Genomic DNA, 236357 nt, shown 5'->3' on the forward strand with positions numbered 1-236357 from the left:
TTTTCCCTGGGGAGAGCAGGGAGAGCCAAGGGAAGCACCCACCACTCTGGGAGCCCTTTCACTTCATGGACAGGAATGAAGCAATGACCACTGTGGGTCTGAAATACCTTTCTGGGTTGCGTTATGGGCAGATCGCCACCAGCGTCCTACTCATCCACTGTAGGGGGGAATCCCAGTTCCCTGTTTTCCAATCACTGGAAGCCCTCAAAGAAGCCACTACCCACTGCCCATACAACGCCAAATGGCTGTTCCGTGGTGCCGCTTTCATCTTCTGACTAAGAGGAGGCAGCATGGGGGCTGCCAATCACTCACCACTGCTGTGGGTTGGCCTCCCTCTGTGCCATCCGCCAGTTCGACGCCGCGGGTCTCAGGCAGCAGGAAGCAGAGCAGCCCCCCCAGCACAGCGGTAGACGGCCATGGGGATGACCTGGTGGTACTGCTCCAGGAGGAGGATCAGCAGGGCGGTGATCCCTGCCACCCCTGCCACCATTGAGCACAGACTCACGCCGCTCTGCCTGTGGGAGTGAGGGATGGTGAGAGGTACAGGCTGGACTTGGCTCTCTCTGTACACACTCCTGCGCTTTCCTCCTCAGCCATGTCTGCAATGTACCCTCAGTGAGGGTACAGAATATGGGGACGTCCATGGCACCCCCTTCTTGCCCCAGAACAGAGACCAACCGTGGCTGTAGGCCCAACTGGGTTCTTGTCCCACCTCCACCACTACCCATGGCAGATTGCCACAACTGTTACTCCTGCAATGAGGGCTGGCCCTGCTGGAGGGAAGCCACAGAACATGGTGAAACCTCACCTGATGATGGTGAGGAAGAGCTCTGCAGTATAGATGTAGGCTGACGAAAATGAGGCTGAGGCTGTAAACTTCCCAAATGTGCTGAAAACCTATCCATCATTGCTGTTCATGCTTCCCTCCTGCACAACCTCTAACAGCTATGCCAATGTGTGTTTTCCGGCTTGCACAATTACGCTGCCCTCCACGGGGTGTTCTACTGCCAAATCCAATACAAGCAGATGGCCAAAAGCAGAAGGGAGAGAGAAAGGCTGGAGCAACAAGCAGGGGATGATCAGATGGAGCAAGCAGCAATGGTAGGCAGAGGAGCACAGCCTCTGGACTGCTGTAGCGGAGCTGAAAATAAGACCAAAGCAAGAAGGAAACCCACATCCTTCAAAGTGCCATGCTGGTTGCAGCTGGCTGAGCAAAGGCAAGAGCTGAACAGCAGGCCTGTGTTCTTAGGGAACAAGCTCAGAAGCTGCTGGCCACCTTCAGAAACAGATGGAAAAGCTAGAAAGGGAACGTGTTCCTGGAAAAAGCCTGTGTTGAGCTGGCAAAGCCACCAGGCTGCGGGCATCGAGGTGGACAGGATGGTGCTCCTGGTCCAGGAGAGAAAAAAGACACAGAGGCAGCCGCAAAGGAGGGAAGCTTTCTACCTGGTGTCACCTATCCTGAGCCCAGAGAGCAAGTGGGCTCCTGGCCTAAGCCCAGAGAGCAGAGAGATGGCAAGAAGGCACTGGCGCCTCGGGCTGGGGATGTAGGCAATGGTAAGCGAGGGGGCCAGGTGTCCCAGCCACTCGCTGCGTTCCAGCAGAGCAAGCTCCAGCTGAAGAGAGGGTCAGGCTCAGCCTCCTCCCCTGTGCTCCTGGAACCTGCTAAACCTCTGCCTCGTGGCTTGCTCACTTCCCACCAGGCTGCATCTCAGGGCGCTAAACCCAGCAACTGGATGTTCCTAGGGGACAAAAGGGGCTGTGTCCTGCCCACAGCAGAGCTCCCAGAGACAGAAAATGAACTCTGTGGGTCCTTCTCAGCCAGCACAACCAGTGAAGGAGACACAAGGCCTGCAATGACACATGACAAACCTGAATGGACCACTGCCATTGCAGGAGACAAGCGTCATCTTGGAGAGGGAGTGAACAACCCACAGCCTGCACGTGTGCCAGAAAGTCTTGAAACCAGAAACAACACAAAGAATACGAAGCAAAAATACAGAGATGAGAGCACTGATCCCCCTGAACCCAAAGCTAAACACCAAGCCTCCCACATCCCTGATGTGCCAGGGACCCCCAGAGCAGCACCCAGCTCCCCAGAGCCAGGAGGGCTGAGTGCATCACCTGACATAGCTGAGCTGCTGAGTGAAACACCAGAGATAAAAGCTGATGAGCTCCCTAGGAAGCAGACAACAGTCACTCAGGAGGAGAACGTGCAGCCATCCAGCGTAAGTCATTTGGCTGGAGAAGAGAGCACTGGGGCAGAACTTGAGAAGACAAACAAAACGAAAGAAGTAAGTCCATCAGGATTTCCAGAAGAACCCAGTCCTGATCACACAGCTCAGGAGAACAAACCAGAAAACAACAGAATCTCTGCACTTGGTTTGCCAGAGGTGACAGATGACCACAGTATGCCCCATCTACAAGAAACAGAACCTCAGGCCATAGATGGCCAACTGGTAACTAACCCACATAGCAGTATTCTGGTACATGATGTAAAGCAGGAGAGTGCTGGAAGCTGCTCAGATACCACCGAGGGCAAGGAGACCGATGTCCTGTTGTTGGCTCCTGGTACAAGCTTTTCAGGTGATGACAAACGTCTGAGAACTGAACTGTGTCTGTGACCAACCAGCTGTTGGCAAGCAGGTTCAGCATCCACAGGACAGGTGCTGTCCATTTCTCTTGCCAGCACAGGAAAATCAGACAGAAGATGCAAAGAGCTTTGGAGGTGGAAGAAACCCTTTTTATCCTCCTCCAGAGCTTACGTCTGCAGTTGATTACAAATCTCATTTGTATTACGTATACATATACATAATGTATGTATCACATACATATATGTTGTATTACATATACATAAAAATCTCACTAGGGATGGAAATCCACATGTTGGGCATACACGTGAAAGTCAGAACTTACTGAGTTTGGATGTCCAGAACACAATGGTAGAGGATGGGATTTCTTCTTCATCAAGTAATTTAGGAAAGTTACCCAAGAAAGTTGGGATTCAACTAGGCAACATGGATTTTCAAGACAACAATGAATCCAGGTCTCTTGTGGCATTCACTGTGGCATCGCTACCTCTGCCATCCCTATGTGGTTTCATCTCAACCCCCCTAGATGCCCACTGCTGCCTCAGCATGAATACTACAGGAACTAGCAATTACACTAATAATAAAGAAGCTCATCAGAAACCTTAGAAAGCAAAAGTAAGAGCATACAGACTGTGAAAATGTTTGTGTACGTGGTCTATTGCGGTAAGAGGGTTGATGGCTGGACTAGATGATCTTAGTGCTCTTTCCAACCTTAATGATTGAGTGATTCTATGATTCTGTGTAGTGCATCACTTCATGTTATGTGATGTGTTAATCATGTCCATTAAAAATATATATATATATTTATGTATATACAAATATATATATATATATATATCCCGCCATGACAGTGATGAAATATACACTGGCTCTGTCAGATCTATTGATGGAATAAAATTGTTTAATGACTGCATCTGCTGCAAAAATGAATGCCATTGCTTATGCAGTGAGACGTGAGTATGAATCGAGGGAAAAGGGAGATGTCCCTGAGAGCTGCATGATTCATTAGATGCTGAAATTGGGATGGGCAAGTGCCTTGGGACAAAGTTTGAGGGAGCTGGGAGGAGATCTAGGAGACCTCATTGCAACCTTCCAGTACTTACAAGGAGCTTATAATGAGGAGGAGGCTGACTCCTTGCACGGTCTGATAGTGATAGGACAAGGGAAAATGGTTTTTAACAACAGAGGGAAGAGAGCTGTGGGTGCCCCATCCCTGGAGGTGCTCAAGGCCAGGTCAAACAGGGCCCTGGGCAGCCTGACCTGGTGGAGGGTTACCAGCCCATGGCAGGGGGTTGGAAATAGATGGTGTTTAAGGTCCATCCCAAAACAAGCCTTTCTATGTGATGATTCTGTGATCCATTCAGCCCCACATCTCCTTGTGAGATGAAGACAGTCAAAGGAACAATCTCTTTCTATGAAAAGTGTCACCTGAGGGTGACAGAGTTTACAAGAGGACACTGAAGCTTTCCCAGGTTATTGGCCAGCCCTGCCTGGTGACATTATGAAAAACAGCCTCAAGAAGTCATGTCTGCATTAGCACATGAGAGAGCAGCCATGTCTGAGTCACTCCCAGGGAGATTTTGTAGCCAAAATCACAGAATCAGAGAATCACAAGGTTGGAAACGACCTGCAAGATCATCTAGTCCAACCACCCTCCCATTCCTATCAGTACCACAAGCTACTAAACCATATCTCGTAGCTCCTCATCCAGGCGCCTCTTGAACACTACCAGGGACGGCGACTCCACCACCTCCCTGGGCAGGCCATTCCAGTGCCTGAACACCCTTTGAGAGAAAAAGTTTCTCCTTATGTCCAACCTAAACCTCCTCTGGTATAACTTCTGGCCGTTTCCTCGGGTCCTACTATTTGCCTGGGAGAAGAGGCCAGACCCTTTTGCACCACAGCCTCCGTTCAGGAAGGTATACAGTGCAATGAGGTCCCCCCTGAGCCTCCTCTTCTCCAGACTGAACAATCCCAGCTCCCTCAGCTGCTCCTCATAAGACTTGTGCTCCAGACCCCTCACCAGTTTTGTTGCCCTTCTCTGCACACGTTCTAGGGCCTCAAGGTCTTTCTTGTTGTGAGGGCCCAAAACTGAACACAGTACTCGAGGTGCGGCCTCACCAGCGCTGAGTAGAGCGGGATGATCACCTCCCTGCTTCTGCTGGCCACACTATTTCTAATTCAGGCCAGGATGCCATTGGCCCTCTTGGCCACCTGGGCACACTGCCGGCTCATGTTCAGCCGAGCATCAACCAACACCCCCAGGTCTCGTTCCTGTTCACACTCGTCCAGCCACACATCCCCAAGCCTTTAATGCTGCATAGGGTTATTGTGGCCAAAATGCAGAACCCGACAGTTGGCCTTGTTGAACCTCATCCCATTCACCTCAGCCCAGCGATCCAGCTTATCTAGATCCCTTTGCAAATCTGACCTCTTTGCTACAGGGGATGCTGATGGATGAGTGGAAAGGAACAACATGAGCCACGCACAACTGGGTAAGCTCAGAGATTTCAGCTGCCCATGCAGGATGGGTTTGAAACGCCTCTGCAATGGAAGATCTCTTTGGCCAAGTCATCGCAGAGCATAGCAGTCACAGATTTTGGCTACAACCTCTGGAGCAGCCAAGAGAACTTTGCCACTTTACACACCACATTACACACTCTGAGGGCAATCCAGGTTTCCAGTTCCCAGGAATAAAGATATAAATCACTCAGAGAGACTGCCCAAGAAATTGTTGAGACACACAGCAGAAATCAGGTAACAGCCAGGCTGCTGTCACCCCTTATCCCCAAATTCCGTCTGCTCTGAATGACTGTGTAATGAACCCACAGTTTTTCTTAAAGATACCCCCTCAGTCAAATCTGGTTTTGGATTGTCTCCAAAATGCTGTAGTTTAGATTCAGTGTTACGACTGACCAGGGTTTCTACCTGGGACCAATGAATACTGACAGCTTAGGACACAGCTGTCCACATCAAGCCAACATGTTGACCAGCCGTATATCATCGTCCAAAGTGAAAATACAAAGAAAGCTTTTCTGCTTCTCCTTCTGGCAGCAGCATGGGCTATCTAACCCTGAAGCCATAAGATGAGCAGCAAATTTGGTAAAAGGCACAAGGTTTGAGATGGGACAGGGAGATCACTCCCCAATCACCATCACGGGCAGAACAGACTCTGTGCTGGGAGAATAATATGAATTATTGCTTATTGTAACTAGAGCAGTGTGAGTTAAAAGCAAACTTAAACCGCTTTCCCCTGTGGCTCTGCTTGCAGAGGGCACCCTGCAGCCCCACCCGCTACCAAAACCTTGACACTTGAACCCAACCCAAATGGCAAATGGTGGCAAAGTGCATCCCAGAAGAATCCGGTATATCATTTCAGTGGGGGAACATGCTGGTTGAAGTGCTTGTTTTATCACATCTGATTAGGTGTTTAGTGCTCATACAGTTTAAACATTAATATTGCACTATTTAAGTGACATGCTCCACAGTAGCCTGGCCACAGAGGTAGTCACCATGGTCGAGTTTGGGGATTTCATAAGTGCTGTGGGGGAGTTTGGCCTCTATCAGAAGCTGGTGGTGCTGTGGATCTCCCTCCCACTGCTTCTTATTCCTTTCCCAATGGTTGGGCAAGTGTTCATGGTTGTGGACGTGCCTCATTACTGCAACACGGACTGGATCCGTGCTGTTGGCCCCAACCTGACTGAGGAAGAGCAGCTGAACCTCACCCTGCCCCGGGATGCGAATGGGGACTACGAGCAGTGCATCATGTACTCGCCTGTGGACTGGGACCTCGACTCCATCGTGGCATACGGCCTGAATGCCACGGAGAAGTGCAGCAATGGCTGGGTGTACCCCACAGCAGAGCAGCCATCCCTGCTCACTGAGGTCTGTATGTCCTTGTGATGCTTTGAGGATGCGGGATGGGATGGGATGGGATGGGATGGGATGGGATGGGATGGGATGGGATGGGATGGGATGGGATGGGATGGGATGGGATGGGATGGGATGGGAGCATCCTGTGGTGTAGGTTGGTTCAAGGAAATGTCACGGTGCTCACCACACATCTGCTTTTCAGCATCCTGGTAACTTGCAATGTATGCTATATGGAGGGACCTTTTCAATCTCCCTGCCAGTTTTTGCTGTCCTTCTGCCTGAATCTCCGTACATCCCCAACCCCGTGAAAAATATTTCCCTTCTCAGAGCTTTACTTGTAGTTGAGTTTTTTGGGGCCTCCAGAGACTTCAGGGCTTGGGCAAGATGTCCTACGGGCCATGAAGATGACAATGGGCTCTGCCTACTGATATCCCCAACTTCTCCCACTCTGAACCTCTGTTCACTCTTCCTCATTTCTCTCTTCCTTCTTCCTCACTCCCAGCTCCAACGTTTTCTCACAAGTACCTTCCACTGAGCTCTCTGCTGCTCTCCTGTCTTCCTCCCTTCCTCCTGCCCCAACCTGTCCCGCCCTTGCAGCCAGGGAAGCAAGGTGCTGAGACTCCTGTCCCAAGGTCCTACTTCAAGCATAACATCCCAGCCGGGAGGTTCCTTTGGAGTGTCTATGCTGGAGGGAGTCCTGCATGTCCCAAAGCTGTGGGCATCATTGAGTTCCCAATGGATCGCTCCATATTCAACCTGTGCAGTTCACGTAGACATTCATACCTTTACGAGTGGGATCTCTGCTCCCATGGGCTACAGCCAGATCGTGTGGGCGGACAGTTCCCGTGTCTGAATGGGACCAGAAGCACTGCCCAGCCGTAGAAACTTGGACTGCTCAAAAGCAAAAGCCTCTCTTTCCTTCCTCCAGTTTGACCTTGTGTGTGACAGGAAGGACCTGAGTGACATCTCCCAGTCTATCTACATGATGGGGCTTCTCGTAGGAGCTATCATCTTTGGACCACTCAGTGACAGGTGAGGAGACACAAATACCTACCTAGAGTAATTGCCTGGCACCCAAAAACATGCCTCACTGAAATTCATGATGCCCATGCACTCACTAATGAATGATGAATGAAGAAATACCCCCTCCACAGAGCTCAGTCCCTTGCCTGAGCAAGAGCATCTCAGTGGTCCATAGATACCTGAGATATCATACCTAGGTATGATATACCTAGTATACCATAGATACAGCCTGACGGATGTGGGGGGGTCAATCGGCAATCATAATTCCAGTCCCAGTTGACATCTCAGCTACACAGGGATTCCACAGACCTACATTTGGGCACCTGCAGCTGCTAACCAGAGCATGTGTGCTTCCTTCTCGTGGCTCTGCTCTGCTTAGGGTGACCCTGGCCAAAGTCCTAAGGCTGTGGGAGCCCAGAGCCATACAGAGATCGTGGAAGGGAGAAAGGTACCGTATGTGTACAGAGTATTCGAAGTTGAACCAGTAGTACAGCCTGTTTCAGTTTCAGTCTGATCCTCTTTGCACTCAGCAGAGGTGGTGTGGAGGCCTTCCTAGGGCTTGGTACTTTGGAAGTGACTTTAACCTTTGCTGGCACCACATCTGGTCAGAAGTGGCAAGGCTCCTTTTCCTGTCTTCCCCTTCCTGGGTCGAGGAGCTTTGTTCACATGGATCCCAAATCAGTGTGTATCCCTCTGGGCTCTTCCCCATACCCATGGAGTCTCTTCAGATGCCAACTATGCCTTCCTCCTTCTTCCACAGGATCGGCCGCCGTCCAGTCCTTCTGATCTGCCTTCTCGGCCAGAGTTTATTCGGTGTAGCAATTGCCTTTTTGCCCAATTTCACTCTATACATTGTCTTCAGATGTATCATGGCGACTGCTGTGTCAGGAATACTGATTACTACCTTGCCCTTAGGTGAGTAGGCTGCCCTGGATGTGAGGAAAATTGATGAGGGCCCTCAAAGACGCAATGCAAAAAGGGACATAAATGATAGTCCTGGACATTTTAAAGGCAACCCTCTTAAACAAAAGCTCTGTGACAGACCTGGTCCTGCTCCGGCAGGAACAAGACCTATATGAGCCAATCCCCAGGACAGAGTATAGAGAAAGAGGCGTGAGGGGGGTTCATTACAGGGACTGTGCTGACAGCCCAGAAGATGCTGTGAGCCCTTGACAGGGACGTGCAGTGTCTTCATTGCGTGAGGCCATTTCTAACATGTCACTGACAATGTCCCGGAGGTCTGACTGCCAGCCTCCAGACTCCCGTAGAGCTCATCCCTGGGAGAGACACACTGCTTGAATGAGGAGAAATCATTCACAACGATGACACTGAATCTTCATTATTCTTTCCAGCTACAGAATGGGTTGGTGTCTCCTATCGACCAACAGCAGTGCTTGTTTCCCACTGCTTTTTAGCCACTGGACAACTGGTCTTGGCTGGCTTGAGTTATGGTATACGTAACTGGAGGTTGCTGCAAATAGCAGGGTCTGCTCCTATGTTTGCCCTTTTCTTCTACTACTGGTAAGTGGCAGGTGGGCAGTGAGTTCCCTGCAAACATGACAGGTGCTGACATCATGCCCGCTGCTGGTGGTAAGGGGACAGGCTATGAGGAAGCTGAGCAGGTCACAGTGCTGTTTTCTGCTCTCACCTCCTTGGCAGGGTGCTACCAGAGTCAGCTCGCTGGCTGGTGACAAAAGGCAAAATAGAAGAAGCTAAGAAGTACCTTAAGAAGGCAGCATCCATCAACAAACGCACCATTCCTCCAGAAATGCTGGACCAGGTACAGCAGTGACATGCCTTGCACACCCCACAGACCTGCCTCTGTGCTTGCAGCCCTGGGGCAGCAGGATTAAGCCAGTAAATAAAGACCTGGCAAGATGCTGGTGTTTCCAGTTCAGAAAAGAGCTGTAGAAGATTTGGGGTCATCGGGCAAAGAGCTTTCCATGCATTGAGAAACTGTTTAATGATGGGTGATGCATAACTCTAGCTTAAATTGACATGAGACGTGGTCAGGGAGGAGGGGCCTCTTCTGCTGAGGCTCAGCCTGCAGCATTGCCAGAGTTCACCGTGGGAAGAAGAAAGGAGGAACCCAAATGCTCCCCTTACTTTTCTGCAGTAAAAACTTCACCAGTGTTGAGGGTGAGCATGAATCCTTGCTCTGTGGTTTTCCATGCCTAAATATCCTAAGAGGGGGTTACCCACCTTTCCGATCCGCGCACTGTACACTGCCAAAATGTTCGTCCCAAGGAACCCCTCTGATTCCAAACTCTAGCTCAGGACACCCAGTCCCCAGGCACAAGAGCCCAGCCCCACTGGGCTGCTGTCCTTCCCAATACAGCTGTGGTCTCCTCCATGTCCTGCTGGGGTTGTCTTTTGTCTTCTGCTGGAGAAAGAGCTAGCCATGGGTTTCCTTTGTCTGCTCTGACTCTGGCTTTCTGATGTTGAAGATGAAGTGTGAGACCAAGACCAAGTCTGGAAGTATTCTGGATCTCCTTCGGAAGAAGCACCTCCTGAAGGTGACTTTAATCATGATGTGTGCCTGGTAAGTCACCACCTGGTTCTTTCTCTCCTAACTTCCATGTGAAGGGAAGAATGCACCGAGGGTTTTTCACAAATGTAAATTCACTTCACAATTTTGGGGGACATGGGATCATAGAATCAGTAAGGTAGGTAAGATCATCAAGTCCAACCATCAACCCATGCCTCTGACCAGCTGTGAATCGTTATGGAACTACAGAATCATAGAGCGGCTTGATTTGGAAGAGGCCTCAAGGATCATCAGGTTCTAACCACCCTCCCACAGGCAGGGTTTCCAGATGCTAGATCCAGGACTAGAGGAGATATCCCAGGACCCCATCACATCTATGTATTTGCTATCCTTTCTCTGCAGGCTGGACGAGATACACATTTTCTGGGCACGGGGAGAAGATGATTATTCTAGATACTGTGCGGGTTTGGGGAGAGCTGGGGTAATTCCAATTTTGAGGGAACCTGTGGACTTCAGGGCAGTTTCTGGTCCCTACAGAAATTCTGGTTACAGCCTGTATACTGCTGAGCATATTGGTGTCCATAATGCATTACCTGGTTTAACTGTGTCCTACAGAACTGTCACAGGTGTTGACCAGAATTAACATAGAGATTCCTGGAAATTTAAACAAATAACTGCTTGTCTTCTAACTAACCTACATTTTTAAAGAAAAAAAATCCATGGAAACTCAGCTGATTACCTGCTCTGTTCCATTGAATTTCAGGTTTATGGATAGTCTAGTCTACTATGGACTGAGCCTTAATGTGACAGGCTTTGGCCTCGACATCTATCTGACACAATTTGCTTTTGGAGTAGTGGAATTGCCCGCTCGTATTTGCTGCATTTACCTGCTACAGTGGTTTGGGAGGAAAAAAGTCCAAGCTGTTCTCCTGCTGTTGGCTGGCTTGATGTGTCTCATCATTGTTGGCATCCCTGAAGGTGAACAAAACTCTTCCCAACTCAAGGGAGAGGCCCAACTCTTTTTAATTTCTTTCACAACCTGGCCCCCCCACACCTGTTCCTAACTATAGGTCCCCCACACTGTGTACCTTTACCCCTGCCCCTGTTGTTATTCGGGTGATGCAAGTAAGGCGGGTTTGTGGCATGCTTTCAAGCTATTGAATCATAGATTCATAGAATCATACAGGTTGCAAAGACCACTAAGATCATCTGGTCCCACCATCAACCCATGCCTGTGACTGCTCTACACCATGTCCCTCAGTGCCACATCTCAATGTTTCTTCAATACCTCCTGGGCAGCCTGTTCCAATGCATTAGCACTCTTTCCAAGAAGAAATTTTACCGAATTTCCATCCTGAACCTCCCCTGGTGCAACTTGAGACCGCTTCCTCTTGTCTTACTGCTAATTACCATATCTATTATATGTGACATTTTCAAATGAGCATTCCCCAGCGACTTGCAGTGCCTTAGTTAGGAAATGAACAAGGCCTGCGAAGAAATATGGGTTTCCTTTGCTAGTTGTGCAGTGGGTATTTTCTGAAAAGGATATGCTAGGAGAGGTATCCAATACCTTAGGTGGCAGACCTGCTTGGAAAGTCCATCAGAATCACACAATCATGGAATTGTTTGAGCTGGAGGGACCTTTAGAAACCATCTCGTCCAACTCCACTGTAGTGAACAGGGACATCTACTGCTTGATCAGAGCCCCATGCAGCCTGACCTTGAATGTCTGCAAGGACAGGGCATCCACTGCCTCTTTCAGCAGCCCGTGCCAGTGCCTCACAACCGTTATTGTAAAAGACTTCTTCCTTATCACCAGTCTGTATAAGCTATATCTCCCCTCATTTAGTTTGAAAATATTCCTACACGTCCTACCACAACAACCCCTGCTAAAGAGGGCTGTCTCCAAAAATCCTACTGCAGAGACCCAAGGTCCTGCAGAACCTTCTCTGTGGGCATCCCAGCAGCCATCTCTTCTCTTTCACCTCAGACCAGGCTGTGGCAATCACCGTCCTGGCAGTCATTGGCAAGTTTGCTGCGTGTGCCTCCTTCTCCACCTCCTATATCTACTCTGCAGAGCTCTTCCCCACCGTCATCAGGTGAGATTCCCCCATACCTTATGGCTTCCCATGACGGTGGGAGCACACAGGGATGCACACTGCAACCCGGGTGCTGGTGGTGAAGGGGCAGGAAGGAGGCACCATGACGTAGCCACCACGATGTCTAGCACCTCCTAATGGTGTAGTGCTGGTCTTCTGTAGGCCTGAGACCAGCCTACAGCTTTCACTTTGCCCTTCATCCCACAGGCAGAGCGGTGTGGGACTGTGCTCAATGGCAGCACGCGTGGCAGGGATCATCGCCCCGCTGATCCTCATCCTGGAGCAGTACCACAGTGCCATCCCCATGGCTGTCTACGGCAGTGCCACCGTGCTGGGGGGGCTGCTCTGCTTCCTGCTGCCCGAGACACGCGGGGTTGAACTGCCAGATGACACGGTGACAGATAACCACCAAAGGAAGTGAGTGCTTGGAGCTCTAGATTTAAAGCAAAAAAAATCCAAACGTGAAAATCTTAGGACATGATTTCTTCCTCTCTCCTTCATGTCTCCAGAAGCAAATTGCAGACCCTGTCCAAGACAAACAGTGAAGAGAAAGAAATAAACTCAGAGAAAGATATCTAAAGATGCTTGGAAAGGAAGGGATGAACAGACAAGCAGATACTAAAGGTCTACTCTAACAGAATCTGATTTTAAAGAAGAAAAATGAGGCACTGCTGTCTGGAAACTGGTCTTGCAGATGATCAACAAACTCACCACTCACAGTCAGAGGGAGAGGAGATCTGTGTCACCGTGTTTGGAAAAGTCGCGCGTGGGACTGTTCTTGAGAGCCAGTCTGCTGTGCCTGGCTGTGCGAGTCCTTCCTGACGTGTTTCCCAGTCCCTTGCAAACTGGTACCCATGGAACCATCCCTGTCGTGACTTACAGCAATCAAGAACTGCCAGCAGAGCAGCATTACTGGACAAGCGAGCGCCGGGCTGCGTCCCTCCTGCACTGAGCGCTGGGGCCGTCAGCCTTGGCGGCGGTCCGAGCCTCCGTGTCTGATCAGGATGTCACCACAACCCTGTCTCACGTACTTAGGTCTTCTTTCTATGTGGAGTTGAATTGGAATTTCTACAGGAATAACATAAATTATACTGGGAGTTTGATAAGAGGCGCTTGTAATGCAATATGTGAAGAATAAATGGTGTTGATTTCTTCTTTTCTTTCCTACAGTTTCACAGTTGGCCTTTGTAACTGCTGTTGGCTCTGGAGTGTTTTCTACACAGCAATTGTAAGCCTGTAATGTAACACACAGACTGAAACGTGTTTGGTTTCCCTCAGCCAGCAACAGAGTTTTCAAGCAGAACGAGTGGGTTCAACTAGGACATTTTTTATTTCTGAGCCTTCTGATGAACAATCTGCCCAGAGCCACATCCAGCCTGGCCTTGAATGCCTGCAGGGATGGGGCATCCACAACCTGCTTGGGCAACCTGTTCCACTGTGATTTTTGTCCCTACCTCTCCCAGAGCCTTCCCACTCCCTCCGCTTGGATATGGGGTCATCCTGTTTCCCTTACTTAGCCCTTCAGATCACCTCAGGCACTTTTTACCTTTTGCCCATGACCTCACTATCATGGGAGGCCACAACATTCCACTACATGGATGCAAAAGTGTGCTGTATTCACAGAAGCTATTCTAACTTGAATTTGCTCTATCAGCTCCATTTGTTACTGTGCAGGACAACACGTAGACCAGCTAACAACGACATTAAACACAGCAATACCATTGGACAGTTTCCAAGTCCTGATGAGCTGTGCAAAACATCGTCAGTCAAACTGCTCAGGTGCTCCTCAGCCAAGAACGACACATCCAGTGGTCTTCACACCAACCGGGTGCAGTTTTCTGGGGAAAAGCAGACAAAATGGATCTGCAGCTTATGAGAGGGACAAAGGAGATGGACAGAGAAGTACATCAAGTGTGCCTGGACAGCTTTAGTTATGAAGTGAACTGAAACAGACTGTCTCATAGAAGACTTCATTGAAGGTGATGCCATGATTCACTCCATAACTGTGCGCTTTATTCCAAGCTCTTCTCTCAACTTCCACTTTCATCCCCGTATTTTCCATAACAGCCTGACAGAGGCAGCTGCCAGCCTCTGCAAAGGAAAGAGTTCTCAATCAAAGGACGGATCAACTCCATCTTCAGACCCACTGAACAAGAGCATCTCAGCCACAACTTATCCAATCCCCTGACCAGCAGTGCTGCAGAGAGGTAACACCAGAGCCAGTCTCTCCTGGTGGGACACTGCTGCATGTCACTGATTTTATTAGAATGTTGTCTTCAGCAAACCACACACCTGTGGGATACTTTGTTCCAAGGAAAACATGTAGGTACGATGAAGAAGAAATAACGCCTCATCTGAAAATTTCTCAGCATCACCAGAAAGAAAGAAACCTTTCAGCAGTGTGCAGTCAAAGCTTTTGCACCACCACTGTAGAACTTTCTGGGCTTCATCATTTAAATATAGATGGGTATAGCAAGGGGGAAGCGGAAGGGGAAGGGAACAGGAACGGGAAGGGAAGGGGGAAGGGAAAGGGGAAATGGAAGCAGAAGCAAGAGCGGAAGCGGAAGGGGAGGTGTCCTTGCTCACCATTTCCTGTTTCTTCTATCATATCCTCTTTTTTTCCTCAGCTGATTATCTCAAATCTTAAAAAGGGATAAAACTTAAAGGAGCATTTTTAAAAAAGGGTGAGAAAACCATGCTAGACAGTCCAGAGAAATCCCTCTAGCAAGGTGAGATGGTTTTCAGTGCTGCATCTGCGCTGCCTTTCCCCTCACTGAATACAGTATTCCTTTGCTGTGCTCTGGCAGGTGTCTCACTTCACAGTCTCATGTTCTTGGAGATGGGACAGGAAAGGGAGAGGGAAAATATCACATCTATTCTGGCTTCTGATTTCTTTCTTTTGGCCTTAAACTAAAAGCACTTTCTCCAGCGAGAGCACTGTTGAACGTGACACAGCATGCAGTGCCCAAAGAGAAGCTATAGAGGGAGATGCAGGAAGGCAAAAAAGACAAAGAATGACAAGAACTGGCAGTCACTGCCTGAGTGGGAGAAGTCCCATGAATGGAGACTTTGCCTGTCCTCAGCAGTGTCAGAGCACCAGGTGGCCTTCAATTACAGCTGCTTGTAGGCCCAGCTAGAAGTAAGTGTTCTTTGTGTTCTCACTGACTTGGCCAGCATCTTTTACTTTCACGTGTCCTTTGTCAGGGCTGCTGCTGGCATTTTCATGCACCTAATGGAACAGAAAAAACTTAACAGCATGGCACAGTGTGATTTGATGACAGTCTTCTCCAATTAGGCAAATGGCACACAGCCTTCAGCAACCTGTCTTCCCATACATCATCCACGCTATGACTGGTGGTGGAACCCCTTCCCCTAACCACAGTACTGGGCTGCAATTCCACACTGCCCAGTTGGAAGCTAAACCATGATGAAAGCTGGAGAGCAAGGCATTGGCTTTTCCCTGGGGAGAGCAGGGAGCGCCAAGGGAAGCACCCACCACTCCGGGAGCCCTTTCACTTCATGGACAGGAATGAAGCAATGACCACTGTGGGTCTGAAATACCTTTCTGGGTTGCGTTATGGGCAGATCGCCACCAGCGTCCTACTCATCCACTGTAGGGGGGGATCCCAGTTCCCTGTTTTCCAATCACTGGAAGCCCTCAAAGAAGCCACTACCCACTGCCCACACAACGCCAAAGGGCCGTTCCGTGGTGCCGCTTTCATCTTCTGACTAAGAGGAGGCAGCATGGGGGCTGCCAATCACTCACCACTGCTGTGGGTTGGCCTCCCTCTGTGCCATCCGCCAGTTCGACGCCGCGGGTCTCAGGCAGCAGGAAGCAGAGCAGCCCCCCCAGCACAGCGGTAGACGGCCATGGGGATGACCTGGTGGTACTGCTCCAGGAGGAGGATCAGCAGGGCGGTGATCCCTGCCACCCCTGCCACCATTGAGCACAGACTCACGCCGCTCTGCCTGTGGGAGTGAGGGATGGTGAGAGGTACAGGCTGGACTTGGCTCTCTCTGTAAACACTCCTGTGCTTTCCTCCTCAGCCATGTCTGCAATGCCTCAGTGAGGGTACAGAATATGGGGACGTCCATGGCACCCCCTTCTTGCCCCAGAACAGAGACCAACCGTGGCTGTAGGCCCAACTGGGTTCTTGTCCCACCATCACCACCACCACCACCACCACTACCCATGGCAGATTGACACAACTGTTACTCCTGCAATGAGGGCTGGCCCTGCTGGAGGGAAGCCACGGAACATGGTGAAACCTCACCTGATGATGGTGGGGAAGAGCTCTGCAGTATAGATGTAGGCTGACGAAAATGAGGCTGAGGCTGTAAACTTCCCAAATGTGCTGAAAACCTATCCATCATTGCTGTTCATGCTTCCCTCCTGCACAACCTCTAACAGCTATGCCAATGTGTGTTTTCCAGCTTGCACAATTACGCTGCCCTCCACGGGGTGTTCTACTGCCAAATCCAATACAAGCAGATGGCCAAAAGCAGAAGGGAGAGAGAAAGGCTGGAGCAACAAGCAGGGGATGATCAGATGGAGCAAGCAGCAATGGTAGGCAGAGGAGCACAGCCTCTGGACTGCTGTAGCGGAGCTGAAAATAAGACCAAAGCAAGAAGGAAACCCACATCCTTCAAAGTGCCATGCTGGTTGCAGCTGGCTGAGCAAAGGCAAGAGCTGAACAGCAGGCCTGTGTTCTTAGGGAACAAGCTCAGAAGCTGCTGGCCACCTTCAGAAACAGATGGAAAAGCTAGAAAGGGAACGTGTTCCTGGAAAAAGCCTGTGTTGAGCTGGCAAAGCCACCAGGCTGCGGGCATCGAGGTGGACAGGATGGTGCTCCTGGTCCAGGAGAGAAAAAAGACACAGAGGCAGCCACAAAGGAGGGAAGCTTTCTACCTGGTGTCACCTATCCTGAGCCCAGAGAGCAAGTGGGCTCCTGGCCTAAGCTCAGAGAGCAGAGAGATGGTAAGAAGGCACTGGCGCCTCGGGCTGGGGATGTAGGCAATGGTAAGCGAGGGGGCCAGGTGTCCCAGCCACTCGCTGCGTTCCAGCAGAGCATGCTCCAGCTGAAGAGAGGGTCAGGCTCAGCCTCCTCCCCTGTGCTCCTGGAACCTGCTAAACCTCTGCCTCGTGGCTTGCTCACTTCCCACCAGGCTGCATCTCAGGGCGCTAAACCCAGCAACTGGATGTTCCTAGGGGACAAAAGGGGCTGTGTCCTGCCCACAGCAGAGCTCCCAGAGACAGAAAATGAACTCTGTGGGTCCTTCTCAGCCAGCACAACCAGTGAAGGAGACACAAGGCCTGCAATGACACATGACAAACCTGAATGGACCACTGCCATTGCAGGAGACAAGCGTCATCTTGGAGAGGGAGTGAACAACCCACAGCCTGCACGTGTGCCAGAAAGTCTTGAAACCAGAAACAACACAAAGAATATGAAGCAAAAAAAAATATGACACCAAAGATAAAAGCTGATGAGCTCCCTAGGAAGCAGACAACAGTCATTCAGGAGGAGAACGTGCAGCCATCCAGCGTAAGTCATTTGGCTGCAGAAGAGAGCACTGGGGCAGAACTTGAGAAGACAAACAAAACGAAAGAAGTAAATCCATCAGGATTTCCAGAAGAACCCAGTCCTGATCACACAGCTCAGGAGAACAAACCAGAAAACAACAGAATCTCTGCACTTGGTTTGCCAGAGGTGACGGATGACCACAGTATGCCCCATCTACAAGAAACAGAACCTCAGGCCTGTAGAAAACGAAAGACAAGATTTTCCCCAAACAGTCATCCCAAATTTAGATTGGCAAAATCCACAGACAGAAACTCCACCTTGCTTTGATCCAAATCCCTCCACGCTGGGACAGGAAATCCTAGCAGAAACAAACGCTCCACTGGTAGCATGGGACACCTCCAGCCTCCTGTTCCTTGCTGGACAGGATGAGGTTGTTACCGGACACCCAGGAGGGAGCCAGAGCTGTCCACTACTGCAGCACTACACTGCAGTACTACCAGTGCTGAAGGCCCAACAAACAAATACCTCCCTGTGCAGGAAGGCAGCATTCCCCCATGCTACCTGTTCACCAGCCATGCTTCTGACAATCAGAATCTCTTTGATGCGTTAAATGATGTTTCAGACCAACCTGGCCAGGATGCTCATGCACAAATAGGAAGGAGCAGAGAAATATCAGAAGCTGAAGAAGTTCTGGAAAATCTCTCTTCTGCAGACCCAAATGTGTCCAAGGATGGCCTTTTCAAACAGGAGTTCTTCATATAGTTGGGGGGAAAAAAAGAAGAAGGGCTTAGAAATCTGCCACCCCTCTGGCACTGGGTGAATTCAGTTGTGCATTGGCTGATTTATTAGCAGCTTAAGGAGCTAAATTTAAGATCTCTATCCTGATCGTGGCGGATCAGTGCTCAGTTCCCCAAAAAAAGAAAGAGCATCACAAAGTCTGGCTTGACTGTGAGAAACCTGCAAGGGGAGAGTCATACCTGCAGTGGGACCAGCACCTCCATCTACTGCAAGGCTTCCTCTGAGGATGATTGCATGGCCACAGTCTACAGCAGTGAGCAACGAGCTCAGCAAGATCCTGAAAGTCCCAAGACAAGAAAGCTGTTATCAGGAAGGAACTGACTCCTTGGCCATAAGTGCAAAAAGAAAACAAATGGGCAAAGGCAGAGGTGAGGAGGGCAGGGTGGATATTTGGATCCAAATCAGGTCTTTGCAATAGCAGTGCTTCCACATAAATCCAATGTCTAAGCCCTCCTGGAGTTAAAGGAGGGTTAGTAAGTACTGTCAGAGTGGTTTGCAGGAAGAATCTGTTCACAATGAACAACTGTGTTCAAAAAGCTTACAACCCTCAGAACTCCACCGAGTTTATTGATTGATCTCCTCTGATTACAGTGCAACCCTAGGTATCTATTTCACATTGACACAACTATATTTAGACACCTAGAGACGAACAAATGCCATATATGCACTCTTTGATAACAATGTCTCACTCCCTCATGATACTTTCCCTTTTTTTTAGACTGCGTAATTACTCCACAGGGAGGTTACCACTCATTTTATGATGATAGGTAAAGATAAGCAAATGACCTTGCCAAGGTCACTCAGTCTGAAGGCAGAGGAGGAGAGGGAATCCAGGTCTCTTGTGGCATTCACTGTGGCATCGCTACCTCTGCCATCCCTATGTGGTTTCATCTCAACCCCCCTAGATGCCCACTGCTGCCTCAGCATGAATACTACAGGAACTAGCAATTACACTAATAATAAAGAAGCTCATCAGAAACCTTAGAAAGCAAAAGTAAGAGCATACAGACTGTGAAAAATTTTCTGCTGTGCTTTTCCAACCATAATGATTGAATGATTCTACGATTCTGTGTAGTGCAACACTTCATGTTATGTGATGTGTTAATCATGTCCATTAAAAATATATATATATATTTATGTATATACAAATATATATATATATATATATCCCGCCATGACAGTGATGAAATATACACTGGCTCTGTCAGATCTATTGATGGAATAAAATTGTTTAATGACTGTATCTGCTGCAAAAATGAATGTCATTGCTTATGCAGTGAGATGTGAGTATGAATCGAGGGAAAAGGGAGATGTCCCTGAGAGCTGCATGATTCATTAGATGCTGAAATTGGGATGGGCAAGTGCCTTGGGACAAAGTTTGAGGGAGCTGGGAGGAGATCTAGGAGACCTCATTGCAACCTTCCAGTACTTACAAGGAGCTTATAATGAGGAGGAGGCTGACTCCTTGCACGGTCTGATAGTGACAGGACAAGGGAAAATGGTTTTTAACAACAGAGGGAAGAGAGCTGTGGGTGCCCCATCCCTGGAGGTGCTCAAGGCCAGGTCAAACAGGGCCCTGGGCAGCCTGACCTGGTGGAGGGTTACCAGCCCATGGCAGGGGGTTGGAAATAGATGATGTTTAAGGTCCATCAACAAGCCTTTCTATGCGATGATTCTATGACCCATTCAGCCCCACATCTCCTTGTGAGATGAAGACAGTCAAAGGAACAATCTCTTTCTATGAAAAGTGTCACCTGAGGGTGACAGAGTTTACAAGAGGACACTGAAGCTTTCCCAGGTTATCAGCCAGCCCTATCTCGCGACATTATGAAAAACAGCCTCAAGAAGTCATGTCTGCATTAGCACATGAGAGAGCAGCCATGTCTGTGTCACTCCCAGGGAGATTTTATAGCCGAAATCTGACCTCTTTGCTACAGGGGATGCTGATGGATGAGTGGAAAGGAAGAAGATGAGCCACACACAGCTGGGTAAGCTCAGAGATTTCAGCTGCCCATGCAGGATGGGTTTGAAACGCCTCTGCAATGGAAGATCTCTTTGGCCAAGTCATCGCAGAGCATAGCAGTCACAGATTTTGGCTACAACCTCTGGAGCAGCCAAGAGAACTTTGTCACTTTACACACCACATTACACACTCTGAGGGCAATCCAGGTTTCCAGTTCCCAGGAATAAAGATATAAACCACTCAGAGAGACTGCCCAAGAAATTGTTGAGACACACAGCAGAAATCAGGTAACAGCCAGGCTGCTGTCACCCCTTATCCCCAAATTCCGTCTGCTCTGAATGACTGTGTAATGAACCCACAGTTTTTCTTAAAGATACCCCCTCAGTCAAATCTGGTTTTGGATTGTCTCCAAAATGCTGTAGTTTAGATTCAGTGTTACGACTGACCAGGGTTTCTACCTGGGACCAATGAATACTGACAGCTTAGGACACAGCTGTCCACATCAAGCCAACATGTTGACCAGCCGTATATCATCGTCCAAAGTGAAAATACAAAGAAAGCTTTTCTGCTTCTCCTTCTGGCAGCAGCATGGGCTATCTAACCCTGAAGCCATAAGATGAGCAGCAAATTTGGTAAAAGGCACAAGGTTTGAGATGGGACAGGGAGATCACTCCCCAATCACCATCACGGGCAGAACAGACTCTGTGCTGGGAGAATAATATGAATTATTGCTTATTGTAACTAGAGCAGTGTGAGTTAAAAGCAAACTTAAACCGCTTTCCCCTGTGGCTCTGCTTGCAGAGGGCACCCTGCAGCCCCACCCGCTACCAAAACCTTGACACTTGAACCCAACCCAAATGGCAAATGGTGGCAAAGTGCATCCCAGAAGAATCCGGTATATCATTTCAGTGGGGGAACATGCTGGTTGAAGTGCTTGTTTTATCACATCTGATTAGGTGTTTAGTGCTCATACAGTTTAAACATTAATATTGCACTATTTAAGTGACATGCTCCACAGTAGCCTGGCCACAGAGGTAGTCACCATGGTCGAGTTTGGGGATTTGATAAGAGCTGCGAGGGAGTTTGGCCTCTATCAGAAACTGGTGGTGCTGTGGATCTCCCTCCCACTGCTTCTTATTCCTTTCCAAATGGTTGGGCAAGTGTTCATGGTTGTGGACGTACCTCATTACTGCAACACGGACTGGATCCGTGCTGTTGGCCCCAACCTGACTGAGGAAGAGCAGCTGAACCTCACCCTGCCCCGGGATGCGAATGGGGACTACGAGCAGTGCATCATGTACTCGCCGGTGGACTGGGACCTCAACTCCATCGTGGCATACAGCCTGAATGCCACGGAGAAGTGCAGCAATGGCTGGGTGTACCCCACAGCAGAGCAGCCATCCCTGCTCACCGAGGTCTGTATGTCCTTGTGATGCTTTGGGGATGCGGGATGGGATGGGATGGGATGGGAGAATCCTGAGGTGTAAGTTGGTTCAAGGAAAAGTCACGGTGCTCACCACACATCTTCTTTTCAGCACCCTGGTATCTTGCCATATATGTTGCATGGAGGGACATTTTCAATCTCCCTGCCAGTTTTTGCTGTCCTTCTGCCTGATTCTCCTTACATTTCCAACCCCATGAAAAATATTTCCCTTCCCAGAGCTTTACTTGTAGTTGAGTTTTTTGGGGCCTCCAGAGACTTCAGGGCTTGGGCAAGATGTCCTATGGGCCATGAAGATGACAATGGGCTCTGCCTACTGATATCCCCAACTTCTCCCACTCTGAACCTCTGTTCACTCTTCCTCATTTCTCTCTTCCTTCTTCCTCACTCCCAGCTCCAGCGTTTTCTCACAAGTACCTTCCACTGAGCTCTCTGCTGCTCTCCTGTCTTCCTCCCCTCCTCCTGCCCCAACCTGTCCCGCCCTTGCAGCCAGGGAAGCAAGGTGCTGAGACTCCTGTCCCAAGGTCCTACTTCAAGCATAACATCCCAGCTGGGAGGTTCCTTTGGAATGTCTATGCTGGAGGGAGTCCTGCATGTCCCAAAGCTGTGGGCATCGTTGAGTTCCCAATGGATCTGCTCCATATTCAACCTGTGCAGTTCACGTAGACATTCATACCTTTACGAGTGGGATCTCTGCTCCCATGGGCTACAGCCAGATCGTGTGTGCACAGTTCCCGTGTCTGCCTGGAACCAGAAGCACTGCCCAGCCGTAGAAACTTGGACTGCTCAAAAGCAAAAGCCTCTCTTTCCTTCCTCCAGTTTGACCTTGTGTGTGACAGGAAGGACCTGAGTGGCATCTCCCAGTCTATCTACATGGTGGGGCTTCTCATAGGAGCTATCATCTTTGGACCACTCAGTGACAGGTGAGGAGACACAAATACCTACCTAGAGTAATTGCCTGGCACCCAAAAACATGCCTCATTGAAATTCATGATGCCCATGCACTCACTAATGAATGATGAATGAAGAAATACCCCCTCCACAGAGCTCAGTCCCTTGCCTGAGCTAGAGCATCTCAGTGGTCCATAGATACCTGAGAGGTAATGGAAGATACAGCCTGATGGAGGTGGGAGGGTCAATCGGCAATCATGATTCCTGTCCCAGTTGACATCTCAGCTACACAGGGATTCCACAGACCTACATTTGGGCACCTGCAGCTGCTAACCAGAGCATGTGTGCTTCCTTCTCGTGGCTCTGCTCTGCTTAGGGTGACCCTGGCCAAAGTCCTAAGGCTGTGGGAGCCCAGAGCCATACAGAGATCGTGGAAGGGAGAAAGGTACCGTATGTGTACAGAGTATTCAGAGTTGAACCTGTTTCAGCTTCAGTCTGTTCCTCTTTGCACTCAGCAGATGTGGCGTGGAGGCCTTCCTAGGGCTTGGTACTTTGGAAGTGACTTTAACCTTTGCTGGCACCACATCTGGTCAGAAGTGGCAAGGCTCTTTTTCCTGTCTGCCCCTTCCTGGGTCGAGGAGCTTTGTTCACATGGATCCCAAATCAGTGTGTATCCCTCTGGGCTCTTCCCCATACCCATGGAGTCTCTTCAGATGCCAACTATGCCTTCCTCCTTCTTCCACAGGATCGGCCGCCGGCCAGTCCTTCTGATCTGCCTTCTCGGCCAGAGTTTATTCGGTGTAGCAATTGCCTTTTTGCCCAATTTCACTCTATACATTATCTTCAGATGTATCATGGCGACTGCAGCGTCAGGAATTCTGATTACTACCTTGCCCTTAGGTGAGTAGGCTGCCCTGGATGTGAGGAAAATTGATGAGGGCCCTCAAAGACGCAATGCAAAAAGGGACATAAATGATAGTCCTGGACATTTTAAAGGCAACCCTCTTAAACAAAAGCTCTGTGACAGACCTGGTCCTCCTCCAGCAGGAACAAGACCTATATGAGCCAATCCCCAGGACAGAGTATAGAGAAAGAGGCGTGGGGGGGTTCATTACAGGGACTGTGCTGACAGCCCAGAAGATGCTGTGAGCCCTTGACAGGGACGTGCAGTGTCTTCATTGCGTGAGGCCATTTCTAACATGTCAGTGACAATGTCCCGGAGGTCTGACTGCCAGCCTCCAGACTCCCGTAGAGCTCATCCCTGAGAGAGACACACTGCTTGAATGAGGAGAAATCATTCACAACGATGACACTGAATCTTCATTATTCTTTCCAGCTACAGAATGGGTTGGTGTCTCCTATCGACCAACAGCAGTGCTTGTTTCTCACTGCTTTTTAGCTGCTGGACAACTGGTCTTGGCTGGCTTGAGTTATGGTATTCGTAACTGGAGGTTGCTGCAAATAGCAGGGTCAGCTCCTGTGTTTGCCCTTTTCTTCTACTACTGGTAAGTGGCAGGTGGGCAGTGAGTTCCCTGCAAACATGACAGGTGCTGACATCATGCCCGCTGCTGGTGGTAAGGGGACAGGCTATGAGGAAGCTGAGCAGGTCACAGTGCTGTTTTCTGCTCTCACCTCCTTGGCAGGGTGCTACCAGAGTCAGCTCGCTGGCTGGTGACAAAAGGCAAAATAGAAGAAGCTAAGAAGTACCTTAAGAAGGCAGCATCCATCAACAAACGCACCATTCCTCCAGAAATGCTGGACCAGGTACAGCAGTGACATGCCTTGCACACCCCACAGACCTGCCTCTGTGCTTGCAGCCCTGGGGCAGCAGGATTAAGCCAGTAAATAAAGACCTGGCAAGATGCTGGTGTTTCCAGTTCAGAAAAGAGCTGTAGAAGATTTGGGGTCATCGGGCAAAGAGCTTTCCATGCATTGAGGGACCGTTTAATGATGGGTGATGCATAACTCTAGCTTAAATTGACATGAGACGTGGTCAGGGAGGAGGGGCCTCTTCTGCTGAGGCTCAGCCTGCAGCATTGCCAGAGTTCACCGTGGGAAGAAGAAAGGAGGAACCCAAATGCTCCCCTTACTTTTCTGCAGTAAAAACTTCACCAGTGTTGAGGGTGAGCATGAATCCTTGCTCTGTGGTTTTCCATGCCTAAATATCCTAAGAGGGGGTTACCCACCTTTCCGATCCGCGCACTGTACACTGCCAAAATGTTCGTCCCAAGGAACCCCTCTGATTCCAAACTCTAGCTCAGGACACCCAGTCCCCAGGCACAAGAGCCCAGCCCCACTGGGCTGCCGTCCTTCCCAATACAGCTGTGGTCTCCTCCATGTCCTGCTGGGGTTGTCTTTTGTCTTCTGCTGGAGAAAGAGCTAGCCATGGGTTTCCTTTGTCTGCTCTGACTCTGGCTTTCTGATTGTTGAAGCTGAAGTGTGAGACCCAGACCAAGCCTGGAAGCATTCTGGATCTCCTTCGGAAGAAGCACCTCCTGAGGATGACTTTAATCATGATGTGTGCCTGGTAAGTCACCACCTGGTTCTTTCTCTCCTAACTTCCATGTGAAGAGAAGAATGCACCGAGGGTTTTTCACAAATGTAAATTCACTTCACAATTTTGGGGGACATGGGATCATAGAATCAGTAAGGTAGGTAAGATCATCAAGTCCAACCATCAACCCATGCCTCTGACCAGCTGTGAATCATTAACTGTGTCCTACAGAACTGTCACAGGTGTTGACCAGAATTAACATTGAGATTCCTGGAAATTTAAACAAATAACTGCTTGTCTTCTAACTAACCTACATTTTTAAAGAAAAAAAATCCATGGAAACTCAGCTGATTACCTACTCTGTTCCATTGAATTTCAGGTTTATGGATAGTCTAGTCTACTATGGACTGAGCCTTAATGTGACAGGCTTTGGCCTCGACATCTATCTGACACAATTTGCTTTTGGAGTAGTGGAATTGCCCGCTCGTATTTGCTGCATTTACCTGCTACAGTGGTTTGGGAGGAAAAAAGTCCAAGCTGTTCTTCTGCTGTTGGCTGGCTTGATGTGTCTCATCATTGTTGGCATCCCTGAAGGTGAACAAAACTCTTCCCAACTCAAGGGAGAGGCCCAACTCTTTTTAATTTCTTTCACAACCTGGCCCCCCCACACCTGTTCCTAACTATAGGTCCCCCACACTGTGTACCTTTACCCCTGCCCCTGTTGTTATTCGGGTGATGCAAGTAAGGCGGGTTTGTGGCATGCTTTCAAGCTATTGAATCATAGATTCATAGAATCATACAGGTTGCAAAGACCACTAAGATCATCTGGTCCCACCATCAACCCATGCCTGTGACTGCTCTACACCATGTCCCTCAGTGCCACATCTCAATGTTTCTTCAATACCTCCTGGGCAGCCTGTTCCAATGCATTAGCACTCTTTCCAAGAAGAAATTTTACCGAATTTCCATCCTGAACCTCCCCTGGTGCAACTTGAGACCGCTTCCTCTTGTCTTACTGCTAATTACCATATCTATTATATGTGACATTTTCAAATGAGCATTCCCCAGCGACTTGCAGTGCCTTAGTTAGGAAATGAACAAGGCCTGCGAAGAAATATGGGTTTCCTTTGCTAGTTGTGCAGTGGGTATTTTCTGAAAAGGATATGCTAGGAGAGGTATCCAATACCTTAGGTGGCAGACCTGCTTGGAAAGTCCATCAGAATCACACAATCATGGAATTGTTTGAGCTGGAGGGACCTTTAGAAACCATCTCGTCCAACTCCACTGTAGTGAACAGGGACATCTACTGCTTGATCAGAGCCCCATGCAGCCTGACCTTGAATGTCTGCAAGGACAGGGCATCCACTGCCTCTTTCAGCAGCCCGTGCCAGTGCCTCACAACCGTTATTGTAAAAGACTTCTTCATTATCACCAGTCTGTATAAGCTATATCTCCCCTCATTTAGTTTGAAAATATTCCTACACGTCCTACCACAACAGCCCCTGCTAAAGAGGGCTGTCTCCAAAAATCCTACTGCAGAGACCCAAGGTCCTGCAGAACCTTCTCTGTGGGCATCCCAGCAGCCATCACTTCTCTTTCCCACAGACCAGGCCGTGGCAATCACCGTCCTAGCAGTCATTGGCAAGTTTGCTGCGTGTGCCTCCTTCTCCACCTCCTATATCTACTCTGCAGAGCTCTTCCCCACCGTCATCAGGTGAGATTCCCCCATACCTTATGGTTTCCCATGACGGTGGGAGCACACAGGGATGCACACTGCAACCCGGGTGCTGGTGGTGAAGGGGCAGGAAGGAGGCACCATGACGTAGCCACCACGATGTCTAGCACCTCCTAATGGTGTAGTGCTGGTCTTCTGTAGGCCTGAGACCAGCCTACAGCTTTCACTTTGCCCTTCATCCCACAGGCAGAGCGGCGTGGGACTGTGCTCAATGGCAGCACGCATGGCAGGGATCATCGCCCCGCTGATCCTCATCCTGGAGCAGTACCACAGTGCCATCCCCATGGCTGTCTACGGCAGTGCCACCGTGCTGGGGGGCTGCTCTGCTTCCTGCTGCCTGAGACCCGCGGGGTTGAACTGCCAGATGACACGGTGACAGATAACCACCAAAGGAAGTGAGTGCTTGGAGCTCTAGATTTAAAGCAAAAAAAATCCAAACGTGAAAATCTTAGGACATGATTTCTTCCTCTCTCCTTCATGTCTCCAGAAGCAAATTGCAGACCCTGTCCAAGACAAACAGTGAAGAGAAAGAAATAAACTCAGAGAAAGATATCTAAAGATGCTTGGAAAGGAAGGGATGAACAGACAAGCAGATACTAAAGGTCTACTCTAACTGAATCTGATTTTAAAGAAGAAAAATGAGGCACTGCTGTCTGGAAACTGGTCTTGCAGATGATCAACAAACTCACCACTCACAGTCAGAGGGAGAGGAGATCTGTGTCACCGTGTTTGGAAAAGTCGCGCGTGGGACTGTTCTTGAGAGCCAGTCTGCTGTGCCTGGCTGTGCGAGTCCTCCCTGACGTGTTTCCCAGTCCCTTGCAAACTGGTACCCATGGAACCATCCCTGTTGTGACTTACAGCAATCAAGAACTGCCAGCAGAGCAGCATTACTGGGCAAGCGAGCGCCGGGCTGCGTCCCTCCTGCACTGAGCGCTGGGGCCGTCAGCCTTGGCGGCGGTCCGAGCCTCCGTGTCTGATCAGGATGTCACCACAACCCTGTCTCACGTACTTAGGCCTTCTTTCTATGTGGAGTTGAATTGGAATTTCTACAGGAATAACATAAATTATACTGGGAGTTTGATAAGAGGCGCTTGTAATGCAATATGTGAAGAATAAATGGTGTTGATTTCTTCTTTTCTTTCCTACAGTTTCACAGTTGGCCTTTGTAACTGCTGTTGGCTCTGGAGTGTTTTCTACACAGCAATTGTAAGCCTGTAATGTAACACACAGACTGAAACGTGTTTGGTTTCCCTCAGCCAGCAACAGAGTTTTCAAGCAGAACGAGTGGGTTCAACTAGGACATTTTTTATTTCTGAGCCTTCTGATGAACAATCTGCCCAGAGCCACATCCAGCCTGGCCTTGAATGCCTGCAGGGATGGGGCATCCACAACCTGCTTGGGCAACCTGTTCCACTGTGATTTTGTCCCTACCTCTCCCAGAGCCTTCCCACTCCCTCCGCTTGGATATGGGGTCATCCTGTTTCCCTTACTTAGCCCTTCAGATCACCTCAGGCACTTTTTACCTTTTGCCCATGACCTCACTATCATGGGAGGCCACAACATTCCACTACATGGATGCAAAAGTGTGCTGTATTCACAGAAGCTATTCTAACTTGAATTTGCTCTATCAGCTCCATTTGTTACTGTGCAGGACAACACGTAGACCAGCTAACAACGACATTAAACACAGCAATACCATTGGACAGTTTCCAAGTCCTGATGAGCTGTGCAAAACATCGTCAGTCAAACTGCTCAGGTGCTCCTCAGCCAAGAACGACACATCAGTGGTCTTCACACCAACCGGGTGCAGTTTTCTGGGGAAAAGCAGACAAAATGGATCTGCAGCTTATGAGAGGGACAAAGGAGATGGACAGAGAAGTACATCAAGTGTGCCTGGACAGCTTTAGTTATGAAGTGAACTGAAACAGACTGTCTCATAGAAGACTTCATTGAAGGTGATGCCATGATTCACTCCATAACTGTGCGCTTTATTCCAAGCTCTTCTCTCAACTTCCACTTTCATCCCCGTATTTTCCATAACAGCCTGACAGAGGCAGCTGCCAGCCTCTGCAAAGGAAAGAGTTCTCAATCAAAGGACGGATCAACTCCATCTTCAGACCCACTGAACAAGAGCATCTCAGCCACAACTTATCCAATCCCCTGACCAGCAGTGCTGCAGAGAGGTAACACCAGAGCCAGTCTCTCCTGGTGGGACACTGCTGCATGTCACTGATTTTATTAGAATGTTGTCTTCAGCAAACCACACACCTGTGGGATACTTTGTTCCAAGGAAAACATGTAGGTACGATGAAGAAGAAATAACGCCTCATCTGAAAATTTCTCAGCATCACCAGAAAGAAAGAAACCTTTCAGCAGTGTGCAGTCAAAGCTTTTGCACCACCACTGTAGAACTTTCTGGGCTTCATCATTTAAATATAGATGGGTATAGCAAGGGGAAGCGGAAGGGGAAGGGAACAGGAACGGGAAGGGAAGGGGGAAGGGAAAGGGGAAATGGAAGCAGAAGCAAGAGCGGAAGCGGAAGGGGAGGTGTCCTTGCTCACCATTTCCTGTTTCTTCTATCATATCCTCTTTTTTTCCTCAGCTGATTATCTCAAATCTTAAAAAGGGATAAAACTTAAAGGAGCATTTTTAAAAAAGGGTGAGAAAACCATGCTAGACAGTCCAGAGAAATCCCTCTAGCAAGGTGAGATGGTTTTCAGTGCTGCATCTGCGCTGCCTTTCCCCTCACTGAATACAGTATTCCTTTGCTGTGCTCTGGCAGGTGTCTCACTTCACAGTCTCATGTTCTTGGAGATGGGACAGGAAAGGGAGAGGGAAAATATCACATCTATTCTGGCTTCTGATTTCTTTCTTTTGGCCTTAAACTAAAAGCACTTTCTCCAGCGAGAGCACTGTTGAACGTGACACAGCATGCAGTGCCCAAAGAGAAGCTATAGAGGGAGATGCAGGAAGGCAAAAAAGACAAAGAATGACAAGAACTGGCAGTCACTGCCTGAGTGGGAGAAGTCCCATGAATGGAGACTTTGCCTGTCCTCAGCAGTGTCAGAGCACCAGGTGGCCTTCAATTACAGCTGCTTGTAGGCCCAGCTAGAAGTAAGTGTTCTTTGTGTTCTCACTGACTTGGCCAGCATCTTTTACTTTCACGTGTCCTTTGTCAGGGCTGCTGCTGGCATTTTCATGCACCTAATGGAACAGAAAAAACTTAACAGCATGGCACAGTGTGATTTGATGACAGTCTTCTCCAATTAGGCAAATGGCACACAGCCTTCAGCAACCTGTCTTCCCACACATCATCCACGCTATGACTGGTGGTGGAACCCCTTCCCCTAACCACAGTACTGGGCTGCAATTCCACACTGCCCAGTTGGAAGCTAAACCATGATGAAAGCTGGAGAGCAAGGCAGCAAGGCATTGGCTTTTCCCTGGGGAGAGCAGGGAGCGCCAAGGGAAGCACCCACCACTCCGGGAGCCCTTTCACTTCATGGACAGGAATGAAGCAATGACCACTGTGGGTCTGAAATACCCTTCTGGGTTGGTTGTGTTATGGGCAGATTGCCACCAGCGTCCTACTCATCCACTGTAGGGGGAACCAATCACTGGAAGCCCTCAAAGAAGCCACTACCCCCTGCCCATACAACGCCAAAGGGCCGTTCCGTGGTGCCGCTTTCATCTTCTGACTAAGAGGAGGCAGCATGGGGGCTGCCAATCACTCACCACTGCTGTGGGTTGGCCTCCCTCTGTGCCATCCGCCAGTTCGACGCCGCGGGTCTCAGGCAGCAGGAAGCAGAGCAGCCCCCCCAGCACAGCGGTAGACGGCCATGGGGATGACCTGGTGGTACTGCTCCAGGAGGAGGATCAGCAGGGCGGTGATCCCTGCCACCCCTGCCACCATTGAGCACAGACTCACGCCGCTCTGCCTGTGGGAGTGAGGGATGGTGTGAGGTACAGGCTGGACTTGGCTCTCTCTGTAAACACTACTGTGCTTTCCTCCTCAGCCATGTCTGCAATGTACCCTCAGTGAGGGTACAGAATATGGGGACGTCCATGGCACCCCCTTCTTGCCCCAGAACAGAGACCAACCGTAGCTGTAGGCCCAACTGGGTTCTTGTCCCACCATCACCACCACCACCACCACCACCACTACCATGGCAGATTGCCACAACTGTTACTCCTGCAATGAGGGCTGGCCCTGCTGGAGGGAAGCCACAGAACATGGTGAAACCTCACCTGATGATGGTGAGGAAGAGCTCCGCAGTACAGATGTAGGCTGATGAAAATGAGGCTGACGCTGTAAACTTCCCAAATGTGCTGAAAACCTATCCATCATTGCTTGCTTCCCTCCTGCACAACCTCTAACAGCTATGCCAATGTGTGTTTTCCAGCTTGCACAATTACGCTCCCCTCCATGGGGTGTTCTACCGAAAAATCCAATACAAGCAGATGGCCAAAAACAGAAGGGAGAGAGAAAGGCTGGAGCAACAAGCAGGGGATGATCAGATGGAGCAAGCAGCAATGGTAGGCAGAGGAGCACAGCCTCTGGACTGCTGTAGCGGAGCTGAAAATAAGACCAAAGCAAGAAGGAAACCCACATCCTTCAAAGTGCCATGCTGGTTGCAGCTGGCTGAGCAAAGGCAAGAGCTGAACAGCAGGCCTGTGTTCTTAGGGAACAAGCTCAGAAGCTGCTGGCCACCTTCAGAAACAGATGGAAAAGCTAGAAAGGGAACGTGTTCCTGGAAAAAGCCTGTGTTGAGCTGGCAAAGCCACCAGGCTGCGGGCATCGAGGTGGACAGGATGGTGCTCCTGGTCCAGGAGAGAAAAAAGACACAGAGGCAGCCACAAAGGAGGGAAGCTTTCTACCTGGTGTCACCTATCCTGAGCCCAGAGAGCAAGTGGGCTCCTGGCCTAAGCCCAGAGAGCAGAGAGATGGTAAGAAGGCACTGGCGCCTCGGGCTGGGGATGTAGGCAATGGTAAGCGAGGGGGCCAGGTGTCCCAGCCACTCGCTGCGTTCCAGCAGAGCAAGCTCCAGCTGAAGAGAGGGTCAGGCTCAGCCTCCTCCCCTGTGCTCCTGGAACCTGCTAAACCTCTGCCTCGTGGCTTGCTCACTTCCCACCAGGCTGCATCTCAGGGCGCTAAACCCAGCAACTGGATGTTCCTAGGGGACAAAAGGGGCTGTGTCCTGCCCACAGCAGAGCTCCCAGAGACAGAAAATGAACTCTGTGGGTCCTTCTCAGCCAGCACAACCAGTGAAGGAGACACAAGGCCTGCAATGACACATGACAAACCTGAATGGACCACTGCCATTGCAGGAGACAAGCGTCATCTTGGAGAGGGAGTGAACAACCCACAGCCTGCACGTGTGCCAGAAAGTCTTGAAACCAGAAACAACACAAAGAATACGAAGCAAAAATACAGAGATGAGAGCACTGATCCCCCTGAACCCAAAGCTAAACACCAAGCCTCCCACATCCCTGATGTGCCAGGGACCCCCAGAGCAGCACCCAGCTCCCCAGAGCCAGGAGGGCTGAGTGCATCACCTGACATAGCTGAGCTGCTGAGTGAAACACCAGAGATAAAAGCTGATGAGCTCCCTAGGAAGCAGACAACAGTCACTCAGGAGGAGAACGTGCAGCCATCCAGCGTAAGTCATTTGGCTGCAGAAGAGAGCACTGGGGCAGAACTTGAGAAGACAAACAAAACGAAAGAAGTAAATCCATCAGGATTTCCAGAAGAACCCAGTCCCTGATCACACAGCTCAGGAGAACAAACCAGAAAACAACAGAATCTCTGCACTTGGTTTGCCAGAGGTGACGGATGACCACAGTATGCCCCATCTACAAGAAACAGAACCTCAGGCCTGTAGAAAACGAAAGACAAGATTTTCCCCAAACAGTCATCCCAAATTTAGATTGGCAAAATCCACAGACAGAAACTCCACCTTGCTTTGATCCAAATCCCTCCACGCTGGGACAGGAAAATCCTAGCAGAAACAAACGCTCCACTGGTAGCATGGGACACCTCCAGCCTCCTGTTCCTTGCTGGACAGGATGAGGTGTTGTTACCGGACACCCAGGAGGGAGCCAGAGCTGTCCACCACTGCAGCACTTTGGTGCACAGTCCCAGGCTCCCAGAGATGCTGAGGGTGCGTTTGGATTGGGTCCTACTAGTGCTGAAGGCCCAACAAACAAATACCTCCCTGTGCAGGAAGGCAGCATTCCCCCATGCTACCTGTTCACCAGCCATGCTTCTGACAATCAGAATCTCTTTGATGCGTTAAATGATGTTTCAGACCAACCTGGCCAGGATGCTCATGCACAAATAGGAAGGAGCAGAGAAATATCAGAAGCTGAAGAAGTTCTGGAAAATCTCTCTTCTGCAGACCCAAATGTGTCCAAGGATGGCCTTTTCAAACAGGAGTTCTTCATATAGTTGGGGGGAAAAAAAGAAGAAGGGCTTAGAAATCTGCCACCCCTCTGGCACTGGGTGAATTCAGTTGTGCATTGGCTGATTTATTAGCAGCTTAAGGAGCTAAATTTAAGATCTCTATCCTGATCGTGGCGGATCAGTGCTCAGTTCCCCAAAAAAAGAAAGAGCATCACAAAGTCTGGCTTGACTATGAGAAACCTGCAAGGGGAGAGTCATACCTGCAGTGGGACCAGCACCTCCATCTACTGCAAGGCTTCCTCTGAGGATGATTGCATGGCCACTGTCTGCAGCAGTGAGCAACGAGCTCAGCAAGATCCTGAAAGTCCCAAGACAAGAAAGCTGTTATCAGGAAGGAACTGACTCCTTGGCCATAAGTGCAAAAAGAAAACAAATGGGCAAAGGCAGAGGTGAGGAGGGCAGGGTGGATATTTGGATCCAAATCAGGTCTTTGCAATAGCAGTGCTTCCACATAAATCCAATGTCTAAGCCCTCCTGGAGTTAAAGGAGGGTTAGTAAGTACTGTCAGTGTGGTTTGCAGGAAGATTCTGTTCACAATGAACGACTGTGTTCAAAAAGCTTACAGCCCTCAGAACTCCACCGAGTTTATTGATTGATCTCCTCTGATTACAGTGCAACCCTAGGTATCTATTTCACATTGACACAACTATATTTAGACATTTAGAGCCGAATAAATGCCATATATGCACTCTTTGATGACAATGTCTCACTCCCTCATGATACTTTCCCTTTTTTTAAACTGCATAATTACTCCACAGGGGAGGTTACCATTGTTATACTCATTTTATGATGATAGGTAAAGATAAGCAAATGACCTTGCCAAGGTCACTCAGTCTGAAGGCAGAGGAGGAGAGGGAATCCAGGTCTCTTGTGGCATTCATTGTGGCATCGTTACCTCTGCCATCCCTATGTGGTTTCATCTCAACCCCCCTAGATGCCCACTGCTACCTCAGCATGAATACTACAGGAACTAGCAATTACACTAATAATAAAGAAGCTCATCAGAAACCTTAGAAAGCAAAAGTAAGAGCATACAGACTGTGAAAAAGCTTGTGTACGTGGTCTATTGCGGTAAGAGGGTTGATGGCTGGACTAGATGATCTTAGTGCTCTTTCCAACCTTAATGATTGAGTGATTCTATGATTCTGTGTAGTGCAACACTTCATGTTATGTGATGTGTTAATCATGTCCATTAAAAATACATATATATATTTATGTATATACAAATATATATATATATATATATCCCGCCATGACAGTGATGAAATATACACTGGCTCTGTCAGATCTATTGATGGAATAAAATTGTTTAATGACTGTATCTGCTGCAAAAATGAATGTCATTGCTTATGCAGTGAGATGTGAGTATGAATCGAGGGAAAAGGGAGATGTCCCTGAGAGCTGCATGATTCATTAGATGCTGAAATTGGGATGGGCAAGTGCCTTGGGACAAAGTTTGAGGGAACTGGGAAAAGATGTAGGAGACCTCATTGCAACCTTCCAGTACTTACAAGGAGCTTATAATGAGGAGGAGGCTGACTCCTTGCACGGTCTGATAGTGATAGGACAAGGGAAAATGGTTTTTAACAACAGAGGGAAGAGAGCTGTGGGTGCCCCATCCCTGGAGGTGCTCAAGGCCAGGTCAAACAGGGCCCTGGGCAGCCTGACCTGGTGGAGGGTTACCAGCCCATGGCAGGGGGTTGGAAATAGATGGTGTTTAAGGTCCATCCCAAAACAAGCCTTTCTATGTGATGATTCTATGAACCAATCAGCCCCACATCTCCTTGTGAGATGAGGACAGTCAAAGGAACAATCTCTTTCTATGAAAAGTGTCACCTGAGGGTGACAGAGTTTACAGGAGGACACTGAAGCTTTCCCTGGTTATTAGCCAGCCCTGCCTGGTGACAATATGAAAAACAGCCTCAAGAAGTCATGTCTGCATTAGCACATGAGAGAGAAGCCATGTCTGTGTCACTCCCAGGGAGATTTTGTAGCTGAAATCTGACCTCTTTGCTACAGGGGATGCTGATGGATGAGTGGAAAGGAAGAAGATGAGCCACACACAGCTGGGTAAGCTCAGAGATTTCAGCTGCCCATGCAGGATGGGTTTGAAATGCCTCTGCAATGGAAGATCTCTTTGGCCAAGTCATCGCAGAGCATAGCAGTCACAGATTTTTGGCTACAAGGAACATCTGGAGCAGCCAAGAGACCTTTGTCACTTTACACACCACATTACACACTCTGAGGGCAATCCAGGTTTCCAGTTTCCCAGGAATAAAGATATAAACCACTCAGAGAGACTGCCCAAGAAATTGTTGAGACACACAGCAGAAATCAGGTAACAGCCAGGCTGCTGTCACCCCTTATCCCCAAATTCCGTCTGCTCTGAATGACTGTGTAATGAACCCACAGTTTTTCTTAAAGATACCCCCTCAGTCAAATCTGGTTTTGGATTGTCTCCAAAATGCTGTAGTTTAGATTCAGTGTTACGACTGACCAGGGTTTCTACCTGGGACCAATGAATACTGACAGCTTAGGACACAGCTGTCCACATCAAGCCAACATGTTGACCAGCCGTATATCATCGTCCAAAGTGAAAATACAAAGAAAGCTTTTCTGCTTCTCCTTCTGGCAGCAGCATGGGCTATCTAATCCTGAAGCCATAAGATGAGCAGCAAATTTGGTAAAAGGCACAAGGTTTGAGATGGGACAGGGAGATCACTCCCCAATCACCATCACGGGCAGAACAGACTCTGTGCTGGGAGAATAATATGAATTATTGCTTATTGTAACTAGAGCAGTGTGAGTTAAAAGCAAACTTAAACCGCTTTCCCCTGTGGCTCTGCTTGCAGAGGGCACCCTGCAGCCCCACCCGCTACCAAAACCTTGACACTTGAACCCAACCCAAATGGCAAATGGTGGCAAAGTGCATCCCAGAAGAATCCGGTATATCATTTTAGTGGGGGAACATGCTGGTTGAAGTGCTCGTTTTATCACATCGGATTAGGTGTTTAGTGCTCATACAGTTTAAACTTTAATATTGCACTATTTAAGTGACATGCTCCACAGTAGCCTGGCCACAGAGGTAGTCACCATGGTCGAGTTTGGGGATTTCATAAGAGCTGTGGGGGAGTTTGGCCTCTATCAGAAACTGGTGGTGCTGTGGATCTCCCTCCCACTGCTTCTTAACATTTTGCAAATTGTTAGCCAAGAGTTCATGGCTGTGGACGTGCCTCATTACTGCAACACGGACTGGATCCGTGCTGTTGGCCCCAACCTGACTGAGGAAGAGCAGCTGAACCTCACCCTGCCCCGGGATGCGAATGGGGACTACGAGCAGTGCATCATGTACTCGCCGGTGGACTGGGACCTCGATTCCATCGTGGCATACGGCCTGAATGACACAGAGAAGTGCAGCAATGGCTGGGTGTACCCCACAGCAGAGCAGCCATCCCTGCTCACCGAGGTCTGTATGTCCTTGTGATGCTTTGGGGACGTGGGATGGGAAGGGATGGGATGGGATGGGATGGGATGGGATGGGATGGGATGGGATGGGATGGGATGGGATGGGATGGGATGGGAGAATCCTGAGGTGTAAGTTGGTTCAAGGAAAAGTCACGGTGCTCACCACACATCTTCTTTTCAGCACCCTGGTATCTTGCCATATATGTTGCATGGAGGGACATTTTCAATCTCCCTGCCAGTTTTTGCTGTCCTTCTGCCTGATTCTCCTTACATTTCCAACCCCATGAAAAATATTTCCCTTCCCAGAGCTTTACTTGTAGTTGAGTTTTTTGGGGCCTCCAGAGACTTCAGGGCTTGGGCAAGATGTCCTATGGGCCATGAAGATGACAATGGGCTCTGCCTACTGATATCCCCAACTTCTCCCACTCTGAACCTCTGTTCACTCTTCCTCATTTCTCTCTTCCTTCTTCCTCACTCCCAGCTCCAGCGTTTTCTCACAAGTACCTTCCACTGAGCTCTCTGCTGCTCTCCTGTCTTCCTCCCCTCCTCCTGCCCCAACCTGTCCCGCCCTTGCAGCCAGGGAAGCAAGGTGCTGAGACTCCTGTCCCAAGGTCCTACTTCAAGCATAACATCCCAGCTGGGAGGTTCCTTTGGAATGTCTATGCTGGAGGGAGTCCTGCATGTCCCAAAGCTGTGGGCATCGTTGAGTTCCCAATGGATCTGCTCCATATTCAACCTGTGCAGTTCACGTAGACATTCATACCTTTACGAGTGGGATCTCTGCTCCCATGGGCTACAGCCAGATCGTGTGTGCACAGTTCCCGTGTCTGCCTGGAACCAGAAGCACTGCCCAGCCGTAGAAACTTGGACTGCTCAAAAGCAAAAGCCTCTCTTTCCTTCCTCCAGTTTGACCTTGTGTGTGACAGGAAGGACCTGAGTGACATCTCCCAGTCTATCTACATGGTGGGGCTTCTCATAGGAGCTATCATCTTTGGACCACTCAGTGACAGGTGAGGAGACACAAATACCTACCTAGAGTAATTGCCTGGCACCCAAAAACATGCCTCATTGAAATTCATGATGCCCATGCACTCACTAATGAATGATGAATGAAGAAATACCCCCTCCACAGAGCTCAGTCCCTTGCCTGAGCTAGAGCATCTCAGTGGTCCATAGATACCTGAGAGGTAATGGAAGATACAGCCTGATGGAGGTGGGAGGGTCAATCGGCAATCATGATTCCAGTCCCAGTTGACATCTCAGCTACACAGGGATTCCACAGACCTACATTTGGGCACCTGCAGCTGCTAACCAGAGCATGTGTGCTTCCTTCTCGTGGCTCTGCTCTGCTTAGGGTGACCCTGGCCAAAGTCCTAAGGCTGTGGGAGCCCAGACCCATACAGAGATCGTGGAAGGGAGAAAGGTACCGTATGTGTACAGAGTATTCAGAGTTGAACCAGTAGTACAACCTGTTTCAGCTTCAGTCTGTTCCTCTTTGCACTCAGCAGAGGTGGTGTGGAGGCCTTCCAAGGGCTTGGTGCTTTGGAAGTGACTTTAACCTTTGCTGGCACCACATCTGGTCAGAAGTGGCAAGGCTCCTTTTCCTGTCTGCCCCTTCCTGGGTCGAGGAGCTTTGTTCACATGGATCCCAAATCAGTGTGTATCCCTCTGGGCTCTTCCCCATACCCATGGAGTCTCTTCAGATGCCAACTATGCCTTCCTCCTTCTTCCACAGGATCGGCCGCCGGCCAGTCCTTCTGATCTCCATTTATGGCCAGAGTTTATTCAGTTTAGCAATTGCCTTTTTGCCCAATTTCACTTTATACATCATCTTCAGATGTATCATGGCAACTGCAGCGTCAGGAATTCTGATTACTACCGTGCCCTTAGGTGAGTAGGCTGCCCTGGATGTGAGGAAAATTGATGAGGGCCCTCAAAGACGCAATGCAAAAAGGGACATAAATGATAGTCCTGGACATTTTAAAGGCAACCCTCTTAAACAAAAGCTCTGTGACAGACCTGGTCCTCCTCCAGCAGGAACAAGACCTGTATGAGCCAATCCCCAGGACAGAGTATAGAGAAAGAGGCGTGGGGGGGTTCATTACAAGGACTGTGCTGACAGCCCAGAAGATGCTGTGAGCCCTTGACAGGGACGTGCAGTGTCTTCATTGCGTGAGGCCATTTCTAACATGTCACTGACAATGTCCCGGAGGTCTGACTGCCAGCCTCCAGACTCCCGTAGAGCTCATCCCTGGGAGAGACACACTGCTTGAATGAGGAGAAATCATTCACAACGATGACACTGAATCTTCATTATTCTTTCCAGGTACAGAATGGGTTGGTGTCTCCTATCGACCAATAGCAGTGGTTGTTTCTCAATGCTGTTTTGCTGTTGCACTAATGATTTTGGCTGGCCTGAGTTATGGTATTCGTAACTGGAGGTTGCTGCAAATAGCAGGGTCTGCTCCTATGTTTGCCCTTTTCTTCTACTACTGGTAAGTGGCAGGTGGGCAGTGAGTTCCCTGCAAACATGACAGGTGCTGACATCATGCCTGCTGCTGATGGTAAGGGGACAGGCTATGAGGAAGCTGAGCAGGTCACAGTGCTGTTTTCTGCTCTCACCTCCTTGGCAGGGTGCTACCAGAGTCAGCTCGCTGGCTGGTGACAAAAGGCAAAATAGAAGAAGCTAAGAAGTACCTTAAGAAGGCAGCATCCATCAACAAACGCACCATTCCTCCAGAAATGCTGGACCAGGTACAGCAGTGGCATGCCTTGCACACCCCACAGACCTGCCTCTGTGCTTGCAGCCCTGGGGCAGCAGGATTAAGCCAGTAAATAAAGACCTGGCAAGATGCTGGTGTTTCCAGTTCAGAAAAGAGCTGTAGAAGATATGGGGTCATCGGGCAAAGAGCTTTCCATGCATTGAGAGACCGTTTAATGATGGGTGATGCATAACTCTAGCTTAAATTGACATGAGACGTGGTCAGGGAGGAGGGGCATCTTCTGCTGAGGCTCAGCCTGCAGTGTTGCCAGAGTTCACCATGGGAAGAAGAAAGGAGGAACCCAAATGCTCCCCTTACTTTTCTGCAGTAAAAACTTCACCAGTGTTGAGGGTGAGCATGAATCCTTGCTCTGTGGTTTTCCATGCCTAAATATCCTAAGAGGGGGTTACCCACCTTTCCGATCCGCGCACTGGCAAAATGTTCGTCCCAAGGAACCCCTCTGATTCCAAACTCTGGCTCAGGACACCCAGTCCCCAGGCACAAGAGCCCAGCCCCACTGGGCTGCCGTCCTTCCCAATACAGCTGTGGTCTCCTCCATGTCCTGCTGGGGTTGTCTTTTGTCTTCTGCTGGAGAAAGAGCTAGCCATGGGTTTCCTCTGTCTGCTCTGACTCTGGCTTTCTGATTGTTGAAGCTGAAGTGTGAGACCCAGACCAAGTCTGGAAGTATTCTGGATCTCCTTCGGAAGAAGCACCTCCTGAGGATGACTTTAATCATGATGTGTGCCTGGTAAGTCACCACCTGGTTCTTTCTCTCCTAACTTCCATGTGAAGAGAAGAATGCACCGAGGGTTTTTCATAAATGTAAATTCACTTCACAATTTTGGGGGACATGGGATCATAGAATCAGTAAGTGTATGGGAACTGCTGAGTCACGGCCTGAACCTCTGATTGATCACCTGAGGCAAGCCATGAGTCAGCCAGAGGAGCACAGGTGAAGGCAATTCACCTGTGCTGCCGGAAGCGGTGGAGCTCGGTTGCACCTCTCCTAGACCTATTTAAGAGCTGGCTACAAGTAAGGAAGGGTCTCACCTGGAGATCCCTCCTTCTGGTGTTTTGTGGTGAGCCCCGCATAAGGGTAAGTCTTCCATTTATTCTCTCTTGTTATTATTGTCCATTTTGCTTAACTCTCTTGTTTGTTTTGTGATTGTAACATCTTCATATCCACTGATTATAAAGTAAGGTAGGAAAGTTCATCAAGTCCAACCATCAACCCATGCCTCTGTGTCCTACAGAACTGTCACAGGTGTTGACCAGAATTAAAATAGAGATTCCTGGAAATTTAAACAAATAACTGCATGTCTTCTAACTAGCCTACATTTTTAAAGAAAAAAAATCCATGGAAACTCAGCTGATTACCTACTCTGTTCCATTGAATTTCAGGTTTATGGATAGTCTAGTCTACTATGGACTGAGCCTTAATGTGACAGGCTTTGGTCTCGACATTTATCTGACGCAACTTGCTTTTGGAGCAGTGGAATTGCCCGGTCGTATTAGCTGCATTTACCTGCTACAGTGGTTTGGGAGGAAAAAAGTCCAAGCTGTTCTCCTGCTGTTGGCTGGCTTGATGTGTCTCATCACTGTCGGCATCCCTGAAGGTGAACAACCTCTTCCCAACTCAAGGGAGAGTTCCAACTCTTCTTAATTTCTTTCAGAACATGCCTCCCCCCATGTGTTGCTAACTATAGGTTAGCAACCGATAGTTAGGACCACAGTCCCCCACACTGTGTACCTTTGCCCCTGCCCCTGTTGTTATTCGGGTGATGCCAGTAAGGCAGGTTTGTGGCATGCTTTCAAGCTATTGAATCATAGATTCATAGAATCATACAGGTTGGAAAGACCAGTGAGACCATCTGAACCCAAAGTCCTGCTTGAACCTTCTCTGTGGGCATCCCAGCAGCCATCACTTCTCTTTCCCACAGACCAGGCCGTGGCAATCACCGTCCTGGCAGTCATTGGCAAGTTTGCTGCGTGTGCCTCCTTCTCCACCTCCTATATCTACTCTGCAGAGCTCTTCCCCACCGTCATCAGGTGAGATTCCCCCATACCTTATGGTTTCCCATGACGGTGGGAGCACACAGGGATGCACACTGCAACCCGGGTGCTGGTGGTGAAGGGGCAGGAAGGTGGCACCACGACGTAGCCACCACGATGTCTAGCACCTCCTAATGGTGTAGTGCTGGTCTTCTGTAGGCCTGAGACCAGCCTACAGCTTTCACTTTGCCCTTCATCCCACAGGCAGAGCGGCATGGGGCTGTGCTCAATGGCAGCACGCGTGGCAGGGATCATCGCCCCACTGATACTCATCCTGCAGGAGATCCACAGTGCCATCCCCATGGCTGTCTTTGGAGGCGCCAGCGTGCTGGGGGGGCTGCTCTGCTTCCTGCTGCCCGAGACCCGCGGGGTTGAACTGCCAGATGACACGGGGACAGATAAGGAACAAAAGATGTGAGTGCTTGGAGCTCTAGATTTAAAGCAAAAAAAAAAAAAAAAAAAAAAAAAAAAAAAAAAAAAAAGCAAACGTGAAAATCTTAGGACAAACGGTTGGAAGCTGCAATGCTTATGGTGTGATTTCTCTCTCTCTTCATGTCTCCAGAAGCAAACTGTAGACCCTGTCAAGACAAACAGTGAAGCGAGTCCTCCCTGACGTGTTTCCAGTCCCTTGCAAACTGGTACCCGTGGAACCATCCCTGTCGTGACTTACAGCAATCAAGAACTGCCAGCAGAGCAGCATTACTGGGCAAGCGAGCGCCGGGCTGCGTCCCTCCTGCACTGAGTGCTGGGGCCGTCAGCCTTGGCGGCAGTTCGAGCCTCCGTGTCTGATCAGGATGTCACCACAACCCTGTCTCACGTACTTAGGCCTTCTTTCTATGTGGAGTTGAATTGGAATTTCTACAGAAATAACATAAATTATACTGGGAGTTTGATAAGAGGCGCTTGTAATGCAATATGTGAAGAATAAATGGTGTTGATTTCTTCTTTTCCTTCCTACAGTTTCACAGTTGGCCTTTGTAACTGCTGTTGGCTCTGGAGAGTTTTCTACACAGCAATTGTAAGCCTGTAATGTAACACACAGACGGAAACGTGTTTGGTTTCCCTCAGCCAGCAACAATGCAGAAACAGAGTGTTCAAGCAGAACGAGTGGGTTCAATTAGGACATTTTTTATTTCTGAGTCTTCTGATGAACAATCTATATTTATATATTTTTCTTGATGAGCAGCTGCGGAAGCTTCCTGAGCTGTGCGTGTACACTGTGATTGAATGTGAGTTAAGCTGAGTGGACAGATGGATGCTTTATCCCCGTCATGGTCAGCTGCTATTGAAGAAGTAGCCTATTTGGCTACTGCCAGGTCAACCAGAACCTTTAGTGGCATCTGATGTCCCACAAAGGAAGGAGGAGGGTGGCTTTTAGTCTTACTCTGCCTAGTTGCAGTCAGAGCTGATCTTTAAGGTCCCTTCCAACCCAAGCCATTTTGTGAGCTCATGCCTTTCCATTAAGCTGTCTCTCCCAGCACAACGCTAGCCTTGTTCCCAGGATCTTCTTGGCCACTCAGCAAAATGCATCCTAGCATTTTGTTTCTGAGAGATGAGGTGTTCCAAGCTCAGGCCAAGCATGTTTGGAGGCTCACAAGATCTCCCAAAATTGCACATTAATTGATCTTAGCACACCCTTCAGCCACTCACAGGATCCCTGGCATTTGTTCATCATTACCATCAGCATCTTCCCACAGTTGGCCCTCCCATCATGGTTTCATAAACTCTTCCACCAAGGCCTTGCATCTGCTGCTCCTATTTCAAAGAATCATGGAATCACAGAATGGCCTGGGTTGAAAAGGACCACAATGCTCATCCAGTTCCAACCCCCTGCAGTGTGCAGGGTCACCAGCCACCAGACCAGGCTGCCCAGAGCCACATCCAGCCTGGCCTTGAATGCCTGCAGGGATGGGGCATCCACAACCTGCTTGGGCAACCTGTTCCACTGTGATTTTTGTCCCTACCTCTCCCAGAGCCTTCCCACTCCCTCCACTTGGATATGGGGTCATCCTGTTTCCCTTACTTAGCCCTTCAGATCACCTCAGGCACTTTTTACCTTTTGCCCATGACCTCACTATCATGGGAGGCCACAACATTCCACTACATGGATGCAAAAGTGTGCTGCATTCACAGAAGCTATTCTAACTTGAGTTTGCTCTATCGGCTCCATTTGTTACTGTGCAGGACAACACATAGACCAGCTAACAATGACATTAAACACAGCAATACCATTGGACTGTGTCCAAGTCCTGATGAGCTGTGCAAAACATCGTCAGTCAAACTGCTCAGGTGCTCCTCAGCCAAGAATGACACATCCAGTGGTCTTCACACCAACCGGGTGCAGTTTTCTGGGGAAAAGCAGACAAAATGGATCTGCAGCTTATGAGAGGGACAAAGGAGATGGACAGAGAAGTACATCAAGTGTGCCTGGACAGCTTTATTTATGAAGTGAAATGAAACAGTGTACAGGAATTGCTGAGTCACGGCCTGAACCTCTGATTGATCACCTGAGGCGAGCCATGAGTCAGCCAGAGGAGCACAGCTAAAGGCAATTCACCTGTGCTGCTGGAAGGGGTGGAGCCTGGCTGCACCTCTCCTAGACCTATTTATGAGCTGGCTACCAGTGGGGCTGGATCTCATCTGGAGATCTGCTCTCCTGGTATTTTGGAAGTGAGCCTAGGATAGTGCTAAGCTTTCTACTTTTTCTCTTTTTGTTGTCATTGTCTGCTTTGCCAGTCTCTCTTGTTTATTTCATAGTTATAACATCTTAATCTTCTTTGATTATGCACTTGGTGGGCCTGGCAGGCCTATTATACTGTGACTTATATCATGTTTTTTCTTTGGAATTTCTATTAATGGTTCAATGGGGAAGAACAATACTCCTCTAGAGAAAATGATTCCAGGGCTGATTCCCGGATTTGTGCGATCTCCCTATTATGATCTAGTGGTTATCATTGAAAAATGGAGTTCCTTATGTGTTATGGGCAACATCTCCCCATGTCACATGGCACATCACTTTCAGGGACTTAGCGAGGATGTACTGATCACTAAAGAAAGACAACTGGCTGCCTCCACAGTGGCATGGCCACTATTAAGTGCCTTAAATCTTGCTGAAATAAGAAATAATACTTTAGAGAATGAAGATAAACTTTTGAAAGACCGTATTGAAAAACTAGAGCAAGAACTTGGCATATTAACAGGGAAGAAACCAATTCTACATCTTTCCATAGGCCAAGTTCGTAGCATTTCAATAAACAATGACAAGACTCCTGAATCAACAGACTTGGTTGATCAGGAATATAAAAAATCCAATTTAGATCTCGAATATCCTATTTTGACAGATCCACTAGAAGTCCGTCCTGTCGTAACTCAGAAAACAAAAAAAGTACAGGACAGACCAGCAGGGGTGCTGCCTAATCAGTGGTGCCTTGCCCACACTCATTTGCACGTAACAGCCCAGCCATGCATGGCAACAGAATTGATAGATTTAGTACAGCAGTTTTGGCAGAAGCCTAGAGAAAGTGTGCCAGCATGGTTATTAAGACTGTGGGATTCTGGGGCAGAAAGGGTTTTGGTGAATGGCCCAGAAATAGCCAAGTTGGCCACCATGACTGTCCATCCTGCTCTCAGACAGAGGTTATATGCAGGTAATCAATATCTTGATGAAAGCCATTCTGTAATGGAATGGTTAATGGTGGCCTGCCGTATGGTATGGCTGAATAAATCCGATATACCTCTACATACAGGGGTGTGGTCCTCCATGTAGGACCTTCAGAATTATATCTGTGAACTGGGCATAAGGGAAGCTATCTATAAAGACACATTTGATGGCCCTGATACGGTCAAATTTCCAGCTGGGATGTGAGACTTGATTCTACAGCAAGCTCCCTCTCATCTCTATGGTGCCCTAGTCTCTATATTAAACCCCCTGGTGGCCTCAGAAGCCGTAGTCCAGCAGGCTGCCCAGGTAGTGGCTGACCTGGGAGAAACAGAACGCCTGCAGACCAGGCGCAATATTCGGACATTGGAGGAAGCGGAGGTCCTGCCAGTAAGTAAAACCAAAATGACCACTACTCGAGCTCCTCAACTGGGACCCATAAGGGTCTCCCGAAAACAGATGTTTAATGATTTAATTCAGGCTGGGTCCAATTTGCTAAGATTGACCGCCAGCCCAATCATGTCCTTCTCCAGCTCTGGAAACAACTAAAGGACAATCAAAAATTTCAGAACTACCCTAAGAAATCAAGGGTAAGGGTTATAGAAAGAATGCCAATGATGACATGGAACCTAGAAGATTTCATTGTTCCTAACAGGAAAAAAAAAAGCCACCTCAGGTATCTTGGGCCACAATGCCTGAGCCACCGGAAGGAAAAAAATTGGCCCTAGTACAATTCATGGCATGATGAGGGATGTTAGTCCCCCTAGCGCATCCAGATGGGACCAGAGGCCTTATGTAGAATTAACGATTTATTGGTCCCGAAAAAACATTTAGGAAGTTATGGCATTAGTGGACACCAGAGAAGAAACATCAATTATCTACAGAGATTCAACGAAATTTGATGTGGACAGAGTGATGATTGGTGGTTTTGGGGGACAGACTACTCCTGTCACCCAAACATGATTAAAATTGGGGGTTGGGTGTCTCTCACCCCAGGAGTACAAAGTGTCTATTGCCCCAGTCCAAGAATACATCCTGGACATAGATATTCTATGGGGTCTGGCTCTCCAGACAACTGGGGGAGAGTTCAGACTTCGATGAAGATGTATCAGTATCCAGGTGGTGCAGGCAGTATTAAGAGGCCATGCGAAACATGGGCCTGTTTGCCTGCCGAAACCATGCAGGATTACTAACATAAGACAGTATAGACTCCCGGGTGGGCAGGATGAAATATCAAGAATGGTGCAGGAATTAGAAAAAGTGGGCATTATAAGACCTGCACACAGCCCATATAACTCCTCCATATGACCAGTACAAAAGTCGGATGGCACATAGAGAATGACAGTAGATTACAGAGAATTAAATAAGGTCACACTGCCTATTCATGCAGCTGTACCTAATATGTCCTCCCTAATGGACACATTGAGTAGGGAGATAAAAACCTATCATTGCATCTTAGGTCTAGCAAATGCATTCTTCAGTATTCCAATTGCTGAGGAATCGCAAGATCAGTTTGCGTTTACGTGGGGAGGCAGGCAGTGGACCTTAGAGGTCCTGCCACAGGGGTACGTGCATTCACCAACGTATTGTCACAATCTAGTGGTGCGTGACCTGGCTGACTGGAGAAAACCTGATGATGTTAACCTATATCATTATACTGATGATCTGCTGCTGGCATCTGAATCACTGGAGGCAGTAGGACAGGCGGCAGATTCATTCCCCACCTATTTACAACAGTGGGGATGGGCTATAAGTCCCCAAAAGGTGCAAGGTCTGGGCCTGTCCGTAAAATTCCTGGGGGTGGTTTGGTCAGGAAAGACCAAAGTACTACCCAGTGCTGTCATAGATAAGGTTCAGGTGTTCCCAGTCCCTATAACATTAAACAGCTGCAAGAGTTTCTAGGTATATTGGGTTACTGGCATTCCTTTATACCTCACCTAGCACGGCTGCTAAGGCCACTATACAGACTCACAAAAAAGGGGCAGCTATGGGACTGGGGGAAAACCGAACAGGATGCTTTCCAACAAGCAAAACTGGCAGTTAAACAAGCTCAGGCATTGGGTATATTCGATCCTACCCTCCCAGCCGAATTGGACGTTCACATTACTCAAGATGGCTTCGGCTGGGGCCTGTAGCAATGCCAGAGCTCTGTTCGGACCCCCCATTGGTTTCTGGTCTCAGGTTTGGCACGGAGCAGAAGAAAGATATAGTATGACTGAGAAACAGTTATTGGCTGCCTATTTGGCATTACAGGCAGTAGAGCCAATAACTCGAACAGCTGCAGTTATAGTCAAGACCACTCTGCCGATTCAGGGGTGGGTGAAAGATCTGACCCACCTTCCTAAGACAGGGGTGGCCCAAGCACAAACAGTGGCATGGTGGGTCGCCTATCTCAGCCAAAGGAGCAGTCTGTCTTCATCACCCTTGAAAGAAGAACTCCAGAGAATCCTAGGCCCAGTTATGTATCACAGTGATGTACCAAAAGAAATACTGGTCGCTCCACCACTTCCCATTCAGAAGGGAAAATATCCTATCCCTGAAGATGCCTGGTACACAGATGGGTCCAGCAAGGACAACCTGAGCAAGTGGAGAGCAATAGCATACCACCCTTCCACCGAGACAATCTGGTTTGACGAGGGGGATGGTCAGAGCAGCCAATGGGCAGAACTGCGAGCTGTGTGGATGGTTATAACCAAGGAACCCGCTGATGGTATCCCGAACATCTGCACAGATAGTTGGGCTGTGTACCGGGGGCTCACTCTTTGGATTGCACAGTGGGCCACCCAGGAATGGACTGTCCATGCCCAACCGATCTGGGGCAAAGACATGTGGTTAGACATACAGAATACGGTCAAACACAGGACTGTACGTGTCTACCATGTTTCTGGTCATCAGTCCCTACAGTCACTGGGAAATGATGAAGCTGACGAGCTGGCCTGAGTTTGATGGATTGAGAATTCACCATCTGAGAACATCGCCTGCTGGTTACATCAGAAGCTACAGCATGCTGGACAAAAGACAATGTGGGCAGTTGCTAAAGCATGGGGACTGTCTATACAACTACCTGATATTGACCAGGCATGCCAGGATTGCAACGAGACCAAGATCATTGCCCGAAACAACAGCCCATCTTGCTAGGGGACACAGTCCTCTCCAGCAATGGCAGGTCGATTACATCGGGCTCCTTCCTCGCTCCAAGGGGGCAAGATGCGCCCTGACCTGCGCTGACACTGCAAGTGGGCTGCTGCAGGCCTATCCAGTACCGAGAGCAAACCAGGCATATACCATCAAGGCACTCACTAAACTGATGTCTGCCTACGGGACACCTCAAGTCATCAAGAGCGACCAAGGGACTCATTTTACTGGTGCACCTATACAGTGCTGGGCAGAAGAAAATAACATCGAATGGCAATTCCACCTGCCATATAATCCAACAGAGGCAGGCCTCATCAAACGTTATAACGGTATTCTTAAGGCTGCTATGAAGACGGACTCCCAGTCCCTGCAGGGGTGAACAAAAGGACTGTATGAAACCTTGCGGAACCTGAATGAAAGATCCCAAGACAGCAGACCCAGTGCCCTGAGAATGTTGCAGACAACATGAGCCACCCCGCTTAGGATCCAAATTACGAGCACTGATCATCAGGTAAGACCCCAGATTGGTAACGAAAATAATCTTCTGCTCCCTGCCCCTGAGAATTTAGAGCTGGGTATCCATAAAATAAAATGGCCCTGGAAGGTGCAGGTAGGACCCAAGTGGTGTGGCCTACTTGCACCGTGGGGGAGACTATTGGAGGTGGGAGGCTCAGTAGTCCCTCCAGTAATAGGTACATGGCCTACTGATATTGTGGTCAACACTCCGATCTTCATTGCTAAAGGGACCCCCCATCATGTCCCTGTGACAGATCAGGACACCTCCTTTGGTGCCTGATCTCATTATGCACTGCAGACATCCGGCCAAAAGGTGTGGTACAGGCGGCCAGGACGTGCCCCAGTACAGGCGGAAGTGTTGACCCAGGATAGAAATACAGCCTGTATCTTGCCCTGGAGAGCAGACTTTCCCCTCCTGGTAGCTCTGAAATATCTGTACTACTCCCCGTGAGGCTGTGAGCCTTCAGGATCACTGGAAGGAATGAAATGCCATCAAAGTGTTCCAGTGTTGCTGTCAGATCAGGTGTAACACCTGGTGATGGTCTGCATGGGACTGATGGAACATAGAACAGACCTGCACCTCACAACTGCATGCCTCCAGTAATATCATTGAGCACTGGCCCATAAAACGAATATGGACATTCACTGATCATCACTTGTCTTGAACTGTACCAACATGCGTCGCGATGGAAATCGTATAAGCGTCACAATACATCGGGATCTCTGTATTAGGGAAAGGTTACCCTTTAGTTAACCTGACCATTAGTTCATGCTGTGAAGGGGTGGAGTGTATGGGAACTGCTGAGTCACGGCCTGAACCTCTGATGGATCACCTGAGGCGAGCCATGAGTCAGCCAGAGGAGCACAGCTGAAGGCAATTCACCTGTGCTGCTGGAAGGGGTGGAGCCTGGCTGCACCTCTCCTAGACCTATTTAAGAGCTGGCTACCAGTGAGGAAGGATCTCTTCTGGAGATCTGCTCTGCTGGAGTTTTGTAAGTGAGCCCAGGATAGGGGTAAGCTTTCTATCCTCTTTTTGTTATCATAATCTGCTTTGCCAAACTTTCTCGTTTATTTCGTAATTACAACGTCTTAATATTCACTGATTATACGCTGACAGAGGCAGCCACCAGCCTTTGCAAAGGAAAGAGTTCTCAATCAAAGGACGGATCAACTCCATCTTAAGACCCACTGAACAAGAGCATCTCAGCCACAACTTATCCAATCCCCTGACCAGCAGTGCTGCAGAGAGGTAACACCAGAGCCAGTCTCTCCTGGTGGGACACTGCTGCATGTCACTGATTTTATTAGAATGTTGTCTTCAGCAAACCACACATCTGTGGGATACTTTGTTCCAAGGAAAACATGTAGGTATGATGAAGAAGAAATAACGCCTCATCTGAAAATTTCTCAGCATCACCAGAAAGAAAGAAACCTTTCAGCAGTGTGCAGTCAAAGCTGTTGCACCACCACTGTAGAACTTTCTGGGCTTCATCATTTAAATACACATGGATACAGCAAGGGGGAAGCGGAAGGGGAGGTGTCCTTGCTCACCATTTCCTGTTTCTTCTATCATATCCTCTTTTTTTCCTCAGCTGATTATCTCAAATCTTAAAAAAGGATAAAACTTAAAGGAGCATTTTTAAAAAAGGGTGAGAAAACCATGCTAGACAGTCCAGAGAAATCCCTCTAGCAAGGTGAGATGGTTTTCAGTGCTGCATCTGCGCTGCCTTTCCCCTCACTGAATACAGTATTCCTTTGCTGGTCTATTCAGTGCTCTGGCAGGTGTCTCACTTCACAGTCTCATGTTCTTGGAGATGGGACAGGAAAGGGAGAGGGAAAATATCACATCTATTCTGGCTTCTGATTTCTTTCTTTTGGCCTTAAACTAAAAGCACTTTCTCCAGCAAGAGCACTGTTGAACGTGACACAGCATGCAGTGCCCAAAGAGAAGCTATAGAGGGAAGTGCAGGAAGGCAAAAAAGACAAAGAATGACAAGAACTGGCAGTCACTGCCTGAGTGGGAGAGGTCCCATGAATGGAGACTTTGCCTGTCCTCAGCAGTGTCAGAGCACCAGGTGGCCTTCAATTACAGCCGCTTGTAGGCCCAGCTAGAAGTAAGTGTTCTTTGTGTTCTCACTGACTTGGCCAGCATCTTTTACTTTCACGTGTCCTTTGTCAGGGCTGCTGCTGGCATTTTCATGCACCTAATGGAACAGAAAAAACTTAACAGCATGGCACAGTGTGATTTGATGACAGTCTTCTCCAATTAGGCAAATGGCACACAGCCTTCAGCAACCTGGATTCCCACACATCATCCATGCTATGACTGGTGGTGGAACCCCTTCCCCTAACCACAGTACTGGGCTGCAATTCCACACTGTCCTATGGGGAATGAGGACCTGGGAGCTAAACCATGATGAAAGCTGGAGAGCAAGGCAGCAAGGCATTGGCTTTTCCCTGGGGAGAGCAGGGAGAGCCAAGGGAAGCACCCACCACTCCGGGAGCCCTTTCACTTCATGGACAGGAATGAAGCAATGACCACTGTGGGTCTGAAATACCCTTCTGGGTTGTGTTATGGGCTGATTGCCACCAGCGTCCTACTCATCCACTGTAGGGGGGAATCCCAGTTCCCTGTTTTCCAATCACTGGAAGCCCTCAAAGAAGCCACTACCCCCTGCCCACACAACGCCAAAGGGCCGTTCCGTGGTGCTGCTTTCATCTTCTGACTAAGAGGAAGCAGCATGGGGGCTGCCAATCACTCACCACTGCTGTGGGTTGGCCTTCCTCTGTGCCATCCGCCAGTTCGACGCCGCGGGTCTCAGGCAGCAGGAAGCAGAGCAGCCCCCCCAGCACGGTGGTACCACCGTAGACGGCCATGGGGATGACCTGGTGGTACTGCTCCAGGATGAGGATCAGCGGGGCGATGATCCCTGCCACCCGTGCCACCATTGAGCACAGACTCACGCCGCTCTGCCTGTGGGAGTGAGGGATGGTGAGAGGTACAGGCTGGACTTGGCTCTCTCTGTACACACTCCTGTGCTTTCCTCCTCAGCCATGTCTGCAATGTACCCTCAGTGAGGGTACAGAACATGGGGACGTCTTTGGCACCCCCTTCTTGCCCCAGCACAGAGACCAACCGTGGCTGTAGGCCCAACTGGGTTCTTGTCCCACCATCACCATCACCACCACCACCACTATCCATGGCAGATTGCCACAACTGGTACTCCTGCAATGAGGGCTGGCCCTGCTGGAGGGAAGCCATGGAACATGGTGAAACCTCACCTGATGATGGTGGGGAAGAGCTCTGCAGTATAGATGTAGGATGATGAAAATGAGGCCGAGGCTGTAAACTTGCCAATGGTGGCCAGGACGGTGATCACCACAGGCTGATCTGAGGAGAGAGGGGAAGAAGGGGAGATGAAGGGGAGGAGAAGGGGAGATTGCTACTTCAGTATTGGTGGCTATCACCCTTTAGGGATGACAGCCTGGGTCTCATGGTGACAACCATTTTGCCTAAACGAAGTCATCACCACTGTGTCAGAATGTGGACTGTGGAGCAGCTCTAGTCTGGGGGCCATCCTCAGCACCCTGCATCCATCTCACCTCACCACCAACCTGCGGAAAGGACAGCACTGCCAGTTGAGCCCATTAGGTTCAGCTCTACTTTCTCCTATCACTGTCAGCAGGCAAATCTTTTCTGATCAGAGTGGGCCTTGGGTGCATGGCCAAATCCTTTGTAGCCGTGGTATCAGGTTCAGATCAACCCTGACAGGTATGTGGAACTGCATCCAGCCTGGTTGGGACAATGCGACATGCACTAGAAAGGGAAGGGTCAGGACTTGGTGGCTTCCTGCATCAGAATCTATGCTCTTGAGACAAGAAAAGCTTGTTCACCTTCAGGGATGACAGTGAGTATCAGACACACGAGGCCACTTAGCAGAAGGAGTCCACCCTGGGATTTCTTCCTCCCAAACCACTGTAGTATGAAGATACAACCAGCACGGGCTGGGATTTCCACTGCTCCAAATGCAAGCTGTGTCAGGTAGATGTCCAGACCAAAATTAGTTACGTTCATACTCAAACCGTAGTATACCAGGCTGTTAACAAACCTGAAAACCGAGCAGAGTAGCACTAAGTGTAGAGAACAGCTGGTGAGTAAATATAATATTGATCTTCTCTGACAGCATTTTTACCATGCCCCGGGATTTTCAAGGGACATGAAACCAGACCAGTACCACAGGACTGCCGAAGCAGGGACTGTTAAATGCCTTGCACATTCTACATTGCATCTTCAATAGGCTAAAATAGAAATAACCATCAATTTCATCCCAAAGCCACATGAGGAGAATTTTTGAGTAATCCTCAAGGCCTTCTTCTTTCACATGGAAATTAGGAAAGAAAGAACCAGGTGGTGACTTACCAGGCACACGACATGACTAAAGTCACCTTCAGGAGGTGCTTCTTCCGAAGGAGATCCAGAATGCTTCCAGACTTGGTCTGGGCCTCACACTTCAGCTTCAACATCAGAAAGCCAGAGTCAGAGCAGACAAAGGAAACCCATGGCTAGCTCTTTCTCCAGCAGAAGACAAAAGACAACCCCAGCAAGACATGGAAGTGACCACAGCTGTATTGGGAAGGACAGCAGCCCAGTGGGGCTGGGCTCTTGTGCCTAGGGACTGGGTGTCCTGAGCTAGAGTTTGGAATCAGAGGGGTTCCTTGGGACGAACATTTTGGCAGTGTACAGTGCGCGGATCGGAAAGGTGGGTAACCCCCTCTTAGGATATTTAGGCATGGAAAACCACAGAGCAAGGATTCATGCTCACCCTCAACACTGGTGAAGTTTTTACTGCAGAAAAGTAAGGGGAGCATTTGGGTTCCTCCTTTCTTCTTCCCACGGTGAACTCTGGCAATGCTGCAGGCTGAGCCTCAGCAGAAGATGCCCCTCCTCCCTGACCACGTCTCATGTCAATTTAAGCTAGAGTTATGCATCACCCATCATTAAACGGTCCCTCAATGCATGGAAAGCTCTTTGCCCGATGACCCCAAATCTTCTACAGCTCTTTTCTGAACTGGAAACACCAGCATCTTGCCAGGTCTTTATTTACTGGCTTAATCCTGCTGCCCCAGAGCTGCAAGCACAGAGGCAGGTCTGTGGGGTGTGCAAGGCATGCCACTGCTGTACCTGGTCCAGCATTTCTGGAGGAATGGTGCGTCTGTTGATGGATGCTGCCTTCTTAAGGTACTTCTTAGCTTCTTCTATTTTGCCTTTTGTCACCAGCCAGCGAGCTGACTCTGGTAGCACCCTGCCAAGGAGGTGAGAGCAGAAAACAGCACTGTGACCTGCTCAGCTTCCTCATAGTCCATCTCCCTGCCACCAGGTCCAGCAACATGCATGATGTGTGATGGAGGAGTATAAACATGGCTTCAGCTCAGGCTTCCCAGCCCTATATTTAGGGCACTGAGGCCACATCTGAGGACCCGAATGAAAGCAGCTGCTGCTCTCAGTGGTGCGTGGCTCAGGGAGATGTGCTGAGCTCTGCAGAAGGCCCTCCAGCATCTGTCATATTTGCAAGGAGTTCACTGCCCACCTGCCACTTACCAGATGAAGAGGAAAAGGATAAATATAGGAGCAGATCCTACAGTTTGCAGCAACCTCCAGTTTGGGATACCGTAACTCAAGCCAGCCAAAATCATTTGTCCAATAGCAAAACAGCAGTGAGAAAGAAGAACTGCCTGTGGTCGATAGGAGACACCAACCCATTCTGTAACTGGAAAGAACAAAGATTCAAAGCCATCAGTGTGGCTGATCTCCCCTTATCCAAGCAATGTGCTTCCCCCGAAGAAGGTCCCTTCAGAAGCTGAGTGTAGACAGTCAGAGTGTAGACATCAGTTATACACAAGTCAGCAGAGTTTCATGAGCTACATCGCCTCCCCTTATACCCATGCTTTCCTCTCAGCCTTGAGGAAAAACAGGGCAAAAAAGGCCAGTCTGAGCTATTGCACAGCGACGTGTTAAAACATAAACCATTCGTTTGGGAGGGAGTTTTTCAAGATGTGCAGGATGAGGTTTTTTTTCCTTGCAGACCTTTTCCACTGCATCGTGGGAGGCCACATCTATCTGCTCTAGGGAAGGGCATCCTACTCACCTAGGGCCAGCAAGGTCATCATGATCCCTGACACTGAAGCCCCCACGACACATCTGAAGGCCAAGTATACATAGAAATGAGGCACAAGGGCAATTGCTACACCAAACAAACCCTCGAGGAGGATGGAGATCAAGAGGGCTGGCCGACGGCCAAACCTGTGGAGGAAGAAGATGACAGCTGATATTTTCTCCTGGAATAAAGAAGGCTCTGGGGAGACCTGAGAGCAGCCCTTCAATATCTAAAGGAGGGCTGTAAGAAAGGATGGGACAGACTCTTTAGCAGGATGTGCTGTGATAGCATAAGGGGAAACAGTAATAACAAAAATGTGTTTTTCAGTGAGGGTGGGGAAGCACTGGCACAGATTGGCCAGAGAGGCTGAGGATGCTCCGTCCCTGCAGACATTCAGGGTCAGGCTGGATGGGGCTCTGAGCACCTCTTCTAGTTGTAGGTGTCCCTGTTCATTGCAAGGAAATTAAACTAGATGGCTTTTAAAGGTCCCTCCAACTAAGATTATTCTAAGAATCCAGAGAGACACCACAGAAAGCCCAAAGGGATAGCCAGCAATTTGGGAACCATTCACACATGTCCTCTCTTGAGGGCAGTGAAGTTCAGTGTTGTCCCAGTTCCCACACATTGTGCCCTTCTTTGGACCATCCTGTTGGCCATGACTTTGCAAGATCTGAGGACTTTGATCAGGGTCACTATAATTTTGTGATAGCTGGTGACAAAATACACAGGGTATTGTGGCTAGCCAGAACTGGAGCATTGTGCTACCCTACACATTGCTGTTTTGGCAGAGATTGGGCAATTGCTTGTGTCTCCTTACCTGTCACTGAAGAGTCCAAAGATCATGGCTCCCAGGAACATTCCCAGCATATAGACGGACTGTGAGATGTCATTCAGGTTCTTCCTGTCACACACGAGATCAAACTGTGGGAAGGGAACAGAGCAGCTTTTGCAACTGAGCAGCACTTCTGATCCCAGAGGGCATGGGCTGGCTGCACAGGCTCTCACTGTAGCCCCTGGGAGCAGAGACCCCAGTCCTAAGGATATAGTCTCTATTATCTCTGTCGCACCGCTGCCCAGAGAGCTGTGGATGCCCCATCGCTGGAGGTGCTCAAGGCCAGGCTGGATGGGGCCGTGGGCAGCCTGACCTGGTGGGAGGGCAACCAGCACACAGTAGGGGTAGGAAGTAGATGGGCTTTATGATCCCTTCCAATCCAAGCATTCTATAAGCCCATGACTCCTTGATTCTCCTCCAGTAGCCCTAATGGCCATTAAGATCACACAACCTCACAAGGACCGCAGCTGCAATCTGAGAGATGGAGGCAGCGTTCCCCAGAAAATGCCTGGTCCAAATCTCAGCCCAGCTGCACCACAGCCGGCTACATCTTCAACCAACCTACAGCACAGGATGCTCCCATCCCATCCCACGTCCCCAAAGCATCACAAGGACATACAGACCTCAGTGAGCAGGGATGGCTGCTCTGCTGTGGGGTACACCCAGCCATTGCTGCACTTCTCCGTGGCATTCAGGCCATATGCCACGATGGAGTCGAGGTCCCAGTCCACCGGCGAGTACATGATGCACTGCTCGTAGTCCCCATTCGCATCCCGGGGCAGGGTGAGGTTCAGCTGCTCTTCCTCAGTCAGGTTGGGGCCGACAGCACGGATCCAGTCCGTGTTGCAGTAATGAGGCACGTCCACAACCATAAAAAGCTGGCAGAACTGGTGGAAGGCCAGGCTGAGGCACGGAAACAAGGAGAACAGCACCAGCCGTCTCTGAAACGGCCCAAATTCACCAGCTGCTTTCAAATTTTCCCCAATGCCCGACATTGTGAGCTGAGTCTGGAAGAGGACAGAGCTGGGACAGACTTTCCCGAGGACTGGAATTAATATTTAATCTCAAGATAAACTCTGCAGACGTAGGCAGGCACTACAAATATGTAACGTCTCTTCCAGATAGACTTGACACCCAATGTTTTTACCTGTCCTAAGTACACCATGTAATACATTAATCATCTCTGTGCCACCCACAAACACGGGGTATCTGTTACAAGGGAAAGCATGGAGAATCCTTGTTTTGGGAACCTGGATCACATCTCTGCCACAGCCAGGATACTGGGATTCTTGTCCACATCAGTCATAGGTGCCGTATCTGCTGACATGCTGAGCTGCTCCCATCAGTTCCATTCAAAGTTCAGAGGCTGAAACACTGCTCTGCAGAGCTGGCAGAAGTCTAAGGGAGAAAACAGAGTAATGCTAATGGATGGCAGAGCTGGAGAAAAGGTGTCTGGTTGGATGCACTCCTAACCGCTGAAGCCCCATTTCCTTCTACAACTTCCTTCCCTGTGCTACCAAGAGCAAGGCACACGTGGGATTCTGCCTTCTTGGTCACCTCACAGCCTGGTGAGCTGCATGCAGAGCTATGGGGAAGGCACACGTGGTTGGTAGAAATCTGACATACAGAAGTGTTGCTTTAGGCAAGTCCATCAAACCTCAGCTCAAAATGCATTAAAACGATCACTGTGAACATGAAAGCAGCTCTGTTCAGCCTACCCCCTGAGGCAGGAGCAGCATTTGTCCTCAGGTGAGGCTCTGTGAGGGTCTCCATAGGTGCCCAAAAGCGCCCAGAAGCCCAACTTGGGATATTCTAATATTTCCTTATATTTATGATGGATAAAATAACAGGAGAGCCTGGGCTGGGCACTGCTTTTACAGGAGGCTGGAGGAGAACCAGACCCTTACCCCAGAGTAATGCCCAAGGTTGTGCAATGCCACCCAAACCCCTTCCCCAAGACACACAAACCACACAGCCAACACAGGTGACAACGGACAATTTGTTCTTTATTGATTAAAAATTAGAGACATGCAGTAAAATACAAAGTCCAAAAAAAGGGGAGGGAAAAAAAAAAGCCTGAATATTTTACATCTTTCATTATAATCTACAATACACCAAAGTCGTGAAGAGGATCCGTTTCCATTAACAGAGCATTGTCCTTAAAAGTAGGAACAAACTTAAAATTACCACCTGCTTCCAGGTTCGGATCAGAAATTTCCACACACACAAAAAAAAAAAAAAAAAAAAAACAAATTCATGACACTGAAGAACAATTATGAACAGCATTGGCACTTACTGGAACAACATCAGAAAAGACAGTTGTCTAGCACTGTAAGAGCCCAAGTGAAAATTCTGGATTGCTACCCAAAATGTCTGGAGAACTACAGAGCAAGTGACATCAGTTTCTTCCTTACCCATTTTCTCCAATAAAGAACTAAGGAGCCTCAGGTTAGTGTGAGCTCACGCTCTACATCCTGGCTTTAGGAAGGTGGGGAATAACTTAATAAATAGAGGCTGCATTGTTCCATTTGGGCAGTTCAAGTCCTACCTTTCTCAGCACCAGGATGCAAACCAACAAGCAGTCCCCCACAGCATGCAGGCAGAAAGGAAAAGCAGTGCTGCACCAAGACTGCTTCATCTCCACATCCTAGTAGTTTGCAGTACATTCCTATTTCCCATAGGGTGACACAAACAATCAGAATGCCAGCCTGCTCTTCCCAAGCCAGGAAGCTCGCTGGGGGAAGCCTTTGGGAGTGTTCCATGTCAAGTAACACAAAGAAGTGTAACAGCTGGCACATGCATGTGCATGCAGACTTGGCCAAACCCAGCCACCACCAGCTCCCCAACATCTGATATCCACTTCCTCAGCTTGTTGAGAGCCTCTGCTCAGCACCTCAGGGCACTCTCAACTCTCAGACCCTCCTCCTCCTCTGCATCTCCTTCTCATTCACCAGCAACAGGGCTGCAGACACTTGGCAGCACCTATGGGAACATATCCACTACCCACCTACAGACTAAAAGGGACACGGGCAGTATAAAAAGAACATGCACAGCTCAGGAAGCTTCCGCAGCTGCTCATCAAGAAAAATATATAAATATAGATTGTTCATCAGAAGACTCAGAAATAAAAAATGTCCTAATTGAACCCACTCATTCTGCTTGAACACTCTGTTTCTGCATTGTTGCTGGCTGAGGGAAACCAAACACGTTTCCGTCTGTGTGTTACATTACAGGCTTACAATTGCTGTGTAGAAAACTCTCCAGAGCCAACAGCAGATACAAAGGCCAACTGTGAAAATATAAGAGAGAAAAGAAGAAATCAACACCATTTATTCTTCACATATTGCATTACAAGCGCCTCTTATCAAATTCCCAGTATAATTTATGTTATTCCTGTAGAAATTCCAATTCAACTCCACATAGAAAGAAGACCTAAGTACGTGAGACAGGGTTGTGGTGACATCCTGATCAGACACGGAGGCTCGGACCGCCGCCAAGGCTGACGGCCCCAGCGCTCAGTGCAGGAGGGACGCAGCCCGGCGCTCACTTGCCCAGTAATGCTGCTCTGCTGGCAGTTCTTTATTGCTGTAAGTCACGACAGGGATGGTTCCATGGGTACCAGTTTGCAAGGGACTGGGAAACACGTCAGGAAGGACTCGTACAGCCAGGCACAGCAGACTGGCTCTCAAGAACAGTCCCACGCGCGACTTTTCCAAACGCAGTGACACAGATCTCCTCTCCCTCTGACTGTGAGTGGTGAGTTTGTTGATCATCTGCAAGACCAGTTTCCAGACAGCAGTGCCTCGTTGCTCTGCTTTAAGAACAAACTACATCTAAGGATGTAGATTGAAAGACATGCTTTGAGGAAGGACTGCTTAACGTAAATTAAGAGGTTCAGCCGTCATGCCACGCCTGGCACTCATGTGGAGAGAACCCAAATGATAAAAAATAAAAAAAAAATTAAGGCAGTTTACAAAGGGAAGCTGACTTCTAACACTCTGAAGTCGAGGAACTTCTCAAAAACACAAACACAAGGGAAGAAGGCTCTCCCTCCTGTGGTTAAGACTTGGCTTGCCTTCTCAGGTGCAAGCGTTCAAACCAGCAGTTTAAAAAGACAGCTGAAGAGAAGCAGGTTTCTCAGCACTCCAGGTGACACAAGCAACATGTACACTGGTGTTTCGGATGGAAGGAGAAGCAGGTAAAAAAGAAAACAAAAGATCTGTTCGGTATTAAAACTTGTGCAAAAATAGCAAGTGAAAAAAATGAAACCACATGTAAGCAAACATTTAGGCGAGATCATCAGAGCAGTGGAACCCCCGCTTCGTACTCAGTAGTATTTTTCTTTAAAGTAAGGCAATAATAACATGAACATGCAGGCAATGACATGTTGGATCTGCATGTTTGAGATGACATACAAAAACATGAGACTTGTTTACAAAAGGTGTAAACGCCATCGGTAATCTCAGGAAGGTTTGTGATCCTATTAAGGAGAATGTTAAAGCTTCTAGGAAGGGGGCTGTAGTTCAATTCTTTGGCAGTAGTGGTTCTTTTTTAGGCTAACAGAAGCATTACAAATATGCACACGTGGGTTCTCTGTTGGGAATCATCTCCTGGGGCCATTGTTTAGCTGATGCTGAGCTGTGCAAATCCTATAAGTTTGCCATCATCGGGGATATCTGAGCCTTCAACACCAGATGCCTGGAACACAAGGAACAGAGATCCAAATAGCAACACACATGCTCTGCCTCATGACTCACACCATGCTTAGTATCACTATGAGGTACAACAGACATAGTTTATAGAGGCAGCAGTTACAAGACAGTTTTGCACTGCAGCCAGCATCACCCGAAGTTAGAACTGAGCTTTGTTTTTGGGGATTTTTTGAGCTAAGAAGAGCTGGGACTGAAGTTCTGCCAGTATCTGCTCTGGCTAGGGATACATGCACTGAACAGGGAGAAAAGAATAGCTTATTCAGGGAAAGGGTCAAAAGTAACATAACTGATGGCCTCACTGCCTATAAAATGGTTACACCCTTGCTTTATCACTATAGTTATCTATGCATTTCACTATTTGCTGTTATCTCTCCTCCTCTAGCCTTTCTTCTCTGCCTTTGGTACTCCCCGTCACCCTTCTCTTCTTTCTCTGACACTCTCCTCCTTCAAGGAGTCACTGACATTTTTGCCCACTTAGCTGCCCTGACATATTTTTGCCATTTCCAGGCCTGTGTAACTTCCAGACCCAGAAAACACCCTTCTGTAACATTTTTGTACGCTTACAGGTCAGGCAAGGGCAAGGGAAGCTCCATGTTAGCACATCATCTGACACAGCTATTTAAGCCAGGTCCTGCTCAGAGGACAAGATGGGAGCCTGCATTGCCTACTGTTAGACAACCAGTAGGAAGCTTTGGAAAGGAGGTTTTAGAGTGCATGCATTAGATGCCCACAGTAGACACCACAAGCATCTATATGCAATGTTTTATCTTTGCAAGTGACAGCTTGTTCAATTAGGGAACAGGAATAAATACCAGTTTGAAAGTGACGGATCTGTTGGCTTGAGGCTCTTCCACAATTTTCTGCAAATTAGCTGCAACTGAAATCACACAAGAAAAATGGGCAAATATTAGTTCTGGCCAGAGAAAAACCATCCCAAACTCATAAGGTCTCTTTATATTAGTTGAACTTAGAACAGTTTAAAATGATACAAAAAATTTTGGCCTCTGTTAGACTCAGTTTATTTAAATCTAAAGATTTTTGTTACAGTGCTTCTTTTGAAAAAGTACTTTTTCCCCTCAAAGTCTAATTAGTAGTAACAATTTTCCAAATGCGCCTGAAAACCCATTTACTTTTGCACTAGCAGCCTTTCCAGATATTGCAGGAACAGCTTTGCTTTCTGTAGCTGAAATATACGGGTGCTGTTAGCAGTTAAAATCCCACCTGTTGCACAAAGGGGGCATGTTTATTTAGGAAGCTGTTCTTGGATGCAGTTATTCATATGCACTTGAGTGCAGCAGCAACACATGCTGTTGTCTTAGCCCAAGTGCACTGCATGCAATAGTGCTTCATACTTCCTTCCACAGCCTGCGTTAAAACAAAAAAGCCTGGCTGATTCCAGTCCCAAACCTCTCTTTGTGCAGAACCTATCAGCAGTACAGGCTTGTGAAGCAATTTGGCAGTGCCTACGTCAGATGAGATTGATTTAGTTAATGCACTGATTAACTTTCATTTCACATTACAGGGAACATTTGCTTTGTAATCCTTTCAACTAGACCCTATTCTTGTGAACCAAAGATTGCCTAAATATATTTAGGCACACTGGAATTACCAGCAGTTTCGTAGAGCCACTGGGGTAGAGAATCAAGGCCATGGAGAACTCTCCTAGCACCCACTCATCAGGTCATGTTAAAGATGCAGAAATGACTGAAATGGTTCGAGCAGAAGAAACAATTGATAATTACCTATTACCAGATCTCTGCCATCAACAAGCCCTGCTGAAATTAGTTCTTGAGACACACCATCAGCAGTATCTGTTGGGGAGAAACACAGCAACTGGTTACCATACAAAAGAAATGTCCAGCTGACACAGGTCTCACACAGAAATCTAGAAGCTTGTACAAAAAAATAAACAGCAAAAATGTTATTTACATGAGACAGTGTATGCAAGCTGCAGACTTTCATTTCAAGTTTAACTTTTCTAATGCTGACCAAAAAATGTTGTCTGTACTGAGCTGGAAAAGTTCTGTTTTCTGAGCTGCAATGACTGTGCAGTTCCAGGCTTGCTCCTTTTCCCCTATTCTTGTCAGGGCAAATCCTGAGGCTACTCTAAACTTTCAGAGCCCTTGGCCTTCACAACCACCTGAGATGTTCCCTTCAAAATCAGTAAATAAAGTAAGTCCACTCACCCAATTCAGGGCACTCCTTAAGTACACCCTATTGAAGAGGTGTCTTTCAATGTGTAGTGAGACAGCCTAAAGGACAACCTGCTGCAAGCCAGACATTTACATAGGCAAGTTCTAGGCTTGTATGTCTACTCCACAATAAAAGGGTGACTTGGTAGGGAGACAGATCATTCACGTGGAAGGGGAAAGCCCAGCAAACTAATAATTTGTGGATGCCCCTTCTCTAGAGGTGTTCAAGGCAGGCCAGGTTGGATGGGGCCCTGGGCAGCCTGGTCTGGTATCAAATGGGGAGGCTGGTGGCCCTGCATGTGGCAGGGAGGTTGGAGATTCATGATCCTTGAGGTCCCTTCCAACCTGGGCCATTCTGTGATTCTGTAATATCTCCATTGCTATCTTCTCAGATCAGTTCTTCTCCTAGCTATTAATTTTCAATATGGGATCAAAAGTCACAGAAGGGAAAGGGGAAAACCACACACTTCCATACGTCAACCAGCCTACTGCTTACAGCAGTGCAGTAATTCAGTTCTGAGCTATGCTTCCAGACTGCAAGCTAAAATGCATGGAATGGCTGTAACTCAGTCATACTTGTAACAGTTTTACATGAGAGGCCTCTTAGCTGCAGTGCTCAATTGAGCTAACAGCTCAATCATAAGTCAAGCCTTGGAATACCTGTGGGAAGGCACAAGAGGCAGACAATCTCACAGCATCTCCATACACACAACTGAACAATACTGAACACAAAAGGTCCCTTTAACCAAACCACCCTCACGCACCGGAATGTCACACCAGCTCACCTCTCCCTGGTGTAAATTCAAATCGGATATCATTGAGTTCTTTCTTTGAATTCCTGTGGGAAGAAGAAAACGTTGTATGGAAGAGAACATTTCATTGCACTAAGCAACGTTCAAGAGAACACTGTGCTACCAGCAAAGAATTGGTCTGTGAAGAAAACTCAAGTTCACTATGCTTTTCCTCCCTGAATGGCAGAAGCCGTTCACTCGGCTGTGCGTCTGGAAGCCAAGCTCTCAACACCATTCCTGTCTACTTCACAGAGCATGGAGTGGGCAGAAGTTTACAATATGTGAGTGTCAGTTCTCTGGTACAGTGCCACACTGTTGTTCCACTGTCAGCAACTCATAGCTATGAGCAGCTTTGTCCCTGGAGCATAACGTTCAGAGGAAGCAAGCACTCTCATTCTGTGGATGCAGCCACCCAAGAACAACTGTGATACGATGCTCAGAAGAACCAACCAAGTGCCCATCTGCAACCAAGATGTCCATGGAAGCAAGAGGCAGATTCCTTAAATGAGAAATGATGGTAGAGTGCACTTATAACCATTTTTCTGCCTTTTCCAGGGACGTGACCCAGAACCCATGTCTTGAATTGGATAAAAGCTCTTCAATCTCAGAACTAGCCGACTGAAGTTGCGCTGGATTATCTGGCTATTGAGGCACATGGCCAAAATCCCTGGATCCCTGACCCTCTTTTGGAGAACACAGCTTCCTTCCCGGACTATCAGAGTTTAGGGAGATGTATTCAGGTATCAAAACCTTCTTCAACTTAGTTCTTGTCAAACTGGAGAAGCCAGTGAGATGAAAACTGCTTTTCTTAGTCCCAGTTTCAGACGGTGAATAGATCCAAGCTGACAAACAATACATGGCTGTGGCTTTTCAACTAGAGGGCACACAAGATGCACTACAGAGTTCTTCCAGTGTCCCTCTCTACAAAGACTCACTTTGACATAAGAGATCAGTTATGTGTCCTTACCTTAACCTTAGCACAAGGCTGATGGGGACTTTTGTATCTTCCTGTACCGGAGCTGCAGCAGGGGCAGGTGGGGCCTGCAATAGGATTATGTTATTTTAAAACAGACTAATGCTTCCTTTCTCTAGCATTAAAACTAGCAATAGACTCAATCAACTATGAATAAAAATAAACATTTGACTCATGATTGGAGTCCTGACAATACAATGAAAATCAAGACAGAATGAAACGGGAAAGCTCTGTGCTTAAATAGTAAATCAGGATGTTCTCTGCAATTGTCTCTAGAAGAAGAAATACTACACAACTTTATGAAATGTCAAATTAGCAGGAAACTTCAGAGTAGATGCTAACTGTAAAGAGAGTGCTTGTTTTGCCTCAAAAAATTAAGGTTTTCAAGCACTCATCCTCATCATGAAGTGCCTGCCACTCATCAGGCACTTCAAGACCTCCTGCATTTTAATCTCTGCCCCAAATATCTGACTTACAAATGTGATACAATTGTGAAGAGTACACAGGAAAAAAATTAATTGGTAGATTAGGATATACTCCCAATTACTTTTTAGTGAAACTGGGGGCTTTAGGAGTATCTAGCTACTTATTTTCACTTTTAAATTAGTTCTGAGTAATTACTGGTACCTGCAGTCAAAGCATTTTATATTGCTCAGCAGCAGATTTCCAGTAGGAAAGATCCATCTTTATAGCACTTGTGATACTTCCAGTGAAGAATTAATTATTAATCAAACTCCACAAAAAAAAGCAACCAAAAACCCACTCTAACTGAAAAAAGTCAATTACTCTTTCTCTGTACAAATTATCTGTGCTGCACACGCTGAGCTAGGGATTTTAAATCTGCAGTAACAGGACAGACAAAGCCTAGCTGAGAATTTAAGCCTAGAAATCTTGACCACGTTCTTTCTTTCATCCAGATCGTCTGCTTTTTCACGAGAGAAAACTATCACCCTCTGTTTCAGAATCATATTCTACTCCATCTGTTGGTGCTCTTCTGCCACCAATGCAGCTCAGAGCTACTGACCACAGTCTGGGATCTGCTGAAGCTGTAAGCTTTACCAGTGAAAATAAGCAGAAGTTTATAGAAAGCACAGAGGTCTGCATAAAGGGAGTGAACAAGCTACAAGAACCAAAGGAAAGCTATAAGGAAGAACACCATAAAGTTCAACATAGGACAAGCTACCAATAAATAAGCTATTGGGCCATAGTGGCAGGGAACAGGATATTCTACTAGTGAAAATCAAAGCACTTTAATTGAGGCCAACATGGCAACATCAATTTCCTGAACTGATGAGTCCTGGCCTTCACTGTTGCTCTGGTGTTTCAACTGCTGCATAGAATTCAGGGATTAGATACTGGCCTTTTTTTTTCCCCCCCCCAAGAGATGTGAAAGTTTGATTTAAGCGTTAAAGCTACTTCTAACATAGCCAAGAATGTGACAGATCTCATCTCCACTGTTTTTGTTTAATGACTAATGCAGTGTCTTTAATGGTTTTGTAAACAGGAACATGAGCTGACCGCAGTGAAGCGATGTACGTATCTTTTCTCCTTCTCTAAAACAAAACAATGAAATGTTTCTAGGAAGGAGCAAGTCTAAGTTATTTTTCTGACCAACACTGCCAAGTTTCTTCCCCCTGCATCTGCCAGTGGGTGATGCTACCTTGGACCCATCCAACAGAGACAGCTTCTGCCCATCAACAAATATGAACATTAGTGTCTTTTATGAAGAGGTGCCATCACTCAGGAGTTTGGCACACTCTGCAGTGCTTAACCACAAGAAACGTTCCAAGCATCTCCGTAATTATTTAGTTTGGCCTTTTTTCTCTTTTTAACACAAGTTAGAGCTTCTTTCCAATTTTGGCATGTCTAACTATATGAACTAAAACCTACAATTTGTAGTGATACAGTTAGAAATTAATTGTGGGCTTGTCAAGCTTTTAAATTCCCAATTCTCCCCTCTCAGCTTGAAATGGATTTGCTTGAAAATACCGCAAGATTTAGAGTTCCCCAAAGACAGAGTTTCTCTGCTATTTTTGACTACTACGAAGACAGTTAAAACCTAGGTCCCCTGTCCCTCCTTTGATGCCTGGAGAACTTACACATGCTAGTTTCTTCCTTTCATTTTTTTCTCCATTCTAATCCCACAGACTGCAATGATGATGGAGCAAACAGAATCAGAACCTGTTTGTGGTGCACCTTAAAAACTTGTCCTCAAACACCAGGAACAAGCAGCTGCCACTGAAATTACTCTCCCTTCTTACCTTTAACCTTACTTTAAAGCAAACACTGCACTCCCTTAACGGCATAAAAACATAAATCACTGCTCACCCACAGTGAAAGTTTCACCAGAAGAACTGCTGAGCTCACATTAGCTGTCTTCCTTTTACAAGCTACCAGGCCAGCTGTCACTTCTATGTAAACAGCAGCACTCGTGCAACTCCAGACAAGCAACTGTCAAGGCTTTCTTTCATTTCATCATGTCTCAAATTGAATGGTGAAGTGTAAAGCTGAAAGGCAGTACAAAAGGTTACTGATCTTACCTGAGCTGCTGCTGGGGCTGCTGGAGGAGCCTGACTAGGTGCAGGTACAGCAGCCTGAGGTTGTGCAGGTGGTGGTCCTGCAGCCTGAGGTAGTTGAGTAGGTGCCTGTGCTGGAGCACTGAGTGAAGGAGCTGAAGGCTCAGCCGATGGGAATAGCTGTAGGCAAAAGGTGTCTGAATAAGAATAACTCAAGAGTTTGGGCTTGAGCCTACTTATACATCCTACTAGCCAGACAGTCAGAATAGAGTAACTCTGCTAGTTGTAAGGCACTTTAGCATCTATCAATAATTTATGTTTGTAAAACAAAGGTCAGAGTCAGAGCACTTAGGTATTCAAGTGAAAACTACCTTTCTACACAGCACCAGTTCTTCAAAGCATATAAAACAAACTCTTTGGGACTGCACTTACTAAAGATAGTCCCTTATCAAGAAAACGTATACACAATTTAACTGTGGAGAGAGAGAGGAGAGTTAAAGTTTAACCTTTTTGCTGTTCTTAACTCCAGATATTTGAAACAGAATAATTGGTTTTGGCATGATGGCCAAAGAACTCGAAACTTGATGGCACTTCCGCAGTGCGCCCTCCAACTCACTCCACAGTTATGTAGGAAACATAACTCACCTTGGATGCTTAAAGCCTGGGAATTAGATCTTCAAACCACAATATATATTAAGGGATGTATCACAATGGAGACATTCATCCCAAATGGATTATGGATTCATTTTTGATTTCAGAGTTAGCTTAAAATTATACCACAAGATCTGCAGTCTTTCTTGAGACTTCCCTTCATAATCAATTGTTGAAAACAGATGAAAGTAGAACAAATAGGGAAAGGAAAGACACAGTCCATGCTCTAGGAAATAAGCAGTCTCTATTACTGAAAGATAAGATATACTAATACTCCTAATGTAAGAAGCACAGGACACAGCTGAATGCAGATTACAAACTGCAATTAAGTTTTGTTTGCAATCAAATACTACTAGAGATTTATTTCACAGTTTTGAGCAGAGATTCCTACTCAGTGTATTTATGACAGAAATAATAAGAAGCTACCATATTTGGGAAGACATTCACATTTAATATTTACCTCTGAATTCTGTACAGGTTCTTTCACTCTGGGAGACTGGAAAAAAAAAACAAACAAACAAGAAAAGGTTGTCACTGCCTTGACAGAAACTAAACTTATCAACTAGGACTTGTCAGAGTTGTACTGAATGTATAAAACTTACTGTTTTTTTTTTTAAATTACACATAGATATTAAGATGTACAATGAAATGAAAGCCACAATTTGGCAGCAATCTAATCACACTATAATATCCAGAAACACACAGTCATGTCTCAGGAGCTATAGCTGGCATACAGTGGTACACAGTACATAAGCTGCTCTAATTGTTAACCAATATCAAGATCAAGCATTCTTCAAGATAACTCAAGATCCACTCAAACTGCTTGTGCAAGGTCCATTCTAAGCTACCCAAATCTCACAGAAAAAGATAAACAAGAGGTCTGCTTTATAAAATGCCATTAGGAAACACATCCTTTGCTGATATTTAGAGAACTTGTTTGCAAGCTAACTTGCTTAAACCATACAAAGTCTTGAGAAAAAAACAACAGCCTTATATATGCTGCTTCATAGAGAAATCTCCTTCCTGCTTCTCCTTGCTCTTGGACTCTGCATGATGCTATGCTCTCCCTGAGAGAGAGCAGAAAACTGACAGCTATGCACAAGTTCAGCAGTGGAACAAAAATCAGCGTAATGGGAAGGAAAGTGCAGTCAAAGCAATGTGGTCAATCTTTGCTTATCAGTAAACAAAGACAACAAGCATCAATTATTTCACATGGACAGAAAGGAATTGCCAAGAATTCCTGAAAAGCTCTGCAATTAAGATAGCCTGCATTTTTGGCTTCTAACAGGTCCAATTACTGTACGGAGATTAGATAGGTCCACACTGGGATTAACAAAATGAGTGTTCTACACCTAGTGCCTAAAAGACAGCCTGATATGAGTCCGACAGAACAAAAGTTATCATGCCACTAAACCAGGGGCAATTTATGCAACAGCCAATGCCAATGACTTAACAGGTACAGGTCAGGACAATTTGTAATGCATGACCCAGAGGCATCTCACTAGAGAAAAAGAAATAGTCTTACTCAGAGAACAGCAATTTGCAAAAAGCCATCTGGACAGAAGGAGAAGGAACAGCTCCTTCACAGTGACTAATTGCAGACAGCGTCAGGAAAAAGAAGTCATGCAGCTGGAAAGGTAAACGCTGAAATCCAACCTGGAAGGGTAAAGGCTGAAATCCATCTTGATGTGTTAAGCCTTCACTTGACAGCAACCAGGCAAAGATGAAAAATACGGCATTGCTCCCACAGGTAAATAGCAATGCTCCACATCTGCAGTCCACAGCTTTAGTGCTGTTCTCTCAGGCAGAAAGTTCACATCCAAGAGCACCCGGGTGCCTCAAGGAATAACTCAGAGCTTGTCCAAAAGATCAGTGTGTCAGACACTGGACAGACAAGCATGGGACACAAGCCCTGCCCTGCAGCTAACCAGCCCAGATAAAAGGCAAACAGAGGTAAACTGAGGAAAAAACATGAACAGGCAGAATGGAAATAAGAGAAATATTAGAATACATTTACTTAAGGCTCAAATAGGATGATTGGAGGGGACATGCTTAAATATACATGCACACAGGCAGAAAACTTTTTTAGTGTTAATGTTTGTCTGCTTTCTGGTGCAGACTCAGCAACATATTTGTAAAACACACACTTTATGTATTAAATCCACCTTGTTTTTTCTGTACAGTGGAAACTGACAGCAAATACAAACTATTTATGTAAAGCTTTCATAGAAGATAGTAGTGAAGTACTTCAGCAAATAAAGTCAGCCAATAAGCCATCCTTTAAGGCTGACAGCAGTAAAACTCAGGTGCAGCAGGAATAAATAAAGGCTACATTCCAAACTCACACTATTCACCAATTCAGTAAAACTGTGAAGGGATTACAGGCAGGTGGAATTGATGTGGCATTTGAAATATGGTCAGAACACAGAATTAATACTCCATAACATCACAGTATTTGTAACAAATGTTTGCAATTTAGATCCCAGTCTAAAAAGGGGATCAAATGGAAGAGGTGCATAGGGGCTCCTGTGCTTTTCCCTCTGGGCTGCACAGATGCCCAGGGTCCAAAAGTGAAGGCCAGGAACGTCCCAAATTAAAGAGATGAGAAAAGACTGTAGTACAAGGAAATGTGCCAAAGCTCCAAGAAAAGCAAGCAAACAAAGTAACTTGAAAAGGAGCTTGTAAACATGTGCTTTTCTGTGTAAAAGGAATGAAACATCTAAGAACTGTTCAAAACACGGTAAGTGGGATTAGTTGATAGGATTCTGACAAGATAGAGCAAGTTCTAATTAACCTCTGAAATAGTTAGGGTTTTTTACAGTATTCCATCCTACAGATTGATTGTATTTTAGTCTGTAAGAGAGATTTAGAGGACTTGAGCTTATAAAGAATTTCAGTAATACCCACCAGGAACCAAGAGATCCTCCTTAACTGCAGGAAGGAGTGGATACAGTGAGCTCTTAAAAGTCACATAGCTGTTAACACAAATTATTACATGGAATTGGTATACTAACAGCTATCTGAAAAACCTATGACTTCAAAGATGCTAAAGGAACTAAATATGTCTTCAAATATTAAATTTCTACATAGATCACACCAGCAGAAGGATGAGAAAAGTGGAAGCTGTTAAGGAATAAATGCTTCAAACCCAGTGTGGTTTTTTTTCCATATTGAAGATCTTCTTCTAGATACCCTCTCCTATCTCAAGAACTCAGCAGAACAATTGAAACGCACTTCAAGCTGCCTACTTCACTGAGAAGGAAACACATAACACAAGAAAGCCACTACAGTGAAAATTCTGCACTGCTGGCTAGAGGGAGGAAGACTATGCATGTCTCATTTGCGTTCCTAGGGGATAGGCTGCATGTGTTGTGGGGACAGGTGTGTAGCTGGCGGGGATTTTCAAGTGCCAGACCAACTCCCTGTTTGCAACTTCAGGGATGCAATGGGATTTTCTACTAGGGATTAATAGATCTCAGTGTAACCGAGAGTAAAGAACTCGATTCTGTTTCAGACATCAGCCATAAGAACAGGCCACATTGATTCCAGTTCCATCTTGAAGAGTGCAGGACAAAATCTCTCCTGACCCTTCCAGAAGAAAGCACCTCAAACAGACAGCAGCCTTAAAAACAAAGAATACCTAAGCTCAAGTGAATGAGCATGCCAAGCTGGGAGCATGCTGTCTGAATTCCTGCTCTCAATTATGCTCTACATCCCTGAATTAGACCAGCTGTGCCCCAGAACGACTACAGAAAAGAAATCAGTAAGAACTTCAACCTTCAGTCTGCTTTCTCTGGTTTGGCTGCAAACTTGAGGGGAGGGATAACAACAACTTACTGCACATCATGCTTAGAACAAAGCTTGATCCATGCCAGGCATATTTAAACATACTACAGTTAGAACACAACACAAAGCTGTTGGAGTCTGAGGACCCACCCTGAGCTGTGAAATTGCTGCTCTGCCTTCCTCACTTTCTTCATCTAGTTCATCATCACTCCATTCCCAGCCGCCATCCTCAGTCTTATGGAGACGCCCGCTGGATCCTGGGACCCTCCTCACCTGTTCAGCACAACGACAGAGAACACACAGGTCAAGGAGATTGCTTCTAGAGTTGTTTTGTTTTAAAAGGAGAAATGCATCTTCAGTCAGCGTGTTCAAATGTTTAATAGAACATCTAGCTATATCTAGGAAATACTGCACTACAATCACGCTCATTAAAAAACTAGTACAGTTGTAACAGCAAGAGCCCAGCAGCTTTGCAGTACCTTTTTGGATCTTTCAGTAATTGTTGGTGCTCTCTGTAACATCTTCTCTTGTAAAAACTCTTTATTCTGCAAAAGAAAAAAAGGAAAATAACTAAACATTCACACTGCTAGAAATGCCCTTTGACTCCTTCAGGGCATCTGATAATTAAGCTGTTTAAAATAATTTCTGATAACATAGTTTGTTATATACTTCACCCTCTTTTCCTCTCAAAGAGAGATCAACTCTAAGGACAATTTTACTGCTATCTTCCTTTGTACCACAACGTATGATGCTTTATCCTAAATACCTTCTAAGTTAGTAGTTGCATTTTCCTTATGCAGATGATAAGAAACTGACAACTGAGGAACTGAGCAAAACTCTGTCTGATTTACTGGAGAACATAGCTGTGCTCACTGCATAGCAGCATCTGATATCCTGCTCTTTGCAGGTACCACAGCACCTGGATCTAAGCCACACTGCTGTTTCTTACCCCTACATTTATGCCTGTCTTACCAAAGGCACTTCTCTGAAGTCAGACAGGCAAGGACATGGGAATCCCTACCCACAGGCATAACAGGACCCAGGTATTGGGGCAGCAGCAGTTTGAGTGGCTGGAAAAGTGTGCAACATGTGATGTTAGAGCAGGAGCAAAGGCAGCAATCACAGCAGGTTAAATACTGGAAACTGCTGTAATGATCTACGGCATTGCATTTCCTTATGACACACACTGCCACATTTTGATACGTGGCTTTCAGCACTACCAAAACATACTTTACATTATATAAACTATCTTCACATTTGGTTCAAAAGCGTATAGAAGTTGGACTTTCTCATCCTCAGGTTACAGCTGTCAGTTTGGCAGAGGCCAATGGCTGAAGGCAATTTAACATTGAGCACTGACTAGCACGCATTATTCCCTCTGGGTTTAAGCACTGCCTCATTTACAATCATGTTTTTCTATCACTGCCTATGCAAATATGTGACTCTGTAGCAGCTTAATGAAAGCACGAAGGCAATTTTATACACAATGAAGTACAACATGAACTAAAACTGGCATCAGCCAAGTACAGAAAGGTTAGCAATGTGTAAGCCATCTCCCTGTCACTTTGGACACCAAGCGTGCTCTCAGTAAACAAGCTGCAAGCAAATCAGTTGCCTAAAATCCCATTATGATAACATAAAAACTCTACATGGCTACTGTACACATCTTAATCTGAGAGCTGAGACCTACTGTCATTAATTGCTGACCCCAATGCTCTATCAGCTACCTGTGGATACATGCTCAAGCAGTTTGCTTCACAGCTACGAATGGGAATTTCCTGTTATTTTACATCATGAGATTTTCACTTTCTATCTCTATAGCATGAGGCAATTTTCCACACAGCGGGGGTCTTATTCACTGTTTTGCATACAGACTTATGCAGACAGGTTATAGTTTACTAAAATATAAATATGAGCTCCATTTACTGCCAGACACCTTTATGTCTGGACACACAGCAAGAATGGCACCATTACAAGGGAAGGAAAAATCCTCAAACCCACCGAAAGGCATTTAAATGCTGAAGAATTTCTAAATAATTTATCCTAGTAGTGGCAAACACAAGGAGGTACAGAAGAGAGATTTAATTTTGTCTGTTCACAATGACCCATTCGACTCATTCAGCAATTCTGGCCTTCTGGAACAGCTCACATTCACATCAGTAAAGCTTTCACCATCCTTCTGACCAGTCCCCCTCTACAACCTCTGCACAGATGAGCTTCAGAAGAGTTTCCTTACCTTTGCTTTTGTGAAAAATTTGTGCCTTAAAAGTTCTGCTGCTGTAGGTCTGTCAATAAAAACAGAAGAAACACTATAAATTTCCATTTCAACTCAAGTCTTACAGATTGCTGCACCTCATAAGGGCATCACCTCCTGCACCTCCTAGCTGCCCTAGGAGTTAGTCAGTGTAATCAAACATTCTTTTAAGTGTCAGTGTATTCGGAGCAAAGCCTACTGTGAGTTCACTCAGCAGAAAGCCCTGTTCCTATTCTTACAGCCTAGCTGACAGAATCACAGAAGCAATTTGCTGAGAATTCAGATGAAGGATCATCACCTGCTGAAGGAGTGCAGTACCTACCGTGTGCTAGTGACACTTATTCCAGAGATGCTTCATTATAAATATGCGTAATTAGCTCCTCCCTTTTAAGTTACATGTTAGGACAAACACTGACAAGTAAGAAACAGCCATTTGCCCCTGTTTTCCAAAAATTCAGGCCTCCATGAGAAAGCAGCAGCTTACAACACTTACCCTACTGCAAACTGCCTACGTTGTGTGGTTCCTGACTTAAAAAGGGCATTCACTTCAGACTATGCCAGAGAAGCCTCTCACCTCATAGCAGGGGAGACATTATTACAAGTGAGCAAAAACACTATAAAAGCAATTCAGTAACTCTTCTTTAACAGCCTGCATGCTTGCATAAACATATCTGATTCTGCAGGTTGCTCTTCACGGGCAGACCTCCTGCTCCCATAGTAAAGATGATTACAGTGGTTGTTAGTGGTGCTTGAGAAGAGAGATGGGGGATGCCACGATTGAAAGTAATTATGTTTAATTCTAATCACACGTTCTAACCTGCAGGGATAGGACGTGCTTGAAAAATGAAAAAGAATAATATCAAGCTGGGGGAAAAATGTGTTTTGTGCATTTATCAAGCACTCTACTGGACTCCTTTAGCATTTCAAATGTAAAGACTGTTAGAAGAGAGAGAACCCCCCTCCCATCCATCTCATGATGTGTGAGAAGCTTTTGTTCCAGAATCCGGCACAGGAAGGAACTGGAAAATATCTCCACAATTTATATTTTATGAAGAGACATTTCCCTTTCCAGAATTAGCTTACTTAGAGAGAAAAAAGAAAATTAAGAAGTATAAATATTAAAAAAAATGACCTGTGGAAATACTTTTTTTTTTTTTTTTTTTCTTTGCATTTTTAAGGAATGCTATTTTTAATGCAGATCCAACGCTCCTTTCACCATCTTCTGAGCTTTCCCACGTGATGGGCTGTGGGGTTTTAAGCAGCATCAGACAGGAAGACCTTCATGTGGCTTCACACAGTGCCATCACACAGTGCCATCACACAGTGGTGTCCTGGGAACCAACCACAACATATGCACCACGTCCTGGTCACTATTTCTACCACCACTGAGCAGTCAGGTTGCAGTTGCAAAGAAGACTGAAAGTGCCATCAGCTGACTTAAGCAATGTGTATTGATGAAAACATGTTAGGTAAAATTTGCCACTGTTTTTTCCTGGTATTTTGCCCCCAGAATAAACATGAGTTATAATTAATCAAGTCAAAACTACACTGAGAGCCTTCTTTGCGCTGGCAAGTTTTTAGAAGTTTATTTGCAAAGCTTCACAAATAAGGACACATTGCCCAACACGTAATTTCTGGTTTATAAATACAGAGCAGTTCTGAGGAGAAACAAAACATGAACTGCAGTCACCTGTTGGTGGTGGCAAGGGGGAGAAGGGCCCTATGCTAGCAGGGACTGGGATGCACTCATTAACCCAAATGAAAGACGTGTGCCCTGGCAAGGCACAATGCCAGACATTTATCCTTAAAAGTAAGGACAGCCAAAAGAATTTGCAGCCACACATTGCTGCATTCATAAGGCTAGAGAAGCAGAGAGTGTACCACTTTAAAAAGTGAAACAGAATGAGTCTTGAGGGTTGTTTCTTCTTAAGTTTACTTTGTTGTTATCAGGTCTCACCTTTTTTCAGGGTCTTTTTGTAGGCACGATGAAATCATCTTCCTGAAAGATTTCCCATACTTCTTCAGCATCTCCTTATCTTGCACACCGGTTTCCAAAGACGGGGGATCATTTTGTAGTGTCAGCATTAAAACCTGGAAGAATTATGTCTATTGGCAATGAGATTTTTCTTGGCTTCTATATAAAGGACACAGCTTTGCATCACAACATTTTAAACAAGCATTTTTATCAAGTATCTGAGTTAACAAGGACTGATCCTTACAGCAACTCTCAGGAGGGAAGACTGAACACAGACCAATTCTTTTCTTCTTAACAGTTTCAGCAGTGTCCTCCTTCACCTTACAATGAGAACTCACCCCGCAACCTTTTCCTCAAGGCAATTACAGGGTTTCTCCTCTTCTCTCTGCTTCCTGCTTACAATCATTGAGATAACAGTTTACTTCCAAAGCTTTAAACCTCTACAAATTCTGACTGTCAGCTGAGAGTTTCACAAGTCATCCATCAATACTAGGGAGCATTACCATCCCTTCAGTTCTCAGGAAGCTAGTCTGATTTATAACCAGCAGCCCACGTCACTATCTTCTATTGCATCTTCTGGCCCACAGTGCAGCCCACGGGTCAAGCATCCAGGCAAGTTTGGTGTGATGAAAGGCATAAACACAGCAGTACTTAGAATCATAGATCGCCTGGGTTGGAAGGGACCTCTAAGATCATCTAGTCCCATTGTCCCTACTCTTAACAGCCTTCCTCATTTCAGATGAGTAGTTATACAAGCATTGGATTCACAGAATCATTAAGGTCAGAAAAGACCTCTAAGATCATCTAGTCCAACTGCCAACTCACCACCACCACGTCCCAAAGGGCCACATCTACACGTTTCATGAAAACCTCAAAGACTGTTTAGATTCCCTTGCAGGTATCTTGTAACCAGAAATGAGATTTGTGTAAAATCCTGTAACACTTTCATAAAAGCAGTAGGGCAATATGAAACACCAGGAGTGCTCCCTTCCACGTACCGCTGCAATGACAGGTGAAGACATTTCTTACACGCCTACACATCAAGACGAACTGATTAGTTTCTTCACATCACTCATACTTTCTCAAAGAAAGGAAGAAAATGACTAATTTCCATTTCCACTTGTCACCTACATCCAGATGAATTTCTATTTTTAGAAAAGGAAGCAGCAAACAGCGCGCTTAAAAAGCTTTCTTTCCACAGCTATATTGCTTAGGGCAGAGAAAGCCCATCAATCTAGCTGAAATTATACAGTCTACAGAGAAGTCCCTGCTTTTTCCCCTTTCTTTGGAGGGTCACTTAATGCACAGGCCATTTTGCTGTGCACGAAAATTAATCTGCAGTGAAATACAACTGCATTCCATATATGAAACAGAAATCCTCTTGCAGGCGGCATGACTGGAACCCATATCCAATATAACTGCAGATTAACAACTACCTGCTGCATGACAACATGATACCAAATAGGTGATCTTTGTATTCAATGCTGCAAGCCATGCACTGACAAAAATAAAGAGAAGTTTTGCAGAAGCTACTGCAAAACACTACCAAATATCAGAGCACAAAGTGTCAGTGAAAACAGCTACAGCTAAATCAGCATGACACTTCCCTCAACTCCTCACTGCACTGCCACAGTCACTGATACGGTATGAATTTGAATGATATTTCTAAACCACTCAGCCATTCTCTCAGCCTCTACACAGAACTGATGCAAATCTTGAAATTATACTGTTCAACAAGAATTAAACACCTGGCATTTAAAGCTGTACGTGTTTGTCCCTGCCCTAATAAATCAGGAGCTAGTGGACTCCAAAAAACGCTGTCATAACGTAGAAGGGTATGCACTGAGTTCTAAAGAGATGACATTCACTTTGCATAGCTCTCCATCAACTCAAGGACTAAAAAGAAGAAAACCTAGTATACGATGTGCTTAAAATTGGGACCAGCTCAACCATAAACTACCTACTAAAAGAACTCTCCACCCCCTCCTGTTCAATTTGAGCAAGCATGCATACCAAGGGTAGAAACAAAGTGGCCTTCAAGAGGATGGGATCTGTAACTTACTCCAGGGAAACTACTTTAGCACTGAGGTTGGACTGGATGACCTCCAGAGGTCCCTTCCAACTCCTACAATTCTGAGTGATTCTGTAAAATGTAGAAAGGGCTGGAAGTTTTGTGATCAAGTGATCAAGACAATGTCCCACCAGATCTCAGAGGGGCTAAGGATGATCTCAGAGCTCAGACAAAGGGCGAAGTGCTCGAAATATCAACTAATGGAGTCAACTCTGGTAACTTTACAATACAAATTCCCTGACAGAGAAGCATGTGAAAAGCAGCTCCTAATTCAAGAAACAGGAAACTGGAGAAAGTCACCCAAACTAAATTCAAGATGTTCAAAGAGATATTCAAAGTTGCAACATTTAAGCAAGACAGTTTCCTCCTTTTCAACTTCAATAAAACAATGATGTTGCCAATCCCTTCCCATTTCCTCATGATGTGAATTTCTGACACCATTCAGTGATTAACAGGATTGTTTTCATGTTAAACAACACAAGTTGTTTGGGGAACACTGGTAACATGTTTCTGAGAGGTTTCAAGAAGGACCATCAATACAAAAGGAATTAGCTCCCCATCTCAGTGACAGTGGATGCCACATAACATGTTCTGAGTCACTCTTTACAGCTTTAACATCTGCTGTCCACAGAGGCTCCAGGATTGAGCCACACAGCACTTTTCTCAAGAATGGCGACCCAGGAGAGTCTCAGATCTAAATGAGGACTGTGCACAGCTTTGGACAACGCTGAGTAAGCAGCATATTTTTAAAAGCTGACTTCAAACAAGTCTAAGAACATCGTGATCCACAGATGCAAATAGAGAGGACGAGCTCTTCAACAAAACAGTCTGGCCAAATTCTCTGGGACGCTCATAGAACATTCAGATCCTTTGTCTAACACAAGTATCCGGAGACCTGCTCACCTTCATCGGGGGGTATTTATGATAAGGAGCTGCTCCTGTAGCCAGTTCAATAGCAGTGATGCCAAAGCTCCAGATGTCTGCCTTGAAATCGTATCCTCTGACCTGAAAGATATGAGGGAACGTTAGCATCTGTGTCTCCTGCTTTTCTATATGATAGTCCCTTTCTTTAGTTGAACATCCTTTCACCCTCCACCCTTTTCTTCCTTCCCCCTCACTTCTCATCAGCAACTTGGAAGCACTAATATTACAGCGCTAAACAGATGGAAAGAACTGCTTTTCCTTTCTCTCTGAAGTCCAATACACCTCTTTGAAGGTACAAGAAGCCACAGTCTGATGGAAGTTACAATCTTGGGCTGAGCAACTGGAGCTGTTCTATCAAAAGCTTCTCCGCATGTGGAACATAAAGGGGCACTGTATACACCCATCTCTGACTTCCACACAAAAAACACAGACATTAAACAGTATAATGAAACTCTCATAGTTAATAGATGGAGCATTATGCCCTTGGGACATATGCCTCACTACACTTTTAGTCAACCACTTCATCAATCTGACTACAAACATGCTCAACCCTACATTTTCAGTGCTGGAAGTACATAGCAATCCAGTTAAATAAAAAAAAAACAAAACACAAAACCCTTCACTCCTGCTTGCAGACCAATATTTCCCTCCACTAATTAATAGTAGCTTCTGCACTTGACATTAAACAGAGGCTTGTTCAGGAAAATTTATAGCATTTACTTCCCCTCACACACAGGAAAAAATATTTCATATGCCAAAGCGGTTACTTCCTCATTATCATTAGGTAATATTTTGGCACTTGCTTTCTCCACTGCAAGGGAGAGACATTATGTACTAATTTCAAGAAGAGCCACAAACTCCAAAGTGTTTTGGCTGCCTAGGATGGCTTGTACGTCTTCTTGCTCCACTATGCAAAGATGAATAATGAATCAGACCAAAGCTAATAGGCTTACTGTATTCAGCGACACTAACAAGCTTTAGAAGGAGCCCATTGTGATGGAGCCAGAACTATTCCCCAAACTACCTTTAAGATCATCTGGAATTGTGAGAATAACAAAACAAAAGACATCCCCCTCCTTCCACTAGTGTTTGTGATATGATAATTGAATTAAAGTTTATTATAGCAGCAGCAGTTTATATCGTGCACTAATTTCTTTAGCTCTGCAGGCATCATTTTCATGAGCGTTATAAACTATGAAAGGCTTCCTGAAGTGAGAGCTTATGGAAGCCATTGTTAGGAATGGCTTTCAAATAATTACACTAAACAAGCATGTGGATCTTACATAATTCACAGGCACACAGCACAAGAGGAAATACACAGCAAGTTTTATAAATTGACATTTCTTCACATCATTTTTAGGTTTTGAGACCAATTTGGCACGCTTCTTGGCTTTGTCTCTCAGTTAATCTCACGGATTTACACACTGCACAACGTCCCATTTTAACTGACTGGTATTGTTCATTATATTATACAATTATATTATCCTGCTCCCAAATGAAAGCTATGAGGTCCAAACCTGCCTACTGCCGTTCATCTTAAAGCCCATCTCATACATAACAGTTATCACCCTGCCAGTAAGTTTCTCTCATTTATTCTTCCTAACAGCTTTTTTTTTTTTTTGTCATAAATCCAATAAGTGAATGTATATTAAGAGATAACACCAGCCTATCATATATCAACATGCTAAAGGATCTTACTGATGCAGAAGTAAAATGGATGGAATCAAGAAAATCTACAGATCGGAGGCTATCCTACATTGAGCCCTTCCTTCTGTTCCCTGCTGGATGTAACAGCTCAGAGCGACACCTGCTGGAAGGCAGCAGGATGATGTCAGTGGGCACAAGGATTTCACATCAGCACACAAAATGTTTCCTCTACCATCCCAGAATTACTACAAGTTGTGCACTTTTCACAGAAGTGCTGGGCTCCTTAAAAAAAAGAACAAAAAAAACACAAAAAATAAAACAGCCACCTGCTTCCTCAGAAAACATCTGCCCCATCAAAATATCCCCTTTCTCACCAAAAGCTGTTTCCCCTTTCTAGCATCCTAAGATGCTTTTTTCCCCCTGCCATTCCTAACCACAAGCAGCCTGGAGCAACACTGACACAAAAGACAAAAGCAGGGACAACTCAGACCTGGTTCTGGAAATAGTGTGTGTGCTATTCTCATTTCCAGCTGAATTTTCCTTTTCCTCTTAAAAATCAATGCACCAAAAAAAATTCAGGAATACACAACAGCAAAGTGGTTCAGAAGTTCTCCATGAGTGCTCCTGACTTAGGGACACATCTTGCATCCCACGGTGCTCTATCTGTACACAGGGAGATTGCAGGAGCCCTGCAAAGCCACGATGGGGAGCCACTGAAAAGGCCAAGCAGTGAAGAAGCCTTTCATAAATACTGCATTTAAGCCACTCCAAAATGATCTCAATTCCTCCAGAAGTTTTAGGTATAGGAAAAAATGTGTTAAAAACTCTACGGCTGTTTTCACTGCATTTCATTTTAGATTATATATGCATGGAGGTGTTATCCAAATTCTCCTAAAATCTTTTACCACAAAATAGGAAGGAAAAAAAGTCCCAAGCTAGGTTTATTTTAACAAAACATCATTGTTCCAAAACATTTTTGTTTCAAAAATTCCTGGAAGAAAAAAGGAAAAATACAGAGTCTGCAGTATTTCTGCTTGGTGCACATGCCAAAAACGAAACCAATTCCAGCTCTCTGTCAAACTGGTTTTAAGACTGTGATGGACAGCTCTCAGAATGTTTATGACACTGAGCATCCTTGCCACAGACGCTGCACAACGCTTTGTTGGAACTGGAGCATAACTCTGCTGGTTGATTTTGCTCAGAAAAGGCAGCAGTGCTCTACATTAAACAAAGTCTTCATCAGTGGTCAAGCAGATAAAACTTACCCCTGTAGTTAGTCTAGCAGTGGTGGAAGACAAGAAGTATGACAGCTATGAGCCAGGCAGAAGGGAAGAGGAGGAAGGAGGAGAGGCGTTCCTCAGTAATTACATTCTGGACACTCATAAGCCAAGAGAAACTAAAAAGCTCAATAAAGCCAACTGCGCATTATCTTACTGTGATAACTCTCCACCTTGACACAATGCACCTTACCTAACTATATGTGAATATTTGCCACACATGAAACTATATTCTGCCTCACATTTAGGCATGAGGGAAGGGCAGGTTAATCTCCTTTATGCAATAGCTAAGCTGCCTCATACTTACCTTGGGTACAAGCCTGGAGAGAAGCAACAGGGTGAGAAGCTACTGAACATTACATAGGAAAGCCTAGCAGCAACAGCCATATGTGAGACAATTCTCTGGTTTTAAGCCTCACAGGATACAAAATTGTCATCTTAGGTGAGAGTAAATATGGCTGCTCCTGAACACAAAGATTCCAGGTGCAGACTAGCTAAGAGGACGATGCTAGGAAAAGCAATTCACCTGTTCCATAACTTCTGGTGCCATCCAGCAAGGTGTGCCTACAAATGTTTTCCTGACTTTATTTCTGGTAATGTCACCACCGGTGGCCAAAAAAGCACTGACGCCAAAGTCTGTAAAAGAAGCAAAACAAACTGCATTAAGATCACATCCTGAGCAAACTGAAGGGCTGTCCCCCTTGTCCCCCCATATTTCCAGCCCCTTATTAAGCAGTAGAACATACAGTTACACATGAGGAGTTTCCTAATGAACGAAGAACGATCAACAGTTAGTGAAGAATGCTGGTGCATGAATACTCTGTAGTCAACCATTCAATTACTTCAGCGTTCAGTGCTGGCCAGCAGAGAGGAAAATTCCACTTTCCATTACAGCCCACTGGGCACATTAAGGCAAGCCTTGCTGCTGTACAACCCCGCCCTGGGCACTAAGTGCTTTATTTGTGTTTGTATACGTACATAACTAATGACAGAGCCTCAAGTGGCATCTCACTAATATTTAAAGCAATCAAGACTTTTCTGAACAAAAGGATTTGAGTGCATATGAAGCTAACAGTTTGCAATATTTGCCATAACTGCACAGCCTGCAAACTGGTATCAGCCTCTGACCCTGGATCTTCTACCATCAGAACGTGCTTTGTTTGTGATGGAAGATTATTCCATCACTGAGATGCTCAGAGTTTTACCAGGAGGAGACATGAAGAGGCAGGAACTGGGTCTAAGTTTGCTCAGAAGGAAGCATTACCAAAGTTTTAGCAACCAAACCATTCTTAGAGAAAATAACTCAGTCAGGTGACAAGGAAACTGTAAACCCAAACCAAGTACTTCCTCCCACTTTGCTCTAAACAACACAGCTGCGTAAGCTGAATTGCAGAATTACGGAGTTGCATCTGGTCATTCTCCATCACTGAATTTTATTTCTTCCCCTCCTTTTTATTGTTGTTTTTTAAAAACAGTGCAAACAATCAAAATCTTCAATGCCATTTTTGTGATTGCTGGCAGGCTCAGAGATCCCTGAACAGGGCAAAGCTCCTCCCTGCATCACAGCAGCAGTACAGCAATGCCCTTTGCACCAATCTCTCAGTATCAAGAAAAACTCAGTGCGATGCACTGAAAGATTCCAACTTCCGGACTGCAGTCTTCCAAGGACAGGAATTTAGTACTCACCACTATACTGTACACTGATTATTGAGGGTTCACATTAAAGGCAAGTTTCACTGAAACAGTCAAATGCCTATCATTAGAGTCCAGCTTCTTCCAGATATGCTATTCTGTTGTCTTCACCCTTGCTGGAGGCATCTCATATTGCTGCTAGCCTCAAAGTTCTAGCATTTAGATGGATAACTATTGCTGTCAGCACCACAGTCTATATTCTGATGGAAACCCATTAGATCTCCTTGAAACAGATCTTTCATACGTGCATCCCATCCCTGCTTCTCACAGAAACCGAAAGAGCTTCCAAAAATCTCAGATTAAAATTACAAGACCCATTGATCTCAACACAAAAGCAATTAGAAATTACTTGGAATAAAGCAATACTAACAGACACTTGTCCAAGTGCCATCAGCACACTATTGTGCTGTGCTGTATTTGAGCTTATGGATATTATCTTACCTCAACTTTTCATGCAGTCATTTGGAGGGTAAAGGAAATGCCACTCAAAGCAAATCCCAGCAGTGAAAACACAAGCTCTACACAGCATTCACTGCGTTTCACATCAAACACGAGGACAAGTTTATAAACTCCAGTCTGGAATTGTGCCCCTGCATCTGCCATGTGAGGTCTGCAGAAAGTTTAAATGGAATTAAATTGTATTCCATTACACGGTTGATTAATTCAGTGTTTTCCCAATCAATTCCCCTCATTTCCAGAGGGATAAAACAGGCACAACCAGCCTGCACTACTTGGCTGAAAGGAGTGACTTTGAAATAGTTCTCAAATGTCATCTTACTGCCTTCATCCAAGTCCCAGCTATTAAGATAAGGTATTTCCTGAGAGCAAGCACATTCTGTAAAGCCGTACGTTAAAATCCTGAGCACATTTAGGGTCCAGCCCTCACTTCTGAGCCACTGATACGATCTGTGCCTCCTTGTCTCTGCCTAACCTCCCAGATTTACTGACAACTGCCCCTGCTGAACTTCCTTCACAAAGACTACAACAGAGCTGGAACACTGCAAATGCATTTAACCCTAACAAGAGAAGTCATGCAATTGGAAGGACCCAGCCTCAACAGGTTTCCAACACAAGAATGCTGCGACAGAGCAACAGGCACCAGGGCTGCCTTGTGAGTCAGGCAAACACACTCCCACTGTACCAGAAATCAGATTCTTTTATCCAGATTTAGAAGTCAGACATTAAAAAATCTCTCTCCTTAGGCATCTCATACTGTAACATTTCCTTCATTCTAAGCCAATGTACCTGCTGCTCTATCTAGCTACCGCTAGGGGAAAAAGAAGACTGCACTATAAGGAGCCAGGAGAGCAAAGCCAACTGAAATCAGAAAGTTTACTGGGTTTGCATCAGAACAAAACAGCAATTCCCACAGAATCACAGAGTGGCACAGGTTGGAAAGGACCTCAAGGATCATGAAGCTCCAACCCCCTGCCACATGCAGGGCCACCAACCTCCACATTTAATACTAAACCAGGCTGTCCAGGGCCCCATCCAACCTGGCCTTGAACACCTCCAGGGATGGACGGGGCATCCACAGCCTCTCTGGGCAGCTGTTCCAGCACCTCACCACTCTCTCTGTAAAGAATTTCCCCCTGACATCCAACCTAATCTCCCCTCCCTCAACTTAAAACCACTTCCCTTGTCCTGCTGTTATCTGCCCTTTCAAAGATTTGATTCCCCTCCTGTTTGTAGGCTCCCTTTAGGTACTGAAAGGCTGCCATGAGGTCACCCTGCAGCCTTCTTTTCTCCAGGCTGAACAAGCCCAGCTCCTCAGCCTGTCCTCATAGAGGAGGTGCTCCAGTCCCCTGATCATCTTCGTGGCTCTCCTCTGGACCCTCTCCACCGTCAACAATTCCCAACTTCTATAGGAGTAGAACAACAGCATGAACAACTCAGAGCTGTTTTTAAACAGACAGCCAAGATACTGTGCCTCTTCAAGCAAAAGTGAAATTATTTCAGAAGACAGCACTGAACATTTCTTTCACTGATCACCTTTGGTCTTGCTCAGTTGCCCACCATAAAACAGCTGCAGATGTTCTGAGTGCTTTTCTGTGAACTTTATGCTTTTAAATCTGATGATGAATAAAGCCTGACAAGAGGAAGATGAAGGTCATGGTAAACCAGTGGTAAATGGCAAATTTCTGCTGAGAACGAAGCAGGATGGTAAGACACCAGAGAGACAATCAGTGAAGAACAGGAATGTTCCCTTTAAAAGCTATAGGGTCATACAGTGGTATTGGATCTGTCAGTACACCCTTATTCTCTCAAACTCTCATCTGGAAAGGTAGAACTGTATGGTCACACCTATTTCTAAAAAAATTTCTCATCAGTTCACATGTGGAATGACAGCTGTGTTCTTCTAAGCATCACCATAAGTTGAGCCATTCTGCAGTAATGTCAGGGCACATGAAAGATGAACAAGATTTCTCTAAGTAAATGTAAAAACTGCTCCTGAAACAGAGTCCCAAATGCAAGTTCATTAAGATATGGCAATGCTGAACAAAGTAACTTCAGGGTGACGAAGCACATGCTGGTGAAGACGTTGCCTTTGGAGAAAGCTCACAAGTGGTTTCAACAACTGAGTAACGCAACATCTCTTCAGGAAATCCTACAGATGACACAAAGAAGAGGTTAACACCAGGCAGTTACAGGGCAGGCACCACAACTCCCCATCAGCCGCCAGGAAAAGCCTTTTTGCCCTTTTTTGACCAGGAGAAGAGGCTCTGAGGTGACTGTCTGAGCCAGCCCTGCATCAGCACTCCTCTTCCCAACACAGATTTGAGCCTTGCCCCTGCTCAGGCAATTTAATCACCCAAAGTTGCCATTTCCTAAGGCGAAGGAGGGGAATGACACTGACTGTATCATAGCTAGATGTTTATGTACAGCGCTATTTTAGTACAACGAATTAAGAGCAGTCAGGAACACAGCGAACTGGTGACAAGTTGGCATGGATTTGTGGAAAGTTACACAAATTCAGTTACACAAGTTTTGCCTGGCCTTAACTATCCCCATTTTATAAATAGATAAAGTGCAAGGGGTTAGGCAGCTTGCCCAGTATCAATTAGCGAGTCCAAACGACTTTGTGAGATCTCCATCTACCACCAGGCAACACTGCGTGCACAGGAAATTGCAGGCACACAGTGCCAGAGGGAGGCCTCTGGGAGCAGGTGCTAATCCTGCCTTGTTTTAAAGCCTGGGGGGACAATAGCAATGCCTTCAATAGGAAAATCCCACACAGTGAGGGATGCGGATGTTTTCTGTGAAAGCACGTCAGCTTCCTTAGACTCTTGTTTCTTCATTCTGTAATGGAGGAGGGTACGATAGAACTGTTTAATACCCCACTGATTGTAATCAGAAAGAAGGACTGACTCTACACGCAGTTGCAATGAGAGGGGAACACGGTGCCTCGGCTGGAACACAGTTCATAGCAAGCAAACATCCTGCACTGAGTGTGCTCTCCTCTCATTCCCTTTCCCATCCCTCCCCATTTATCAGCAGTCTCTCACTTCATCTTCCAGTAATTTAATAATTGCACAGTTACATAAACTCAGGAACATCAAGCCTTGCTTGCTGTGAGGAAGCCTCCTGGTTTCTGCTGTGTGTTAGAATCATTGCACTTTATGTCGACAAGAAGTGTTTTTACCCATACAAGCTTTTAGACTCCACGGAGCCAGTAAATGCCAGGGCACAGAGGTTTTATGTTCTGATTAAAAAAAAAAAAATACAGTAATTGCCATGGAGAGACTGGAACACAAAAGAACGCAGCTATCTCAATTTACACTGCAACCACCACCAGCACAACCCAGAACAATGGTATCAGGGAAAGAAAGTTCAGCTCTCCCAGAGATAGATTAATTCAGCGTGCAAGAAAATATTCCAAACTGAGAAAGCAATGCTCTCCAGATCATAACAGGCTCCAAAGACTTGGTGCCAAGCCACAAGCCCAAACCAGTGCCCTTGGGAAAAAAGAGCAAAAAAATGAAGATAGAAGCAAACAGCTTCAATTCAGGCTTTGGTGGCATCTGTTAAAGGCAATTTTTATGCCTTGGTTCAGTGGATGCATATTCTGAAAGCAAAAGGAGCACAGTTAAAAATAGCCTTGAATAAAAATACCAAGTCCTGGGACCTGGGGAGGAGATTAAGCCAGGCGTTTGTGAGGGCCATTAGAGACATTTTTAGAATGCCTACTTTCAGTGAATGCCTCTGAACTCAAAGATTTTTCCTCTCACTGCATTACCTGCACCAGCCTGAACTCAGTGCATCCTGTGTCCCAGCTGCACCCTTCAGCTCAGAACTACGAGAGAAGCTGCACACACCCTCATCAAGGTGCTTTTTCTGTTCAGTCTTCAAGAACTGCACAGTCTGTATTAGTGAAAAAGGTTTCTCTATTTTGAGAGAGCACTGAGGGTTGGAATTGTATAATGCAGCAGCATGAACTGTACACAGGGAAGGTTTCCCAGGTGTACATTAACAGTACTTGAATTCAATTCTCTGATACATTGTGGAGGAATAGCCCAGCAGTAGGGTTACCTCCACTACAGGGCAGGCATGTCTATAAAATTCCCTAAAAGAAGCTGCTTCGTTTCGAAGGATTTGCAGTGTCAGATTTACATTCCTCAGCTTTGCATTTAAGATTTCCATTTCTTCTGAGACAAGCACGGCCAATGGTGTCAAGAAGCAGCAAGCACCCAGGAACGTGGGGCTGCAAAGGCCAAACATTCAGAGCTTCACATCAAGGGATTTGCAGGCAGTTTTGATGTAAGGATGACAAAGGGGAAAGGATGCATTATAAAGAGCTGAAGTCATCTTTTCCAGATAAACTGTTAGCATTTTTACATACACACCAACACCAGTTCCTTCAAGGGAGGGGCCCCATGTGCTCTAACCTCAGGCTTCATTCCACAGCTGATCAATTTTTATTTCTCCTCATGGTGTAACTTTCCAGTGAAATAAATAGTTTTGTTTCATGGGAACACAGTGAAGTCACCCAGCTGATAATTAAAGCAGTCGATTATCAACCAAATTATTCATAAGACACATAAATATTGTCAGAAGGCGAGCACTCTGATCTTGCTGAAACAAAATTCCCTTTATTTGAATTGATTTGCTTCCAGCAACTTTTCGCTGCTCAAAACTTTCACAAGGAATTTCGCTATTCCATCCTGGGTCAGGAAGAAAGGAAGCTTGAGTGTCAGAAATTCCCACAGAAACAAACTCTCATGTTTTGCCCAGGCCAACCTCCTCTCTCCTATTTAGTCATTCATTTATTTTTGTTTCTTTCAAGTTATCCGCTGCTTTCACAGAAACAAAAGTGCTTCCTGATGCTGTTATGAACTTGCTGAACTTGGTTGAGTTCAGTTGCTCTACTTTATTGCAAGAAAGATTAGAGAGTTATTCCTTGTGCACCTTCAGAGAAAAAAAAAAAAAAAAAGAAAAAACAAACAAACAAACAAACAAAAAAACTGTTAAAGGGAACATTTTGTTGCACACAGAATCATAGAATGGCCTGGGTTGAAAAGGACCACGATGCTCATCTAGTTTCAACCCCCTGCTGTGTGCAGGGTCACCAACCAGCAGACCAGGCTGCCCAGAGCCACATCCAGCCTGGCCTTGAATGCCTGCAGGGATGGGGCATCCACAGCCTCCTTGGGCAACCTGTGCCAGTGCGTCATCACCCTCTGTGTGAAAAACCTTCGCCTAATATCTAACCTAAACCTCCCCTGTCTCAGTTTAAAACCATTCCCCTTTGTCCTGTCACTATCCGTCCTTGTAAATAGTTGTACCCCCTCCTGTTAGTATGCTCCCTTCGAATATTTGGAAGGCCACAATCTTGCAGTGCTGCTTTCACAGAATGTGCAGAAATTATTTCATCATTTAAGTGTTGCACATATAAATCCAGGGGAATATCTGCAAGTCACAAGCCAAAGAAACACTTCAAAATTCATAAAAGCTAAGTAAGGGATTTTATGAGACCATTTAAATTGGCCTTAAAACTACCCATCATCTGTATGTTACCCAGCAGACAAAAATACACCAACAGGCACCTTAATAAAAGCCTTAATTAAAAAGTCAAGCCTCAGCACCCTGTCGAAGAGAAACACAAGAGGCTTTATCCTAGGCTGGCAGAAAAGTAGTGCATTGTCCTAATGCTACAGCTATACACAGCCTCTCCCAGAATACAACCTAACATTCTGTACAACTGCAAATCCAAAATGTTACATCTTGGCTCCACTGCAGAAAAGATAACGGTATTTTAGCGTAAAGCACTTTGGTGGCCACACCCTGCCTTCCATCAGCTGCCATGTGGGATTAATTATTTACACTTCATTAGAAATATAACAGCAGGCATTAAGAGCACTGGGAGACTTGAAACAAAAAACAAAGCAGTTTTGGATTTAGGCAGAAACTGTATTTCAGGTGCAGTGTCTTTAACAGTGCTATTCTCTCCTACAGAAGGAAAGCAGCTTGTGACAGCAGTGAGCACAGACATCTCCAGACATCTGTATTAGCTAAAGCAACCACCAAGAATTATTATCTCATTATTCCAATAATTTTTAATCTCATCCTTTGATTCCAAGGGATCAAAAGATTTATGCTGATGTTCATTATTACAAAGAATAGTATTTTAAGATATCAAAATGTAACAAACTGATTATTATTATTTTTTTTTTAAGTTTAGAAAAACAATTCTTTTTCTTGAAGCTCCCATTTCTATGCTGGTTTGTTTTCTTTGCCCATTAAAGAGTCTCTCCAGACAAAGTTATGCCCAGAGCTTACTCAAAGCTGTTAGGAAAAAGTTACCTGCAATTTGCACTGAACCATCTTCTCCAAGAAGAATGTTTCCTGCTTTCACATCCCTGCAGAAAGACAAAACAACAGTGAGTGGAACTCATTAAAACTTCCCTTCAACCAATTAAAAGTTTGTTACTTCACATTCTGTTGCATCAGAACTTCTTGCTCCCAATCATGCAGAAACAACAGGGATTTAACACTGATCGTAACTTCAGTAGAAAGAGGTACATAGACTATAGCTAGCAGCATTTAAGTGCTATGGATACAAAGAAATTGAATCATTTAACTGAAAAATACCCCTCAGCCTCATGTCTTGCTGCATCCAGCCCTGGTTCACCTGGTTGCTTAAGAAACTGATGTATCTCAGTATACTGGTGGAAATGCAGTCAGAAGAAAAATGGTGTTTGCTGCTGGCTCACGGAGCTGAACCACAGTCTGCAGGGCAGGGAGAAGAGATCAGGCACAGCAGCAGGGTGACAAAGGGAAAGCAGAGCCACACAGCTGTCCGGGCAACCCCTGCACTTATGCAGAACCTCCCTGAGTTTTGTTGCGCACAAAGCCAAGGAACACTCAGCACATACTATGAAAGTTATCATACTACCCTTTTTCTTTTTTTTTTTTTCCTCCATTCATTTCCATTCCATCCACAGCAGCATTTCTTGAATCTTTGACTCCAAACATGCTTGGAAGTTCTATAGCTTATTTCCCCAGGCTGCTCTCCATGTCACACCAAAAGAAGTACCTGCACACTTGACAGCTGCACAGCTGTTAATCATGCTTTGGCTATAACAGCATGCAGACCCAAGCACCGTATCAAGAAGGGCTGCAAGCAAAATGCCTGCATGGGGAATGGATGCAGCAATGAAGTAGCGTTGCATGGCGTACCTCATGTAATGGCAGCCATCTGCAGGGAAGAGAACAGAAGAACAGATTCTCCCCCCAGACACCTTCTGCAAATACCCAACATCCTTTCACAGAAAAAGCCAAAAGCTATTTTTCTCTCCTCCCTCGTGAGTTGAGAGAGCAGAACTGACGCGATGGCCTGGCCAGAGCATCCTGCTTGGGCCCTAGAAATCTCCTTCCTGGCTTCTGAAGAGCCTGGGCTGCTGCCAAGATAATTCTGGACACATCTTCTCCAGTACTGCTATGTTCCTCCCAACACCCAATGTAAGGCATTGGCAAACACAGTAAGGCTCCCCCCCAGCTTCAAGTAGAACAGAAGTGAATGAAAACTGTAAGACAGGGACAGTAATGATGATTTTACCAGCAAAAAGCAGACAAAAGTCTTTAAAGAAGCATTTCAAGTCCTGTCAAACAAACAGCTCTTGCTGGCAGGAACCATCCCAGAGGCCTCATCCATGTCTGAAGCACAAGCGTAAGAACAAGCACAGAAAATGCTAAACTTGTTTTAATGATCAAGATGCAGATAGAGGTACACGGAAACACCGAATTATATTCAGAATTAGCCTCAAGAAGCTCATCTAATATCAAAACGGGATTTCAAGCACTAAGACGATGCAACAGTGGTACTGGAATAACCACACAAACCAAACCGCTGCTGCCCAGCTCCAGCCCTGCTCATTTATTTCATACTGGCCAAACACGTGAGTGTGCTCTAAGGGGAAAGCCAGCTTTCCTGCCAAAGAGCATTACTCTTCCTTTTCTAAGAGTTGCAGCCTTCATAGACAAGCATCAGCACTGCAGCACTTAGGGACTGTTAAGTACATGGAAGTATCTGGAGGGATTAAATACAACATTAAACATGCAGCTACACCATCCCTCGTAGCATCCATTGGCCAAATCCAATACAATCAGAGCTTTGGAGAGTTTATTTCCATTTAATTCAGAGTTACCAACCTAACTATCCTCTGTACTCCCACAAAGCCATCAGAGAGTGTAACAGAAAATGGAAAAAATCTCTGCCAGTATTTACAGAAGAAGCCTCTGGGACACATAGAAATACAGAACTGAGTTGGAAGGGACCTTTAAAGGCCATCTGGTCCAACTCCCCTGCAATGAACAGGGACACCCACAGCTACATCAAGTGCTCAGAGCCCCATCCCCTGGCCTTGGGTGCCTCCAGGGATGGGGCACCCACCACCTCTCCGGGTAACCTGTGCCAGTGCCTTGCTAACCTTGTCATAGAAAACTTTTTCCTACTGCAAGCCAGACAGGTCTGCAGGGTAAGGAGCAGTGAATTCAGATAGAATCCAATCAAAAGCAAAGCCAGGGCACTCTAGCCCCTTACCTCTCTCATGTGCAGAGGCTTGTTTTCTAACTTCAGATTAGGTCAATTAAAATTTACATATTTCCTCATTGGAAACAAAAGTCAGTAAATATGCTGCATTTAAGCTGATTCAAGAAATTAAAACAAGCTGTTGCTATGACAAGAAGTCTGTCAGCCACTGCCAAACATCCAAGTCATACTGAAAAATGAAACCACAGCTTGATGTGGCTTTTCTTCTGGGTGACCAGCCTCTATGAAGGCAGTTACTCACTCCAGAGTACCAAATCAGAGTGCTGACAAGCACCATGGGGACACTGATTCAGCTTTGAGTCACTGAACCACTGGAATACCTCCCAGCTTTGCCATTCCTCATCCTAGTATGAGGGCAGCATGCTGCCTATAGCAGCAAGGAGCACAGTGGGCAGCATCACTGCTGGATCAACATGGATTCCCCATCTTTAGCTCCTCCTGGGGTTATAAGCAGCATCTACAAATTCAGCACTTAAAAACTATCCTTAAGACTAACGACATTTAAAAGCAGTGAGGCAGGGGAAGGAGGAATGGTGGTTTCCTGTTTATTCTCTTTTTATATACTGATAGGCCCAATGAGGAAAATGGCAAGAAGTTTGTTACTCCAGGATATAGCTATTGCCAAGTATAACAATTTGAAGGTACTCCCTATTAACGTGTAATGTCCATATCCTGGGCTGATACAGTCAGAATAAGTAGCCTCTAGTGTAATTACAACAGGAAGTAGCTTTGGGATGTAACATAAGCAGTAATTATATCACATTTCAAATGAAGTTACAGAAGGTTGGAGTAAAAGCTTTCTTGCCAGTGGCTTAACAAATGCCACCACTGCTCTGGGCATTCCTACCTCACTGCTCTGTCCTAAAGCTTCCAAGATCCTTTCTCTGCTGCAGGGTGACCTCATTGGAGCCTTTCAGTATCTAAAGGGAGCCTACAAACAGCAGGGGAATCAACTCTTGGAAAGGGAAGATAACAGCAGGACAAGGGGAAATGGTTTTTAAGTTGAGGGACAGGAGATTTAGGTTGGACATCGGGGGAAATTCTTTACCCAGAGGGTGGTGAGGTGCTGGAACAGCTGCCCAGAGAGGCTGTGGATGCCCCGTCCCTGGAGGTGTTCAAGGCCAGGTTGGATGGGGCCCTGGGCAGCATGGTCTGGTATCAAACGTGGAGGTTGGGGCCCTGCATGTGGCAGGGGGTTGGAGATTCCTGATCCTTGAGGTCCCTTCCAACCCTGGCCAGTCTGTGATTCTGTGATTTCTCCAAAAATAAAGGTTCTGTTTCCATTTACCTTGCATTTCACACCAGATGTGGAAGAGGGGTTTGAACTTCCTCCGGTGCAAATCTGGATTTGGATTCCCTGCACCTCAGCAGGGCAGAAATGCCTCATTTGCATCCTGAACTGGTTCAGCTTCCCAGGGCTACCCAGTGCTGTGGTACCAATTGCATCACATTCATGCCTTCAGGTTAGGGCTGGTCCACAGGCATTAGATGTCAGAGAAATAAAATTGATCCCTGATCCACCAAAATTAGAGTCAAGCATCCAGATATAGGAGGCTTGAGAGCATAGGAAGGTAAATGCAGTGTTTCCATGTACCCTCCTATTTCATTTTTCAACAGACAGGGAAAAGTGACACCATGAACTGTATCTTAATGGGATTGTTCTCACTATGAAAAGCCTAACCAAGTCCTCAAAGTCCTGTTTAGTGATCAGGTCTGCCTTCAGCCCTTCGCACTGTCACAGCGTTGTCACTGCAGAGGCAACACTAAGGGTGTATCAAGACCTGCTGCTCCATCAGGGGGTGCGATATTACCAATTACCAGCTGTAGGGGTACAGTCCTGGCACAAGTAATAAAACTTAAAAGAACTGGCATTTGCAAAAAAATCAATGAAGCATATTAAGTCAATACTTTCTGAAGTATCAGTACTTTTCAAAGCCTCAAAATTGTTTGGAATTTGAAAAGAATTTGCTCAGCTTGCACTCGAAAGTCTACACCAAGAGCAACAACTAGGACATCAATTTATGGCCACTGAAATGGCAATGTCAGCAAAAGACCTGAGCAAAGACTTGTGCAGCTAGCATCTAGGGAAAAAGAAGAAAAGCCCTGTTCATTGTGCCTTCTCTTCTCATCATCTGCTTGTATGTGCCTTTAGGATGCAGCGTTGGCTGTCAGCACAGCCATGAGTCATCTGCCATTAGATGCAATTTACATCAGCTCTAACAACACACTTCCACAGACTGAACCCTACAGTGCATAATTCGGCATGATAAAAGAGGGGCTGGTCCTGCCAAGTTATATTTATTTATATTTTAAAGGTACAAGAATTACTATTTTCCGTTAATAGTCATGAACAACTCAATGTTGATTATGAATACTACCAATTGCTGTAGTCAACATTATTCTGAGCAATTTGCAAAACCTTTTCAGGACCATCTCTCTACTTACAGTTAAATGCAAATCAATTTGTAGCATTATGCACCAAATGAGGGCCATTCTCTCCACGATCAAGCATTATTCACTATTCGCTGTTACCTGTGTTCCCTTTCTCCCTTAAGAGCCAGGATATAAACAGTCAGTTACAGTAACAGCATTAGCATTTGAGACAGTGCTGCAAAATGGAAACTGGGCTCGGAGTGAGCGAGAGCACAGCAGTATTTTTGTGTCCCCAACACATGAGATGACATTTGAGAGCATGGTATCCAGAGTGCCGTAAGGCAGCACACTCCTATTCTCGCTCAGAAAAGCCACATGTACCCATTTTCATGCCAAAGGGGTGAGCCTTATGTACTGAACTTCTGAGTGAGACACAACTACTGACAGCCACAGTGCTGTACCCAACCCTGCAGAACTGGATTCGGAAGATATCTCACAGAGCTCTTCCAACAGCAGAGCAGCTTCCATGTTCCTCCCTTCAGCCTCCCCACTGATGCTCTATTTGTTCCTGCTTACCCACAGGCATCCCAGCAAGCTCTTGTGGCCACTGGCAAGTGGGGCATACACCAGCAGCCAGGCTGCTACAAAGCACAGCAGGGACCAGCCCGACAACGTGTGGTATTGCTTGGGACTGGAGAAGTGCAGTCGCTGCTCCTTTTCACTTCTCTGAACTGTAGGGGAAAAGCAGAGCCTAAAAACAGGAGCAAAACACTGGCTACAGAGGGAAACTCATTATTTACTCTGAGTCCCATGCACATTAGCAGGACTTTTAAAGCCTTACACGTGCATTGATAAGAATGTTCTGGGTTGTTTTTTTTTAAACCTACTTTAACGGCTGGACATAACGCAGTCCTAGTCAGAGTGACATGACAAATTAATCTCCTGTAGTGCTTTCCTTTAAGACAGCATAAAATACGCTTCAAAGGATCCATGATGCACTTGGTACTCTTCCTCCTTATTTTTCTTCTCCAATGCTGCTTTAAGTCCAAGGTTTAGGGTCTAGAAACCATGACTCAGAAGTCCGATTCACTCCAGATTAAGTCACTATGTCAGCTCAAAGGGGAGTAGACAAAGCACGCTGCTGGAGATGTTACCAAAAATTCTTGCTGTCATCTCAGCTAGCTGAATAGCTCTGAGGGATGGCAAAATGCTGAGGCAGTACAGAGAGCTCAGCTAACTCATGCAAGTCTGACAAAGTGAGACAGTGCGAGGTGAAGAGTGCTACATCACTCACTGCCTTACTGTGTCAGACATTCATTGTTATCACAGTGTAAGCAACTTTCCTTTATCTCAGCAAATTCTGCCCAGCTTATGCTTCTTGCACTTCTGCCAACCTCGTTCTTTGATGGTTTTCCTTCTCGTCCCACATGTTTATGAGTGTTACAATGGTTGAAACGAGGTGTGGTTCCTGCATGCTTCAGCCTTCACTTTCCATTGCCACACCTGAAGCCCAGCACCAGCAATGAAGTAAGCTTAACTGCAGCAGATGGGATAGAACTGGATGATCTTTGAGGTCCCTCCCAGCCCAAGCCATTCTATGATTAGTGCAGGAGCTGCTCCAGCTAGGCCTAGCCCTATCACCATGCATCGTGATGGTCAAAGCATGCAAACCTCAGAGCCCTGCTTCCTCCTCCTGTACACAAGAGGTTTAACAAGCTCACTCAATCCACAGCACTGCTTACAGCAGTGTAATACAAGCATGTGCATGCACTCATCAGCTTATGGCAGGGAGGATCAGCCAAGCAGCAAGGACTGCTGACAGGTCTCAGCGCGTCAGCTGTCTGTGGAAGAGAAGTTACATCTCCAGTGTCACACATCACTCTTTAAAGCTTCCCTTCTTCAGCCAGAAATTGTAGTTTTTCCTCCTCAGTTCCCCAATAGGAGTGGATCCTCCCCTGCAGGCTTTAAAACTAAGTTCTCATTCCACTGTACAGCAGCTATAATTGGACTGGGGTTTTCTTCCATGAATTCATCTACTGAGCCCTTCCATTTCCTGATCCTACTTCCTCTGTAAGGACTGCAACAGGGATGAGGCATAAAGCTCCTTAAACAGCTGCTGCATGAAAACCAACATTTTCTGCACAGTCACAAGGTCTGCCTCCTTCCCCTGAAGGCCTGGATATTTTTGGGAGGCCTTGTCTTAGCCATTGGTAACAGAAGACAACACTCAATTATAGCTTGGCCTTATTTGAACATTTCTTGCCCGATCATTCAACGTGCAGATAGGCAGACACTTCCTGTGGCAACACCAATGAGGCACATGTATTCTAAACCATGTTCCTAGTGTGCATAGAAACAGGAACTTCCCCAAAACTGCTGCTCACACAGTCAAACACTGAGGAAAGCCAATGACTCACACATCTCAGGCTTTCACCACATCATGACAGAGATGCAAGTTCCTTCCAGGAAACTCAATCACCTCGGATCAAATGGAACCCAAGATCTGAACACAATCCAGCTTAAATAGGTCTCGGTTCGCACGAGGCAATGAGCAGCCCTGCTCTGGGGAGGCAGCTGTGTATCTGCATACACACGTGGCCCAAGCACCATCCATATCTCCACAGCCACCCACAGCTCATGCTCAGTGTTTGCACTGTGATGCAGAAAGGAGACATCTGAGAGAGCCGGGGCAGCTGAGCCACTCACTGGTTTGACTTTCTTCTCCTAAACTTGGAATAAGTTGGTTTTAAGTCAAGCCAGCATTACAAGAGGAAAGCTCACCTTATTTTGTCCAGCTGTTTGTATAAAATGGAGAAAGCAGTTATAAAATTGGGTTAGTTTATATTAAATGATAACTTTATAATGGAAACAGTCCACTTGGCACCCCCAGTCCAACTTGGTGATGCTTTCCACGCTTCCACAAAGTGATGGATTTCTCTATAGCAATTCCCTGTCTGTTGCCCTAAATGTGTGTGGACTTTGTCTCAGTTTTGTTTGAAAGTACTATGTTTTACTTTGTAAAGCCTTCCAACAACTCTGCAAGACAGGATATAATTTGATTTAGTTAACGTGCAGAAATAATTTTTGAAACAGCCTCATAAAATTTTAAAGCATGCTTAATGTTACCATACAAATTCAGTAAATGACTTATTTCTCATGCCTTAGCATAAGGCATGAATGAAAACACTGCAGTAATCTGAATAAATGCTTAAGACACCTCCATATGCACTGGTTTCAGGATCTGTGAAGGCCACTGAAGTTGCCATATTGCAGCAGGGGATGGTGACCACAGCCACCTTCTTGAAGTGGATTACTTGATGCATCGCTGCAGGAAGGATGAACAGCAGCAACTTCATTAACGTGCTGCTGGGGAGATGTAACAAGAGCCTATTTCAGGAATCCTGCTCCTAATGACCTACACTGGTAACAGCAGTGACCTGAGGCATCACAAACAAGGAGGCTGGAGTAAATGTGTATGGCTAAGTCAGCCTGTGATATTCTCTGTTAAGAATGCTGCTGAGACAGAATGAGGATTGTTATCCTGCCAACACATCCAACCCAAATATTCCTGACCACTCAGGAACTGCAGGACACCACGGTAGCATGCAATGTGGGCATGGATCACTGACCAAACCTTCAGAGATCACCCCAACCTCTCGCTCCTGCTTCTTACCTTTAGGGAACCACAGAATATGCCACATTGGAAAGGATCCACAAGGACCATTGCATCCAACTCCCAAAGTGTCTTAACATAACTTACCTTCACGTAATAAAGGGGACCAAAAAAACCCAAAACAGCAACGCAACACGTACTTCCATGCTTTCATCAGCAATGATACTTACCTAAGGAATTTAATCACCAGTTTTTGGAGCTGCTGGTTTTCCTAGAAATAGATAACAGCAATCTCCACAGGAGCTACTGTCTCTGGGTGTCTGCAGATTTGAGATTTATATTTGGTTCATATTTTGTTTTTGAACCACAGGGTCATCTTTTTTACCTCTTTAAAAAAAAAAAAAAAACAACAAAGGGATTTCTCACTGGCACAGACTGCCCAGAGAAACCATAGATGCCCAACCCTGGAGGTGCTCACAGTCAGGCTGGATGCAGCCCTGGGCAGCCTGACCTGGTGGGGGGCAGCCCTGCCCACAGCAGGGGTTGGAACTGGATGGGCTTTAAGGTCCTGTCCGACATAATCCATTCTATAGTTCTATGAATACTGCAGTAGAAGAAGCTGGTTTGCCACAATATGGCCCAGCCCAATAGCAGTGCACACAGAGAGGAGATTCAGTGCTCTGTGCTCTCAATATCACCCAGCAAGGTTTCTACACAGGGGACAAAAATCTCTGGGTATAAAGCAGAGCAGCATCTTCTCTGCCTGCCCACACCAATGTGTGTGAAAGCACACGAATAACACCACCATTACTCAAACTACTCAACAGTTTATAAGTTAAGGCTGCAATATCTTCATTAACAGATACCTCTAAAGGGTGTTTCTATACATTATTTATTTTAAGGAATAAAAAGACCTAGGCACACTCCCCTATGTACAAAATCATCAGAAAGCACCAGTTTGGAGTTAAAATCTTCACCTCCCACCGTGGCCCGGAGGGGTGTTTGCCCAGCACTTCTCTATGTCCAGGGACACGATGTTTTTCCCATACTTTGGTGCCAACTTTCTATATCAGGATACAGTCTATCAGGCTCTGTGACTTGGGGCAATCCACTTCCCATGGCTGAGCAGTAGCTAGCTTTCCAATTACTCATGTACCAACTTACAAAATCCAACTGGCAATTAGAGGTGAATGGCTCCACATCATCACGCTCCTTCCCTACAAAATTCCACTTTGAAAATGTGCTCCCTAAAACAAGATTACAGCCCTAGCTGGAAGGGGGCCATGAAGTTTTCCTACAGCACCATTACAGAAACAAAGAACTACAGTATTTCAGTTGGCAACATGCTAAGAGACATACTGAAATCCAGTTTTACCACGGTACCTGCCAGCCCAGATATCAATGCATTAATCAGCTACATGAAAATTAAGCTTGAATCCTGTAGGACAGTTGAGGTCTGCCAGAACACATCCATCAGCTCCTTCATTTTATGTCCAACTCAATACCAGAAGAGCATTACTGCAAAACCACACAGACAAACGTGTTGGTGATATATATGGGTATGAACTTACATGCAAACACTTTTTGCAGAAATTGTTAATACAGTTAGAAGCAAACAGTGAAGTTGTGTTGGAGCACAAGCTGAGCTAACCTCGTGAATCAAATGTGCTGCTGCACCATTCTTCCACCCCACAAGTAGAGCACTAAGCAAGTTTATAGCTGGATCACTGCCACGACAGTACTTCAAGTGTGTGCAACCCCAAAGCACTGCCTATGCTTTTTTGTTTTTACAGAAGGACAAGCAAGTATCATATTCATTGTGCTGCAACAAGAGATTCCAACTATATGCAAACGCTCCAGCAATGTATCATTTCACCTGGATTAACTGAAATATTCAGTTACACAACAGCTAATCACAAACAGAAAATAAGCTCAGAGATAAAAATAGGGAGAAAGGCAGAGAGCCCTTGTAATAGTTAATCAGCATGATACAGTTGTCAGATTGCCATAAAGAGTACCATCTGAACATCCAAAAAAAGAAAAAAAACCTCATGGGTTGCTTTTGCTTTATTTCCAGGTCCTTCGATCTGATGGTTAACTGCTAATCCCCAGATCCAGTGAGGAACCACAGCCCAAACAGAGAGAGGTTCATCATACCCCACGTGTCACCCTGCTGCAATCACCCGGGCGAGATCAGCCTGAGCGCAGCACAGCACAGCACATTGCTCTTGGTCCACTTCCATAAAAGCAGCTGAGCAGGATCCCACAGGACAGCTCCACAGAAAGGGTTCCAAGTCCGTTCTCCCTCAGCATGAGACTGAGCACTGGGATTTCAGAGCGCTGCTGGAATCGCCAGGTGACACAGCAACCCACAGTGGTGACCACAGCAGCTGGCACAAGGACACGGCAACTCAGGCACAGCTGCCAGCCCTGAGACAGGGGAGACAGTGCTGGTTTTGGAGGATGATGGGAATTATCTGCAATTGTTAACTGCTTCAAAAACCTATTCTGCTTCCTTCTCTTTTCTTCCCATAAGGCCTCAGATGCTGTTCAATGCTTGCAAAAGATATAACTTTGAACAACGTGGGAAACCAAAGCATTTGCTGCTGAACAATGGCATCTATTCAAGCCTCAGCCTAGCTCTGCTTGTTAATTAGCAAAGTAAACAAAGAAAAATAGAATTTAAGCCTTCTCTAGATATTTGCCTTTCTGATCTCCACTAGAGAATGCTGTCAAACCACTCTCCTGTCCCTTTACTCCCTTGTGAAGCCAGCTCCCCAAACCTTAATTGGAAGCGGCATTAAGTTCAAGACAAGCTTATACACAGTAAGATTCAGCAGCAGCAGAATTTCATTAAGGCAGTTTTCCACTTGTTAACTTAATTTACCCATTTAACATGATACATAATTTAGAAGCACTGAGCTCCACCATTGGATATACGTTTGCTCATCTCTGACTGATTACTTACAGCAGTAACAAGCTGTTCCCACTTCAGGTCAACAGTTGGGTCCACACACTTATCCCTAGGGCTTTGTCAATAGCCTGCCTGTCCAAGTGCAGGTGTGCTAACTGTATTTTTTTCCCACTCAGACCTTGTCTCTAATTTAATGAATTTGTCATTTTCACCAAGGTATGACACACTAAATAACAGCCCAGTTGCATTTGTAACCAGCTGAGCTCCGTGCTTTGCTGGATTGCTGCTTGCCTTGGGTTTGTTGTTCAATACCTAACGTCAGAACTTCAGTTCTGACCCTTCACAGCTGACTGTGTTCTGGTCCGAGGTTCTGCCCTTCATCACAGACACCACGCTCAGCAGCTCAGCCATCACCTGATGCTGCTTCCTCTAGAGCCAGATGCTTTAAGCTGGCCCAGGGGACCAAAGTTTAGTTATTTTAAACACTTCCTCTCAAAGCATCTTTGGCAAGACTTCCATCTGCATTCCCCATCAGGCATGGCCACTGCTATGACCGCTTGTGTAAAGCAAATGTGAAAACCATACAGACATTTGTATGTAGTGCAGATGGGACCTTTCCTCATACAACTTTAAGCTGTTTTATCCCACACATCTGGATCAAATACAAACCAGTATGATTAACTCCATTAAGGAATCAATCTCTTCCCTCAGAGGCATGTAAAGCTTGCTCCCAGCCATTAGTTACAAACACATCCATTGCTTCACAGGTAGGAAACCTACACACCACTTCCCTTCCATACCTTAGCTTACCACTTCTCCAGATTTCTCAGCACAGTGAGGTTTCCCAGACCCACACAAAGCATGAATCCAAACACTTCACTGTTGGAGCTGCCCCAGTACACGTATCCATGTAGCTAATGCTCCGATCCTCACCACGACTACTACTTCTGCTGTTCCACTACAGAAGGGCACATGGAGAAACATCTCTTTGTAAGAAATCCCTACCTGACGTCTTCAGAAAAAAATGAAGACAACAAGACGAACTAAATGAGCAAAAAAAATCAACTGGAAGTTACAGATGAACAGAGTTGGGCCAATTATTTATGGAAAGGGTGCAAAATCACCCTTGTTCAGCAAGTAATCTGTTCTATTACATTACCTTCCTAGAGCTGCCTGAAGTCATTTCTAAAAATGAAAGTTAAGTGAACAGCTGTGAATCAGAAATGTCTTCAGCAAAAACAACTATTCTTGTTAAATAGGAATTGTAATGGAGACTGGATACTGAAATCTGAGATTTCTTTGAGGGAAATGAACCACCCCAAAGTTGCTTCCAGCCTTTTGTTTCTTTTTAACTAGAAACAATCCCACAAAGGCCAGTGGGATTTGGTTTGATCAAAAGGATGAAATGAATGCTTCTTGGATTTTCTAATTAAAACAACGCTTTGGGAGAATGAGTTACCTCTTCTCGAGCAGCAAGAGGACAAGCATTGCTGCTGCTGTGCTGGAGCAAGTTTATAATGGCATTGTACCAGAAGACAACCAAGCTCACAGAATTCCCAAAGAAGAGGCTGCTGTTCCCAGCAGCAGCGTGTGGCTGGGATGACGTATATTACCCACAAGCCATATGTTCTATTTTCAGTGCATACTTAAGATTGTACATTTATTTTTTTTAAATGGCACAATGTATTGAATCAGCACCCTCTTTTTCTAAACTACGCCACACCTTGAAACACCAGGGGACAGGAAAACATGCTTTAAAAATACACCCCAAATGACAGAGCAGCACAGAAGCCCACGTTTCAGTGATCCATCAAACCACATACGGCCATTAGTTAACTAACTGGGTTTTGTCCACAGAACAGTTTTTCAGTTCTAATTTTGTTTCCATCTTTTTTAAATGAAAACAGCCAAATTTAAATGTCATGATGTTCACCCTGCAGCATCCTGCCTTAAAAAGAACAAAAAACAACCTTGGGACTTGAAGGACTCCTTATTAAATTGTCCAACATTTCTTACGCAGCACTCATAGAGAGTGATTTGTAGCTCTGCAAGAAATGAGACCAGCTGAAGCTTTTCCAGCTCTAATAATCACTCGTTGTAGCTGGATCTTGACATTTGGAAAAAGGTTTTGTTATACAAGGAAGTTCAGATATCTCAAGGTTTACCCAGCCTTGCCTTGTCCTGGTCATATATTTTCTATAGAAGTAGTTGTCACAGAGAAATCTGAACTCTGAGTTCTAGTAAAGCCCCAATCTTTCCTTTCCACTCTCTGTATCCTAAGAGCATACGCAGTCCAGTCAGCCCAGCTCTACTGCTGTTCCAGTGGTGCACACTTCAGGACAGGGATGAGAAACATGAAAAATACCTGTGGATCTGTCCATTTTTATGCAGGTAGTCCAGCCCCTCCAGCACCTCCTTGAGGATCGTGGCTATACAGGGCTCATCCAGGACACCGGTCTTGTGTTCTCCTTTGGCCACAATGTGCTTTATAATATCCAAAACAGAGCCTAGAGAAAATAGTTCGACACATTAGCTTAAACTAGAAGAGCTGATTTGTATACTTTACAAACACTCAGAATAGCAATTTGCTAGGAGGAGAAGCAGGAGGATCTGGCAGCAGCTGGAGAGTCTCCTGAAGGGAAAGCAGTGGCAGCAACGCAGGCCTTACACCCATGAGACTGAAGGAAAATCCTCATGGCAGGCTGTAAATACCCCATGATCACAAGGAACTGTGATAGTCTTTGAACGAGCCAAAATGTAAAGTGTACATACACACAGGACTCTTGGAAGGGCATTCAGTAGATACTGGTGCTACAGCTGTTTTAGTACTGGAGAAGCAGGAAGGGGAAATGGAAAAAACAGGGGAGCTGCAGCGACTTGCAAGCATAGGACAACAAGCTTAATAAAAATCAGACTCTGCTCTAGCAAACTCAATACAGAGGAAATTAAAATTGAATATTGAACAAATGAGGCTGAATTCTGAACATAAATCATTTCTTTACTGCATACAAAACAAGGATAGCTTAGATCCTCCCCTAGAAGCATTAGGCTTCTTTTCTCTCCAACCATGGTGTGAATTACATCACCTCGTGTGACAAACCACATTTTATGGAGTAAACCACCTCTTTGAATCACACCCAGAAATAAGTGGAATCACTGACCAATAACACTTTTCTTGTGCAAGTTCTGTTTTCACAATCTATTGGATATTATATTCTGTGTGTGTGCATCTGGATTAAAGACAGTCTCCTCAGAGCCAGGTTTTATTGCTCCCTCTGCTCCAGCATGGGATGCCTAAGCCTGTTTTCCAGGTGTGTGCTTTGCAACCCCTTCAGACATTGGTTGACATGATTTAATCGGCAGATAATTGACTATTAAGTTTTTCACAGATATCAATCAGCACAAAGTAATGTCAGCAGCACTGGGAAGTTCTTAAAGAATGACCAAAGCAGGCATGACTGCAAAGCACCATTTCCAGCACTGATAGCCTTGGAAAAGCAAGTCTACCAGGCAAAGAACATCTCAATACTAACACAGCTCATTTAGAAAAGCTGAAAGATCATTCTTCCTAGGCTTTCACTCAGTAGCTTCTAGATTCTCACAGAACAGAAAGATGATACAGATCTGTGCACAACAAGGGTTTGCTTTGCACAATCAGAACTGCACAGGAAGCAAGCAGATGGGTGCAGGGTGTCCCTTAGTTGTGGGAAATGCTGTGTGCTGAGTTACCCAACAGCTGGCTGCAGCCAGGGGAGCAACGCCCCGCTCTGCCCAGCCACACACTTTCCATCTTCGTCATTGCAGAGGAACTGGGCATCACTGAGATAACTGCTAAACAGACTGAAAACTAAGCTGGCAAGAAAAAAAGGCTGTGTTTGGTTAGCAGTGAGCATAAATAATCTATGGGATGGATGAGTGCCAGAGCCAAGGAAAAAGGAGGGGAAGAACACGCTCATGAGCACAGAAAGGAGCTGATAGCCCCGTGTCAGTAGCAAGCAATAAGACCAGCTCCACTCTTCTCCAGAATGGCACCTCCAGTTTCTTCCTCCCCAAAAAGCCTTTATTTGGCTCATGGTATTTGCAAAAGACAAGATCTTAGCACACATTAACAAAATAGAAAAAGAATTGTAGAGTCGTGGAGTGACCTGGGTTGAAAAGGACCATTATGACCATCTACTTTCAACCCTCCTGCTGCATGCAGGGTTCCCAACCAGGAGACCAGGCTGCACAGGGCCACATCTAGCCTGTATGCTGGAAGAAGCATCCAGCAGAAGCAAATGAAGCAGCAAATGAAAGCAAACAAAAAAGCAAATGAAAAAGAAAAAAAAAAAAAAAAGTCTAGCTGCATAACAGCCCTCCAACATTTCACACAAGAATGTGCTTTATAGACAAAGTAAAGGAAGGCTGAATACTGTAAGCACAGAGGCCCTTGTCTTCTTCAGTTAGCTTTGTCCTGGATCTTGATTAGCCAAAGTTTTCACCCAGCATAACTCAGGTTGTTCTGCATGCTGGGCTCCCTGCATGGGAGCAGCATTTTCTTCACTGAATGAACCGGTGAAACACCCAAAGTCAGAATACAAACCCTCCACTGAGACCTCACCTTTTAGGTTTCTCTGGCTGAGATGTGCTCTTGTATGGCATGAGGACTCACCTGGGATTCAGCCTGTCACCTATTCATGCTAATAGGTATGTGCCTGCAAGCCCTGATATTCCTTATTTTGGACAAGAATTTTTTTTTGACACCTACAGGAAAAGACCAAAAACCCTCCACTTTCACTGTTCAGGTTTTTCCTCTGAAATGTGCCTTTATCTGGAGAACAAACTGCCACTTGTTTAGAAGTGCAGTGAAAATATGCAGTCCTTCACGTACTCGTTTTGTCCTCTTTCCACCCACAGCTCTGTCAGCAGACCTCATTCAGAAGTATTTCCCCTCTCCTGCAGAGGGCCCAGGGAACGTGGAGGAGGAAGATAAGGTGCTCAGAATCATTTGGTCAGAAATCCTGTGTCAGCCAAGTTTGAGGATGCACCCAACCCAAAAAAGGCGGGGGAAAAAAACTACAAGACAAGAGGGCATGCATACAACAAGCCTTCTTTGTAAACTGGCAACAGCTGATTCACACCCATGCTGTGCATCTGCTCCCAGTCCAACCTGCCATTTTTAGCATGTTTTCCAAAATCCACTTTCCCAACGAGATGCCCAAAGAAGTGAAGGAATTTGCCAACCTTCTACAGAAGGGAAAACAGCAACAAGGCCATCAGCGAAACGCTTCGCCCAGGGAACAGCAGAAAAGCAAAAGAGGAGCCACCTTCCTGTTCAAGAAAGCGTTAGATGGTTCATCCCTATTTTGTTTACGCTATTAAAAAACAGCTTTGCTACTGGCAACACAACATGTTGTGTTTTCCCAATGCACAGATCAGTAAATCAGGAGGTAGGTGTTGACTTCAGACTCAAAGGCAATTTCATAAAAGTGCAGCACGGTATGATATGAAGAACAAAGCCAAGCTGTCTTTCCATACACTGCAGTGTATTTCCATACATTTCAGTGTGCATATTAGAAATCTCCTAACATTCTGGTTCAGGAAGATTGCTACGGTGTGGCTGAATAACCAGCAGCAGACAAATCTAGCTGTATATGTCCAGGTTCACTGCAAGGGAATTGGACTAGATGACCTTTAAAGGTCCCTTCCAACTCAAATGACTCTATGATTTTAGGAAACGTTCTCACTTTCACCAACTGCATTATGCTGTAGGAGGTTAGTAGGTTGAAGCCCTATCCATAGCCTAAGGGAAGAAACGGACTGCTTTGCATACAGTGGCTTGTTCTCAACACAGCAACACATTAACTGCTAGAAATTAACCAGGAACATTCAACTGAACTGGAACCAAGATCAGATCTACACAGAAGCGTGTTCTACCCACTGACCATCCTGTTTCAGAATACCAGCATAACCCTGGGTACTGCCAGTTTCTAAGCCAGGCTCCAAACCACTTTCAAAAGTAACTGAGGAAGTCTGGAGCACACCTAAACTTTGCTGAATCTCTGCTTAAATGTAATGTCAGTGAGGATTTGTGCTCCACATACACCAGTGGACTGAGCAATCTGCAACACAAACAGCTCCCATGATCTAGTGGCCAGAAGCTAAGGTTAACACTAAAAATAAGACACACACCACGTGTTAAAGAATAGTTATAGTAGCTTTTCCAAGAACAAAAAGTCACTAAAATGTCTTTAAAAGTAAAATCTGAATCCCCTCTAGAATGTAACTCCTATTTCAGATGATAGAACTGTGCGATACTATGGTACTTATTGTACATGGTACTTTTGAAGGCAGAAAACACAAGAGAAGAAGCTGCACATGCACAGAACAGGGATTAGGCTTCAGCTGAAAGAAAAAAAAAATAGTTTGGCTGAGGCTGACTGAAGTGCTGTTCCAAGCCCAGAAGAAGAAACACATCAGGAAAACACAAAACAAAACCAAAGGAAGAGCCAAAAGTGGAGCCTACACATAAATATAAGTGATAATGTCATTGATAAGAACATTTAAAGAAGCCTAGCAATAAACAATTGATTCTGAAGTCCAGCAGCAGGCAAAAGAAAGGAGACATTAAGAGACTGATGTGGAAAAAAAAAAGGTGGCTCTAAACAAATTGCTGCCTATCAAATATATACTGAGCAGCACACCAGCAGAAAGCCCACAAGATATCGAGCAAAGACACTGTGATAAAGCATTTAGCATTACTTGTCATTCATCATCCAAGTGCCCCAGTGTGTGACGCCAATCGCAAGCCGTATTACGTCTGCTTAGTAAAGTGCAGCCCCACAGTGCAAACCATACAGCAATTGAAAGTTAAGTGGTTTTCCATTCAAGCTAACAAGCTTCACAGCCTGCTCTGACAGTTCCTAATGCAATAGCTCCTAATGACAGCACGAACCACCAGGGAACCAGCTGCACATAGGCAACAAAAAGCCCAGCCTGTAACTACTAAATGTCAAATACAAACAAGCAGGGAGGAACTTGTTCTGGAGTCTTCACTGCTCGCATCAGCCCTGCAGCAGATGGATCAGACATCTGTCCAGTTGCACAAAAGGAATCAATCCCCCCATTTGCTCTCCACGCTGCCCCCCAAGGACTGAAGAGCAGGAAGCTCTGCAGCTCTCCTTTCTCACTCAGGCACAGCTGGAGAATAGCTGATTAAGTCTGACTCGATCCACAGAAGCCCATTTCCAATTTTCCAGAAGGAAACAGTTAAATTCCACCCATGACAGCAGTCAAGCAGCAAAGACAAACCCGTGAACAAAGAACACCCTAAATTTCTAAGAAGGCAATGTTCTGTAGGTTAAGATCTGGCAGACAATTTGCAACCCACCCTAGTGACTGCAGTCCTGCCCTGTATCCCACACACGCACCGAGTAGAGACATCTCCTTCAAAATACACCCTGTACTACATGCTCCCCTATTGTTTTCTTCAGCACAAAATGAGATTTAATGAGTTCCAGCATCACAGCTCACCTCCCCCCTTGTTGTGCCAACACACCTCCTTACAAAGCCACACTGTAAATGAGATCACTGCACTAACTGGTAATCCAGTTTTCCAGGCAGGGTGGAGAACCAGCAGCCAGAAACTTCTAAAACCAGCTCTGCTGCTGGAGAAAAACTTTTGTGTAATCGCACCCTTGGGGTAAGAAGTCCTAATTGTTCCATTGATTCACTTTCAACAGCAAGCCACCACAAACAACACAGCTTCCTGCTCTGAGTCCAAAATGCATTGCTCCATCCTCACCTACAGCCCTGAGCAGGGGTAACAGCATTTAGAAAGTCTGCTTCTAACGTTCCTCCTTAGGAGAGGAAGAAAGCAGCCACGTGACAGCCATCAGCCATCCTGCTTAATGTTTCAGCACAAGGAGTGAAGACATTGTAGTGAAGGAGGATAGGAAAACCGGAGCAGTGTAGAGGAAGATTACAGATAAATGCAAGAGTATTACACGGCTGGAATTTTACACACCCTCAGAGGCAAAAGAAACTTGTAGCAGAGCTAGTTGCTGCGAACCACATCTCAGGTGTTATATATCCTTAGTAACAGGACAGATACAGGAAAAGTTACATGCTAAAAAAGGCCACCACCTCCTTTAAATCTGCCTGGCAATCAACACAAGAAAGTGTAATACTCTAACGTTTCCAGCAGAAATGTAATAGTATCTGTATTAAAGTCAGTTTGCCCTTTAAAAGCCTGCCACAAAAAGGCTGTGAAATGGTGCTGGAGATCACTAGCGTTTCATTAGCCAATTTTGGGAGAACTGAGGTCTGTCTCAGAGTTAAGGGATACAGATGCTGAACACAGTGCTGCGTTTCCGCACACTGGAAGGCTGCAAGATCCCTTGCTATTAAGGCATTTTGGGAGAAGCCAGTGGTTTCGGTGAGCCTGTCACCAGAGCCAAGGATTAAGCCTGCACCTTGTCAGCCTCTGACAAACCAAGGAATAAAATGCTGAAGGAGAACAGCTGCTCGGATTCAGCAGGTCTGGGGTCGAAGTACACAGATGCAGCAGATGAACACGAAAGCAAAGGAAAGAACAGGTTACAGAAAACAAAGGAAAAAACACCTACGTAGCTCTCTTGAGGTTTCTGCTCTTGGAGTTGTTTTCTAGCCCTGGTCAAACCACATCAGCACAGAGGGAGAAAGTTAAGGAAACTTTCATTTCTTGCTTCTTTCTCTCTACACTACTTTCATGATGAGTGAGAGAGTCCAGGTTAAAGCAGGAAGCAAGATATTACAATAAAGGAGGTAAGGCAGCCTTACTGGTGTTAGGACAGATGTTTAGATAAGCCTGAAGAAAATTAGCTATTTTTTATGCTTTTCTTTTTATGGCTAGGAATGGCAATGCATCTCCAAGCTCCACATCCTGTAATCAAATACAGTCCCTACAGTCTCCTGCCTCTGACTTACCCCATCCTTAATCGTTTGAAATTTATTTTAGAGACACAAATTAAATTAAGAACCCTCCAGAGGGACTGAAAACAGCACAGCTCTCTCCTAACAAAATAATTCAACATAAACATGAGGATTTCTATGAACTTTGATCTGACCACTCCTAATTCCAGCAGCAAGTTAACTCCAGAGGTTAACATGGCAGGAGTACAACAAGATGTCCCATCTCCCTGGAAGACTTTTGGGCAAGCCAGAGGGAAGGGAGGGCATGGCCAGTGCTAGCCAAGCACTTCATCAGGTAATCAAGAAGAACGGTTGAAGGAAGAGACTGATTATTTAATCCTAAAAACTTCTGGAAAAGGTTTAACTATTTCAACGCAACAATCTTCTTAGCAGACTTAATCACGAGCCTGTAAGAAGGCAGAAGATCTAACAGCCCAATCTGGAAAGAGTTCCAACTCTTTTTAGAAAAATTTAGTTTGGAAATATTTTTGGTTCTGCTGGTAAACAGGGACAATAAAAAATATGCTGTGTGATTCAGGAATGGTCACAGATGGCTGTTCTACACAAGCAGCTGTTTTGTGAAGCTGGCCACAGCTTTGGGTCACCCGTTAAATGAGAGCTCTTGAAACCAGAGAGAATTTAGAGGAGCAAACAGGTCACAACCAGAAAAAGCACAGAAGGTCAGCTGCTCCTCTTCCTACTAAAAAGCCACAGGAGCTGGAAAGCAAGACAGGGCATCAGATAGTTTTAGAAGGCACGATTAACACTCATGACATGGGAATGCCAACAAGGGAAAGAGCGGGGCAGCAGCTGGCTAGAAATAGCTATTGAAGTTTAGTCTGGAGTAACATTGGACCAAGAGGCCGGGGTGCCACGTTGACATTGCTACGCTTGGATCCCTGAAAAACAGTTTAATCATCAGAAGTTCAGAGGAAAGGATCTGCAGTTTCTCCTAAAGGAAACAAGCAGCAGATAGTTCACAAATCTGACTCAGGCCTATACTGTCAGATCTGAAAGAGGCCATCAGAAGAACCGGACACACCAGCACCCCCTTATCACTCCCAGCTGGATACCATCACAGCCACATTGCATGCCATCAGGAACAACTACGCAGCTCTTCTGCCTCCGTGTCAAATCAGCCAGTTCCAAGGGCTTTCAGCACCAACTTCCACCAGCCTGACTTGGCCCTGCTGTAGATAGGCAGCTCTCACAGCTCTCCCCAACAGCTCACCAGTACATTACCTACTCGCTGCTGACGACTTTCAAAGATGGAACACAGTATCTTCCACCAACACAGTACATGCAAAGTGGAGATAAAAAGTGGAGCTGTGAGACAACATCACACAGGCAGTGGAGCTGCCTTGGAGTGCTCTCTCTGACTGCACAGACAAAGCTTCAGAGATTTAGGGTACCATCCCTAAGGGATGTTTCTAGAATATTCACCCATATGACTAGGTTAAGGTTCAACAAATTGACTGCAATCAGAAAATTAAATTAAATTACGTTTAAAACAACAGAGACTTACATTTAAGACTGCATCATAGCAATGGGGCCCATGTAAGTAGGATAAAATTTAAGTTGCTTTCAGCCTAAAAACACAAGCCAGCATAGGTTGAAACTGAGAGAAGAGAAACAGTAAGATTCTGAACTTATACCCATATAAAAAAATCACAGCACAAAACCACAACCAATGCATCAAAACAGACCTGGGGTGTTTACTTGGATGTACAAATCTCAGCCTGTGCTCTGTGAATGGTTAAATGGAATAAAAGAGTTGGGCTGCACCTTGTTATATTTTTTCCCCCCCTTTCAAATTCGTAAAACAGCCAAAGCTCTTTCCTGTTGAGAAATTCAGACCATTATTTTTTTTCATTGGATAACAGATGACTAGCCAATCTTTTACTGATAAGCTGAAAGGAATGAAAAGCAGGTTTTAAAGCATCTCCTTATATAAATCACTCAACTTAAAAACAACTGGAAACAGTCTCATTAAAAGTGAATGAAAAAGTCCTCAGTCAGAAAGCTCCGACACACGAGTTTCTCAACCCACCCTCAGGACTGTCCTGGAAGATCTAAAATCCCATTTCTGAAGTACAGCCATGAAAAAATCATAAGCTGAAAAAGGCTGAAAAATACCTCTCAAGGTATCTTCTTCCTGCATAAAAACCGACACGTTGCCCTCAAAGTATATTTTAGCCATTCCCCCCAGGCCCCAAATGCTTTGCTTCAAGTGAGAAAGCAGTCTGTCTTTTATTGCACATCCCTGCTCTTCAATGTGTGCAACAGAGCAAACCAGAGATTTCTGTACCTTAACTACTTTGAAGCAGTTCTCCACTTAAGGTCAGAGCTGCAGAGGGGTCAAATACCACCCTGTATAATGCAGAAGCCTATTCAAAGTGAATATTCAAGACAAACAGGTTATGTTTCCCCACCAAGTGAACAGTTCTGAAGTTATGATTATTTTCTAAACTTTTTCTGTTCGTTTATGTGGTACTTCATGGTCCAAACACTGATCTCTTTTTTCCCCCTACCTTTCAAAAAAAAAAAAACAAAACAAAAAAAAAAAAAACAAAAAAAAAAAAAACAAAAAAAACAACCCACACAAAAATGAGAATGAAAGCAACATTTGGAGGTTCAAGAATTAGCCTAATACTGTCAGAAAACTGCAAAAGTGTTAATTTTCCTCAAGGGGGCTGTGTATTCTCCTATAAAGAACCACTAACATTGCTGCTGCCCATCTTGTACCCCTAAAACACCACTTTATGTGCTTGTGAGGGTCTCCCATAGGCACCTCTTATACAACAGGAAAATCGTTTGCACTAAACTGGAAAACTGGAAAGCACTAAACTGGCAAAGGATTCTTTTCTACATACGATCAGAAATCCCATCTTTAATGATCCGACTGTTACACATCCCTCCAAGAAAATAAGGGGTATTGCTTAACGACATGTGAGCACATGGGACATCATAAACTCTTTAAAAAAAGATTCAAGTCAGCATGAAGTTTGATTGCCCCCAAGAGAACTGCTAAAATACTAATGATCTTCAAAGACACATACTTACGGTCACTGTCAGGCTTTCAGGGAAGAAGCCAACAAGTTTAGCCAGATTTTTCCACATCTTCTGTCATTTTACAGTCTTCAGTATGGAGCCAAGAGCAGAAAAGCCAGAATTTTTATTTATTTTTTTTTTTTTTTAATTTTCTTCTTAAAAAGAAAGAGAAGTTTTTCAGCTTCCAATTCCCTTTCTCAAGGGTGCCAGGAAAATCAAGCCTTACTTAAGACAGCCTAAGACTTCGGCAACAGTCGTCTTATCATCCCAAACTTAATACCATTTATTGTCTTGATAACAACTTAAGGATTCTGGAAAACACTATGACATCAGATCTAGCATTGCTGATATGAAGTTTTACAATTTTCTCCCTCACAAAAGTTGTTTCTACCTGAGAGAATAAATCCCAGAAGTTTCCCCGGCCCTGTGAACCAGGTGGTAACTTGAAATTGCCTCAAGTATTGCAGTTATTTTGTCACCTAGAAATGGGAAAGACATCCAGATGTGAGGAACAATGCTATACAAATCAAGCAGCTCCTGACCTGGAAGTCTTGGATGAGGAGAATAAAACCCCCACGATTCAGACAGAAACTTTTAGAGACCCACTAATCTACCTGGACTACCAGGTCTGTGGGATCAGATGGGATCCACCCAAGGGTGCTGAGGGAGCACTGGTGGAGGTGATAGTCAAACCACTTTCCATCACCAATCAGCATTCCTGGTAAACTGAAGAGGTCCCAGAGGATTGGAGGTTCCTACCTACAAAAAGGCCGTAAAGAGGATATGGGGAACTACAGGCCTGTCAACCTGACCTTTGTGCCAGGAAAGGTTATGGAGCAGATCATCTTGAGGGAGATCACACAGCAAGTGTGAGACAACCAGAGGGAAAAGGCAGATTGTGCTTGACCAATTGATTTCTTTCTATGATCTAGTGACCTGCCCAGTGGATGAAGGAAAGGCTGTTGATGTAGCCTACCCAGACTTCAGCAAAGCCTTGGGCATTGTCTCACACAGTATTCCCCTGGAGAAGCTGCAGCCCATGGCCTGGACAGATGTACTCTGCTGAGTAAAGACCTGGCTGGATGGCTGGGCCGAGTGGTGGTGAATGGAGTCACATCCAGTCACGAGTGGTGCTCCCCAAGTGTCAGTATCAGGGCCTGTCCTGGTCAATATCTTTACTGATTACCAGGAGATGAGGGCATTGAGTGCACCCTCAGTAAGCTTGCAGATGACACCAGACTGGCTGGAAATGTTGATCTGGCCCGGGGGTAGGAAGGCCTACAGAAGGATCTGGACAGGCTGGATTGCTGGGCTGAAGCCAATAGGATGAAGTTCAATAAGACCAAGTGCTGGGCCCTGCACTTTGGCCCCAACAACCCCAGGCAATGCTTGGGGCAGAGTGGTTAGAAAGCTGTGTAGAGGAAACAGACCTGGGGGTATTGGCTGATGCTTGGGCACACTTCTGGCTCGTGTTCTGCCAGGTGGTCAAGGCCAGCAGCATCCTGGCTTGTATCAGAGACAGTGCTGCCAGCAGGAGCAGAGAAGTGACCATCCCTCTGCACTCAACACCTCAAGTACTGTACCTGATTTCAGGCCTCTTAGTTCAAGAAGCACATTGAGGCCCTGGAGCACATTCAGAGAAGGCCAACAGATCTGTGAGGGGTCCGGAGCACAAGTCTGATGGGGAGCAGCTGATAGAGCTGGGATTGTTCAGTCTGGAGAAGAGGAGGCTCAGGGGAGACCTTACTGCTCTCTGCAGCTGCCTGCAGGGAAGTTGTGGTAAGGTGGGAGTCAGCCTCTTCTCCTCTCTAGCAATAGGACTAGAGAGAATGGATTCAAGTTGAGCCAGGGGAGATTCAGGTTGGACGTTAGGAAATGCTTCTCTGAGAGAGTGGTCAGGTGCTGGGACTGCACAGGGAGGTGGTGGAGTCACCAGACCTGGAGGTGTTCAAGAAGCATTCCGATGTTATCCTGAGGGACATGGTTTAGTGGAAACTATTGGTGATAGGTGGATGGCTGGACTGGGTGATCTTAGAGATCTTTTCCAACCTTAATGATTCCATGATATTGTTCTTCCTTTGTAAAGCCACAGACTGGCATTACAGCAGCAGTTCTGCTTTGAAAAAGAGGTGATTTAAGTTCCTCACAAGGGCAGCCAGTATGTAAGTTAGTTAAAATCAAAAGACTGGCTGGTTACCAACAAGCTATCAGCACCATGTGCAGGTCTCCAACTCAAGTGAGAACAGGGCAAGCAATCAGCCCTGCAAGAGGAGCTGCTAACATCACAGCCCCAGCTATACAGCGGCTGGGAACGGTTGGGCTCAGCAGAGGAGGTTGAATTCATCTCTAATTCAGAAGGTTTATCCTAGGATCATGGAAGAGGATTAAGAAACTTCTGCAAATGCAATATGAGAAACAATCTCAGGTGCAATGATGTTGTTGTTTCTGTTGTTTTGAAGTTTAGAATGGTTTCAATTACTACATCTGTACCCGAGTTCCTTTTTTCAGTGTCTGAAGTCACATCCTTCTGTTTTCAAACTCAACTGAGTCATTCAGCAATTAAACACTGACAGTATCTTGTAGAATTATTTTGTACAATTTACAAAACAGGAGTTAAAAAAGACAGTCAGTCATGCAGTTGGGTATTACTACAGTCAGTCATGCAGTTAGGTATTACTACAGTCATACACGAAATAAAAAGCTATTTCTGAGCTGAAAGGGTTGAAGTTAAGCATTATCATTCAATGTTAATTCAGAAGTGGGAAGGAAACCTGGGACGAAAACAAAAGAAAACACTGGTCAGCCTTTAATGCTGCCTTTCAGGGTATAGAATTGGACCACTCACCTCCACTAAGTAACTTCATCACCAGCCAAAGCTCATCTTTCACCACAAATGATGTGTAGTAAGATACAATGTTGGGGTGGTGGCACTGACTCATTGCTTGAATCTCTTTCTGCAAAGAAAAATAAAATATTAGCAGTTAGACACAATGATTATTATTCCAAATACAAAAATTATCTCCCTCAAAATGCAATATTCAATGGAGGTGAGAGAAAAAAAAAGAAAAAAAAAAAAGAAAAAGAACCTGCATCATGCTAGAACCAAACCTAAAGCTATTAATGGATGCTCCACCTGTCTCTCTCTCTGACTAACAGAAAACAAAAGTGGATTGAAACCCTCTTGGCAAGAGCAATAAAATGATTCTAAACACCTGCTTTCAGCTACAACAGAACACTCCTGGAAACTCACCAGTGTTACCTAAGCAGCTTATGCCACCAATTTCTTTCAGTGATCTATTACACAACAGATGCTTAATCAGTCAAAAACTTATCATTTGGATGAGAAAGGGAAATATTTGCCTCCGGGAAAAAAGGGTCTCTCATCCCTAATGTTTCTTCTCAGCATGAAAGCAGATGGCTCAGCTCAATCAGGTTGAGGGCACAAAGGACAGCTACAGCTTTTGTCATACAGGAAGAATAGGGAAAACAGTTTGAAATTAGAAAGTAGTTGGCTACTACAGATGGAGTACAACAGTAAATATGCTCAGATGTGAAAGTGCCTGAGTTTTGACTTGAGTGCTTACTCTTACATTCATTTATGGGTTAAGGATTGAGGTTTCCCAAAGGGAGAACAACATGACAGAAAACACTGACCAATTTCTCATTATGCAAGTACTAACAACTAGGTTGGACAAAGCCTCACAGTTTCTCCATTGCCCACAGACGAAAACCACCCATTAAGCCAAGCCTGGCACCCGGCACTACCTAGCTGGGCATCAGTGCTGCAGCCAGGCAGGTAATCTCAGCCAAGAGCCCCAGTTTGCCTGACTGTAGCTTTTACTGAGACCCATGCATTCCCCAATACCTGGATCTCCTGTGAGAGCCGACCACAGACACCACTTACACAAGGGGAAGGAAAGCAAGACCACCTCATGGCCATGTGCTGATTCCTTCCTCCCAAAGCACCAAAACACAAGAGGATGCTCTGAGGACTCACCCATGCCCAGGAATGCCCCACAGACACTGCCAGTTCCTCTCCTACCCATTTAAAAGGTCCACTTGTGACTAAATACAGCATAAGAGCACTGCTTGCCCAAGGTATGCAGCTGGAAGTCACAGCTACACAGAAACTGTGATATTGATTTTTCCAGTTTAATGTTGCTTTCCAGAGTAGGTGTATTTGAGGAATCAAATGCACTTGGTTCCTCTTTCAGCTCCCACAGAAGCACCAACTTTCCAGGAAGTTCCAGTACAAAGATTAAATAAAAATCCTGAACAGGAAGGGGTATTTGAAGAGCAGGGGAGTAGGCCACTGAAGTCAGTATAGCGTACACGACGACTTAAAAACCACTCTGTGAAAATAAATACAGCCTGAAATAATATCCTCTGCTTATTCTGACTGCTCTAGCTCTCTCCCCTGCAAACACATAGATGCTTGTGTCAAGCTACTTTGCAAAAAAGGAAGTAAATCAGCACCTTCAGAGTTCGCTAATGCTTCTCAATTAGGAATCACAATGTAGGAAAACCCCTCAACAGACAAATTTGGCAATAAAAAAAATTGCTTTGCTTCCAGTTTCTGTCAGGGGATGGGTGACAGATGGAAACCTGGATGAACACAGGTCAGATTCAGTGACTGCTCAGTGCCCTCTGCCATACTGGTTGCATAAAACCCAGTTGCTTAGAAAGCTGTCTGCAAGCACCACTGCAACTCTATTGATTTGTACCTCTCCAAACTCAGCTTATTGAGCTCAGAGTTTTACACTCATTTGCTTACTCTGGAATCATACTGGACTTGCTCACAGCACTGGATAGCATCCCTTTTTAAGGAATCCATAAACCTGACACAGCCTTTGTACCTGCACCTGGAATTACCATTTGGTCTAAGGCTTTAAATTAATTTTCAAACATGCATGCAAATGTTTAACAAGTAGAAAAACACATCCACAAATGGCATCAGAGGAAAAAAAGAGGTGGAAAGAAGCAAGCAGGACGTTGCTCTGCTGGTCCTCATATCAGCCAGCCCTTCCTTCCCCAAAACCAAGATTCTCAGAAATGATCAAGAGTAGCTTGTTTTAATTTTATCTCAGTAAAACCTCTCCAAATATTTTGAACAGGCTCCCTAGGAGATCAAGAGAGTAGTGAAAAAAAATATGCACAAATATTACGTATTTTATAGATATTAGTGTATTCCACTGGAGTTCAGGAGACAGCAAGATAAAGCCTGGACCAAGTGTATTTAACATACTAGGCCTGGATCAGATCTTTTCCATACAATTAGTATTACACCATTTCACAGTAATTCTGTGACATTCTGTTACTATTTTATTCCAAGAACTTCCTCTCTTGCACATTTACCATATTCCATTCCCTAGGCTAGAAATAACAATTGAAATGAAGAAAAAAAGTTACATTTGTCATAGGCTGCAGTACACAAAAAGGAAAAGGGAAAACAAATCACAGTAAACTTGATCTATGTGACAAAACACCATCAGCTAGTGGATGTTCAGTAGCAGATTAAGCCAGTTCTTAAACAGCACAGCAAGGCTCTGAATAATAAACTACATCCCAGCCCCCAGTGCTTTCACACTGTTATCAGTAAGGAATAACCACAGAACTGTAGGGGCTGAAAGGGACTTCAAGACACCACTGAGTCCAACCCCTGCTAAAGCAGTTCCCTACAGCAGGGCACACAGGTAGGTGTACAGACAGGTCTTGAATATCTGCAGACAAGGAGAACCCACGACCTATGTGCTCAGGCTGTTCTGGTGCTCCATCCCTCTGACAGTGAAATTCTTCACTCTGTTTGTACAGAAATCCCTGTCTTCCATTTTCTGCCTGCTGCCCCTCATTCTACCACTGTATTCCACCAAAGAGTCTGCATATGTTGCTTGGAATGAGCAGGCAAATCACAGCGGGCTTTGTGGTTAAAATGCTTCCTTGAAACACTGAAACCAGTTCTGTCTCGCATACAAGTGTGTTACAGCACTACGAATGCAAGGACTAAAGTGCTGTAGTTAAGGAATCCCAGTCAGGAATCACTGGGGAGCTCTGCTCAGAAGTATACTTGCAGAAAGAGGAGGAGGGGATGGAATGCAGCAATGGTCCTTCTAGGTGCAAGAAGCACAGCTTTAACCTTGGTGCCAAAGTTTTTCAGAGCTTTCACTGCAAAGCTTCTCTTCAAACACCACAAAGTGCTACCAGGCAAATGGTTCCCCTTCCCATCGTCTGCTAAAAGATGTCGCTATCCTCAAATCACACAAAGAAACAGCTGAATTATAGCTGTGTTGCCCTCACTTTTGCTAGCATCTAAACTATGCTGGAAAACTAATAACATTCTCATCGGTTTTTACACATCTGTCATAATGCCACTGCTAAGCACTGCAGTTTATTGGGGCTAATGCACAGAACTTCTGAAATGGAAATGTTTTATTCCTGCTCATCGTTACCGACTCCTCAAACTAGCTGCAGCTCCAGCTGCTGGTAGACATCCACCCAGCTAAATCCCTTCAGTTAAGAGACACGGCCTTACTGCCAATTCCCCATTTCAAGAGCTATAAATTCAACTGCCTTCTGCTCAGCTATGGAGAACAAATTACTGATAAAAACACATCTAGACACAGGCAGTGGTTTGGAGATGGTTACATGCTCACCCTAGGCTAGATATTAAAAATAACTGCACTGTCAAATACACTGGGGTTAGCTATAAAGGCCCCCACATCTTCCATTAAGGGTTCTAATGAATGTTTTCAGTGCTTCTGCAGACAATAAAAGACAGCATTTCAAGGCTTCTGAAATGCTAATAAAACCTCTCTAAAGTATAATTTAGAATAATAAGAAACCTCTTTATCTCTTCTAAGTCAGACACACTTCTGGAGATCTGCTATTCTGGAAGTACATCTATTTTCCTCCACTGAAGTTTGAGTCAACAAGAGCAGAGACACAAAGCAGGTAAAGCTGTGTACAAGCTGCTGGCTGAATCTATTTCACTGGTATTTTCTGTTCCCATTATCACCTTCTTAATGCTTATCTGCCCCTGAGGCACATTTCAAATACACTTGCTCTCAAATACAAGGCTTTCTTTATTTAGTTTTACTTGCTCTATGTTGACATGAACTCAACAGACAGAATGCAAGCAACATAAGCAATCTACTTTCACATGGGTACCTGCAGGTTTAGAAGAATCCAGAAAGCTGTTTACCTGGCTATCCCACTTGAAGGCAATCATGACCCTAGAGAATAGAGTGGGGAGGAAAGTGGAAATCAAAGCAGGTCAGGTGTAATCTCTTCCCTGAGTACATCAATGCTCCAGCTTTGGATGGTGAAGCACTTCTCACAGCTGAAATTTCAAGGCACAAGGCAATAAATTCTTCTTTGTCTTTCTCAAGCAGGATTAAGAACTTTGGTTCAATCGGCAGACAGCCACCAAGCTTTACTTTAAATTCAAATGGTTTTGTTTAAAGTCTATAAAATTGGGAATATGGATTCATTCCCATTTTTAAATATCAGCATAAAAACCATGATGTTCTGTCAACTTAAGGATCATTATTTGAAAGAGAAGAGGAAGAATCACAGAGCTAAAAAAAAAATCTGAGATTCTGATACAAATTCCCTGTCCAGATTATTCAGTTCAACTCCTTACCTCAAGCCATGGAGAGAGACTGGCACAACTAATGGATTAGATCAGCCCATCCAGAGCAACAGAGGAAACTATTACACACCTAATTTTGAAATGGATAAGAAGTCTTCATAAGGAATATAATCTCAGGTGATGGGAAACAAACTACTGCTGTGACAAGGTGTCCAAGAAACAGCTTCAACCAGTAGAGTAATCAAGATTGCCGCTGCTCTGATAACACTACAATCAAGCAGTACAACAGCTTCAAACCTTCTGTATAACTGCAGTCTCACTATGCAAGAAACTTGCAACAGAGCACAGTGAGTAACCATGCAGAGGTCTGACACGCTGCACTATCTGGCACTGACACTAAAGGAATTTTCTTCCCTTTGGAGCAAGTGTAAAAGTCCTGAGGACTGAAGTGGAACTATGATGGCAATTCCCATAAGATGAAAGACACAGATGAAAAGTCTGTATATCTACAGCACTCTGCTCCTTTGTTCCCATCAACCTTATGGTCTAGTTAATCCACTTGTAGGAACTGCTGTCAGATCAAAGCCAGTTCAATATCCTGTCCAAGTCTTCAAAAGAAGGTGTAAAACCCTCTAACAAGCAGTTACAGATTTATCTGCCCGGAGGGGAGACTTCTAACTAAGCCCAGGCAGTTAACAGTTGGCTGATGCTTTAAACCAGGGGAGTTCATAATCCTTTTTATAAATCCTATCTAATTTAACCCTCTCTACTATAGGTTGATTTATTTAATCTCATGCAATGTTTGATCTCCATATTACTGGCAGCAAGCTCCCCAGGCCAATTCCATGAAATTCAAAAGGACATATATTTCTATTGTAGTTAGATTTGTTACCCTCAGCTTCCTTACCCTCTGACCACAGGAGTAGAAGAAAGTAGTACGCCCACTTCTCTCCTTTTATGTACAAAACCTGTTATGTCCATCTCCGGACTCTGTCTCCCAAACTTGTTCTCTACTGAATAACTCTGGGAGCTGCAGAGGCAGCAGTGCTCTCTCAATTGAGAAAGATCTACCTAAAACAGTTCTGCAGAGCTCTGCAGAGAAGGACTGGAGGTGCTGGTGGACAACAGGTTGGCCACAAGCCAGCAGTGTGCCCTTGTGGCCAAGAAGGCCAATGGAATCGTAGGGTGCATTACAAAGACCTCGGCCAACAGGTCAAGGGAGATGATCCTTGCCCTCTATTCTGCCCTGGCAAGGCCACATTTAGACTACTGCATCCAGCTCTGGGCTCCCCAGCTCAATAGAAAAAGGAAGGAGTTCAGTAGAGGACCACAAAGATGATGAAGGGCCTGCAGCATCTCCCAAATGAGGGAAGGCTGAGTAGGCTGGGTCTGTTCAACCTGGGGAAGAGACAACTGGGGACATGGGGAGGATCTGATAAATGTTTATAAACACCTACAGGGAGGTAGGAGGCAAAGAGATGAGGCCAGGCTCTTCTTGGCAGCATGCAGCAATAGGACAAGGAATAATGGCCTAAAACTTGAACATAGGAAGTTCCATACTAATATGCAGAAGAACTTCTTTACAGTAATGGTGATGGAGCACTGGAACAAGTTGCCCAGAAAGGTTGTAGAGTCTCCTTCTATGGAGATACTTAAGACCCATCTTCCTGTACAACCTATTATAGGGTACCTGCTTTAGCAGGAGGGTTGGACTCTATCTCTTAACGTCCCTTCCAAGCCCTACAACTCTGTCATTTTGTGATATACCCCACAGCTATTCAACATTCCCACCAACTGCTAAACAGAGAGAAATCCTACCATCTGCTTCTCCAAAAGCAAGGAAAAATCCATGTGGATGAAAGAAAGCTAATTCTGTTTTAATTGTATGAAAATAAAGCTGAGCCTGACGGACAGAGAAATCTAAGGCCTTTAAGATCAATAATTCGTTACAAGAACACATCTGCATAAGAACAAAGCTTGAGGCACAGTTATTTTGAGGCAGCTGTTATGCCACTGCTCTTCAAGGACAACCAACTGCAGTAACTACATGCCATATAGGAAAGTAGAGGGAAGAGCAACACAGCAGGAAACAACATTCAGCTGTGAAATACAACACAAGTTGGCTGTTTTCAACAAAATTAAGCAGCACTTCACGTGCATTTATCTGCTGTGGGCTGCACGACAAATAAGAATTGGAACTGAAACAACAACTAGAGAAGCCCCAAAGACCAGTAGTAGACTGATGATCACCATATTTGACAATACACACTGCTTTCAGTCACACTGGTCAGCAGGAATCACAATAAGCTGTACTGTACTTTCCTTCCAGATGAACTTCATAGGCCTTTTAGGAAAGATCTGCCAACATTTAATGCACAGGAGGAAAGAAAAAAAAGAAATTAAGTATTAAAATCAATTCCTGATTAGTATTACCTGATTTGGTAGCTGGGCTAGAGAGAACCACATCTCTGAATAGCATTATGCCTCTCAGTCTGTACAATTACAGCAATTATCACTCCATCTGAAGACCTCAATGGTCTCAACTTGGTTTGCTCAGTACAACAAAAATCACTCCTTCCAAAAATTGCACCTTTCCATACACTGCAGCAGAAGGAAACCAATCCACTGCAGTAACCTGGAATGTCATGCAGCGTTTGCAGAGCATGCAGGTTACCCCTGAACACCTGCACAGCTTGAGTGGATGTGGAGATATCAGGATCAAAATCAATACCTTTAATGACTCAAGCCCTACTATTAGATCAGCTTAATCACTCTAGGCAAGGCATCTCCACAAGCTAGGAGGTGCTCCTATGTTTCCTTGTATCCAGACACATCTGAAGCACTGCAGAATTAGAAGAAAAAAAAAACGTATTTTAAGTTAGATTTTCCCCTTTCTGATGGCTGGGCACTGCTGTAACATGAGAGCATTGATTTACTGCCTGAGAGACAGAAAGTTTTCCATAAGCTGACTATTGTGCCTGGATACCCTCAGTGCAATAGAAAGATAATGGATCTAATAAAAGCCCAACTTCATGCTTTTAACAGCATTAGGGGAGAAGAGAAAGCAAGGAGAGAGCATAGCATTAGTATGGACTCACCATATTTTCTCTTTGCACTCTCTTCTTAGAGCTGTACTCCACAAGGGCTTGCATTTATGGGCTTTGGAGAAAAAAAATAATCCTGCAATAACAAGTGGTTGCTCAGAAAAAGGTAATTAAACAAATCTAGGAAACTGGCACAAAGGGAGACCACAAGACTGAAAGCCTTGAAAATATTTACTCTGGAGAAGAGGCAAATATGGAGACAAGATCAAGAAGTGTGGAAGAGCTTCAACCTTTTTGACTCTTTCATTGAGAAACAACCATTCAATAAGCTGAAATTCAGAACAAATCAAGGGAAAAGACTCTTTCCCATAAAACACACCTACCTTGGTGACCCCTGCCCCAGAAAGCTACAGCAGCTCCAAAAACATCTTCCTCCTCTCATTATTTCAAGTCACCATAGTTGCATTTTTGATACATTTTCAAAAATAATTAAGAGATCAATTTAAATCTGGATAAATAAGAGCTCAACTGTTACACATCAGAACTTATTTAGCAAGAGATTATCCGAAAATTGTCCAGGGCTCAAATACTGCATTCTCCTCTGAAGCATCAGGCACTAATCACTTACTTGTGTTTCTCAAGTCAGGTTTCTAGAAGGGCTACAGTATCTGGCAGCACAACTGAAGACATGGCACAGAGGCTTATTTCAAAGATCAGATTAAGAATTTGTCTTCTGAGGTATGCAGAAAAAGAGAACCAGTCAGACTACTGTATCAGAGTGCAAAAGGGGACCTGACCTTCTGAAGGAGCTGTATGATGCTGTTAGAATAAAATCATCGGAAGCACACCAAAGAAATGTTACATCTGAGGACAGATTAACTGGCTTTGGTTGGAGGACTACTTACCATCAGGTTCTCCTCACTTTTGCACATCTCACTATAGAGAAGTTATTTTCTACAGGCTGTGCCCAAGTTTGTCTGTTGGAGCCATACAACACAAGTGCTGACTACAAAAAGCTACCAGGCAAGTTATGAAGAGTCTGACAGCAGGTACAGAAAGACCTGCCTTCACCCCAGGCATTAACAAATGCTACGTTGAGATGTAAATGCCTGCCTTCACAACAGACCTATAAAAAAGCCTGAAGAAGGACCCACACTCTATTTGGTAACAAAATTGGAATCTGAGACCTGACAAGAGCCTTTCATTGCAGTGCTGCCATAACAAGTCAAGTCATTGTGAGCAACAGGTCAACGAGAGATTTAAAATATGCAATTAGACATACTTATCTAAAATTACATGCCAAGTCTCTGCAGCGTATCTTTCTGAACCTAACCCTTTTAGCTGGAACTGGCAATTACTCAAACACTAACAATCTCAATTAGTAGATTGTGACAATTCTGTTTGGCATACTACTGAGGCACAGAAGTAGGGATAAGTCACATAAAAGACTTGGAAAGAGTACCAAGGGACAGTACTCAAGACAGAAAAACTGACTGCGAAAAGGGAAGCAATCTGCAACCCCTATGCTAAGAAGAGCTGTAACAGAGCCTGAATGCAGGTCATCTTAAGAGAGAGTCCTACACACAGTCCTTCACAGGCACATTACAACATGACAGCTTGAATGGAGCCTTTCCTCTTTACAAGAGCATATTTGTAGATACCTATGATGATAAAAACAGCATTAGTCACTGTATGGAAACTGGAACTGTAGTTCATGTGACTTGCTGAGAATTATACATGTGCAGAACTAACCAGGATATCTGCATTCGGTACCTGTTCTGTTTTCCCTCTGTGATCCCCAAAATCACCACCTGGCTTAACAGTACAGAAGCTGTCAGAACGCAAATGAAAATACAGGAAGGATTAAGAAATTCCTGGAGAGCTGCTTTAAAAGGAAAGGTGGTGTAAGATCTTCTCTCTGCCTCTCCACAGATCCTGCTGATCATTTTTTACTATGGAAAGCTTTACCCAAGAGAACTTTCACAGCTTCAATGCTGACACCTGTCCATAGTAATGCCCATCCCTGTCTGGCTTAAGGGACCTTCTACATGTGAGATGAACTGTGCTGCACTAGAAACACCAGCTCTCTCACCAGCAGGAAAATCCCATCAACATACAAGCCTGACAAGAGCGACCTCATTCAGTTTCTCTTTTTACAGGTGAAGGAGAGAATGTAAAGAACTGCAGGACAGGAAGAGAAGGCAAAATGATTCCCCTAAATTGTAAGGTTCCCAGAAACCTTAGCTTCCACTGCACAGCTCTTATACAGGCAGTCGGACTTTACACTTGCACATTAACCCCACTCAGAACAAAGGGATTACACAGAATGCTTAGCTCTAAACAACAGCTTGAAGTTCTCCAACAATTGATCTTTTTTTTAACATTTTCTTAGGGACTGTGCCCCACAACCAGGAATTGGTCTGCCTCCAGCTAAATCAGTCAGGTCCTCTCACACCACCTCAAGAAATGTCCTTTAAAGGCACTCAGTAAGCAAACAGATGATGTTAGCTGCAATACAATTCGCCAGACCGTTTTGGTTGCATACCAGGAGTTCATCCATGCTCGTCTGACACTTCTCAAGATTGATCCGTTTAATTGCCACCTTCTCCTTCTTTGGAACACAGAAGGCTGCCTGCACCACAGCTGTCGCTCCGCTCCCTGTGGGTGGGAGAAAGAGATGGTTAACATCATCCTACAGGACTCCTGCAGGAAGGAAGGGAGGTCAGACAACAAAGGGACAAGTGCTCCTTAGTAGAGACAGCAGAGCCAGGTGACAACCCAGGGAAGCCCACCCATAGGCACTGAGCCCTTGGAAACTCAACAGCTCAGCTGCAGCATCAAAGAGCTGGGCTAACCCAGCATAAACAAGGGGGTTCTCATGAGGAACCACTACAGCTACACAGGAAAAAACACGCTCTGGTTTACTTATAACAGAGGGCTGATCCTTTTAAAAGAAAAGCCACTGATGTCATGCTTTTAACCTGGTGTGTTCACCCAGAGTGTTGAAACAAGCCATACTCTTTGCTACCAGCACTAATGACATTTCTCAAATAGTTTTATGTACTAATTCCCTTCAGAGCTTCCCTCTTGTTTTATGCAACAGCACAAGGCAGGCTTCATTCAAGCCTGTTCAGTTTTTCAGCTAGTGGCACAATACTTTGGTATTTGGGTTGAAAACCTCAACCAAAGAACATTTAAATTCAAACAGGGAGAAAATGCTGTCATTTGAAGCTGTTCAAACTAGTAAAAGCAGACACAAAAGTTCTGGATTTAAACTGCTCAGTACCATCATACACTCTTTGTTATCAAAGGGACTGTGCAACAGTGAGATTCAAATCACCAAAGCCATTATTGACCTGTATTTGTCAGCCCCCAGAAAGAGCTGCAATATTTGCATCTTAGCAAACCTCGTTGCTTTGCTTTCTACCCTGATCTTGATTCATCTTCACTAGAAAGGAATCAATTCCAGAGTAAGAAAAGCAGTAGGATAAATGAGAAAGCTCAGGAATTTCCTATTGCCAATATTCCATGAAAATGCTATTGAAAAAATATCCATTCTGCATTGTGGCATAAAACACTTGTTTTAGAAGGTTCTCCCCTTTTAATACTATACAACCTACCTCAAGGTTCTTCCATACAAATCAACCACAACATTTCTGCAAACAATCTTTCCAAGACATTCAGATAAACCAGGGGCAAAAGCTAGCAGTCTCCATGCAAAGGCTACTGAAGCTCTCCACAGCACCATCTCACAGCAACAGACATCAACGCACAGCCAAACTCAAATATTTAAGTGCCATGTTGGAGAAAGAACTTGAAACCTGGTCCTAAAAGAAAACCTGCTCCATCCAAAGTCACACTGGGGTAAGTGACAAAGCTCTGAACTTGATCCTCTAGTCTTCAACCAGCACCCTCTCACAAGAGTTTCATTTCATGTTGTTACAAGCAGATTCTGGGCAACAGCTCCAGCTTGCCAGCTGATTGGCTGCACTGAAAGAGTTCCCATTCTAAAGGCAGAAAGCAGGAGCATGAAGAACACAGAATGGCAAGGGTGCTCAAGCTGTACTATTTCATGAATCAAATGGGGTTTAAAGAAGTTCAAGGCTATTTGTTACTCACAACTATTTTAATTTTCAGGGACTATTTCTAGCAGAGTACAAAACAAAGTACCAGAGATGCTCAGGGGGAAGAAAGGCACAACAAGGGCAGAATAGTTACAACAGGGGCAAGAATAGTTACCAGGAACTTTGAAAATGAGCTTGAGCAAGTATAAGGACTTCTGAGCAAAGGATGGAGATGATGGAAGGCTGAAAATCCAGGAGGAGTCTTTTGACTTGGAGCTGGCCAGACTGCCAGCAGCATGGCTGCATTTTATACAACATCAAATGTGCAGCAACTATGCCAAAGCAAACACTGCCTGGCAGGCAGCACACAGAGGACTCATTGCCACTCACTGAGAGCCCTGGGTGGCACGGACCTGCACCTCTCCATCCCTACTCTGCTCCTGCTTTGAGAGGGAGAAAGAAGTGAAAACACACAAAGTGACTCAGGATATACACAGCAAGCATGAAGAAGTGATGACAAAAGGCAGGAGAAGGGAGTTATGCTCACATTTCATCATACTGCAAGTCTGCCTGCAGCAACAGACCTTTGGAAGTCAGAACAAGAGAAGTAAACCTTTGTGACTGTTATTCCTTAAGAAAGAGTCAGATCCCAGAATCACTGCTGCTGACACATTCAAAGCTGCAGTACTATGCTTTCTTCCTTTGGATGCCTCAGTGCATCATAAACTGGAGATGAAGACAAGCTGGATACTGTATGATTACATCTCAGCAATGCAACTCAGGAGACTGTCCTGTAATACAAACCTTCTCACCCTTCAGTCAGATTTGCACTACAGACTTGGTCCTAGAGCTACCCAGTCATCACCAACACAGCAGTGTCTGACTCAAAGCTCTTCTGGCTGCAGTTCCCTGCAATGTGGCACACCAGCGTTTCTGTGCTGCTCAAATCCTGCTGGTATCAGCTTGTCCAGCAGAGATGCTACTTACAATCCATGCACAACACCACTACAGGAGATCCAATCACTGCTACGGATAAAATTTTTCATGAGAAGAGTCTTCAAGTCCTGGGCTTCCATAGAAATGACTACACAAAGAGTGGTTCTGTGTTCTCATTTATTTTTAAAGATGTTACTACACAATGAAAATGGAAACAATGGATGCAGAATAATTAGAAACAGGACCACACTACAGCTCTGTCCTACTCTCTCATCCAGGCCTGCTAGAACTTCAGGGCAAACACTGCTTCTCACTAAGTGCTTGGACAATACCCAGCCTCCGAGGCTTCAATCTCCTATGGGCGTATGGCGTTATTTGAACAGCAATGAGATCCAAAACTAAATCCTTCTGGGCACATGGCAGGGAAGCATCTCAACTCAAGGCTCCTCCCCATCAATTCCCCGCTGCTCCTGCTTCTCTTGGTTCGATCACCACCTGCTCTCCCTGCTCCCCCCTCTCCTGCTAATTCATCATTTCTTTCAGCTCTGCTGTAGCACTTAATTATAGAGAAACAATAAAATCTCAAAAGCGTATCAAGCAAGGATTAAACCAAGCTGCAGCTCGATGTGCCACAAGCAAGCTGTTCTTTGGTAGCTGCAGCGGCGTGCTGCGCTCCTGGGACTGAACAAAGACAGGTTTCCATGCTTCTCTGAAGAGCACAGAAAACATAGCAACACAGCTACTTAAGGACTTACAGCCACACAATTTGCTTATTGAGTTCCAGGGTGGAAAGAAAAAGAAAGGATGCCAAACACATTAGTGAAAACAAGCATAGGTGCAGAGAAAGATGCCAATAGAAAAAATGATTGGCAAGGAAGTTTTTGAAAATTTAGGAGCAGGTGACAAATACAGGGGGAAAAAGTGGGAGAAGCAATCCTCCCTGCTGCTAAAAATGAACCTAGATGATAAACAGCACAAGGGCAGCGTGCACTGGGGTGCCCCAGCTCTGACAAAGCAACTCTCCCAGCTGCCACCAGAGCCAACTGCTCAGCCCCAGGTTAATGTTTCCATGCTCAGGTCACACTGCCTTCCCCATGACACCCTGACCAAGGTCAGTGCCAATGCTCTTCCCTTCACCACCCCCAAGATGGGCTTTCAGAGAAAATTCACTTCCAAGTTAATCTCTTCCAGTGTGACGGCTCAGAGAAACAATGAGAACTGGGCACAGCCAAATGCTTGCTGCTCTGTTCCTGAAAAGCAGGAGGTCATTCTGGTGATGGCTGCAGGAAAAGGAGAGAAAGGAATGAGACCCTGAGTGGGTGTTAGGGCCTGTTTAATAGCCCCCTGCTTTCACCTCTGTAGGATCTCAGCTACAGTTCCAGCCCTTCGGATAACAGCTGCCAAATTCTTCAGAGGGTCATAACCTGCTTTAGGAAACACTGCTTAAAGAAAAAGAGAGACCCTTTCAAACTCTTGCCTCTTTCATGTTTCTAATACTAGATGCTTCTTTCTGAACTAAATCCAGTTTCTGAAAGAGTAAGAACAACTCAAACCTCCCCAAGCACTCCATCACTGAGGCTGATCTCCCTGGGTCTCTCCTTTGGATCAACGTTCCCCAGATGACCGCCCTCAACGCCCAGAGCTCCCAACCCAATTTGCACGGGACCACGCAAGCCCACCTCCACCTTCTAAGGCAGGCTGGACGTTATTTCTTCTGCAGTCACCTGCTGTCATTGAACTTACATGAAGCTTTTTCATTTGTTTGTTTTTTTAAAATATATATAGTAACTCACACCTTAGACATCTCTGTCAGAGTTGATGGAAACCAATGATTTCAAGGCTTTTTCAAAAAGGAGAAACAAAGTTGACTTGCACACAGCTGTTTGCATGTGCTTTGCTTCCAAAGGTAACTGAACTAAAAAGAAAATGTCATCTTTGCAGCCTCATAAGGACACTGCAGCTCTTCCAGGAAGACTGGTATGAATTGCACTGATGCTTCCTCCCAGAGGAGTGAAATTGAAGCCAGAGATCCTTTTGGCAAAGACATCAGCTGAAGCAATGGGAACACTCTCGCCAAATGATCACAAGACAAACATCAAATCCTGGCTGCTGAGCAGTATTCCCCCACCACATGCAACAGGGCTTTAAATTAGCCACACAGAGAACTCACTAACAGCATCGTCCAATCCATCCCACTATTACAAACTGTATGCCACACTCCAGGAGATGGGAAAATTTCCCTTTAAGGTAAACTCAGCTGCTTACACAGCTGCCTCAGCCAGCAGGAGCTATCTTCCTCGGAGCATCAATACTCAATCTTAATGTGGTATCAATCCCTTCCCATAGAAGAAACATTCTTCCAGGGTCATGTGAATGATAGTTACTTATCACCACAAAATTCCCTTTTCTCATCTCCGGTCAGCCTCCCAACACTTCAACCCACAAACAGTGCTCAAACTACTGGAAAACTGTGGGAAGGGGTCATTGAGTCGTCTGATTTGGAAGGGATCTTTAAAGGTCATCTAGTTCAACTTCCCCACAACAGATAGGGACATCTACAACTAGAACAAGTTGCTCAGAGCCCCTCTCAGCCTGACCTTGTCTGCAGGGATGGGGAATCCACCATCTATCTCTCCAGGCAAGCAGTCCCTGGAGTTTACTGCTTCCAGTTATTTTCAGTTTACTGCTCTGCTGGAAACAGAGCTGAACTTCAAGTTAGACCAGGTTCCTCAGCAGCAAATTCAGCCTAGTTCATAACATCTCCAACAATAGATACTACACAGTCTCTTTGGCAGTTTCCATCTCTGACCAACCACACCAAAGCTTTTTGTCCTTCTACCTAATCACTTTCCAGCTTTGCAACTTGCATCTTGTACATTCACTGGGTACCTCAAGAGTTATCTCCTTTACCCCTTCCCACTAGGTAGCAGAAGCCAATAACGTTACTCCTTATCTTCTCTTTTAAGGCTCTCCCAGCCTATCCACAAGTCTTGTTCTCAAGCCTCGTTCTGTATGAGATCAGCTGAACACCTCTGCATAACCCTGCCCTCCCTTTTGCCATTCTCTGGCATACATACAAGCTCTCTATTTTTAAGCAAGAGCTGGAATCCATCCTCCGCCAGCTGGAGCGCAGTGCCAGAGAGCTGCTCGTGACACAGGCACTGTTATAATTGTGCCCCCAGGTTTTCCTCTCATGAGCAATGCACACAGAACTTTTTGCTACAAGAGAGCTCTGCACCAACAGCTTTTAGGCTCCAAGGTATCCAGTTTCAGGTCTAATAAATAAGTTGAGTTTCTCCACAAAGTACATTACCAAAAGCCCACTAGCCATTATCAAGCACAGCAGCTCCATCGCAGGCTCCAGGACAGGAAACAAAGTTGGAAACTATACATAGAGAGGACAACTCCTCATGCACCCTCTTTCTTACATCTGCTTTGTTAAGCACAGCATTTCCAGACCAGATGACAGCACAGACTTTACCCACTACTTCCTTCCTACTCCAGACCAGGGTTCAAGACCACCATTACGGAATGGCCACAAATGACTCCTGCTGATAGCTTTCCTGCTCTGCACATCAGAATCCAGGAACCTATTTTTATAAAGCAAGAGCAAAGGATATATTTACCAGAAGTTCTCTTGCACAGCTTCGACTCAATTCATTTAATACTACCTTATCACAAGGAAATCACCACTCCTTGTGTCTCGGCGTTCCCGGAATGCCTCCAGTACGATCAACAGGAGCCTACGCTCCTCTTCCCGTTTGCAAAAGCACATAAGCAATGCAACTAGCAACATACACTCTGAAAAGCACTTCTAGACAAGAAGCTTGCATGAGAAATACTGAAAAAAAAAAACCACAAGGATTTATGCTTTTTAGGTTTTTAGAACAACAAAACATTGACCCTGGTGAAGCGGCTGTGCTGCCAACCTCCAGGCAGCACGACACAAGCTGTGCACACATGGCCGTACCCACATTGCCTTCAGGCCTAAAAATACAGTGCTATCCATCAGGCTGAGCTGGCTCCCTGGCTAGGCAGAGCGCGTTTCTCCTACCATCAAGTCTCCTGATACCCCATGAGTGATTCTCTATTGTCAACTCTTTGAAAGGGTTGATAATCGCAGGACAAGGGGAAATGGTTTTAAGTTGAGGGAGGGAAGATTTAGGATGGATGTCAGGGGGAAATTCTTTACAGAGAGAGTGGTGAGGTGCTGGAACAGCTGCCCAGAGAGGCTGTGGATGCTCCATCCATCCCTGGAGGTGTTCAGGGCCAGGTTGGATGGGGCTCTGGGCAGCCTGGTCTAGTGTTGAATGTGGAGGTTGGTGGCACTGCTTGTGGCAAGGGGTTCGAGCTTCGTGATCCTTGAGGTCCCTTCCAACCCTGGCCATTCTGTGATTCTAGCTCTTGGATGAGCCTTTTCCTCTCAATGGTTTCTCAGCACAGCAAACCTGTTCACATGTTTTTTTTTTTTTCTAACCAGGACCCTGAAGAAAATCTTCAACCTTTGCCCAAATCCATAGATCATGGGGACAATATCAAAGCACAGTTCTGCACACTGGCCTTCCCTGAGATTCTGTGGTACTGTTCAAACAGACCTTATTTTTTCCCCTAGGTTTCTACCCTTAACAGCCTAAGCAGCCAATCTTTGGATTTCAAATTTAATCATTAAAAGCTGGATCAACAAATGCAAATTCAACAATGTACTTCATGCCTTCTTATGATTAGCTACAAAAGCAACATAAGAAAATGACAGTTTACTTCAGTTCACTTCAGTTCATATCTTTTCATGGGACTACACATCTACAAGACCATCCAACCATAAAATGGCACACACACACACACACACACTGAAGTCTGCAAGTCTGACATCAGTGTAAGGATGTCACTGATGTAAGGACATCAGTGGTCCTTACTTCAGATCAGATAGGATGCCCAGAGCTGAGGACATTTTAATGCTTTGTAACACTAAGACTGAGGATTCACATCTGCCAGCACAGGCCCAGGAGCAGCAACCACATTTTGGGATGTCTCAGCTCTTTTACAGCCTCATGCCAAATTACTGTAGGAGCTCTGCTTTGTGGTTGCTCATTCCAAGGACAATACAGCAATAAAACAAGAAGCTGCAAGACTAGGAATGAGATTTCTTAAGCATCCTTCAGGAACGCAGGGCAGACACAGATCTCACTAAGCACCGGACTGCAAATTCAGACTGATCATGCATTTTTGGGGCCATTTGCTGTGAAGACAAAGCTCTGCCTGTATTTCTCCCACCTTACTTGAAGTTATTAGTGAGAGAAGAATTATCTCTCCAAGAATGAACTCTTCTAAGATGATGGCAATAAAGCCTACTCCCAAATCCGCAGCCAGCTTGGGATAAGGTGGGAATACCCCTTAATCCCCAAGCATGACTTTACAAAAGTCCACTGGATGTCAAAGATCTTCCTGGCACAAACAGGAGAAGTAATGCTGCACAAATGATCCTTGAAAGGGGCCACAGTTCTTCAAGCCACGTCCCCGTTAGGCATCAAATCCCTCCTAGAAAAATGGATGATCTAATTCACATTGACAATTACAAACAGCATTAATAAAACCAAACGGAGCGCAGAATGGGACACAGACATAATTCTAGCACTGCTACGGAGGGGATGAGCAGCTGCACTCACCCAAATCGAGTAGAACATTTGCACAGGAAAGTGTCATCTGCTCAGTCAGTGCTGCAGGAAGAGCACTGCACAGTTACCAATGCCAGAAGTGAAGATAAAGTCCTGAACCAGCAGGGAAGTGGCCCAGGTGCCTCTGGAACAGCAGAGAGCAAACCCAAATATGAACATCATGTTACAGCACCAGGAAGGCAGAAATGAGCTAGGTTTGTTCCACGCCTACCTGAAAAAGCCTATGGGAATCTAGAGCAGCAGCAGAGCAGTCCTTGGCTTGGATGACTCAAAAAAGCTCAAAGTCTCTGGCACGAGCAGAGCTCCCCATCAGTATTTGGGGAAGACAGACTCACCTGCCCAAAATGCTCCTCACGCTGCACCAGCACAGCCCTGCTCACATCACATCCCACCACGTGCTCCTGGACATTCTGTGGAAGATATTCCCACATCGAGCAGAACCAGAGCTTTATGTTTCTCTCTCCATCAGCTGAAGAACAGCAGTTCTGTACCCAGACACATTGCCTCCCAGTTATCACCTGCTCTCAATTTGTGTTGTCCAGCACACGCCCTGTGCCTTAATGTCTGTGCAGTCACCTTTGACTTGAACCTAGCTAAATATTTGCTGCAGTTGGCTGTGCTCAATGGCAATCTCCTATTTAAAATCCTGATGGAAGCACTAAGAGGCCAGGTTTAACTTGCTGCAACCTTTTTCAACTCTAGTATTTAGCCTACGCTAAAAGAAAAAGATACCAAACAAAGAAGGAAAGAAATAGTTAATACACTGAAAGGAAGAAATAAATTATCTATTATAACAAAGAAGCATAAGTCTGTTTCTGGTTTGGTGGTGTTTTTTTTTTTTTTATTTTTTTATTTTTTATTTTGCTGAAGTTGTGAGGACGCCAATGTTAATGTGCATACTGGGAGGACAAACAGCAACCTTCACTGTGTGCATGCATCCCAGCACAGCTACCCTCAATATTTCTCATGAAAAAGCTTTAAAAAGAAGTTGAGAAATTCTTCTTATGAAAAGCGATTCTAAAAGCTTGCATTTCCACGTGGTCAAAAAGTCACAGCTCCCTCCTTCAGCAAGGCATAACTCACATCACTGAGTGCAGCACATTTGTTCCTCTTCTGGTCTCACTTCAAGCACAGCCAACTGCAGCAAATATTTAGCTAGGTTCAAGTCAAAGGTGACTGCACAGACATTAAGGCACAGGGCGTGTGCTGGACAACACAAATCGAGAGCAGGTGATAACTGGGAGGCAATGTGTCTGGGTACAGAATTAAGTCTTAAGTACAAATAATTCTATTTCGCACCAGCGTCTCACAATTACAGTCTAGACATTTTAATGAAAAAATTGGCAAAAGGAACGGGACAAAGCACAGTTATTACCTGTAGTGAAACTGTTTGTTTCACTTAAATTGCATCTTTCATTTAAGGCACATCTCTGTGTAATGACCTCCAGTCATTTTAGCCAGAGCTCAGATAGTTTGCAATTCTGTGCATGCTGCAAGGCCGCTTATTTCAAACAGTACACAGAGATTTCTCTTTAAAACTCTATGAGACGTTCTCCAAAAGAATCTTCCCTTAATCATCTCATGTTTGTACCTGCAGCTTCCAGATGACTACTGATACCCCACTGCCAGTCCAGCAAGTTCAAAGAACTTCAGAAAATGAGAAGCAGATTTCACAAGTGCAGCTATAAGAAACACAACCAAAATATCTGAACTGCATGTGAACTTGCTGACAGTGAACAATTCAACATCGAGAGCTCTTGCTGTTGACAGTACCACTGGAAAACAAGCACTGTGTTCAGAGCTTTCTGTCCATGTAAGACAACGTCCTTCTGAAGACAACCAATGTTCTGTGTCCCACGGAGGGCAATGGTAACCAGTGAAGCTCAGGTTGTGTTGCCAGCATTGTTTAAGCACGCTTCTCCTCCGCTGGTCCATCAACACAGGAACACCCAGCACTGCAGCATCAGACACTGTCCAGCAATTTAATTCAGTTCTCAAACTCAAAAGGAAGAACACAAACCTATATCCAATTGCTTGCACTGTGTCTGACGTCGTATTCAGAACCATCAGCCACAGGCTGGCGATAGACACAGACTGCTACAGGACCCCACTGAACCCCCCAGTACAAATAAATGAGTCTGAATTCTAAACCATAGACAGTTTGCTACTGTTACTGCACAAGTGGATGCCAAGGGTCCTGCAAAAAGGAAGAGGAGTCCTACGGAAATTTCTACCCCACCCCACCCAGCATGGTTCTCTGGAGAGTCTTTCAATATCTTAGGTCCCGAGCAAAGGATAACATCTGTGTACTCACCCTTGGCTAACACTCAGGTTGGGAATCCTTACCAAACTAAGGCAAGGTATACAGGCCTGGGAAGACAGCTGGCCTGTCAATGCAATGCAGCCCAGGACTGGAATAGAAGACGAGGTACCGGATGGCCAAGATAGCAAGGTAACTGTTAGAACTGTCCCTGAGTCGCTTTGCTATTTTGATTTCATTGATGAGTTACCTGTACTCCCAACCTCCCACAGTCCCTACGACACCCAAATCACCCTGCATTCACACCAGCACTCACCCCCACCACACTGCTAAGCAAGTAGGCATTAATCCTAAGTCCACCACCAGAAACAGACAGAAACACTCCCAACAGTGAGGGGCTGCAGGGCTGGGACCCTACCAGCAAACATCAGGAGCCCAGGCAACTTGGGGAGCTGCCCTCTGGGACACCTTCCCTGTGGCAGCAACCACACTGAGCTCCCAGGGCCAGTTAGTTACACAAGTCCTGCATGACCTGCCACATTTACTTAAGATGCTATTAGCACGCCTAAATTAGATCTTCAGTTTGAAACAAATTATATTTATTTGATTTTGTGCCAACAACTCTGGCTAATTTAAAGGGCACTGCAGCTATGTGGTGCTAATTCTACACGATGGAAAGCAGGCTCAAACATCTCATTTCCAAACACAGCAATATTAGTGGGGAAGGTTGATCCTTCCCTTTTAATCACTGTCAGTTGTCTTTATGGTATATGCAGCAATGTAAATATCATGCTGGCTGTCATCAGGTATTAGCACAGCTCCTAGCACAGCACTGGTACAGTAGCCAAGCCAGCATTTTCCTTTCTTCCCTCCCAACCTTTATCTCTGAACTCTGTCTCAACTCTAATTGTCAACTGCAGAGGATATTTTATTTGGCCAGGATTCCACTAAACAGAACAATCTGTCTGCATACAGTGCAGATGTTTGATAGTACAGTGGCTATTTTAGGTAAATAAGCTTTTAAGTATCTGATATGTCCTCTCTTGAAGGCTATTATCCTTTCTTTACAGGGAATCTGATCTAATAAGTCTTCTCTGCTTCTATTAGCGCGTTCAGCACACAAGATTAGCCCACTGGTTAGAAATTACATTATTTATCCAACAGTAATGAGAATCTCAGGACCTGCACAAATAGGTATGCTCAAGCTGCTAGCCCATCGGCCTCTCAGCTGTTCAAAGAAAGATTTCCATCAATGGCTTGTTCAACAGGAAAGCAGTTCATGCTCAAGACGCTTTTTTCAGATAAGTTTGCTGCAAGTCAATACCAAGGTATTTCTTAGCTGCTAATACCAGGGTATTTATAAGACAGCACTTGGCACCCTCTGTGATAGTCTTTAGTAAAGGAATGGAACTCAGGGCCTTGCTGCACTAACTCCCAAGGTCAGAGGCAGAAAGATTCTTAAAGAAGCGGCCTAGGAGGCAACAGGTGAGGACAGAAAATACAGCGTGTTTCCAAGAGATTCAGTCTGTACTGGGAGATTTCAAGGAATCCCAAATCAGAAGATGTTTGCAGCTGAGGCACTTGAGGTTTGGAGACAACAGGCTGTGGCTCTCGCGTGCTTTCACCGGCAGCGTCCTTGCTGGTACAGCCTGACTGTAAATAAAGGGAAAACACCAAGCTGTAGCTGCCTGCTATAAAAGACCAGGCATTGTTCCTTCCCACTATCGTAGGGAATCCATTCAGCAGCTGTTTCATACAGCACCAACAGGGTCACACGGAGATTTGAGTGTTTAATAGAACGTGTGCCCATAATTCCCCCATGCACCATTTCAAACACAAGCATTCATTAATTTGCCATAGGGATTATGCGATTTGGCATCTGCAATAGCAGGGAACTGCACTCCGTGACCCGGGGAGTCCTTTCCAGTTCTGTCTCAGCAAAATTAATGACAGGAGCTTTCTATTTTTGTTTCAAATTTTGACATAATGAAATCCATCCCTGGGGATTTCACAGGAAAGGTGTTTACTCTGCGACAAGCAGCGTCATCTTCAATTTATGAGTTTTCAGTCACCGAGAAAACCCAGAATTGTGCTGCCTGCCTGGAGCTGGAGGCCACCCGAAATGAAGAAGTGAAACTGCCCTGCTTACCTCAACAGGTCTCAGCTGTCAGTACAGCCAGCTCATTTTCTTCAGAAAAAGCCTGCAAGTGCTCTCATTCCACAGCCATTAGCTTGATCTCTTACTTTCCAAATGCTATAATTTTCTACCACTCTTTGCACTACTTTCAATGCATTGTCTTCAGAGAGCTGGAATTAACCCCAAATCCCAAGAAAACAGATTTACAATCTGTAGAAGACCAAAACTGAGCTAGAAGCTGAGACCAAACCAAACATGAGCGCACAACCTGTCCAGCAGTAACTATGGGGCTTTCATAAAGCGCTCGAAAAAACTCAATACAAAAAGTATCCTGTATTACCTCAAAGATGAAACGATCTCACAGCCTGACCACAAACCTTTCAATAGATTCCATATTCACAGCATCTTCCCAGCTGGCAATGCTCTCCCTTCTAATGAATTGCAAAATTTGTCACTTAACTTTGACCTGAGACAGCAGCCTGCCACCCAACGTGCCAGCAGAGCACGCACAGCCCCACGCACTCGCTCACCTCCCACCAGAAGACTGTGATGCACCCACGGTCAGATTTTCACTCCAGTTTTAATCCCAGTTCTGTGGATGGATGGAAAGGAAACGAGCATAGCATCCTCCTCCCACACGGCTTTATTAATAGCAAGGTGCTAGCAGTAAAAAGAGGAGAGTTTGTGCTCAAATCACCACTCGTGGCTACAAAGCAGTACAAAGTCTGGCAAAACCCAAAGAGAATTTACTACAGTAAGAGATGATCACTGAAGTATTTCGACTTGCACTTCTTTTTACAGCTGTTCAGACCTTTTCTCTCCTGCATGAATTTGCGTCGGCTCATTTCCTGCCTGAAGGAAATATTCATTTGGGAGAACCCCATAAAATCAGTTAAGCACAAACCAGTTTCAGAAGAGAAATAATTTCCCCCCCCCTTCTCTTCTCCCTCCTCCCCATCCAACCAACCCGGCAGCTCCTGAGACAAAATGGATGGGGTAGAAAATTAAGCTTGGCAAGAGACTAAAACCTCATTCACAAGAGCTTTCCTGTATTACAGAAAAAAATGCATTTTAATTTGACCGTGTTATAAGATACTCAGTGTGTTGCTGCACGAGCAAGCAGCGCAAGCAGCATAAAACTTTAATGGATGTATGGAGGGAAGTTGCAGCTAATTTGATGATCTGGTGAAAAACTGAATCAGTGCTCTGGATTTACTCTGCATTTCATTCACAGATGGGATTTGTGAAGCCTAGCTGAAGGCAGTCATCCCTGCAGACTTCTGGGTAAGCAGAATTGGTTTAGGAAATCCTTGCAAAGCAAATTAGAAGAGACTCTGGTTTGGTAAAGGACAATAACATCACCAATTTTTTTATTTTTTTTTCCCAGTCTGGAATTTCTCTTACTTGCCAAAAAAAAAAAAAAAAAAAAAAAAAAAAAAAAAAAAAAAAAACTGTGTTAAGCAAAAAAATGTGTGCACAGTGAATCGCATGCAGGCAAACATTGCACTCAGTCAACCTAACAGATCTTCTGTCCAGTTAGCAGGATCCAGTGCTGAGGTTGGTCCCCTCATTTGCAATTGTGCATGAGAGGAAAGTGAAAAAACACTGGAGCTACACTGTGAACCCAGAATGGTGCTCTACGTAATTTAGCAACAGTCACAGTGTTTGGTATGCTTACTCAATCCCTCTATCATCATACACTTGACATATCAGAGGAATCCCAGAAAATCACAGAACTGTAGGTGTTGGAAGTGACCTCTGGAAATCCTCCAAGCCCCTGCTACAGCAGTTCCCTATAGCAGATCTCACAGGAAGGCATCCAGGCAGGTTTGAAATTGCTCCAGAGAGGGAGACCACAATCCCACTGGACAGCCTGTTTCAGGGTTCTGTCATCCCCATGGCAACGAATTTTTTCCTCATGTTCAGAATGAACTTCCAGTTTGTGCCCACTACTCCTTGGCACCAAGAGCCAGGCCTCATCCTCTTGAATCTCACCTTTTAGATACTTGTAAGCAATGATAAGATCCCCCTTAGCTTTTCTTTCCCAGGTCTCTCCTTCAGCCTGTCCTCATAAGGAAGATGCCCCAGGCCTTCATCATCTTTGTGGCCCTCTCCAGCATTGCCTGTCTGTCTTGATGCGAGGAGCCCAGAACTGCACGCATTGCTGCAGATGTGGCTCATCAGAACAGAGCAGAGGGGAAGAACATCCCTCAACCTGCTGGTCACACTGTCTGTAATGCACCCCAGGATCCCATCAGCCTTCGTGGCCACAGGAGCACACTGCTGGCTCATGGCCAAACTGCTGTCCACCAGGACACCCAGAACTTTCTCTACAGAACTCCTTTTAGCAGGTCAGCCCCCAGTCTGATGTATGTATTTGTTCCTCCTCAGCTGTAGGACTCCACATTTACCCTTGTTGAACCTCCTGGGGTTCCTCTCCACTCAGCTCTCAGCCAGGCCACCTCTCACAGCTTTCCACTGTGTCAGCCACTCCTCCCAGCTTCACAGAATTACTGAGGGTACATTCCATCCCTCCATCCATGTCAGTGATGAAAATGCTGAAGATGTCTCATGTACCAGGGGAGATGAGATCCTGGTAAAGAGCCTGAAACACTCATCAGCCAGGGATCCAACCCTGCTGCCTGCGAGACCACACCGCATGATTGCCAGAAAGAGACACATAATGGCTGAGCTCCCTTAGGTGAAGCCATGGGAACCTGCTGCAGCTCTGAGAGCTGAGTTCTTTGGCTCAGCATGTCAGCTGTTTGATTCCAAAGGGAACAAGCACATGGAAATAGGCTAAACTCATCTGGAAAGTCCCAGGATCCTGATATTTCAGAATTTTCTAACGCCAGATTCCAGCCCTCCACAGCTATTCTTCTACACCACAAAGCTCTCAAGTCTGTCTCTTCTTATTAATAAAGTTTAGCAACACCCAGTTTACAAGCACTCCATCAGCATGTCCACAGCTAAATGTACTACCACCACAGAGACTTACAATGGATATCATGCATCTTACGGGAAATCTTCCAAGGAAATCTGACCAAAATGCAGTTTTTAGTAATTTGCTAACACAATTAACAAGAAGAATCAACGTTACTGCCCATCACTTTAAATCACTCCAACTTTAATTAAAAGATTGCATCTCAGTGGACAAGCTGCTAATGCTCAATAATAAAATAGATACTGCCAAGCTTAGACAGACCAATGCTTGGGGAGAGTTGATTCTCGCCAAGGTTTCAGCAGTTGCAGAAGGAATGAGCCTCTAGGGCAAGCATTTGTCAGCCAGCATATGCAGCTCTTAGGTGTGCTCAGGAGCCCAGCACACGCAAGTTTCCCAGCACTAGCCAAGATATGAGAGTTAAACTGAAGCCATTTTAATGGCTTTTTTAAGAAATCTAAGTGTTAAGCATTATTTGGTCCAGAATTGTTGCAGCACTGGAAATAACAGCAACAGAGAAAGCAGCCACGGTAAAGTGTGAACTACTTCCTTCTATGTTTTTTTTCTTAGCATCTCAGAGTAGCTGAAAGCAGCAGGATCTGCCTTTGCCCTCTCCCATCAGATCAGCAGGACTGGCTGCCTCAGTAATAACGCTGTGCTCTTCCCAGCCAGCCTCTTCCACCACAGCTTGTGCTTGTCTTTTGTGCCCTCAATCTGCTTCCCCATGCATTTTATTCCTCTTCCTACCAGAGAGCAAACAACACAAACATCAAACAAAAGACACACGCACAACTAAACGCCGTTTGTTTTCACTTCCCAAGAGAATGACTCCATTTAGTCCTGTTCTGGAAGCGATGGCAAAGGTCTTAAAGAAAAGAGACACGCTGAGCATCCAAAGGAAAGGCAGTGTGGATGTAGAGCAGCCTGGTTGTGGAGTCACTGAGGAACAACCATAAGAGAAACTGTGGTACCATTCATGCCGGTGCCCAAACAACAAGGCCCTCTGACCAACTTGACATGGAAAAAGTTGATGAAGAGCACACAAAGCAAGCAGCCTGAATACTGGAGATATGCTGGAGGTATCAATTTGGCTGGTTGTGCTCAGAGGGAGGAACGGGAAGCAATGAGGAAACACTAAAACAAGACATATGGCACAAAAGACTGAAGTCTAAACGCTCCATTTAGTTCTCAAGCAGTTATATTTATATTATAGAGTGCAATGATTTTTCTTGAATGGGTATAAAACGGGCACACAAAACTGGCTGCAAGAAGTAAGGAGGGCTCACGAGTAGACATCAATGCTGCCTTAAAATAGAAAGGCACAAAGTTATCACTGGACAAGCAGCTCCCTTTGCACTCCGGGCATCCCACACCAAGGCATCAGCCACACCTGGTGAGCTCTTCTTTCAGCAGCTGTAACATTCAGGATAGGGGAACCAGGCAGGCATAAGACAGGTGACCAGAGACACTCCGATAAAATTTGGGGAAGCAGAAATCTTAGTTCTCAGAAAGTTTCTACACAGCTGTAAAAGAAGGCTGTATACAGCAGACGTACATTTGCTCACGTGTATGGTTGGGGAAATCCAGGCTGGAAGTGCAAACATCAGATTCCAAAAGATCACCGTGCTGCTCACAGACAAAACCCAACGCTAAAGCTACACAAACCCCAGTCATTAAAAAACCTAATCATTGAGTAAATCTCCATTTCAATTTTCAATTTAAGCTTGATTTCTGAGGGGAGAAGAAACTCCCACCACATCTGTTCACCCGGCCTGAGCCGTCCTCATAGCTGCGAAGGAATCTGTCGGGGGGAAAAGGGCACAGGAACAGAGCAAGGGAGAATTCCCACTGCTCATTTATCTTCTGTTTCTGGCACGGGCTGCTCGCAGTAAAGGAGATGCTCCTAAATCAAATGGCCACATCATGGCCAAGTCAGCACAGCTCTTCTCAGCCCTAAAAAGTAGCAAAAAGCGAATGACCCGATTCCAATCAACTTCATTACAGCTACCAGCTTTTTCCAACAGGAACAGTGAGACGTGAGGGAACCTGTGTGTGCAGTATCTGAGCAGCAGGAGCTCGCATTTTTTTCAGGCTTCACACAGAGGGCTGCTCTGATTTGTATGCAGTTGGCATCTGGAAGACCACCTTCACAGCCACCAAGCAGGCTGCGTTTGCTTTATGGAGATAAAAATCCAGGCATCTTTTGAGGCTGTATTCTCTTGCAAACGTTATTGTTCCTCTGTGGGCACATTGCACAGAAATGCTTTGCAATTTGTCTTCTCTCCCCTCATCTCCATTTTATCCTTTTTGGAAAGGAAAGCTGGGCTCTGATTCTGAGTAAGGTTCTTTCATCCAACGGAACGTAAGTTATTTAAGCCTAAGGGAAGCTACTCAGCAGTTACTAACACTAACCAAGTGTAATAAATGCAGACATTAATCCATACCTTTATATTGGCATGAGTCACCTCCACTGCTGACTAATCCTTTTATTTTTTTATTAGCCAGAATCAGGAGGGCAGTTTTACAGAAGTTCTCTTTGCTGCTGGAAAACGTGCTCTCAATTCCTGCACTGAAGCAGTACAGAGCCCTGCATGGTAAATGAAAGCCACACATTACTGTTTTCAGGCAAAACCAGCACAGGAATGAGACTACACATGGATTTCTCTCCTTCTAAGGTGGAAAAACAGCTGAGCTGGTAACCTACAGAATAGTGGGCTCTAAATTTAAAGAGCAGCATTTTTCATGAAGAAACAAGTCTTTTCAAAGCACCAGCGCAATTTTCACCCCTTTCCATACCACGTTCTCGCTTTGTCCCCTACTAAAAGACTTTCACAGCTCCACAGAAGTAAAGAGAGCTCAACCCCCCTCCCCCAGAGGCCCATGGGGGACCCAAAGCGGACAGCAAAGCAGTCCAGCTCAGTTAACACAGTGACATTTTGTCCCACAAATCACACACGTGCTAGGAAACTTGCGTCACATCTCCATCCCGGCCGCTGGCAGACACACCAATGTTTGATGTGAGTAAGGGGGTGGGGATGGTAAAGTTAAAAAGAGAAACCATATGTTTGCAATATACACATTTCAGTGTACACTCCATCCCACTCCGGAATGCCAACACAATCCTTTAATGAGCAGATAACATCCAGAAAGTCAGCTCACAGAAGGGCAGGGAAAGACACAGAAGTGAAATGCTTCCTTCCCAATTCCTCCCCATGTTCAGTCAGCGACTGCAAGGCTACCACACAGCTACATCCTCCTCTTGATATTCTCAGGCTGTAGGATGTGAGTCTCCAGCAGCAGGTTCTCCTAACAGCACTATATTCACAGCCCCCTATAGCTACAAAGAGGCACTGTCCTCCTGCTCCCAGCGTTGGGCACTCCAACCTGACTCTTTAACTCTGTGCTATCAGTGCAACCCTTTGCAGGCACCCATCCCACTCCCTTCCCCACAGGGCATTCTCCTCTCTCTCCCTTCATCTCTCACTCCTCCAAGCGGATGAGCATCATCCTCCCCAGGGTGCATTTTCCAAAGGAGGTTTAAGGGGCTGAGCTGCCAGATTATGCCTTCCTTTATAGGGAGCTTGTCTCCTTTCTAAAGTGCTGCTGTTGTCATTGCACGAAGGGAGAGGACAAAGCCTGATCCCACAGAGCAACAGGGATTTCCAGAAGGATTTCCCTCCCCCTCCCCCTCCCCCCCCCCTTCATAGCTTTAGTTCCTTCCTACTTTTAAACAATGCCAAGAATTTAATCTCTCAAAACAGTGTTTTCCCAAACTTTCCCACCCTTGTTAACAGTAAGTAAGTCTCCCTGTCAGGCAGGGATGGAAGACCTGCGCACAACAGTGCTACATCATCTATAAACTTCAAATAAAACCACTCCACAAAGATTACACTAAAAATTAACCTCCTTCCAAAAAGCCTTTGGATAGGAGCCTGTTCTGCCAGCTCCTGCTTTATTTCCTGCCTTGGGAGAGTGACACGAGACACGCTGACCTTACAGTCACCTGCAGCACCACCTCACACGCGCCATATATTCACCCTAAAGCCATGCATCCCTCAAACATGAGCTCCAACAAAATGGATGAGACAGCCAAGGCACCAGTCCAGCACCAGGGAGGCCTCTGGTGACCATACAGTTTGAAGTTGAAGAGAGTGAAAAAATAAAGTCATTAAATGGAAAGCGAGGGCTGGGGCCTCAAGCTGAGAGGACAATGAATGAAAATTCACAACAGCAGCAAAGTGTCAGGATAAAAGGCTCAATGGTAGGAACTGAGAAAAATCCCCCTAAACAGCTCAAAAATCCCTCAACCCTTAAGCAGACTGAAGTAACACATCGCTGCGAGTGCCATACAGGGAGGAACCATCCCCCAAAATGAATGAGGCTGCTCCAGAGGGGGAGATCTCAGTCCGGTTGTGGAGCTCGTTGTGTGGACACCTTCACACCCACCGCATCCCACGTGGGGAGGTGATGTAAAGGAGCCTCTGCAGGTAGCTCTACAGCCCCTGTCCCACTCGGCCACTGCTCACCACGGCATGGGGTTGACCAAACACACGCACCCCCCTCCGGGCAGAAGGAAAGCAGAGTTGGCTGCAATTAAAGAAAAGAACCCCACCCTCTGCCCCACACTTCTGTGGAAGGAGGGAGCAGCCCCACACACCCAATGCTTTTTCCTTTTGGAGGTGTGCGGATCCCAACACACCCCCTAACAGAGACAGGGGCAGAGTGCAGACCTCCCCACACACACACACACACACACACACACACACACACACACACACACACACACACACACACACACACACAACTACGCAGCGTGGGATGGAGGCACAGCCCCACACACACGTACAGCACAGGGGAAGCCCTCAGCAGAGGGATCCCCAGAAGCACCACAAGGACAAAAGGGGGGGAGGGGGGGAAGGGAGGCAGCTCCTCTCACCTCGCTCCCGGTGTGTGTGTTTGGAGGGGTGTCAGACACTCTGAGGAAAGCAAGGTGACAAACCGCCTTCCGAGAGCAACGGAGAACACCGCAGCCCCTCAGCGGGACGCTCTCACTCCTTCCCGAGGAGGGCCGCTCCCCCCCTCCCGCCCCATCACCTCCCACAGCCCTCACGCACAGCCAAAGCCCCGCTCTGGGTCCGTCCCGCTCACCGATAACCTCCTGCAGCTCGTAGTCATCCTTGTTGATGGACCAGGGCAGCGCGCTGGGCTCCTCGGCCATGGCCGCGCCGTGCCCGCGGCCCGCCCGCCCTCAGGGGGGGAGGCCCCACACGAACAGAGAAGCGCTGCGCTGTCCCGCGCGGCTCGGCCGCTCCGAATCCGACCCCGAACCAAACGCTGCCGACCGCGGCTCCTTCAGCCCCTCCGCCTCCTCCTCCACCGCCGCCTGCCGCTACCGCCGGCCAAACTTTGCCTCCTCTCTCCACCTGCCCATGCCCAGAGCGCGCTGACGTCACCTGCGCCCGCCGCCACGCGCGCCCGCCCTCAGCGCCTGTGGGGCGCCGCCCGGCGCCATCTTGAGCGCGGCACCTCTCCGCCTCCTCCGAAGGTTAGTGAGAGCGTAGGGCGCGTTGCCATCGCTCTCTCACACCGTCGCTATTCGGAGAGGGGGAGTTGCAGCGGGGTGCAGAGAGCGGGACGTGGAAAAAGGCTCATAAAGAGGAGAAAGGGAAGGGTGGGGATGCCACACACAAGATGGCGGCCGCTAGCGCCTTCCCCTTCTTTAGAAGAGCGGCGGGAGGAGTCAGTTGCTTGAAACCCACTTCGGGCAGCGATTGGCTAGAGGCTGCCGAATCCGCAGCTCCTATTGGCGGAGGGACTGTCAATCACCCGATGTCCTGCTTCAGGGTCCCTGCGCCCGAGGGGCCTGCGGGTGGAGGGAAGGGCGGCCGGGCGCTGCCGTGGAGGGTCCTCGTCAGGATGGAGTGTGGGAGGTGCCTTCCAGAACAGAGCCACTGTGTGCCAGAAGTCCCTCGGGTAGGCGGGGGACATCGCTTCTTTGTGTTTGGAGGAGGATATCACATCAATGCCAGTTTTTGATAACCTGTGATGTGCTGCATATCAGTGGTATATATAATCATAGAAAGGCTTAGGTTGGAAGAGACCTGAAACATCATCTAGGCCCAACCTCCTGCTCTGGGCAGGGACACCGCCCACCAGATCAGGCTGTCCAGTGCCCCATCCAGCGCTGTCTTGAGCATGGGGACACCCAAAATTGCTGTGGGAAGCAGTGCCAGGGCCTCACAGCCCTCTCAGTGAATAAAATTCTTATCTAAATATCCCCTCTTTTAATTAAAAGCCATACCCCCTTGTCATATCACTACCAAATCACATAAAAAGTCAGTCCCTCTCCTGTTTCAAGCAGCCTTTAAGTCCTGGAAGGGCTCAATGAGGTTTCCCCAGAGCTTCTCCAGACTGACCACCTGCAGCTCCCTCAGACCTCCTTCACAGCAGAGACACTTGCACCCTCTGAGCATCCCTTCCTTCTGTTGTGTCAGCGGTACCACTCAGCTTGGTGCCATCAGCAAACTTGCTGACGGCACACTCCATCCCAATATCTTCCTGTTAATAAGCTCCTGTCTATACTGAAGGACGTCAATGGCACAGCCTTGCCTGGATTTGATCTACATTCCTTGTTTAAAAATAGGGCCTGGGGTTAGGATGGGTATGAAGGGTTCACAAGATCTGGTTTTCCCCTCTCTGTGCCTGAAGGTGAGCAATTGTAGAGTTTCCCAGCTGCCTGATACTTCCACATACTCCACAGAATGTCAGCATTCAATGATATGTCCGACAGCTTCATCCAGGAGTTGATGTCACATAAGTCCATAACTGGGGCATTGTAGATCTGGACACATTCAGAAATAAGAAAGAAAATAAAAATTAGAAAGAAAAGGAATGTGAGGCCATCTGGTACCATGAACTCACCTAGGCTGCTGTCTACAGCTGATATAAAATACATAAAATACAAAAAATAGTAAAAACAATGCATTTCTTGCTATCATCAGAAGTCATCAGGTGAATCTGATAAGATATAGAACTTGTTTAGATTACATATGAGGAGGAAGTTTTTCATACAAAGGGTGGTGAGGCACTGGAACAGGCTGCCCAAGGAGGCTGTGGATGCCCTGTCCCTGCAGGCATTCAAGGCCAGGCTGGATGTGGCTCTGGGCAGCCTGGTCTGGTGGTCTGGTGACCATGCACATAGCAGGGGGTTGAAACTGGATGAGCATTGTGGTCTTTTTCACCCCAGGCCATTCTATGATTCTATGATTCTTTGATTCTTATTGCCTGGTAGCAGACACTGCCGCAAGACAAGGAACATCAGTCATACATATTTTTAGCTGATTGGGACACATTCCTGAGATGCCTCTGATGAAGCAGGCTTTGTGGAAGGCCACAGCACTCTGCCAAATGCCTGGTGTGACTTCAGTGCTTTCAGTTGTGCTACCTCACATGGGACGCTGTCTCTTTCCCTCTTGTCATTTTCTGTCCTACAGATGCAAGAGGCTCGCAGCCCCATCTTGGTACAGTTGTGCAGACATTGAACAAAGATGGTCTCTGTCCATAAGGCAGAGCTTTCAGTTTAAAAGCTGTTCATTTTTCCTGCTCGACTGTGTTAAACGTTCCCCAGCCAAGCAATATTTCGTATTTGCTAAATATGCTTTAATTACTGTTCAGAATGGTTTCTGTGATCTCCTAACTGTTATAAAAGCAATTTTTGAAGCAATTGAAAGTCAGTTTTACCCTGGAGCATGCACTCATGTGGCCAGTGTCGCATTTCTGATAGCAGCAGCGTGTTAAAAAGGGATCTCAGCCAGGCATCAGCCACAAAAAACGACAGAGGCCCCGATCCTGAAAGTATTTAAGCACATGCTTTAAGCCTTTATAACCACAATCATGCATATGACTAATTTTACCACAGTGTTAATCTAGAGTCAGAATTGGATACTGAAATCTCTTATTCTATGCAGAAAATTCTTCCCCAAGGGCGTCGCTAAAACTCTTGTTGAATTAGATCAATGGCAAAGGATTAGGCCCACAATGAACCCTGTTCTTTCTGAATTAACACAGGCGTTGATCAAAACTAGAATCTCAGATGTGCGCTGACAAGACCACCAGTGGCCATAGGAAATATGTATACAAAATGGTGTGGTTTACTTTCTCAGCTCTGCACTTCCACATTTTTAAACCAAGGTCTCTCATTCACATAGAATCTAGGTGTTGTGTTGCTTTTTAAATGAGCATTTAATGAAATCTCAAATGGCCGTTTTGGACTGTTCAAAAGTCGAGGCGTTGCGTTCATTCATTCATCCTGCCAGGCTGCTGCAATGTCAGTCTGACGCAAGATGAAAAAAAGGGAGCTGTCTTGTGAAGATCTTAATCCTTCGCCCGCTTTACACCTTCAAGCAGCACCTTCCCCTGTGTCATCATTAGCATTCTGCTCATCCCACTTTTACTGATTTGCTGTATTTTGTCTGTCTCATGTAGGTTGCAAGCTCTTCAGGGCAGAGGAAACATCTCTATTTATAAAACAGCCTGCGAAGTGGTACTGCTGAATCAAGCAGTTGTTAAAATAACAAGAAATTTTAGCAGAAATCTGCCGTGGAAAAACAGTTTCCTGTGTATCCACCTCCGCTCTGTACCAGGCTTTGGGAGAGGCTGAAAAGTGAAAAAATTCCAGGTTTCTTTCAGGTAAGAAGGCTGCAGTCCAAGGGAAGGGCTCAGACCTGGGTTTCCTGTAGTTTTTTTCTTTTAAATAAAGCACTACAATGATCAGACCGTGCAGTCCCACTGATTCCACAGTTGAGGAAAGGCTTTTTTTCTGACACCTGCATCGCACTGATGTCCCCAGGGCTCCTGTTCCCCATTGCCTGGCTCAGTGCCTCTGGAGGTGGCCACACCAGGCAGGCACACACACACAAAAAGCTCTCATTCTCACACACCACGTGGTTTCCTGCCTTTGTGGGCCAATTACTTATGGTTTCCATGAAACTTACTGGCACTACCCAGTCCTTTGCCTTTTTTTCCATTCGGGTATTATTGGCTATCATAAAACTGATGCTTAATGCATTGAATGGTGATTCTAACATTCAGTGCACTGATTTTAGTACCTGTAAAATGCTTAACCGTTGGCAATCCATTTTATCATCATCCTAAGTGTGACCATAAATAAACTTCAATTGCACCTGGATTACAGAAAACTAGTCTAAGTTGCAGTTTGCTCATCGAGGCATTGCATATTTCATCTTAGTATTCATGCAGACTCTCGGATTTGTTTCTTGGTACAGCTGAACTTGGAATTGCTCTTTCAAAACAGTCATGCAGAGGCATTGAGAGTTACAGCTCTGTCATGTGTGGGGCCACACCGTTCACTGCCACATTTCTACGTCAAGGTTTTTGAAGGCATCATAAACGGCTGTTTGTGAGTGTGCATTAGGCACCGTGATTCCTACAAACAAAAGCAGTTAATGTGCTTATTGAACGGCTTGGTACGGGCACAGCTTACTAAAGCAAGAGGGAACTCAACAATGCCTGTTTTATTACATTCAGAATAGTGCAAGTGTGTGTTGGCAAACAGAATGCCTGGCTGTGGTACACTACAAAATTTGCCTGCTATTCTTTCTTCACGGAAATACTTTCAGGTCTATTGAAGGGATCTCACTCTATCAATGGCAGCTGATTATTTAATAAAAAACACGGCATGGGATAAGGAATAGTGGTTTAAAAATCTTCTGTTGGAACAAGTTTTTATAGCAGTTGTTTTCAAAACATGAGCTAAACGCCAGTCTGAATCACGCCAGCAGGTTTCCATAAATGATCCTGTGTTAGAGCAGGTATCTCCGCCCCGTCATTCGCTGCTGTGTGCTCAGTCACTGCAGACTCACCTTCGAGGTCACTTTGAAGTCAAGTAGCTGAAGGCCTGGTTTTGACAGGTAAATTCTGGTTCTCACGCTGTGTGTACTGAAACCACATTTTGCTCTGCAAACATACCTCTTATCCCATCCCGACTGCCTCTCAGCAGAAAGCGCCCTGTTCTCTCACTTCCTTCACTGAAAAATAACCCCCTGAGTTTTAATGTTAATAAACAAGCAAAGAGCTTAGGACCAAGGTAGGTTTTTTCTTCTTTCTCTTTTTTTAAACACTTATGCATTTTATTTTTGGTATACAAGTCAGGAGTCAATTAACCCTCTTGCTAACAAATTGTAGCTTTGCTGCCTCCTTTACATCTAATATAAAATTGATTCTAGGCTTAAATAATTACAACAGGATCTTGATTGCCACATACAACAACTTAATAATCAGCTCTTGGTCTGTTCTGGTTTACAATAGTACTTTGTCTTTAAAGAAGCTGATGAAAGATAGCACTTGCCCATTACCTCCTTAAACCCTAGGAATCCAGCTGTCTTGTTGGAACAGCATGTAAGGACAGAATCATTTTCCCACTGGCCTTTTCTGGGGAGGGTGAATCTCCACCATAAAACATTTTCTGAACAGTTAAACAGGACAGGGAGATTGAGACCATGTTTCAGAACTTCTCTTTGCTGAAGGTGCAAAATAAGCCTGATGCGGGCAGCCAGACCCTGATGTACAAGGAACACACCTGGGCTGACTTGTCTTTAGATTCATGAAGAGAGGCTGAAGATTGATGTTCCTGTTACATGAGTCCTTGTGGGTGTGCCTATATTTAAGACAATTTCAGACATTTTATTATCCAATAAAGGTCTTCTAGAAAAGTGTTCAACGATGCCAGCTCCTCTGCTTGCCATTTGCTGGTGCAGCAAAGAAGCCCTGAACATCCCTAGGTTCTTACATCTCCTGAGGCCTGGTTGTGGGAGGGCTGAACAAAGCAATCAGCCCTTGGGAGGAGACACAGCTGCTTTCAGGTGAACACCTGCATCATACTGTATAGATATGCTGGCAGCTGGGAGTGCTCAGACCCAATCTGCCCCATTTACAGCTGGCAATCTTTGATGAAGTAAAATAGAACATCTTTTGTGACATTACAGTGAAGCTAGATGAACTTAAAGAAGCAAGAAGAGAAACCCTAGAAATAGAAGGACAGGGTGGAATAAGATTTCATTTATTTTTTGCCATCAGGGAATAAGGTGTGTGAGGGAATATTGTTCTTATCTTTACAATGGACAGTATCTTCCTGAATCCAGCTACACTGAGGCCAAGCAAGGTTAGTGGTTCACATTAACAGATTTCAATGACATGGCTTTCCAATAATAGTTTAATAGTTCAGTGTAACAGTGACTCAGAGTTTATTACTCTGATGATAGGTATGTAAAGAGATCTCATTTGAAAAAAAAAAAAAGTCTATTTGAATAGTTCACATCCTTTCCTCCCTACTCATGAATTCCTATGCCACTGACTGCAGGCTGCCAAAAATAGGATCACTTTTTGTGTATCTAAAGTCAAGGAAGACTTCCAATCAAAGAATCAGTAGGTGGAGACCACTGTCCTTACATACAGAGCCTTCAGGAAATAATTATAATGAAAGCTCTCTGAGAGCATAGGAATGTTTTTAAAATATAAGAATAGTCTCAGAGGTTATTTTGCAGGAAGAAGAATTAATGAATCACACAAGCTCTCTGTTTTGTTATGTTACACCGTGGGGACAGGAAGATTCATCTTTCTGTCAGACAGAGGATCAAGCTGAATTTTTGTCTTAGAGAAACTGTTACACTGCTGTAGCCGAAGTCTTAAGGAACAGCCCAGGAGAAGCTGTGTGGGCTGACAAGGAGACAGAGAGGAGCCACAAGAAGCACTGAAGTCAGATCTAAAAGCCAAGGCTGTTCTGCAGTTGCATGCTCTTGCTGAGGTTTGTTTGGATCTCCAAGAATGTGGGAGCTGATGCCTGAGAATGCTGATGCCCCAGTAATGAGGAAGTAGGAAAGCACTCAAACCTCCCCAGAGAACGGAGAATCAGACAAGGAAGCTCACTGGGAATCTTTCCTTTAGCAGCCACCCAAACCTGCATTAATTTTGTAAGTGGGAAAAAGGGGCTGGGAAGGCATTTCTGCACATTAAATGTACCACCGGCACCCCTTGAAAAAAGACCCACATGGCACCTCAGAAACAAACTGCTCAAGTGTGAAATCATGCGGCAGGGAAAGCTGTCACAGACAATCAGGAATTGATTTAATAGAGAAAAATTGACTGCTGCATAATTTGTGCAGATTGCTGGCTGAGAGAGAGAGACTCGCTGCTCCTAAGGGCTTCGCTGTGTGCACCGTCTGGTGAAAGGTGCAGAAAGCAAGATTTCAGAGCTGGCAGTCCTACGTGTGCTGAATGCTTCATCTTCAATAGGGAACAATTAAAATCGATGACGGGGATGCTAGGTAACAAAAGTAAATGACTGATCAATATGCATGTCTTGGAGCTGAAGAAAAACCCGTCTGCCAAGAGCGGCATGCTGATTAGGCAACGTTTCTGAGAGCATGAAGAGAAAATCTTAAGAGCTTCCATTCCCAACGCTCGATAAAACAATGCAGCTAACCAGATGCCAGACGCAGTGCTGAGAGGTTAAGTCACCGAGGAACTGTCAGGAAAAACAGTATAACATTTTTAGAGCAAAAAAACCCATGATACTTCTCTTCTTTGCCTTTCTTTCTAAATATCTGAAAAGCCCTTTAGAGATGTTGAAAAACGATGTTCTTTTAATACCCATGTGAGGTTTTAGAGATGCTGAGACGGTGACATTTTAAGGCCAACGACTGTCTTAGACCTCAATTCCAAGCAATTTAAATCTCATTTCCACATATATTCCAGTTGGAAATATCTGCCAAGTGCTGCCAAAAATCCAATGCTGAATCTTCCCCCATTCAGTTGTTTCTGAGTCGATCACACAGATTTCCAAACTCTTAAGAAAACATTGCTCTAATGCACTCCTCGTAGTTCTCCATGGCTTAGGGAGGACAGGGACCAGCATGTGGGTTCTCAGAGCATTCACCCAGTTTTCCCCATCCAAATGGTACTTTTGATCTCTGAGGCAGCAGACCACAAGCAGTTAAGCACCTTGGGATTCACGGCTCTTAAATTAGTTCTGCTGACACAAACAGAAGGTGAGCAGAGCTGAAGATTAGAGCCAGAAAAATGCTGCTAAAAGTTTATGAAAGTTCACTTCACTGTAACGCCCACATTTGCCTGAACGTACTTCCTGTGAGCCCATACTTTCCTTCAGTTTCCTAACTAGTGGATGGTGGTCCTGTGTGGAGCCAGGAATTGGACTCAGTGATCCCCGTGGGTCCCTTCCAACTCAGGATATTCTATGATATAGACCCATTTTATCACCATGTGGGGTTGACTTCATAACAAACCCAATCAGACTAATATAACGAAGGCAATATATTCTTGCTGGACTTAGAGCAGGAGTCATTCTCCTTGTGTCCTGCACTGTCTGGCACATCACCTGCCCTGCAGAGCGTTGTAAGCAGCACCCACCATACGAGTCAGCAAAACCCACTGAACCTTTCCCCCACAAACTGGCACTCAGCCTGCTGCATTGCTTTTTTCTTTCTTCACATGGCTGCATGGGCAGGGCTGAGAGCAGTACAAAATCTGTCTGGTCTGGGGAGAATCTGGACACTTGGCAGTTGAGGAAACCCTGGCACGTTCCTACAGAGAATCTGTTCTAGCAGCCATCTGCCACCTGTGCCCTCCCTCTACAGCTCTGCTAAGAATCACAGAATCACAGACTTCCGTGGGTTAGAAGTGACCCATAGAAACATCTCATCCAGCCTCCTTGCTAAAGCAGTTCCCTCCTGTAGGTCACACAGGAAAGCATCCAGGTGGGTCTTGGATATCTCCAGAGAAGGAGAACCCCACCACCTGTCTGGGCAGCCTGGGCTGTCATCCCACACAAAGAAGAGGAGCTTGGAAGTGCAGCATGGAGAAATTCCACCAGCACAACATCAGGCCCAGCCATCGCACGTGTGTGTCCCCGCTCTGAGGGCAGTGGGAAGGCAAGGGCTAAGCAGGAGGAGGAAAGAGTTTCATGTACTTTTGTACGGAGACATCCAACAAGCGTCTGATGGCAAATGCGGACTGTGTTTGTTCTCTATTTCCAGCCCAGCCCCACCAAAACCCAACCTGTGGCACTGCGAGACATGGTTGGTGGGCGTGGTGGTGATGGGTTGATGGTTGGACTAGATGATCTTAGAGGTGTTTGCCAGCCTTAACGATGTGATGGTTCTAAGCAAGTCTGGGAACCGGGGAAGTTGCACAGACAGCTTTATTGCAAAAGATGGACGGAGGGAACAGCACGTTGCTGAGATGGACTCTGCAGTGGGAGCGAAAAATGCGTTGTTTGTAAATGAGGCATTTGAACCGTTTAGCACTTCAATAGAGGTTCGATCAATTAAACATTTACAGGATACAACAATATTCATTCTCCTGACCGCAGGTTGTGCTGAACGGGTTTGCTGGGCAGGGCTTGATAGTGATTGTCAAGGAAATTCAAAGTCATCTCAACATCCTAGAGAGCATCAGCTGAACCAAAAGTAGTTACAGGAAAGTATTTGTGCACAGCAGAGGTTTCGTTGTTTAGTAAAACCCCAACAGGTTTGACAGAGGTTTTTAAACTCTATTAGCATGCTTTCCAATAACATGAACTTTGTGTTTTTTTCTTTTAATTGCCTTATTAAAATAAGTTTCCAGCGTGATCAAACAACATTTTCCCAGCTATTTTTCTGCATATTTTTCTTCCCTATGCTAATTTTCTATCAGTAGACGTGCCCTTTGGACCAAGCAATGCTTCTATCACGAGTAAGCAACTCTTTTCATGTCCGCGTAACAAAGACCAGCAGTTGCTCAATCGAGGAGCAATGCTCTATCCATCACCCTCTAACCCTGAAGCTTAGAGAACATTTTGCACAAGTTGCTAAATTTCACCAGGTAAATGCTGTCCTCCAGTAAACAGGGAAATGGCGCCAACATTTCAACCTAGAATAATACATTTGAGGATGATATCCGTATCACTGTACATGTGCTGGTTTGTAGCAGCCATAGCAAAGGCATTACCTCATAGCCCTTATAGGAAACACTGTCCCGCAGGAGGCCTAGCATACAGCCTCTCCTGATGTGAAGTGCAGCTTCTCCTTGACCTCCAGAAATTCCTTCCAACCAACATTTCTCTGATTCAGTGATCCTTCAACTTTTCTTGTGGTGGGGCCCTGGCCCAACAGCTGCTGAGTTTGTGAGTTATTTGCCTGCCTTGGACTGACTCCAAGCCGCCTGCCTAAGGAAATGAAGCTGGCAAAATCCTCAGTGCTGCCACGCAGCATTATGTTCCTTGGTGGGATCCCCTAGAAAAGATGAAGAACAGCAGCTCGACACCCAGCAGCCCTGCTTCCAGAGGGTGGGAAGCCAAAGCCCTGGCTCCATCACTCTGTGAGGACCAGAGCTGAAGCACCCCTGGCACAGCGACAACCACACACTGCATTCTGCAGAAAAGAAACCACACATGCCTGAATTTCTTGGTAATTTTCTTCCTGGTGTGGTTCAATCACACCTCTCCCTGTTCCAGACACTCTCAAAAGCCTCTGCTGGGGAATTGTTTTAGGCAAAACAAGAAAACAAAAAAGAAATAGCTCCCATTATTCCTCACTAACACTTCCTTTTCAGATCTAGCATTTATTCTCTGATGCCCAAGGAAGATATCCAGCCCATGGAGTTTTGCTTCTTTATTTTACAATGCTTTGTCACAAACCAAAAGCTTGTCTGAAAGAGAAAACACAGAACTGCTGACTGTTTTCAGAATGGCTATACAAGATTCTTATCAGGATAGAAAGTAATATAAATATATATCTCTCTATATAAAAATAAATGATTCGGTACAAGGATAATTTCAACGAGGGAAAGAAACAAAATGGAAAAAAGAAACCCAACACATAACATCGTGATTTAAGTTCCTTTTTTAAAGGTGCTGAAACATTTGACCTTCCACTAAGTGCCAACAAGGGGAAAGGAGAACCACGACCGCCACTGAAACACGCTTACAGTAACTCGATGTTATCATTCAGAGATGTCACACCTCATAAAGAACTGTGCCAAGACAGATGCAAAAATGTCAGAAGTGCATAAGCTGGATTTTACTCAGACAAGGGTTGTCATTCAAACCATACATTTCACACGTCATGGCTGTTAATTCACTTTGCCCCAAATTTGTGATTTTAGTCTACAGGACAAGACAAATGTGAACTGCTTGTAAGAAGGCAGTAATGGTGATACTTGCATTGCACCTGAGCCAGCCAGGAGTAGTGAGTGCAGTTAGGAAATAATGAAACCACCCTAAGCACCGACATCTGTGTGAATCCACCTACTGGAAGTCTGAAGATTTAGGAATTCAGCTCTTGGTTTTGACTTCCCTTCCAGAAGCTGCACTTTCCTTGCTCCACAGTCACCAGATCATCTATTACAAAGTTGACTGTTATTGCTCTTTCTGCTATTATTTCACCTAATTTACAGCATTTCAAGTGCCAAACCACATATCAGGACCCATGCAGAAGTCACTGCACAGGTTGGGTCTGCCAACAGAACTCTCCAACTTCCTTAGCAGAGGTTGCAAGAAGCAAAGGGAAACAAAAAAGCCTCAGAAAATCCTTATATCAGCAAAACTGGAGGAGGAGAAAGTTCCACACACCCTCTTGTTGAGACATCCAACAAGTGTTCAATGGTGAATGCAAAGTACATTTCTTCTACGCCCAGCCCAGCACCACCAAACCCAATCTGTGGGACACAGTCAGTGGGCATGGTGGGGATGGACTGATGGTTGGACTGGATGATCTTTGAAGTCTTTTCCAATCTTTATGATTCTATGACTCAGAGCACAGGGCCCATTCCCTCATTGGGCAGCCAGGCTTCTCCCCTGGCAGCACAAGCCCTGCAGCTCCAGTGCTGGCAGCATGGCCCACTGCCTCCCTCTAGCGTCCGGACCAGAACCTCCTGCTTTTGTTCTCGCCCTTAATGAGACACTGGATGAGTTCTTTCAGCTCTCAATTCAAGAGGGATCTGGTTCGGTCCTGTGAGCAGTGACCCATAATTAATGTTGATAGACGCTCTGGAGTATGGGAATTCATCAAGCCCCAGGAGTGACTGGGGATCAAGCAGCCTCCAGAAACTCTTCTATAATTAACATTTAACGATTATGCAAAAGCCCTAAGGCATGCAGCTGTCTCCTTCGTGCAGGAGGGACCTGAGGGCAAGAGGACATGAAGATGAACTATTCAGAAACTCATCATCAGGTTAACTTCTCTCCTCTGACGTGCACAGGCTTCTCACTGGAGCCAACAAGACAGAATGGTGCAAATATCACCTTGGTCCCATGCCAGCAGCTAGAAGGGACTGAAAAACACTGAGTTTCTGAGCCTACCCTAAAACTGTCCCCATGTCAACGCACACATTGCTGTGCTCAGGTCAAGGACAGGCCTCTCTTGGCCAGGAGGAAGCAGCAACAGCACCTGCAATGACATGGCAGCAACCTTTGGTAAGTGAACATCCATTTATGGGGTGGCTGAGGAAGAGACAGTTGCACACGTCCCTGCCTGAGGAACTCAGCCCTGGTAATGCTTTAAAATACATCTTAAATCAATCATAATCCAGATACAATCTTAAAGACGTAAACTAGTAAAACCTTAAGCTGTAAAATCAACCCGTGTCAGTGGCTGAGGTAAGGAACAAAGTGGTAGAGATCAGGCAACTGCAGATACATAAGCAAGATTCTCCTCTTCCCAGCATAGAGAGCAAATAGTTACTGAAAATCTGTTTAATATCCCAATAGGTCACTGTTAAAACACCACTTTGGGCAGGATTCTTGTTCACACATTAATAACTGTGGAGATTAGTTAAAAGATGCTCTTTCCTATTAAGGTAACATTATCTTCTATAATTTAAACAGCCCAATCTATAATTCAGTACACTCTTTATTTGGTATTTACCCCTGTGCCTTTGAGGCATCCTAAAAGCTGATGTGCTTTGGCAGGCTGTTACAAATCAAACAATTGATGAACTGGGCCCACTTAGGTGCACAGCTGTGTTCCTTTTCAAGCCAATGAGTAAAAGCTGTACTTTGCATAGAAAGGACTTTCACAAAAATATAGATTTCAAGACTGAGTTTCTATTAAAGGGAGTCTCTCTTGTAAACATTTAATCAGGCCTGGGAATACAAAACATTGGAATACAACATGACGATTAATCAAATGTCACATGAACATAGACATGCTGCAAGAGTGTGTCCTTCCTTATAGCTCTGGCTTCAATGAGAAGAAAAAAATCACTTTTGTCAAATATAAGGGACTACTCAGAAGATGCCAGTAATGAGGGATTTACCCTGGAAAGGAATATGGAATAGGAATGTTGCCATACAGCTTCAGGATGAAAACATCCACAGGAAATAAACTGAATTCAGTAGTTATTATTACAAAGATAATGCTCTGACCTTGCAGATGTTGCTAAGAACAAAGGTACAACCATTAGTAGCTTTACAGTGGTTTAACAATTAAAATACGCCTCTGCTCTTCTGGAAAGAATGAAGGAAACTCAGAACAACATGGGCCAGGGACTGACCACAGCAATTCCTGTGCTGCCCAACCAGCAAGGGATTTCACTGGCATCTAAAAATGATCCTACCCTAAATATTACCATAGCTATTAAAGAGCTTGTAAAATAGTATGAACCTTTTGTTTTAAAAAGCCTGCAGGTGGAGGCTTTCATCATTTCGTGTCTTATACCAGCATTTTATATTCCCAGGTCTCATTAAGAACTCTACAACAGAGCCACCTCGTATCAGTGACTCAGGCTTTAAGTATATATTCTCTGTATTTCCAGTAAAATTTCTTGTTTCACCAAGTGCTGGATGCTGTTGCTCGCTGACTTGAATAGGAACACCCACATAGTTGTTCTATTTCCCTTTCCAAGTTGTGAAAAAGTTCTAGAGGAAATTCTTTGCTCCCAGCTGCAGGCTCCAAGGGCTGCAGGCTCCTTGCTGACTGCAAGGATCCAAGTTCTGCAGTGGGATGCTGTAGGAACACCATGGTTCAAAGGCACAGCCAGGAGAGATTGAAAAAAGGCTCTCAAAACTTTGCATCATGGCAGCAAGAGAGATTTTGCCAGTCTTGTCCAGAACCATTTTTTGGTGCAAGGGTTGGTGTAATCACAAATTGTAATGAACCTCAAGATGCTTGGAAACTCGTTCTTCATGGTCTTGCACTTGACTGGAATCAGCCGCTTGAGACGAGCACCTGGAAGGGAGATCACACAGGCAGAGGATTACACAGAGCCACACTCACATCCTGCTTATATCGCCTCCTCTAAGCAGTACACACACCCCAAGATGCAGGTTCTCACCCCGCAGAGCAAGTTTCTCAACCACAAGCACTCTACCAAGAACATGTCACTCAAGTATCAGCCAGGGCCCCATGTGCATCTTGCCTGATCCCAGAGAAGAACAGTGAAGGCAGTGAAGAGCAGCAAATAGAAAAGAACAAAGAACAGTTTCTTGTTGAATGCAAACAGGAGTATACAGTCCTGAGTACTTCCAGATGGATTTGACAATCTTAACTTCTTTGAGATCACAGAATCACAGAATGGCCAGGGTTGGAAGGGACCTCAAGGATCATGAAGCTCCAACCCCCTGTTGCAGGCAGGCCACCAACCTCCCCATTTAATACCAGACCAGGCTGCCCAGGGCCCCATCCAACCTGGCCTTGAACACCTCCAGGGATGGACGGGGCATCCACAGCCTCTCTGGGCAGCTGTTCCAGCCCCTCACCACTCTCTCTGTAAAGAATTTCCCCCTGACAGCCAACCTAAATCTCCCCTCCCTCAACTTAAAACCATTTCCCCTTGTCCTGCTGTTATCTTCCCTTTCCAAGAGTTCATTCCCCTCCTGTTTGTAGGCTCCCTTTAGGTACTGAAAGGCTGCAATGAGGTCACTCCGCAGCCTTCTTTTCTCCAGGCTGAACAAGCCCAGCTCCCTCAGCCTGTCCTCACAGGGGAGGTGCTCCAGTCCCCTGATCATCCTAGTGGCCTCTTCTGGACCCTCTCCAACAGCTTCCTGTCTTTCCTGCTCTGGGGGCTCCAGACCTGGACACAGTACTGCAGATGGGGCCTCACAAGAGCAGAGTAGAGGGGGACAATCACCTCCCTGTCCCTGCTGGCCACCCCTCTTCTGATGGAGCCCTGGATACCATTTGCCTTTTGAGCTGCAAATTTCGAGATGGTTCTCTCTAGTTCTTTTGCTTCCCACTGAGCGTACCCTCATGGATACAAGGGGCAGCAAGGAATCATTTTAATGACAGGAATGGCTTTTGTTGAGGCATGTGCAAGATCAGACAACTGTCCCTGTGGTTACTACAGCCTGAAGCAGCAGCTGTTCTAGAGAGGAACCTCTCGTCCCATTTTCCATAGGGACACCTGCTATCAGCTGAAGTCTGCTCACTGCAACGATGCTGAGGCCTGGATGATGCATGTACAAGATTTCCTAACTGCAGCAGGTGCTTAAGTAACAAGTGGAGCTTGCACAACTTGCCACCAAACCCTTCTGGGTGTAACAGTGTGAGTTACCTTACATGAAAAACTAACTTAGTTCTGCAAGCCTGTACTTACATGCATGATTTTATTGGTAGAGTTTGTGTCATTACAGAGAGATGTGTGTTTCTGGTCTAATGAAAGGTAGGATGCAAAAAAAACTGATGCAGAACGAAAAGGTCTTTGCTACCAATTCTTCTGGTCAGGGGCTGATGTGGTGAGCTAGGGATGCTCATGGGATTAATGCCAAGATAGGAATTATTTTGTCATGGAAGATGCAGCTAATTCCTTGCTGTGCTGGCTGTGTCCTGGCTTCCAGTTTAACCTCTGGCATGTCAGTTCTAATGCCCCACCAAATACCTCATCTACAAGAGACTCGATGTGCAGGCATTCCTATTCTTAACACATCCTCTGCACTGTTAAGCTATGCTGCATTTATACACTCCCTATATATACTTACAAGTGTAGGGTAACTGCTAGTTAGAGATGCAACCTGAGCAGCCTTGGTGGAAATGAACTGATGTTTTCTTCAGTTCAGGAAGAATATGGAACAGATTTTTCTCATCAAAGTTGAAAATTCATTCTATTTTTTGTTTGTCTATCCATGATACTCCGGGATCTTTGCAGAAAGGTGCAGGCTCACTAACTGAAATTACGCCAGCACTTACTCACACTATATTCACTGCAACGCTTTTCCCAACAGCAGCAAATTTCCTGTATGAATCTTAAAGCATTTCAGAAGTTCCCCAATTTGCATGCAGCTGCACCAGCTCTGAAGCAGGCAGTTAGCCCACTTGGCAGCTGAAACACCCAAGCTTCTCACTCACATCCACGTCAATGGCAGGGCAAGGAACCAAGTCCAGGTCCTTGCCTGCATGACAAAATTTATAAAACCACTGTTAGTTTTGATGGCTGCTTCTAATAGAGATAAATTTCTGTTTACTTACTAAGGGCATTAGACCCAGGGCTAACCCTGTGCCTAGGCGGACTTTTACACATAGGTCAGTGGAAAGAACACACCTCTGAAAGTGGGTTCTGGTTCAGTAGCCATCTATTACACATTTTCTCTTTTCTCACGTAGATTTATCTCATCTGTTTAAATCCATCCCAGACCAGCCCTCATTCTGCATTTGTGCAGTGCCCTACGGTACAGCACTGACCTCAGCCACGGCTTCAGATGTTACTGCAGTACCAGTTATAATGCCGACAGGCAATTTTAAATAGAGTGCTTGTGATCTTACCTGGGGAAAGACTGAGAGCAAATTTGGTCTGAAAATCACATTCATCGCTTTCCAAGTAATCATCTGAAATGACGACCACCATCCTCCGACACCTTCAGAGAAAGCAGTCAGGGGAGAAAGAAATAAGATGTCGATGGAGACGCCTCTCATTCTCACCAGTAAAAAAAAAAAAAGAGGTATTTCTCCAAATTACCCTGATAGAAAAATGAACCCCTTAGTTGTGGTTGAGTAGGAATTAACTACAGGGTAAAGACTACACACAGAACACACTAAAATATGAAGAGCAAAGATCTCACTGTCCATGGAATCTTTATTTGACGCTCTGTCGATTACAAAAAAATGCCATCTAAATTGTCTGCTCAAACACCTCTTGGGATTTCTCACTGAGCCTAATTTGGCAGGACTGTGACAGCAAAAGAGCTGCGTGGGGCAGCAGTCGGCACTTCCCCTCTTCATGCTGTAAAGGACTTTCTCTACATAAGTCTCTATCTAAGATGTCACTTTTATGTGACACACCTGCCCACCCACCATCCTCTAGTCCCACAAAGGTTTGAAGGATCCCTAAACACCAGTGCTGTTCCCTCAAATTCTACATAATGAGGTGGAGCTAACTCCAAAATACAGTTTGGAGCTGAATTCATTTAAAGATTCCCTCCAGAGATGCAACTGCAGGATGAAAAGGAATCAAGTGTAAGTGGCATCACTATTACAGCATCTTCCCCGTGAGCTACGAAGCTACACGTTTAGGAATGCCTGAGTCTTCATTATTGAACCACGAGTATAAAACAAACCCCATGAATACATCCTCACGGATTTCTCCTGCTCTGCTGGCACAGTGCTGCAGACACAAAGTTCATATCAGCACAACATTCCATTACACTGAGCTGCTCCAACCAGCCGTGGTTCACTCACCTTCTTTCTATGAGTTCTCCACTGATGGACCACACACACGTGCCTGGCAAGACATCCCGATCAAACACACAGAGCTTCAGTTTGAACTCCGTTTGCTCCAGCTCTCTGATCATCTCCTGGACAAACTGAAGGTCTTTCTGACAGTAGCAGATGAAGGCATCAAACATCTCTGTTCCATGCCCTGAAACCATTAAAAATTCAGCTGTCATCTTCTCCTATAAATGAACTTCCTGGACTGAACATGGCTCCCCCAGCCTTTGTCAGACAAGCTCTATGCCATGCTTGCTAAGGTAACTGAACACTACCAGACCAGCTGCCCTTCAGCCCAGGCTCTTGTCCAGAACAGGACTGGTGGGAAGTAATGCATGTGTGTGCCTTCACCACTTTTCTTCACCTTTCAGTGTATCAAAGTAAACCCATGTTTAGTGGCAGGGGTTAGGGAAGTGTAGCCAAGATGCAGACAAACAGAAGCAATAGTATCAGCAGGGAGGGAGGGAAGACAAAGCACAGGAGAATTGGAGGGAGCAGAGTACCCTTAAGGATACAGCCAGGAGCCTCCTGCTCTGCAATTTCACATCTAAAATACCCATCTGACTCTAAGCCTTACTTCTGTAATGCAGGTTACAGCATTATGAGCTTCCTATCCAAAACCTTACTGCAGGACCATCATCCCGTAAGGATGATGTGGTGTGGGTTAAGCCTAAAAATTTGGAACCCACCACTGTCATGGCCAAAGTGTTGAACTTGGGTACCCAAGGCCACATCCTAAGTAAATGACCCTGTTTTCCAAACATGTTAATGGCTGGCAGCTCTCATTTATTTAGCACTTGTACCAATAAAACAGTGCTTTATTTTAAAAACAAGAACCTTGCAAACAAGCACCTTAATATTGCTGGATGGTTTTCCACTATGTTATTTTATTTCCCTATCAGTGTCACTACATGTTTGTTAAAGTTTTTATGCCAGCTAAAGCCTACTAGTGAAAAACAAGGTCAGGCTCTAAATGTAGCTCTAATGAGAAAAGCAGCAAGCCAGCAGGCAGCTTCAACTCAAGCAGCAGCCAGTCGAGCAGAAGGGAAACTGGCTGCCAGGTCAACCTGGGGCACAACACTACCCTGTGTCACGTCATGCAAAGATGCTGTGGGGGTTGTGGGCACTTGGCAGGGACACTGATGTCCCCACACACAGCAAAAGCAGCTGCCCAAAGTCAGACCATCCAGAGGAGCTCCTGGAGAAGTGTGCTGACATCTCCATTCTGCATGGCTGCTGCTCACCCTCGTATTATAGGACATTCACTTCTCCAGCTGTATGCAGCTGTACACGCAGCCCAGCGTGCCTGCACAGAGCTGTGTTTCCTCCTGCTCTCCACTTCACACCCAGCAATACTTCCAACCCTGCTTCCTTTTTATTCAAGATTCCTCAATCTGCTGAAGACTGGGCAGTGTAGCCAAGGCAGCCAGCTCTGAGTTCCTTCCCCTTCATGCTGCGCTTTCAGCAGCCTGCAGCTGTTTGTTCTGTGAGCCAAGCCAAGCAGAGGGACAGCAGCTGCTCCTGGGAAGTCTCCCTCCACACACGGCCAGCAGGCTCTGTGCCAGGCTGTTCCAGGGTGCAGCGTTCCCCAGGGTTGCTTTTGCTTCTCCCAAAGGAACAGGCAATGGGGAGAATGAAAACGCCTGCAGACTACCAGCTACAGCATTCCAGTCAGGGTTACGAGAAGTCACAACATTGAAAGAGAACTGATTTTCTGCACTTCCTACAGGAATCTGCCGGGCAGCTGAACATGATCACTCCATGAGGTGTGCCACAGTGCTGCCAACACTGCACTCACCATAAGGATCATCCCTCGTGGTGATGCCCATCAGCTCTGACGTCTTCGGCACGCTGCTGTCTACTGCTGGGACCTGCAGTGGCTGCTCAGCCTCCTGCCGCTTCCTTCGTAAGTACTTCTTGCAGTCCTCCTCTGCAAAGACACAACACCAAGCCGTGAGTGTGCTTCTATGCTACAGGGTCCTTTACAACCTTCACGACAGGAGATTTCCCTATTTTACACATCAGTGATAGTAGAGGGTAAAACCCTGCTGGGTTTTTTGGTACCTATCTGCGCACCTGTTAGCCTGGAGTTTACCCAGCACCTTCTTGAATCTCCTGATGCTGCATCAACCATCTCCTTCAGCAGGGACAAGTAAAATTCCAGCATGCCCCCGGAACAGGCTTCCAGAGCAGCTATCAGAAACCTCTTTTAGCTCGGGCAGAGCAGATGCACACATCACTGTGAAATAACCAAGGGTGCTGTAGTTGTTGCTGTGAATTTTCCATGTGGGACAGTGATGTACACTGAGCTATTACAAACAGACCTTGTTTAAAAACGACTGACAAATCTAACAGTAAAGTCTTTGGAGAACTGAAAAGCAATCCCACAGGCTCTGCTACTCTGCAGTCCACAATCACAGAAGAACTGAAAGTAAATGGAACTGAAAGTAAATGGAGATTTGAAACCAGCAAAAGAATGCTCAAACTCCTGCCTGTCTGCTACTTTGCTTAAGGTTCAAACACACTAAAACAAAAACAAACAAGCACCAACCAGAAAAGCACCGATCAGTCAGAATTAGTCTGAAGCAGCTGCAGAGGTCGCTGGTACAGCAGCACAGAGCAGAGCAAAGCCTGGAAGTGCAGACATGGGTGGGGAACACTCCTGCCACCCAGCCCTACCCATACCCTGAATGCTGCAGGGAGCCCAGCTCCTGAACCCCATCTCTGCTTCTGTCTCACATCTCCGTGCCCCACAACTGGATTACCAGGTGTCAGGTCTGAGCAGAGATTTTCCTGAGGCATAACCCAATCTGCCTCTCTTCCCTCTTCATTCTCAGTTGTTCAGCAGTGAGAAGAACCAGCTGCATTCTTCTCCCTGTTGCAAAATGCCTGACATGAGTTTTTCTAGCTTGGTCCCCAGACTCCTCACCACCCCACTCAAGGCTGAAACACACTCACTAAGTTAAATGCTTGCTTAGTTCATCCAGACCAGCCAACGTGCACAGATTTTTGATGGTATCATACCATAATCCCACATCTCACATATTCCTATAGGATAAACCTGAGCCCACAATCCAGCCTGAAGGAATGACAGACTTCCAGTGCCTAGGCATGAATTAGTCCCCAGCCTGACCACGTACAGCTTAACAACAACAAACAAGAGGCAAAAACAACTCTAAAAGCCCACAAAGCAGAAGCCAGTTGAGAAGCAAGAAGCTCCTCCACACTGAGAAGTCCCACTCAGCATCTAACAAGGCAGTGAAGGCCTTATATTGAGCAGTTGAGCAAAAGCCTGAAGTACTGGAGAGAAAGAATAAAACCATGATATTCTCTGACTCTGTGTGCCTATAAGAAGAGAGAAGGCATACCCTGTACCTCAAGCAGGAACTCAGCACTTTTGTAATTGGTCAGGAAGAAACAAAAACCACTGTTTCAGCAGGAAACAGCACAAACTTACCAAAGCAAAGAGTTTTACATACCTAAACATGATTGTATAGCGAAATAAGCTGATGAGAAAAATCAGACTTAAAGCAGATGTGCAAGGATTGAAAAGTTGCATCTTTCAAATGCCCACGCTCCAAAGTTTGTAATAGGGGAGCTGTACTATAAACGTAACCCTGTGCTACTGATGGCTGTGACACTACACAAGGCTACAGGAGACACCATTTTTTAGCATCCTAAACATTTAGCAGGGCCACAGCAAGAAATGGAGCATGTGATGAAAAAAGAAGGAACTGGTTCTGAAGTAAAAACCACAAACTGAAAGCAGTATCCTTTGGAGCTGCACAGCATCATCAAGTTGCGTTCAACAGAGACATCTTGAGGCCTTCCAAGATACCTCTGTGGGGGCCACTGAAACGTGCCCCAGATCTGCACCTCCTGTAATGGAAGCACAGACCACAGAAATCTCAATGCTGATGTTTTAATCCCCAAGCCTAAGTCCCAATGGTGCAAACGAAGACGCCTTTGGCAGTGGGAAATAACATGCACCCGAGTTTATGCAACCATTCCTTTTCTTTCCTCTTACAAGCATAAGTATCTCTGAAGTCTACAAGAGCTCGGAGCACTGGCAACAGCTTGCAGGCCCACAATCCTCAGCCGAAAATAATGAGGACATGGCCGCACTGGATCAGGCTGCAGGTCCCTCTAGCATCCTGTCCCACATAGTGGTTGAGAACCAGGGGAGACTGTAAGTATCAAATAAGCATGCAACAATACTTTTCCCAAATAATTTATCTTTTGGGTATTATTTACCACCTATTTTTAAAACCTATCTTTCAGACCACTTCCAGTTCAGGCATTTCCGGAATCTGAGAGTATTTTAGAGTATTTTCCTTCCAAGAATTTATCTGCCTCCTCTTATCAGCGTGACCCACAGCCAGGCTAAACTTGCGACTGGAGCTCCAGCTCCTCCCACTCTGCTCAGGGTCTGAAAGAGCTCGTCCACAGGTCCCAAACTCAGGGCCAGAAGCAGCTTCAGGGGTGCACAGCACGTTGTGAAGCCCCAGCTCCCTCCCACAGCTGGCAGCTTCTGCTCTCGATGAGGATCACAAAACACGTGAATGTTTACTATTTTTTCCCCCAAAAAAGTCTTCAGAGCATTCTTCATTTGGGAGAGCTGCAGGAGTTCAGGCATATCTTTGGTCCTTGCTCAGAGATGCACTCCTACACCTTCAGTCCTCACAGTAACAGGAAATGAGATTGGTTGTTTCTTCACCAGACCCAGGTAACGCACGGCCTCAGAGTCACCTCGTTTTGGAAACGCCTGGGCAAGGAAGTTCCCTTCTTACTGCAGTTCTGAGAGCTGCCTTCCCTGTGAAGCCCTGTGACCACGAAGAATACAAAGAGCTTACAAGGAACAAGTTACAAGAACAGCTGTGGGATCTCCACATTTATTGTTGTGTGCTGATTCCATCTCAGTGTGCAAGGAAATTAATTCCTCTCCTGTTATTCACATTCACAAGGCACCTCCGGATCTCCACACCAACATCTCTGGATTTTCCTGGAACATCAACGCGAGCCTCCTCCTGGCCCACCTTCTCAAGAGCATCTTTGATATGCAGAAATCCCAGTAGTGGGGTGCCAGGCACTCCATAAGGTCATTAAGCTTGGAAAAGATCAGTAAGATCACCGAGTCCAACCCCAACCCATCACCGATATTGCCCACATCCATCCCTCAGAGCCACACATCTCCACGGTTCATTAACACCTTCAGGGACGCTGACCGCATCACCTCCCTGGGCAGCCCATGCCAGTGCGTTCCCTCTATTTTCGAGAAGAAATTCTTCCCGATATCCAACCCGAACCTCCCCGGGAGCACAGGCCGACCTGACCTCACCACAACTCCCGTCAGGAGCTGCAGAGCGGTGCTCTCTCCCCCGCCCCCCCCCGCAGCCTCTCCCCGGTCCCTCCAGGCCCCGAACCCGCACCGCCCGAGCGCCGTCGCTGCCGGTGCTCACCCACGCTGCCGGCCAGCTCCAGCAGCACGTCGTGCCGGCCCAGCTGCCGCAGGAGCTCCAGCAGTTGACCCACGGTGGCTCCGCCGGGACAGCGGCTCTGCCACTCGTCCAGCAGCGCGGCCGTGGGGTCGGGCAGCGCCTCCAGCCGCCGGATCTCCAGGTAGTCGCAGCCCAGCTCCTCCGCCAGCGCCGTCCAGTCGGCCGCGGTCGCCGCCCGCGGGTTGAGGTAAAGGCCGAGGCGGCGCCGCACGCCGTAGTTGAGGGCCACCATGGGCACGGCGTGCAGATCCGCCGGCTCGGGGCCGGGAGCGGAGCCCGCACCCACGGGTACCGTAGCCATGGCCGCGCCGCTCTCTCGACTTCCCCCGGCGCGGCCCTTTCGCTTCCCGCTTCTCCCCGCCTCCTCGCCGGGTGCCGCCCGCCTCCCGCTGAGGGCGGCGCCTTGAGCGCCTGGCCGCGGGGTGTGGGTCGGAAGGGGCCTCGATGCCGCCCGGACCCAGCAGTGGCCCTGGGCAGGGGCGCCTCCCTCGGCTCGGGCAGCCCGTCCAGGCTGGCCCTGAGCACAGTTGCACGTTGTTGAACGTCATTGCGCTCTGCAGCTCCCTGACGGGAGGTTGTGATGAGGAGGGGTTCGGCCTCTTCTCCCAGGCAACAACCAGGACCCGAGGAAATGGCCACGAGTTGTACCAGAGGAGCTTTAGGTTGGACATGAAGAGAAACTTTTTCTCTCAGAGGGTGGTCAGGCGCTGGAATGGCTGCCCAGGGAGGTGGTGGAGTCGCCGTCCCTGGCAGTGTTCAAGAGGCGCCTGGAGGAGGAGCTACGAAATACGGTTTAGTTTGTGGTAGCAGTGGTAATGAGAAGATGGTTGGACTAGATGATCTTGCAGGTCGTTTCCAACCTTGTGATTCTATGATTCTATGACCTCCAGGGATGGGGCACCCACAGCTCTCTGGGCAGCAGTGCTGGGGCCTCACTGTCCTTTAGTGAAGAGTTTCCTCCTAACATCCGATCTAAACCTACCTTCTTTTAGTTTGAAGTTGTTACTTGTGGTCCTATTACTTTCACATAGTCTCTTTAGGTACTGGAAACATGTTGCAAGGTCTTCCTGGAGCAGTGATCACATCACATCACTTGTTTCCTTCTCATAAAAATCATAAAATCACCAAGGTTAGAAAAGACAAGATCATCCAGTCCAACCATCTGTTGGTTCTTTTTTCAATGCAGTCCTGAATCTATCTACCTACTTCAAGTGTTCATAGATGTAGCAGCACTTTGGTGCTGTTCTTTGCTAAGGAGGTCCAAATGGATCTCTAGTGGTAGTTAATTTCCAGCACCAAGCCCCTTCCAATGAGAGGAGTCTGCCTCTGTGGCTGAGGAGTTCAGATCTGGGCTCTCCACCTATGCTCCATGACAGCACAGCTGTCTCCCTGTTCTCTGACTCTTCAATTCTGCAGGAAATCAAAATGCTTGAAGTGGCTGCATGACTGTTTTAGACCGGTCACTGGTGCTGAGTTGAACAGTTTCCTGCTTCCATGCTGGTACCAAAAGCAGCCCAGGTACTGCAGTGACTCTAGACCAGTTTCAAAAAGCGTATTGTTTCTTCAAAGTACTACAGACAACACAGTGCCCTCTGAAGTCTCACTGTACTTCTGGATCTCTGTTGCGTCGGTGAAAATGAGGAAGATAAAATACTCCAGTCGTAGAAGCTTTCAGACCAATAGCACTTCTGAGGTTGTGCTCAGGCAGCCTAAGAACTCATAGCAACAGCTTCAGAACCAAAGTGAAAATGCAGGATCCAATCAGTGCTCATACACAACCTCCAAATATCTGCTTGCACTTGTGTCCACAGGAACACTGGAAGAGGCAGATCCCTACTTTAGTGTTGCCAAACTTCAAATAGACTGGCTCTTACATTTGCATCTTCAATGGCAGATGCTCCCATTGGGCTTTTCTCTGGCCTTCATCACACATCTTTCTTGAGAGAAAAATAATCTCTCTCTCTTTCCTTGTGCTGCACTGCTCTGTGTGCAGGTCTTCTCCTGCCCTTGGGGTGAGGACTTCTTCCCTGCTGCAAATGAAAGAGGAACAGTGAGATATTTCCTGATGCTGAAGAGTAAAGGTCTGGTCACAAAGCTGGACACAAATAGCCTTGGCATGCAGTATTAAAGAAAAAGATGTGCATGTGGCTCATCTACCCCCCCCCAGATGAGAAGCAAAAAGAAGGGGAGACCTGACAGGCCCAGTTCTTCTCTTGGACTTGGGAAACCTGGTTTTCCAGTAAGATGTGGGCTTGTATTTCCAACCCACGCTCAGTCCTGGGGGATTAAGTGGGGAGGTTCTTCCACAGTGTGGCAATGAAAGGTGCGACTCCTGATTAAAGGAGGAACTTCTGGGATTTAAGTTCCATCACTGCCTCAAATGATTAGATAATCTTTAGAAGTTCCTTCCAGCCCCTACAATTCTGTGATTCAAAATAGTGCCTCACTGAGAGGTTCCTTCACAGAGTCTTTTCTCTGACCTGTGATGCATTCTTAAACAAAGTAGCTGTAATCCAGGCCCCTCAATATCATGACTGAAAGCAGAAGTCTTCTTCAGCAAAACTTTCCACTCGTGTCAAAGGAAGACTGTCTGAGAACTTTGGTACCACACCTTGGAATTAAAACCTGAAATGGAGATGTTTCATTCTTCACTGAATATTGCCTAACAACTAAATTTGAGCCTCCAGAAAGTACATTTATTCAGGAGGATGCATAAGGAAGGCAAAAAAAACCCACACAAACCAACCAACCAACCCTTGCATATGCAACCAGTGATTACATTCACTTCCTTCTCTTCCTTCTGTACTTACAGAGCACTTTCTTTCCTTACCCATCCCCAAGAAAAGCAGCCCAGTCAGCAGATGTAAGTCTGACACGTGCTTGATGTGTCACAGGATCCAGATCTTCATCTGTCCCCATTCTAAAAGGCAGATCCACCCAAAAAGCAAAATCCAAGGACCAGTCCCTGCGTTTACTTGGTACCTCCAGTGTGGATGCGCTCAAGCATGATAGGAAGTCAGCTGGTTTTACTTCTACCTCATGCACAGACTGGGAACTGAGCACCAGCACTGGCTTCCTTCTGTCCCTCTGAATCAGGTGGTGTTTAGCCCACCAGAGGCTTTCAGAGATCACCCATGCATGCTGTGGGGTACCAGGGCTGGCAGGGCCTGGAGGGCAGGGAAGGATGCTGTGAAGGACAAGCTCTCCCTGCCCTGCTGACTCGATAGGGCTGATGGGAGAAAGCAGCATTTAAATATCTATCATTTCCAAGCAGCTGCTATACCTGGTGTTACGTACAGCCAGTCTTTTAGCACAATGATACCCTCAAGCTGTGGTTGGACATAGTCATGGGAGTCCAGGCCTTGTTGGTTTCCAACCCCTCCTAATGTTCCAAGTTCTCACAGGCCTCTGGCTGATGTGTCTGCTCCACTCAGGGGATGTCACAGCTGGCTACTCTCCCACTTGGGAAAGAGTGGCACTGTTCAGTGCCCAAGGGCTGTGGATATCTGCTCCTTTTACGCCCTGTAGTTCTGGAACCCTCAGCTGGATGCAATTGCCCTGCAAAAAGAACCAAAGAGATAGGATCCATTCAGCAGTGCTCTGTATGTTCTTCCCAGCAAGGATCTTCCTTAACAGCAAAGAAAGCAGCTCAATTTTCAGGTAAAGAACCTGGTGCATTACAGCCTCACTTACCTCTGTCAATTATCAACCCCTTCTGTTAAACCCTCTACCCAGAATTAGTGTCTGAATGCAGAGACACAAAGGCTGAGGCTTCCCTCCCAAGCTCACACTGCAGACAGTGGATGAAAACAGAGGTGCTTTTTGGGTACAGTTCACTTGCCTTGCTTAGGACTAGGCAAGATGAAGCCTACTTTTCTTTCCAGTGACTGATGGAAACTAGGATGACTAGCTTAGCTGCACACCTCTGCACTTGGCTGGATGAACCTTGCTTCCCCAAGAATCTCTCCCATTAACTATATGTAAAGACAAAGCTGGCAAGCAGGGGGACAGGGTGCAAACATGTAGCCCAGTATGGGAACAATGGCTAAGCAGAGAGAGAGGGTATTTATGAGCCCCCACCACTCGCAGAGAGTCAGAGAAGTCACAGAGAAGTTTAATCAAGCACATCCTGAGGTGAGCACTACTTTTGGTCTCTTTGGTCACTTCTGAGTTCTTCGAGAAGCTGCTCTGTGCTCAAGGAAATGAGTGCGTGATAGTGATGGGATGTGGCTGTTAACAGGAAGAAATACTGATGAAACAGAACACACAGACCAACTGCAGGGAGGGTGCACACAGCACCGACCTCTTTAGGGACTGGAGCAGACTGTGAACATCAGATCTTCATACACAATGATGAGAAACCAGCCTGACTGCTGGCAAAGTGATTAAAGAGCTGTTTTGACAGCAGTGTCCGCACAGCAGATTGATCTCCGGTCCCTAAAATTCTCTGCTTTGCTGCACTGTTCACCGTAAGGCACACAAAGAAAACTTACAGTGCCATCATCATTCGGACCTTCTTTAATCACATTAAACTTTCTGTTGTCCTTTGGGTGGTTGCTAATACCAGCACTGTATAACCAGGTGCCTTAATTGCTGAGAACATTGTAATCCACCTTGAGAACAAACAAAGAAAACAGTAAGATGGGCTGGGCTGGCCCTTGGTGAAACTTCTCCCCACATCCACCCCTGCCTAAGTGGAGAAGTCCTTGCATGGGAAGCAGGGTGGCTGAAACCCAACATCAGCTTTCCAGTTGTAGGGCAATCCAAACCTATCTTGGGAGGGGTGTAGCAGCGATAGCAAACAGGGCGTGAGATCCCTGTGCATTCCTAGGAGAGGTGACTGCAGTGAGAAGGAACAGAGCTGGCAGCAGGAAGTTTGCAGGCACATCACGAAACAGGTTCAGTGCTGTTCTCTCTCTTCACTGCAACAACAAAGCCTCAAAACAATGTTTCCAAAATCTCAGCCACCCCTCAAAACAGGGAGCTTGCCACCCTCAGATGGCAGAAGGCTTTTCCATCAGGCAGATGGCATTTCCTTAGGGCCTGACCCCACAAATTAAATCATAGCTGAGATGTTCTCTGTTCAGGGCACCAGCAGCATCTGGCCTTTTCCTTGGCTTCAGTGAGTGGTAGAGAGCTTGCTTCAGTGTCCCTGCCTGGTGTGGGTGACAAACCCTCTGTGGGCATTTAGTGAAAGAACCAAATATGGAAAATGCATTGGCTTCCTTTTTATTTGGCAAGTGAACTCAGTTTAAGTTCTGTGATAGTCTCCACCATTCTCTATCTGTTCTCCTCCATCAAACCAATGCCTTCCTTACGCTAGCCTGGAGATCCCAGCAGGTTAAAGAAACAACTCTCCAATGACATATGAACGTAACACAAACTGAAAGGAAGAGACAGAAGGACACAAGGATCAGTCTGTGCTTCCCAAATAGACTGCCAAATTCTGCTTCCAGCAAGGCTGCTAATGTTCATGCCTGTATGAATAAAGGTAAGGTACCCAGGGAGCATCTTTACAGTGCGAGATCTTCCAGATCTCCTTCATGTGAAGAACAGGACCTACAATCTCCCGTGACCCCTTGAATCTGACTACAAATCCCCCATTCAAGGAAGGCAAGGCTGCCTGCCTGTCAGAGCAATGCCTTGATTGCTGATTCCCAGCTCTCAATCACTGTTAGCTTTGAGCAAGTGGCTTGCCTTGACAGTGCTCAGGCTGGCCTCACTACAGCATGAAGTCACCTCTGGAACCACAGCTGATAGATGCCATCAAAAGCCAAGCATTATGAACCACTCAGAATGGCCCTAGTGACTCACTCTACACATCTGGCACACACACATATATGTTTGTGCATGTGTGTGTGCACCTCAGCAGTGCTGCACCTTTCTTCTGGACAGCCAACGTGTGTCACACACACAAGGCACTCAAGCTGGAGGAGCTGGATTATCAATACTGACATGCAGCACCTGCTGGGCAATTCCTTGCTATGGAGCACAGGGCATGCAAGGCATCTGAATCTGCACAATAAATGTTCTAAAGTAAACATTCCCCACCATGGATTTCAGCTAGCATATGAAGAACAGTGCTGCTGATCTTCTGAAAATCTCTTGTGTCACGTGCTGGGTTTTGTTGCTGTTACTTGGAAAACCATTCCTGCACAGACCTACCAGCCCTGCTTTCTAAAGGATGCTGGATGAGTGCTGATCACGCTGTGTTACTGTATGAGCCCACCACTGCTCACAGCATGGGTGTGTGTCACAGCAAGGGTAACAACACCCCAGGTCTCTGCTGCCAAAGCCATTTCAGAGCCTCCCTCCAAGAAGCTCAAAAAAGTTACATTAATAACAACGGCTCATTTAATTGCATATAGGATGGCTTTCTTTGTAGCTCCAGTCACTCCAGTGAGTGAAAAGTTTCCTGAATACCAGTGGCTTCTTGTATCCAACAGACAAAATCTTCCAATGTAAAGCTTGTAATAGTATTGTGTCTTCTTCAATCTGCACTCCTCAGTCCGGTGAGGAAGATTTGCAGATTCACCTCCTCAGCCCATTTTCACAACTCAGTTTGGTGCTGATGGTATCTCCATCACATCAGCAGAGATTATGGCAGTCAAGAAAAGGAACCCAGCACTGCACTCCCATCCATGCCTCTGAACTGGGCACTGTCAGCCTGCGTACACCTTCCTGGAAAGAAGCTTTTGGGGCCAAGACCAAGGGAGCAGCCCAGCTATTAAGTGAGGCTGTGGCTGATGATTGGCATAGTGCAAACTGGTGCTGCAGCTGGCAAGGAGGGCTGTGACTCACCAGAACACAGGAAGATGCCTCCAGCCTGGGTGGAGCAGCCTGGAAGCTGAGCCAGCTTTTGTCCATGCTAGCCTGTTCTTGATTAGATGACTTCCCCAATCCAGAGTAATCCATGAAAAGACGTGCCAACGCTGGCTTCAGTGGCCAGAACACATTTTTTATGTTTTATTTCTGGGTTCTGCTCCTTACCAGCCTCTGAGTGAGCAAATTGGAGCATAATTAACAGAATTTATGTTTGAAAGTTGTCTCAATTATGACAGATCTTTAAAAAAAAAAAAAAAAAAAAAAAAAAAAAAAAAAAAAAAAAAAGAAAAAACTTATAGGAGAAGGTTTAGAATTATTATTATTAGTGCAAACTTCCCAGCTAAATTTTTGTTGTTGGCAGCTTCACTGTGGCAAAACTCCCTTTGGTTACACGAGCATGGGAGGTACATGTAACACAAGCACTCTACCCATGCACTTATATTAACCTGAAAAATCACTGATGATAGTCTGTGCCCTTGTCAGGCAGAGCTATCATCCCATCCATCCCTCAGGGCAGAGAGCAGAAACAACTCCAGGCACACAGCAGGTTCAATCCCACCACAGGTACTCAAACCTCTCAGCTCTCACCCTCCAGTCCAGACCCAGATGAGAAAGACCTAACATTCAGACCACAGGACTAAGAACAAAATATGGTTGAGAGGTGACTAACAGCTGAGAAGGATGAATTGGACAAATCTGAGGGTTTGTGCCCGGAAAGCAAAGATTTTTGTGTGTTGGTAAGGAAAAGATTTATCGTGGCTGTGTGTGAAGGACAGAGGGCATCTAAAAGTGTTGTATGCTTAGATGTGGGCAGGTAAATCACATGGAGAACAGCTTAGCCAACACAGATGCTAGCTGCAGGGTTTCCTGACCATATGGAGTAGGTATCTGTTGCTATGCTGAGAGTTCAGGCCCCGTTTCATGTGTAGACACCCACATTTCACTGAATCCCACTCTGGTTCCTATGCAGTGTGCAGCAGAAAGAATATCCAGTCTTGGGATTCACTCTGCTGGTTCTGTTCCTGCTCTGTCCCAGACTTTCTAGTGAACTTGGGCAAGCCCTGATGCCTGGATTCTCTTATTTCCCCCACTGCAAGACTGTCCCTTTTCTCACCAAATACAGAGATCCATACAAAGCTCTTAATGAGAAGATCCTTCTGCCATACTTCAGGGGCACACATCAAAAGCAATCCCACCGTAACAGTTCAAACACAGCCCTAAAACACAAGGCCAGTCAGGTACAGTGCCTGATTTAGGGATTTGTTACCACAGCACTCATCAACACCATAAGGTATATTTACAAAGAGCATTTTCACATAGCTTTCCCATCATCCCATTTCTTGCCCTGAGCCTACCTAGCTTGCACATAGATGACTACTATGAGAGCAAACTTTGCACGAATCACTTGCAGAGCTTTTCTTACCTCTAGTGCAAGGGCAGTATTTCAGGAAGCCTCTTTCTGATCCCTCCTTCCTGGGACATAATTCTGCACAGAGCAGGGCGAGGACCTGATTCAGCTTCACGCTTCTGTAGGAGCCATTATGTCAGCACATTCCTGGGAGCAGCAAATTCTGCAAGGGACTTCCAGGCACCTTTCAAAAGTCGTCTAACTCATGAGATCATCATGAGATCAAGTGCTGGTTCTGCAGAGACTGCAGCAACAGAGGCAAAAGAGACTGTTTTACGTAACATAATATAAAAGTGACTTTTATATAGAAGCCCTTCTCATACAATGATGGCACCTTAGCTGCAGAGACCTGCTTCATCTATGTGGTAAATGGGAAATACTCTGCTCAGCCGGTGTTTCTGCTTACAAGATCTTTCTCAAAATCCTGACTGCAAAAGAGGACACTGCCCAGTATGCTAAAAAAATTCATGTTGAGATTCTATGAGATCCTCAGTGCAGCCAGCAAGTCCTGTGCTTCTCTGTGCAATTGATTCTAGTGCCTGGGACCTCGACAGCTTATTTACAGTTATTTATCACTTTAAAATACTTAGATCACCATGATACCCCACCTGCAGGCAGCAGAAAAAACAAGCGTGTTGTCCTCTCTCGAAACCTCCTTTCCTCTTAATTCATTTTGAAGAAGGAAAAAAAGACGATTGTACACATAAACAGCATAAAGAGGTCAATATTCATAGAACAGTTCAGGTCAGAAGGGACCTTTAAGATCATCCAGTTCCAATCCCCTGCTAGAGGCAGGGACACCTCCCTCTAGACCAGGCTGCTCACAGCCCCATCCAGCCTGGCCTTGAATTCTTCTGAGAGGGGACATCCACAGACTCATTGGGAACCTGTTCAGCGTCTCACCACCCTCACAGTAAAGAATTTCTTCCTAATATCTAGTCTAAATCTAAAAGTATTAAAAGCATTTCCCCTTGTCCTGTAACATTATTGTATATCTAATTTGAATTGTAATTGAAAGTAAGTATTTTGGTGAGAATTACTGGCCATTTTCTGCCTGTTCTCCACAAACCAGCATGCTGTTTGACATGTTGCAAGTGTAATAAACAGGTATGAAAACACAGTTCCACATTTACACAGTCTGCTTTGGATCTCTTTCTAAAGGCTAGCACTAAGCCAGGCTCTAACATGAAGCTGCTTCTCCGTAATGGCTCCTTGCTGAAGTCACAGAATCGTAGAATGGCCTGGGTTGAAAAGGAGCACAGTGCTCATCCACTTCCAACCCCCTGCTGTGTGCAGGGTCACCAACCAGCAGACCAGGCTGCCCAGAGCCACATCTAGCCTGGCCTTGAATGCCTGCAGGGATGGGGCATCCACAGCCTCCTTGGGCAGCCTGTTCCAGTGCATCACCACCCTCTGGGGGAAAAACTTCCTCCTATTAGCCAACCTAAACCTCCCCTGTCTCACTTTAAAACCATTCTCCCTTGTCCCATCATTATCCACGTGAGTGACCTCGCAGGGTTTTGGCCACATTGCCACAGTGCCAGCTACCTACCCAGCACATCCTCAGTACCCAGTTCACTACCATCATTGTGACCTATCCCATCCCAAACTCTGTCCCCCCACACTGCTACACAAGGGGATTCCTAGATCAGTTCTTTACCTATGCCAAAGCTCCAGTTCACTGTGTCTGGATGCACGAGCAAGCTGAAGGCCAACCCAGAGGCAGCTTCACAGACCTCAGCTGTCCCCCAGCAGTGCAGAATCCTTCAGTACAGCCTGCAGACAAGCGAGCAGAGTAGAGGAGTGAAAAAGAGCAAAGGTCACAAGGCTAATATGCAATCTCTTCCCCTTTTCTATGGTGCTGTGGTCATGGCCAGATAGCTGAGCAAGTGCAGGCCATTTGCAGGACCGCAGCCAGAGGTCCTTCTGACGCCGTTGTTGGTGTGAGCTGCAATGGCAGCTGAGCCGTGTGGGTGAAGCCACGCTCATATCAGTGGCATGAGAAACCTTCCAGCTTTTATTTGCAAATCATTCTCCTTCCTTCTCATCTAGCCCACTGTAACAGTACAGAGCGGGCTGGTGCTGATTTCCAGAGATGATCCTTACAAATTATGATTCAGTTTCCCCTTAATAATAACGACAACTAACATTAACAACCTTTACTTATAAAGTGCCCAAAGCCTCTGGATGTCAGAGGCAGACAGATCAGCCTGCAGTGCACCCCAGAGGAACCAGACAGCAAGCACAGAAAAAACAAATATTAAGAAGAAAAGTAAACAGATCACTCCCTTCTACGTGTGAGATAGCAGTTTCCTTTCCAGAGGAAATGAGCTGCAGTGATCACGCAGGGTCATACCACAACATGCTCAGATTTGCTGCTCTCTCTTTTCTGTACTTCTGTACTTCTGTACTTAGCTGAAGATGTATCAAGGTGAAAGGCAGTGGAGCACCAGCCTGAAAGCAGAAGGAAAATGTCTTGACTGCAGTGCAGGACTGACAGCATGATGTATCCACAGAGGGAGACGAAGGGCAGTTGCGCCACCCCCCAAACAGCTTAAGTTGAATATAGTCAATGAATATTAAGATGCTACCACTACAAAATAAAAAAGAGAGTTTGGCAATGCAGATTACGATAACAAAAAGAGAACAGATAGAAAGCTTACCCCTATCCTGGGCTCACTTACAAAACTCCAGCAGAGCAGATCTCCAAAAGAGATCCTTCCCCACTGGTAGCCAGCTCTTAAATAGGCCTTCCAGCAGCACAGCTGAATTGCCTTCACCTGTGCTCCTCTGGCTGATCATGGCTCACATCAGGTGATCAATCAGAGGTTCAGGCCGTGACTCAGCAGTTGTACAAGTTGTATAACATTTTTGCAATTGTGCATGAAAATGAGAGTGAAAATTCTCCCCTTCAGTGTATGACTGTTACAGGAGTCCCAAAGCTACAGAGACAAATCATTTTAGAGAAGTTTGACTACTTTTGCCTGACGGACTGAGTTAGACAAGCCTTAGTGCAGCAATGACAAACCCAGAAATCAATCTCAAATGTGAACCTCAGCATTATCTGCCATAGCTGTTCCACAATGCTCTTTCTATTATAAACCTATTTATCATATGCCCAGGGCTCTCATTTGAGGAACCACAGCAGGCAAGTGCTGAAAATCCCAGAGAGGGCAGTAAAACTTGGACTCAACCCCTGTGCTACCATTTCAACTCAGTGGGCTCCTTCCATTAGTTCCTAATCGGTGCTGTGCAAGAGCTTGTAGACTTCAGCTGCACAGTGAAAGAAAAACTCAGAAAAGCAGAGTGCACACTGCCATAGAGAAAGGAACTTCTCTGCAGCCAAGATCCACCAGGTGGAGCCATCCACACAACCACTGGAGCACAAGGCTGGCTGCCAATAAGAAAACCTGACCTGGAGTAGCCCTGGAAAATTCTTTCACATTGCAATTGTGCCGGGAAAACGGTCCACGTGTTCTCGGCATTAGGCTGAGCTGGGTTCTGCTGCTGCAGCTGCAACCTTTGCTTTACTCTGCCCCTTCCAGCATAAGAGACTAAGATCTCTATTTAGAAGGCATCGTGTTTGGGTAGTGACAAGACATGGGGGAATGGTTTTAAACTAAGGAGGTTTAGGTTAGATATTAGGAGGAAGTTTTTCACACCGAGGGTGGTGAGGCACTGGCACAGGCTGCCCAAGGAGGCTGTGGATGCCCCATCCCTGTAGGCATTCAAGGCCAGGCTGGATGTGGCTCTGGGCAGCCTGGTCTGCTGGTGGGCAACACTGCACATAGCAGGGGGTTGGAACTAGATGGACACTGTGGTCCTTTTCAACACAGACCATTCTGTGATTCTATGTTTATGCAAATATGAGGGTTTTTTGCAGTAGGAGTAATCAGATTGAGGGAATCACACCTAGGCCCCTATCCATACTAAATGACTGTTCAGCAGACATCAATAATAACATTGCTATGGGATAGTTGCAGAAAAAGAGCTTCAAGGCTCACAGCAAAAGATTTTTACCATGGTGCAAATTTGGTTGAGTTGTCTGCTCCTGTGAGTCCACTCCAGATCTCCTTGTAAGATGCAAACAGAAGAACAGAAGATATCAATACTTCACACGCAACCTTCTAATATGTTTTCTTTCATACTGGATTCAGTGTAATCTGGCAGGGCTGGGCTCCTTCCCATGGCTGACTGCATGGATGACAGAGATACCAATCTCTGCCTCTGTGCACAGGAATTAATTAGGCCAGCTACTTTCATTAGCACTCCAGAAGCATGTCACAAACTATGCCGCGCCCCCCCCCCCCCCCCCCCCACTTCAACCTGTAGCACTGTTCTTTCTGTAACCACTGTGAAAGTAACTGAGCTGCTGCCCATACCCACCTGACTGTGGATCAGTAATCCATTGACAAGCAACAGTTGTGGCCAGGTTGGCCTTTCGCCTTGTCCATGGAGCTGCTGGTTTGAGTGTGACTCAACATTCAGCTGCAGGAATCCTGATCACTGTCAGCTGTCAGCCAGCCACATTTACAGCAGGGTACAAATCTTTCTTCTCTGTGCTCCATTGACAACACAGAGGACATCCTAGAGAAGGCTGATCTCTTCCTGATCCCCTTCACAGTGCAAGTTAGAAGTGCTAGTGGGCTGGTTTAGATCACTGAGATGCAGGAATAGCATCTGTAGCACAGCTGGAAGAATTCTGTAGTAGCCTTGTTGGTGAGTGCATTGGATACACACATTGCTCACACAGCCTTTTGTCTGTTTGCTGATTTCTGTTGAAAATTAAGGCAGTTTCTAAACCATGAAGAGGTTCAAAGACAGGATGCACAGCTGAAGTACAGTCAGCATCAGCTTCACTCACCAAAGTGAGGGAGCAAGAAGTAGCTGTAATTATTTGACCATAACATCTTACTGTTTGCAGCTGTGGGCAGCAGCTTGGTTCAGTTGTTCCTCACCCCAGCTGCATTTGCAGCTTGTCAGGCTACTTTTCAGTCCTCCAAAATGGAGGAATTTAATTGCTGCTGATATGGAAAGGGAGAGTAAAAAGGGCAAATCAAAAAAATGGTCTAAATTCCCTAATGCTGATGGGAAACAAAACAAAACAAAAACCACTTAAGAGGGACAGCCACTAAACTAGATTCCTAAGTGTTTGGTTTACGTTTCCAGTTCCTGGAGGACTTCTTTTGGATTTAGTTTGTTTCACTGTAAAGTTGAAATAATGCTCTCTTTTTTTTTTTTTTTGTAAAGTGCTACACAGGAGCTGAGGAAATATTATTAGGAAGTGAAATTGCAGCCTCACCCACTTGCACAGCTGTATGTACAAGGGGGAGCATGCAGGCAAGGAAATCTGTGAGTTACCATGTCCCCAGATCAATGCTGCTATCTCACTAAAGCCCAGGAAGGCTGTTTGTGGATCAGTCCCAGGATCTGCCACAGAAGACACCGCCAGCTTGTTATTAAGGAAAATTAGCCCGTAGAAAAGCTACTCAAAAGCTTAAAATTGAGGGATGTTCTGCAGTAGTGATGTTTGCTTTGTCGAAATCAAAGATTTTGCCCAAATATTCCTTTGAAAAAAAGGGGCCACACCAGACATATTCAAAATTGGCAATAAAGAGGATGTTTCCTTCCCAGATGCAGGGCTTGCCAACTCAGCTGCACCACACAGGGAATGTATCTTCCCTTCCTGTATGAAAGAACAGGGGCTCAGTGAGTGAGACTCCTGAAGGGCAACCACTGCCGAGGGAATCCTGCATCTTTTGATTCTCAGTAGGAGACATCTCTGAGTAGGATTTCATGGCAGCTGCTTCCAAATTAATTAATTCTTACCCTTCTGTCCCAAATCCTCCATTGTAGGGATACATCCTTCTTCCACCCTCAGCCAGAGGCTTCAGCAGATCTGCTCTCTGCAGTGCTGGCTGGACCTTCACCTCAGATTCCACTGCTTTTCATAAATTGGTGTAGACATCAGACTGATGTCACGCACAGAACTGGATGGAGTCCACACGTTGTCACAGGCACCTGCATTTAACCAGATGGGGTAATGGAGCAATCCAGCACAAGACCAGTGCCACAAGGCTATGGGCAATGCAGGCAGACCTTCACCCATCAGTGGTGCTAATGCTAGAGTATGGGGGAGGTGGATGCAAGGAAAAGTCAGTCTGAAGAGCCACATCAATAACCAGATGCATTGGAATGGTTTTCACAACCTCAGGGATGCATACAAAGCTGATAAATAAGCCCCAGTTCTTCCAGCAAATAGAAGAAGATTCAAAAAATATAGCTCAAGGAAAGAAGCTCTTTTGTCATTTTTCATCCTGAGTGCAGTGAAGCTGTGGCAGTCTTTGATGTGAGACCTTACAGATACCATAAGATTGCATGGATTGCACGGTGACTGGAGAAATATTTGTAAAATAAATCCATTCAGCATTATAAGAATATGAAGACTGAATTACTATCTCAGAAGTCTTTGAACTTGGATTCTTGGAAGCTGGGAGAGTATTCTGGAAAGTGTCTTGCCTGACTTTCTCTGGGCCGCTGTCAGGATAAAGGCAATGGAGTTAGATGAGGCATTTCGTCTGAGTCTCTGTGGTTGTTCTTACACCAAGGTTCAGTGCTGGATGGAAGAAGGCATAGACTCATAGAATGGTTGAAAAGGACCTTAAAGATCATCTAGTTCCAATCCCTGCTATGGGCTAATTGCCCCCCACCAGCTCAGCCTGCTCAAGGTTGGAGGTCTTGAGCATCTCCATGGATGGGGCACCCACAGCTCTGTGGGCAGCCTGTTCCAGGGCTTCACACTCCTCTCAATGAAAAATTTTCCCCTATGTAATCTAAATTTCTCCTCTTTTTGTTTAAAGCCATTCCCCCTTGTCCTACCACTATTAGACTGTGTAAAAAGCCAGTCTCTCTCCTGTTTAGAAGCTCCCTTTATGTACTGGAAGGCCACAATAAGGTCTCCCCAAATCCTTCTCTTCTCCAAGCTAACCAAGCCCAGCTCCCTCCACCTGTCTTCACAGCAGAGGTCCTCCAACTCTCTGAGCATCTTTGTGGTCTCCCCTGAACCCCCTCCAGCATCTCTACATCCCTCTTGTGCTTGGGCCCCAGGCCTGGACACAGTGCTGCAGAGGGGATGTCACAAAGGCAGCGTGATGTGTAGGTGATCAAGGTTAGGCTTAAAATCAGGGAGTGCAGGTCTGAGTGAGTCCTGCCTTTGATGTTTTCAGAGTCTGAATGTGCATTTGTTCTGGATGCAGAGCCCTCCACTTAGCAGCTTCAAACCACTTTCTGCAAATAGGCTAGTGACGTGCCAGCCCTGCCAGCAACCAGGGACCGGAGTTCTGTTTCATTCCTCAACCTCCTGATGGGCAACCTACTAGATGTGGCTGCTCTTTGCTCACTGCTGCCCTTTCCCACACACAGTGCAATATGCCTCCTGGCAGCTTGCTCCCTGTTCCCCAAGGGGCCAGGAGAGGGCTGGCCACAGACAAGAGAGGCTCTGAACGTACAGGACCCGCATCACCGTTTGGCTGTGGAAGAAACCTTGCTATTTTTATCTTCTAGCAATGTCACTCAATTATTTTCCTCGCCTCTTCGTGGAAAGCCACAACACCAACGCAGCTCAATGAAGTAATTACATCATGCACCCTGTCTTCCAGCTTCCCCTTCTTCACAACCGGGGTGCTGCAAACACAGAAGTTTGGCCTGAATTAGGTTTGATTTTACTGTTATGTGTCTATATAGGAGCCCTGAGTCTTGGCCTACAGGCAGCCATACACTTGTTCTCTATGGAGCAGCCTGTGGAGGTGGGCAGGATTTGACCAGCCCACTGAGGCAGAATTTGTGTTGCTTAATTTCTGCCACCCCGGAAGCCTTAGAAAGCCAGGCTGTTACCTAGAAGTCAGTCTGTCAGATCTGTTCAGCCTCACACAGACAGGCTGAGATTCCAGAACTGACTCTCTTTCCATCTTTCACAGGCAGTGGTGGTTTGTAGGCAGACCCCGCATCACTTTCATGTGGGATCGTTCAGAGGAATTCTTGCCCTGTGTTAGTAACAGAGTCAACAAAACTTCTTTCCTACCTTATAGCCCCACAGACTGCCCAGCTGTGTACTCAGGATGACAGACCAAAAGAGTGTCTGTGGTAGAAGGTTGGCCTGAGGTGAGTGCAGAGCCCTGCAAGAAGCCTGATACGTGTCTGCTTCTTTCCCTGTCACACACACACACAAACTACTGTGTAATCTAACTGAAGTTTGTGCTGGGAAGTGTAAACCGTGATTAAAATCTTTCTTGAAAGTTCCAAGATTAATGATTCTATGATTCCCAACACTGATGGCAACAACCAAAGTGAAAAGGCTTGCCTCATCCTATAGTTTCCATCATTTGATGTTGGATACCAGTGCTCACACGTCTCTCACTCAGTCTGGATTACTCACTGAACTGTCCCTTGGGGTCTTTTTTGCATTCAAGTGCTCATATAATAAGAGGAAACCTAAAAAGAAATACCCCGCTTGGCTCCCTGGAGGAGGTCTGCATCCATATCCTCCCCTTATCTAAGCCCTTCAGGGGTGGGAAGAGGATGGAGAAGGGGCTAACATGACGAAGGGAGATCCAGGTTTACAAGAACAAATTGCTTCATTACATATCTGAATTGCTGGATGAGAGCTTCAAGTGAAGCCATTGTGGCTCTTAAATGCTCACTGGATTGTGATACCCCAACCCCACGCAGTCCTGGGGAGTCCTGCTGTTATTTCTACCTCCTCCAGGCCTGCAGGTCCCTTGCATGCAATATACATTCACTGGCTGTGGGAAATGATGCTGATTTCCCATGTGACCCACATGACACATAATCTCCTGATCCTCTTTCTATGCAACAAGAGCTCCTTTTCCTGGCTCAGCAGACTGCAGCCCTCTATAAGAACTGGTGACTCATCGCCGAGGCCTCTTGTTTGGTGAAAGAAAAGTCGAGCCAAAACTTTGGCTTGTACCCAAGGAAAACACTTGTCAGCTCACAGTGCATATGCTACAGAGGTAACCGTCTCCCCTCATTATATCAGAAACGAAGGGATTTTATGAACCCAGTTTACCAGCCTTCCCTGTTTGCCTTCATTTGGACAAGGACAAGCAGTGCAGTTGGCTACGCTTCTGTTTGCAGTCAGGTTTACCCCACAGTATCGTGGCTGACATTAAGCTAGGCCAAGTCTGGCAATAATGACATCTTCTTGTAGCTTACTCATGGCTGTCAGACAGCCACCCACCTGCACTGCAGCTTAGAAGGTCTCATTTAGTGTGCATGCGAGAAAAGGGGTTGAAAAGGGCTGATTTCCCATTGGCAAAGAAGGCTGCTTTCCACTCACCAGAAACCACTGCAGTGGGAATAAATAGAAGGGAGAAGATCTGAAACCCATGAGATGCCAAAGGGGAAACAAAAGTGGGTTTAACATCAGTGAGTCTCTGCCAGCTTTCTGTACCTACAAAGGATCCGGGGTGTACAACATTGCAGTAATTCACTCTGCATGAGCAGCAAGAGTACCTGCACATTCTGTACGTATGGAGCTGCATTGTACAACCCCAGGCAGCAAGACTGGAAGGAAAAGCAGAGACATCAGGGACAAACAGTTCACTCAGAGCCCAAACCCAGACCTTCTTACTCCCTATACTGTACCACTTCTGTCCAAGCACTGCAGATCACTTTTATTTCCTTTGCACATTCAAATCAGTGCTGATTGCTTTCAGTCTGGAGCTTACCCTTATAATAAAGGCTTATGCTTTTTACTCACAAAATTGCTCCCTCGTTATTCTGCGTGTTCATCTTCTCAGCCCCTGCTTCTGTGAGACCTTATGAAGTCATGCTCTGAAAATGTGTGTAACGGAGGCGTTTAGGAAAAGCAGCAGTAAGGAGCACTTTGTTCCCAAATTAGAAACCAGGAGGCCTGGCATTGTGAGCTGTGGGCTCTGGAGTCTCCTTGTCTGGATTTTCCATTCAGATGAACACAGTCAATGAGAACAAAAGCTTTATTTTTTTTTCCACTGACACCTGTCTCTTTACTCCAAGATGATGTTCCAGCTTTCCATTCTCCCTTTGAGCAGCCCAGAACCTTTGCCAACAGACTGTTGCAATATCACTGCTCTTCATGCCAGTATGGAGAACAGGCTTTTCACAGTCATTTTGGTTCTTTTCATTATCTTCCAAGAAACAGTTTCCTTCCTGGAGCCTTGAAGTTGTCAGTTAATTTAGGGGATGTGGGAGGAGATCTGTGAACTTTGATGCAGATCTGCAGGGGATTTGCAATAAAAGAATTGCATAGCCAGGGCCTGTCCAGAGCTACAGGGAACCTAGGGAGCTGGCCAGCCAATAGCCAGCTATTGCTTCTTGCAGCGTGAACAGGCATGCAATCCCTTTGTTTCTCAGACAGCCTTGTGGGATACCAGGTCTTGGACAGCCCTCAACTCCAGGTCTATAATCATTTAGCTGTACTCTTCCCCTTGTTGCTTTGAGTATCCTTTCTCATTTATTAAAGCAGTTTATCAACTCTTGTTTATTCTGGAGGTGAGTGTTATGGGCAGAAATGTCTGTTGTACCATCTGGGATAACAGAGCTGTAGAATTACACCTCATCATTGCTGCAGTGAGGTCTCCGTTTATGGATTATGCAAAACAAATGTCAGAAAGCCAGTCAGTTTTGTGACAGAGGAGCTGGAGATGAGCCAAGCTTCCTCCTCTCCTCTCCTCTCCTCTCCTCTCCTCTCCTCTCCTCTCCTCTCCTCTCCTCTCCTCTCCTCTCCTCTCCTCTCCTCTCCTCTCCTCTCCTCTCCTCTCCTCTCCTCTCCTCTCCTCTCCTCTCCTCTCCTCTCCTCTCCTCTCCTCTCCTCTCCTCTCCTCTCCTCTCCTCTCCTCTCCTCTCCTCTCCTCTCCTCTCCTCTCCTCTCCTCTCCTCTCCTCTCCTCTCCTCTCCTCTCCTCTCCTCTCCTCTCCTCTCCTCTCCTCTCCTCTCCTCTCCTCTCCTCTCCTCTCCTCTCCTCTCCCCTCCCCTCCCCTCCCCTCCCCTCCCCTCCCCTCCCCTCCCCTCCCCTCCCCTCCCCTCCCCTCCCCTCCCCTCCCTTCTCCCCTCCCTTCTCCCCTCCCCTCCCCTCCCCTCCCCTCCCCTCCCCTCCCCTCCTCCCCTTCCTCCTCTTCTCCTCTCCCCCCTCTCCTCCCCTCTCACCTCTCTTCCCCTCTCTCCTCCCCTCCCTCCCCTCCCCTTCCCTCTCTCCTCCCTTCCCTCCCTTCCCCTCTCCTTCCATCCCCTCCTCCCCTCCCCTCCCTCCTCTCCTCCCCTCTCCCCTCTCTTCCTCTCTCCTCCCCTCCCTCCCCCCCCCTCCCCTCCTCCCCTCCCTCTCCTCTCTCCCCCCTCTCCTCTCCTCTCCCCTCCCTTCCCCCCTCTCCTCCCCTCCCTTTTCTCCCTCCCCTCTCCCCTCCCCCCTCCCCTACCCTCCTCTCCTCTCATCTCCTCTCCTCCCCTCCCTCCCCTCCCCTCCCCTTTAGTATTTATAAGCATCTTCCACAACATCTGGATGCATATTGGCTCTGAGATCTATAACGTATTTTTTTTTCATGAACTTCCCCTTAACAATGTTTTTCTCACGTACTTCAAAATGCCCCAAACTGAAATTCTTGAATGGGCCTGAATAATGTTTTAAAATGACATTGGTTTGGAATAAAAATAATGCAGTAATTTATACATATTAAATATTTAAAACTTTCTGTTGTTGCTCACACACATTTGTGATATATTAGCTGTCTTTATAAACCAATTATATATGATATCATTATAAATAAAAGATATACTAATTTGGGGTTTCTCTGTCAGTAGCTGATGGTACTAAAATCTCATTTGCTTAAGGATTAAATATTTTCCCTCCAGGCTTGCCAGCATTTTTAAACCTTCCTGATACCTGCCAGGAGAAAAGGAAAAGGAAAAGGAAAAGGAAAAGGAAAAGGAAAAGGAAAAGGAAAAGGAAAAGGAAAAGGAAAAGGAAAAGGAAAAGCCTCAGTTTAAAACACTGGATTGCTCTGAACTGTTGTGGTGATATCATGGTAAATAGTCAAATCTTAATTTTACACACATGGGTCCAAATGACTCCTCACTACAGAAAGCTGAATGGATGCAATGTGGGACTGCATCCTATCGGAGGCCAATCATTTTACACATTTCAGAGCCATTTGATATGCATTCAAACCTCACCTGCATGTTGTCCATTCATGCACTTCTGTTAGGGCTGCTTCCAATAATCCAAATGTCTGTGCAAATGCAAGCATTCCTTTTGGACAAACAAAAATTACTTTCTGCTGCCAAAGCAATGCTACCTTTGTCCACCTTCAGCTGTGGAATTTATCCCTTTCTCCTCTGCTACACAAACTTGAAATCAACAACTTCTAAATTTTACTTGGAGCAATTGAACCAAGGTTTAGAAAGAAGTGCGATTCATTGCTAAGTAAAGTTTGTTTAAAAGACAGAAATGATTCCACTTATGATGATGTTTCATTTGACAATTTTTCAACACACAAATTACAATTATGGCCAAATTTATCACTTTATGTTTTGGTGGTCCAAAGATTTACAGCCGTAGCTTTAAATCCACTGATGTGCAGGTTTAAGGGTCAGCTGTTTGCATGGAACAGTGCTACATTTCAGAAGAGTAAGAGCCCAGTCGATACACGTAACATAATTACAATTCATTTTATGCTATGTAGTATGAAATACTGTTCTTGTTGCATGTCACATTATTGTTTGGTTTGGTTTTGCTCAAAACAAAAATGCTTCTGGCATTGAAACAAGTTTATTTTTCTTCTGATTTTTCTTCCTATTAGACAAGAATCACAGCCCTTCATCCTCATGACTAATGGCAGATACACTGAAAAGGAAGAACAACAGATAGATACAAAAACTGAAAAGGCTAACAAAATTGTGTAAGGAAACACGAATCATGCTTCATTGCACATTAAAATGAGCTCATTTAAATGACAAATGGTATATTCTCAGCATACTCCAACAGAGCATAAATTGGGGATGAAGTATCTGTGTTCTGACCCACCAAAACAAATCACAGTCCTTCCTCATTACGTGACCAAAAGTACTCTCTGATGCAACCAAAACACAACATCTATCACCCACAGTCCACAGTATAGGCAATGGGATCATCTCATCATACATGCAAAGTCTCATTCTGTGACAGGGATAATTGCCATTTTGGTCATATGAAACACATGTGCTGGTATATACAAAGAAAAACATCCAGGTGTGCAGTCCTCTTGTCCACCAGAATAAGTTTGCTTGCCTCAGAAAATGATCTCCCTATATCAGTCTTTCTCAATTCAGGAATACTTGAGAGCTTGTTAATTCCTACCCTTAAATCCTGGTGACCTCAGAGGGTTTTTGTGCAACTCAGAAGATCACATAGAGCCCTAGAATAGAGATGGCATAGCCAGAAAGAACATGCACAGTGACACAAACATTATAAACCTCCGCAACTGCCGCTCATGCTAATGGGGATACTCGAATCAGTGCAAGAACAGAACAGTGAACTGTTTGAAGACATTGCTTAGAATTGCTCAGGCAGTATATGAATACAGTCAGATATTAGAAAGGCACAAGGTACCACAAAACATTTTTGCAAATAGTACAATTAAAGCACCATTATATTTACTCAAAGAAAAGTAGCAGTATTATTAAGCCTTTGGAACAATTTATTTTTATGATTTGAAATCTTTGGATGCATTCTTTTCTACTGTACACTAATTTCTTTGTGATTATCCATCCAGTGCTGTCATGTGCAATTGACAGTATAAAGACATCACAGGTCAGCAACAGTATTTTTCATTAGATTAAACAAATAAAGAAATAAATAAAACACCCAACAAACCACCAAACTTTAATTAATTAATATATTTATTTATTTGCAGAGACTCAGTTATGCTATTGCTTAAATGCACAGAGTATACAACATCCAAAGCAGAGTATTTTTTTATTTTCCCATACCTTCTGGACAGACTGATTTTGTTTGCTTATCATCTCTATCTTTTTTAAATGTCGCAATGATTAAAAACCTGATGTAAATCAAAAAGCTCTTCCATGCCTGAAACGCAATGCTTTTCTTATGAACCTCAGCAGGAGGATTTACTTATCATCATTTTGACAGCTGAGACAGTGTATGTGAAACAGGTGATCCTAGCTCACAAAGCAGGTGCTCTCATGACATCCTGCAGGGCAGGAGAGGAAGGATTTAAGAGTTACATAGCAGAAATTAGCACTAAGCATTTCAGGTGCTTCAAAACAGCTAAGTTTTTTGGCAAATTAAGGGAAGATGTTTTCTTTCAAATGGATTAATTCAAAGAAGTAATTTGTACACTTGTCACTATATGTGGGTATCAAAAATTCCAGTACAGCTGTAGTGGAAATATTAAGAAGCATCAGTGGAGTTGCATGAGAACCTGGAGGCTATTGCTGCACCGTATTTAAACAATCTATCTTAACTGTACTAACCCAAGCCAGTGGTTTTTTAAAAGAAGTTTTTTACAATAAGAGTGGTGAGGCAGTGGCACAGACTGCCCAAAGAGGTGGTGGATCCCCCATCACTGCAGACAGGTCAGGCTGGAAGGAGCTCTGAGCACCTGATGGAGCTGTAGGTGTCCCTGTTCACTGCAGGGCAGTTGGTCCAGATGATCTTAGCGGTCCATTCCAACTCAAATGATTCTGAAATTCTGTGAAATAAGACACATCCTATAACTAGAAAGGCCAGAATGAGAGTGTTGATTAAAATATATAATCCAATATATACTACTTCTGTGGAATATAATTACATGAAGGAAAATTCATTTTAGTGTATCTGAGGAACTATATCCCACACTTTTGTTTCTCTGTTTCACTTTGGTTACTACATGCTGAGTTGCCAACACCCACAGAAAGCACATCAAGAATTAGGTACTGATTGTCCTGTGATGGTCCAGTTATTTACTCAAGGAAAACCATACACTTCTTTGTCTATAAACTTCAAAAGTCTTTCGACACATCTCTGCACATCTCTACAAGGAGAATGTCCCAGTTTCAGCAAAAAAAGTGTTAGTAGCACACTGAGGTTCAGTTCACAGAATCATAGAATCACCAAGGTTGGAAAAGACCTACAAGATCATCCAGTCCAACCATCCAACTATCACCAATAGTTCTCATTAATAGTTCTCATTAACCATGTCCCTCAACACAAAATCCAAACGTTCCTTGAACACCTCCAGGGGGGTTGGACTCGATGATCTCTGGAGGTCCCTTCCAACCCCGACAATTCTGTGATTTTGGGTGATTCTGTGAACCTCCACATTTAATACCAGACCAGGCTGCTCAGGGCCCCATCCAACCTGGCCTTGAACACCTCCAGGGACGGGGCATCCACAGCCTCTCTGGAAGAAAGTGGCTTATTATTCCACATTTATGCACACTTAGTAGATAAGATGAAATACTTAATAAGTACCAAAATTGTAACTTTTGTATTATAGACTATTCTGTTTTGCCAAGAGGCCCTCAGCAAAAGAACAACTTAAGGGGCCTCTGACATGAGGTCCCTCTTTTGGATTAGGAGGAATGCAAGTAATGCTCCCCTACCTTTTTCCTTCAAACTTACCTCTATCCCAGGACAGCAGGCGTCCAGGAATAATGGCCCAGTGCTGAATGAGCAAATGTGAGAAGTTAATTCAAGGAAGGACTGGATGTTGTGTTGAGGGACATGGTTTAGTGGGAGCTATTGGTAATAGGTGAACGGTTGGACTGGATGATCTTTTAGGTCTTTTCCAACCTTGGGATTCTATGATTCTATGATTCTAATTAGCAATATACCCTTAGCTAGGGTCGATAACTCCATCCCCTCCCTGGGCAGCCCATTCCGGTGCTGACCACTCTTTCAGAGAAGTAGTATTTCCTAACATCCAGCCTAAATCTCCCCTGGCACAGCTTGAAGCCATTCCCTCTAGTTCTATCACCAGTTACATGACAGAAGAGGTTGACTCCCAGCTCATTACAACCTCCCTTCAGGCAGTTATAGAGAGCAGTAAGGTCTCCCCTGAGCCTCCTCTTCTCCAGGCTGAACATTCCCAGCTCCTTCAGCCGCTCCTCGTAAGGCCTGTGCTCCAGACCCCTCACCAGCTTTGCTGCCAGGTCATCAATCAAGATATTGAAGGCCCAGCACCGACCCCTAGGGAACACCACTGGTGACCGGTCGCCAGCTGGATTTAGCTCCATTCACCACCTCTCTCTGGGCCCGCTCCTCCAGCCAGTTCCTTACCCAGCCAAGAGCGTACCTGTCCAAGCCACGTGCTGCCAGCTCTGCAGAACAACTGCTGCTGAGTCGTAAGACCGCTCCCGGTACCGGGCCGGGCCGCTGAGCGGAGCGGAGCGCAGCCGCCGCCATGACGGGCAGCAGCGGGGTCGGGGCGGGGCCGGGCCTGAGCGGGGGCTTTTCCGTACCGCGTGACGTCAGGCGAACACCATAATGCTACGGGCAGGGCTGTCGTTGTGCGGTAGCTGTGTGAGCTGTGGTGTGGCGGCAGCGGCGGCATCGGCGCATCGGCGGCATGTGTTTGGTGCTGTGTTTTCGTCGGTGGACGGTGAGTAATTGCTTTATAACTATGCGTGCAGTTACTATAACGTTTTGGTGTCTATTTTCCTCTTCTGTCTTGGTAGTTGGCTGTTTTGTTACAGCGCACAAATAGTATTTTGCTTTCAGTTTTTCCCCTAATCCCACCCTGGGGGGACTGAGTAAATGACTGTGATGCTGAGCAGCTGCAGGGCTGCTCTGCAGCGTGAAGCCCAGTGGGACCCAGCCCAGAATCATGGAGTCCTTAGAGTTGGAAGGGACCTTTAGGGGCTATCTAGTCCAGCTCCCCTGCAATGAACGGGGACATCTGCAGCTCAGTCACATTGCTCAGAGCATGGTCCAGCCTGGCCTTGAATGTGTTCAGGGATGGGGCATCCACCACTAACCTGTTGCCCTGTTTCACCACCCACAGTGTAATAGGCTTTTTCTTTATATCCAACCTAAATCTACCCTCTTGAAGCTTGAAACAGTTTCTCCTTGTTTGATCACCACAGACCCTGCTAAAGAGACTGTCCCTTTCTTTCCTGTGGCTCCCATTTAGTACTGAAAGGCTGCCGTCGGGTCACCTTCTCTTCTTTGGGTGGAACTGCCTCAGATCTCTCAGCCTATCCGTGTAGGGAAGATGTTCCATCTGTTGGATCATTTTGGTGGTTGTCATCTGGGCATGCTCCAGCAGGTCTGTTCTCAGGAGTACATCTGGATGCAGTACTGCAGGTGAAGTCTCACCAGTGCAGAGCAGAGAGGCAGGATCACCTCCCTCATTTTGCTGGCCACACTTCTTTGGAAGCAGCCTAGGATATAGTTGGCTTTCCGGGCTGTGAGGGCATGTTGCTGGCTCATGTCTAGCTTGCCATCCACCAGTAGTCCTACGTCCTGTTTGTCAGGGCTGTGCTCCATCCTTGCTCCCCCAAGCTTGTATTGGTAATGGAGGTTACCATGACTCGGATACAAGACCTTGCACTGGGGTTCTCCTGGGCCCACTGTTTGAACCTGCCCAGGTCTCTCTGAATGGCGTCCTGTCCTTTGGGTATGTATATCTCACTACACAGCTTGGTGTCATCAGCAAACTTGCTGAGGTTGCACTCAATTCCTTTGTTGATGTTACTGATGATGATGTTAAAGTGCACTGACCCCTGATGGACACAACTTTTCACTAAAATCCGTTTCAAAAAGGAGTCATTAACCACCATCCTCTGTGTGTGATCTCATAACCAATTCCTCACCTATCAAATAACATCAAATGTTACCAAATTAGAGAGAAGGATGTTATGGGGGACTATGTCAAAGGCCTTATTGAAGTCCAAATGTGTGACACTGGTGGTGCTTTCCTTGCCCAGTGATGCAGTTACATCATAAAGTGACAAGCAGGGCCTACCCTTTGTGAAGTCATGCTGGTTATCCCATACCATCTTTCTCACTTCCATGTGCTTTAGCACAGCTTCTGGGAGGATCTGCTCCATGATATTCCCCAGCATTGAGGTGCAGATAGGTAAGTAGTTCCCTGAGTCATTGTGTGATAACTGTTGAGTCTGTGTCTCAGTGCCTGAACCACTGTTTAAACACCTGGGGAAAGGTCCCAGTCAGCCCTGGGAGCACAGGGGAAGGCAATTCAACTGTGAAATCAGAAGGGGTGGAGCCTGGCTCCACCTCTCATAGATCCCATTTCAGGGCTGACTGCCACTGTAGAAGAATCTCTCCCTGGAGATACACTATTTGTGGATTTTTTTCCCTGTGAACCTAGATCTTTAGTGATGCTTAGGCAGTCATTTTAAATGTTCCTTAATGACACCTTACTATTGTGCTAGTCCCTTTATCATTACTCCTCTTAGATTACTGTTAAATTGTGTTGATCTTCCTGGTGGTTACAATCATTATTTACATGCTTGTTAAAAAATGGGCATGGTGGTTCTGGTCCATTAAGTAGTCAAATCCCTGAACCTCAAATATATGCCCAAAAATGCAATCCCTCAATAACTTGTACTATACACTCTTATTTCACATCTAAACTGGTATAATGCAATCAATAATCAAACACCAATCTTACAGGAACAGCGTACCACTGGAGGACAGATGTAGCGTGACACTGGAGGACAGATGTAGCATGCCGGCAGAGAGAGGTCTGAGGTAGCGCGCCAGTGGTGGCTGAATGGGGAGCACTGGGGGAGGCCAGAGGGAGCGCGCCGGGGTAAAATGGGGAGCATCTGCAGGGGTCCAAGGGAGCACGTGGGGGGAGGACAGAGGTAGCACCTGTGGAGGCCTGAGGGAGCGCGCAGGGGGATGATGGGGAGCACCTGCAGAGCACCAAGGGATCATGCTGGGGGAGGATGGGGAATGGCTGCAGAAGTCTGAGGGAGCGCACCGGGGGAGGCTGGAAGGAGCATGCGCGGGGAGGATGGGGAGAGCAGAGCACCTGCAGAGGTCTGAGGGAGAGCACTGGGGGAGGACAAAGAATGAATCTGTGGAGGCTGGAGGGAGCTTGCTGGTGGAGGCCAGATGGAGAACGATGGGGGAGGATGGGGAGCGCCTGCAGCAATCTGAGGGAGCGTGCTGGGGAAGGCTGAAGCGAAGGCCAGTGGAGATACAAGTTAACAAGCTGGGGGAGGCTGGAGAGAGTTTGCCCGGGGGAGGATGGGGAGCACCTGTGGAGGTCCAAGGGAGTGCACCGGGGGAAGACGGTTAGCATCACGGGAGGACAGAGGGAGCAACTGTGGAGGCTGGAGGCAGTGTGCCAAGGAGCCTGGATGGAGGGTGATGGGGGAGCATGGGGAGAACCTGCAGAGGTCTCAGGGAGCGCACCAGGGGAGGACAAAGGGAGTGTGCCAAGGGAGGATAGGGAGCACCTGCAGAGGTCTGAGGGAGCGCGCCGGGGGAAGAGAGAGAGCACTGGTGGAGGACAGGGAGTGAACATGTGTAAGATAAATACAGGACACCCAGGGAGCACAGGGAACACCTGCGATGTCCGAGAGGAAAAAAAAAGCTGGCAGAAATTAGAGGGTAAGCTAACTTAGCGCGCCTGCAGAGGCTAGCAGGCAGGCCAAGTTAGTGCGCCGGCGGAGGCTAGTTGATAAGCTAAGTAAGCGTGCCGGTGGAGGTTAGTGAGCAGGCCAAGTTAACGCGCCGGCGGAGGTTAGAGGGCAGGCCAAGTCACTGTGCTGGCGGAGGCTAGTTGATAAGGTAAGTTAGCGCGCCGGTGGAGAGAAGTGGGCAGGCCAAGTTAGCGCGCTGTTGGAGGCTAGTTGATAAGCTAGGTTAGCATGCCGGTGGAGGTTAGTGGGCAGGCCAAGTTAGAGCGCCGGTGGAGGTTAGTGGGCAGGCAAAGTTAGCACACCGATGGAGGGTAAAGGGCAGGCCAAGTTAATGAGCCGGCGGAGGCTAGTTGATAAGCTAAGTTAGCGCGCCGGTGCAGGTTAGTGGGCAGGCCAAGTTAGCGCGCCGGCGGAGGTTAGTGGGCAGGCCAAGTTAGTGCGCCGGCGGAGGTTAGTTGATAAGGTGACTTAGCGTGCCGGTGGAGGTTAGTCGGCAGGCCACGTTAGTGTGCCGGCGGAGGCTAGTTGATAAGGTGACTTAGCGCGCCGGTGGAGGTTAGTGGGCAGGCCAAGTTAGTGTGCTGGCGGAGGTTAGAGGGCAGGCGAAGTTAGTGCGGCAGCGGAGGGTAGTTGATAAGCTAAGTTAGTGCGCCGGTGGAGGTTCGTGGGCAGGCCAAGTTAGTGCGCCAGCGGAGGCTAGTTGGTAAGATGACTTAGCGCGCGGGCAAGGTTAGAGGGCAGGCCAAGTTAGTGCGCCAGCAGAGGTTAGTTGATAAGCTAAGTTAGTGCGCCGGTGGAGGTTAGTGGGCAGGCCAAGTTAGTGCGCTGGCGGAGGTTAGTGGGCAGGCCAAGATAGTGCGCCGGCGGAGGCTAGTTGATAAGGTAAGTTAGCGCGCCAGTGGAGGTTAGAGGGCAGGCCAAGGTAGCGCGCCGGCAGAGGTTAGAGGGCAGGCCAAGTTAGTGCGCCGGCGGAGGCTAGTAGATAAGGTGAGTTAGCGTGCCGGTGGAGGTTAGAGGGCAGGCGAAGTTAGTGCGCCAGCGGACGCTAGTTGATAAGCTAAGTTAGCGCACCGGCGGACGTTAGAGGGCAGGCCAAGTTAGTGCGCTGGCGGAGGTTAGTGGGCAGGCCAAGTTAGTGCGCCGGCAGAGGCTAGTTTGTAAGTTTGCACGCCGGTGGAGGTTAGAGGGCAGGGTAAGTTAGTGCGCCGGCGGAGGCTAGTTGATTCGCTAAGTTAGCGCGCCGGTGCAGGTTAGTGGATAGGCCATGTTACCGTGCCGGCGGAGGTTAGTGGGCAGGCCAAGTTAGTGCGCCGGCGGAGGTTAGTTGATAAGCTAAGTTAGTGTGCCGGTGGAGGTTAGTGGGCAGGCGTAATTAGTGCGCTGGCGGAGGTTAGAGGGCTGGCCAAGTTAGTGCGCCAGCGGAGGCTAGTTGATAAGCTAAGTTAGTACGCCGGTGGAGGCTAGTGGATAAGCTCAGTTAGCTCGCCGGCAGAGGTTAGTGGGCAGGCCAAATTAGTGTGCTGGTGGAGGTTAGTTGATAAGGTAAGTTAACGCGCCGGTGGAGGATAGAGGACAGGCCAAGTTAGTACGCCGGCGGAGGCTAGTTGATAAGGTGACTTAGCGCGCCGGTGGAGGTTAGTGGGCAGGCCAAGTTAGTGCGCCGGCAGAGGCTAGTAGATAAGGTAAGTTAGCGCGCCAGTGGAGGTTAGAGGGCAGGCCAAGGTAGCGCGCCGGCGGAGGCTAGTAGATAAGGTGACTTATCGCGCCGGTGGAGGTTAGTGGGCAGGCCAAGTTAGTGCGCTGGCGGAGGTTAGTGGGCAGGCCAAGTTAGTGCGCCGGCGGAGGCTAGTTGATAAGGTAAGTTAGCGCGCCAGTGGAGGTTAGAGGGCAGGCCAAGGTAGTGCGCCGGCAGAGGTTAGAGGGCAGGCCAAGGTAGTGCGCCGGCGGAGGCTAGTTGATAAGGTGAGTTAGCGCGCCGTTGGAGGTTCGTGGGCAGGCCAAGGTAGCGCGCCGGCAGAGGCTAGTAGATAAGGTAAATTAGCGCGCCAGTGGAGGTTAGAGGGCAGGCCAAGGTAGCGCGCCGGCGGAGGTTTGTGGGTAGGCCAAGTTAGTGCGCCAGAGGAGGCTAGTTGGTAAGGTAAGTTAGCGCGCCAGTGGAGGTTAGAGGGCAGGCCAAGGTAGCACGCCGGCAGAGGTTAGTGGGCAGGTAAAGTTATCGCGCCAGTAGAGGTTAGTGGGCAGGCCATGTTAGTGTGCCGGCGGAGGTTAGTTGATAAGGTAAGTTAACGCGCCGGTGGAGGATAGAGGACAGGCCAAGTTAGTGCGCCGGCGGAGGCTAGTTGATAAGGTGACTTAGCGCGCCGGTGGAGGTTAGTGGGCAGGCCAAGTTAGTGCGCCGGCGGAGGCTAGTAGATAAGTTAAGTTAGCGCGCCAGTGGAGGTTAGAGGGCAGGCCAAATTAGTGTGCTGGTGGAGGTTAGTTGATAAGGTAAGTTAACGCGCCGGTGGAGGATAGAGGACAGGCCAAGTTAGTGCGCCGGCGGAGGCTAGTTGATAAGGTGACTTAGCGCGCCGGTGGAGGTTAGTGGGCAGGCCAAGTTAGTGCGCCGGCGGAGGCTAGTAGATAAGGTAAGTTAGCGCGCCAGTGGAGGTTAGAGGGCAGGCCAAGGTAGCGCGCCGGCGGAGGTTAGTGGGCAGGCCAAGTTAGCGCGCCAGTGGAGGTTAGTGGGCAGGCCAAGGTAGCGCGCCGGCAGAGGTTAGTGGGCAGGCAAAGTTAGCGCGCCAGTAGAGGTTAGTGGGCAGGCCATGTTAGTGTGCCGGCAGAGGCTAGTTGATAAGGTGAGTTAGCGCGCCGGTGGAGGTTAGTGAGCAGGCCAAGATAGTGCGCTGGCGGAGGGTAGTTGATAAGCCAAGTTAGTGCGCCGGTGGAGGTTAGTGGGCAGGCCAAGTTAGTGCGCTGGCGGAGGTTAGTGGGCAGGCCAAGTTAGTGTGCCGGCGGAGGCTAGTTGATAAGGTGACTTAGCGCGCCGGTGGAGGTTAGTGAGCAGGCCATGTTAGTGCGCTGGCGGAGGTTAGAGGGCAGGCGAAGTTAGTGCGGCAGCGGTGGGTAGTTGATAAGGTGAGTTAGTGCGCCGGTGGAGGTTCGTGGGCAGGCCAATTTAGTGCGCCAGCGGAGGCTAGTTGGTAAGGTAAGTTAGCGTGCCGGTGGAGGATAGAGGGCAGGCCTAGTTAGTGCGCCGGCGGAGGCTAGTAGATAAGGTAAGTTAGCGCGCCGGTGGAGGTTAGTGGGCAGGCCAAGTTAGCGCGCTGTTGGAGGCTAGTTGATAAGCTAGGTTAGCATGCCGGTGGAGGTTAGTGGGCAGGCCAAGTTAGAGCGCCGGTGGAGGTTAGTGGGCAGGCAAAGTTAGCACACCGATGGAGGGTAAAGGGCAGGCCAAGTTAATGAGCCGGCGGAGGCTAGTTGATAAGCTAAGTTAGCGCGCCGGTGCAGGTTAGTGGGCAGGCCAAGTTAGCGCGCCGGCGGAGGTTAGTGGGCAGGCCAAGTTAGTGCGCCGGCGGAGGTTAGTTGATAAGGTGACTTAGCGTGCCGGTGGAGGTTAGTCGGCAGGCCACGTTAGTGTGCCGGCGGAGGCTAGTTGATAAGGTGACTTAGCGCGCCGGTGGAGGTTAGTGGGCAGGCCAAGTTAGTGTGCTGGCGGAGGTTAGAGGGCAGGCGAAGTTAGTGCGGCAGCGGAGGGTAGTTGATAAGCTAAGTTAGTGCGCCGGTGGAGGTTCGTGGGCAGGCCAAGTTAGTGCGCCAGCGGAGGCTAGTTGGTAAGATGACTTAGCGCGCGGGCAAGGTTAGAGGGCAGGCCAAGTTAGTGCGCCAGCAGAGGTTAGTTGATAAGCTAAGTTAGTGCGCCGGTGGAGGTTAGTGGGCAGGCCAAGTTAGTGCGCTGGCGGAGGTTAGTGGGCAGGCCAAGATAGTGCGCCGGCGGAGGCTAGTTGATAAGGTAAGTTAGCGCGCCAGTGGAGGTTAGAGGGCAGGCCAAGGTAGCGCGCCGGCAGAGGTTAGAGGGCAGGCCAAGTTAGTGCGCCGGCGGAGGCTAGTAGATAAGGTGAGTTAGCGTGCCGGTGGAGGTTAGAGGGCAGGCGAAGTTAGTGCGCCAGCGGACGCTAGTTGATAAGCTAAGTTAGCGCACCGGCGGACGTTAGAGGGCAGGCCAAGTTAGTGCGCTGGCGGAGGTTAGTGGGCAGGCCAAGTTAGTGCGCCGGCAGAGGCTAGTTTGTAAGTTTGCACGCCGGTGGAGGTTAGAGGGCAGGGTAAGTTAGTGCGCCGGCGGAGGCTAGTTGATTCGCTAAGTTAGCGCGCCGGTGCAGGTTAGTGGATAGGCCATGTTACCGTGCCGGCGGAGGTTAGTGGGCAGGCCAAGTTAGTGCGCCGGCGGAGGTTAGTTGATAAGCTAAGTTAGTGTGCCGGTGGAGGTTAGTGGGCAGGCGTAATTAGTGCGCTGGCGGAGGTTAGAGGGCTGGCCAAGTTAGTGCGCCAGCGGAGGCTAGTTGATAAGCTAAGTTAGTACGCCGGTGGAGGCTAGTGGATAAGCTCAGTTAGCTCGCCGGCAGAGGTTAGTGGGCAGGCCAAATTAGTGTGCTGGTGGAGGTTAGTTGATAAGGTAAGTTAACGCGCCGGTGGAGGATAGAGGACAGGCCAAGTTAGTACGCCGGCGGAGGCTAGTTGATAAGGTGACTTAGCGCGCCGGTGGAGGTTAGTGGGCAGGCCAAGTTAGTGCGCCGGCAGAGGCTAGTAGATAAGGTAAGTTAGCGCGCCAGTGGAGGTTAGAGGGCAGGCCAAGGTAGCGCGCCGGCGGAGGCTAGTAGATAAGGTGACTTATCGCGCCGGTGGAGGTTAGTGGGCAGGCCAAGTTAGTGCGCTGGCGGAGGTTAGTGGGCAGGCCAAGTTAGTGCGCCGGCGGAGGCTAGTTGATAAGGTAAGTTAGCGCGCCAGTGGAGGTTAGAGGGCAGGCCAAGGTAGTGCGCCGGCAGAGGTTAGAGGGCAGGCCAAGGTAGTGCGCCGGCGGAGGCTAGTTGATAAGGTGAGTTAGCGCGCCGTTGGAGGTTCGTGGGCAGGCCAAGGTAGCGCGCCGGCAGAGGCTAGTAGATAAGGTAAATTAGCGCGCCAGTGGAGGTTAGAGGGCAGGCCAAGGTAGCGCGCCGGCGGAGGTTTGTGGGTAGGCCAAGTTAGTGCGCCAGAGGAGGCTAGTTGGTAAGGTAAGTTAGCGCGCCAGTGGAGGTTAGAGGGCAGGCCAAGGTAGCACGCCGGCAGAGGTTAGTGGGCAGGTAAAGTTATCGCGCCAGTAGAGGTTAGTGGGCAGGCCATGTTAGTGTGCCGGCGGAGGTTAGTTGATAAGGTAAGTTAACGCGCCGGTGGAGGATAGAGGACAGGCCAAGTTAGTGCGCCGGCGGAGGCTAGTTGATAAGGTGACTTAGCGCGCCGGTGGAGGTTAGTGGGCAGGCCAAGTTAGTGCGCCGGCGGAGGCTAGTAGATAAGTTAAGTTAGCGCGCCAGTGGAGGTTAGAGGGCAGGCCAAATTAGTGTGCTGGTGGAGGTTAGTTGATAAGGTAAGTTAACGCGCCGGTGGAGGATAGAGGACAGGCCAAGTTAGTGCGCCGGCGGAGGCTAGTTGATAAGGTGACTTAGCGCGCCGGTGGAGGTTAGTGGGCAGGCCAAGTTAGTGCGCCGGCGGAGGCTAGTAGATAAGGTAAGTTAGCGCGCCAGTGGAGGTTAGAGGGCAGGCCAAGGTAGCGCGCCGGCGGAGGTTAGTGGGCAGGCCAAGTTAGCGCGCCAGTGGAGGTTAGTGGGCAGGCCAAGGTAGCGCGCCGGCAGAGGTTAGTGGGCAGGCAAAGTTAGCGCGCCAGTAGAGGTTAGTGGGCAGGCCATGTTAGTGTGCCGGCAGAGGCTAGTTGATAAGGTGAGTTAGCGCGCCGGTGGAGGTTAGTGAGCAGGCCAAGATAGTGCGCTGGCGGAGGGTAGTTGATAAGCCAAGTTAGTGCGCCGGTGGAGGTTAGTGGGCAGGCCAAGTTAGTGCGCTGGCGGAGGTTAGTGGGCAGGCCAAGTTAGTGTGCCGGCGGAGGCTAGTTGATAAGGTGACTTAGCGCGCCGGTGGAGGTTAGTGAGCAGGCCATGTTAGTGCGCTGGCGGAGGTTAGAGGGCAGGCGAAGTTAGTGCGGCAGCGGTGGGTAGTTGATAAGGTGAGTTAGTGCGCCGGTGGAGGTTCGTGGGCAGGCCAATTTAGTGCGCCAGCGGAGGCTAGTTGGTAAGGTAAGTTAGCGTGCCGGTGGAGGATAGAGGGCAGGCCTAGTTAGTGCGCCGGCGGAGGCTAGTAGATAAGGTAAGTTAGCGCGCCGGTGGAGGTTAGTGGGCAGGCCAAGTTAGTGCGCCGGCAGAGGTTAGTTGATAAGCTAAGTTAGTGCGCCGGTGGAGGTTAGTGGGCAGGCCAAGTTAGTGCGCTGGCGGAGGTTAGTGGGCAGGCCAAGTTAGTGCGCCGGCGGAGGCTAGTTGATAAGGTAAGTTAGCGCGCCAGTGGAGGTTAGACGGCAGGCCAAGGTAGCGCGCCGGCAGAGGTTAGAGGGCAGGCCAAGTTAGTGCGCCGGCGGAGGCTAGTAGATAAGGTGAGTTAGCGCGCCGGTGCAGGTTAGTGGGCAGGCCAAGGTAGCGCGCCGGCGGAGGCTAGTAGATAAGGTGACTTATCGCGCCGTTGGAGGTTAGTGGGCAGGCCAAGTTAGTGCGCTGGCGGAGGTTAGTGGGCAGGCCAAGTTAGTGCGCCGGTGGAGGCTAGTTGATAAGGTAAGTTAACGCGCCAGTGGAGGTTAGAGGGCAGGCCAAGGTAGCGCGCCGGCAGAGGTTAGAGGGCAGGCCAAGTTAGTGCGCCGGCGGAGGCTCGTAGATAAGGTGAGTTAGCGCGCCGTTGGAGGTTAGAGGGCAGGCCAAGGTAGCGCACCGGCGGAGTCTAGTAGATAAGGTGACTTAGCGCGCCGGCAGAGGTTAGTGGGCAGGCCAAGTTAGTGCGCCGGCAGAGGCTAGTTTGTAAGTTTGCGCGCCGGTGGAGGTTAGAGGGCAGGGTAAGTTAGTGCGCCGGCGGAGGCTAGTTGATTCGCTAAGTTAGCGCGCCGGTGCAGGTTAGTGGATAGGCCATGTTAGCGTGCCGGCGGAGGTTAGTGGGCAGGCCAAGTTAGTGCGCCGGCGGAGGTTAGTTGATAAGCTAAGTTAGTGTGCTGGTGGAGGTTAGTGGGCAGGCGTAATTAGTGCGCTGGCGGAGGTTAGAGGGCTGGCCAAGTTAGTGCGCCAGCGGAGGCTAGTTGATAAGCTAAGTTAGTACGCCGGTGGAGGCTAGTGGATAAGCTCAGTTAGCTCGCCGGCAGAGGTTAGTGGGCAGGCCAAATTAGTGTGCTGGTGGAGGTTAGTTGATAAGGTAAGTTAACGCGCCGGTGGAGGATAGAGGACAGGCCAAGTTAGTACGCCGGCGGAGGCTAGTTGATAAGGTGACTTAGCGCGCCGGTGGAGGTTAGTGGGCAGGCCAAGTTAGTGCGCCGGCAGAGGCTAGTAGATAAGGTAAGTTAGCGCGCCAGTGGAGGTTAGAGGGCAGGCCAAGGTAGCGCGCCGGCGGAGGCTAGTAGATAAGGTGACTTATCGCGCCGGTGGAGGTTAGTGGGCAGGCCAAGTTAGTGCGCTGGCGGAGCTTAGTGGGCAGGCCAAGTTAGTGCGCCGGCGGAGGCTAGTTGATAAGGTAAGTTAGCGCGCCAGTGGAGGTTAGAGGGCAGGCCAAGGTAGTGCGCCGGCAGAGGTTAGAGGGCAGGCCAAGTTAGTGCGCCGGCGGAGGCTAGTTGATAAGGTGAGTTAGCGCGCCGTTGGAGGTTCGTGGGCAGGCCAAGGTAGCGCGCCGGCAGAGGCTAGTAGATAAGGTAAATTAGCGCGCTAGTGGAGGTTAGAGGGCAGGCCAAGGTAGCGCGCCGGCGGAGGTTTGTGGGTAGGCCAAGTTAGTGCGCCAGAGGAGGCTAGTTGGTAAGGTAAGTTAGCGCGCCAGTGGAGGTTAGAGGGCAGGCCAAGGTAGCACGCCGGCAGAGGTTAGTGGGCAGGTAAAGTTATCGCGCCAGTAGAGGTTAGTGGGCAGGCCATGTTAGTGTGCCGGCGGAGGCTAGTTGATAAGGTGAGTTAGCGCGCCGGTGGAGGTTAGTGAGCAGGCCAAGATATTGCGCTGGCGGAGGTTAGTGGGCAGGCCAAGTTGGTGCGCCAGCGGAGGCTAGTTGATAACCTAAGTTAGTACGCCGGTGGAGGCCAGTGGATAAGCTCAGTTAGCTCGCCGGCAGAGGTTAGTGGGCAGGCCAAATTAGTGCGCCGGCAGAGGCTAGTTTGTAAGTTTCACGCCGGTGGAGGTTAGAGGGCAGGGCAAGTTAGTGCGCTGGTGGAGGCTAGTTGATTAGCTATGTTAGCGCACCGGTGCAGGTTAGTGGATTGGCCATGTTAGCGCGCCGGCGGAGGTTAGTGGGCAGGCCAAGTCAGTGCGCCGGCGGAGGGTAGTTGATAAGCCAAGTTAGTGCGCCGGTGGAGGTTAGTGGGCAGTCCAAGTTAGTGTGCCGGCGGAGGCTAGTTGATAAGGTAAATTAGCGCGCCAGTGTAGGTTAGTGGGCAGGCCAAGCTAGGGCGCCGGCGGAGGCTAGTAGATAAGGTGAGTTAGCGCGCTGGTGGAGGTTAGTGGGCAGGCCAAGTTAGTGCGCTGGCGGAGGATAGTTGATAAGCTAAGTTAGTGCACCGGTGGAGGTTAGTGGGCAGGCCTAGTTAGTGCGCTGGCGGAGGTTAGAGGGCAGGCCAAGTTAGTGCGCCAACGGAGGCTAGTTGATAAGCTAAGTTAGTACGCCGGTGGAGGCTAGTGGATAAGCTCAGTTAGGTCGCCGGCAGAGGTTAGTGGGCAGGCCAAATTAGTGTGCTGGTGGAGGTTAGTTGATAAGGTAAGTTAACGCGCCGGTGGAGGATAGAGGACAGGCCAAGTTAGTGCGCCGGCGGAGGCTAGTTGATAAGGTGACTTAGCGCACGGGTGGAGGTTAGTGGGCAGGCCAAGTTAGTGCGCCGGCGGAGGTTAGTTGATAAGCTAAGTTAGTGCGCCGGTGGAGGTTAGTGGGCAGGCCAAGTTAGTGCGCTGGCGGAGGTTAGTGGGCAGGCCAAGTTAGTTCGCCGGCGGAGGCTAGTTGATAAGCTAAGTTAGTACGCCGGTGGAGGCCAGTGGATAAGCTCAGTTAGCTCGCCGGCAGAGGTTAGTGGGCAGGCCAAGTTAGTGTGCTGGTGGAGGTTAGTTGATAAGGTAAGTTAACGCGCCGGAGGAGGATAGAGGACAGGCCAAGTTAGGGCGCCGGCGGAGGCTAGTTGATAAGGTGACTTAGCGCGCCGGTGGAGGTTAGTGGGCAGGCCATGTTAGTGTGCCGGCGGAGGCTAGTTGATAAGGTGAGTTAGCGCGACGGTGGAGGTTAGTGAGCAGGCCAAGTTAGTGCGCTGGCGGAGGTTAGAGGGCAGGCCAAGTTAGTGCGCCAGCGGAGGCTAGTTGATAACCTAAGTTAGTACGCCGGTGGAGGCCAGTGGATAAGCTCAGTTAGCTCGCCGGCAGAGGTTAGTGGGCAGGCCAAGTTAGTGCACCGGCAGAGGCTAGTTTGTAAGTTTCACGCCGGTGGAGGTTAGAGGGCAGGGCAATTTAGTGCGCTGGCGGAGGCTAGTTGATTAGCTATGTTAGTGCACCGGTGCAGGTTAGTGGATTGGCCATGTTAGCGCGCCGGCGGAGGTTAGTGGGCAGGCCAAGTCAGTGCGCCGGCGGAGGGTAGTTGAGAAGCCAAGTTAGTGCGCCGGTGGAGGTTAGTGGGCAGGCCAAGTTAGTGCGCCGGTGGAGGTTAGTGGGCAGGCCAAGTTAGGGCGCCGGCGGAGGCTAGTAGATAAGGTGAGTTAGCGCGCCGGTGGAGGTTAGTGGGCAGGCCAAGTTAGTGCGCTGGTGGAGGGTAGTTGATAAGCTAAGTTAGTGCGCCGGTGGAGGTTAGTGGGCAGGCCTAGTTAGTGCGCTGGCGGAGGTTAGAGGGCAGGCCAAGTTAGTGCGCCAGCGGAGGCTAGTTGATAAGCTAAGATAGTTCGCCGCTGGAGGCTATTGGATAAGCTCAGTTAGCTCGCCGGCAGAGGTTAGTGAGCAGGCCAAATTAGTGTGCTGGTGGAGGTTAGTTGATAAGGTAAGTTAACGCGCCGGTGGAGGATAGAGGACAGGCCAAGTTAGGGCTCCGGCGGAGGCTAGTTGATAAGCTAAGTTAGTGCGCCGGTGGAGGTTAGTGGGCAGGCCTAGTTAGTGCGCTGGCGGAGGTTAGTGGGCAGGCCAAGTTAGTGCTCTGGCGGAGGATAGTGGGCAGGCCAAGTTAGTGCGCCGGTGGAGGCTAGTTGATAAGGTAAGTTAGCGCGCCGGTGGAGGTTAGTGAGCAGGCCAAGTTAGTGCGCTGGCGGAGGTTAGAGGGCAGGCCAAGTTATTGTGCCAGCGGAGGCTAGTTGGTAAGCTAAGTTAGTACGCCGGTGGAGGCTAGTGGATAACCTCAGTTAGCTCGCCGGCAGAGGTTAGTTGGCAGGCCAAGATAGTGCGCCGGCAGAGGCTTGTTGGTAAGTTTGCACGCCGGTGGAATTTAGAGGGCAATGCAAGTTAGTGCGCCGGCGGAGGCTAGTGGATTAGCTATGTTAGCGCGCCGGTGCAGGTTAGTGGATAGGCCATGTTAGCGCGCCGGCGGAGGTTAGTGGGCAGGCCAAGTTAGTGCGCCGGCAGAGGCTAGTTGATTATCTATGTTAGCGTGCCGGTGGAGGTTAGTGGGCAGGCCAAGTTAGTGCGCCGGTGGAGGTTAGTGGGCAGGCCAAGTTAGTGCTCTGGCGGAGGATAGTGGGCAGGCCAAGTTAGTGCGCCGGTGGAGGCTAGTTGATAAGGTAAGTTAGCGCGCCACTGGAGGTTAGAGGGCAGGCCAAGGTAGCACGCCGGCAGAGGTTAGTGGGCAGGTCAAGTTAGTGCGCCGGCGGAGGCTAGTTGATATGGTAATTTAGCGCGCCAGTGGAGGTTAGTGGGCAGGCCAAGTTAGTGCGTCTGCGGAGGCTAGTTGATAAGGTGACTTAGCGCACCGGTGGAGGTTAGTGGGCAGGCCAAGTTAGTGCGCTGGCGGAGGTTAGAGGGCAGGCCAAGTTAGTGCGCCGGCGGAGGCTAGTTGATAAGGGAAGTTAGCGCGCCGGTGGAGATTAGACGGCAGGCCAAGTTATGGCGCCGGCGGTGGCTAGTTGATAAGGTAAGTTAGCGCGCCGGTGGAGGATAGTGGGCAGGCCAAGTTAGTGCGCCTGCGGAGGTTAGTTGATAAGCTAAGTTAGTGCGCCGGTGGAGGTTAGTGGGCAGGCCTAGTTAGTGCGCTGGCGGAGGTTTGAGGGCAGGCCAAGTTAGTGCGCCGGCGGAGGCTAGTTGAGAAGTTAGTGCACCGGCGGACGTTAGAGGGCAGGCCAAGTTAGCGCGCCGGCAGAGGTTAGTGGGCAGGCCAAGTTAGTGCGCCGATAGAGGCTAGTTTGTAAGTTTGCGCGCCCGTGGAGGTGAGAGGGCAGGGTTAGTTAGTGCGCCGGCGGAGGCTAGTTGATTCGCTAAGTTAGCGCGCCGGTTCAGGTTAGTGGATAGGCCATGTTAGTGTGCCGGCGAAGGATAGTGGGCAGGCCAAGTTAGTGCGCCGGCGGAGGCTAGTTGGTAAGGTAAGTTAGCGCGCAAGTGGAGGTTAGAGGGCAGGCTGAGGTAGCGCGCTGGCAGAGGTTGGTGGGCAGGTAAAGTTAGCGCGCCGGCAGAGGCTAGTTTGTAAGTTTGCGCGCCGGTGGAGGTTAGAGGGCAGGCCAAGGTAGCGCGCCGGCGGAGGATAGTTGATAAGCTAAGTTAGTGCGCCGGTGGAGGTTAGTGAGCAGGCCAAGTTAGTCCGCCGGCAGAGGTTAGTGGGCAGGCCAAGTTAGTGCGCCGGCAGAGGCTATTTGGTAAGTTTGCGCGCCGGTGGAGGTTAGAGGGCAGGGCAAGTTAGTGCGCAGGCGGAGGCTAGTTGATTAGCTATGTTAGCGCGCCGGTGCAGGTTAGTGGATAGGCCATGTTAGCGCGCCGGCGGAGGTTAGTGGGCATGCCAAGTTAGTGCGCCAGCGGAGGTTAGTTGAAAAGCTAAGATAGTGCGCCAGTGGAGGTTAGAGGGCAGGCCAAGGTAGCGCGCCGGCAGAGGTTAGTGGGCAGGCCAAGTTAGTGCGCCGGCAGAGGATAGTTGATTAGCTAAGTTAGAGCACCGGTGCATGTTAGTGGATAGGCCATGTTAGCGCGCCGGCGGAGGTTAGTGGGCAGGCCAAGTTAGTGCACCAGCGGAGGCTAGTTGGTAAGGTAAGTTAGCGCGCCAGTGGAGGTTAGAGGGCAGGCCAAGGTATCGCGCCGGCAGAGGTTTGTGGGCAGGCAATGTTAGCGCGCCAGCAGAGGTTAGTGGGCAGGGCAATTTAGTGCGCCGGCGGAGGTTAGTGGGTAGGCCAAGTTAGTGTGCCGGCGGAGGCTAGTTGATAAGGTGACTTAGCGCGCCGGTGGAGGTTAGTGGGCAGGCCAAGTTAGTGCGCTGGCGGAGGTTAGAGGGAAGGCGAAGTTAGTGCGGCAGCGGAGGGTAGTTGATAAGCTAAGTTAGTGCGCCGGTGGAGGTTCGTGGGCTGGCCAAGTTAGTGCGCCAGCGGAGGCTAGTAGATAAGGTAAGTTAGCGTGCCGGTGGAGGATAGAGAGCAGGCCAAGTTAGTGTGCCGGCGGAGGCTAGTTGATTAGGTGACTTAGCGCGCCGGTGGAGGTTAGTGGGCAGGCCAAGTTAGTGCGCCGGCAGAGGTTAGTTGATAAGCTAAGTTAGTGCGCCGGTGGAGGTTAGTGGGCAGGCCTAGTTAGTGCGCCGGTGGAGGTTAGTTGATAAGCTAAGTTAGTGTGCCGGTGGAGGTTAGTGGGCAGGCGTAGTTAGTGCGCTGGCGGAGGTTAGAGGGCTGGCCAAGTTAGTGCGCCAGCGGAGGCTAGTTGATAAGCTAAGTTAGTACGCCGGTGGAGGCTAGTGGATAAGCTCAGTTAGCTCGCCAGCAGAGGTTAGTGGGCAGGCCAAGTTAGTGCGCCTGCAGAGGCTAGTTTGTAAGTTTGCGTGCCGGTGGAGGTGAGAGGGCAGGGTAAGTTAGTGCGCCGGCGGAGGCTAGTTGATTCGCTAAGTTAGCGCGCCGGTGCAGGTTAGTGGATAGGCCATGTTAGCGTGCTGGCGGAGGTTAGTGGGCAGGCCAAGTTAGTGCACCGGTGGAGGCTAGTTGGTAAGGTAAGTTAGCGCGCCAGTGGAGGTTAGAGGGCAGGCCGAGGTAGCGCGCCGGCAGAGGTTGGTGGGCAGGCAAAGTTAGCGCGCCGGCAGAGGCTAGTTTGTAAGTTTGCGCGCCGGTGGAGGTTAGAGGGCAGGCCAAGGTAGCGCGCCGGCGGAGGATAGTTGATTAGCTAAGTTAGCGCGCCGGTGCAGGTTAGTGGATAGGCCATGTTAGCGCGCCGGCAGAGGTTAGTGGGCAGGCCAAGTTAGTGCGCCGGCGGAGGCTAGTTGATTAGCTTAGTTAGCGCGCCGGTGCAGGTTAGTGGATAGGCCATGTTAGCGCGCCGGCGGAGGCTAGTTGATAATGTGAGTTAGCGCGCCGGTGGAGGTCAGTAGGCAGGCCAAGGTAGCGCGCCGGCGGAGGTTGGTGGGAAGGCTAAGTTAGTGCGCCAGAGGAGGCTAGTTGGTTAGGTAAGTTAGCGCGCCAGCAGAGGTTAGTGGGCAGGCCAAGTAAGTGTGCCGTCGCAGGCTAGTAGATAAGGTGAGTTAGCGCGCCGGTGGAGGTTAGTGGGCAGGCCAAGGTACCGCGCCGGCGGAGGTTAGAGGGCAGGCCAAGTTAGCGCGCCAGTGGAGGTTAGTTGATAAGGTAAGTTAACGCGCCGGTGGAGGACAGAGGACAGGCCAAGTTAGGGCGCCGGCGGAGGCTAGTTGATAAGGTGACTTAGCGCACGGGTGGAGGTTAGTGGGCAGGCCAAGTTAGTGCGCCGGCGGAGGCTAGTTGATAAGGTAATTTAGCGCGCCGGTGGAGTATAGAGGGCAGGCCATGTTAGGGCGCCGGCGGAGGTTAGTTGATAAGGTAAGTTAGCGCGCCGGTGGAGGTTAGTGAGCAGGCGAAGTTAGTGCGCTGGCGGAGGTTAGAGGGCAGGCCAAGTTATTGTGCCAGCGGAGGCTAGTTGGTAAGCTAAGTTAGTACGCCGGTGGAGGCTAGTGGATAAGCTCAGTTTGCTCGCCGGCAGAGGTTAGTTGGCAGGCCAAGATAGTGCGCCGGCAGAGGCTTGTTGGTAAGTTTGCACGCCGGTGGAATTTAGAGGGCAGGGCAAGTTAGTGCGCCGGCGGAGGCTAGTGGATTAGCTATGTTAGCGCGCCGGTGCAGGTTAGTGGATAGGCCATGTTAGCGCGCCGGCGGAGGTTAGTGGGCAGGCCAAGTTAGTGCGCCGGTGGAGGTTAGTGGGCCGGCCAAGTTAGTGCTCTGGCGGAGGATAGTGGGCAGGCCAAGTTAGTGCGCCGGCGGAGGCTAGTTGATAAGGTAAGTTAGCGCGCCAGTGGAGGTTAGAGGGCAGGCCAAGGTAGCACGCCGGCAGATGTTAGTGGGCAGGTCAAGTTAGTGCGCCGGCGGAGGCTAGTTGATATGGTACATTAGCGCGCCAGTGGAGGTTAGTGGGCAGGCCAAGTTAGGGCGCCGGCAGAGGCTAGTAGATAAGGTGAGTTAGCGCGCCGGTGGAGGTTAGTGGGCAGGCCAAGTTAGTACGCCAGAGGAGGCTAGTTGGTAAGGTAAGTTAGCGCGCGAGTGGAGGTTAGTGGGCAGGCCAAGTTAGCGCGCCAGTGGAGGTTAGAGGGCAGGCCAAGGTAGCGCGCCGGCGGAGGTTGGTGGGAAGGCTAAGTTAGTGCGCCAGAGGAGTCTAGTTGGTAAGGTAAGTTAGCGCGCCAGTGGAGGTTAGAGGGCAGGCCAAGGTAGCGCGCCGGCAGAGGTTAGTGGGCAGGCAAAGTTAGCGCGCCAGTAGAGGTTAGTGGGCAGGCCATGTTAGTGTGCCGGCGGAGGCTAGTTGATAAGGTGAGTTAGCGGCCGGTGGAGGTTAGTGAGCAGGCCAAGGTAGCGCGCCGGCGGAGGTTAGAGGGCAGGCCAAGTTAGCGCGCCAGTGGAGGTTAGAGGGCAGGCCAAGGTAGCGCGCCGGCGGAGGTTAGTGGGTAGGCCAAGTTAGTGCGCCAGAGGAGGCTAGTTGGTAAGGGAAGTTAGCGTGCCAGTGGAGGTTAGAGGGCAGGCCAAGGTAGCGCGCCGGCAGAGGTTAGTGGGCAGGCCAAGTTAGCGCGCCAGGGGAGGCAAGTTGATAAACTAAGTTAGTACGCCGGTGGAGGCTAGTGGATAAGCTCAGTTAGCTCGCCGGCAGAGGTTAGTGGTCAGGCCAAGTTAGTGCACCGGCAGAGGCTAGTTTGTAAGTTTCGCGCCGGTGGAGGTTAGAGGGCAGGGCAAGTTAGTGCGCTGGCGGAGTCTAGTTGATTAGCTATGTTAGCGCACCGGTGCAGGTTAGTGGATTGGCCATGTTAGCGCGCCGGCGGAGGTTAGTGGGCAGGCCAAGTCAGTGCGCCGGCGGAGGGTAGTTGATAAGCCAAGTTAGTGCGCCGGTGGAGGTTAGTGGGCAGGCCTAGTTAGTGCGCTGGCGGAGGTTAGTGGGCAGGCCAAGTTAGTGCGCCGGCGGAGGCTAGTTGATAAGCTAAGTTAGTACGCCGGTGGAGGCTAGTGGATAAGCTCAGTTAGCTCGCCGGCAGAGGTTAGTGGGCAGGCCAAATTAGTGTGCTGGTGGAGGTTAGTTGATAAGGTAAGTTAACGCGCCGGTGGAGGATAGAGGACAGGCCAAGTTAGGGCGTTGGCGGAGGCTAGTTGATAAGGTGACTTAGCGCACCGGTGGAGGTTAGTGGGCAGGCCATGTTAGTGTGCCGGCGGAGGCTAGTTGGTAAGTTTGCACACCAGTGGAAGTTAGAGGGCAGCTCAAGTTAGTGCGCCGGCGGAGGCTAGTTGATTAGCTATGTTAGCGCGCCGGTGCAGGTTAGTGGGCAGGCCATGTTAGCGCGCCGGCGGAGGTTAGTGGGCAGGCCAAGTTAGTGCGCCGGCGGAGGCTAGTTGATAAGGTAAGTTAGCGCGCCAGTGGAGGTTAGAGGGCAGGCCAAGGTAGCGCGCCGGCAGAGGTTAGTGGGCAGGCCAAGGTAGCGCGCCGGCGGAGGCTAGTTGATAAGGTAAATTAGCGCGGCACTGGAGGTTAGTGGGCAGGCCAAGTTAGGGCGCCGACAGAGGCTAGTAGATAAGGTGAGTTAGCGCGCCGGTGGAGGTTAGTGGGCAGGCCAAGTTAGTGCGCCAGAGGAGTCTAGTTGGTAAGGTAAGTTAGCGCGCCAGTGGAGGTTAGAGGGCAGGCCAAGTTAGCGCGCCGGCGGAGGTTAGAGGGCAGGCCAAGTTAGTGCGCCGGCGGAGGTTAGTGGGCAGGCCAAGTTAGGGCGCCGGCGGAGGCTCGTAGATAAGGTGAGTTAGCGCGCCGGTGGAGGTTAGTGGGCAGGCCAAGTTAGTGCGCTGGTGGAGGCTAGTTGATAAGCTAAGTTAGTGCGCCGGTGGAGGTTAGTGTGCAGGCCTAGTTAGTGCGCTGGCGGAGGTTAGAGGGCAGGCCAAGTTAGTGCACCAGCGGAGGCTAGTTGATAAGCTAAGATAGTTCGCCGGTGGAGGCTATTGGATAAGCTCAGTTAGCTCGCCGGCAGAGGTTAGTGGGCAGGCCAAATTAGTGTGCTGGTGGAGGTTAGTTGATAAGGTAAGTTAACGCGCCGGTGGAGGATAGAGGACAGGCCAAGTTAGGGCGCCGGCGGAGGCTAGTTGATAAGGTGACTTAGCGCACGGGTGGAGGTTAGTGGGCAGGCCAAGTTAGTGCGCCGGCGGAGGTTAGTTGTTAAGCTAAGTTAGTGCGCCGGTGGAGGTTAGTGGGCAGGCCTAGTTAGTGCGCTGGCGGAGGTTAGTGGGCAGGCCAAGTTAGTGTGCCGGCGGAGGCTAGTTGATTAGCTAAGTTAGTACGCCGGTGGAGGCTAGTGGGTAAGCTCAGTTAGCTCGCCGGCAGAGGTTAGTGGGCAGGCCAAATTAGTGTGCTGGTGGAGGTTAGTTGATAAGGTAAGTTAGCGCGCCGGTGGAGGTTAGTGAGCAGGCGAAGTTAGTGCGCTGGCGGAGGTTAGAGGGCAGGCCAAGTTATTGTGCCAGCGGAGGCTAGTTGGTAAGCTAAGTTAGTACGCCGGTGGAGGCTAGTGGATAACCTCAGTTAGCTCGCCGGCAGAGGTTAGTTGGCAGGCCAAGATAGTGCGCCGGCAGAGGCTTGTTGGTAAGTTTGCACGCCGGTGGAATTTAGAGGGCAGGGCAAGTTAGTGCGCCGGCGGAGGCTAGTGGATTAGCTATGTTAGCGCGCCGGTGCAGGTTAGTGGATAGGCCATGTTAGCGTGCCGGCGGAGGTTAGTGGGCAGGCCAAGTTAGTGCGCCGGTGGAGGTTAGTGGGCCGGCCAAGTTAGTGCTCTGGCGGAGGATAGTGGGCAGGCCAAGTTAGTGCGCCGGTGGAGGCTAGTTGATAAGGTAAGTTAGCGCGCCAGTGGAGGTTAGAGGGCAGGCCAAGGTAGCACGCCGGCAGAGGCTAGTAGATAAGGTGAGTTAGCGCGCCGGTGGAGGTTAGTGGGCAGGCCAAGTTAGTACGCCAGAGGAGGCTAGTTGGTAAGGTAAGTTAGCGCGCCAGTGGAGGTTAGTGGGCAGGCCAAGTTAGCGCGCCAGTGGAGGTTAGAGGGCAGGCCAAGGTAGCGCGCCGGCGGAGGTTGGTGGGAAGGCTAAGTTAGTGCGCCAGAGGAGTCTAGTTGGTAAGGTAAGTTAGCGCGCCAGTGGAGGTTAGAGGGCAGGCCAAGGTAGCGCGCCGGCAGAGGTTAGTGGGCAGGCAAAGTTAGCGCGCCAGTAGAGGTTAGTGGGCAGGCCATGTTAGTGTGCCGGCGGAGGCTAGTTGATAAGGTGAGTTAGCGGCCGGTGGAGGTTAGTGGGCAGGCCAAGTTAGTGCGCTGGCGGAGGTTAGAGGGCAGGCCAAGATAGTGCGCCAGCGGAGGCTAGTTGATAAGTTAAGTTAGTACGCCGGTGGAGGCTAGTGGATAAGCTCAGTTAGCTCGCCGACAGAGGTTAGTGGGCAGGCCAAGTTAGTGCGCCGGCGGAGGCTAGTTGGTATGTTTCGCGCTGGTGGAGGTTAGAGGGCAGGGCAAGTTAGTGCGCCGGTGGAGCTTAGTGGGCAGGCCAAGTTAGTGCGCTTGCGGAGGTTAGTGGGCAGGCCAAGTTAGTGCGCCGGCGGAGGCTAGTTGATAAGGTAAGTTAGCGCGCCAGAGGAGGTTAGAGGGCAGGCCAAGGTAGCGCGCCGGCAGAGGTTAGTGTGCAGGCCAAGTTAGTGCGCCGGCGGAGGCTTGTTGATAAGGTAAATTAGCGCGCCAGTGGAGGTTAGTGGGCAGGCCAAGTTAGGGCGCCGGCGGAGGCTAGTAGATAAGGTGAGTTAGCGCGCCGGTGGAGGTTAGTGGGCAGGCCAAGTTAGTGCGTCTGCGGAGGCTATTTGATAAGGTGTCTTAGCGCACCGGTGGAGGTTAGTGGGCAGGCCAAGTTAGTGCGCTGGCGGAGGTTAGAGGGCAGGCCAAGTTAGTGCGCCGGCGGAGGCTAGTTGATAAGGGAAGTTAGCGCGCCGGTGGAGATTAGACCTCAGGCCAAGTTATGGCGCCGGCGGAGGCTAGTTGATAAGGTAAGTTAGCGCGCCGGTGGAGGATAGTGGGCAGGCCAAGTTAGTGCGCCGGCGGAGGTTAGTTGATAAGCTAAGTTATTGCGCCGGTGGAGGTTCGTGGGCAGGCCTAGTTAGTGCGCTGGCGGAGGTTAGAGGGCAGGCCAAGTTAGTGCGCCGGCGGAGGCTAGTTGAGAAGTTAGTGCACCGGCGGACGTTAGAGGGCAGGCCAAGTTAGCGCGCCGGCAGAGGTTAGTGGGCAGGCCAAGTTAGTGCGCCGATAGAGGCTAGTTTGTAAGTTTGCGCGCCCGTGGAGGTGAGAGGGCAGGGTAAGTTAGTGCGCCGGCGGAGGCTAGTTGATTCGCTAAGTTAGCGCGCCGGTGCAGGTTAGTGGATAGGCCGTGTTAGCGTGCCGGCGAAGGTTAGTGGGCAGGCCAAGTTAGTGCGCCGGCGGAGGCTAGTTGGTAAGGTAAGTTAGCGCGCCAGTGGAGGTTAGAGGGCATGCCGAGGTAGCGCGCTGGCAGAGGTTGGTGGGCAGGTAAAGTTAGCGCGCCGGCAGAGGCTAGTTTGTAAGTTTGCGCGCCGGTGGAGGTTAGAGGGCAGGCCAAGGTAGCGCGCCGGCGGAGGATAGTTGATAAGCTAAGTTACTGCGCCGGTGGAGGTTAGTTAGCCAGCCAAGTTAGTCCGCCGGCAGAGGTTAGTGGGTAGGCCAAGTTAGTGTGCCGGCAGAGGCTATTTGGTAAGTTTGCGCGCCGGTGGAGGTTAGAGGGCAGGGCAAGTTAGTGCGCAGGCGGAGGCTAGTTGATTAGCTATGTTAGCGCGCCGGTGCAGGTTAGTGGATTGGCCATGTTAGCGCGCCGGAGGAGGTTAGTGGGCATGCCAAGTTAGTGCGCCAGCGGAGGTTAGTTGATAAGCTAAGATAGTGCGCCAGTGGAGGTTAGAGGGCAGGCCAAGGTAGCGCGCCGGCAGAGGTTAGTGGGCAGGCCAAGTTAGTGCGCCGGCAGAGGATAGTTGATTAGCTAAGTTAGCGCACCGGTGCAGGTTAGTCGATAGGCCATGTTAGCGCGCCGGCGGAGGTTAGTGGGCAGGCGAAGTTAGTGCACCAGCGGAGGCTAGTTGGTAAGGTAAGTTAGCGCGCCAGTGGAGGTTAGAGGGCAGGCCAAGGTATCGCGCCGGCAGAGGTTTGTGTGCAGGCAAAGTTAGCGCGCCAGCAGAGGTTAGTGGGCAGGGCAAGTTAGTGCGCCGGCGGAGGTTAGTGGGTAGGCCAAGTTAGTGTGCCGGCGGAGGCTAGTTGATAAGGTGACTTAGCGCGCCGGTGGAGGTTAGTGGGCAGGCCAAGTTACTGCGCTGGCGGAGGTTAGAGGGCAGGCCAAGTTAGTGCGCCAGCGGAGGCTAGTTGATAAGCTAAGTTAGTGCGCCGGTGGAGGTTCGTGGGCAGGCCAAGTTAGTGCGCCAGCGGAGGCTAGTAGATAAGGTAAGTTAGCGTGCCGGTGGAGGATAGAGAGCAGGCCAAGTTAGTGTGCTGGCGGAGGCTAGTTGATTAGGTGACTTAGCGCGCCGGTGGAGGTTAGTGGGCAGGCCAAGTTAGTGCGCCGGCAGAGGTTAGTTGATAAGCTAAGTTAGTGCGCCGGTGGAGGTTAGTGGGCAGGCCAAGTTAGTGCGCCGGCGGAGGTTAGTGGGCAGGCCAAGTTAGTGCGCCGGCGGAGGCTAGTTGATTCGCTAAGTTAGCGCGCCGGTGCAGGTTAGTGGATAGGCCATGTTACCGTGCCGGCGGAGGTTAGTGGGCAGGCCAAGTTAGTGCGCCGGTGGAGGTTAGTTGATAAGCTAAGTTAGTGTGCCGGTGGAAGTTAGTGGGCAGGCGTAGTTAGTGCGCTGGCGGAGGTTAGAGGGCTGGCCAAGTTAGTGCGCCAGTGGAGGCTAGTTGATAAGCTAAGTTAGTACGCCGGTGGAGGCTAGTGGATAAGCTCAGTTAGCTCGCCGGCAGAGGTTAGTGGGCAGGCCAAATTAGTGTGCTGGTGGAGGTTAGTTGATAAGGTAAGTTAACGCGCCGGTGGAGGATAGAGGACAGGCCAAGGTAGCGCGCCGGCGGAGGTTAGTGGGCAGGCCAAGTTAGCGCGCCAGTGGAGGTTAGAGGGCAGGCCAATGTAGCGCGCCGGCGGAGGTTAGTGGGTAGGCCAAGTTAGTGTGCCAGAGGAGGCTAGTTGGTAAGGTAAGTTAGCGCGCCAGTGGAGGTTAGAGGGCAGGCCAAGGTAGCGCGCCGGCAGAGGTTAGTGGGCAGGCAAAATTAGCGCGCCAGTAGAGGCTAGTGGGCAGGCCATGTTAGTGTGCCGGCGGAGGCTAGTTGATAACCTAAGTTAGTACGCCGGTGGAGGCCAGTGGATAAGCTCAGTTAGCTCGCCGGCAGAGGTTAGTGGGCAGGCCAAGTTAGTGCACCGGCAGAGGCTAGTTTGTAAGTTTTGCGCCGGTGGAGGTTAGAGGGCAGGGCAAGTTAGTGCGCTGGCGGAGTCTAGTTGATTAGTTATGTTAGCGCACCGGTGCAGGTTAGTGGATTGGCCATGTTAGCGCGCCGGCGGAGGTTAGTGGGCAGGCCAAGTCAGTGCGCCGGCGGAGGGTAGTTGATAAGCCAAGTTAGTGCGCCGGTGGAGGTTAGTGGGCAGGCCTAGTTAGTGCCCCAGCGGAGGCTAGTTGATAAGCTAAGTTACTTCGCCGGTGGAGGCTAGTGGATAAGCTCAGTTAGCTCGCCGGCAGAGGTTAGTGGGCAGGCCAAATTAGTGTGCTGGTGGAGGTTAGAGGGCAGGCCAAGTTAGGGCGTTGGCGGAGGCTAGTTGATAAGGTGACTTAGCGCACCGGTGGAGGTTAGTGGGCAGGCCATGTTAGTGTGCCGGCTGAGGCTAGTAGATAAGGTAAATTAGCGCGCCAGAGGAGGTTAGTGGGCAGGCCAAGTTAGGGCGCCGACAGAGGCTAGTAGATAAGGTGAGTTAGCGCGCCGGTGGAGGTTAGTGGGCAGGCCAAGTTAGTGCGCCAGAGGAGTCTAGTTGGTAAGGTAAGTTAGCGCGCCAGTGGAGGTTAGAGGGCAGGCCAAGTTAGCGCGCCGCCGGAGGTTAGAGGGCAGGCCAAGTTAGCGCGCCAGTGGAGGTTAGAGGGCAGGCCAAGGTAGCGCGCCGGCGGAGGCTAGTTGATAAGCTAAGTTAGTACGCCTGTGGAGGCTTGTGGATAAGCTCAGTTAGCTCGCCGGCAGAGGTTAGTGGGCAGGCCAAGTTAGTGCGCCAGCGGAGGCTAGTTGATAAGCTAAGTTAGTACGCCGGTAGAGGCTAGTGGATAAGCTCAGTTAGCTCGCCAGCAGAGGTTAATGGGCAGGCCAAGTTAGTGCGCCTGCAGAGGCTAGTTTGTAAGTTTGCGTGCCGGTGGAGGTGAGAGGGCAGGGTAAGTTAGTGCGCCGGCGGAGGCTAGTTGATTCGCTAAGTTAGCGCGCCGGTGCAGGTTAGTGGATAGGCCATGTTAGCGTGACGGCGGAGGTTAGTGGGCAGGCCAAGTTAGTGTGCCTGCGGAGGCTAGTTGGTAAGGTAAGTTAGCGCGCCAGTGGAGGTTAGAGGGAAGGCCGAGGTAGCTCGCCGGCAGAGGTTGGTGGGCAGGCAAAGTTAGCGCGCCGGCAGAGGCTAGTTTGTAAGTTTGCACGCCGGTGGAGGTTAGAGGGCAGGCCAAGGTAGCGCGCCGGCGGAGGATAGTTGATTAGCTAAGTTAGCGCGCCGGTGCAGGTTAGTGGATAGGCCATGTTAGCGCGCCGGCAGAGGTTAGTGGGCAGGCCAAGTTAGTGCGCCGGCGGAGGCTAGTTGATTAGCTTAGTTAGCGCGCCGGTGCAGGTTAGTGGATAGGCCATGTTAGCGCGCCGGCGGAGGTTAGTGGGCAGGCCAAGTTAGTGCGCCAGCGGAGGCTAGTTTGTAAGGTAAATTAGCGCGCCGGTGGAGGTTAGTGGGCAGGCCAAATTAGGGCGCCGGCGGAGGCTAGTTGAGAATGTGAGTTAGCGCGCCGGTGGAGGTTAGTGGGCAGGCCAAGTTAGTGTGCCAGCGGAGGCTAGTTGGTTAGGTAAGTTAGCGCGCCAGCAGAGGTTAGTGGGCAGGCCAAGTAAGTGTGCCGTCGCAGGCTAGTAGATAAGGTGAGTTAGCGCGCCGGTGGAGGTTAGAGGGCAGGCCAAGTTAGTGCGCCGGTGGAGGCTAGTTGATAAGGTAAGTTAGCGCGCCAGTGGAGGTTAGAGGGCAGGCCAAGGTAGCGCGCCGGCGGAGGTTAGTGGGCAGGCCAAGTTAGCGCGCCAGTGGAGGTTAGAGGGCAGGCCAAGGTAGCGCGCCGGCGGAGGATAGTGGGTAGGCCAAGTTAGTGCGCCAGAGGAGGCTAGTTGGTAAGGGAAGTTAGCGTGCCAGTGGAGGTTAGAGGGCAGGCCAAGGTAGCGCGCCGGCAGAGGTTAGTGGGCAGGCCAAGTTAGCGCGCCAGGGGAGGAAGTTGATAAACTAAGTTAGTACGCCGGTGGAGGCTAGTGGATAAGCTCAGTTAGCTCGCCGGCAGAGGTTAGTGGGCAGGCCAAGTTAATGCGCCGGCAGAGGCTAGTTGGTAAGTTTCGCGCTGGTGGAGGTTAGAGGGCAGGGCAAGTTAGTGCGCCGGCGGAGGGTAGTTGATAAGCTAAGTTAGTGCGCCGGTGGAGGTTCGTGGGCAGGCCAAGTTAGTGCGCCAGCGGAGGCTTGTTGGTAAGGTAAGTTAGCGCGCCGGGGGAGGATAGAGGGCAGGCCAAGTTAGCGCGCCGGCAGAGGTTAGTTGGCAGGCCAAGTTAGTGCCGCGGTGGAGGGTAGTTGATAAGCCGAGTTAGTGCCGCGGTGGAGGTTAGTGGGCAGGCCAAGTTAGTGCGCCGGTGGAGGTTAGTGGGCAGGCCAAGTTAGTGCGCCGGCGGAGGGTAGTTGATAAGCCAAGTTAGTGCCGCGGTGGAGGTTAGTGGGCAGGCCAAGTTAGTGCGCCGGTGGAGGTTAGTGGGCAGGCCAAGTTAGTGCGCTGGCGGAGGTTAGTGGGCAGGCCAAGTTAGTGCGCCGGCGGAGGCTAGTTGATAAGGTAAGTTAGTGCGCCAGTGGAGGTTAGAGGGCTGGCCAAGTTAGGGCGCCGGCAGAGACTAGTAGATAAGGTGAGTTAGCGCGCCGGTGGAGGTTAGTGGGCAGGCCAAGTTAGTGCGCCAGAGGAGGCTAGTTGGTAAGGTAAGTTAGCGCGCCAGTGGAGGTTAGAGGGCAGGCCAAGGTAGCGCGCCAGTAGAGGTTAGTGGGCAGGCCATGTTAGTGTGCCGGCGGAGGCTAGTAGATAAGGTGAGTTAGCGCGCCGGTGGAGGTTAGTGGGCAGGCCAAGTTAGTGCGCTGGCGGAGGTTGGAGGGCAGGCCAAGGTAGCGCGCCGGCGGAGGCTAGTTGATAAGCTAAGTAAGTACGCCGGTGGAGGCTAGTGGATAAGCTCAGTTAGCTCGCCGGCAGAGGTTAGTGGGCAGGCCAAGTTAGTGCGCCGGCAGAGTCTAGTTGGTATGTTTCGCGCCGGTGGAGGTTAGAGGGCAGGGCAAGTTAGTGCGCCGGTGGAGGTTAGTGGGCAGGCCAAGTTAGTGCGCTGGCGGAGGTTAGTGGGCAGGCCAAGTTAGTGCGCCGGCGGAGGCTAGTTGATAAGGTAAGTTAGCGCGCCAGTGGAGGTTAGAGGGCAGGCCAAGGTAGCGCGCCGGCAGAGGTTAGTGGGCAGGCCTAGTTAGTGCGCCGGCGGAGGCTAGTTGATAAGGTAAATTAGCGCGCCAGTGGAGGTTAGTGGGCAGGCCAAGTTAGGGCGCGGGCGGAGGCTAGTAGATAAGGTGAGTTAGCGCGCCGGTGGAGGTTAGTGGGCAGGCCAAGTTAGTGTGCCGGTGGAGGCTAGTTGATTAGGTGACTTAGCGCGCCGGTGGAGGTTAGTGGGCAGGCCTAGTTAGTGCGCCGCCAGAGGTTAGTTGATAAGCTAAGTTAGTGCGCCGGTGGAGGTTAGTGGGCAGGCCAAGTTAGTGCGCTGGCGGAGGTTAGTGGGCAGGCCAAGTTAGTGCGCCGGCGGAGGCTAGTTCATAAGCTGAGTTAGCGCGCCAGTGGAGGTTAGAGGGCAGGCCAAGGTAGCGCGCCGGCAGAGGTTAGAGGGCTGGCTTAGTTAGTGCGCCGGCGGAGGTTAGTAGATAAGGTGAGTTAGCGCGCCGTTGGAGGTTAGTGGGCAGGCCAAGTTAGTGCGCCAGCGGAGGTTAGTTGATAAGCTAAGATAGTGCGCTGGTGGAGGTTAGAGGGCAGGCGAAGTTAGTGCGCCGGCGGACGCTAGTTGATAAGCTAAGTCAGCGCACCGGAGGACGTTAGAGGGCAGGCCAAGTTAGCGCGCCGGCAGAGGTTAGTGGGCAGGCCAAGTTAGTGCGCCGGCAGAGACTAGTTTGTAAGTTTGCGCGCCGGTGGAGGTTAGAGGGCAGGGTAAGTTAGTGCGCCGGCGGAGGCTAGTTGATTCGCTAAGTTAGCGCGCCGGTGCAGGTTAGTGGATAGGCCATGTTACCGTGCTGGCGGAGGTTAGTTGGCAGGCCAAGTTAGTGCGCCGGCGGAGGTTAGTTGATAAGCTAAGTTAGTGTGCCGGTGGAGGTTAGTGGGCAGACGTAGTTAGTGCGCTGGCGGAGGTTAGAGATCTGGCCAAGTTAGTGCGCCATCGGAGGCTAGTTGATAAGCTAAGTTAGTACGCCGGTGGAGGCTAGTGGATAAGCTCAGTTAGCTCGCCGGCAGAGGTTAGTGGGCAGGCCAAATTACTGTGCTGGTGGAGGTTAGTTGATAAGGTAAGTTAACGCTCCGGTGGAGGATAGAGGACAGGCGAAGGTAGCGCGCCGGCGGAGGTTAGTGGGCAGGCCAAGTTAGCGCGCCAGTGGAGGTTAGAGGGCAGGCCAATGTAGCGCGCCGGCGGAGGTTAGTGGGTAGGCCAAGTTAGTGTGCCAGAGGAGGCTAGTTTGTAAGGTAAGTTAGCGCGCCAGTGGAGGTTAGAGGGCAGACCAAGGTAGCGCGCCGGCAGAGGTTAGTGGGCAGGCAAAGTTAGCGCGCCAGTAGAGGTTAGTGGGCAGGCCATGTTAGTGTGCCGGCGGAGGCTAGTTGATAAGGTGAGTTAGCGCGCCAGTGGAGGTTAGTGAGCAGGCCAAGTTAGTGCGCTGGCAGAGGTTAGAGGGCAGGCCAAGTTAGTGCGCCAACGGAGGCTAGTTGATAACCTAAGTTAGTACGCCGGTGGAGGCCAGTGGATAAGCTCAGTTAGCTCGCCGGCAGAGGTTAGTGAGCAGGCCAAGTTAGTGTGCTGGTGGAGGTTAGTTGATAAGGTAAGTTCACACGCCGGTGGAGGATAGAGGACAGGCCAAGTTAGGGCGCCGGCGGAGGCTAGTTGATAAGGTGACTTAGCGCACCAGTGGAGGTTAGTGGGCAGGCCAAGTTAGTGCGCTGGCAGAGGCTAGTTTGTAAGTTTCGCGCCGGTGGAGGTTAGAGGGCAGGGCAAGTTAGTGCGCCGGCGGAGGCTAGTTGATTAGCTATGTTAGCGCTCCGGTGCAGGTTAGTGGATAGGCCATGTTAGCGCGCCGGCGGAGGTTAGTGGGTAGGCCAAGTTAGTGTGCAGGCGGAGGGTAGTTGATAAGCCAAGTTAGTGCGCTGGTGGAGGTTAGTGGGCAGGCCAAGTTAGTGCGCCGGTGGAGGTTAGTGGGCAGACCAAGTTAGTGCGCTTGCGGAGGTTAGTGGGCAGGCCAAGTTAGTGCGCCGGCGGAGGCTTGTTGATAAGGTAAGTTAGCGCACCAGTGGAGGTTAGAGGGCAGGCCAAGGTAGCGCGCCGGCAGAGGTTAGTGGGCAGGCCAAGTCAGTGCGCCGGCGGAGGCTAGTTGATAATGTAAATTAGCGCGCCACTGGAGGTTAGTGGGCATGCCAAGTTAGGGCGCCGGCAGAGACTAGTAGATAAGGTGAGTTAGCGCGCCGGTGGAGGTTAGTGGGCAGGCCAAGTTAGTGCGCCAGAGGAGGCTAGTTGGTAAGGTGACTTAGCGCACCGGTGGAGGTTAGTGGGCAGGCCAAGTTAGTGCGCCAGCGGAGGCTATTTGATAAGGTAAGTTAGCGCACCGGTCGAGGTTATTGGGCAGGCCAAGTTAGTGCGCCGGCGGAGGCTAGTTGATAAGGTAATTTAGCGCGCCGGTGGAGTATAGAGGGCAGGCCATGTTAGGGCGCCGGCGGAGGTTAGTTGATAAGCTAAGTTAGTGCGCCGGTGGAGGGTAGTGGGCAGGCCTAGTTAGTGCGCTGGCGGAGGTTAGAGGGCAGGCCAAGTTAGTGCGCCAGCGGAGGCTAGTTGATAAGCTCAGTTAGCTCGCCGGCAGAGGTTAGTGGGCAGGCCAAATTAGTGTGCTGGTGGAGGTTAGTTGATAAGGTAAGTTAACGCGCCGGTGGAGGATAGAGGACAGGCCAAGTTAGGGCGCCGGCGGAGGTTAGTTGATAAGCTAAATTAGCGCGCCAGTGGAGGTTAGAGGGCAGGCAAAGGTAGCGCGCCGGCGGAGGTTAGTGGATAGGCCAAGTTAGTGCGCCAGAGGAGGCTAGTTGGTAAGGTAAGTTAGCGCGCCAGTGGAGTTTAGAGGGCAGGCCAAGGTAGCGCGCCGGCAGAGGTTAGTGGGCAGGCAAAGTTAGCGCGCCAGTAGAGGTTAGTGGGCAGGCCATGTTAGTGTGCCCGCGGAGGCTAGTTGATAAGGTGAGTTAGCGCGCCGGTGGAGGTTAGTGAGCAGGCCAAGTTAGTGCGCTGGCGGAGGTTAGAGGGCAGGCCAAGTTAGTGCGCCAGCGGAAGCTAGTTGATAAGTTAGTACGCCGGTGGAGGCTATTGGATAGGCTCAGTTAGCTCGCCGGCAGAGGTTAGTGGGCAGGCCAAGTTAGTGCGCCGGCAGAGGCTTGTTGGTAAGTTTCGCGCCGGTGGAGGTTAGAGGGCAGGGCAAGTTAGTGCGCCAGCGGAGGCTAGTTGATAAGCTAAGTTAGTACGCTGGTGGAGGCTAGTGGATAAGCTCAGTTAGCTCGCCGGCAGAGGTTAGTGGGCAGGCCAAGTTAGTGCGCCGGCAGAGGCTAGTTTGTAAGTTTCGCGCCGGTGGAGGTTAGAGGGCAGGGCAAGTTAGTGCGCCGGCGGAGGCTAGTTGATTAGCTATGTTAGCACGCCGGTGCAGGTTAGTGGATTGGCCATGCTAGCACGCCGGCGGAGGTTAGTGGGCAGGCCAAGTCAGTGCGCCGGCGGAGGCTAGTTGATAAGCTAAGTTAGCTCACCGGCGGACGTTAGAGGGCAGGCCAAGTTAGCGCGCCGGCAGAGGTTAGTGGGCAGGCAAAGTTAGTGCGCCGGCAGAGGCTAGTTTGTAAGTTTGCGCGCCGGTGGAGGTTAGAGGGCAGGGTAAGTTAGTGCGCCGGCGGAGGCTAGTTGATTCGTTAAGATAGCGCGCCGGTGCAGGTTAGTGGATAGGCCATGTTAGCGTGCCGGCGGAGGTTAGTGGGCAGGCCAAGTTAGTGCGCCTGCGGAGGCTAGTTGGTAAGGTAAGTTAGCGCGCCAGTGGAGGTTAGAGGGCAGGCCAAGGTAGCGCGCCGGCCGAGGTTAGTGGGCAGGCCAAGATAGTGCTCCAGCGGAGGCTAGTTGATTAGCTTAGTTAGCGCGCCGGTGCAGCTTAGTGGATAGGCCATGTTAGCGCGCCGGTGGAGGTTAGTGGGCAGGCCAAGTTAGTGCGCCAGCGGAGGCTAGTTGGTAAGGTAAATTAGCGCGCCAGTGGAGGTTAGTGGGCAGGCCAAATTAGGGCGCCGGTGGATGCTAGTTGATAATGTGAGTTAGCGCGCCGGTGGGGGTTAGTGGGCAGGCCAAGTTAGGGCGCCGGCGGAGGCTAGTTGATAAGGTGAGTTAGCGCGCCGGTGGAGGTTAGTGGGCAGGCCAAGTTAGTGCGCCGGCGGAGGTTAGTTGATAAGCTAAGTCAGTGCGCCGGTGGAGGTTAGTGGGCAGGCCTAGTTAGTGCGCTTTCGGAGGTTAGAGGGCAGGCCAAGTTAGTGCGCCAGCGGAGGCTAGTTGATAAGCTAAGGTAGCGCACCGGCGGACGTTAGAGGGCAGGCCAAGTTTGCACGCCGGCAGAGGTTAGTGGGCAGGCCAAGTTAGTGCGCCGGCGGAGGCTAGTTGGTAAGGTAAGTTAGCGCACCAGTGGAGGTTAGAGGGTAGGCCAAGGTAGCGCGCCGGCAGAGGTTAGTGGGCAGGCAAAGTTAGCGCGCCGGCAGAGGCTAGTTTGTAAGTTTGCGCGCCGGTGGAGATTAGAGGGCAGGGTAAGTTAGTGCGCCGGCGGTGGCTAGTTGATTCGTTAAGATAGCGCGCCGGTGCAGGTTAGTGGATAGGCCAAGTTAGCGTGCCGGCGGAGGTTAGTGGGCAGGCCAAGTTAGTGCGCCTGCGGAGGCTAGTTGGTAAGGTAAGTTAGCGCGCCAGTGGAGGTTAGAGGGCAGGCCAAGGTAGCGCGCCGGCAGAGGTTAGTGGGCAGGCAAAGTTAGCGCGCCGGCAGAGGCCAGTTTGTAAGTTTGCGCGCCGGTGGAGGTTAGAGGGCAGGCCAAGGTAGCGCGCCGGCAGAGGTTAGTGGGCAGGCCAAGTTAGTGCGCCAGCGGAGGCTAGTTGATTAGCTTAGTTAGCGCGCCGGTGCAGCTTAGTGCATAGGCCATGTTAGCGCGCCGGTGGAGGTTAGTGGGCATGCCAAGTTAGTGCGCCAGCGGAGGCTAGTTGGTAAGGTAAATTAGCGTGCCAGTGGAGGTTAGTGGGCAGGCCAAATTAGGGCGCCGGTGGATGCTAGTTGATAATGTGAGTTAGCGCGCCGGTGGAGGTTAGTGGGCAGGCCAAGTTAGTGCGCCGTCAGAGGTTTGTGGGCAGGCAAAGTTAGCGCGCCAGCAGAGGTTAGTGGGCAGGCCAAGTAAGTGTGCCGTCGGAGGCTAGTAGATAAGTTGGGTTAGCGCGCCGGTGGAGGTTAGTGGGCAGGTCTAGTTAGTGCGCTGGCGGAGGTTAGTGGGCAGGCCAAGTTAGTGCGCCGGCGGAGGTTAGTTGATAAGCTAAGTTTGTGCGCCAGTGGAGGTTAGCGGGCGGGCCTAGGTAGTGATCTGGCGGAGGTTAGTGGGCAGGCCAAGTTAGTGCGCCTGCGGAGGCTAGAAGATAAGCTAAGTTAGCGCGCCAGTGGAGGTTAGAGGGCAGGCCAAGGTAGCGCGCCGGTGGCGGTTAGAGGGCAGGCCAAGTTAGCGCGCCTGTGGAGGTTTGAGGGCAGGCCAAGGTAGCGCGCCGGCGGAGATTAGTGGGCAGGCCAAGTTAGTGCGCCGGCGGAGGCTAGTTGGTGAGGTAAGTTAGCGCACCGGCGGACGTTAGAGGGCAGGCCAAGGTAGCGCGCCGGCAGAGGTTAGTGGGCAGGCAAAGTTAGCGCGCCGGCAGAGGCTAGTTTGTAAGTTTGCGTGCCGGTGGAGGTTAGAGGGCAGGCCAAGGTAGCGTGCTGGCGGAGGTTAGTGGGCAGGCCTAGGTAGTGCGCCGGCGGAGGCTAGTTGACTAGGTAAGTTAGCGCGCCAGTGGAGGTTAGAGGGCAGGCCAAGGTAGCGCGCCGGCAGAGGTTAGTGGGCAGGCCAAGTTAGTGCGCCGGCGGAGGCTATTTGATAAGCTAAGTTAGTACGCCGGTGGAGGCTAGTGGATAAGCTCAGTTAGCTCGCCGGCAGAGGTTAGTGGGCAGGCCAAATTAGTGTGGTGGTGGAGGTTAGTTGATAAGGTAAGTTCACGCGCCGGTGGAGGATAGAGGACAGGCCAAGTTAGGGCGCCGGCGGAGGCTAGTTGATAAGGTGACTTAGCGTGCTGGTGGAGGTTAGTGGGCAGGCCGTGTTAGTGTTCCGGCGGAGGCTAGTTGATAAGGTGAGTTAGCGCGCCGGTGGAGGTTAGTGAGCAGGCCAAGTTAGTGCGCTGGCGGAGGTTAGAGGGCAGGCCAAGTTAGTGCGCCAGCGGAGGCTAGTTGATAAGCTAAGTTAGTACGCCGGTGGAGGCTAGTGGATAACCTCAGTTAGATCTCCGGCAGAGGTTAGTGGGCAGGCCAAGTTAATGCGCCGGCAGAGGCTAGTTGGTAAGTTTGCGCGCCGGTGGAAGTTAGAGTGCAGGGCAAGTCAGTGCGCCGGCGGCGGCTAGTTGATTAGCTATGTTAGCGCGCCGGTGCAGGTTAGTGGATAGGCCATGTTAGCGCGCCGGCGGAGGTTAGAGGGCAGGCCAAGTTAGTGCGCCGGCGGAGGGTAGTTGATAAGCCAAGTTAGTGCGCCAGTGGAGGTTAGAGGGCAGGCCAAGGTAGCGCGCCGGCAGAGGTTAGAGTGCAGGCCAAGTTAGTGTGCCGGCGGAGGCTAGTTGATAAGGTAAATTAGCGCGCCAGTGGAGGTTAGTGGGCAGGCCAAGTTAGGGCGCCGGCAGAGGCTAGTAGATAAGGTGAGTTAGCGCGCTGGTGGAGGTTGGTGGGCAGGCCAAGTTAGTGCGCCGGCGGAGGCTAGTTGATAAGGTGACTTAGCGCACCGGTGGAGGTTAGTGGGCAGGCCAAGTTAGTGCTCTAGCGGAGGTTTGTTGGCAGGCCAAGTTAGTGCGCCGGCGGAGGCTAGTTGATAAGGTAAGTTAGCGCGCCATGGAGGATAGAGGGCCGGGCAAGTTAGGGCGCCGGCGGAGGCTAGTTGATAAGGTGAGTTAGCGCGCCGGTGGAGGTTAGTGGGCAGGCCAAGCTAGTGCGCTGGCGGAGGTTAGTTGATAAGCTAAGTTAGTGCGCCGGTGGAGGTTATTGGGCAGGCCTAGTTAGTGCGCTGGTGGAGTTTAGAGGGCTGGCCAAGTTTGTGCGCCAGCGGAGGCTAGTTTATAAGCTAAGTTAGTACGCCGGTGGAGGCTAGTGGATAATATCAGTTAGCTCGCCGGCAGAGGTTAGCGGGCAGGAAAATTAGTGTGCTGGTGGAGGTTAGTTGATAAGGTAAGTTAATGCGCCGGTGGAGGTTAGTGGGCAGGCCAAGCTAGTGCGCCGGCGGAGGTTAGTTGATAAGCTAAGTTAGTGCGCCGGTGGAGGTTAGTGGGCAGGCCTAGTTAGTGCGCTGGCCGAGGTTAGAGGGCAGGCCAAGTTAGTGCGCCAGCGGAGGCTAGTTGATAAGCTAAGATAGCTCACCGGCGGACGTTAGCGGGCAGGCCAAGTTAGCGCGCCGGCAGAGGTTAGTGGGCAGGCAAAGATAGTGCGCCGGCAGAGGCTAGTTTGTAAGTTTGCGCGCCGGTGGAGGTTAGAGGGCAGGGTAAGTTAGTGCGCCGGCGGAGGCTAGTTGATTCGTTAAGATAGCGCGCCGGTGCAGGTTAGTGGATAGGCCATGTTAGCGTGCCGGCGGAGGTTAGTGGGCAGGCCAAGTTAGTGCGCCTGCGGAGGCTAGTTGGTAAGGTAAGTTAGCGCGCCAGTGGAGGTTAGAGGGCAGGCCAAGGTAGCGCGCCGGCAGAGGTTAGTGGGCAGGCAAAGTTAGCGCGCCGGCAGAGGCCAGTTTGTAAGTTTGCGCGCCGGTGGAGGTTAGAGGGCAGGCCAAGGTAGCGCGCCGGCAGAGGTTAGTGGGCAGGCCAAGATAGTGCGCCAGCGGAGGCTAGTTGATTAGCTTAGTTAGCGCGCCGGTGCAGCTTAGTGGATAGGCCATGTTAGCGCGCCGGTGGAGGTTAGTGGGCAGGCCAAGTTAGTGCGCCAGCGGAGGCTAGTTGGTAAGGTAAATTAGCGCGCCAGTGGAGGTTAGTGGGCAGGCCAAATTAGGGCGCCGGTGGATGCTAGTTGATAATGTGAGTTAGCGCGCCGGTGGGGGTTAGTGGGCAGGCCAAGTTAGGGCGCCGGCGGAGGCTAGTTGATAAGGTGAGTTAGCGCGCCGGTGGAGGTTAGTGGGCAGGCCAAGTTAGTGCGCCGGCGGAGGTTAGTTGATAAGCTAAGTCAGTGCGCCGGTGGAGGTTAGTGGGCAGGCCTAGTTAGTGCGCTTTCGGAGGTTAGAGGGCAGGCCAAGTTAGTGCGCCAGCGGAGGCTAGTTGATAAGCTAAGGTAGCGCACCGGCGGACGTTAGAGGGCAGGCCAAGTTTGCGCGCCGGCAGAGGTTAGTGGGCAGGCCAAGTTAGTGCGCCGGCGGAGGCTAGTTGGTAAGGTAAGTTAGCGCACCGGTGGAGGTTAGAGGGTAGGCCAAGGTAGCGCGCCGGCAGAGGTTAGTGGGCAGGCAAAGTTAGCGCGCCGGCAGAGGCTAGCTTGTAAGTTTGCGCGCCGGTGGAGGTTAGAGGGCAGGGTACGTTAGTGCGCCGGCGGAGGCTAGTTGGTAAGGTAAGTTAGCGCGCCAGTGGAGGTTAGAGGGCAGGCCAAGGTAGCGCGCCGGCAGAGGTTAGTGGGCAGGCAAAGTTAGCGCGCCGGCAGAGGCCAGTTTGTAAGTTTGCGCGCCGGTGGAGGTTAGAGGGCAGGCCAAGGTATCGCGCCGGCAGATGTTAGTGGGCAGGCCAAGTTAGTGCGCCAGCGGAGGCTAGTTGATTAGCTTAGTTAGCGCGCCGGTGCAGCTTAGTGGATAGGCCATGTTTGCGCGCCGGTGGAGGTTAGTGGGCAGGCCAAATTAGAGCGCCGGTGGATGCTAGTTGATAATGTGAGTTAGCACGCCGGTGGAGGTTAGTTGGCAGGCCAAGTTAGTGCGCCGTCAGAGGTTTGTGGGCAGGCAAAGTTAGCGCGCCAGCAGAGGTTAGTGGGCAGGCCAAGTAATTGTGCCGTCGGAGGCTAGTAGATCAGTTGGATTAGCGCGTCGGTGGAGGTTAGTGGGCAGGCCTAGTTAGTGCACTGGCGGAGGTTAGTGGGCAGGCCAAGTTAGTGCGCCGGCGGAGATTAGTTGATAAGCTAAGTTTGTGCGCCAGTGGAGGTTAGTGGGCGGGCCTAGGTAGTGATCTGGCGGAGGTTAGTGGGCAGGCCAAGTTAGTGCGCCTGCGGAGGCTAGAAGATAAGCTAAGTTAGCGCGCCAGTGGAGGTTAGAGGGCAGGCCAAGGTAGCGCGCCGGCGGCGGTTAGAGGGCAGGCCAAGGTAGCGCGCCAGTGGAGGTTTGAGGGCAGGCCAAGGTAGCGCGCCGGCGGAGGTTAGTGGGTAGGCCAAGTTAGTGCGCCAGAGGAGGCTAGTTGGTAAGGTAAGTTAGCGCACCGGCGGACGTTAGAGGGCAGGCCAAGGTAGCGCGCCAGCAGAGGTTAGTGGGCAGGCCAAGTTAGTGCGCCGGCGAAGGCTAGTTGGTAAGGTAAGTTAGCGCACCAGTGGAGGTTAGAGGGTAGGCCAAGGTAGCGCGCCGGCAGAGGTTAGTGGGCAGGCAAAGTTAGCGCGCCGGCAGAGGCTAGTTTGTAAGTTTGCGTGCCGGTGGAGGTTAGAGGGCAGGGTAAGTTAGTGCGCCGGCGGAGGCTAGTTGATTCGTTAAGATAGCGCGCCGGTGCAGGTTAGTGGATAGGCCATGTTAGCGTGCCGGCGGAGGTTAGTGGGCAGGCCAAGTTAGTGCGCCGGCAGAGGCTAGTTGGTAAGGTAAGTTAGCGCGCCAGTGGAGGTTAGAGGGCAGGCCAAGGTAGCGCGCCGGCAGAGGTTAGTGGACAGGCAAAGTTAGCGCGCCGGCGGAGGCCAGTTTGTAAGTTTGCGCGCCAGTGGAGGTTAGAGGGCAGGCCAAGGTAGCGTGCTGGCGGAGGTTAGTGGGCAGGCCAAGTTAGTGCGCCGGCGGAGGCTAGTTGACTAGGTAAGTTAGCGCGCCAGTGGAGGTTAGAGGGCAGGCCAAGGTAGCGCGCCGGCAGAGGTTAGTGGGCAGGCCAAGTTAGTGCGCCGGCGGAGGCTATTTGATAAGCTAAGTTAGTACGCCGGTGGAGGCTAGTGGATAAGCTCAGTTAGCTCGCCGGCAGAGGTTAGTGGGCAGGCCAAATTAGTGTGGTGGTGGAGGTTAGTTGATAAGGTAAGTTCACGCGCCGGTGGAGGATAGAGGACAGGCCAAGTTAGGGCGCCGGCGGAGGCTAGTTGATAAGGTGACTTAGCGTGCTGGTGGAGGTTAGTGGGCAGGCCGTGTTAGTGTTCCGGCGGAGGCTAGTTGATAAGGTGAGTTAGCGCGCCGGTGGAGGTTAGTGAGCAGGCCAAGTTAGTGCGCTGGCGGAGGTTAGAGGGCAGGCCAAGTTAGTGCGCCAGCGGAGGCTAGTTGATAAGCTAAGTTAGTACGCCGGTGGAGGCTAGTGGATAACCTCAGTTAGATCTCCGGCAGAGGTTAGTGGGCAGGCCAAGTTAATGCGCCGGCAGAGGCTAGTTGGTAAGTTTGCGCGCCGGTGGAAGTTAGAGTGCAGGGCAAGTCAGTGCGCCGGCGGCGGCTAGTTGATTAGCTATGTTAGCGCGCCGGTGCAGGTTAGTGGATAGGCCATGTTAGCGCGCCGGCGGAGGTTAGAGGGCAGGCCAAGTTAGTGCGCCGGCGGAGGGTAGTTGATAAGCCAAGTTAGTGCGCCAGTGGAGGTTAGAGGGCAGGCCAAGGTAGCGCGCCGGCAGAGGTTAGAGTGCAGGCCAAGTTAGTGTGCCGGCGGAGGCTAGTTGATAAGTTAAATTAGCGCGCCAGTGGAGGTTAGTGGGCAGGCCAAGTTAGGGCGCCGGCAGAGGCTAGTAGATAAGGTGAGTTAGCGCGCTGGTGGAGGTTGGTGGGCAGGCCAAGTTAGTGCGCCGGCGGAGGCTAGTTGATAAGGTGACTTAGCGCACCGGTGGAGGTTAGTGGGCAGGCCAAGTTAGTGCTCTAGCGGAGGTTTGTTGGCAGGCCAAGTTAGTGCGCCGGCGGAGGCTAGTTGATAAGGTAAGTTAGCGCGCCATGGAGGATAGAGGGCCGGGCAAGTTAGGGCGCCGGCGGAGGCTAGTTGATAAGGTGAGTTAGCGCGCCGGTGGAGGTTAGTGGGCAGGCCAAGCTAGTGCGCTGGCGGAGGTTAGTTGATAAGCTAAGTTAGTGCGCCGGTGGAGGTTATTGGGCAGGCCTAGTTAGTGCGCTGGTGGAGTTTAGAGGGCTGGCCAAGTTTGTGCGCCAGCGGAGGCTAGTTTATAAGCTAAGTTAGTACGCCGGTGGAGGCTAGTGGATAATCTCAGTTAGCTCGCCGGCAGAGGTTAGCGGGCAGGAAAATTAGTGTGCTGGTGGAGGTTAGTTGATAAGGTAAGTTAATGCGCCGGTGGTGGTTAGTGGGCAGGCCAAGTTAGTGCGCCGGCGGAGGTTAGTTGATAAGCTAAGTTAGTGCGCCGGTGGAGGTTAGTGGGCAGGCCTAGTTAGTGCGCTGGCGGAGGTTAGTGGGCAGGCCAAGTTAGTGTGCCGGCGGAGGCTAGTTGATAAGGTAAGTTAGCGCGCCAGTGGAGGTTAGAGGGCAGGCCAAGGTAGCGCGCCGGCGGAGGTTAGTGGGCAGGCAAGTTAGCGCGCCAGTGGAGGTTAGAGGGCAGGCCAAGGTAGCGCGCCGGCGGAGGTTAGTGGGTAGGCCAAGTTAGTGCGCCAGAGGAGGCTAGTTGGTAAGGTAAGTTAGCGCGCCAGTGGAGGTTAGAGGGCAGGCCAAGGTAGCGCGCCGGCAGATGTTAGTGGGCAGGCAAAGTTAGCGCGCCAGTAGAGGTTAGTGGGCAGGCCAAATTAGTTTGCCGGCGGAGGCTAGTTGATAAGGTGAGTTAGCGCGCCGGTGGAGGTTAGTGAGCAGGCCACGTTAGTGCGCTGGCGGAGGTTAGAGGCAGGCCAAGTTAGTGCGCCAGCGGAGGTTATTTGATAAGCTAAGTTAGTGCGCCGGTGGAGGTTAGTGGGCAGGCCAAGTTAGTGCGCCGGTGGAGGTTAGTGGGCAGGCCAAGGTAGTGCGCCAGCGGAGGTTAGTTGATAAGCTAAGATAGTGCCCTGGCGGAGGTTAGTGGGCAGGCCAAGTTAGTGCTCCGACGTATGCTAGTTGATAAGGTAAGTTACCGTGCCGGTGGAGGATAGAGGTCAGGCCAAGTTAGGGCACCGGCGGAGGCTAGTTGATAAGGTGACTTAGCGCGCCGGTGGAGGTTCGTGGGCAGGCCAAGTTAGTGCACCAGCGGAGGTTAGTTGATAAGCTAAGATAGTGCGCCGGTGGAGGTTTGTGGGCAGGGAAAGTTAGTGCGCTGGCGGAGGTTAGAGGGCAGGCGAAGTTAGTGCGCCGGCGGAGGCTAGTTGATAATGTAAGTTAGCGTGCCGGTGGAGGTTCGTGAGCAGGCCAAGTTAGTGCGCCAGTGGAGGCTAGTGGATAAGCTCAGTTATCTCGCCAGCAGAGGTTAATGGGCAGGCCAAGTAAGTGCGCCAGCAGAGGCTAGTTGGTAAGTTTGCGTGCAAGTGGAGGTTAGTGGGCAGGCCAAGTTAGTGCGCTGGCGGAGGTTAGAGGGCAGGGCAAGTTAGTGCGCCGGCGGAGGCTAGTTGATAAGCTAAGTTAGCGTGCCGGTGGAGGTGAGTGGGCAGGCCAAGGTAGGGCGCCGGCGGAGGCTAGTTGATAAGGTGAATTAGCGCGCCGGTGGAGGTTAGAGGGCAGGCCAAGTTAGTGCGCCAGCGGAGGCTAGTTGATAAGCTAAGTTAGTGCGCCGGTGGAGGTTAGTGTGCAGGCCAAGTTAGTGCGCTGGCGGAGGTTAGCGGGCAGGCCAAGTTAGTGCCCCGGCGGAGGGTAGTTGATAAGCTAAGTTAGTGCGCCGTTGGAGTTAGTGGGCAGGCCAAGTTAGTACGCTGGCGGAGGTTAGTGGGCAGGCCAAGTTAGTGCGCCGGCGGAGGCTAGTTGATAAGCTAAGTTAGCGCGCCGGTGGAGGTTAGAGGGCAGGCCAAGGTAGCGCGCCGGCAGAGGTTAGTGGGCAGGTGAAGTTAGTGCGGCAGAGGAGGGTAGTTGATAAGGTGACTTAGCGCGCTGGTGGAGGTTCGTGTGCAGGCCAAGTTAGTGCGCTGGCGGAGGTTAGAGGGCAGGCGAAGTTAGTGCGGCAGCGGAGGGTAGTTGATAATATTAGTTAGCGCGTTAGTGGAGTTTGAGGGCAGGCCAAGGTAGCGCGCCGGTGGAGGTTAGTGAGCAGGCCACGTTAGTGTGCCGGTGGATGCTAGTAGATAAGGTGAGTTAGCGCGCTAGTGGACGTTATTGGGCTGGCCAAGTTAGTGCGCCGGTGGAGGTTAGTGGGCAGGCAAAGTTAGTGCGCTGGCGGCGGGTAGAGGGCAGGCGAAGTTAGTGCGCCGGCGGAGGCTAGTTGATAAGGTAAGTTAGCGTGCCGGTGGAGGTTAGAGGGCATGCCAAGTTAGTGCGCTGGCGGAGGTTAGTGGGCAGGCCAAGTTAGTGCGCCAGCGGAGGCTAGTTGATAAGCTAAGTTAGTACGCCGGTGGAGGTTAGTGAATAAGCTCAGTTAGCTCGCCAGC

General features: G+C 48.1%; 7 protein-coding genes across 7 annotated transcripts; 3 read left to right on the forward strand and 4 right to left on the reverse strand.

Moving 5' to 3' along the window:
• Positions 1 to 6065: 6065 nt before the first annotated feature.
• On the forward strand, positions 6066 to 12650 carry LOC306948684 (solute carrier family 22 member 13-like; the record flags this gene model as incomplete). Its single annotated transcript, XM_079538348.1, has 10 exons — positions 6066 to 6473; positions 7390 to 7493; positions 8245 to 8399; positions 8837 to 9005; positions 9144 to 9264; positions 9932 to 10026; positions 10736 to 10950; positions 11963 to 12071; positions 12279 to 12488; positions 12581 to 12650. 10 exons carry the CDS (start codon positions 6066 to 6068, stop codon positions 12648 to 12650), a joined length of 1656 nt encoding a protein of 551 aa, XP_079394474.1.
• Positions 12651 to 21400: 8750 nt separating this feature from the next.
• Positions 21401 to 27317, forward strand: LOC306948510 (solute carrier family 22 member 13-like; the record flags this gene model as incomplete). The annotated part of the gene is given in 10 exon segments (XM_079538149.1): positions 21401 to 21772; positions 22618 to 22721; positions 23435 to 23589; positions 24026 to 24194; positions 24333 to 24453; positions 25122 to 25216; positions 25563 to 25777; positions 26789 to 26897; positions 27105 to 27226; positions 27229 to 27317. Coding segments are annotated over 10 exon segments (1551 nt in total).
• A 9122-nt stretch (positions 27318 to 36439) lies between these two features.
• On the forward strand, positions 36440 to 42235 carry LOC306948511 (solute carrier family 22 member 13-like; the record flags this gene model as incomplete). The annotated part of the gene is made up of 10 exons (XM_079538150.1): positions 36440 to 36847; positions 37753 to 37856; positions 38582 to 38736; positions 39173 to 39341; positions 39480 to 39600; positions 40262 to 40356; positions 41010 to 41224; positions 41549 to 41657; positions 41865 to 42074; positions 42223 to 42235. 10 exons carry the CDS (start codon positions 36440 to 36442, stop codon positions 42233 to 42235), a joined length of 1599 nt encoding a protein of 532 aa, XP_079394276.1.
• An 8842-nt stretch (positions 42236 to 51077) lies between these two features.
• Positions 51078 to 56951, reverse strand: LOC306948685 (solute carrier family 22 member 13-like; the record flags this gene model as incomplete). The annotated part of the gene is made up of 10 exons (XM_079538349.1): positions 51078 to 51173; positions 51733 to 51943; positions 52252 to 52360; positions 52864 to 53078; positions 53390 to 53484; positions 54152 to 54272; positions 54569 to 54737; positions 55116 to 55270; positions 55942 to 56045; positions 56580 to 56951. 10 exons carry the CDS (start codon positions 56949 to 56951, stop codon positions 51078 to 51080), a joined length of 1647 nt encoding a protein of 548 aa, XP_079394475.1.
• A 3628-nt stretch (positions 56952 to 60579) lies between these two features.
• OXSR1 (oxidative stress responsive kinase 1) lies at positions 60580 to 147208 on the reverse strand (the record flags this gene model as incomplete). The annotated part of the gene is made up of 18 exons (XM_079538413.1): positions 60580 to 60654; positions 61481 to 61545; positions 62411 to 62479; positions 63646 to 63698; positions 64619 to 64692; positions 67165 to 67320; positions 68252 to 68287; positions 71728 to 71850; positions 72057 to 72122; positions 73814 to 73862; positions 75789 to 75922; positions 78781 to 78882; positions 82252 to 82361; positions 90219 to 90274; positions 103732 to 103873; positions 116194 to 116302; positions 126526 to 126638; positions 147139 to 147208. The coding sequence occupies 18 exons, from the start codon at positions 147206 to 147208 to the stop codon at positions 60580 to 60582; spliced, it is 1602 nt and encodes a 533-aa protein (XP_079394539.1).
• Positions 147209 to 161073: 13865 nt separating this feature from the next.
• Positions 161074 to 170498, reverse strand: MYD88 (MYD88 innate immune signal transduction adaptor; the record flags this gene model as incomplete). Its single annotated transcript, XM_079538716.1, has 5 exons — positions 161074 to 161228; positions 163758 to 163849; positions 164670 to 164850; positions 166498 to 166629; positions 170159 to 170498. 5 exons carry the CDS (start codon positions 170496 to 170498, stop codon positions 161074 to 161076), a joined length of 900 nt encoding a protein of 299 aa, XP_079394842.1.
• Positions 170499 to 172122: 1624 nt separating this feature from the next.
• On the reverse strand, positions 172123 to 194862 carry LOC306948512 (cryptochrome DASH-like; the record flags this gene model as incomplete). The annotated part of the gene is given in 9 exon segments (XM_079538151.1): positions 172123 to 172227; positions 173600 to 173647; positions 173651 to 173755; positions 174691 to 174766; positions 182451 to 182541; positions 184260 to 184303; positions 184305 to 184378; positions 184382 to 184402; positions 194821 to 194862. Coding segments are annotated over 9 exon segments (606 nt in total).
• Positions 194863 to 236357: the final 41495 nt, after the last annotated feature.

This window comes from Tetrao urogallus (genome assembly GCF_951394365.1).
Source record: "Tetrao urogallus genome assembly, chromosome: 7".
NCBI lineage: Eukaryota > Metazoa > Chordata > Aves > Galliformes > Phasianidae > Tetrao > Tetrao urogallus.